Genomic DNA, 248,667 nt, shown 5'->3' with positions numbered 1-248,667 from the left:
TGGGGGAGGGGCGTGGCGTTCAGAGACCACGCCCACCCGCCTTCCCGCCAAGTGGGTTTCTGGGTGAAATATAACAACAACATTCTCCCCTTATAGCGCCAAAATGGGGTTTGGCAAACTATAGGTTCGGGTGTGCGCCCCACATAAACATTCTTTATACGAACGCGCAGAGTTTAAGAAACATGCTGAAAATAAAAATGACACTCATTTTGAAAGTCATGACTTGGAGGAGCTGGGGTAGACAAAGTTAAAAAATCACACAACACCAGGTTATAGTCCAACAGGTTTACTTGGCAGCATTGGCTTTCAGAGGGCTGCTCCTCATCAGGCGATTGTGGAGGTTACACCTCACCCCGAATACATAGCAGGTACTCATAAGACTCAGCCAATGTTGTCCATCTCATACGCTGCAAGCAAGGACGCCCTGAGGCATGGTACATTGGCGAGACCCAACAGAGGCTACGCCAACGGATGAATGGACACCACACAACAATCAATAGACAGGAGTGTTCGCTTCCAGTCAGAGAACACTTCAGCGTCTGGGACATTCAACCTCAGACCTTTGGGTGATCATCCTCCAAGGTGGATTTCTGGACAGACAACGCAAAGTGGGCGAGCGGAGGCTGATAGCCAAGTTTGGTACCCATGGGGATAGCCTCAACTGGGACCTTCAGTTCATGTCACACTATAGGTGACCCTACTGCACTACACACACACCTATAGACCCATACACTCACATACGGGCACACATACACTCACACACACCCTCTCACAGACACTCATAACCCCCACCCACATATAGGTTTGTGGGGTGAATTTATACTTGCAGAATTACATTTTATTTTGCTCAAAAATTGCATGAATGCATGTAAGATTCAGTAAATCCATGTTTTAGATTAGAATCAGTTTGAACATTGTGGCACAGACACCCTCACACAGGGCACCTCACATCTTCAATGCATTATCTGGGCCGAAATGACACCAATTGTTAAAGTTCACTTGAGAATATAACTTTAAAAAAGTTCTGCGATTTACATATGAAAGAACTAAAACCAGCATGTTCATTCTAAAAGATGAGAGACTTAAAAAACAATCCTGGTCTTTTTCAATATATAATTTCAATTACACCATATTGTAAACTTTTGCTATAAATTCTATGTCTTACAATCTTATACTCCAAAACTACCTGATGAAGAAGCAACGCTCCAAAAACTAGTGCTTCCAAATAAACCTGTTGGACTATAACCTGGTGTTGTGTGATTTTTTTTTAACTGTGGAGGTTAATATCATGCTCACATGCTATTGGGGCGGCACGGTGGCACAGTGGTTAGCACTGCTGCCTCACAGCGCCAGGGACCTGGGTTCAATTCCCGCCTCAGGCGACTGACTGTGTGGAGTTTGCACGTTCTCCCCGTGTCTGCGTGGGTTTTCTCCGGGTGCTCCGGTTTCCTCCCACAGTCACAAAGATGTGCTGGTCAGGTGAATTGGCCATGCTAAATTGCCCGTAGTGTTAGGTAAGGGGTAAATGTAGGGGTATGGGTGGGTTGCGCTTCGGCGGGTCGTTGTGGACTAGTTGGGCCGAAGGGCCTGTTTCCATACTGTAAGTAATCTAATCTAATCTAAGAATGTATAACCAAAGGACTTCAATGTCATGGAGATGTGATACATGAAACAATCTTAGATTAAAACTTTCAACTTTTATAATAGGATATGCTTCTTTAATTAAATTGCATTCTCAAGATAGCTCAAATTTTTAAACCATAAGTATGAGGTCTGTAATTTAAAAGAAGTTTTGGGATTCACATTTCAAAAAACAGAAACCAGCATATCCCATTATAAAACATGAAAGTTTTAATCTTATATTGTTTACTGTATCACATCTCCGTGACACTGGACTCCTTTGGCTATAAATTCTGTGAGCATGATCTTAACCTGCACAACCACCTGATGAAGGAGAGGTGCTCCGAAAGCTGGTGCTTCCAAATAAACTTGTTGGATTATAACCTGGTATTGAGGGATTTTTTTAATTTTGAAAGTCCCATAAGGGCAACTTCCACGAATGAGGGGATGGTTTACAGCAACTTTCGATAGTGGTACGGAAATGATCCTCAGGGACAGAATTTACTTGCATTTGGAAAAGCATAGACCGAGTGGAGAGAGTCAGCATGGCTTTGTGAGGGGAAGTCTTGTCTTATAAACTTGTTTTGAGTTTTTTGAGCAAGTGACAACGATGATAAGTGAGAACGAAGGTGTTCGATATTGTCTCCATTGACTTTATATGGTACACCAGTCTAGAAGATGGGATCAATGGTGAGTTGAATACAAACTGACTTGGTCATAAAAGACAAAGTGCAGCGATGAAAGGGTGTTTTTTTCTGGAATTCTGTTACAAATGGTATTCGTAAAGGATCAGTACTGGGACATCTGTTGTTTGTAATATATATAAAATTAATTTCAATGAAAATGTAAGTGGTCTGATTAATAACTTTACAGACAATACGACAATTGGAGTTCGGAGGGATAGTAAGCAAGGATTCTCAAAACATACATCGACATTTACATCAATTGGAAAATTGGGTGCAGAAATGGCAAATGAAGTTTAATCTGGATAACTGAGGTTTGGAAGGATCAGTCCTGTGTCTACTATTGTGTGTCAGTTTTATAAACAATTTGGGTGGGAGTACAGGAAGCTGGGTAAGTAAGTTTGCGAATGACATCAAAATTCGTGGACAGTGAAGAAGGATTTCTAACGTACAATTGGATCTTGATCAATTGGGCCGAGACATGGAAGGTGGAGTTTAGTACTCGTAAACGTGTGGTGTTTCATTTTGGTAAGACAAACAAGGGCAGGACAGGACTTGGTGCCTCGGAGTAGTTAATGGTAGGGATCTGGGAAGTGCTGTCAAACAGAGACCCAGGGTGTGCGGTACAGAGTTCCTTGAAACTGGCGTCACAGGTGAACATGGTTGTAAAGGTGACATTTGGCATGCTTGCCTTCATCGGTCACAGCACTGAGTACAGGGAGTTGGGACATCATATTACAGCTGTATGAGAAATTGGTAAAACCACACTTGGAATACTGTGTACAATTCTAGTTGCTCTGCTGTAGGAAGGATGTTAATAAACTGGAAAGGGCGCAAAAACTTTTGTAAGGATGTTACCAAGACTGGAAGGTTTGAGTTATAAGGCTGGACTGACCTTTCTTCATGGAGTGTAGGAGGCTGAGGGGTGACCTGATAGAGGTTTGTAAAATTGTAAGTGGCACAGATAGGGTGAATAGTCAATGTCTTTCCCCCAGGGTAGGGGAGTCCAAAACCAGAGGGCATATGCTTAACGTGACAGGTATAAAATATAAATTCCCTTTGAGTCACAATATATTCTAACTTTGAACCTACGGTCTTTCCTTCATCACTAATGGATCAAAATCCTGGAACTGCCTAGCTCGCAACTTTTGGACTTCCCTTAACCATATTCCCTTCAACTGCTACAGTCTTCAGATCACCACCATTTTCTCAAGGGCAACAAAGTGGAATACTCACATTAGAAATACTAATGTCCTGTGATATTTTCTAAAATTTCAAAGTGCTAACTGGAATCACATAGCACAGATTTGGTAAGAATACCATTTTTCTTCCTTGAAGTGTGTAAGAACCAGTTAAGATTTCAAAGTAATCAGAAAACATCACGGTCACAAATTACTAATTTGTTGAAGTTCCTATGTTGGGATTTGAACAGTGTTGCTCATCCAGTTCAAGATCCATTAGACTGCCGTATTTGCTTTCATGGAAGATGTGGATTGTTCTGGGATATGAATCTGTGCAATTCATTGCTACAGCAGGCTATGGAGGCTAGTTCTTTGAGTATATTAAAGAATGAGATGGGAGGTTCTGGAGTATCAAGGGGATCAAGGATTATGGAGAGAAAGAATGAGAATGGGGTTGAGAAACATATCAGCCATGATTGAATGGCAGAGTAGCCTCAATGTGCTGAATAGCTTAATTTCTGCTCCTACGTCTTAACAGCATTCTACACCATTCCAACTATGGTATAGAACGAACCACAGATACTGCACTGTTGTGGGATAATTGTATCCTGCCTTATCATTAATGGTTTCCATGCAACAGAAGAGGATAACCCATAAGGCAACATATTTATCAGCAGCCAGTTGTAGCCAAAACCTCCAAATATTTTGGAAAGTGAAATATACAGTCCTTTCAAACAATTGCCAGATCCACATGTCCACAACTGTAGAGACATTTCTGGTATTTACTTAGATTATCCAAATTATATTTGTTAATTTATAGTATATCTAAAATGTTTAATATGGTATTCTTGACCCATTTAACAGCAGATGAAAACCAGGATATTGTTAATTTGAAGCATTCATTGAAACTGAGAGGGGAATGTGCTGTCCATGTCCTGTCTCATTTTGAAATAACATAGCAGCTCAAGAAAATGGAGTCTAAAGGGTGTGAGAAGAGGGGGATTGGTTAGCTGGAAACTGAATTATTGTCAAAGTCAACAAAAAAAAGTTCTCTTAAAGCCAGAACATTTATGATCCAAACATTTCAAAGAATAGTATCAGTTTGAAGCCTCAGGATTGGAAGATCAACAATGTTAGAATGATGTGATTGTAACTTTCGCAGTTAATGTCTTTTTATTCTTCTCTGTCAATAGTGCAGAACATGTTCAGCCATTAGAATAGTGCCAGCTGGAAGAACTAGCCACCTTAATCTCACTTTCTCGCTCTTTCTCTGTTTCCATGTTACTGCGCTTCAAGAGCATATCCAAGTACGTTTTAAACATGATAATCACTACTAACCTCTCAGGTAGTGAGTTTCAGATGTCTACTATCTTCTGGGTGTACTCTCAACTCCCTTTTATGTCTTTTATCAATTAGTTTAAATTCAGGTTTCCTGTTTGTTGCCCTCACTGCTAAAGAATTGATACTTCATACGCACTTTATCCAGACCCCTCGATTAAATCTCCTCAGAAATCATCGTCAGTCTATCTGTATCTTTCTTCCCGACTAAAATTCTCAAAACCTGATGAAATCACTATAAATCTCCGACGTGCCTTTTCTGGTATGAACACATCTTCCTGTATTGCAGTGACCAGAACTGTACACAATTCTCTAGCTGGAACTTATATAAGCGCTTTATACAAATTCTAGGAATGTTTTCCAATACGGCTTACCTATCCGGAAAATCAATCTGATGGCAAGAGGATATCATATGTGATACAGCACGTGGTTCAAAAAGGCAGCTCACCACCTTGTTCTCAAGGGCATCAAGGGAATGAGCAATAAATGCTGGACTAGCCAGCGACACCCCGAGTGCCTATAAAGATGGGCTAAGCGATCCCATAATTGACAAATCAAATTTAAACTCTGTAGTCCCACCAAATCCATTTGTGAATGGTGGTGGGCAAATCATTGGAGGAAGAAGCTCCACAAATATTCCCATCCTTAATGATGGGAATCCTAGCACAGATAAAAGACCTATCATTTTCAGCCAAAAGTGCTGAGTAGTCGATCCATCTCAGTCTCCTCCTGAGGTATCCAGAATCACAGATATCAGTCTTCAGCCAATTCAATTCATGCCTCTTGCAATCAAGAAATGGCAGAAGGTACTGGATATGGAAAAAATTATGGGTTCCAACAACACCGCAGCAAGGTGTGCTCCAGAACTAGCTGCACCCCTAGCCAAACTTATGTAATAGTTACATTGGTATTGAAATAACTCCAGAGAGGTCAACATCCCATCACAAAGTCACCCTTTACTTACAAGTGCAAAGTGCATAGCTGTCTTCGTCAGAACCAGCTCTTAGTGTGAACTGAAACTTCAACATATCGATTTATTTTAATTTTTCCCCTCACATATGACCACTGCACAGTAGTAGTGCTTACATTTCCCCACATCACCCATGGCTGTGTGTGTATGGGTAGTGACTCAGTAAAATGACACCACTGTCCAAGAATTTTATTCTATAGTTTCCACTACCAGGAAAATACCCACATGGCTAGTGAAACATTAACAAGCAAAGTCTAAAATGGGTAATGCGTAAGTCAAGTAAATGAAAGGGAGAGTTTGAGATTATATCAAAATAAAATTGGAGGTGGAAACAAAGCACTCTATGCCCCGAGGTACCCACCACCCTCTTAAACGCTACAGTTTACATCTGTCGGTCGGGCATCCCAGATCAGGCCTGTTAATCTTGTCTAATTAGGGAACTCATATTCTATGAGGTCCATCTGGCTGACATTGTTACAATTGCTACATCCCTCCCCCCATGTCCCGAGATGTAGACCCATTGTTTTACTTGTAGCCTCTTCTGGGGCATTTCCACACTGGATCCCATTCCTCTGACTTAACCTTGGATACAGGTGCCTGCCAGACAGTATCCCACCTCTTGTGCGCAGAGTACCTTGGAAAAAAATCATCCTCTTCTTCAAACAGTAAAGGCATGAAGCTATGATATTCTCTGCATTCATATCAGACTCCGAGGTTTCTTCAGCAGTTAGGTGGAAGGGGAGAACCCATGGGTTCCAACAGACTTGAGCTGTTCTGAGTGCCCAGGTATGCTTTACTTCTGTCCTATGTGTAAGTTTGCAGCTTTTTATGAGAGGACCCCCTCACCTACTGAACATCGTATGTCATGGAACTTGACTGCGTGTCGACATGCCTCTTATCCATGCATGGCTATTTCCATGGTTTTGGCAACAAACTTCATCCCCTGAAGTAAACTGTCTCTCGTGCTTAGAAGAATCTTGTGTTTGGCACTGGCATTCCTGATATAATTTCAACCTCCATCCTGGTCCAGGAAGATCACATTTAACTTGATGCGAGTCTTTTCCCCATTAGCAACTCTGGTGAAGCTATCCCTGTAATTGCATAAGGGGGAAGTGGAATAGTTTGGTGTCAAATGAAGCTGTAGGCTGTTTCTTTAAGCCTGCCTTCGAAGTTCAACTGTTTTTTCCACCAGACCGTTGGACAATGGATGGTATGGAGCTGTCCTTATATGCTGAATGCTATTCGAGTTTCAGAAATACTCAAATTCCCTGCTGGTAAATGATGGCCCATTGTCTGTAACCAACACTTCTGGGAGCCCTTGTACTGCAAAGGATACTCGCAGCTTTTCTATTTTGGTCCCAACGTTTGAAGAATAAACTCTATGCACATCCAAATACTTTGAGTGGGCCTCCACATGTCTGAGAATATAGGGCCCACGAAAGAGCATTGTCGACACATAACTGAGTCTGAGGTTTACTCGACTATCACCATGAATGAGAAGGGGGCAGCTAGTATTAATTTTTTGATTTTGTTGGCGCTCTGGGAACTGCCCCACCAATGTCACTATGTCTTCTTCCAATCCTGGCCACCAGCCATAACTTCTTGCTAACATCTTCATTTTGGACATCCCTAAAATATCTTGCAGTTCAGCCAATATCTGGCAGCGACCTTTGCTCAGGAAATCACTCGGTTTCCATAATAATATGTCATCCTCTACAATGATCTGTTCTCGCCGAGTCCAGAAAGGTTTCCATTCTGGTTGTGAAGCCTTTTTGGTGCTCCCTATCACCACCAGCTGCTTTAGTTTTGCCAGGGCTGGATCTTTTTGTCATTCACAGTCTGATGCTGTCAGCAATGACCGGAAGGCTATCCAGAAAGTTTAAACCAGAATGGATTCTTCCAGTGACACTACCATCAGTGGTGCATCTGACAGTGGGAGGCGCCTCAAGGCATTCGCATTTGCCATTTGGCCTCCTGGATGGTGTTCCAACTTGTAACTGTACACATTTAGAATAACAGCTTTCCACTGAATTTGACCTGAAGCAATGGGTAGCACAATCTTGTCCTCCGAGTAGTCCTAGCAGAGGTTTGTGGTCTGTTACTATAACAAATTTATGTCCATAAATGTATTGGTGGAACTTTCTCACACCTAAAGACGACCGCCAAACCTTCCTTCTCTATCTAGGCACATCTGCACTCTGCATCAGCCAAAGACTGGAAAGCACGTATTCTTGGGCATCCCTCTCTATTTGGTCATTTGTGAGCCTTGCCAACCTGACACCATACAGGGAGGCATTGCACCAGTTCTTGCTTGGAATCAGCACCTTAGACAATGATAGTTGCTTCTTCACTTCCCCAAAGGCTACATTTTAGCTACAGTTTCCAAACCTGATCCTTTCTCAATAGCAGATACAGGGGTGCCAGGACGGAGGCCAGGTTGTGTGTTAACCTTCCTTAATAATTCACCAATTCAAGAAAAGTCCTAAGCTCCAGTACAGATGTGGGAGCCAGGGCTCCTTTGATCATCCGCAGTTTATCTTGTTGATTGCATAGCCCAAGTAGGTCACTTGGGATGCCGAGAGCACACATTTTTCCCTTCTAAGGCATGCACCCCAACCCCCTCAGAGAAACATCTAAGGACAATATCCAAGTTCTCTAAGTGCTCTTCATTGGTCTTCCCTGTTATTAGCATATCATCCAGATAAATTGCAACCTGGGGTAGACTGTGTAAAATGTTCTACATCATCTGCTGAAAAACAGGAGACTGACGGTACCCTAAATGGCAGTCCAGTATAGTCATTCAAACCCTTATGGGTATTAACTGGAGCATACTTCTGAGAAACCTCAGCTAACTACAATTGCAGGTATGCATGGCTTGTCAAGCTTCATGAAGGACAGCTTCCCCTGTTAGCTTTGTATGCAAGTCTTCTATGTGAGGGATTGAGTATCTATCAAATTGTGAGAAGCAGTTTACCATTTGTTTAAAAGGTTGAACAGACCTATCAGGTTTCACAATCAATGTGACTGGTATTGCCCATTCAGCAAACTGCGCTGCTTTGATGCTTCACTTACCAGCCTTCTGATTTCAGTCTCTAATTTTGTATGCAAGGCAAATGGCACTGGGCAGCCTTGCAGAATTCTGGAACGGTTTCCTGGTCAACATAGAAGGTGGCCTTGGATCCTTTGACAGTCATAAGAGTCAGAGATGTACAGCTTGGAAACAGACGATTTGGTCCAAACTGTTCAAGCTGACCAGATATCCCAACCCAATCTAGTCCCACCTGCCAGCACTCGCCCATATCCCTCCAAACCCTTCCTATTCACATATCCATCCAAATGCCTCTTAAATGTTGCAATTGTACCAGCCTCCAGCACATCCTCTGGCAGCTCACTCCACACACGTACCACCCTCTGCGTGAAAAAGTTGCCCCTTAGGTCTCTTTTACATCTTTCCCCTCTCACGCTAAACCTATGCCCTCTAGTTCTGAACTCCCCTACTCCAGTGAAAAGACTTTGTCCATTTACGCTATCCATGCCCCTCATAATTTTGTAAACCTCTACGGTCACCCCTCAGCCTCCGACGCTCCAGGGAAAACAGCCCCAGCCTGTTCAGCCTCTCCCTGTAGCTCAAATCCTCCAATCCTGGCAATATCCTGGTAAATCTTTTCTGAAACCTTTCAAGTTTTACAACATATTTCCGATAGGAAGGTGACCAGGAATGCACGCAATATTCCAAAAGTGGCCTAACCAATGTCCAGTACAGCCACAACATGACCTCCCAACTCCTGTACTAAATACTCTGACCAATAAAGGAAAGCATACCAAACGCCGTCTTCACTATCCTATCTACCTGCAACTCCACTTTCAAGGAGCTATGAACTTGCACTCCAAGGTCTCTTTGTTCAGCAACACTCCCTAGGACCTTACCAGTAAATGTATAAGTCCTGCTAAGATTTGCATTCCCAATCCCTAAATTTTCATGAAAAATGTCCAGATATTTAATTAGGACTTCACTCAGGTAGCCATTTTCTAATCAAAAAATGTTGAGCCAATCAAGATGATTTTTCTCAACCAATCTTGCCTCATCAGGCTTGGGCCCGAGCTTTTTACTACCGTCAGTGACAACTGAACCAGCTGCCTCTTATCTGAGACTGGAACTGAAGTTGTACCCTTAATCTGTAAAGGTTCCCTAATAGACCTTGGCTAGACTGATAAACTATGACAAACAAAGGTTGGGGTCCAGAACAAATTTTGTTAAAGACTGGTTCTGCACTCACTGATACAGTCGCACCGGTACCTACCTTCATTAAAACCAGGTGACCATTTAACCAGATGTTTATTTTGATTGGGTCTGACTTTGATGTTGCTAAGCAATTTAACTCTTCCAACCCAGATGTAGGTGGGTTTTCAAGGGTGTGCACTCTCCTGGATACCAGCCTACGAGTTCTCTTACTCAATTCATACCTAGTGGGATTTTTTTGCTGTTGAGTCTGCATACTGCAGCAACTGCAATGGCTTGCTAGTCCGGATCCTGAAGAAAACATTAACCGTTTGGCCGAGGCTTGGCTTTGTTTGGGGGTTTTGCTGTGGGCTGACCTAAAAGCCCTCTGTTCAGGATATATCCTGAATGAAACTATTCCCTTTACTCAAGTAGTGTCTCTCAAGCCCAATCAGCCTGGTGATGGGCATCCACTTCTATCGGCATACCCTATAATTTATAAGTTCCACTTCTGATGACAAGTCAGCTGTAATACTTGTTTGAAGTCTAGTTGGGTTTCAGCCACTAAATACTTTGCATGGTTACATCATTAATCTCACATACCAAACTGTCTCTCAGCATCTTTGGGTCACATGCCTCGTCAAAAATCCTGACACTGATTCCTCTGGTTCTCGAACTGCTGAGTCAAACTGACAGTGTTGGAGAATTAGAGGAGGTTCCTCTAATCCCCTAACTAAATCTGTCAACTCTTGAAGGGTTTTAGTACCTGGTAACTCAGGAAACATTTCACTTCTCATAACTGAAAAAGCTGCAGCCCCATAAGCTGTCAGTAGAATTACACACCCCTTTTCATCTGCCCCAATGCCATTTGCCCAAGAAAAATATTGTATTCTTTCCAGATACTGGGCCCAGACTTCGATGGCAGGATCGAATGAGTCAAGCTCTCAAATAATGACTGATGCCGGAAATACTCATCCCAACTCAAAGACTGTTGCAAGCGAATTTCTTCAGGACTGTATTTTTTCTTCCTTCATTGCTACTGAAATAACTCAGTAGAGATCAATATCCCATCAATAAGTCATCCTTTACTTACTTGTGCACAGTACTTAACCCTGGGCCAGCTCCCTTCAAGCCAGCTCTCAAGAGCGAGCAGAACCTCTAAAACATCTGTCAGCCAGGGCTCACATTGTGAGGTCCATCTGGCTGATCTCATTACAATGTAGAAGATTGTCCAGATCCATCCAGTCCACACAAAAGTCCAACCTGACCAATTATCGCCTGTCTACTTGATTATCTGCAAAGTGACAGGTGGATAGTTGACTGTGCTATGAAGCAGCACTTATCCAACAATTACCTGCTGAATGAAGCTCAATTTAGGTTCAGCCAGGGGCACACCCCTAATTTCATTTTTTCTATGTCTGCACCAAGGCAAGAGTAAGAATGATTGTCCTTAACATCATGGCAACATTTGACAGTATTGCATCAAGAAGCCCTAGCAAAACTAGTGTCAATGAAAATCAGGGGAAACCTCTCTGCTGGCTGGAGTCATTTCTGGTTTCCTGGAGTCAAAGAAAGATGGTAGTGGTCAATCATCTTAGCCCCAAAATGTAAGAGTTCCTCAGGAAAGTATCGTAGGACCAACCTAGAATCTGTGGAATCCTATACCATAGAGGGTTATCAATGGTGGGTTATGATGTATGTTCAAGGCTGAGATAGACAGATTTTTAATCAGTAATGGAATTAAGGGTTAGAAGGAAAAGGTTGGAAAGTGGAGTGAGGATCATCAGATCAGCCAGGATCTTTCTTGATCGGCTGAGTAGACTACTTCTGCCCCTATATCCTGTGGTGTTATGGTAACCATCTTCAGCTACATCATTAATGATCTTCCCTTCTTCATAACATCAGAAGTGATTTATTCATTAATGACTGCATAATATGCAACACCAGTCATCACTCCTCAAACACCGAAGAAGCCACTGTCCATATGCAGCCAAACCTAGACAATATCCAGACTGAGATGGATAAATGGAAGGTAATGATGCAAGTGTCAGGCAACGATCATATCTGAGAAGAGAGAATCTAACCACCCTCCCCCACACATGCCATTGTTATGATTGAGTCTCCAAGATCCTGAGGGTTATTATTGACCAAAGCTGAACTGAACTAGCCATATAAATACTATGATGATAGAAGCAGATCAGAGGATAGGAATTTCTTAGCAATTAACTCAGATGGTGTGTTTCCAATGCTTGCTCACTATCAACAAAGCACAAGTCAAATGATACTCTCAACTTGCCTAGATTACTGCTGTTCAAACAGTCACGAAGCTCAACACCATCTAGGGCAAAGCAGTTGGCTTGAATGGCCCTCCATTCACCAACTTGAACACAAATGCATAGAGACTCAGCAATGTGGACTATGAGATGCACTGCAGCAACTCACCATATATAATTTCAGTTACATCACACTGTAAACTTTTGTTATAAATTGTGTCTTATGATCTTATACTCCACACCTACCTGATGAAGCAGCGCTCTAAAAGCTAGTTTCCAAATAAACCTGTTGGACTATAACCTGGTGTTACATGATTTTTAACTTGGTACACCCCAGTCCAACAGCGGCATCTCCAAATCAAGACTCCTTAACAGCACCACCTATAAGATACCCTCCTTGCCAACAATGCCTGCATCCCATGAATGAATTTTTAAAAAATAAAAGTACTCCAAAGTCCCTCTGGATACTGAGATGTTCAGATAAACAATCTGTTAAGTATTTTCTTACACATATTTTCCACCTGAAATTCCTGACCATGTGATCAATTTTTGTAATATTTGCTGATTTCTCAATGTTGCCCCCTACAATACCAGCAACAGTAAGGGACATCTGCAAAAATCTGCAATACCCCTCTGGAAATCATCTTCCAATCTCAAAAATATATTAATTACACTTTCCTCTAAACCAATTTTTGTTCCAACCTGCCACATAACCTCTGATTCCATAAATTCAAGATACATGGCAAAAAATTTCCAAGTAGTCTTTGCCAATACCAGAAGTCTTTTCTATAGAAATTTATTTTAGAAAACTCTTTAAAAATCCAAAAGAACATGAAAGTTTTAGTTGCAAAGTTGGTTTAACATTGATCTCATATCAGGCCATTGCTAAAAATTGGACAGTCATAAACCAAAGGATTCAAGATTTTTTGGGGACAGTGAGGATGTTTCTGCCTGGTGCTATTTTCATTTTTTTTTAAATACCATTGTAATATCCTAGGTTAATTACAGCAGCCAAGCAATACTTCACAAAAACAGAAATTGCTGGAGAAACTCAGCAAGTCTAACAGCGTATGTAAGAAGAAAGTAGAGTTAGTGACTCTTCTTCATAAAGGGATATGGGTCAAATCTAATCTAATCTAATCTAAATGCTGATAAATGGGATAGGTGGCTTAGTGGTTAGCATGCTGCCTCAGGTTTGATTTCAGCCTTGGGCGACAGCCTGTATGGAGCTTGCACATTCACCCAGTGCCTGCCTGGGTTTTGTCCAGGTGCTCCGGTTTCCTCCCAGAGTCCAAAGATGTGCAGGTAAGGTGAATTGGCCATGCTAAATTGCCTGTAGTGTTCAGGCATGTGTAGGCTAGGTGCATTAGTCAGGGGTAAATATCAGACAACAGCATAGGAGAATGGATCTGGGCAGGTTACTCTTCGAAGGGTTGGTGGCGATTGTTGGGCCGAAGGGTTTGTTTCCACATCATAGAGATTCTATGTTCTATGTCAGATTGGGAGTCTAGTCAGCGCAGACAAGTTGGACCAAAGGTTCTATTAGATCCTGTATGAATCTATGACTCTATAACCATCGATATCTCTCAACCAAAATTTCAGAACTGCCCATTTCACTCGAAAAACATCACATCAGTGAAAACTCAAACTGGAGGGCAAATTTTGAACCACAGATTCACATGATAGCACTTTAATTGTTTCACCTAATTACACCAGGTTTAATTTATTCTCTATTGCTCATTTGTTATTACTGAAGATTTGAGAATATTTGGTGCTGATGCTCTCATCGAAGTTACCAGTAATGAGAGTCAGCGCTGATAGGCAAATGGATTAAATAGACATCACTCCTAAGCCCAATAGTTACAGCCAAGATTACTTATGTAGGCATTGCTGCAGTGACTTTCGAAATATTATTCCGTTTGTGCGATTTGCTAATGATTTCATCAGGATTTGAGCAAAGTGGAATTAATTAAGCCTCTATTTTATCTCCCCACAATCAGTCACCTAGCCTTCATCGCTGCCACAGTACCAGTGCATCCGGTGTTTAAATTTGGTGCAGAAATGGCAATGCACTGTCTGTAAATTATAGATTTTCAAATATGGTGCATTACAAACTGCAGCCTGCAAAGCTCATTCATAAACAAAGGTTTATTTCACAAAGGAGACTGCAACATTAGATACAAGCTACCAAAAAAGCCAAAGTACAGCGTAGGCAGTATGATTACAGATTATCCAATTTTCCTGTGCCACTAGGAGCCTAAATTCCTGCATTCTGTACAACAGCCAAACTTGAGAAATTGTATCTGGCCCTTTAACTCACAAACCTGTTATTGCTGAGATAAATAAAACTAACCTACAAAACACAAGTCAGAATCTCTCTAAGATTAAGATATTGTACTGAACAGAGGACCCCATAAAAAAAATTTTTTTTGGTGTTTGCATATCTTTAACACCCAACAGGATTGGGTATCTATGCAGGCAAGTCTCAGACGAGATATAGGGGTATGGCATTGTTCAACCAGCGCCAATTGCCCCCACAACGGGTAGAAAACCCTGGGTGTAGCCAGCATCGTATACTTTCACAACCACAGACAAAAAGTTCTTACAAGAATGAGAAAATACAAAGGTGGAAAAGTTTGAGCGTCCTTGTAGATGATCCCATGAGTAGAGATATAGCACCATTTGTGGGTTGTAGAGATACCAAATCCACTGCTTCTTGTGGAATATGTGATTCATTTGCACGTTGCCAAACACTAGCCCTGGCCATTCTGTTTCCTGTTGTTCTGGTCTTTTACAGTACAGTTGATGCAGATATAGTCCTCCTTTTCTGCTGTTTCTGAGGACACACCCACACAGATCTGGTGGAACCACTGGTTGCAGCTGCCATCACACTGGACCCAGTCAACCTATACATAAAAGGGAGACATCGTTTACTAACAATATCATCTTAATTCTACTTCATTATTCAAATGTGTTTTATAGAGCAAGAGTTGAATCTAAAAATAACAGATATTTTCACCAATAAGTAACTGCTATGGTATTTCATAATTCCCTCAAGTTACTTTTCAGGATTTCCATGTGAATTTATTGTTTCAGATACACTTGCAAATCAAAGGTACCAATTTTGATGTTTGTTATGCCTAGTTTGTCTGGAAATATGTAAAGATAGGAACAAGTGGCATAAATTGGTTGAAATCAGCTCATTTTGTGATCCCTAGATCAGATCCAAGAGAAATGGTCAAAATTTAGACGTAAACTCCACAAAAAGTTCATTACAAAATTAAAAAGTTTGGTATGGAAGATCATTTTACCAGTGGACAAACTGGAGCCCAGAATCCAAATAATGCTTGAAACCTGAAATAGAATCACTGGGCACAAGCCTCCAGACAGGATGCTAACCACAACGGTCTGATTTTAACAGGCATATGTGCCATATTTTGTGCCATTTTGTTTTTTCCTGTAGGTTCTTAACATTCCATTACATTGTACCTTTGTCAAAAGAATGTGTAACAGCTGAACCTAAACATCATTGTTACATTTCACATATGTCTGATTGATGACTGTACAATAAAAAACAAAATAAAATAGAAAATTCTGGAAATGCTGAGCAGGTTAGGCTGCATCTGAGGGAGAATTAGTCAACTTGACCTTTTCAGTACTCATGTACTAAGAATTTCTACCATCTTCTGTTTTCATTTCAAGAAGAGATACTAAATGTGTATTTTGCATTAGTGTTTCTGGGTAGGAGGGAAAGGAACAGAGTGGTCATTATGGGGGACTTTAACTTGCCCAACATTGACTGGAAATTATATAACTCTAGTATGTCGGATGGATCAAATTTTGTCTAACACGTGCAGGAGGCTTTTCTGACACAGTATGTCAAAGGGCCAACAAGAGGAGAGGCCACACTGGATCTGATGAACCAGGCCACGTGTTTAATTTAATGGAAGGTGAGCCCTTTGGAGAGAGTGGCCATAATTCAGTTACGTTTAGTTTAGCGATGGAAAGATTGGTACATGCCACAGGGCAAGAATTATCGATGGGGCAAGGGGAATTATAATGCGATTAGGCAAGACTTAGGATGCATAGAACGGGCTGGCAAATGCAGGTATAGCGACAATCGAAATGTGGAGCTGGTTTAGGAACAGATATTGCATGTCTTTGACAGGTATGTCCCTGTCAGGCAGGGAGGAAGTGGTAAGGTAGGGAACCATGGTTTACTACAGAAATTGCATCTCTTATTAAGTAGAAGGAGGCGGCATGTGTGACGAGGAGACAAGATGGTTCAAGTGAGGCAATGGAGTGTTACAGATTAGCTAGGAAGGATTTAAAGAACAGATAAGAGGAGCAAAGAGAAGACATGAGCAGTCTTTAGCAGTTAGAATAAAGGAGAACCCGAAAGCTTTGTGAGGAATAAAAGGATGACTAGGGTAGGAATAGGGCCAGTCAAGGACAGAAGTGCAAAGTTGTGTGTGGACCCTGTGGAGATCAGAGAGGTGCTAAACAAACATTTCTCATCGTTTTTCACTCAGGAAAAGGAGAATATTGTAAAGGAGAAGAATGAGGTATGAGATATTAGACTGGAAAGGATCGAGTTTAGTTACGAACAGGTGCTACCAATGCTAGGAGGAGTGAAAGAAGACAAGTCCCCCGAGCCGGATGGGATTTATCTGAGGATTCTCTGGGAAGGGAGGGAGGAGATAGCAGAGCCTTTGGCTTTGATATTTGAGTCGTCATTGTCTACAGGTTTAGTACCAGAGGACTGGAGGATTGCAAATGTTGTGCCCTTGTTCAAGAAGGGTAGTAGAGATGACTCGGATAATTATAGACCAGTGAGCCTTACTTCAGTTGCAGGAAAGAATTATAAGAGATAGGATTTATATTCATTTTGCAAGCAACAATTTGATTGGAGATAGTCAACATGGTTGCGTCAAGGGCAGGTCATGTCTCACAAACCTCTGAGTTTTTTGAGAAGGTGACCAAGCATGTAGATGAGGGTAGGGTAGCTGACATGGTGTACATGGACTTCAGTAAAGCCTTTGATAAGGTTCCACATGGTAGGCAGTTGGAGAAAATGCAGAGGCATGAGATCGAGGGTGATTTAGCAGTTCGGATTAGAAACCAGTGAGTCTTACTTCGGTTGTGAGTCAAGTGTTGGAAAAGGTTATTAGAGATAGGATTTACAATCATCTAGAGAGGAATAAGTTGATTAGGAATAGTCAACATGTTTTACGAAGGGTAGGTCATGCCTCACAAACCTTGTTGAGTTCTTTGAGAAGATGACCAAACAGGTGGACGAGGGTAAAGCAGTTGATGTGGTGCATATGGATTTCAGCAATGCGATCGATAAGGCTCCCCACGGTAGGCTATTGCACAAAATACGGAGGTATGAGATTAAAGATAATTTAGCCGCTTGGATCAGAAATTGGCTAGCTGAAAGACAGAGGGTGGTAGTTAATGGGAAATGTTCATCCTGGAATTCAGTTAAGAGTAGTGTACTGCAAGGATGTGGTTTGGTCCACCACTGTTTGTCATTTTTATAAATGACCTAGATGAGGGTATGAAAGGATGGGTTAGTAAATTTGGATGACACTTAGGTTAGTGGAGTTGTGGGTAGTGCCAAAGGATGTTGAAGGCTATAGAGGGACATAGGGAAGCTGCAGAGCTGGGCTGAGAGGTGGCAAATGAAGTTTAATGCAGAAAAGTGAGAGGTGATTCACTTTGGAAGGAGTAACAGGAATAAAGAGTACTGGGTAATGGTAAGATTCTTGGTAGTGCAGATGAGCAGAGAGATCGCTGTGTCCAGGTACATAGATCTCTGAAAGTTGCCACCTAGATTTGATTGATGTTACGGAGGAGTCTGGTCTGTTAGCTTTTATTGGTAGAGGGATTGAGTTTCGGAGCCATGAGCGCACTTTGCAGCTGTACAAAACTCTGGGTGCAGCCACACTTGGAGTATTGCATACAGTTCTGGTCACCGCATTATCGGAAGAATGAGGAAGCTTCCTGGGGAGATTTACTAGGATGTTGCCTGGTATGGAGGAAAGATTTTATGATGAGAGGCTGAGGGACTTGAGGCTGTTTTTATGAGAGAGAAGGTGGTTGAGAGGTGAGTTGAGACATACAAGATAATCAGAAGGTTAGATAGGGTGAATAATGAGAGCCTTTTCCCTCAGATGTTGATGGCTAGCATGAGAGGGCATAGCTTTAAATTGAGGGGTGATAGATATAGGACAGATGTCAGTGGTGGTTTCATTACTCAGTAGTAGGGGGGTGGAATGCCCTGCCTGCAACAGTACTAGATTCACCAAACTGAAGGGCATTTAAATGGTCATTGGATAAACTTGTGGATGAAAATGGAATAGTGTAGGTTAGATGGGCTTCAGATTGGTTCCACAGGTTGGCACAAAATAGAGGGCCTCTACTGCACTGTAATGTTCGACGTTGCCGGTCTACTCTTAGCGTTATGGAAAACTCCTCATGTCTGGGAAAGAAATAGGTATATTGTTGTGCAACCTATATTATGGCAGTCCACAGTGGAATGAACAACATAGGCGGAACTAGAAATATGAATTAGAGATATTGAGGAACTAGGATTGAAAGTAAAATAGAAAATCTCCAAGGTTTCCAATCTCCAATCACTGGATTGTAACTGAAGTGAGGTAGACAAGTAGGCAAGAAGATTAAACCCAGACGAATCAGAAACAGGTAAACTTAAAAGCAATGAGAGAAATATCACCGTCCTTATCAGAAGAGTGATTAGGGTACAAATTGGCAAAGTAACTCAGGAAGGGACAGACCTCAACAATGACCCTTGGCAAAACTGATCAACAGTGACAAAGAAAACTCTTCTCTAGTTGGAATCCTAAAAGGAAAAGTGGTTGTAGTGGTTGGAGACCAATCATCTCAGCCCCTGGACATTTCTGCATCAAGTCCTCGGAATAGTGTTCTAGGCCCAGAGAATCATACAGTTTAGAAGGGACCCTTCAGCCGAACTGAGTCTGTTCGTCAAAAATATAAAATTTATACCAGTCCCACTTAACAGCACCAGACCCACAGCCTTTTTTTAATAGAATTCCTAGTGTGTAAACAGGCCCTTCAGCCCACCCAGACCCATTCCTCTAGTACGCTAATTTACCCCTGACTAATCTAACCTACACATCCCTGATCACTATGGACAATTTAGCAGGGCCAATTCATCTGATCTACACATCTTTGGATTATGGGAGGAAACTGGAGCACCTGGAGGAAACCCACGCAGACACAGGGAGAATGTGCAAACTCCACACAGATAGCCAGAGGTAGGAATCGAACCTGGGTCCCTGGCACTGTGAGGCAACAGTACTAACCACTGAGCCACCATGCCACCCATTAGCCGTGAATGTTACAGTTCACACGCTTTTCCAGGTAGTTTTTAAAGGTTGAGAGTTTATCCACCTAAACTATCCCTTCAGGTGGTGCATTTCAGACTATTCTAAACTGGCCTTTCACTTTAAAATTATGCACCTTGCTATTAAATCTACAACTGAGGAGAACAGCTGTTTTCTATCCATCCTGTTCATATCCCCTCAAATTTATATACCTCTGCCAGAGTGCCCCTCAACCTTCCTGCTCCAAAAAAACCTGAGCTTCTCCAGTTTCCCCATATCGCTCAGAAGCTCCATCCACAGCAACATCCTGCTGAATCTCTTCTGCACCCCTCTGGCACAATCACATCCTTCTGAAACACTAGGAGATATGGGAACAGAATTAGCAAGTTTGGTCCATCAAGTCTACACCAATTGATCATAGCCGATATATTTCTCAACCCTACTCTCCTACCTTATCTCAGTAACCCTTAACCATCTCGCTCGGTCTTAAATGTCTCAACAACTTGGCTTCCACAGCCCTCTGTGACAATGAGAAATTACTCCACATCTCAATTCTAAAGGGTCGACCCTCCACTCTGACGCCATGGTCCTGGGTCTGACTCTCTCCTACTTGCAGAAACATCTTCCATAAATTTCAATTGGACCACTCCTCATCCTTCTAAACTCCACTGAGTACGGATCTAACCACTCCTCATATGACTAGACCTTCATTCCTGGGATCATTATTATACACCTCCTCTGGACTATCTTTCATGAGATACAGGGCTCAAAACTACACTCAATATTTCACTTGTGGTCTGACCAGAGCCTTATAGTCTCAGCAGTACACCTCTGTTCTTGTGTTATGGCTCCCTTGAAATGAACTTGCCTTCCTAATTACCAACTGAACCTGCATGGTCACCTTAAGAGAAGTCCCAGCTAGGACTTCCAAGTCCCTTTATGTTCCAGATTGAGGCCTTTCCCCATTTAGAAAATGGTCTTCCTACCAAGGTGCATAATCTCATTTTCTCACACTGTATTCCATCTGACATTTCTTTGCTCATTCTCCTACTCTACCCAAGTCCTTCCACAGACCCCCACTTCGTCAACACTCCCTATCTTTACATCATCTGTAAACTTAGCAACAATGTCCTCAGTTTTTTTCAGATTGTTAATGTATAACACTAATAGTGGTAGCCCTAATACTGACCCCTGTGGAACTCCACTAGTCATCAGCTGCTAGCCTGTCAAAAGACACCTTTATCCACACTGCCTTCTGCAAGTCAGCCAATTCTCTAAACAAGCCAAGACCTTATCCTAAAACCATTTATTTAAGAGCCTCCTGTACAGAACCTTATCAAAGGCATTCTGGAAATCCAAATAAAACAGGTCTACTGACTCTCCTTTGTATTAACTTGTTTGTTACATCCTCAAAGAATTCTAACAGATTTGTCAAGCATGATCTCCTCTTGACAAAGCCCTTGTTAACTCTGCCCTATTTTACCATGCATGATCAAGTACTCTGCAATTTCATCCCTAATAAAATGGACATCAAAATCTTACCAACTACCAACATCAGGCTAACTGGTATAAGTTTCCTGTCTTCTGCTTCCCGCCCTTCTTAAATAGGGGTGTAACATGAGGAATTTTCCACTCCTCTGGGACCTCCCCTGACTCCAGTGATGCCTGGAAGATAACCAAAACCTCTACAATTCCCTCAGCTATCTCCTTCAGAAGTCTAGTTAGTTGTTCAGGTCTTTCAGCTTTCCCAGATAGCACCCTCTCCTTAACGATGTACCCTTCACACTCTTGAAGTTCCGGCATTCTGCTGGTGTTTTCCATTTTGAAAACTGATGCCAAGTACCTGTACAGTTCATTTGCCATTTCTACGTTCCCCATTACGACCTCTCCAGCCTAATTTTCTAATTGCCCAATATCCACTCGACCTTTTAGAATCATAGAGATGTACAGCATGGAAACAGACTCTTTAGTCCGAATACACCATGCCAACCAGATATCCTAAACTAATCTAGCCTCATTTGCCAGCACCTGGTCCATATTTCTCTAAACCCTTCCTAGTCATATACCCATCCAGATGCCTTTTAAATGTTGTAGTTGTACCGGCCTCCACCACTTTCTCTGGCTGCCCATTCCATCCACGCACCATCCTTTGCGTGAAAGAACTGACCCCGAGGTCCCTTTTAAATCTTTCTCCTCTCACCCTAAATCTATGCCCTCTAGTTCTGGATGCTCTCTCCAGAGAAAGGACCTTGTCTATTTACCCTATCCATTGCCCCTCATGATTTTATAAACCTCTATAGTCACCCCTCAGCCTCTGATCCACAGCCTATTCAGCCTCTCCCAAACTCAAACCCTTCAACCCTGGCAACATCCTTGTAAATCTTTTCTGAACCTTTTCAAGTTTCACAACATTGTTCCCAAAAGGGGGAGACCAGAATTGCACACAATATTCCAAAAGTGGCCTAACCAATGCAGTGTACAGCCACAATAAGATCTCCCAATTCCGATAATCGATGCTCTGACCAATAAAGGAAAGCATATCAAATCCCTTTTCACTATCCCATCTACTTGCGATTCTACATTCAAGAAACTATGAACGTGCACTCCAAGGTCTCTTTGTTCAGCAACGCTCCCCAGGACCTTACTGTTAAGTGTATAAATCCTGCCCCGATTTGCTTTTTTAAAATGCAGCCCCTCACATTCATTTAAACCCCATATACCACTTCTCAGCCCATTGGCCCATCTGATAAAGATCCCATTTAGATGTCTATAAAACTCTTGCCATCTTTTATTTTACTAGCTACATACTCTCTAATTTTCTCCCCTCTAATTGCTTTTTTAGCTATCCTCCTGATTGTTAAAGACTTCCAAATCATTTTCATTACATTGTATGCTTTTTCTTTTGCTTTTATGTTGTCCTGTCAGGGTTACCTCTTCCTTCCCTTACTATGCTGCTTCTTCTGTTGTGGTTCTGTTCGCCGAGCTGGGAATTTTTGTTACAGACGTTTCATCCCATGTCCAGGTGACATCCTCAGTGCTTGGAAGCCTCCTGTGAAGCGCTTCTGTGATGTTTCCTCCGGCATTTATAGTGATTTGTATCTGCCGCTTCCGGTTGTCAGTTCCAGCTGTCTGCTACAGTGGCCAGTATATTGGGTCCAAGTCGATGTGCTTATTAATTGAATCTGTGGATGAGTGCCATGCCTCTAGGAATTCCCTGGCTGTTCTCTGTTTGGCTTGTCCTATAATAGTAGTGTTGTCCCAGTCGAATTCATGTTGCTTGTCATCTGCGTGTGTGGCTACTAAGGATAGCTGGTCATGTCATTGCGTGGCTAGTTGGTGTTCATGGATGCTGATCGTGAGCTGCGTTCCTGCTTGCCCTATGTAGTGTTTCGTGCAGTCCTTGCATGGGATTTTGTACAATACATTGTCCAGCATGAGCAAAACCATCGGGTCCTTCATCCTGGTGAGTTGTTGTCGGAGAGTGGCTGTTGGTGTGTGCGCTGTTACGAGTCCTCGTGGTCGCAGTAGTCTGGCTGTCAGTTCAGAAATGTTTTTGATGTATGGTAGTGTGGCTAGTCCTTTGGGTTGTGGCATGTCCTCATTCTGTTGTCTTTCCCTTAGGCATCTGTTGATGAAATTGCGGGGGTATCCGTTTTTGCCGAATACATTGTATAGGTGTTCTTCTTCCTCTTTTTGCAGTTCTGGTGCACTGCAGTGTGTTGTGGCCCTTTTGAACAGTGTCTTGATGCAACTTCTTGTGTGTGTTGGGGTAGTCGCTTTTGTAGTTTAGGACTTGGTCTGTGTACATGTTTTCCTGTATACCTTTGTGGTGAATTCTCCAATCAGTGTTCTCTGTACCATCACGTCTAGGAATGGGAGTTGGTTGTCCTTATCTTCCTCTCTACTGAATCGGATTCATGTGAGTGTGGTGTTGATGACCTGGTGTGTGTTCTCTATTTCTGTGTTTTTAATGATTACAAAGGTATCATCTACATATCTGACCCAGAGTTTGGGTTGAATTTGCGGTAAGACTGTTTGTTCTAACCTTTGCATTACTGCTTCTACTATGGAGTCCAGAGATGGGTGAGCCCATGGGTGTGCCGTTGATTTGTTCACTTATTTGGTTGTTGAATGTGATGTGTGTTGTGAGGCACAGATCCAGTAGTTTGAGTATGCAGTCTTTGTTGATAGGTTCCCCATCTTGTTCTCAGTTCTGCACAAAACACTACATAGGGCAAACAGGAAGACAGCTAACGATCCGCATCCATGAACACCAACTAGCCACGGAATGACATGACCGGCTATCCTTAGTAGCCACACACTCAGATGACAAGCAACATGAGTCCGACTGGGACAACACTACTATTATAGGGCAAGACAAACAGAGAACAGCCAGGGAATTCCCAGAGGCATGGCACTCATCCACAGATTCAAATCAATAAACACAACGACCTGGACCCAATATACTGGCCATTGCAGCGGACAGCTGGAACTGACAACCGGAAGAGGCAGATACAAAATCATTATAAATGCCAGAGGAAACATCACAGAAGCGCTTCACAGGAGGCTCCCAAACACTGAGGATGTCACCAAGACAGGGGACGAAACGTCTGCAACAAAAATTCCCAGCTCAGCGAACAGAACTACAACAACGAGCACCTGAGCTGCAAATCTTCTCCCAAAGTTTGAATGCTTCTTCTTCCATGGGAAAAAATTCTGCTCTGCCTCCTGATTTACCCCATAAACACCTGCCATTGCTGCTCCTACCTCATATCTTTGTAGTCACCTTCACTCAACTGTAATACCATGACATCGGGTTCCAGTTTCTCCCTTTCAAACCGCAGGCACAATGCCTGTGCCTTCGTAGGCTCAATCACAAGCAGCTCCGGGGAAAAAAAATTCAAGACATTCCACAAATTCCTTTTCTGGAGATTTTGTCAGTCCACCGATATTTTGAAGTCCCCAATGATTATTGCAATGGAGAAAGAGAAAATACTGGAAAATCTCAGCAGGTCTGGCAGCATTTGTAAGGAGAGAAAAGAGCTGACGTTGCGAGTCTAACTGACGCTTTGACAACATCAGTTCTTTTCTCTCCTTACGGATGCTGCCCGACTTGCTGAGATTTTCCAACATTTTCTCTTTTGGTTTCAGATTCCAGCATCCGCAGTAATTTGCTTTTATTATTATTGTAATGGTGCCTTTCATACATGCTTTTTTTTTAAACTCTTGATCTAGTTTCTTCCCCATATCCTGACTATTGCTGTGGACAGGAGGCCTACTTTTATTTTTATAAGCATGTGAATTTAGCAGGGCATGGCTAGGAAGTTTGCAGATGCCACCAAAATTGGTGGTATAGTTGACAATGAAGGTTATCTGAGGGATCTTGATCAATTGGGCCTTTAGACTGAGAAATGGCAGATGGAACTTTAATTTGAATTAATGCAAGGTATTGCATTTTGGTAGAACAAACAAGTGCAGGACTTATATAATTAATTGTAGGGTCCTGAGTATTGCTGTCAAATAAAAAGATCAAGGGATTCAAGTACACAGTTCTTTGAAATCTAATGTGTCCGTTGTGTTTTTACAAATATTTTTACAAAGATTTTTTTTGAGGACATAATTGACCATGGAAAAGTGAAAGCTAGTGAATGTGGCTAAAGTGATTTTTAAAAACACAACACATGAAAATAGGGCACAGAGGATTCACAGTAATATATTTCTATTTGTTAAGTTCTGGCTAACTGCAAGTGGTGACGTTCCTATGTGTCTGCTGCCCTTGACCTTTAGGTGGAGATGGTCATGGGCTTGGATGGTGCTAAGCAGCCTTGATTAATGCCTGCAGTGTATGCTGTTGATTGTATACACTCCCCTTACTGAAAGTTGACAGCAGAGGGATTGAATGTTTGGAGATATGAGGCCATTCAAGTGGTAAGCCTTACTGACAATAGTGTCAATTCTCTATATTGTTATTGGAACTGCATCCATTCAGCAAGTTGGGAGTATTCCATTACACTCCAGACCGATGCCTTGTAGATAGTGGATAGGCTTTGAGGAATCAGGTGGTGAGTCACTTGCTGCAGGATTCCCGGCCTCTGACCTACTCTTTTAGCCACAGTATGGTTAGTCTAGTTCAGATTCTGGTCAATGGTAACCCCAGAACAACTAAGCTCCTTTGTGTCAGGTGTGACAACAAACAAGATTTTAAGGTGGGAGACAGACAGTTTAGAGGTGGTGGGAGAAAAAATACTTTCACCCAGATGGTGATGGAAATCTGGAACTCACTGCTGTAGGATGGTAAAGGGAGAAACCCTCAAAACATTTTAGTAGTATTTAGATATCCACCTGCAATGCCAAGGCATACAAGACTCTGGAAAATGGGGTGAGCGTAATCAGGTGGTTGTTTTTGACTGCTATGCATGAGATGAGTCGAAAGGCTTTTTTTCTGTGTTGTACATTTCTGTATCTATGGCTAGCTATTGGCTGTCTACCATGAAATCTTTTGGCGTTATTTTCCCAATCTTTCTGAGCCAACTTGTCCCGCACACCTCCTTTGCTCAGATTTAAGACCCGAGCTTCAGAAGGAACTATGTTCACTATTTCCCAAAGGCTCATTTACAGCAAACTTATTAATTAGCCCTTTCTCATTACAAAACACTAAATCCAAAACAGTCTGATTGCTAGGTGGCTCCTCAACATGTTATTTCAGAAACCCATGCATACAGAAAATCATCCACCACAGCATCAAACCTGGTCAACCCAGTCTATATGTAAACTCAAGGGACATAATATTATTCTATTATCCACATTATGTGCATCTCTAATTTCCAGATTTATAGCATGCCCAAAATTAGTACTTCAGTTTTGTGTTCATTAATAACTTCAACCAATGTTTGCTTGCCTTTGCAGTTTTAAATTCCACCAACACTGATTCTACAGTTTAATCCTTTGATTAAAAATCTCTACATGATCCCTCATTAGGAGTACTACCCTGCCTCCTTTCTCATTTTGTCCATGCTTCCTGAATACAGAATTTGCACTTTGATACAGTATTCAAAATCATTGGCATACTGTAGCCATGTCTCAGTAATGACAATTAAATCATATCCATTTACCTCAATTTGTGTACTGGTGTCCCCAATTTACAAATTTTCAACTTGTGAACGCTCCTACTTTAAACTATAATCCCATGAAGGGACATGTTTTAAAGATTCAACACACAAACATTTCTTGTGCTTATGAATGGCCACTTTATGTCACCTTGCATTATGTGTTTTGACTTGCTGTAAAAATTCCCTCACCAGTCCCAAGGCTTCAGAAATCTGCTCTCTACCTCCGGTTTCCAGGCATGTCTTCAAACATTCAATTTTTCCTGTTTCTATGCTCAAAGGTACTTGGAATGGTAGGAGTATCGAGATTATTGTTTGGGAGGGCCTGCTTTTCCATCATCTTCCTAGCTTCCATAAATCTGCTTTCAGGATCTCATTTCCCTACCGCCCAGGAAATTGTAACAAAATGAACCACACCATGACCTCAGAGAAATACCCTGCAGTCATTGACTCTAGCACCAGGGAGGCAACATAAGACCCTGCAGTCATGCTCATCTGTTCCCCGAAAGAATCGCCTATCAGTAGTACTCTTCCTCTTTTCATTCCTTCCCTGCTGTTCAGCTGAGCTCCCCGTGATGCCAGCACCATGCGCTCCTGAGGAACCATGACTCTCATCAGTATCTACAGCCAAAACATCAACAGTCAAATAGTGTGTGTCATGAACCACCACCATCACAGACTTTATCAGTAAGTGTATGGAGGACTGCATATCAAGGAAGTCAATCCGTGTTATCCCCAACAGGAAACCCTGGATGAATCAGGACATATAGAACCTGCTAAAAACCAGACGTGAGGTCTTAAGATCAGCAGACCCACTCAAGTAAGGAATCCAAGTATGGCCTTCGCAGAGCCATTAAGACAACCAAGGACCAATACCGATTCAAACCAGAGACCGAGGCATACACCTGGTGACGATGGCAAGGACTGAATGACATCACAGGTTCTAAAAAGAGAAGTGTAAGATAGCAGACGGAGACACATCCCTCCCAGATTGTTTCAACACCTCTTATGCTCGATTTGAACACAATTTCGGGAGAGGTAACACCTATTCCAACAAGTCCTGACAAACTTATACCAACAGTCACTGCATTAGAGGTCAGATCAGTTTTCCTTCGTGTGAATCCAAGGAAAATGATGGGACCAGATGGAGTACCAAACCGTGCATGCAGAGCACGTGCAGTTCAACTGACAGGTCTTCTTGGATAGCTTCAACCTCCCCCTGCAGCAGGCCACTGTCCCTGCCCGTTTCAAGAGGGACAATATCATCCCTGTACCTAGGGTGGCTCTTGCAGCACATCTCAATGACTACTGCCCAGTGGTAGTAGTCAGGCATGTCTTCAAACATTCAATTTTTCCTGTTTCTATGCTCAAAGGCACTTGGAATGGTAGGAATATTGAGATTATTGGTTTGGAGGGCCTGCTTTTCCATCATCTTCCTAGCTTCATGATGGTCATGAAGTGCTTTGAAAAGCTGGTCAAGGCATTAATCTACTCCAGCCTCCCCACTACACTCTCTCACTCCAACTTACCTATTGGACCAACAGATGCCATATCATTTGCCCTTTATTCCCCCCCAGAACATCTTGACACCAAAAACAGCTGCGTAAGAATCCTAATCATTGACTATACTTCAACACCATTATTCCCTCGAGACTGATGACTAAACTTAGTGATCTCGGACAAAGCCCCACTCTCTGCAACTGGAGCCTCAGTTTCCTGACCTACAGGCCACAATCAGTGAAGATTGGGGACAATATTTCATCCCCACTAACACTCTACACTGGAGCTCTCCATGGGCTGCGTAGTCAGCCCCTTACTGCACACCAATGAGTGCGTCACCAAATATCAGACACATGCCATTTACAAGTTCGCTGATGACACCACCATAGTCAGTCGAACCTCAGATGGCGATGAAACAAACTACAAACTGGAGGATGAAGACCTGGAAAAATGGTGCACTGAGAACACCTTAGCTCTCAATGCTGGCAAAACCAAGAAAATTGACTTTTGGCGGGATTCTACTCATGCCCCCTACACATTAACAGCACAGATGTGGAACGAGTGGAGAGTGTCAAGCTCCTGGGAGCGGTCATCCTCTTCATGTGGACACACTGGTTACAAAGGTCCAACAACGTCTCTTCTTCCTCAAGCAGCTGAGAAAATTTGGCATGACGGCGAATAACCTTGCCAACTTTTATAGATGCGCATTTGAATGTATTACTAACTGGTATGGTAACTGTACCATTCAAGGTTACAGAGTCGCGAACTCAGCCCAGACAATCACAAAGGTCAACCTCCCACCTATAGAATCTATCTACCAGGCCCGCTGTCAAGTTAAGGCCGCCAGCATTCTGAAAGATCCATCCCACCCTGGCAATGTTTTTCTACAACCTCTACCATCGAGGAGAAGATACAGAAGCCTGAACGCATGTACCAGCCGGTATCGAAACAGTTTCTACCCTGTTATTGGAATACTTAACGGGCTCATGAACTCTTAACATTCGCCTGTACGTGTGTTTTTGTTTTTGCCACGGTTACATATTATTTACTTATCTATACTACTTATCTCTGTAGTCTGCTTGTATTGCTCGCACGACAAAGCATTTCACTGTGCCTTGGTACGTGTGACAATAAATTCAATTCAATTCCAATTCCATTCAAGACTTCACACATTTCATAGGATGTGCATTCTACAATTTGCTATGCCATATTTCAACACAGTTTTTACAGGTAGAATAGAATATAGCTTACCAGTTACTACCCAGAAGTTGCTTGTCGCAGTAGAAAGTAAGTTTAAGAAAAGCGCTTGCTTTCAACTTCAACGAACTCACCATTAAATAAACTCGCTCTGCTTGCAAGCTGCAAGACGTCTGTATTTATACTCTTTGGAACTCCAGATCCAAAAACTCAACTGACCTGGTTTACCCAATTATCTACCCTCCATGTAAGGTTGGAAGAACATCTTTTTCTGGTTCCATCTCAAAGGCAGGAATTAGAACTACATCGATAAATCTTCATTATTGCTGGTTAAGATACTTGAACTCTCTCCCAAGTAGTATCTGCACCACATGGACTGCAATGGTTCAAGATGGTTCTCAAGAGCAATTAGGGATATGCAACAAATGGTGAGTGTATAAATATGTTCATTGCCCATAAAGGGCAATCTAGAAGATTAACTTGCAAATAATTGTTCATGGAGTTGATGGTAATATATTAGCACGAATTGAAATTTGCTGAAGAGACAAGAAGATGAGAGTAGGGATAAATGGGCATTTCAAGTTGGCAGTTTGTAAAAGTGGAATGCCACAATCAGAGCTGGAGTTTCAGATATTAGTCGTCCATATTAATGGTTCAAAACAAAAAGTATTGTATCCAAACTTTCTGATGATACAAAGTTAAAATGTAAGCAAACAGACTACAAAGAGATACAGACAGGGTAAGTGGGTTGGTAAAGCGACAGATGGAGTATAATGTGGCAAGTGTAATTCATTTGAGAAACCTATAAATGTTGCTACTGAGTTCTTCACGTACTCAAACAAGGGACATAAGATTGGTACAGAAGACTGTGGCTTCCTGTCTTATATTGTAATGACATTGGAGACAAAAAATGAAGTTTTGCTATCGTTAAGGGCTTTTTAAAAAAATGTATTCATTTGTGGGAATGTGGACATCGCTGGCTGGTGAGCATTTATTGTCTGTCTCTAGTTGCCTTTGAGAAGGTGATGGTGAGCTATTTTCTTGAACCATTGCAGTCTACCTCCTGTGGGTTGACCCACAATGCATTAGGGAGGGAATTCCAGGATTTTGACCCAGCCTCAGTGAAGTAATAGTGATATATTCCAAGTCAGGAATGGTGAGTGGCTCAGAAGGGAACTTGGAGATGGTGGTATCCCCATATATCTGCTGCGTTTGTCCTTCTAGATGGAAATGACCGAGGGTTTGGAAAGTGCTGTCTGAGGATCTTTGGCGAATTTGTAGTACTTGGGACAACAAGTCTGATCTTCAAAATGTGCACTGGTAGCAATTCAAATGAACTTCATTGGACTGATTAAAGAACTAAGAGGAAAGTTTGAGCAGTTTGGACCTATACTGTTTGGAATTTAGAAAAACAAGTAATTATTTTTAAGCATACTAAATTTTGAAGGGGCTTGACAGGGTAAATGCTGAAAATATGTTTCACCTCTTCGGTAAATTTAAAAGTAGAACACAGAGTTCAAAAGCGGTCAGACATTCTTCTGAGAGTTGCTAGTCTTTTGAATCCACTATCTCAGAGAGCAGTGAAGGTTGGATCACTGAATATATTCAAAGTTGGATTTGAAAGAACTCTATCTACAAGGAAGTGCAAAGTTATCAAAATAAGCAATACAGAGCTCAGGTCATAGGAGTATTGATAGGAGCAGGACCCTTAGGAGCATCAATATACAGAGGGATCTTTAGGTCCAAGTCCATAGCTTCCTGAAAGTGGCAACTTAAGTTGTTAAGGTAGTAAAGAAGGCATAGAGGATGTTTGCCTTCATTGGCCAGGTCATTGGGTTTACAAGTTGGCAAGTCACATTGCTGCAGTACAAGATTTTGGTGATGCCGCATTTGGAGTATTACCTGCAGTTCTGATCACCATACTATAGGAACGATGTGGAGGTTTTGTAGAGGGTGCAAAACAGGTTTACCAGGATGCTGCCTGGATTGGAGTGTCTGAGCTATCAGAAGAGTTTGGGTGTAGGTTAAGATAAGAGGGGGAAAGTTTAAAGGAGATGTGCAAGCTAAGTTATTTTTGTTTTTCTTTACACAGATAGTGGCAGATGCCTAGAATGTGCTGCCAGGAGAAAAATGGTAGAAGCAGATGTGTTAGCAAAGGTTTAAAAGTCATTTAGACAGACATGAACAAAAATAGAGGGATACAAATCTGTGTGGAGGTAGATGGCATTAGTTTAGAAAGGCATCATGTTGGCACAGACAGAGCAGGCTGAGCTGCCTGTTCTGATGCTGTACTGTTCAATGCAATCTGATTAGCCAAGATGTTACTAATAAGCAGAATAGGCTCAACAGGCTGAATGGCCTACTCCTGCTCCCATTTCCCATGATAAATTCATATTATTTTCAGTATTTGATCTCCCTACTATTCTGCTCCCCTGACACTAGTTTTCGTCTCAAACATACTACCTCTCTGGCAACAGTTCAAAGGGTGAAATTATTATCACTTGCTCCAGTCACAATTTCACATCTCCACTGCAGTAGTAGAGCTGGATTTTGCAGTTTGTCTTCCACTCACTGGAGAATAAGAATGCAATTAAAAGCGCATTTTCAGTAAATGACTTTAATAGAGATATGTCATCACTCTGTGGGTTTCTGGTTCAGATTTACAAGTCAAGTCCAAGTGGGAGGAAATAAAACAAATAAATGAGAGGAACAAATGAGCCAAATAACAATTAATGTATTAAACTCTCCAACACAAATCATGAATGATATCAAAAACAAAATTGATGAAAAGCCACATAAAGCAGCTATTGATAACGGTGACCAAAAGCTTGGCCATAACAACATGTTTGAAGGTGTGTGTCAGAGAAGGAAAGATAGACAACAGAAAGACTTATGAATGAAATTTCAGAACTGAAGGTTTTGGTAATTTTAAGACATGACCACTATTGGTGTAGCAATTAAAATCAGTGATGTTCATGGAAGAGGAGTGCTCATCTTGGAGAGTCATGACACTGGAACAGCAGTGATAGTGCCGAATAAGGCCATGGAAGGATTTGGGGAAAAAAGAATTTAATATCAGTCACTGTTCAACTGAAGCCAACAGTGGATAACAAGCACAGAAGAAATGGGGCTTGGAAGATATCAGATAAAGTCAAGCATGCGTCTTTTAAATATTCAGCAGTTTCTGTGCACCTCATTATACTCATGTAGTGAAGAATAACCGCAGGAATATTGAAGACTGACCTCATCCCCCTCTGGCTGCTGGCAGCTTTCTGCCGGGCAGATTGCATCTTCATCCTCAGAGTCCTCTGGCTCAGAATATGGAGGCTCCATTATCACTGACAGTGCCTCGTGAGGCTGTAGAAATTCCAAATACTTTTCTGCTTCTATTCTCACCAAACTTAGGTTTTTTGTTCTTTCCTGGTTTAATTTGACATTTCTCTTTTTCGGATTGTTTAGTTTTTTCAATTTTTCTCTCTTTTCACCCAGTGAACCATCTTTTTCAAGCCGTCTCTTCTTTTTCTCACAGTTTCCTTCTTTCTTCACTGGCTTTAAACAGCAATCTTCACCCTAAAACAGAAAAGGACAGCTCAATCTACCCCGTTAGACAGGACATAGCTGCTAAATTTTCTGACAAGTTTTATGACACTATTGACTGCTCTTGAGTTCTTGTGATAACCAATCTCATAAGTATTATCTTTGATGTTTAAACAAAATTAAGTTCACAACACTTAGGTCACAAAGACTTTACAGTTATTTATGATTTCAGAACTGAATTAATCAACTAACAGGAATTAAGCCAACAGGTTCAACATAATTTGAAATGTCAGGAACAAAATATGGCATACCTCAGAGCAGAGCTCCTTCTATTAACTAGGTATGTTTAAAAACTACTCATTTATCGGAGGTCAATTTCTACATTAATGGAGTTATGAATTCTTTCAGTTCTGCTGGAATTGCCAGCTTTGGATCACCATAAAACAAGTGGACATTCATGTGCCAATTATGTGAGGATGATGATAAAGTACCAACGTAAAAATATGGTACAACAGAATCAATACTCCATCTCCAAGATAGCTCAGATATCAAATTACTTGGTCTAACTACACAGCTCCGGGACATTAATATTAATGAGACCTGGATATGCAGACTCAACTCTCAGAGATAGGGTTCCTCCTAATTGGCCTGACAGAATCAAGGCCAACAATACCTTAATGGACTGGGTGGACTCCAGTATTACTTCTGGCCAGGAGTTCCACAGGATGCCACGACTTCTCAACTCCCTGCACAGCCACAGTCTTGAGTGAGAAGAGGAGAAGACAGAAACTCCTAATTGGAAGATGCATCACTATCAAGAAAACAGGAACTCTACTAGAATGTATTTTTCTGTTAAGGTAAAATACTGCATGTGTTGGAAATTTGAAATTAAACAGAAAATGCTGAAGATGCTCAGCAGATTTGGCAGCATCTGTGGAGATTGGATTCAAGAACATAGAAACAGAGTCAATGACTCTTCTTCAGAATTCAGTTCCAAAGAAGAGCCATTGGACTTGAAACGTGAATTATATCTTTTTACGGAGTTTGGTTTGTAGACTAAATTATGTTGCTGATAAATGCTGACAGGCAAAACCAAAAATCACAGCTGCATCAGAAGATATCTAGGATGCTCCATGTCTTTTTATAATCTATTGGTTTCCTCAAAGTGTGAAGTCATTGAGTTAAGCTAATCTGAAAAGAATGTCAACTTCAGTATCTGATATCCATTCATACACAATTGTCAAACACACTTCAAAACACACACACAGGAATTTACAGGTTGAATACCTAAATATAGTACTGCTCTGATATTGAGTCTTTGCAGTTCCATACCTCAGTTGTAGAAGTACAGGTCTCTGCAAGACACTGCATGACCTCCACTGGTTTGCAGTTCAGCAGTTCAGATCGGGGCTGGTGATCTTCCACTACAGAGTACTGGGCTGCACAGAAGATCTGGTAAATGTGCTGCATCTCAGGCAGTGACACCTGCAGTAAGAGAGCCTCCATCATCAGCTCATCAAGTTGGGACCTCACATCATCTGATAGGCATAATCCTGCAAAAGCATATATTTAGAAGATTAAGTTTACTAACCAGAATTCAGTTTCCATTATAATTCTGATTATTACATCCCCTGCAAAGAATTTACTCATAAAAAGGACAATAACAAGTATTTGTGATTTATGCCTGATATTATTAATAAAGACAATAAAAAAAACCTAAATTGCTGATATCCAGTGAGGAATTAGTTTATAGATTGATAACATGCTTGATTTCTTCATGAAAGTGACAAATGGCAAGACTGGAAAAGAAGTTACTTAGTGGGTGATCATGCAACATATTTAAAACCAAGAACAATCCATATTAATTATCTGATTTATTAATTAATTTCACAATTAGTTACACAATAGAAATTAGATGAATGGATCTATAACTTCCCTGTATCTATTTCCTCAATGTTTCTAAAAAGAAGCTCAAATCTGAACCAAAAACATCAATGTTTCCTCACAGCCTCAATAGAACTCTGGCACAAATATGTCTCCCCTCCAGCATTTTGTGCCCTTCCTATTTGCCCAGTAGTCTGATCATACGTGCATCAATTTCACTGATTCAATTTTAGTGGTCTGGTCTTTCCTTGTGTGAATAGTTGAGTAGAGTAGCGTTTAGTTGTCATTTCTACCAGGTATGACTGATGCAGCAAAAACGAGACAGCATTCCTCTAGGACCAAAGGCACAACATGGACAGGCAAATTACACTATCATGCATGACATAAAGTGCAAAACATGCATGTTAGAGTGTAATAGAAGAATGATAAATAAAGACATTTTTCAAGCAGTAATTTGAAGTCATGTAATGAATTTCAGATGGGAAAGAGTCCGATCATACTGTGTTAAAGAGCCTGATGGCTTGGGTGAAGAAAATGTTGCATAGTCTGGTTGTTAGAGACCTTATGCGCCGGTATTTTCTGCTAGATGGCAAGAAGGAGAAGAGTTTGAGTGAGAGGTGCGTGGGGTCTTCCACAATGCTCTTAGCCTTGCAGGTGCAGCGTCTGGTGTGAATGTCTGTAAAGGAGCAAAGAGAGACCCTGAAGATCTTCTCAACTGTCCTCACTATCCATTGTAGGATCTTATGATCCGAAACGGTGCATTTCCTGAACAGGCAGTGATGCAGCAGCTCAGGGTACTCTCAATGAACCCTCGGTAGAATATGGTGAGGATGGGGGCTGGGAGGTGGGCTTTCCTCAGCCTGTGCAGAAAGTGGAGACACTGCTGGGCGTTCTTGGCTATGGAGCTGGTCTTGAGGGTCCAGGTGAGATTTTCTATCAGGCATACATCAAGAAATCTGATGGTCTTCACAATCTCCACAGGGGAGCTGATGTCTAGCGGAGAATGGTTGCTCCATGCCCTCCTGAAGTCAACAACCATCTCTTTTGTCTCGTCTACATTCAGAAACAGATTGTTGGCTCTGCACCATTCCATTAGTCGCTGCACCTCCTCTCTGTATGCTGACTCATCGTTCCTGCTGATGAGACCCACTATAGTCATATCATCAGCGAATGTGATGATGTGATCATTGCTGCACAGTCGTGTGTCAGCATGGCGAACAGCAGTGGACTGAGCACACAGCCCTGGGGAGCCCTCATGCTCAGTGTGATCGTGTTGGAGATGCTGTTCCCAATCCAGACTGACTGAGGTCTCCCAGTCAGGAAGTCCAGGATTCAGTTACAAAGGAAGTTATTTAGGCCCAATAGACACAGCTTTCCAAACAGGCACTAAGGAATGACAGTGTTAAATGCAGAACTGAAGTCTATGAACAGTAGTCTGATGTAGGGATCCTTCTCTAGGTGGGTGAGGGCCAGATGAAGGGTGGTGGAAATGACATCATCTATTGAGCGGTTAGGTCGATACACGAACTACAGGGTGTTCAGTGAGGGAGGCAGTAGGGTCTTAATAGACATTTTTACGAGAAATTGAGGAGGTTGGGCCTGTACTCATTGCAATATAGAAGACCAATAGGCAACGCGATCGAAACATACAAAATTCTTAAGGAAACTTGACAGTGTAGATACATGAAAGGTTGGTTCGACTTGTGGGACAAGAGAAGACCAGAGGACTCTCAGAAAAAGGGGTGCACATTTAAGACAGAGATGAAGAGGAATTGTTTCTCTCAGTCTGTGGAGTTCTTTCCCACTGAGGGCTGCTGAGGCTGGGTTATTATATACAGTCAAGGCGGAGAGAAACAGCTTTTTAAAATCAGTGAGTGAATAAAGTGTTATGGGGAAAATGCAGGAAAGTGGAATTAAGGATTATCAGACCAGCCACAATCTTATTGAAAGGCAGAACAGACTTGATGGGCTGAATGGCCTACTTTTGCTCTTAGGTCTAATGGAAATCCCTGGTCAGGCTTCTAGTTAAGAAGCTGAGACTGTTACTGTACAGATGTGTTCAAATCATTCAACTGCACACATAATCAATTTAGTTTTGCATCTCAGTTTTCATGCCCACAATCATCATGCATGCTCTGTCAAAGGCAAGTGGTATACTCCACTGTGTCTTTCCACTCTGTGCCAGGCTTTTCAACATCTAATAATTTCTTCAGTTTTCAAGTAATTTTGGACTAATATCTTCTTCCTTCCTTTGAAGTTACAATGCAAAAAATATTTTATCAGTTTGTTTCCTTGTAAAATGTGCCCTGCCCAGTCTCTGCCTATTCTCAACTTCCTTCAGCAAATTTCTTAATTTGTTCTTTCTCCTCAGCTATTCATCATTTTCTACTTTTTCTGTCTCGATGATCAATTCCATTCTCCTTCAAAACAACTGTTCAATACAATTAAAGCAAATCAATCACCTGTTTCCATAATCCAAGTCTGACATCTATATGAAACAACACTAAAACAAACTTATTACAAATTGTTTCCAGAGTTGTTTATTCAACTTTCCAGGTGAAAAGGGCAAGGAGGCAAGTGGAAGCAGTGGACTCTCAATTAGTCTGGGATATGAGACACCATAGGGGAGCAAGGGATGAGGAAGTTGAGGACTGGAGGAATGTTTAATAAAACCCTTTGCATCTGCTCTTGACATGTTTTGGGAAAGGTCATGCACATTTGATGGAAGAAAGACACACTTTAAGGTTGCTTGTGTAACAAGCAATATGGATAACAGGGAACAGGGATCCTGTAGATGTATATGTGGACTTTCAGAAAGCAGTTGATAAAGTGCTACACAAAAGGTTAACAAACAAGCTAAAATCACAAGGGTTGGGGGTAATGTATTATTGTGATAGAGCTAACCAACAGCAAGCAGACAGTCAGGATAAATGGATCTGTTTCTGGTTGGCAAGGCCTAACTAGTGTAGTGCCACATGTTCAGTCCCCCACCCCAACTATTTACAATCTAGATTAATGATTTGAATGCAATGATAGAAAGTACTATAGTTAAATAAAATAGATGGGAAAGTAAGTTGCAATGAAGAAACAAGAAATGAAAATGGAATTGTTAGGCGAATAGAAAGCTCTAAGGAATAGAAAGACAACATATTATTTAAATGGAGAAAAACTTAAGAATGCTTCAGTGCAGAAGGATATGCGTGTCCTTGTGCATGAATCACAAAAAAAAATGTAGGTATAGCAGGGAATAATGAAAGCATATGGAATTTTCACATTTATTGCTAAAGGAATAAAGTATAAAAGTAGGGACATGGTGCTGGAACTGTACAAGGCATTAGTGATACTGCATCTGAAGTACTGCATGCAATTTTGAGCACCTTTAGGGACATAGTCATACTGGAAGCAGTTCAGAGGAGGTTCACTACATTGATTCAAAATGCAGGGTTATCTTACAGAGAAGTGAAGCAGTTTAGGCTTGTACTCTGGAGTTTAGAAGAGTGAGAGGAGATCTATTTGAAATATACAAGATGTTAAAGGGGATTGACAAAGCAGATAGAGTGGATGTTTCCTTGTGTGGGGCAATTTAGAATGAAGGTCTAGTTTTGGGATGGGGAGTAGCAGATTTAAAAGAAATAAGGAGAAATCACTTCAATCAATCAAAGAGCTATAAACATGTGAAATTCACTACCCATGCGCAGTGGATGCTAGGAAATTGAGTAAATTTGAGGTAGACATATTTGTATTTAGCAACAGGTTGGAAGGGTTATTGAGAGTGGGTGGAAAGTGGAGGCGATAATCATAAAACGTGGTAGAGCAGGATCAAGAGGCTGAATTGCCTACTCCTTAACTTGGTTCTTAGGTTGTAGGCATGTTCTACACATCTGAAAGAGAAACTTGAAACAGTAATGCCATTTTTCTCTCCACAGTCCTGCTGAGTTTCTTTAGCATTCTGTGTTTGTTTCAGATTTCCAGCAAACACAATATTCTGCCTTTCATTTAATGTTCTGGTGACACTGGTTCAAACCACACCATAGCAGTTGGTGGTATTTGAATTCAAATTTAAAATAACCTAAAATGAAATGTAATGGTGACCATTAAATCATTGTGAAGATTAACAAAAGTGCATCTGGTTCACACTTGTCTTTTCAGACATACACATTACTCTAAACCCACACTAATGAACAGCCTGAAAATAAACTGGAAATGCACTTAGTTGCATTAAAGCACTAAGTCATCTAAAAATAAAAGAAAATAAGAAAAAAAAACAACAAAGAAAAGGACCACCTGGCACCAGAAAAAGACAATGACAGCCCTGTAGACCATGTAAAGTCCTCTTTACAAACATCTGAGGGCTAATGCCAAAATCTGGACATCTGCCTCACAGACTAGTCAACCAGGAGCCTGGTAAGTTATACTCATTGAATCATATCTTACAGATCATGTCCCAAATAACACCATCACCATCTGGGTACATCCTACCCCACATGCAGAGGTTGTGACACAGCAGCATACAGTCAACGAGTTGCCCTCAGAATCTTCAATTTTGACTCTGTACAGTAGGAATGTAGCTAAATTGTTGGAGGCGATTTTAATGATAGGATTGATACACATTTAGAGAAACAACAATTGATTAGGAATAGTCAGCACAGTTTTGTGGGAGCAAAATTGTGTCTTACAAACTTGATTGAATTTTTTGAGGAAGTTACCAAAAAGATTGATGAAGGCAGAGCAGTCGACATTGTTTACTTGGACTTTAGTAAAGTCTTTGACAAGGTTTCACAAAGCAGACTAATTTGTAAAGGTAAGTCACATAAGATTCAGGGTGATCTGAAACTTACCAACTGGATATTAATTGGCTTAACAACAGGAGACAGAGTGGTGGAGGAGGGTTGCTTTTGGATTGGAGGCCTAACATCAGCAGCGTTCCACAGGGATTAGTTTCAGGTCCTCTTCGGTTTGTCATTTACATAAATGATTTGGATGAGAATATAGAAGGCATAGTAAGCTAGTTTCCAGACAACACCAAAATTGGTGGGATAGAAAACCTTCTTCAATGTATCCTAAGATTACAAAAGTATCTTGATCAAATAGGTCAATGGGCTAAAAAATGGCAGAGTTCAATCTGGATATTGCATTTCGGAACAATGAACATAAATATACAATTTATGGTAGGACTTTGGGTAGTGTTGTGAAATAGAGGGATTGAGGGGTTCAGATACATAATTCTTTGAAGTTTGTGTCACACATAGACAAGATGGTTAAAAAGGCATTTAGCGCGCTTGCATTCATTGCTCAGTCCTCCGAGTTAGAAAGTCATGTTGAGGAGGTATAGGATATTAGTGAGACCTCTTCCAGAGAACTTTGTCCAGTTCTAGTCACCCAGTTATAAGGAGAATATTATTAACCTGGAGAGGGTTCAGAATTTACCAGGATGTTGCTGGGTATGGAAGATGAGAGTTATAAAGAAAGTCTGGATAAGCTAGGACTTCTTTCCATTGGAGCCTAAGGAAGTTGGTAAAAGAGGTTTACCCCTTAGAGGTTGATAAAATCATGAGGTATAGACAGGGTTAATGGTGGGTATCTCTTCTCTGGAATGAGGGATTTCAAGGGGGCACATTTTTTAGTTGAGAGGAAATAGATTTTAAAAAGACACGACTCACAACTTTGGTTTAAACATAGAAGACAGCTTGCGTTTGGAATCAACTTCCTGAGCAAGTGGTGGGTGTGGGTACAATTACAATGTTTAAAAGAGAATATAAAAGGTTTGGAGGGATATGCGCCAAGAGCAAATAGGTTGGACTAATTTAATTTGGAATTATGTTCGACATGGATATGGAAGGGTCTGTTTCCGTGCTGTATGACTATAAAGTTTCATAGCATCGGGTCAAACACTGTCAAAAACCATCTGCTGTTGGTATTAATACACTCCTTAGAAAAAGCAAAGGTGGTGGCAAGGCACATAATGTACTATGGGTAAGAGATTCAAAGTCCATCAATGAAACTGGCAGTACCACTAGGTCCAAACTGGTAGAGTCCAAAAAGGAATAGTGGTAGGAGATGATGGATCAGAGTTGGCATAAGCGCTATAAAGGAATATGAAATTGACTGGGGACAAATGGGGCATAAGGGACTGTGGATGGTGGGCACAAAGGCACAGGCTAACATGAAAAGGGGAGTGAGAGTGAGAAGGTGAGAAACTGTTTTTGATTTTTAAGTTTGAACACAATACTGGAGTCTTAGGACATATTTTCTGTCCAGGCAGTCTCTGGAATTAGGTGGCCTCTCTAACTCTTCCTGGACTATCCGGCCCAAGTCTTAATGTGTCCCCCTGACTAAATGCCATTTCCTAAGGTCAATATGACAACAAAAACACAGCCATAGAATCTGGTATTAAGTGAAGGCCTACGTGTATGGAATGAGCTGCCAGAGGAAGTGGTGGAGGCTAGTACAATTGCAACAGTTAAGAGGCATTTGGATGGGTATATTAATAGGAAGGGTTTGGAGGAATATGGGCCGGATGCTGGCAGGTGGGACTAGATTGGGTTGGGATATCTGTCGGCATGGATGGGTTGGACCAAAGGGTCTGTTTCCATGCTGTACATCTCTATGACTCTTATGAGGGCCAAATGATAACATCAGTTAAATCTGCAAATGACAAAGCACAGAAAAGAACTGCAAGACCTGAAGATTGATTAGCAACATGAAGCATGAAATTTGGAACGAAATGAATATCAGCAAGACCAAAGTCATTTCATCCCTTAATCTCTTCAAATGCATGTCCAATGTTGATGTTGTACATGGCTAGTTTTTTAAAAATGCATATTTTAGAAAGTTTTGGGTCTCACAAACATGGCATTTAATTTTTTTTTAAAAAAAGCATGGTACGTTCCAAGCTGCTATGTAGTTGTGAATGCAAAGTCTAATATTTTTATATTTGTTTTCAGTTTGCACTTCACTTTATATTCTGCCTTATTTCATACTATATTCTGTACCTAATGTTTGTCATAAACCTCAAGTTTTATTTTAACCTTTGTTTTCATTGTCATCCATACAGCTCTAGCTTTGAATGCTTACCCTTTCTCCTGATGAGATATGCTTGGTTTGCACTCAAAGCATCTTTGCTTTGATGATCTAAGATGACTATTTTCTCTGATCAATTTCTGATGCATAAAATGACTGACATTTTTGGATGTCTTTTTAGAGACTTCAAAGATTTACTTGTACATGGAGTGCAAAATGTGAAAGCCATTTTGATACGTGATGAGAAACAACACCGAAAATTTATATGTTCTTAAGATAAAGAATGGCATGTTAATATTCTCAATTATTAATTAGCAACTGTCTGCAGGAGCATAAGTGAAAGGCTTCAGGTTGATATGCTTCCAGATATTCCATCACCAACCAAATGGAGATACCACTTTATGCAGGTAGAGCGCACTTATTTATTCTTCAGGTTTGCAATACTGCATACAGCTACATTTTATTTCCCTGGATTTGGCAGTGATGCAACCATCCATGAAACTGAAGAAACAATAACAGAAATGCAGCTTAGTTGGCAGCGTATTGTTGCCTCCCACTAGAATGATAATAGTGTTTTTGTATACCATCTAGACATGCTCACCAGGCAAGACTAGCGGCATGAATCCCACGACTAGCAATTAAACTTTAGGTCTACTCTTTGGAGGCCTTGCAAAGACGGGCCTTTCTCATTATCATCATCACCACCAGCACCACTCTCCTGCCCACCCAACACAGGTATATCCAATTAGCACATCTTTATAAATTTCCCAGGCTGGGAGAAAGACAAGAAAATTGTATTCTTCAACTGAGTTTTTAAAAATGGAATAGACATGACTGCAAACCTAGAATGTAAACGCGAAATGTGGCATCATATCCTCTACCAGCAAGATGTGTTAACACGTGAGAATATAACCCAAGTACAAACCTTGAGCTGGAATGCACGTCTGCCATGGAGGTCTGATTCCTACAATCTTCTCCTTTTCAAATGGATTAGTATTACAAACTGCAGTAATAAGTTCACTCTCATTGCCAGAATTCACCTGAATCGATAAAAGATTTGTGTGATACATAAAAAAAATATCAACTTTCAACTAAGCAGATCAGGAAAGGCAGAAGATAAAGAAAAGTAATATTAAAAGCAGAAAGTGAGGGAAAGCACAGATCTGGGAGCTTCCAAAGAACAACATATTAGACTTGGAATGTTATTGCTGCTTTACTCTTTGTGGCTGCTATCAAACCTGTTGAGCAAGTTTGCAATTAGTTTTTATTTCAGATTCTCAGCATTGTCGCAATTTGCTTTTATTTAAGAGTAAAAAGTGGTCATTCACACCATATAATTTGACAGCAGTTAAATTAGGTTAGCTACAAGTTCTAAAGAAAGGTTAGGGACCTGAAAGGTTAACTTTATTTCTGCAATTACCCACCCCTTCTCCCACACCATGGTATGGGAGAAGGAGTGGGTAAAGGAAAGGGAAAAGAAACAAAGTTGGAGAAGTAGCCCACAATTTCAGAGACTAACGTATATACTAGCCCTGTGAAATTTTACAGAAAATTAACAACAATAACAATTGCATAATAAGTTAAGATGATGCACATGTAGACAGGATCCAGAAAACCTCACCTGTCCATTTTGTACCGGAACCTTGTCTTAACCAAGGATATTTTACCTGGAGGCCCATAAAAAGATTGCTAATTTAAGTGAAGCTCACAGTCTAATTTCCTCTTCAAATAGCATTCTGTGGCATCAAGTTGTTCATTTACAAATTCCTAAATGCCTTCCCTCTTGATATCAATTACTTTTCTCCACTAATATTTGAATTTTACTCACTCCCAACTCTAATTTGAATCTATACCGAATGACCTCCTGAATGAATCACATCATCTCATTTCTATCATAGAATAGTACAAAAGCAGTCCATTCAACCCAGTGAGACTTTAGAAGGGCAATACAGTGAAGCCCTCACCCCTCAACCTATGTCTTTGATAAGCAATGAAAACTTGGTTTCTTTCATTTTCAAAGCCAATTTCTGCATCCCTCCCTTAAATCCAGCTACCAAGTTTTTCCCTTGAATCATACAACAGCACTTTTTTAACCATTGTACGACTCACTGTTTGCTGAGCATTTCCTTTAGCAATTCAACCCTTCAAAAAAAAAGAGAGACTGTCCAGAAGTTCAAAATTGCTCTCTTTGGGTAACCATCTTTGTTATCTCAATACAGTCTCTTCCCTTACGTGTGCGCAGAATCACAGTTCAATGGTTATCAGATACCACGTTATTTTGTCCAAAAGACACCCTTCACATATGAGACAAATTTACAAATACTGACAGTAATTCATGGTCATTCATACATCTCCAGAAGTGTTCACTGAACATCGAACAGGGACAAAAACACAAACACAGACACTAATTGTGTCACCACTACTCCTGCTATGATTGAGCTGAACAAGTCCACACAGCCCAAGGAATCAACCTGGCATATCCTAGATATTTTCTAAACTGCTCAGCTGTGAGTTCAGGAGTGGGTGGGATTTGAACTCGTACTTTCTGCCTCAAAGGAAGCTCATTGCTAATGCTTCACAAGAGCCCCTCCCTGGCATATACTAGATTAATGTGGTGATGATCTACTGGAAAGTACGTCTTTGTGGTGCAGTGGTAGTGTCCCTACTTCTGACCTGAAAGACTTGGTTTCAAGTACTACCTATTCAGAAATGTGTCATAACTGGTTGATTCAAAATACCTATAATTCCTCTGTTGTACATAACTTCCCAGAATAAAAGAAAAGTTTATACTTTAATAGAGGATTCCCCAATCACCTTAAATTCCTCCAAATCTCACCCCTGAATAAAGTTTCATATTTTGATGCTTGTTCAATACTACTAGGCCATTTTCGAATTTTTCAGGTCTTCCTAATCTGCATGCATGTTTTGCATACAGGCACAAAATCCAGTCAATTAGCTTTGTAGTTCCATCTTTGTATTGGAGTATGTGTAGTATCCAGTCTTAAAAGTAGAACTGTAACAAGATTCTTTGAGCAAAAAGTGGAATCTTAAACTCTATTAACATAAAATTACAAAAGGAGCTGGTTATTGTAAGAAGAAGTAGAATAAGTAATGTGTCTTTAGTCTGGTCTTACCTGCAAGTTACCATCAGCCACTCTTTTCTCTAGTTCAGTGGCAGCCATTTGTTTTGTCATTCCCTGCCATGCCTGGATTGCTACTTGTGATGTTATTTGGGCCAAGCGCAGTTCATCTCTGCTAAGAAGCTGCTTTGTCCGATGTTGCCAGTTCATAGCTCGTTCAAAAACATAACTTAGTGCTTCACCTTCTGGCAGTCTGACAGGAATCTTTTGTACTGTCGTGAGTAACGGGAGGATTTGCTCAAATGATGGTTTTTCTGATCGCAGACAAAGTGGGCAGAGCCAGGGTAACTCCCCATGGTGAGCATTCACCATTAAGACACAGCTGCTATGGAACCAGTCTTTGCAAAGCTCACACTGCAACATGGAGCCAGTTGCAGCCTTTTGACAAACACAGACCATACAGTCCATATCAGAGAGAAATTTCATGGAATTTGCTGTTTGGATGGAGCGAAATGATTCCATTTCCTTCAGTCTGGCTTCATTGAACGATGCCACCTATACATCAGAAAAATATTCTGTATCATATTCTGCCAATAAAATGATTTCTCTTTGAATTATCACCACAGTCAGGTTTACATGATATACTTAAGGCTTCGCAGTAGTAGAAATGATGCCCTGACAAAAGCACCACAGTAAAACAATGTAATGGATTCCTTTGCCGTTTTCCTGGATATCAGCTCTAAATGAAATGAATCTGACAACACTGATATGGTGTTAAGTGCAACATTAAAGAACAGAAACTAAAGTAGTTACAGCACATTCAGGTCATTGCATCAGTACTAGAGCCACATTCAAAACTAATCTCATTATTTTGCTTTGCTTTCCCTTCAAAGGATGACTGGTGGTAAAGTATTCCAAGGTCCAACAATGTTATGCAAGATATATTTGCAAAGCTCATTATGGGCTCTGATTATTTTAAATCACTAATACAGGAAATAGCGAAAAACAATCACACTCTTCAAAAGTTTGAAATCCATTGATATTCTTTTGGACTCTTAAGTTACTCTACTTGAAGTCATTCCACTTCAACAATACAGATATAATGGTGTTGGCATGAACCCAAGATAGGGACCTCTGGTTTAGTGTTGAGAGGGTATTGTTGGAAAAGCACAGCAGGACAGGCAGCATTGGAGGAGCAGGAAAATCAATGTTTTGGGCTGGAGCCCTTCATCAGGAATATCTGAGGAAGGGTCAATCGACCTGAAATTTTAAGCCTATAGGTTCATTGGCTGGTGTTGTGAAGGGGCAATCTGAAAACAGGAACATCAAACCAAACATTACATCTGACACCAATAGTTATTTGTGAGTGAATATTAATTGGCTGAAGCCTATTCTGTTTAGAATGATGTAATGACAAAAAAAAACCCAAAACCTACAAAACAAGAAGAAATGATACAGAGCAGAGATCACAGGCAGCAGGGTCCCGAATGGTCAATGGACTCAAAACATCAACTCTATTTTGTCTCCGCAGATGCTGCCAAACTGCCAAGTTTCTCAAGCAATTTCTGTTTCTGTTTCAGACTTCCAGCACCCGCAGTTTTAAAAATTTCACATTGCATTTATTATGCAATGGGCACAGTGGTTAGCACTGCTGCCACACAGCACCAAGGACCCAGTCCGATTCCATCCTGGGATGACTGTCTGCATGGAGTTTGCATGTTGCCCCCACGTCTGTGTGCGTTTCTTCTGAGTGCTCTGGTTTTCTCCAACATTCCAAAAATGTGCGGGTTAGGTGGATTGGCCATGCTAATTTGTCCAGTTTCCAGGGATGTGCAGGCAAGGTGGACTAGCTATGGGGAATGCAGGGTTGCAGGGATAGGGTAGTGGGTTGAGTCTGGATGGGCTGCTCTTTGGAGGGTCAGTGTGGACTTGATGGGTCAGATGGCCTGCCCCACACTGTAGAGATTCTATGGCTCCATGATGTATTATTGATGATATGTTGGCTCTAATATTGTTCAAGAAAGGGAATAGGGAAATCCCTGGGAATTCCAGACTAGTCAGTCTTATGTCAGTGGTAAGCAAAGTACTGAAAAGGATTCTGAGAAATAGGATTTATGACTATTTGGAAAAAACATAGTTTGATTGAAGATATTCAGCGCGGCTTTGAGAGGGGCTGGTCATGCCTCTCAAGCCTTATTGAGCTCTTTTGAGGATGTGATGAGACAAGGTAACAAAATTCAAGCAGTGGATGTGGTGTATATGGATTACAGTAAGGCATTTAATAAGATACCCCACAATAGGCTCATTCAGAAAATTAGGAGGTATGGGATACAGGATAATTTGATTGTCTGGATTTGGAATTAGCTAGCAAAAAGACAACAGAGAGTGGTAGTGAATGGAAAGTATTCTGCCTGGAGGCTGATGACCAGCAGTGCCCTGCAGGGATCTGTTCTTGGGCCTCTGATCTTTGCTGTTTGTATAAATGACTTGAATGAAGTAGTGGAAGGTTGGGCTAGTAAGTCTGCTGATGACACAAAGGTCGGTGGGGTTGTAGATAGTGTCGAAGGCTGTTGCAGGTTTCAACAAGACATTGACAGGATGCAGAGCTGGGCTGAGAAGTGGCAGGTGGAGTTTAACCTGGATAAATGCAAAGGTGATTCATTTTGGAAGGTCGAACTTGAATGCAGAATACAGGGTTAAAGACAGGATTCTTGGCAGTGTGGGATCTTGGGGTCTATGTACATAGATCCCTCAAAGTTGCTATTCAAGTTGATAGGGTTGTTAAGGCAGCATATGGTGTTTTAGCTTTCATTTTCAGAGGGATTGAGTTTAAGAGCTGCAAAGAATTGCAGCAGCTCTATAAAACCTGAGTTCGACCACACTTTTAAATGTTGCAATTGTACTAGCCTCTACCACTTCCTCTGGCAACTCATTCCATACACATACAACCTTCTGTGTGAAAAAGTTGCCCCGTTGGTCTCTTGTATCTTTCCCCTCTCACCCTAAACCTATGTCCTCTAGTTCCGGACTCCCCCATCCCAGGGAAAAGACTTTGTCTATTTACACTATCCATGCCCCTCAATTTTGTAAACTGCTATAAGGTCACCCCACAGCCTCTGAGGGAAAAACAGCCCCAGCCTGTTCAGCCTCTCCCCGTAGCTCAAATCCTCCAACCCTGGTAACATCCTTGTAAATCTTTTCTGAACCCTTTCAAGTTTCACAACATCTTTCCGATAAGAAGGAGACCAGAACTGCACGCAATATTCCAACAGTGGCCTAACCAATGCCATGTACAGCTGCAGCATGACCTCCCAACACCTGTACTCAATACTCTGACCAATAAAGGAAAACATACCAAGCATCATCTTCACTATCCTATCTACCTGCGACTCCACTTTCAAGGAAAGTATGAACCTGCATTTCAAGGTCTCCTTGTTCAGCAATACTCCCCAGGACCTTACCATTAAGTGTATAAGTCCTGCTAAGATTTGCTTTCCCAAAATGCAGCACCTCACATTTATCGAAATTAAACTCCATCTGCTGCTTCTCAGCCCATTGGCCCATCTGGTCAAGATCCCGTTGTGATTAGATTACTTACAGTGTGGAAACAGGCCCTTTGGCCCACAGGTCCACACCAACCCACCAAAGTGCAACCCACACAGATCTATTCCCCTACATTTACCCCTTCACCTAACACTACGGGCAATCTAGCATGGTCAATTCACCTAACCTGCACATTTTTGGACTGTGGGAGGAAACCCACGCAGACACAAGGGGGAATGTGCAAACTCTCTGGCGCTGTGAGGCAGTAGTGCTAACCACTGTGCCACCCGTTGTAATCTGAGGTAACCTTCTTCGCTATCCACTACACCTCCAATTTTGGTGTCATCAGCAAACTTAAAAACTATACCTCTTATGCTCACATCCAAATCATTTATTTAAATGATGAAAAGTAGTGGACCCAACGCTGATACTTGTGGCACACCACTGGTCACAGCCCTCCAGTCTGAAAAACAACCCTCCACCACTGTCTTCTACCTTTGAGCCAGTTCTGTATCCAAATGGCTAGTTCCCCCTGCATTCCATGAGACCTAACCTTGCTAATCAGTATCCCATGGGAAACCTTGTCGAACACCTTACTGAAATCCACATAGATCACACCTACTGCTCTGCCCTCATCAACCCTCTTTGTTACTTCTTCAAAAAACTCAATCAAGTTTGTGAGACATGATTTTCCACGCACAAAGCCATGTTGACTATCCCTAATCAGTCCTTGCCTTTCCAAATACATGTATATCCTGTCCCACAGGATTCCCTCCAACAATGTGCCCACACTAACATCAGGCTCACAGGTCTTTAGTTCCCTGGCTCGTCCTTACCATCTTTCTTAAACAGTGGCACCACGTTAGCCAACTTCCAGTCTTCTGGCACCTCACCTGTGCCTATTTATGATACAGATATCTCAGCAAGGGACCCAGCAATCACTTCCCTAGCCTCGCAGAGAGTACTAAGGTACACCTGATCAGGTCCTGGGGATTTATCCACTCTTATGCATTTCAAGACATCCAGCACTTCCTCCTCTGTAATATGGACATTTTTCAAGATGTCACCATCTATTTCCCTACATTCTATATCTTCCACGTCCTTTTTTACACTAAATACTGATGCAAGATACTCGTTTAGTATCTCCCCCATTTCCTGTGGCTCCACACAAAGGCCGCCTTGCTGATCTTTTACCCTTTTGTCCTTAATATCCTTCTTTATTGTGCACTACACAACTGAGTGTCATCTAAAAATTACTAACCAAGCTTTCTATATTCTCAACTAAATCATTTATATAAAATGACAAACTGAAGTACACCCCGCACCAATCCCTGTGGAATACGTTGGTCATGGATACATGGAAACACCAGCACCTGCAGGTTTCTCTCCAAGTCACTCACCATCCTAACTTGTAAATATATTGCTGTTCCTTCAGTGTTGCCTGGTCAGAATGCTGGATTTCATTTCCTAATAGCAGTTTATCTCTACCTACAGCCTATAGGTTGATCAAGAGCAACAAAGGATGCTGGTGCAGCCAGCAATTCCCCATCTATTGAATGAAAAGAAAAGGAAGATATTTGTGCAGGAATGAAGAGACCAGACAATTAGTGAGCTAGTTGCAAAGATAAATCATCCTGCATATGTACACACAAGATTTAGAGATATGGAATAATCAAGCTGCATCAAAATAGTAGAAAATTGGAATCATATATGTTGTACTCTGTTAGTACAATATCAGTGTCATTAACTCATGAACCAGGTAACTTACACTTTGCAGTTTTGGAACTTTTCGTTTTCCATTTTGTAAAGTATCTTTCGATTTCTTAGTTTTGTTTTTCAATCCAGTTGCACAAATGTCTGACCTGGGACACAGCACCTAGAACAACAAAAATCCCAATTCACCAAGAATATTGGGAAACAGACAAACATTGACCATTGCTGCTATGAGCCAGAAACAGAAAGAACAAGAGAGACTGAGAGCAAGAGACGAAGAGACAGGGACCACGAGAGAGGGAGGGGGGACGGGACAGGGGGAGAGGGGGAGAGGGAACCAAAGTGAGAGCACAGCAACAGGTTCATCGGCACAAACTGGTCCATGCTGACCAAAAAAGTTTAGGTATGGACAGGACTGGCAGCTTAATGTTCAAGGATACAAATGCTACAGGAAAGATAGAAAGGGAGGCAAGAGAGGAGGGGGAGTGGCGTTTTTGACAAGGGATAGCATTACAGCCATACTTAGGGAGGAAATTCCAAGATATAAATCCTGGGAAGTTATTTGAGTGGAACTGAGAAATAAGAAAGGCACGATCAACTTATTGGGACCGTACTATAGAACTCTTAATAGTCAGAGGGAAATGGAGAAACAAATTTGTAAGGAGATTTCAGTTATCTGTAAGATTAATAGGGTGATTGTGGTAAGGGGTTTGAACTTTCCAATCATCGACTGCGACTGCCATCGTGTTAAGAGTTGATGTGGAGAGGAATTTGTGAAGTGTGTACAAGAAAACTTCCTGATTCAGTATGTAGATGTACCTACTAGAGAAGTTGCAAAACTTGACCTAAACTTGGGAAATAAGGCAGAACAGGTGACTGAGTTGTCAAGTGGGGGAGCACTAAATTGAAGGAAGGCGAATTTGGACAGTATTAGGCAAGAATCAAGGCTGATTGGGAGCAGATGCAGGCAGGTAAAGGGACGGCTGGAAAATAGGAAGCCTTCAGAAATGAGAAAAAAAGTGTCTAGAGAAAGTATACTCCTGTTAGGGTGAAAGGAAAGGCTGGTATGGAATGCTGGATGACTTAAGAAATTGAGAGCTTGGTTAAGAAAAAGAAGGAAACACATGTCAGGTACAGACGAGATAGATCCAATGAATCTTTAGGAAAGTATACAAGCAGTAGAAGTATACTTAAGAGAAATCAGGAGGGTAAAATGGGGACATGAGATAACTTTGTCAAATAGAGTTAAGGAGAATCCAAAGGGTTTTTATAAATACATTAAAAGGACAAAAGGACAACTAGGGAGAGAATAGAGCCCCTCAGAGACCAGCAAGGCGGCCTTCGTGTGGAGCACAGGAGATGGGGGAGATACTAAACCAGTATTGTGTATCAGTATTTACTGTGGAAAAGGATATGGAAGATATAGAATGTAGGGAAATAGATGGTGACATCTTGAAAAATGTCCATATCACAGAGGATGAAGTGCTGGATGTTTTGAAACACATAAAAGTGGATAAATCCCCAGGACCTGATCAGATGTACCCCAGAACTCTGTGGGAAACTAGGGAAGTGATTGCTGGGCCTCTTGCTGAGATATCGGTGTCATCGATAGGCATAGGTAAGGTGCCAGAAGACTGGAGGTTGGCTAACATGGTGCCACTGTTTAGGAAAGGTGGTAAGGACAAGCCAGGGAACTACAGACCAGTGAGCCTGACATCAGTGATGGGCAAGTTGTTGGAGGGAATCCTGAGGGAGAGGATGTACATATATTTGGAAGGGGTAGTCAACATTCGTTTATGCTTGGGAAATCATGTCTCACAAACTTGACTGAGATTTTTGAAGAAGTAACAAAGAGAATTGATGAGGGCAGGTGTGGTCTTCAGTAAGGCGTTCAACAAGATTTCCCATGGGAGACTGGTTAGCAAGGTTAGATCTCAGAATACAGGAAGAACTAGCCATTTGGATACAGAACTGGCTGAAAGGTAGAAGACAGGGGGTGGTGGTGGAGGGTTGTTTTTCAGACTGGAGGCTTGTGACCAGTGGAATGCCACAAGGATTGGTGCTGGGTCCACTACTTTTCTTCATTTATATAAATGACTTAGATGTGAGCATAAGAGGTATAGTTAGTAAGTTTGCTGATGACACCAAAGTTGGAGATGTAGTGGACAGCAAAGAAGGTTACCCTCAGATTAAAACGGGATCTTGATTAGATGAGCCAATGGGCTGAGAAGTGGCAGATGGAGTTTAATTTAGACAAATGTGAGGAGCTGCATTTTGGGAAAGCAAATCTTAGCAGGACTTATACACTTAATGGTAAGGCCCTAGGGAGTGTTGCTGAACAAAGATTTTGGAGTGCAGGTTCAAAGCGCCTTGAAAGTGGATTCGCAGGTAGATACGATAGTGAGGCGGCGTTTGGTATGCTTTCCTTTATTGGACAGAGTATTGAGTACAGGAGGTGGGAGGTCATGTTGCAGCTGTACAGGACATTGGTTAGGCCACTGTTGGAATATAGTGTTCAATTCTGGTCTCCTTCCAATCGGAAAGATGTTGTGAAACTTGAAAGGGTTCAGAATAGACTTACAAGGATGTTGCCAGCGTTGGAGGATTCAAGCTATAGGCAGAGGATGAATAGGCTGGGGCTGTTTTCCTTGGAGCGTCGAAGGCTGTGGGGTGACCTTAGAGGTTTACAAAATCATGAGGGGCATGGACAGGATAAATAGATTAAGCACTTTTCCTGAGGTGGGAGAGTCCAGAATTAGAGGGCATAGGTTTAGGGTGAGGGGAAAGATATAAAAGAGACCTAAGGGGCAGCACAGTGGTTAGCACTGCTGCCTCACAGCGCCAGAGACCTGGATTCAATTCCCACCTCAGGCAACTGACTGTGTGGAGTTTGCACATTCTCCCGGTGTCTGCCTGGGTTTCCTCCAGGTGCTTCGGTTTCCTCCCACATACCAAAAAATGTGGGGGTTAGGTGAATTGGCCATGCTAAATTGCCCGTAATGTTAGGTGCAGGGGTAAATGTAGGGGAATGGGTCGGTGTGGACTTGTTGGGCCAAAGGGTCTGTTTCCACACTAAGTAATCTAATCTAATCGAATCTAATCTTCATTCAGAGGGTGGTACGTGTGTGGAATGAGCTGCCAGAGAAAGTGGTGGAGACTAATACAATTGCAACATTTAAAGCATCTGGATGGATATGGGCCAGATGGTGGTAGGAGGGTCTAGATTGGGTTGGGATATCTGGTTGGCAGGGACGTGTTGGACCGAAGGGTCTGTTTCTGTGCTGGACATCTCTATGAGTGTCTGACTCAAATTGCTTCCTGGTCAATATGTAGATGGGATTGGCACCTTTGACAGTCCCTCGACCTTCCTGAAAAGTTTCCAGATATTTAATTTGAATTTTACTCAGACAGTTGTTTCCTAATCCAAAAATATTGAGCCATAAGTTCCAACTTTCTCGACCAATTTCAATCCGCCAAACTTGGGCCAGATCAGTTTACTACAATCAACAGTAACTGAACCAGCTACTTCTCATAAGAGATCGGAATCAAAGTTGTACCCTTACTCTGTAGTGGTACCACAGTGGTTAGCACTGCTGCCTCACAGCGCCAGAGACCTGGGTTCAATTCCTGTATCAGGCAACTGTCTGTGTGAAGTTTGCACATTCTCCCCATGTCTGCGAGGAAACCCAGGCAGACACTGGGAGAATGTGCAAACTCCACACAGTCAGTTGTCTGAGGTGAGAATTGAACCCAGGTCTCTGGCGCTGTGAGGCAGCAGTGCTAACCACTGTGCTGCCCCTTAGGTCTCTTTTCCTCCGGGTGCTCCAGTTTCCTCTCAGTCCAAAAATGTGCAGGTTAGGTGAATTGGCCATGCTAAATGTCCCGTGGTGTTATGTAAAGGGTCTGGGTGGGTTGCTCTTCGGAGGGTCGGTGTGAACTTGTTAGACAGAATGGCCTGTTTCCACACTAAGTAATCTTATTTTAAAAAAATCTAATCCAATATGTTGCAAGCCTGGCTGAGGTCTTACTCAAACTTGGGCCAGGTCAACAGCCCCAATCAGGGAACTCTTATTCTATGAAATCCAACTGGCTGACCTTGTTCCAATCACTACAGAGACACTTTGGGCTTCTTTGCATGAACTGGTGATGATAGGAGGGTAAATTGAGAAAGTAATCGAGAAAAAATATATAATGGTGGTTCATTGTAATTGTCAAGCCTTTTGTGCATTAAGACTGGTTTCGTCAAAGCTCTTATTCGTATCCAATTCAATTTATCACTCTTTTGGGAGACATCAGAGAAGATTTAGATTAGATTACTTACAGTGTGGAAACAGGCCCTTCAGCCCAACAAGTCCACATCGACCTGCCGAAGCGCAACCCACACAGACCCATTCCCCTATATCTACCCCTTCACCTAATACTAGGGGCAATTTAGCATGGCCAATTCACCTAACCTGCACATTTTTGGACTGTGGGAAGAAACCGGAACACCCGGAGGAAACCCACGCAGACATGGAAGAATGTGCAAACTCCACACAGTCAGTCGCTTGAGGTGGGAATTGAATCCGGGTCTCTGGCGCTGTGAGGCCGCAGTGCTAACCACTGTGCCTCCGTGCCGTCCACTAGAATGATATCTAGGACAGAGAAGCTGGGTTGTTTACAGTAGAGCTTAGAAAATTGAGAGAAGATCTGATCTTCAAAATCATGTGGGGTCTGAACAGAGTAGATAGAGAATTTGTTCGCATATGTGGAAGGATCAAGAATCAAAGGATGCGCATTCAGGATGAGTGAGAAAGAACAAAGGCAAAAAGAAGAAACAAGTGAGTAATTTTGATTTAGAATGAACTACCTGATAGAGTAGCAGATGGAGATTCTACTGTAGCATCTAAAACAGAATATTTACTTGAAATGAGACAATTTGCAGGAATACAGGCCAAAGGTAAGGTCGCGGGTGTTAGTCAGGAAACCAGCCAAGACAGGTGGGATTCAGGTCAAGTGAGGTGAGGAAGAATGAGATTTCAGGTCAGGAGCAAGGCTCCTCAATTGGAACAAGATCATGCACCATTTGAGAAGTATGGATCCAGATCTGAATGCATTTAAGTAACAATATGTAGTTTCAATGACAAGGTATACAAATGCAAGAAAATGGAATGAAGATAGTTTGGTACTTGTCTTTTTTTAAACTGGCATGGACTCAATGAGCAGAAATACCTTTTTCTATGCTGAGCTCCAGGACTCCATGCGAATGCAATTGTATACTGTCATTAGTATGCTTACCTCATAAAGGGAACAGGTGGAGGTCTTTCTTAGAAAGGTTTTAGCTGCAGAATCTCTCCAGGTCTCAACATCTGCAAGAAGTGACTCAAGTTGAGGAAGTGGATCCAAACGTACTGGGATTGTACGGCCATGGGTGATAAGTTCCACCAATGTTTCCACTGGAGGGTGCTCATCAGAATTCTAACAATATAAGAAAATAAAGTCCAGATAGAACACAAAATGCTCAGTAAGTTGACAACTTGTGAAGTTCAACCACACTTCAGACAGATTCAAAGCTGTGGTACAGTGCACATATTTTACATTTCAGTATTTAATAATTGCTCAAGTATCACTGAAAATACAGAATCAAAATATTGCATTGTAATAATGGGCCACAAGCAAGTCCTCATCACCATATCTCGTGAACAAGTTATAATTATGTAACTGCTCACGGCAAATCAGAGGTTTCACTGTTTTGAACCGTTACAGAAATATGGCTAATTATGAAGTGTGAGGGATAAACCTATTTTCATCAGATGATATTGCAGGATTTTTGCTGATGTTTGGCAAATTAATTCAGCAGCCATCATTTAATCAATAAAAACATAAATTAATGGCATTTAGTAAACATACATATGTCTTAGCTTAATTTTTAATAACTTGCCATTTTTAAAGAAGGAACCTTGCAAAGATGTTTTGTATGATTTACTGAGTTAGAGGTAGATAATATTTAGCTGACGTAGGATGGAATACAATTGCTTTTACTAGCTCAAAGAATGGGTACACAATGGTATAATTTAAGTAGGTGGTAAAAATAGATATACTGGATTAGGAAATCTGAATTTTAGTATTATTGGAAGTGGGGGTTGTATTTGAAAAAGGAAACTGGAGTTGGGAACAGTTAGAGATTGAGTGTGAAGTTTAACTCAACGGTAAGGAGAAAAAGAATGGATGCCAGCTCTGACTAATGACTCTTGGGATTTCTGAACACTAGCATTTTGTAACAGATACCTGTATGTATTCATGTCAAACATGCACACACATGTACATGGAAAATCTAAACACGAAGAAGTAAAAAGGACTGAGAAACAGAGGCACAATTTGAAACTGTTTTGCGAAAGAAGTAAATACGAGAAGAGAAAAACCTTTTCATGAGTGGCTCTGTTTTGCAATCAGTGTGGTGGAGGAGAACACGATGATTGTTTCAATGGAAACAATTGCAGGGTTTTTGGGAAGAGGTAAAAGTTAAGCACTAAGTCAAAATGCTCAAAGCCAAAGCAGACACAATAGACTGCATGGCCTCCTCCTGTGATTCTATGATTAACCTCTTCTAGTCAAATCATTTACATAGCCAGTGCAGTTTAGCTTCTGAACAGTAGTAGCCCCATTCAGCAAGGGGAATACCACAATGTCAAAATGAGATGGTTAGATCCTTTGTTGTTCCAAATGGTCATTTCTTGACACTCAAGCACCAAGTCACATTTGTGCCACAAATCAGCCCAAGTCAGAATATTGTCCAGGTTGCGTTGCATAATGCCAGAGATTACTGTAGTTTCTGTGGACCCATGAATGGAGTTGAAAAATGTGACTTCTGACCCGGTGATGTCATTGATGGAGCACACTCATCTGAGCAACTCTTACAACAATGCCCTGGGAATGAGATGATTGGGCTGGTAGTTAGAAATCATCTTCCTTTGTGGTAAGGTATGGCTCCAAATAATGGAGAGCTTGCCTCCAATTCCCATGGAAGCCAATTTTTGTTACAGCTCCTTGTGCCACACTTGGTTAAAATTGCCTCCATGTCCAGGTCAGTTACTTGGATCTCACCACGATAAATCAGCCTTTGCTGTCCATGCTTAAACCAAGGCTGCAATGAGGTCAAGAGCTGAGTATCACTGGTGGTACAAAAACTGGACATTGCTATCAAGTGGCCGCTTGCTAATCAGCTACACCTCGCACCACGTTGATAATGGAAAGTAAATTGATGGTGCAGCATCACCATGATGATGGCTGGAATAGATTAGTCTTGATTTTTGCGGAAAGAACATAACCTAGACTATATCCGACATTGCCAAGTAGATGTCACTTTTGCGGTTGTGCAGATACTGGTTGGCTCACTGCAAAACTAGACCCAGAGCATACGTCCTTAGTACTATTGCCAGAATGCTCCTAAAGGCCCCAATCTTTCACAGTATCCAATGCCCTCAGCCATTTCTCATCATCATGAAGCAAATCAAATTCATCGAAGGCTGACATCTGTGGTGCTTGGTGCTATGCTGCTTGAGCAGCAGACTACGATGGATTGTCCACTTGGCACTTCTACTCAAGTTGCTTGCGAATTCTCCAGCCTTTCATAGTTATGTGCTTGGCTCCAAGGTCATTAAGGCTGGGCGCATTTGTGGAACCTCTAAATCCACCACCATTCACAACTGAATACAGTAGGACTTCAAAAATTGGGATCATTTCCCTCCACAGATGCTGCCAGACCTGCTGAGTTTTTCCAGCAATTTCTGTATTTATGGGTTTTTTTTCCAGCATCAGCAGTTCTTTTGGTTTCTATTTAGTGTCTGATTCAATAGTTGTGGGGAATGCTTATCCCTATTGTCTCCTCAGGCAACCTATTGTGATCTCTTTTCATTCTCTTTATAAACTAACATTCTCACTTAAGCTATGTATTGTATACGAACTTGTTATATTGCTCTGTCTCTTTATCTAAATTAGTTGTAAATTAGCTGATGTCGAAGCACTTGTCCTAGCAGTACAATGTTAATTGCAGTGTTAACTAAGAGAAATTCTGTTAACACCTCTCTGCTCCCCATTATTTAATCCTCCATATATTCTAATACACTACCTCCAACTACGTAAGCCTCTATCTTATAAATTCAACCTTTATTTGACCTTTTGCCTCAGTTTCCAAAAGTCATTTGATAATGTCTTAAAATTATCAACTTCATTCTTTAAAACTTTGAATAAATTTATATCGCATAATTTCCCTGTTTTAAACAATTGTACTCCGATCATACATGATTTTCAAAGCCTCCACAGTAGATTCCAGCATTTCCCAGAGGACTGATGGCCTAGTCTCCTCTTTCTCTCTTCTGAGAGCACTGTTACATTTATCTGCAATTACACTAGAATAATTCAAGAACATAAAGAATGGAAAAAAAAGTATATTCATGATCTCTGCTATCTCTTTTAGAATCCATGATGTGGGTCAGCAAGTCTGGGAAATCGGTCAGTTTTTTAGTTTCTTGTATATACACTAATCTTTCTCCTTTCTTCTATCCCATGTTACATTCGAGTATGTAAATTGCGTCTTCCTCATTGAAGAAAAAATATTTGCTCAATGTCTCCACCACTTTCCCCATGGTAATCTCTCCAGTATTCATCTCTAATTTAGTTACTCTCATTTTTACATATTTTTAAAAACTCCTGCAACCCGAGGGGTCAGAGGGGGAAATCACAAAGAAGGGAGCAGCTGATTCTGTGGAAAGATCTGAAATCAAAAACGATGATTTAAAATTCAAGATATAATCAGACCAACTGCCAATGCAGTTAAGTATAAGAGAGGGACAGCTGAACAGAATGTGATAAAAGTTAAGATGTAGGCAGCAAATGACAGGGGACAAGAAAGAAAGTAAAAGGTATTCAAAATACAAAGAACATATGAATAGCTCAGACGTGAGGAGAATGAAATGAAGAATAAAGATAGGTGAAAATGGAAGCATGGAAATTGACAAAACAAAGCAAGCCAGCAGGTCAGGAAAAGAAAAAAGCAGACTGACAATAATTTAGACCACTTTGCCAACATAAGAATCCCACCTCTGAACACAAACATAAATTAATGTGACTACAACTTAACTGCTCAGTGTATTTAATGTCTTTCCTCTATCGTATTTTACGAGATACATTCATAAAACAAACATATGCCTGCCAGTCATAGAGCTGTATAGCATGGAAACAGATCCTTTGTTCCAATTTGTCCATGCTAATCAGATATCCTAAATTAATCTTGTCACACTTGCCAGCATTTGACCAATATCCCACTGAACCCTTTCTATTCGTATACTTGTCAGATACCTTTGAAATGTTCTAACTGTACCAGCCTCCACCATTTCCTCTGGCAGGTGATCCCATACACCACAACCGTCTGCAGAAAAAGTTGCTCCTTCATTCCTTTTTAAATATTTCCCCTCTCACCTTCAAACTATGGCTCTCCTTTTGAACTGTGTCACCCTGCAGAAAAGACTCTGGTTCTTCACCCTCTCTCTCCCCCTCATGATTTTATAAACTTCTATAAGGTCACCCCTCAGCCTCCAACACTTCAGAGAAAATAGCCCTTGTTTATTCAGCCTCTCCCTCTAGCTTAAACCCTCCGATTCTGGCAACAGGTTTGTAAATCTTTTTTGAACCCTTTCAAGCTTCACAACATCCTTCCTATAGAAGGGAGACAAGAATTGAACACAGTATTCCAAAAGTGGCCTAATCAATGCCCTGTACAGCCACAACATGACCTTCCAACTCCTATACTCAGCACTGACCAATAAAAGGAAGCATACCAAGCACCTTCTTCACTATCCTATCTACCTGCAACTCCACTTTCAAGGAACTATGAACAAGGTCTCTTTGTTCAACAACACTCCCAGGACCTTACCATTAAGTGTATAAGTCTTGCCTTGATTGGCCTATCAAAACGCAGCACCTCACATTTATCTAAACTAAACTCAAACTATCACTCCTCGGCCCATGGGCTGAACTGATCAAGATCCTGTTCTACGTTGAGGTAACCTTCTTTGCTGTCCACCACACCTCCAACTTTGGAGTCATTTGCAAACTTAAAACCATACCTCCTGTATTCACATCCAAATAATTTATATAAATGACAAAAAGCAGTGGACTCAGCACCAATCCTTTTGGCACACCGTCAGTCACAGGACTCCAGTCTGTATTCCATGTGCTCCAACCTTGCTAACCAGTCTACCATGAGGAACCTTGTCAAACGCCTTACTGAAGTCCATATTAACATTGTTAACTTTTTCACTTTTCCTTTTGTGTTGTAAAAGGAGAGAAAGCAAAGATTTGCTTTTGGAGCAACAACTAATTTGAAGTTAATGAATCATGCTTCATTTGACTAAGATCTATTGGATGCAGGAGTCAATTAAGTTCTCTGACTTATCGCTGCAACACGATCATGATGAAGAGGATATCAGGGCGAAGATATGCTCCTCCCACTTCAGGCCCTTATCTTACTCCTTGAAACACTGTCGCTGCCCTTCCAGTTTTTCAACATTCATCACTTCTCCTTTTTACCTTCTCCAGTTGGTACAGAGCACAGCATACAAGGACTATATCACACGTTACTAGAAGTGTATTACAAAGCCCACACCAGAATGATCCAAATATCAGACTCTCATCTTGAGAAGAGAGTCATCTGCAAGTGGAGCAGCCTCAACCTGGTGAAAGTATGAGCTGCACTATATGTACACTCTGCCTCAATCAAGGGGTTGCTTAATGACCAGTCATGAATGAAGAGGATGACAGGAGAAATTGTACGGCTAGCCAAGAGGAAGAGGGAAGCGTACATAAGGTCTAGGCAGATAAGATCAGAACAGGCCCTGGAGGAATATCAGAAGAGTAGGACAAGTCTTAAACAAGGAATCAAGTGGGCTAAAAGGGGTCATGAAATAGCTTTAGCAAGCAGAATTAAGGAAAATCCCAAAGCATTTTATTCTTATATAAGAAGTGGGTAACTAAAGAAACGATTGGTCCACTAAAAGATAATAAAGGAAGGCTGTGTGCCGAACCTGAAAGAATGGGAGAGATTCTGAATCACTTTGCATCAGTGCTCACGGAGGAGAGGAACATGATGAATTCTTGAGATTAGAGAGAGAAGTTTGATTAGTCTGGGTCACGTTGGCATAAGATGCGAAAATGTGTTGGGAATGCTAGCGGTTAAGGTAGACAAACCCCCAGGACCGGATAGGATCTATCCCAGGTTGCTAAGGGAGGCGAGGGGGCCCTGACAGATATCTTTGTAGCATCCTTAAATGAGCTTATCGGTGATGGGCAACTTGATTTTGTGCGGGGGAGATCGTGCCTTACCAACTTGATAGAGTTCTTCAAGGAAGTGAAGAAGTTATTAGATGAAGGAAGGGGTGTTGATGTCATATACATGGACTTTAGTAAGGTGTTTGATAAGGTTCCCCATTGTAGACTAATGGAGAAAGTGAAGTCACATGGTGTGCAGGGTGTTCTAGCTAGGTGGATAATGAACTGGTTGAGCAACAGGAGACAGAGAGTAGTAGTTGAAGGGAGTTTCTTGAAATGGAGAAAGGTGTTCCACAGGCGACAGTACTGGGGCCACTGTTATTTGTAATATACATAAATGATCTAGAAGAGGGCACTGTTAGTATGATCAGCAAGTTTGCAGATGACACAAAGATTGATGGAGTAGCAGAAAGCATAAGGGACTGTCAGAGAATACAAGTGGATATAGATAGACTGGAGAGTTGGGCGGAAAAGTGGCAGATGGATTTCAATCCGGACAAATGTGAGGTGATGCATTTAGGCAAGTCTAATTCTAGAGCAAATTATACAATGCATGGAAGAGCCTGGGGAAAAGCTGATGGGCAGAGAGGTCTGGGAGTCCAGGTCCATTGTACCCTGAAGGTTGCTGCACAGGTAGATAGAGTGGTCAAGAAGGCATATAATATGCTTGCCTTCATTGGACGGGGTATCGAGTATAAGAGCTGGCATGTCACGTTAAAATTGTACAAGACACTGGTTCGGCCGCATTTAGAATACTGTGTACAGTTCTGGGCGCCACATTACCAAAAGGATGTGGACGCTTTGGAGAAGGTGCAGAGGAGGTTTTCGAGGATGTTGCCTGGTATGGAAGGTGCTAGCTATAAAGAGAGGTTGAGTAGGTAGGTCTATTTTCACTAGAAAAAAGGAGATTGGGGGGGGGGGGGGGGGGGGGGACTTGATTGAGGTTTACAAAATCATGAAGGGTACAGACAGGGTGGATAGACAAGCTTTTTCCCCGGGGTGAAGGATTCAATAACAAGAGGTCACGCTTCCAAGGTGAGAGGTGGAAAGTTTAAGGGGGATACATTAAAAAAGTACTTCACACAGAAGTTGGTGGGCGTTTGGAACGCGTTGCCAGCAGAGGTGGTAGAGGCAGGCACGGTAGATTCATTTAAGATGCGTCTGGACAGATGCATGATTAGGTGGGAAACAGAGGGATCCAAATGCTTAGGAATTAACCGACAGGTTTAGACAGTACATTTGGATCAGCTCAGGCTTGGAGGGCTGAAGGGCCTGTTCCTGGGCTGTAAATTTTCTTTGTTGTTTAGGACAGCTACCATCACCCAGCAGCCATTCACGTAGGAATGAACCTCGCCGGCCCTTGAAAATAACCTTAATTCTCAGGCTGTTGCTTATCGACAACTTCCAGACAACTTGGCACAGACCTCTAAGATATGGTAGTGATGACGACAGATGACATGGAATCTTTCCCGATTAATGAATTCGGCTTTACAGTGTTAAAACGAAAGGATAGAAGAATCTTATGCATACATGTTGCTTTTTTTGCTGATATCATTGATGTAATTTAAGGACGTGAGTTCTAAACTACAAACGAAATGGTGAATAACCATGCAAACAGGAAAAAAAAGACAGAAAATGCTCAACAGGTCTGGCAGTATCTGTGGAGACAGAAACAAAGTTCACAACTGAAATATCTCATTAAAGGTTACAGAACTAAAACATTAACTCTTCTACCCTCCACAAATATTGCCAGACAGCAAAGAATTTCTAGCATGTTCGGCTTTTACTTCGGATTTCCAACACCTATTCTGCTTTAACAACTGTCTTGAGTTTGGTATGGACTGCATTAACTTGCATATCAGAATAAGCAGACAGATGGGAAATAAATTTTCAAAACGTAACTTTGTGAAGGCACTAAAATGCAGATTTAGTTTTTAATATAGGATTCAAATGATACTAGAGGGCTGAACATGTTGCAGTGTGGAGGAACAGCAGGATCTTGGTGTGCAGGTACATGGATCCCTTAAAATTGCCACCCATGTGGACAGGGTTGTTAAGAAAGCATATGGTGTTTTGGCTTTCATTAACAGGGGGATTGAGTTTAAGAGCCGTGAGATCTTGTTGCAGCTCTATAAAACTTTGGTGAGATCGCACTTGGAATGCTGTGTCCAGTTCTGGTCACCCTATTAAAGGAAAGACGAGGATTCAGAGCAGGGTTCAGAGGAGGTTTACCAGGATGCTGCCTGGAATGGAGGGCTTATCTTATGAAGAGAGGTTGACTGAGCTCGGACTTTTTTCATTGGAAAGAAGAAGAAAGAGAGGGGACCTAATTGAGGTTACAAGATAATGAGAGGCATAGATAGAATTGATAACCAGAAACTTTTTCCCAGGGCAGAAATTGTTAACACTAGGGGTCATAGTTTTAAGCTGTTTGCCAGAAAGTATAGAGGGGATGTGGGATGTCAGAGGCGGGTTCTTTACAAAGAGAGTTGAGAGAGCATGGAATGCGTTGTCAGCAACAGTTGTGGAAGCGAGGGCATTCGAGATATTTAAGAGACTGCTGGACATGCATATGGTCACAGAAATTTGAGAGTTTGTACTTTAGGTATCCCTTCCAAGAGGATCAACGGTCAGCACAACATCATGGACTGAAGGGCCTGTTCTGTGCTGTACTATTCTATGTTGACATTAGATCTGAATGTAGATTATGAATGCAATGGATAATAAGAATTTAATAACATAATGCTGGAGTCAGATGAAGACAATACTGCTGTGTTGGGCAGCATAATGGTTAGCAGGTTCAATTCCACGCCTAGGCAATTGTCAATGCAGAGTTTGCACATTCTCCCAGTGTCTGCGTGGGTTTCATCCAGGTCCTCTGGTTTTTTCCCAGTCCAAGGATGTGCAGGTTGGGTTGATTGGCCATGCTAAATTGCCTATAGTGTCCAGAAATGTGCTGACTAGGTGGATGAGCCAGGGAAATGCAGGGTTCTAGGCATAGGGTAATGGAGGTGGGGAGTACTCTTTGGAGGGTCCGTGTGGACTCAATGTGGCGAATGGCCTACTTCCACACTGGGATTCTATGATTTTTTGAAATGGAAAGAGAACATTTCTACACATGAACAGTTACGTATGTTACATTATTATAATACAAAAACCTCTTTTCTCATGTTCAACTGATGCAGCACTTGTTACCTATCATTTCTTCATTTAAACTCAATTACTAGTTTTAGATCAGGCGCAAAAATTATCCAAAACAAAGGTCTACATGTACAAGTATGATATAGCAAACCCTATTTTAATTCTAAGGTAACCTGAAAAACGTCCACTTCTTGAAGCCAGATTTGAGCCTTCTCCATAGCTTCCTTCAGAGCAAAGACATGTGGCAAATATGCAGGTATAGCTTCCCCTTCTTCCAAGGCAGCCGATAGGGTTGTCAAAGAGTGTGGAGGTCTGCAGAAATAAAAGACATTTGTTAAAAGGATCGAATTAATTCAGACTGTTCTCAGTGTTTAGGAACCCTGATTATCCGGCATTCGGCTAATCAAATGCAGGATAATCGGGGTTCTGAACAAGATCACAAAAGGTCCCGATGCGTAGCTATGTTATCTGGCATAGATTGTTCGGCATTCGATTAACCGAACAAAATACTTTCCCACACTGTGCCCACCACCAAGCGAGTGGTGAGGCAGTGGAAAGAGAAAATGCTACCCTAAAAAATAAATTGACAAAATGTTGTGAGGAACTAGGGGTGCCATGGAAAAAGCACATTCAATTGTGCTGACGTATATGAGATCTAGAAGGAAAGGAAGAGCTAATCTTAGCCAGTTTGAGATTTTGTTGGGTAGGCCGCCCAATACAGGAATTGACCCAAGACCCAAGGTAAGACAGATAACAGGTCACTGAGGATGAGATGTTGTGTTCCTGTATGAAACACTCTACACTTTTGTCTGAAATACAGAATCAAGTGAAAGCAGCACTAGCCCAACCAGCAGAAAGGAAGCTGCACGATCTAGAACCTGCAGACTGTATAGTGGTGAAAGACTTCAGGAGGAAAAACTGGAAAGCGAAGAGTTGGCTGCGGCCATTTAAAATGCTCCCTACAACACAGACAGCTGTTAAGATCACTGATTTTAGCTATCTGGCTCTGTAGATTTTTAAAAGTCTGGCTCTATTTTTTGTTGTCCTGGTTGCCATAAAATGACAAAAAGGGGGAAAATGTAATGGAAAATTAACAAAATTAACATTTACTCTGAAACACATTTATTCTGATCTGAAAGACAATGTTTTACTAAATTTAAAACTTTCTGACACTTTGCTGAAGTCTGCAGTTGAGTGATAGCTTGCCTCTGCGGAACTTTGTAAACATTCAACAAGAGAAAAATATAGGAACAGTATGTCCACAACAAGGGACTGAAAAGAACAACTCAAATCTTCACACAGTCTCCATTCAAGCTGACGAAGTTTTTAAAAATTGTCTTGCTTTGCTGCGTGTGGACATTCATCTCTCTCAATGCAGTATAGTTAGTTTGCCTTCACGAGACTATGTTTTTCCAGAAGTCACTCAAAAGGAGGCACCTAAGCCATCCTCTCTCATTCAAACTTTTAACATCTTCAGTTGGTCCAAATTATTAGTGGTGCATTCATGGCTGAATGCTTTTACTTGCAAATTGATAAGTGGTTTTCTCTGTATTTTTTCTAACAAGCAAAACTTTAAAACAGGAAATGGGTTTCTGAGGTGCAAAATTTAAATACACCCAACTCTGCCAGTGCCTATTGATCTCAGCCAAAACCCAAAAAAGGATAATTGTAATTACCAACAAAATATTCCAGCTGAATTGATTGGCAAAAGTGTAGAAATATCATCTTTCAATTTTGTCTTTTAAGAACCAAACTCATTCAAATTTCTTCTGAAAACACATTACGCTATGCTTAAACGTGCTAGGTTTTTTTTGTCAACAAGGCAAGCATCAGAATTGGAAATTTTCCAAATTCACAATCTCATTCCCATCCTGGAAAAGTCCATCTGTTATATTTTTGGGTCAGGAAGACTGGAAATACAGTAAAATTGAGACCAGCACTTCCAGGGGCAGCTTGTTGCAACCAGTCACGGTAAGGCGGCCATCTCCATTCTACAGGGATATTGGCTCAGTTGCAATCCTTATCCATCACATGCCCCCTCCATTATCTATCATATCCCTTCTACCACCCAATGCATACTTCATAACAATAGCATTTACACTATACTGAGCCAATCAACCACTTCTTAGTCATTGAAATGCTCCTGACACTGGCAACACAACTTAACACCCTTCAAAAATCACCTCTGAAAATAACTACCCATCTCAACTCCAAAATGTTAAACACAGAGTCATTCATATTATCAATGACAAAAGACTACATCGCTATAGAGTCAGAGCGTAAAAAAAGGCTCTTAAGCCTACCAAGTTTACGCCGATCAATGAACACCAAACTATAATAATCCCATTTACCTGCACTTAATCCATAAACTACTCTACACTGGCATTTTAAGTAGTTACCGAGATGTTTCTTAAATGTTGCAATATTACTGACTGCCACCACCCTCTTAGGCAGCATGTTGCATATCTCTATCACCCTCTGGGCGAAAACAGTTTTCCTCAGATCCCCTTTGAACCACTTACTCCTCACTTAAACTTATGCCCTCTTAAGACATGTATGCCATGGGGAAAAGATGCTTATGATCTACATGGTCTCTGCCTCTCAGTTTTGTCTACCTCATTCAATACCCTCTTAGCCACCTCAGCTCACGGAAAAACATAAACATCCAATCTCACATCATAACTGAGACTTTCCTTCCAGGCAACATTCTGCCAAATCTCCTCTGCACCCTCTCCATTGCAATCACGTCCTTCCGAATGGCGTGGCAACCATTAGGCATACAATATTCCCTCTGTGGTCTGACAAATGCTCTATGAATTTGCAACAAGTCTTCCCTGCTCATATATTAAACGCCCCGGCCAATGATTGCAAGCATCCCATATACTTTCTTCACCACCTGTGCTGACACCTTCAGGAATTTATGGATGTATGTAGCAAGGTCCCTTTCTTCCACAGTACTCCCTAGAGATGTACCACTCATTGTGCGAATCTTTCCTTTATTAGACATCAAAATGCATCACCTCACACTTATCCAGATTAAATTGATCAGCTGGTGAATGGCAGATGCAATGTCAGTTTCCAGTAAGAGGGCAGTGAAGTAGGGCTTCTGAGCCAAGCGCTCATTTGTTCGGTTATTTTTCTTTTCGTTTCTATTCTTTTCTTCCCTTTTATGGGCTGTCGCAGTACCTGGTGGCATCAACATTGGACTGCCACGTGAGGATTCATTGTGGAGAGAGGAGTGTAGACAGGATGGCAACGAAGAGTAGTGAATTCATTCCAGCGGTGTGGTGAAGAGACTCATGCCTGGCCGCTAGGCACACAGTGGAGCACTTAATGAGGACTGTAAAGTTGAACACTTTTCTTTTATTTCTTTATTCTTTGCCAAACAGTGGCAACACTACACATCACTTTTCTCTGTATTGTGTAACAAAAAACGTGACAACAGATGAATAAAGCAAAATATCAAAATTTAGCCAGAGACCAACCTCCTATCAGCATCACCACCCATTTCCATGTCATCTGCAGACTTACTCTGTCTAACGTCAACATTCACATCCAACTCATTTATGTACATAACTAACTACATGGGTCCCAACAGCAATTCCTTTAGTCTACCACTGTTCACAGGCTTCCAATCACAAAAACAGTCTTCCACCCTTTGTCTCCTATTGGATCCAGCTTGCCAAGTTGTCTTGGATCCTATGAGCTCTTACATTTTGGACAAGTTTTAATGTGGGACCTTATCAAAGGCCTTACTGAAGTCCATGTAAATCACACTAACTGTACTGAACTACCCTTATCAATATATTGTCACCTCTTCAAAAAACTCAAGTTAGTCAGTCAGGATCTCTCTCCAACAAATCTGCGGACTCTGATCAATTACTGCCTTTCCAAACAATCATTAATCCTCTCCTTCAAAGTTTTTTGCCAATAATTTCTCAACCACTGATGACAGACTAACTGGCCTGTAATTACCTGGCCCATCCCCCTGAGCTTCTTCAATAAAGGAGCGACATTAGCTATCCTCCAGTCATCCAGAACTTCACATCTGGTTAGCAAAGTATTAAATATCTCCATCAGGATGCCAGCAATCTTCTCCCTTGCCTCCCATAGTAGCTTGAGATGTACCTGATCAGGCCCTGGGGATTTACTTACCCATTTGCCCACTAATACCTTCTCCTTATTCATCTTAACATGTTCTAAGACCACACCATTCCAAATGAAACCCTTGGCTACAATATCTTGTTCCTTTGTGAACACAAATGAGAAATATTCATTTAAGACCTCATCACGTCCATTGCTCCTTTGGTCTTTTAATATCGTCCACTCTTTCCCTGCTAATCCTTTTGTTCTTAGTATACTCAAAATACTTTGGGATTTTCCTTAATCCTTTCTGCGCCTCAGTCGTCCTAATTTCTTTAAGCAACCCCTGCAATCCTGAAGGACCTCTCCTGCTTCTAATGTTCTGTAGAAATGTTTCCTTCTTTTTCTTTCTTGCTATCCCTGGACATCCAGAATTTCCTGAATTTGCTGCTTTTGCCCTTCACCTTTAGAGCATACTGACCCTGAATTCTCACTATACTTTTTAAAAGATTCCCACATACCAAATTTAAACTTCCTGAAAATTGCTGCTCCCAGTATATGCAGCCAAATCCCATCTAATAATATTGAAATTGACCTTCCCCTCCAATTCAAAGTGCCATTCAACTGATGCGATATATTGAACTAACCTAGATTGCTGCTAAGTCTTTAATCACATAGAATGGGTTGTAGGTTTTGATTCATTCACATGTAACTCCCAGAACTTCTTTCATGTCACATTCCAGAGTTATCTTTAAGGTCTTATATTAAAAAAGTGACATCTCAGCTTAGACAATGCATTAAAAAGGTGTGAGGTTAGAGCCAACCTTGAGTCAGACTGGCTCTATTTCCAAGATAGGAATTTCCAAGATACAAATTCACCCCATTGACTCTGAAAACTTGTACTTCCAAATAAACCTGCTGGACAATAACCTGGTGTTGAGTGATTTTTAAGCCTGGTCCATCCTATTCCAACATCAGAAACTCCAGATCATCTCTAAGACAACATATCTACTGGTATAAAAAGCTCTCCTGCATGCACTCTAAAAATTCAAACCTGTCTAATCCTTTCACACCAAGGTAATTCCAGATAGTGGTAACCAAATTGAAATCCTCTACTACTCTACAGATGTAAACATGCAAGTATGGAAAAGGTGCTTCAAAGGAAGATCAAGGAAAGCTTTTAGAAATATGTGGAGAGGTAAAGACAAAATGCCACTCAGTAGGTATGGAAATTATAACAGAGGACAAAGAAATTGCAGAAGAACTGAAATACTTCGGTATATCTGTCAACAAGGTAGCAGAGTAGGACAGTACAGCCAGAGCTCATCCACTTTTTTTTCTCTTCCTCCCAGTGATGGTTTTTTTCCTTCTTCTCCATTTTAGCCCCCTTCAGCTCCCAGCCTCCATTGGCAACCTCCAGCAAGGAGCAATGATCCTCAGCCATTGACAACTCCTCCCAGCATTGGCAAGGCAACCCCCAGCTTGATGCAGTGGCCTCTTCTCATTGGGTCGCCTGCCATGGTGTGATGACCTCCCAATCTGGCACAGGAGCCGTCACCTATCAGGGCTTCCTGTGCTGCCTGGCAATCTTCTAGCCTCCTCCTGTGGGGGCCTCCCAGCATGGCGTGGCCACCTCCCTGTCTAACGTGGCATCCTCAGTGTGGCATGTCACCAGCATGATATGGAGCAAGGGCCCAGTGCAGAATGGAAGCTAAGTGCCAGTGCGGTCTGCTGTACTATACTCTTTTCTTAATGCTTGATATTTTGCTGCATTTTCTAAAATCTGTAACAAAAGAAGCTATACCAAAGTACTGTCATATCTAAGCGCTGTAATTGGCAACATATAAACCTTTCACTATATTGTATTCATTGAGTATGTGTGACAATCAAAGCTATTCAATTCGCTTTTACAAACAAGGTCACAAACAAACTCCTAGAAATTTTAGGGAACAAAAGTCTCATGACAGGGAGAAATCAAAGGAAATCAGTATTAGCAGTGCTAGGGAAGTTAAAGTGTGACAAATCCCAGGTAGCTAATCTACATCTTCGACTAAAGGGAGTGTAATTGGAAATACTGGATGCATCAGTAATTATCTTCTAAAAATTCTATAGACTCTGGAGCAGAGTGGATTTGGTAAGTGTAACCCATCTACTTAACAAGGGAGGGAGAAAAAAAATAACAGAATTACAGACCAGTTAGCCTAACATCATTCGTGGGGGAAGATGCTAGAGTCGATTATAAAAGATGCAGTTTCAGAACACTTGGAATGCATTAACAGAATTGGAGGAAACCAACATGGACTTATGAAAGACAAATCATACTTATCAAATTTACTGGAGATTTTTTGAGGATGTAACTAATAGGTAAGGGAGAACCAATGTATATGATGTATTTTGAATTTCCGAGGGCTTTTGATAAAGTAGCGCTTTAGTTGTTAGTGGACAAAATTAAAGCACATGGAAATTGGTGGAATATGTTGGCATGGATTGAGAACTGATTGACAGTCCATTAAACTGTGGAACAAATGGGTCTTTTTCTGGTGCAGGCAATGATTACTGGGAATCGTAAGCATCAGTGCTTATGTCTCAGATTTTCATGATATATTTTAATGAGTTGGATGAGGGAACCAAGCATGACATTTCCAAGTTTAACATTGGATACAAAAATGGGCAGGATTAACAATTGTGAGCAGGTTGCAAGTAGGCTCAAAGTATTTTGACAAGTTGAGTGTGTGGGTGAACACATGGCAGATACATTGCATTGCGGTTAAATATAAACTTATACATTTTAGTGAGGGAAGAAAAGGTACAGCAAGCAATTAGAAGGCAAATACATCGCTGGCCTTCATCATATGAAGATTTGAGTTCAGATTCTTACCTGCTATTACACTGGGCCTTGGTGAGTTTCGGATTCCCTACAGAAAGGAGAAACTTGCAATAGAGGGAGTGCAGCAGAGGTTCATTAAGCTATATCAGGGACGAAAGGGCGGTCCTCTGAGAAGAAATTGATTCAAAGGGCCAACTGCTCCTCCTTATTTGTACATTAAAGATGATGTGCCTGCGCTCCCTGCAAAATCCTTAAACAGGCAAGTTTGAGAAGCAACAAACCCAAACCAGCAGACAAAATGCACCCAGAAACCCTCGCCACTCTCCCCTACATCAAAGGCATCTCAGAAATGACTGCCAGACTACTCAGACCCATTGGCATCATGGTAGCCCACAAACCCACCAACACACTAAAACAGCAGCTAATGAACTTGAAAGACTCTATATAGACAAGTAAAACTAAATGTAATTCACAATATGCCATGCAAAAACTGTACCATCACTATATTGGACAAACAGGCAGAAAACTAGCCACCAGGATACATGAACATCAATTAGCCATATAAAGACATGACCCTCTCTCACTAATGTCCTTGCATACAGGTAAGGAAGGACATCACTTCGACTGGGCCAACACATCCATTCTAGGAAAAGCCAAATAGACATGCACGAGAATTCCTAGAAGTATGCTATTCCAACTAGAACTCTATCAAGAAACACATTGACTTGGATCGCATTTACCACCCCCTGAGAAAAAGAACAGGAAATGACATCACCAAACCAAAGAAACCCAAACATTTAAATAGAAAGCAGAAAACATCAGTAGTGCTTCATCTGAAGGCTCACTGATGATGTTACCTAGTATGGTGACAAAATACCTGAAAATGAACTTTCCAGCTCAGCGGGCAAACCTACATCAGATCTTTAAGCAGGGTTTTAATAAGATAACAAACAAGAGCAGCAGCTGAGTGTAATAAACTAATAAAGCAGTTAAAGAATCACACAGTACAAAAATGATCCTTCAGCCCATCAAGTCTGTACCAAAAACAAAATTAACTATTTAAACTAATCCCACAGAACCTGGCTCATAGCTTCAAATAGGACGACATTTCAAGTGTGCATCCAGGTACTACTTAAAGGTTTGAGACTTCCTGCCTCTACTAACCTCCAGACAATATATTCCAGATCTCACCAGCCCAGAGGTGACATTTGCTTCCTCAATCTAAACCTCTTGCCCTTTTTAAAATGGCCAACCTTTCAACTAAGTGGAACAGCTGTTTATATCCAACTGTTCAAGCCCTGAAACGTATACATCTGAATCAGATCTCCCCCTCAGACTTCTCTGCTCAAAAGAAAGTAACCCAAGCTTATCCAACTCTCTTCATAGCTAAAATATTCTATTCCGAGCACCATCCCTGTGAACCTCCTCTGTACCTCCTCCAGTACAATCACAGTCACATTCTTCCTATAGTGAGCAACCAGGAGTGCACACAGTATTCCAGCTGTGGTCTAACTAAAGTTTTGTGCAGTTCCAAAATAACCTCATAATTGTGGAGCAGCCCGGTGGCTCAATGATTAACATTGCGGCCTCACAGCGCCAGGGACCCTGGTTCTATTCCAGCCTTAAGCAGCTATCTGCATGGAGTTGGCATATTCTTTCAATGTCTGTGTGGGGTTTGTCTAGGTTCTCCCACAATCCAAACATGTGCAGGTTAGGTGAACTGGCTGTGCTAAAATGCGCACAGCGTTCAGGGATGAGAGTGTTAGGTGTATTATAGGGGAGGGAGAAATGGGTCTGGGTGCATTACTCTTCGGAAGCTCAGTGTGGACTTGTTGGGCGGAAGAGCTTGTTTCAACACTGTAGGGGCTCTAAAAAAAAATTCATGCCTTACCTGATAAAGGCAAGTGTTCCATATGCCAAAACCATCCTATTATCCCATCCTGCCTCCTTCAGGAATTTGTGAACAAGCACCTCAAGATCCCTCTGAGTTTCCTAGTGTCCTGCCATTCAGTGAGTACTAGTTTTGCTAAATCTTCCATTGTTCATCAACTCTCCTTTATCAGAATTAAACTCCGACTGCAATTGATGTATCCACCTGATGGATCCATCCATACCTCCCTGCAATCCAAGAACATCTTCCTCACTATTAAATTCTCAGTCAATTTTTGTGTCATCCACAAACCTATTATCTATGTGTCAATGCAAAAAAGTCTTCTGAATACATTAAGAAAATCTGCCTATCTCTACACCTTTAACATGATGACTATCCAATTAATATCGAGGGGTGGGGGAAGAGATGAAACCCCATTTCTAATTAACATATTATTTTTGCTTACTTCAGAGGCTGGTACACATATCACCATCTCTATTGCCTGCTCACTATATGGGGATTAATAATATACTTCCAGCAATGTGGCTACCCCTTCTTTTATTCCTTAGCTCTTGCCACAAAGCCTCATTTGAAGACCTTCCAAAACATCAGCAACTGACTAATTAATAATGCAACACCTCCTCCTTTAAACCCTCTCCACTCACCTGACTATCTTATACCCCAGAATGTTAAGTTGCCATTCCTGCTCCTGCCTAGTATCACAACTCCACTTGTCAATCCACATCCTTAACTCATCTGTCTTACTTATAATACTCCTAGCATTAAAGTAGAAGCCATCCAGCATCCCTTTCGTCCTTGAACTCAAGATAGCTGAACTCCCTCTGTATGGGTTCCTTTAAGATAGTATGCAGTGTCCCTATTGAACCTAGGTTGTGCATCCTCCCCTGCCAAACTAGTTTAAATGTCTCCTAACAGCACTGGCAAACCCACCCAGAAGAATGTTGGTTCATTCTGGTTCAAATACAGACAATCCCATTTGCATAGGTTGCATCTTCCCCAGAAGAAATTCTAAAACCCTCCACCGTGCATCAACTCAAGCCAGTCATTTCTGTATTTGCCAATGCATAACCTTTGTTAATTCCCTGGTTTAAATCCACTGCCTAGCACCCTGAATTCTTGATGAAAGACCTAATCTCTCACATTCTGCCTACACCATTGGTACCACAACTTCTGACTTATCACCTCTCTCCTTCAGGATGTCCAACAGTGACATTGTTGACCTGGCAACAGGACAGCAACACACAAATCTGCATCGGAGAAAAGCTGGTCTGTTGAAACCAATTCTCCTGTAACTGGGTCAGATGGGATTTTTTTGTAAGAGCACATGTAAACAGCAAATAAATGCAAAACACTGAATGCTGGGGATCCAAAATAAAAACAAGTGTTCTGGAGAAACTCAACAGGTCTGGAGCAAAGATGCTGGCGACCAGAGGCTGGCACAAAGCAGCAGCAGTGGCCCAGTGCAGCGCGTGACCACGTGGAGGCCCCCTACACTGGTCTACTGCAGACAGTCTTTGGAGGGAGACTATGATACTTGTCTTTTTAACTTTGCTTCTTGTTTTTCTGATTTATGGTTATACTGTATAAGCTGTAACGTAACTTTTATTTCCTTCATTTCTCTATTCTGCAACTTAGGATTATACCTAGGTACCTTTGTATCTAAGATGGCACTGTACGTGGTGACTTATAAACTTACTTGAGTATGTTAATAAGCTAATAAAGCTAATTCAGTCTGGCAGCGTCTATGAAGAGAAAAGCAGAATTAATGTTTCAAGACCTCTTCTGCAGAGTTGATATATTATAAATACATTCCTTTTGTAGGAAAGTCTAGGACCAGCAGGCATAATCTTAGAGTAAGAGGTCATCATTTTAAGAAAGAATTGAGGGGAATTTGTTCTCTCAGAGAGTAAGGAACCTGTGGAATTCATTAGACGACGAATGTAGACTGTAGACAATGGGTTGTGATGTATATCCAAGGCCAAGACAGAGAGGTTTGTGTCAGCAAGGGAATCAAGGAGCATAGGGAAAAGTCAAAATGGTGTTGAGGGTTATCAGATCAGCCATTATCTCATTAATTGGTGTAGTAGAATCAATATGCCAAATGACCTATTTCTGCTCCTACATCTTTAAGATCTTAAAATAGCTACTGGTGACAGAGTAAATAAATATATCATTGAATAAATTAAGTCACAAATTGAAAGAAATTAAGGGTGGCAGGAGAGGTGGTGTGCTAAGGCTGGAAATTTCCTGGATACAATTGTGACCCAAGGCAAACATCAGCAGCAAATGTTTGAAGTTGAGCAGTTTCGATCCAAGGCATCTTGCGGGGCAAGTCATCTGACTGTGTACCAGGGTACAGTATAAGGATCTACCTTCTGATCTGGACAGTGTTCAAGGACAGGAGTGTATAACTGCAAATGAGAAAGGTAAGGGCACATTGTGGGTAGAACCCTCAACATTCACAATCATCTAACAAGTCGGAGGTTCTTTTAGGTGGTTTGGATGAGAATGGGGACTGTAGGTGTAGAAGTAATTGACTATGGCACGATGGTACAGGAAACTATTCAAGTGAAGGTAGACAAAATGAACGAGTGGCAAGCTGGAATAGTATAGTCAGAAGGACCACCACTGTTCTCTGCAGTGAAGTGCATAATTCCAGGCAACTGTGTTGCCTGTTTGGTATAAGTGTTCAGGACATCTATTCCAGGCTAGAGAGGAAGGGGAAGGATTCAGTCATCACGGTCCATGTAGATACTAACAACACAGGCAGGACGAAGTGCAAAGTGCATAATTCCTGTTGATGGGGCTCTGACAGCAGTAGAGGAAAACGGCTTCTGTATTGTTGAGACAATCTTTACTTAAACCAGGCTAGGGCCAGTGTTGTTGTAAGCTGCATAACTAAGGGAATGGAGAGGACTTCACACTGAATGGTAGTGGCAATGGATCAAATTTGGGAAGATAAATAGTAAATCAAAGAGGAATCAAGGCCAAGAGAACACAATCAATAATCAGGAAGTGATACTATGACAGGAAGAGATAGAGAGCTTTCAAAGCTAAGAATAAGTCAACAAATAAGGCTAGAGGTTACAAGAAGAATAAAAGGGCGAAAACTAGACATTTGAAAAAATACAGACAAATACAGAGCAATAATAATCTGGTAGTCACCGTGGAAATGTGTCTGCACATTTACATAGAGTGATACAGGACACTTAGGAAGCACGTGAAACCAGGAAATGGTGAAGTGGAGGACACATTAGATAATGACATTATTAGCACAATCTTTGTTCAGAAAACCAAAATGCGGAAATAGTTGTGGCAGAAATGAGAAACAAAGGTAGAAACAGGTCACTTATGGAAGTTATGTATAGGCGCCATAACAGTAACCAACTGCTAGGGTGGGAAATAAAAGGAATAAAGTAATGAGGGCTTGTCAGAAAGCCATAGCAACTTTCAAAAACAAATGGGAAAAGATAGCACTCATGCAGAGTCCATATGTTTTCAGCATAGTTTCTTAGAACTGCTCGAAATTGGGGCCAACCAAAGAGCAAGTACAGTAGAGTTTAGAAGGGCAAAAGATAGCCTGTTTGATCAGTTGAAATAGACAACACCTTGAGGCTTGACAAAGCAGATATGTTGGCTCGATGGCTGGTTTGCAATGCAGAGTGAACCAACATTTTAGGGGGTTCAATTCTCACATTGAGGTAACCTTAAAAGGACTCTGGTTTAACCAGAGGGTCACAACGCAAATGAGTCGGCAGTTTTATGGTCCAGTTGAATTATGAAAACTACCTTTTACCCAAATAGCCCTGGCAATTAAATTCCAAAATGCAATTGTTTTAAATAATTGTATTTAAGTAATAGGGTGGCATGGTGGCTCAGTGGTTAGCACTACAGCCTCTCAATGCCAGGCACCCAGGTTTGATTCAAACCTCTGATGGCTGTGTGGAGTTTGCACATTCTCCCAGTGACTGTGTGGCTTTCCTCTGGATGCTCCAATTTCCGCCCACAGTCCAAAGATGCGCAGGTTAAATGAATTGAACACACTAAATTGCCCATAGTGTTCAGGGAGGTATAGGTTAGGTGCATTAGTCAGGGGTACATGTAGAATAATAGGGTAGGAGAATGGTTCTACACTTTTTTTTAAGCATGCATACAAGTAAACAATTGTATATGGGTGCTGTAACTGACCATATCATTCTAAAATTCCACTGTTAGAAATGGCTAAAAAGCCCAAGGAAGCTGGTAAATCTTGTGAACAATAGCAGCCATTTTAAACAACCAAAGTCAAAAGTAATTTTTAGCAGTATATAATTCATGTCTCCATTGGTCTTTTTAAAATCTTTAATCAGTATAAAATACAAAAGTGGAATTGAGAGTAATAAAATCAGCCATGATTGACAGGCTAAATGGTCTACATTTGCTCATGTGTTTTAATCTTATTCCATTACACTGACTCATGCCTTTAAGATGCTGGATAGACTTTAACAATTCAGGAAATGAATTACTTGCTGCAGGATTCCTAACCTCTGACTTGGCATATAATCACTGGCTACAAGAGTTTGATGAAGGGCTTACATCAAAATGTCGATTCTCCTGCTCCTCGGATGCTGCCTGCCTGCTGTGCTTTTCCAGCACCACTCTCTTGACACCGGCTACAAGAGTTTGTCCAGCTCAGTTTCTGGTCAATGGTAATGGGGGATTCAATAATGGTAATACAACTGAACATCATGGGGCAATGACTTAGTTTCTCTCTTGTTGGAGATGGTCAGTGCCTGGCACTTGTGTGGCATGAATGTTATTTGCCACTTGGCCTATGTCTGGATTAGGACATGGACTACTTCAGTATTTGAGGAAGTACAAATGGTGCCAAACATTGTGCAACCATCAGCAAACATTAGTTCTGAATTATAATGGAAACAATGTCATTGATGAAGCTGTTTAGAAATGGAGCAGATACACGGAGGATCTGCTCCAAACATGACCTGGAGCTGAAATAGTTGCTGTCAGACAGCCACAACCATTTGCTTATGTGCAATGTATATCCTGAACCAGAGAATGTTTTGGTTTCCATGACTCAAGTTTTGCATGGATTCTTTGATGCCACACTTATCAAGGCAGCATTTGACTGTCTCTCATCTTTGGAGTTAGCACTTTTTCCACATTTGAATCAAGACTGTAATGAGGTCAGAAGCTGAGGTGCCTTGGCATTCTGCAAAGTGAGCGGGTTACTAGTAAGCAAGCATTCCTTGACAGCACTGTTGTTCTGATCGAGAACGGGACAATAGGATTTGTACCGCTTTTTGTTAACAGGAGCTACCTGGGTAATTTTCCATATCAGCGGGTGATTACTAATATTGTAGTTACATTGGAACAGATTGACTAGGAGCACAATGAGTATGAGCGCGTAGATCTTCAATCTTAATACTAGTATTTCGTCATGGCTTATTGCGTTTGTAGTATCCAGTGTCTTCAACTATTTCTTGATATCATGTGCAGTGAATGAAAATAGCTGAAGGCTGGCAGCCATGATCATAGAAACAGAATCCCTAAAGTGCAGAGAGGGGCTATGCGGCCCATCGAGTCTGCACTGACCCCCTGAAAAGCATCCCACCTACATACCTCACATTCCTACATTCACCTTAGTTACTTCATCTAGCCTGTACATCTCTGGACACTAAGGAAATATAGCATGGCCAATCTACCTAACCTACATATCTTTGGAACGTGGAAGGAAAATGGAGCATCCCACAGAAACTCATGCAGCCAATGGGTGATTGGAACACCCAACAATGGAATCAAACCAGAGTGTCTGGCACTGTGATGCACCAGTATTAATGCTATCCCAGAAGCTGGTGATCCCCAGAGGAAATAGATAATTAATTTAACTTGGTATTGCCATATTTTTTTTAAAAACGATATCTTGGGCTTCTCCATCATTTAGGAATACCTCTTCCTCCAAGTGAGTTGTTCAAATGACCAGTGCGTTCATGGCCAGATGTAGCAGGACTGCAGACCTTATAGCCGATCTGCTGGTTAAGAATTACTTAGTCCTGTATATCATTTGCTACTTCTGCAGTTTGGCACTGAAGTTGCAAGTGGTCCTGTGTTATAGCTTCACCAGGATGATAACTTTACAAAATATGAATGATTGCTGCTCCAGACATATTTGTCTAGACTCTTCAGTGGACCAGAGTTATCTCCTAGCTTGAAGGCAATGGTAGAGTGGAAAATCAGTGATGCCAGGAGGTTGCAAATTCCCATAATACAATTTGTGAATACAATAGTTAATAGAATGCTCATAATTGCCATGGATGTCCATTGTTGAGTTGTTAGATCTGATTGAAATCTATCACATTTAGCAATTTCATCTGCAGCACAAAAGGTTGGTGACGATGAAGTCCAGTACATTTTGCACTCGTTGGCTTCCTCACGATCTACCGAAGACCCAGTCCAGCAGCTATGTCCTTCAGGACTTGACTAGCTGCTACTCTTGGTGATGGACATTGAAGTCCCCATCTAGAATACATTCTGCACCCTTGCCACCATCAGTGCTTCGTCCAAATGATGTTGACATGAAGGAGCACTGATTCACCAGCTGAGGGAGTACAATGAGTTAATCAGTTTTCTTTGCCAATCTTTGATCTAGTGCCATGACACATCAAATCAAACCAAATATGGCACCTACATTTAAAAAGCTTCCTCTGCATTTAGGTTTTGTTACAGCTTATTGGAGAAGAAGGAAGGAGGTCAAGCCTCACTATTCTCAGTTGTTACAAATGCTAAAGACATTTAAAAGTACATTCCATTATTAGACCCAAATTGACAGCAAACATGGATTAGGTTTCTATTCTTGACAGAAATTGCTGTTTATTATAAGTAAATAATTTACAGCTACAGGTAATCAATTATCAACCATCAGTATATAACTCCACTAAATAAAACTCTAACCTATTATAAATTTTCTCTTATACAGAAACATTGGGAAAAATACATGGATGTTATGGGTGAAAGAAAAAAACAACAGGAAAGCATTTCAGTAGTCTCTGCTCAAATGGATCTGCTGAGATGGTCTTTTTGCAAATCAGAAAGCTGTATCTCAGTTTTGCTTCTACTGGTTTGTAGAGGATAGAGGGTAGTTGGTTTACATTTAAAATATTAACATTTTTAATAATGAAAAGTTATTTTACAGCAACTGAATGAAAAATTAATTGGTCTTCAGGCGTGAAGTAGTTATTACTGCAGAAAACAGAGCTCCTGAGCTAGGGGAGGTCTGAAGACTTCCTCCCATCTTGTTCAAGACCCAAGAATCAATCACAGTTGTTGGCAGCCAAAAGGCCTTAGTCATTGATAACTGGTCACTAATCCAAAGACCAATTAGCTGCTTGTTCCTGGCTGAATATCTATTTGCACACATCCTTCTGCTCCAGATCATCTGTAAACTACACTTCAACTACTGCTTGAACCAGGAGCTGCGTAGAGACTGCTTACAATGAGTTCAGGTTACTTGCATTTAAAAACTGCTGTCATCCTTCAGCAATCCTTGCTTTTTAAAAAGTTCTTTTTCCATTCCACAATCAAAAAATACAGAAAAAAAAAGAGATTTGGACTTTACACTTTCTATAAATGGCACACTAGCTGTAATGTATACTCTGTACAGGATACATTGCAACAACTAAGCTTGCTTTCACAGTAACACCTACCCCAGTGACCTTTACCACTAAGAATAACATTAATATCGTGGAATTCCCATCCTGACAATGAGCATATGCCATTGTTACTGATTCAGTGCCAAGTCAAAATCCTGGGATTCCTGGTAACACTTTGATTAAAAGAACCCTGCAAGACCAGTAAGAAGACCTATAAAGAAAATCAGAGACATAACAGGAAACTAAGTGTTTGGTTGGAGAGTATTTTCCTCTTTTCTGTCAAAACTTGGGACATTCTTTTCAAGGTAGGAGTTAGAAAATTAAGATTTTACATTGTGTTTATATAGTAGCAAGCGAATTAATGGAGGTTAAACTCAGCAGGTCTAATTATATTACATTAATAATTCAAATAGGGCACGAGCTAGATGTTAAGAGAAAATCCTTGTGTCATAGATGGTATCTGTGACTTGTTGCTTGCAATTCCTGCATCATTTGGAAACTTCTGGATATGTTACGCATCTCAGTGACTACATTTAACATTTCACCAAGTGCTTCTGCTCAAGCCTGTGATTTCCAGGACTTAGAGGCAAAATAGCCTCACTGCAGAGCTTAGGTAGAATGACTGTTTCTTGGCTTGTATGCTCGCAGAGTGGTCTGCTCACTACCTAGAAGAGCTCAGGATAATAGATGGGTGGCCATCAAAAATAATTCAAAGAGGCAATAAGTATGACAGTCTTCAGGACATATGCAATGCTTCAACAGAGTCAGAGTCAACTAGTGGAGGCTGCTGGAAGTGTTGTACCATGAAAAGTTGTAGTCAAGCACACAGGCAATGGCCAAGTTGATAGCTTAGGTGGTTACATCAAAGTGAAGAAATATAGTTGCAGTAGTAGATTCCAGATTCAGGTGGACAAATAGGTATGAAAATGTGTTGCTGGAAAAGCGCAGCAGGTCAGGCAGCATCCAAGGAACAGGAAATTCGACGTTTCGGGCATAAGCCCTTCCTGATGAAGGGCTTATGCCCGAAACATCGAATTTCCTGTTCCTTGGATGCTGCCTGACCTGCTGCGCTTTTCCAGCAACACATTTTCAGCTCTGATACTCCAGCATCTGCAGACCTCACTTTCTCCTCGGACAAATTGGTATATCTGTAATCAGATTGCAGCATGTTGCCTCAACTCTACAAGGAATAAAGGCAAACCGAGCACAGGAAACTCTGTAGTGGAAACATGAGCCAAACATTCCATTGGTACCAAATGTGTACAGCAAAGAAAAAAGGCAAGCATCAGGTCCCTATAATCAGGTCTTCAGGGGTGGGAGGAAAAGAGTGTCTTACCTTTTGAATAGGTTCTTACTGCCTCAGACCTGGCCTCAATACTCAAGGAGCCCAAAGCCCTTCTTCCGGATTCATGCTGAAAAGGCACACTTAATTCTTGTATCTCTGAAGGATGGGTCTCAATGAGTGATTTGAGAAAGTTTCAACTAAATTGACACAGCTATAATTCACCAGCAACAGCAGTAAAGGTGAAATATGCTGCACAACGATAGAATATTAGGCAGTATGAGAGAAGCGAAGACATCCACATTAGGTAGCAGAAGATTAAGAAGAAATAGTAATTTATAAAGTGGTTTAGAACTACAGAAAAAATACAGTTTACGTTACAGTAACTGCTTGTTTGTGAATGCACGGGATGTAGCAAGTAGGTGAGTTATTGGCACAGATTTTGATGTGGAAATATGATAAAAGTAGAAGAGAAAACAAATCTACAGTCCCCAAGCATAATCAAAGACAAAGACAGTGATTAAGAAGAAGAAAAAATTCTTACGGCAATCATCAGGTAGATAGAAAATTAGGCTGAATACACAATGTTCAGAGGGGAAGTTTAAAAAAAAGTTACAAAAAGTATGAAATGGGATAATATAAACACTATTTGTAAAGAGTGTAGTAGAAGGAGAAGGATGGCCAAAATAGGGATTTAGCATGTAGGGCAAGGGACATAGTTGACATAAGTATACATTCAATCTCTCTTTACGAAGGAACAAAATGCTGTGCATATCTTGGTGATAAAGACTGATTTTCTAAAAAAAAAACTAAATAGTGATATATGGCCTTTGCTGCCAAGGAATGATTACACACCCCGAATTGTTCAGAGGGCAGTTAAAAGTCAACCACATTCTTGTGGATTTGGAAGGCAAACCAGGTAAGGATGATAGATGTCCTTCCTTAAAAGGAGACAAGTGAAACAGATAGATTTTTAAACATCAACAACAGTGGTTACGTGGTCATTTATTGGATTCAAATTTCACCAACGGCAATGGTGAGATTCAAACCTCTGACCCTCAAGGATATGAGCCTAAGTTCTGGATGAAGCACTTAAGCAGGGAGGGCAAGTTGTTAGACCAGATAATAGAGCTGCAATTAATAGAATTTATTAATTGAGGCAAACACAGCAAGTCATGTGAAGCTTGTTTAAAATACTGATTCGCTTTCAACTCATGTCCTGCTTCCAATTTTGAGAGCCAAACTTCAGGAAAGATGTGCACAGATTATAGACATTGCAGAAAAGAATGATCCCAAGAATAAAGAACTTCAATTACCTTGAAAGATTGAACAACCTGAGATTGACTGTTCTCCTTGAAAGAAAGGTTGAGAGGACATTTGACAGAAGTATTCAAAATCATAAGGGGTTTGGATACAGTAAACAGGATATTGCTCCCATTAAAGCATTTAGAACAAAGGCACAGATTTAAGATCCTTAGCAAAAGCAGCAATGTAGACACAAGCTGCAGCTTTTATACGTGGTAAATGTAGATAAGAACATAAGAAATAGGAGCAAGAGTAGGCCTTTCAGCACCTGGTCACCATGCAGCCATGTTTCTGTATTGCAATTTAAATCACACCCATATCATATAACCATATTTATGCCTTTAAAATATCTAGCTTGTTACAAGCGCTTTTACATTCAGGTAAAGTGCTCCTCAACTTTGCCTTTTTGACAACATTCTGCTTTCAAATTACCCTCAATGATCAGTTTTGCTCTCTGGTCTTATATCACTTTGTTCCAATTTGGATTACCCCTCCGGTTCCTATGAAATTGATAGACAACCTAACAGTACTACCAAATCTCCCAAGAGGGTATTAGTTCCAATCCCATTAACTCCATTCTGCCCTGAACAGTCCCAATTCCTCAAATCTGTTGGCCTCACTCCTCCACCACTTCTCCAGCCAAGTATTCATTCATTCAATCAATCTTCCTGTTCTTATGCTCACTAACACATAACACGGAGTAGTACTGAGATTACTGATCTGCTTTTTAGAACAAAGAGGAAAAGAAAATTACATCACAGAAACAGGTCCTTCAGCCCTCCAAGCCCCCGCTGACAAAAACCTTCTTTCTAAACCTGTTGCCTATTTTTTAAGGATCTGTAACTCTCTGCTCCCTGCTCATTCATGTATCTGTCTAGGTACATCTTAAATGACGCTATCATACCCCCGCCTCTACCACCTCCATTGGCAATACATTCCAGACACCCACCACCCTCTGCATAAAGAACTTAACAATCACATCTCCCTGAAACTTTTCCCCTCTCACCTTGAACTCATGATCTCTAGTAACTAGAGTCCCCCATTCCAGGTGGGGGGGCTTCTCGCTATCCACCATGTCTATACCTCATGATCTTGAAGACCTCAGTCAGGTCCACCCTCAACCTCCATCTTTCTAATGAAAATAATCCTAACCTACTCAATCTCCCTTCATAGCTAGCACCTTCCATACTGCGCAACATCCTGGTGAACCTCCTCAGTACCCTCTTCAAAGCATCCACGTCCTTTTGGTAATGTGGTGACTAGAACCATATGTAGTATTCCAAATGTGGCCAAACCGAAGTCCCATACAACTGTAACTCGATCTACCAACTCTTGTACTCAATTCCTTGTCCAATGAAGGATAGCATGCCGTATGCCTTCTTGACCACTCTATTGACCTACATTGCCACCTTCAGGGTACAATGGACCTGAACACCCACATCTCTCTGTACATCAATTTTCCCCAGGGCTTTTCCATTTACTATTTCCACTTGCAAATTCGCTTTTGAATTGGATCTTTCAAAATGCATCACCTTGCATTTGTCCGGATTGAACTCCATCTGCCAGTTCTTTGCCCAACTCTCCAATCCATCTATATGCTGCTGCATTCTTTGACAGTCCCCTTCACTATCTGCTCTTCCACCAAACTTAACATCATTTGCAAACTTGCTAATCAGACCACTTAAATCTTCCTCCAGATCTTTTATGTATATTGCAAGCAGTGGTCCCTACATGGATCCCTGCGGAACATCACTGGTCACAATTCTCCATTTTCAGAAACTCCTTCCCATCACTACTGTCTCCTATTGCTCAGCCAATTCTCTATCCACCTAGCTAGTACACGCTGGACCCCAAGAGACTTCACTTTCTCTTTCAGCATACCATTATGGAACCTTATCAAAAGGTCTTACTGAAGTCCATCTACATCTACAGCCCTTCCCTCAAAGAATTCTATTAAGTTGGTAAGACATGACTTTCCCTGCATAAAACCATGTTGCCTATCGCTGATAAGCCCATTTTCTTCCAAACTGGATTAGATCCTATCCCTCCATATCTTGCCCAACAGCTTTCTGATCACTGACATCAGGCTCACCGGTCTACTATTATCTTGATATCCTTGCGACCCTTCTTAAACAAGGGGACAATGTTAGCATTTCTCCAGTCCTCAGAGATCTCACCCGTGTTCAAGGATGCTACAAAGATACCTGTTAAGGATTCAGCTATTTCCTCTCTTACTCTTCCCTCTGGACCTGGGGACTTGCCCATCTTAATGCCTTTTAGAATACCCAACACTTCTTCCCTCCTTATGCCAACTTAACCTAGAGTAATCAAACATCTATCCATAGCCTCAACATCTATGTCCCTCTCCTCAGTGAATACCAATGCAAAGTACTCAAGAATCTCACCCATTTTCTGACTCCTCCTTTGTCATTGAGTGGACCAACCCTTTCTCTAATTACCCTCTTGCTCCTTATATATGAATAAAAGGCTCCAGAATGTTTCTTAATCCTGTTTGCTCAAGACATTTCATTACCCTTTTTAGCCCTCTTAATTCCACATTTCAGATTTTCCTAAAGCTTTGTCTGTTTTCAGTTGCCTAGACCTAATGTATACTTCTTTTTCCTCTTGGCTAGTCTCACAATTTCACTTAGGCAAAAGTGACCACATTTGGAATACTGCATATGTTTCTAGTCGCCACATTACCAAAAGGATGTGGATGCTTTGGAGAGGGTATAGAAGAGGTTCACCAGGATATTGCACAGTATGGAACGTGCTAGCTATGAAGGGAGAGAGTAGATTGGGATTATTTTCATTAGAAAGATGGAGATCGAGGGTGGACCTGACTGAGGTCTTCAAAAGCATGAGGTATAGACAGGGTGGATAGCAAGTGGGTACTATGGATGCTGGAGATTAGAGTCAAGGTTAGTCATCAGGAATGGAGGATTATTGAAAGGCTTTGTGGCCCGAAACGTCAATTTTCCTGCACCTTGGATGCTGCCTGACCTGCTGTGCTTTTCCAGAACTACTCTAATCTTGACTCACAATTCACCTGTCATCCATGGTTCCCTAATCTTACCATTTCTATCCATCATTTTCACAGCCATGTCCTGCACTCTAATCAAGTTCTCATTGAAGGTAAATGCATGTGTTGGAGGTTTTAAACAGCTGCTCCTGACTCCATGAAATTTGCCTTTAGCACTACATCCCTCTTCTTTTCCTGTCAATGGTATAAATGTGGACCACAATTTCTGGTTAATCTGCTCGTTGAAAAAGGATGCCTTGCAGTTGCTTAATGACATCCTGAACCCTAGCACTGGGGAGGCAATACATCATCCATGATGGAGGTGCAGATACAGTCACAGATGACCGAGCAGTGTGCACAAATTGACATTCTGTCAGCAAAAAAATAGTTGATTGTTCTGGCCAATGGTGGGTTGTTGGACAACAACCATGTCTTTGATCCCTAGGTAGCTGAACAGTTTAATAGATGCCAGAGGCCAGATCCCCTGAAAGGAAAGAACTGTCTCTTCTGTATAGAAAAGAAATTCCCACAGCTGGAGAGAATGTCAATTTATTTTCCTCAAATTGTGGCACAACTGTATGATTTTCTTTTACATGGCGACAGAACTTGGTACACATAAATAATCAAGAATTCAAACTTCATAAATGAGAACCAGCTGTTCTGTGTCTCTGTAAACAACTACAAATACATGACGGGAGGATCAAGGAACAGCAAGTCCTGACAAACAGTTCAGTGAACCCTGCCCATGGGGTTCACTAAGCTATCTCCCTAGACTTTCCCTCTGTTATTGACACCATTTGAGAGTCTGTATGTTTACAGGAATTTTATATGGGGCAAGAGCTTTAATTCGGAGAGTTACAGATCATGGAATCACTTCAGTTTGAAGCCAGGCTATTCAGCTCAGAGTCCACACCAACCCTCCAACAGCATCTTACCCAGACATAAACTCCCAACCATATCCCTTTAATATTTCATTTCCCACTGCTAAACCATCTAAACTATAAGTCCCTGGACTCTATGGGCAATTTAGCACAGTCAATCTGCTTAATCTGTACATCTTTGGATTGCGGGAGGAAACCAAAGCATCCAGAGAAAACCCACAGACATGGGGAGAACATGCAAACTCCACACAGTCACACAAGGGTGGAATCAAACCTGCATCCCTGTTGATGTGTGGAGACAGTGCTGAGCACAGCCACCGTTCGATCCCCATGCTAGAAATCAATGGCTCATAAATAGGTTTTAGTGAAAGCAAACAATTATGTACAGAAATCGGTGTCTAAAAGATAGGTAAATTGTGGAATTTTGCATACTTTGTACTGTATACAGTATTTATCTTTTGTGATGACTTCAGAAATAGCAGGGCTCAAATACCAATAAATTGTGGCACAACAGTATGATATACTTTTACACTGTCAGACAATTACACAGAACTTGGTACATAAATAATTCTGCTTTTTTGAACCTGAGTAGACCAGTTAACAGTCATGTAGGAGCAAATTACTGCAGATGTTGAACATTCTGAAAATAAAAATTGCTGGAAATTAGGAGGGTCTGACAGCATCTGTCAAGAGAGAGCAAGCTAATATTTTGAGTCTAGACAACTCTTCATCACAGCTGAAGAACAGTCATTTAGACTTGAAATATTAGCTTGATCACTCTCCATGGATGCTGCCTGACTAGCTATGATTTCCAGAATTCTTTGTTTTCAGTTAACAACCATGCCTCGTTACATTGAGCCAGGCTTGCTGACTCTGATTTCTCAGGACAATGTCTTGACAAATGAACCAGCAAATAGCAGTTGTAAATACACTGAAACTGGGTTAATCGACTTCAGTAACTAATCTCATTTTGCAGCCAACAATCACAAAAAGATTGGTGTTAAATCAGATTACTGGTTTATTTATAGGCTTTCAAATATGTTGAAGCATATCTGTCACTGGACAGTTAGCAACTGAATAATTCTTTGTTCTGAAGACTTAGACAAATGCATTCTAGAAATTAGTTTAAAATACAAGAGATGTTTGTAAAATACAATTTTGCAAGCAACGTAGTTCACAAATACTCAATCAGCGAACTTTGTTACACTAACTTCACTACAAATCGTCAATCTTTTTCTTCTTCACAAGATGGAGGCATTTGCTTAATCTAGGGGACTTTGCACACATAAAAGGTGCATGCACTAATTATGATGCAGTAATACCCACTGACCTGGTCTTCAGCAGATTGTGAGCTTTCTCCTCCAGCTGTTCAGAGACCGTCAGGAGTTCCTGCAGCTGAGCCATGGCCTTCTCTACAGCTTGATGTGGCATCAAACCTACACCAGAATCAATCAGTTGCCTCATTTCATCCAAACTGAATGAATCAGATGTAGCATAAGCCAGCTGCACTTCATCTAGCCACTTTGCTTGTTCTAAATGTTCTCGCAGATGCTGAAGCTGTGGTAATTCTATGTCAAATCCAAAACTGAGATCCATCAGTTGCTGTAGTTCAGAAGTATTGGGTCTTTCATCAGAGACGGCCTTCTCAGAGCGCTGCTGAAAATCTTCTACAGAATTTAAAAGGTCCTGTGCAGAGAGATGCATAACATTTGTGCTACTTCATTTAATAAAATCATAACATAAAAAGGTTTTCTTAAAAAACAGAACTTCCAATATAGTTGCATAGTCAGTGATTTAATATTTAAAAGTTACGTAAACCATCATAGGGACAAAATATGAACTTTTGTTTTTTTTCCAATTAATAATTCAAGAACTCCAGAAATTACACACACCTTCAGTAAGGGTGCCTGGTCAATGATGCAAGGTAGAGCATAGAGTTGTTTGACAAATGCTTGAAGCTCTGCAACAGTCAGTCGGTTTTGGGACTTCCCACCACCAGAACGATATCTGAAACATCATAACCATCGTAACATCCAACCTCCCACTACTACACAAATAATACATTTTGAATAGTTTAGCTTAAGGAACAATAATGACAGTAATTTTATCTGAGGGAAGTATGATCTTTTTAAGACTACATGATTTCTTCAGAGCAATAAATTATAAGGTAATGATCTTGTCAAAAGTAATGTTTTTCTACTAAAGGTACAGCATTAAAAAATCAGACCTGACAATAAGTATCATGTTGCAATATGTTTGCTCCTGATAACTGCATACATTTGAAAGCTTTCATACCACTCCTTCAGAACATTTCCTGACCACCCCCCGCCCACCTCCATTCCACCCCTGCCAAAGATGTGAACTAACTGCTATTGGAAGCCTGGGGCATAAAGCAAGGTTCTCGGGGGGAGGGGAGGGGAGGGGAAGGGAAGGGAAGGGAAGGGAAGGGGACTTGATAGAGGTGTACAAGGTGATGAGAGGCATAAATAGAATAGATAACCAGAGACTTTTCCCCAGAGCAGAGATGGCTGTCATGAGGGCTACTATAGTCAGAGTGACATTTGAAGTCATCTAAAATCATCATCTTCGACTAGAGGCTTTGCAGAAGACATTGGGAGCAGAAAGAATAAGGTATGTAAGAATACTAGTGAGAGTGGGTTATGTCTTTTTGTGGCTAGTTAATGTTCATGTTTTATAGCGTGTTGGTGAGTTTGTGGGCTACCATGATGCCAAGGGGTCTCAGACTCAGTAGTACTCAGACCCGTTGGCATCATGGTAGCCCACAAACCCATCAACACACTAAAACAGCAGCTTGTGAACTTGAAAGATGCTATACAGACAACAAGCAAAACTAATGTCATTTACAAAAATACCTTGCAAGAACTGGAACAAACACACTTTGAACAAAGAGGCAGAAAACTAGCCACCAGGATACATGAATATCAAATTAGCCACCAAAAGACATAACCCACTCTCACTCTTATCCTTACATACAGATGAGGAAGGACACCATTTCGACTGGGCCACCACATCCATCCTAGAACAAGCCAAACAGAGATGCGCACTAGAATTCCTAGAAGCATGGCATTCCAACCGGAACTCGATCAAGAAATATATTGACTTGGATCCCATTTACGACCCCCGGAGAAAAAGAACAGGAAATGACGTTACCACAAGAAATGATGTCACCAACCCAAGTAAAACCAAACATATAAACAGAAAGTGGGCTACACCATCAGTGTTTCATCCAGAGGCTCACTGAAGATGTTACCTAGTGTAGTGACAAAACTTCTGAAAACGAACCTTCTAGCTCAGTGAGCAAACCTACACCTAGAACCTTAACTTGAGCTACAAATCTTCTCAAAACTCGCTAATGTGTATGGGGGTTAAGAGTCAGCTCTGATACTGTTAAAATTTGACTTGATTAAGGTGCTGTTATTTATCATGGCTACTTATATTTCAGATGCAAAACGTTTTGCTATTTTAAGACTTTAGCATCTGGTAGTTAGCAGAGGTTAAATGCTAGGAAATATTACAACATGCTCACAGATAAATATCCATCAACAATTAATTGCTCTCTTAAGGTACAGTGCTCCTGTATCTCAAATTTAAGCTGAATCAATTTTCAATGGGATAATACGTTTCTTAAAGAAATCAATTGCGTGTTCTCATACCAATTCCTTACTTAGAAATGCAGTGCAAAAACTGGCAGTCAATTGGTCATGCAATTCAGATGTCTATGAACAAAATGAAAAGCAAAGCAGAGGTGCTTTCGATAATTAACATACCACATTTCTATAAAAAGCATAACGCATTTGGCCCAGAGTACATATGTCCTTGGAAGGACAAGAGTACGGACACAGTGGGCAATACGTAAGCAATAAAATGAGTTGGAAAGTGAAAACAATTTCCACTCAGAACTGCTCATCCCTTAATAGGCAAGTAAAATATGCAATGTTACGTACCTGGTTTGTCTTTTATTATTTAGTAGTTGCTGGGCAACAGAGGCACACTTTTCTGCCTCTAAAATAGCTTCCTTCAGCTGTTTCAACAAGTCATTTTCTGGGAAATTTTTCTTCTCTGCTTCCTCTACCATTGATTTCAAATCAGAGAGGCCTGATATGACAGAATTGATAGAGTCATGATGATGATATTACTTAAAAAACAAAGTGTGGCTTGGAATTAGGAATTACAGTTTTCCCTGCTTTGAGAAAAATCTGATTGTTGGTCATTAATATTAAAGTGATGTAAAAACAATTCACAGGCACGCTACTCAAAAATGCTCAAATGTAAAGATGAGTTCAGAAATTTAAAAAGGATCTGAAGTAAGATTTATTTTCCAACTTGAAGTATTACAAACTTGCACACAACAAGCAATAAAACTCTTATCCTTTTGCAACAGTCTTAGCATAACTTTAGGTCAGCAGGCTATAAAACTCTTTGTATTTTACACATAATCTTAATTATATCAATGCTGTAAGTTTTGCATTTTCAAGATGTTATGTATTTTCCTTTATTAGGGTGACAATTGTTTTTAAGAAACATGCGAATTTAAATGCCATTGTTTTCCCAAAATATTGTGCACACACCTATACTTATCTCCTAACCTTCATCACCTTACAACTTTATCATTGTCATGAGGGCTAGATTTAAACCATTACTTCTATTTGTGCCACTAGTTCTTCATCTTATTGAGAATGCGTTGTGCTTTTAGACGAACAGCCATTAATTCCCTATTTCCTGCCCTGCCCTTCTTCATGAATGCACACTCCACCTCTTCCTGACACGTACTGTTGGTCTTTACCCACATCACTACACCACGTCATTGCCTTGACTTTTTCTTTTGAACTGCTAAATCTCCTGACACCCGAAAGCCTGTCCCCTGCCCAATATTTTAAAGCCCATCATATAATTTGCCACAACAATAGTCTCAACCAGTTTTAGTTGGAGTCCAACTTAACAGAATCCAACCAAAACTAATAGCTCTTTCTAGAATCCTGATGCTAGTACTCCACGAATCAGAATCCTTTCTTCCCACACCACTCTTCACACATCAATTTTAAAACTCTTAACATGCTGACATTTTGCCAATTAGTGCCATGATTCAGCCAAAACTTTACGATGTTGCAAAATCTTGGCAGAACTTTGATCCCCCCTCCACCAAATACCTCTCCTGCAAGATATTCCTCAATGCTGGCACAGAGCAGAGTTTTCAAGTATGGCTGCAGAGAATGGAATCCCTTCCCCTGACTTAACTATCTACCACTACCACAGTCCTTTTCACTGCCCCAATGAATGAAAAATTGCACCATTGCCAATTCTATAATGTAACCCTGAAAACCTACTCATTGCACAGAGAGGCATCAAAACATTTCTGTTGGACAATCACAACTTGCCAATTCCTTATAAATGTGTGGCTTAGTCATTCCGCTCGGACCCTAACCAATTCAATTCCTGGCTAATCATGGAGGGATGGCTCCCTCCTGGAACAAAGTCGATTCAACTGTGCCCTTTCCTGATGTCCAGCATGTCTGCAATTCAGACACTAGTTCAGCAAACTACAGACATTTACTGCACATAGGATTGTCCAGGATGGTTCTGGATTCCTCAGATTCCAACAAGCAACAGCCATGCAAACAACATCTCTGCCATGTCTGTCTACTGTAAACTAATTAGTCAAGTAGTTAGCAATTTAGAGCTAAGCTAATAAAAAGTTCATACTCTCCTGGCTTGGAGACAAAGAAATGAGACTCCACAGCTATGGAAGTTGAAGACTGAATAAAAAAAAGGATATTTCTTTTGCCACTGCAGCAAATTCCTAACTTTCCAACTGGTCTACATCATAATCAGATGTAGTCTTTTCCCTTTGCATTCCCTATACAGTGCAGCTTACAAACTCACGTTTGGTTTTATATATAACTAATGACTCACTTCTAAGATCCAGAGCTATCCCAGCTTTTTGTAATAACAAGAAATAGCTGTTCAAGGCAACCAATTCCAGGTGACAGACAGATAGCTGTCAGTGTTAGGCAGTTTTCTTTTAAGCAGGCTGAATTAGCTTGTAGTTGAAAATTTTTTATGTCAGAGTCCTCGAAGGGGAGCCTTGAAAAATACACAAATCACACTTTGGGAGCATCTCAAATAGTGGTTTTGTCTTCCTTGAACAGCAAAAGGCAACAAAAATGTTATGAAGTCTGGGCAGTCGCAACAAGTTTCAAACATTTGATGTTTTCCCTAAAATTAGAGAGCCATGCAGGTCTGCAATTAGGGAAGGGAAATGGTGAGTTCAAGTACAGTCAAGATTTATTCCCACAGAGCTACCACAAAATAGGCTAAGCAAATGCACAGCTCCACAAATGACAACAAAAGTCAAAGATAAAACAGGAAAAAAAAAGAGTATGCTTTTAAAAGAAGCATCACCCGTAGTTCTGTGCACTGCACCTAGGGTTTAGAACTAACATTTAGACAGGGTTCAGAAAATATTTAGGAGAATGACCCCCAGAGATGAACGATTTCAATTATGGAGAAATGCTGGATAAGTTAAAATCCTATCGGAAGGATGTTGCGAAATGTGAAAGGGTTCAGCAAAGGTTTACAAGGATGTTGCCAGTGTTGGAGGGTTTGAGCTATAGGGACAGGCTGAATAGGCTGGGGCTGTTTTTCCTGGAACATCAAAGTATGAGGGGTAACTTTATAGAGGTTTATAAAATCATGAGGGGCATGGATAGGGTATAGACAAGGTCCCTGGTTTGGGGGAAGAGTCCAGAACTAGAGGACATAGTTTTTAGGTGATGGGGTAATATTTAAAAGGGAACTAAGGGGCAACTTGTTCACACAGAGGGTGGTGCGTGTTTGGAATAAGCTGCCTGAGGAAGTGGTGGAGACTGATACAATTACAACACTTGAAACGGCTCTGGATGGGTTTGAAGGGATATGGGTCAAGTGCTGGCAAATGGGACCAGATTAATTTAGGATATCTGGTTGGACCAAAGGGTCTATTTCTGTGCTGTACATCACCATGATTGCTTTCTGTAAAGCAGAGAAGGTTGAGGAGAGTATTCAAAATCATGAAGGGTCTGGAGAGGGCAGTTTCCATTGGTGAAAGAGGAAAGAACAAGGAGGCAAAGGATTTAAGGTGATTGTCAAAAGTAGTAATGGTAGTAGAGAGGAAAATCTTTTCATACTACAAGTATTTAGGAATGCACGACCCAAGTGTGTAGAGAAGGCAGGCCAGAGAACCAGATCAGCTGATAAAAAATAAGATTACATTGTAAAGGCAGGGGTACAAGACTATGGGAAACACTCCTGAAGATCAGCAGAGACATGATGGGCTGCATGATCTCATTCTGTGCTGTAATAATTTTATAATTCTAACTAGTTTTCATCCCGTTCATCCTTGCATGGCAACAGTACTTTTCTTCCCATCCTTTCCCAATTCCTGCAACATAACTGAGAAGCAGCCTATCCAACCAGTATTTACTCTTCATGCAACCTTAGGCACCATTCCTTTGACCATTATCGCATCTGCTTAGTACAGGAACCATCTAAAGAATTTCCATACTTACTCTTCTTTTCATTATCTTTTGCTTCCAGGGCATCAGTCACTTTGGAAGACCATTCATCGTATGTTGCTACATGCAATTTTAATGCACTTAGAATTGGATAGAGATCATCCAAAGCATAGCGATACCTGGATCAAAAGAGATAGGTTGAACTATTCAAACATACTAAGAACAAGAAGGGAGTAAAAATACTTAAAGTATACACAGAACTCATGTTCAGAAGTTATCCCAGCTGATTGCATAGCCTTATAAAGAGGAGGTTGACCCCCCCTGATTACTAAAACTGAAACACCCAAAGGAGGTGTACCTCTCCCTATAATCTGTGAAAAGTGGTGTAACCTGCTCTCCAGCAACTTCTAGTGGGGTCAAATAAGATAATTTTAAAGTGATTGTCAGGAACTTAACAAGTAACAATGTATTTATCTAACTTGGACAGTGAAGAAATTAAAGAAAGTATAACAAAAAGTCCTACTCATATATAGAAAAAAAATGTAGTTTCTAAATTACAGTGAGGTAACTGGTCTGTGCCTTATTCCATCTGATTGTCTGTGAGGAAGATGTTTTCCATCGTTGGTACCACGTGTGCTTAGCTTATGCTTTCATAGGAAGTGGGGGAAGAGCGAACGAGAGAGGGGAAAGGGAAAGGTTTTTCAACTGTACCTCTTGCCTTCCCCAAAACCTCTGATCCCTTTGCTTAGCAGAACATTTTTTTCGTCTTAAGGACACTCAAGCACTTTACCACAAAAGGTTGAGAGGCTAGGATTAGGGAAGAAGGGAAGGAAGGAAGGAAGAAGGGAAGGAAGAAGGGAAGGAAAGGAAGGAAGGAAGGAAGGAAGGAAGGAAGGAAGGGAAGGAAGAAGGGAAGGAAAGGAAGGAAGGAAAGAAAAGGAATGTTTTTCAACTGTACTTCTTGCCTTCCCCAAAACCTCTGATCCCTTTGCTTAGCAGAACATTTTTTTCGTCTTAAGGACACTCAAGCACTTTACCACAAAAGGTTGAGAGGCTAGGATTAGGGAAGGAAGGAGAAGGGAAGGAAGGAAGGAGAAGGGAAGGAAGGAAGGAGAAGGGAAGGAAGGAAGGAGAAGGGAAGGAAGGAAGGAGAAGGGAAGGAAGGAAGGAGAAGGGAAGGAAGGAAGGAAGGAGAAGGGAAGGAAGGAAGGAGAAGGGAAGGAAGGAAGGAAGGAAGGAGAAGGGAAGGAAGGAAGGAGAAGGGAAGGAAGGAAGGAGAAGGGAAGGAAGGAAGGAGAAGGGAAGGAAGGAAGGAGAAGGGAAGGAAGGAAGGAAGGAAGGAAGAAGGGAAGGAAGGAAGAAGGAAGGAAGGAAGGAAGGAAGAAGAAGGAAGGAAGGAAGGAAGGAAGGAAGGAAGGAAGGAAGGAAGGAAGAAGGGAAGGAAGGAAGGAAGAAGGGAAGGAAGGAAGGAGGAAGGGAAGGAAGGAAGGAGAAGGGAAGGAAGAAGAAGGGAAGGAAGAAGAAGGGAAGGAAGAAGAAGGGAAGGAAGAAGAAGGGAAGGAAGAAGGGAAAGAAAGAAAAAGGAATGTTTTTCACCTGTACTTCTTGCCTTCCCCAAAACCTCTGATCCCTTTGCTTAGCAGAACATTTTTTTCGTCTTAAGGACACTCAAGCACTTTACCACAAAAGGTTGAGAGGCTAGGATTAGGGAAGGAGGGAGGGACGGAAGGAGGGAGGGAGGGAAGGAGGGAGGGAAGGAGGGAGGGAGGGAAGGAGGGAGGGAGGGAAGGAGGGAAGGAAGAAGGGAAAGAAAGAAAGAAAAAGGAATGTTTTTCACCTGTACTTCTTGCCTTCCCCAAAACCTCTGATCCCTTTGCTTAGCAGAACATTTTTTTCGTCTTAAGTACACTCAAGCACTTTACCACAAAAGGTTGAGAGGCTAGGATTAGATTAGATTACTTGCAGTGTGGAAACAGGCCCTTTGGCCCAACAAGTCCACACCGACCCGCCGAAGCGCAACCCACCCATACCCCTACATTTACCCCTTACCTAACACTACGGACGATTTAGCATGGCCAATTTACCTGACCCGCACATCTTTGGACTGTGGGAGGAAACCGGAGCACCCGGAGGAAACCCACGCAGACACGGGGAGAACGTGCAAACTCCACACAGTCAGTCGCCTGAGGCAGGAATTGAACCCGGGTCTCTGGCGCTGTGAAGCCGCAGTGCTAACCACTGTGCCACCGTGCCGCCTATTAGGAGTTTCACAGATTCACCACCTTCTGGCTCCAGAAATTTCTTATCTCAGCTCTAGAGGGTTGTCCCTCTGTTCCAAGACTGTGCCCTCGGGTTCTAGTGGAAATATCACTTCCACATCCACAGTATCCAGACCTCTCAGCACTTTGTAAGTGAAGCTTAAATCAGATCACATTCCCCTCTCTATCAAATACAGACCCAGAGTACTCAACTGTTCTTTATGAGAAGCCCTTCCTCCTAGGGAACATTCCTCTGGAACCTCTCCAATACTAGCACATCATTCCTCAAATCAGAGGAAACTGATCGCAATGTTCCAAATGCATCAAACATCAAACCTTAATACAGATTCTGTATACATTCCTGCTCTTGCATTCTAGCCTTCAAAATGGATGCTAAAATTGTATTTGCATTCCTAACTGCCAGGTGAACCCAAGTTAGTCATAACACAATCTTGAAATAGGATTCCTTAGTCCATGTGATTCAAAAGCCTTAAACCTATTGCAAAAAATCAGATTTCCAAAGATTTCCCCATTTAGAAAATAGTTTAAGTCACTATTCTTCCCACCAAAGTGCATAAACTCACTTTCCCATTTGTATTTGATAAGCCACTATTTTGCCCACTCTCCTAGCCTGTCCAAGTCCTTCTGCAGTCCCCTGACCTCCTCAACACTACCTGCCCCTCCACCCATCTTTGTATCACCTGCAAACCTCGCAACAATGCCCTTGGTTCCTTCATCTCGATGAAGAATGTATAAGTGGACAATTGTGGCCTCAACACCTGCAATTGGGTTAGGGATCCCTGCAGAGCCCCACTCGTACCAATTACCATTCTCAAAAAGACCACTTTTATCCTCATTCTCTGCCTTCTGCACAGTCGGCCAATCCTCTATTCATGCTAGTATCCGTTTATAACATCACGGGCTCTTGTTATTCAGCAGTCTCCTGTGCCGTACTTTGACTGCCTTCATGAAATCCAAATAGATCACGCCCACTGATTTGTCAGATGTGACCTCCCCCGACGAAGTTGTGCATACTCAGCCCTACTTTACCATTCACTTCCAAGTACAGTAGCGCCTCGACATACGAATGACCCAGTTCACGAACAAATCGGTTTATGAACAGGAGTGTAAGTAAAATTTTGCTTCAACGTACGTACGAAATTCAAGGTACAAACGAAGGTACGAACCCAAAAAGCCCATGGTTTCATTGTCATTGTTCTGCTTTGCTACGCGTGCTTTGAATATCCGAATAATGGGAAAATTGATTCAGTTCGTGAACTTTTCGGTTCACAAACCGGGTCCCAGAACGGATTAAGTTCTTAAGTCGAAGCACTACTGTACTCCCCAATCTCATCCTCTAAAGACTCCAAAATCTTACCAATGACAGAGGTCAGGCTAACTGGCGCAGAATTTCTCATCTTCTGCTTCTCTCGCTTCTTAAATAGAGGCGTTGCATTAGGCACCTTCCAGTCATCTAAGACCATCCCTGACTCCAGCCATTCCTGAAAGATCACCAACATCTGCATAATCTCCTCAACCTTTTCCTTAAGGCACCTGGGGTATAGTCTCTCTGGTCCAGTTTTTTTTTTACATCTAACTTCAGTCGAGGCACTACTGTAGTCCCCAATCTCATCCTCGAAAGACTCTAAAATCTTACTCAAGACTGCTGGTCTATTGTATTACAAACATTCTATGGTCCATTCTATCGGCAACAATTCTTAGATGACAATTTTTGTCTATGTTAAAATGCACATAATCTCAAAGTATCACAGAAAGCATAACTAAAGACTGCAAAAATACCTTTCCACATACTCTTGAAATTTTAGACTTAAACTAATAAAACATTGGCTTTTAATCACAAATCATTTGCATAAGACAGACCAAAGGAAAAAAATAACAGGAATCAAAGTATTACAAGTATCTAACCCCTCGTGACTTGCAAATTAAAAGGTATTTGGGTCGGGGAACACTTGATACTGTGGGGGTAGCGAGCACGCGAGATTGAAAGAGACACACATTCACGAAGAGAAAGGGATATTGCTGCTGGCTTAGCAATCAATGTAACATTCTGGGCACCAGATTCGAATCTCACCATGACAGGTGGTGGAACTCATCCAAATTTTAAAATTGTGCAATTAAAGTTTAATGATTATGTATCCATTGCTGATCATCATAAAAATCCATCTGGTTCATTTCACTAACTTCTTTCAAGGAAAATTTCCATTCATACCCCTCTAATCTAACATACGTCTCCTAATACACAGCAACATGGTTGACTATCCTCTGAAATTTTCTAGCAAGCTGCTCAGCTCCATTAACCCACTAAACAAACAGTCTCAAAAGGAATGAAACCAGAAATTACAGCAGACTCAACTCTGTGGACCAGGCAAAACTTTCCTTACCAACATCTGAGAGAGCTGCCTCACACAGCAGTCAAGGAACAGCCCAATATTGTAAAAGGTAGTTTTAGGAGTGCGATTATGCCCCAGATGACACTATCAGCATCCTTGAGTGTGTCCTCTCCCACCAGAAGGGCACACATGACAGTACAACGGGAGGAAGCGGTCCCTGGAGTCCTCAGTGTTGACTCCAGACCCATGAAATCTCATGAGAAAACATCAACGATGGGAGATTCAATACCAATCACTAAGAGTGCCTCAGCCGCACCATTATTGTCCAGGCTAAAAGGACACAGCTGCTGGATTGGGACTGCAACAGGGGGTGATGGTAGTAATAAAGTGGAAAAACCTTCTTAACCCTATCCTCTCCAAACTGCCTGCTACAAGTGCACCTGCCCATGACAGTGTCAGCAGGAGTGACTACTGAACAGCCCTTGAGACGATACAGAGTACTGTCTTCACATTGACTATATTCTCCATCGCTAAATGAAATAGATTCAAACAGATCCAAAAATCACGATTGGATATCAGAGATGCTGTGGACCATCAGCAGTAGATGTTCACTCATTACAACTTGCAACTTCATAGCATGACATATCCCACATACTACCATTTCTCATCAAACAAAAGGATCCAGCTTTATGCAAAGAAGAGGGCACTCCAGGCCCAACACCATTAATATCTGACCAAAGTGTCATACTGGCAAAGTTACACCACAGAATTATTTGCATGACAAAGTGTAAGTAGCAAGCAAATTCACAACCAATGGATCAGATCCAAGCTCTGCAATCCTGCCACATGTAGTCATGAATGGTGGTAGACAATTAAATAACTCAGAGGAGCAGGAGCCTTCACAAATTGCTCCCTCCTCAACGAAGGGGGAGCCTAGTATATCAGTGCTGCAGCATTTGCAAGAATCTTTAGCTAGAAGTGCTGAGTAGATGATCCATCTTGGCCTTTTCAAGATTGAAAGCATCAAAGATGCCGGTCTTTAGCCAATTCAATTCACTCCATGTAGTAACAACAAACAGCTAAAGGCACTAGACACTCAAAAGGCTACAGGTCCTGAAGTCATTCCAACAAGAACACTTAAGACTTGAGCTTCAGAACAAGCCACATCCCAAGGCAAACTGTTCCAGCAAAGTTAGAACATTGGCATCTATACAGTAGTGAGACCAAAAGGAAAAAAAAGGAACATGAGTAGTCATTCGGCCCTTTGAGACTGCTCTACCATTTCATGGAATCATGGCTGATCCAACACATGTCCACTTTCTTGCAAATCTCCCTTGATATCTATACTGATCAACAATCTCTCTCAAATGGGAAATATATACAAGGACTCTGTCCAACAGTTATCATTAACAAGAAATTTGAAGACTGCCAGCCCTCTGAAGAAATTCCACCTTATGTTGGTCTTAAATTAATATCACTCAATTCTGAGACAATGCCTCTAGTTCTAGACTCTCCCATGAGGGGGAGCACTTACCTCATCGGATTCTGGAAAGGGCTTGACATGTTTCAAATGAGACCACCTCTCATTCTTCTAAATTCCAGTTAGTAAAGTCCAAACCTATTTAACTTTGGCTCATAAGAAAATCCTTCTAAACCAATGTTCATCCTCATGTACCTTCTCTGAACTGCCTCCAATGAAATGGTATCTTCCCTTAAACAATACAAAAAATTTCTCAGGTATGTCCTGCTTTATGATCCTAGCTGATGGTAACATTGGACAAGTCAAATTCGAAGTAAACCATAACTTACTGGACCATAGGTTTTAATTTTTGCAATTTGATTATTGTAGTGGCCAATTAAATTAACATATTCAATGCATTTTAAAACTATACAAGATTACAAAGTAATAAAAGGCTATTAGAAAGATTTTACTATAAACAGCAAAAACGATTTCCCTAGTTTAAACAGTTTACTGACAATTCCAGTGAAGTATCACTCCTATTTTCAATCACATTCAGTTGATGAGGTCACAACAACAATTCCTTTCTATCACTTTCTGCATATTCAACAAAATGTGACTCTGTTTGTCCAAAAGAGTATAGACACCAGCTCTTACTAACTTTTCCCACTGAACTCAAACAATATTTTTCTAATTACTTTGAGACTACTATCCAGCACAAAGTGATGGCCTAGTGGCATTATCACTGGACTGTTAATCCAGAGACCCAGGTAACATTCTGGGTTCAAATTCTGCCTTGGCAGATGATGGAATTGAAACTCAATAAATATCTGGAATTAAGAATCTAATGATGACCATGGAAAAACCTATCCAGCTCACAATTGTCCTTTAAAGAAAAAAACTGCCATCCTTACCTGGTATGGCCAACATGTGACTCCAGACCCACAGCAATGTGGTTGACTCTTAACTGCCCTCTGAGGGATGGGCAATAATTGCTCTCACCCAGTGAATGAATAAAATATGTTGAATCTTATCATCTAAACTGAAGCTACTTCTGACTTTCACTGGGCTGTAACAGCTCTTTAACTTAATAGAGCACTTCAACTTTCTCACCAGGAAGCTTGACCTATCACTTAGCTCAAGTCATTTGTTTTTTGAAAACAATTTCTAAACCAGTTTCTGATCCTTAAAAACAAATCAAATTCACAAAACTAAAAGGCAGTTATATTTTATGGTTGAGGGTGTTTTTCCACCTGGAAGTCTGCATTCAGTGATGTACCACAGAGGTCAGTGTTGTGACCTATGCTGCTTGTGACTGATGTCAATGATTTAAACTTGAACACAGGAGTTCGCAAGTTTGCAGAGGAGACAAAAATTAGTGAAATGGTAAACAGTAAGGAGGCAGTCTTGCATTACAGGAAGATGTAGATTTGCAGGTGGTAATGGGCTGATCAATGGAATATGGAATGCATCTTGATAAATGTGAAGGGATGCAGTTGTGCAGGACAAATAAGGCATAGGTACACATATCTTAGGAAGAACAGAGCATCTTAGGGTCCTGAGTGTGCATGTACACAGCTCATTAAGGTATCAGGGCAGGTGGATAAAGTGGAAGGTACATGGTGCACTTGGCTTTATTAGTCAAGGCTCAGAGTTTAAGAGCAGGGAGACGAAGCTGGAACCGTATGAAATATTCATTAGACCACAGAGTACTCTCTGTAGTTCTGGAATCTACATTATATGAGGGATGTGGCAGCACTGGAGTGGATGCAGGAGGACATTTACCAGATATTGCCTGAGCTAGACAGTTTTAGTTTTGAAGAGATTGGGATTGCTTTCCTTGGAGCGGAAGAATTGACTACGGATTGAAAAGTATAAAATTATGAGGGTGATAAAGTTAGGGTACACAGGAAGAAAGGGGGGTTTAGATCAGAGTGGTGCTGGAAAAGCACAGGTCAGGCAGCATCCAAGGAGCAGGAAGAACACTTTCCTCTTGTTGGCAGAATTAATGACCAGGACACACAATTAAAGAAAGAGGCAGATAAACATTGGCAACAACCAGACATGGGTTGTTAAGCAGCAAGTAATATTCACACCCACAAGGGTCCGACAGTGACACTTCCAAAAGTAGGTGGGAGGCAACAACAGTGCATACAGATATACTGACATAACTGATCAGAGTGTGGGCTATTTCCACAGTCATTAAGCTCAACTGTAATGTCATCAACACACACAGGAAAAACTTAAAGCTCAGTTGTTTGTTTAGTCAGAAACACAGCTGCCACTATTTGCTACATGTGCACTAAGTGAAATCAATGAGGGGTCTCATTCCACTTTCCCAAGCACCTTTCCTTTATTTATTACTTACAGAACAATTGCTTCATAAATCGAGACTAAATTATTTTTATCAATAACTGGGTGGCACAGTGGCTCAGTAGGATTCCACCCTTGGGTGGCTGTCTGTGTAGAGTTTGCACATTCTCCCCATGTTGCATGCCTTCCCTCCAGACGCTCCAGTTTCCTTCCACAGTTCAAAGATGTGCAGGTTAGATGGATTGACCATGCTAAATTGTCTATAGTTTCCACCAAAAAGGTGATAACTAGGTGGATTATGGGAATTTTACGGTTAAAGGGACAGTGATATATACACTAGTGATATATCATCCTGCTAAAACGAGTTAGGAAACACAGCAGAAGTGACTTAATTGGCTTAGGCACATCAGTAGAAAGACAATAAAAAAGTTATTGAAGTCAGCTAAATTATAGGATGGAAATGCTCAGCTTTAATAATTCTTTCGAGGATGACTTGAAGGTCCTAATTATGAGTTTTCACACCTGGGAGACCGCTGATGACCATGTCAAATGGATACAGCAGTTTGCAACTGGTGTTATCACCGAAAGCAGAAATTCAAAATGACCCTTGATGACCACATCATATAAAGGCATTTGTGGCAGAACTTGCCTCTGCATATTGGCTTCTCCAGCCATCAGCAAAAGTATACCATGTGAAACTACCACAGGATTTAATTTGCTAGAAGTCTATCTGTTGTGGATGGAAGAGCGCTGATGCTTAGCAATTTAAAATGATAGAATGTAAAATTGGTTGAGCTGATCGAGTTTTTGAAGATGTGACAAAGTAGATTGATGAAAGCAGAGTGGATGCGGTCTGTGTAAAGGTACTTGACAAGGTTCCGCATTGTAGACTGGTTAGCAAGTTAGATCCGGGGGGTCCAACATAGAATCCTGGGGCAGGGTGGAGCGAGCCAATTGGATACAAAATTGGCTTGAAGGTACGAGATGCAGGGTTGTTTTTCAGACTGGATGGCTGTGACAAGAGTTGTGCTGCAAGGAATAGTGCTGAGTCCACTGTTTTTTTTGTCAATTATGCAAATGATTTGAATGTGAATATACAAGGCATGATTAGCAAGCTTGCAGATGACACCAAATATGGTGTAGTGTCCTGTGAAGATGGTTACCTCACTTTATAATGGGACCTTGATCACATGGGTAGTGGAATGGAGTTTAATTTAAATAAATTTGAAGTACTGCATTTTAATAAAGCAAACCAGGACAAGACTTGCATATGAATGGTAGGGTCCTGGGGAGGTTGCCGAACAGAGAGACTTAGGGATGTAAGTAGAAGTCGTAGGTAGACAGGGTGGTGATGGCAGCGTTTAGAGCACACCTTCAACGGTCAGTGTTATGCTACAACCTAACTCACTAGCCACGCTAATCTTCCATATTGACAGACTTCTCCAACCACTGGGATTCATAACAGCCCATAAACCGACAGCCACGCTCAGACAACAACTCACCAAGACAAAAAGACTCTATACCCATCATGTGTAAGACTAAAATTATTTACAGGATTCCATGCAAAGACTGCATAAAACACTATATAGGGCAGACAACTAGCAATCCGCATCCGCCAACATCAACTAGCCACAAAACACCACGGCTAGCTGTCCCTAATATCCATACACAAAGACAACAAGAACCACAAACTCAACTGGGACAACACAACAATCATAGGACATGCTAGAACAATTGTTTTACCAAAGCTGCAAATTTAAAATGGAGAGAACACAAGGAGTCTCCAGTTTTCTAATTTTCAGTCTGTAGACCAAAATAAAAAGGATGTGGTCTCTTATATCATCATTGTTCAATACATTTATCTGGCATACAATTTTCAATAAACTTTACAAAGTCTAGAAGGATAATATAAAGACATGGGACAGCACGACTGACTAAAATAATTGAAGGTTCTTTATTCGACTAATTGTAATTTCTACAAGCTTTATCTATATAGAAGAATGATTGAAAAACCTTTGGGACATCCTAAACCCCCACAAATCCTAGAACGTGGAGGCCAAAAATATTTAGAATAGAACCAAAGATGAAGGAAAAACCAAAAGCATAACATCCCTTGGGTCATGAAATCAGGTGACAAACCCTCAGAATGACTTTTCACCTGCAATTACAAATAGTATCTTTTTGACTTCAATGAGAGTATTTGTCTGGCTTATCTCAATGAGAGATCAATAACACAAATTAACTTAATTGTTCAAGGTTATAAATCCCAATGTAAATTCCCCAGACTTTATTAACTGCTAAGGCAGTCTCTGTACTAGTTAAATGAAACAACAAGATTCACAATATCCTTGCATTATTTACCTGAGATGACATCTGTGGGGCGGACATAAACAAAGCTCTTTAGCATGGTACAGACAAACCAGTTGGTTGGATTTACAAACGCATGAGATTGCAGACAAGAAACAAGTAGTCTTGCATTTTGCACACTGTCGCTCATCATCAGGCAATAATTCGAAGTTCTCTCGCACCGATTCAATTACTCCCTAGAATGAAGAAATTAGATTTTCAATTAAAAAACTTATATTCATTTGTAATATGGTCTTCAGATATTTCTGAAAGAAAATAGAAAAATTGTCTGTATCAACAGTTCAGATTTTACCAAAATACCAGAATAAATCTATCCTGAAATACAAGAATTTTATGAAGATTTAGATGGATGAGGAAGCAGTGAAACAGGTCACCACAATGTCACAATCAGTTCTAACTATATACTAATTCATTACATTCTGGCTTCCTACCAAGAACAGCACATCAGAAATAGTGTTTGCAGAAATGTAATTACCAGTCAATTTGTCACAAGAAGGTTCTAAGCATATTAAAAGCATATCTGTAAAGTACAGCCACCAACTCACCCCCAATCCTGACACATGCTTGAGATTAAAGCTAATTATTGTCAAACTCAAGTGTCACCCATGACCATGCATTTACACCTTCAACTAGTTTCACATATTGCACCTCTGTAACATCAGGATCTGCCATTCAGCTGCTGAAATGCACATTTGTGCCTTTGATTCCCCAAAGTGACAATCTCAATACACTCGATTACTAAACTTATGTTAACATTAAGTGTGAAAAGTAGAAAGTAGGTCTGCTTTGATGAGTGCAAAGCAAACAAGATGTGGCTACAGGAAGGTGGAGTGTTTCAAGAAAAATGGAGTACAGAGGTTATAACCTAAGTTATGGAACTCAACGTTGAGTTCTAGAGGCCATAAAGTGCCGAAACAGAGAAAGAGGTATTGTTCCTTCAGTTGAGTTGAGCTTCACTGGAAAATTGAAGCGAAGTTTATTGAAATAGTAAGCAGCTGGAATGTTGGGGTCATTTCTATGTACATTAAAGATGTTCCACGAAGCAAAGAGTCTGCATTTGGTCTCACCGATAAAGGAGACTGCATCGACAGCAGCAAATACAGTGGACTACATTGAAAGCAGTACAGCTGAAATACTGCTTAATCTGAAGAATATGTTTGGGACCATGAACAGGGAGGAAGGTGAAGGTACACCTCTTGCATCTGAATGGGAAGGTGCCACAAAGGAGTGAGGAAATGTAAGGAGTGATAGAGAATGAACCAAAACCTCAAGGAGGGAACGTTCCCTGCCCATGAATTTGAGGGCAAGATGTGTGTTGGGTGGTGGCATCCTGCTGGAGGTGGCAAAAGAGGATTGTTTGAATGCAGAGACTTCTTTCAATTTAGTCTACTGGACTTAATGTTCACAATGCAGTCTCTTTTACATTAGCAAGATAAAAACCAGACTGAATGATTGCAAAACCCAAATTTCCTGAATAGACACTTTACAGCCTGCAGGTCTCAATATTGAGTTCCAAAGTTCCTTCTTCTGTACAATCCCCTACCCCCCAAACTCTTTTGGTTTGTACCTTGGTTTTGCTGTCAGCAGACTGGACCCATTTTCTTACTTTCACATGTCCCTTAATACCTCTTTTACTGAGCTATTTCTCCTTTACCACTATATCATTGGGCTTTTGGCGCCCCTAGCTTTGAGCCTGCAAGCCTGGGTTTAAGTCCTGCCTGCACCAGACACTTGTCATAATACTTACACACAGTGATAGGGTCCCTGCCTGTGGCCAGAATTGAGATTCAAGTCTCACCTGCCCTGCAGGCACAAAGTCCAAACAGGTTGATTCAAAATACTTAAATCAAACATACGTATCAGCTGAGTAACCCATACCATCAAAACCATTCTCTGTCTTTACATTAGAAATCACAGAAAGGAAGCTGTCGTCATACAGAGTGACAGCTGATTTTAAAATGCCCTAATGGATGTTTTAGCTTTTGCTGAAAGAGTATTCAAATGTCTACGCCCCAATTCCTTTGCTGAATTTTGTTTGGTTGATTAAATGTACGAGAAATCTTGTGGAACAGAGGCAATATGCCTATCTCTGGGCAAGAAGGTCCATGCTCAAGTTCTACCTGCCCCAAACATTATATGAGGGAAGGCAGTGGTGTAGTAGTTATGTCCACTGGGCAGTAATTCGAAGCACCAGGCTGAAGTTCTGGGGCCAGGAGTTCAAATATTGTAGATGGTGAAATCTGGAATCAGTATAAATCTGGAACAAAAACAGTAGCCAAATGGTGACCATGTAACTGGTGTTAAGTGTCATCACGATTCACTGGGATTGAGCACTGGAAATCAGGTGCCACTACTCCTGAGTTGTCACAAAAGTTAAAAATGTTTCACTCAATAAACAAAGATTTTCCAATTAACTCAACATCTAGACCTAAGCACAAAACCCAATTTCTGGACTTAACACTATTTATTAAGTTTACAGACTCTAGTTACAGGTGAACAGTCATGAATCATTAGCATATAATTCTACTAATTTAAAACTAATTTCCTTATAAACTCCCCTTTAATAACAGACGGGGAGGGGAAAATAAAAATCACATTACAACAAGGGATTATAAGCAAAGCAATTTAGTGGTTTTCGTTCACAGCAGTTGTTAAAACAATTCTTGCGCTGGTCAGAACACTGCTGCTCAGTCTTCTTTCTCCGGACTGGCTTTCAAGCAGCACAGACTGGCTGGTTCATTTTATAAATGGTCTTTGATTTATGAATTAAAAGTCACAGCTTACAGCAACTGAAGAAGAAATGGACTGCTTTGCTTCAGGCTCAAAACAGATGACTGCCATGAACAGAGTGAATGTGCTTGAGTTGCCACAGTTTCTCTCCACCTTGGTCACAACTACAAGCTGCTCAGTTACCCATGAGCCAATCACATTGTTGTTGGCAGGCAGAAGGCCTTTGTCATAAATAGCTGATCACTAGTCAGCGTCTTTATGCCAACCAAAGCTTCATTTGTACACAATCCCACTGATCCAGCTCAGTCTGTAAACACAACTTCAGTATCTGTTTGAACTCTCAGTTGTGTAAATGATGCTCAATATGAATATCAAGGTACTCTATTTCAAAACATGTTCCAGCCATCCTTTGCTGTTTAAAACAAAAATAAACTTATTTTCATTTCAATTCACAATTAAAAACACAAAAATAAAGAACACTCTTTACATGCCTTGGCCCTCAAAGAAAATGAAATGCCTTCACAAAATGATAATAAATTAGACAACTTGCATCGATTTACCCATTCTTCCCCCAGTCGGAGCATTTCTTAAAATCTTAGTCACACAGCAAGGAAACGGGCCTTTTGGCCAAACTCATCCATGCTGACCAGGTTTCCTAAACTGAACCATTCCTATTTCTCTGCATTTAACTCATATCTCTCTAAACCTTCCTGTGTACTCGTCCAAATGCCTTTTAAATGTTTAATTGCACCTGCCTCGACCACTTCCTCTGGTAGCTTCTTCCATATCCACACCACCCTCTGAAAAAGTTGCTCTCGGGTCCCTTTTAAATCATTCCCCTCTCGCCTTAAACCTATGCCCTCTAGTTTTGTAATCCCCTACTCTGGGAAAAGGGCCTGGTCAATTCGCCTTACCTATGCCCATAATGATTTTATAAAGCTATATAAAGGTCACCCTTCAGTCTCCTATGCTCCAAGGGAAAGAAATCCCAGCCTATCCAGCCTCTCCTTTAAGTCAACCGTCCACTCCTGTTAACATCCTTGTAAATCTCTTTCATACCTTTTCAAGTCTTTTCCATAGCCATAAGAATCCCCATTAGCAACTTACCCACCACTGACACTAGGTTCACCAGTCTGCAGTTTTATGGTTTTTCCTTGCAGCCGGTCATAAATAATGGCACATGTTTAGCCACTTTCCAGTCTTCTAGCACCTTATTCATGGCTGTTGATAACATACACATCTCTATGATCCCCACAATTTCTTCCCTAGCTTCCCATAATGTCCTGGGATACAACTGATCAGGTCCTGCAGATTTATCTGCTGTTATGCATTTTAAGACCTTGTGGACTCTTTTCAAGACATCACTATTTATTTTCTCCAAGTTTCCTAGCTTCCATGTCTTTCTTAAAATGGTAAATACTGACAAGATATATTTGTTTGGGATCTCACCCATTTCCTGTGGTTCAACACAGACAGCCTCGATGATCTTTAAGGGGCTTTCTATTAAAGGAGCCTTAAAAGGTTCTCTCTTTCCTCCCTTGTTACTCTTTTGTCTTTAATATGCTTGTAGAACATCTCTGGATTCTCCTTTGCCCTATCTGCCAAAGTTCTCATGACCCCCTTTTACCCTGATTTTTCCTCTTAACTGTACTCCTCATGGGATTCACATGATCGCAGCTATCTCTACCTCATAAATGCATCTTTTGTTGTCTGGACCAGTCTCAATAGGTCTAGTCAGCCAATGTTCTGTACTCCTGCCAACCTTGCCCTTCACACTACCAGAAACATGCAGGTCCTGAACCCTCATTAACTCAATTTTGAAAGCCTCTCACTTGCCAGACACCTGTTTACCTGGGAACAGCCTCCCCCCGTCAAATTTTGAAGTTCTTGTCTATACCACCAAAACTGACCTTGCCCCAATTTAGAACTTTGACTTGTGGCCAATCCTTTTCCATAACGACTTTAAAACTAATAGAATTATGATCAGTGGTGCCAAAGAGCTCCCCATTTATATCTCAGTCATTTAGCCTGCCTTATCAAGAGGACAGAGGTCAGAAGTCACAACATCAGGTTATTTGAAATCCACATGGACTTCATCTGACAAAGGGGCAGAACTGTGAAAACTTGTGATTTCAAATAAACCAGTTGGACGATAACTTGATGTTGTGTGAATTCTGACTTTGTCCTCTCCAGTCCAACACCAGCCCCTGCACATCATGGATATTTCAAGAGTTTTGCCCCTTCTCTATTAGGGCCTTCTATATGTCAATTGAGAATATTTAACAAATTCCTCCCCATCCAAGCTCTTAACACTGTGGCAACCCAGTCTATGTTTGGGATTGTAAAATCCCTTCCTATTTCAACCCTATTATTCCTACAGCTATCTGCAATCTCCCTACACATTTGCTCAATTTCCCACTGACTACTGAGAGGGCCCTATGTTACAAAGTGATCACCCCCTTTTTGTTTCTTAGTTCCACCATATAGTTTCAGTGGACAATCCCTCAGGGGTACCCTATCGACCATGATTTTCCTAATTCTCCTCCTCTCCTGCCTCCCCTTCTCTTCTTCCTATAGCATCTATACCTAACACTGAACTGCCAATCCTGTCCTTTCCTCAGCCATGCTTCTGTAATTGCTATAATATCCCAGCTCCATGTCCCCACCGATACCTGAGTTCATCTGCATTACCAGTCACGCCTCTTGCATTAAAATAGATGCCGCTTCCCTCATTCCCTACCTTGTATATTTAACTTACCCGTTAACCTCTGTACCAGCCTCAACGTTTGCTTATCTCGTTACTGCTTAGAGTCCCATCCCCTTGCTAGACTTGTTTAAACCCTCGAGTAGCTCTAACAAATTTCTCCACTAGGATATTGGTTCTTCCTCCAGTTCAGGTGCAACCTACCCTCTCCTACAAGCCACTTCTGCCCCAGAAGAGATCCCAATGATCCAAAAATCTGAATCCCTCACTCCTGCAGGAGTTTCTCAGCTATGCACTTCTCTGTCCTATCCTCATATACAGTAACATTTCAAAAATTCAAGAGTGTGAGGGAGCAGAATTGAGTATGGCAGCCATCACCAAGGAGAAGGTGCTAGAAAAATTGAATGGCCTGAAGGCGGAAGGTAATGATTAGGGAGTGGCACTGAAAAAGCACAGCAGGTCAGGCAGCATCCGAGAAGCAGGAAAATTGACATTTCGGGCAAAAGCCCTTCATCAGGAATCAAGGGCTTTTGCCCGAAACATCGATTTTCCAGCTCCTTGGATGCTGCCTGATCTGCTGTGCTTTTCCAGTGCCACTCTAATCTCCAGCATTTGCAGTACCCACTTCTACAAAGGTGGGAGGTAATGCCTGGACCAGATGAACTACCCCCCAGAGTTGTAAGGGAGATAGCTGAAGAGATAGTGGAGACATGACTGGTGATCTTTCAGCAATCCCTATAATCGGATCCCAGAGCACTGGAAAATCGCTAATGTTACACTCCTGTTTAAAAAGGGAATAAGGCAAAAGATGGAACATTACGGACCGATTAGCCTAACCCTGGTCATGGGTAAGATCCTGGAATGCAATGTGAAGGATGAGATTTTCTGAATACTTGGAAGTGTATGGTAAAATAGGGCTAAGTCAGCACGGTTTCATCAACGGGAGGCGATGCCTGACAAATCTTCTAGAATACTTTGAGGAAATGACGAGTAGGTTAGACCAAGGAGAGCCAATGGATATGATGATTCCTGATGAAGGGCTTTTGCCTGAAATGTCAATTTTCCTGCTCCTCGGATGCTGCCTGACCTGCTGTGCTTTTTCAGTGCCACTCCTTAATCATTACCTTCCGCCTTCAGGCCATTCAATTTTTCGAGCACCTTCCCCTTGGTGATGGCTGCCATACTCAATTCTGCTCCCTGGACTTCAAGAAGGCCTTTGACAAGGTGCAGCACAGAAGATTACGGAGTAAGATAAGGACCCATGGTGTCAGAGGCAAGGTGCTAGCATTGACAGAAGCCTGGCTGTCTGGCAGAAAGCAGAGATGGGAGGATGAAACAGTCCTTCTCAGGTTGGCAGTTGATGATGTGTGGTGATCCACAAGGCTAAGTATTAGGACCATAATCTTTTACTTTATGCATTAACCATCTGCATGAAGGAACTGAGGGCATGCTGGCTAAATTTGCAGATGATACAAAAGATAGTTGGGGGGGGGGGGGACAGGTACCATTCAGGAGGCAGAAAGACTGCAGAAGGATTTGAGCAGGTTAGGAGAGTGGACAAGGAAGTGGCAGATAGAGTACAACATGAGAAAGTGAGATGTCATGCACTTTGGTAGGAAGAATACAGACATAAGACTATTTTCATAGCATCATAGAACCCTACAGTGTGGAAACAGACCCGGCCTAACAAGACCACACCGACCCTCCCAAAAGTAACCCATCCAGATGCATTCCCCTACCTTATTACTTTACATTTACCCTTGATTAATGCAGCTAACCTACACATCCCTGAACACTATGGCCAAGTTTAGCATGGACAATTCATCTAACCTGCACATATTTGGACTGAGAGGGGAAACTAGAGCACCAGAGGAAACCAATGGAGCCACAGGGAGAATGTGCAAACACTACACAGTCAGTCACCCAAAGCTGGAAGCGAACCTGTGTCCCTGGCATGGTGAGGCAACAATGCTAACCACATCCTAGTGGGGAGAAAGTTCAGAGGTCTGAAGTGCAAAGAGTCTTGGGAGTTCTAATCCAGGATTCGCTCAAGGTAAGCCTTCAGGCTGAGTCAGTAGTTAGGAAGGTAAATACGACGATGGCATTTATTTTGAGGACTAGAATATAAAAGCAGGAATGTACCTCTGGGGCTCTATAAGGCTCTGGTGAGACCCCATTGCGAGTACTGTGCTCAGTTCTGGGCCCATATCTTAGGAAGGATGTACTGGCCTTGTAGCGGGAATAGAAAAAAAAACTTTAACATGAGGACTCTGGGTCTATACTCGATGGAATTTAGAAGGATGGGGGGGTGGTGGCGGAATCTAATTGGAACATGCAGAATACTGAATGCCTGGACAGAGTGGATGTTGGGATGATGTTCCCATTTGCAGGCAAGACCAGGACCCAAGAACACAGCCTTAGAATGAAGGGTACCTTTTAGAACGGAGAGAATGAGATACTTCTTCAGCTAGAGAGTGGTGAATCTAGGGAATTCAATGCCACTGAAGGCTGTGGAGGCCAGCTCTTTGTGTACATTTAAGACTACGATAGATGTTCTTGAGTATCAAGGGAATCAAGGGTTACAGAGAGAAAGCAGGAGAACGGGGTTGAGAAACTTATTGAATGACCTAATTTCTGCTCCTATGTCTTATGTTCTTATATTTGGAAAAAAGAGAGAGCTGTGAACCTGGAGAATTCTCTGCCACAGGAAGGCTAGTTCATTAGATATATTCAAGAGGGAGCTGGACATGGCCCTTCGGGCTAAAGGGATGAAGAGGTATGGAGAGAAAGCAGGAATGGGATACCGAGATTACATGATCTGCAACGATCGTACTTAGTAGTCACACAGGTTCAGAGAAATGGCCTACCCCGCACCTATTTTCTATGTTTCCATTCCTGCTCTCACCAGCTCATGACACGAGAGGTAAAGCAGAGATTACTACTCTTTAAGTCTTGCTTTTTTAACCTTCAGCCTAACTCCCTATATTTAATCTGCAGGACCATATTCTTTTTGCTACATATCATTGGTACCAATGTGTACAATGACATCTGGCTGCTCATGATCCCCTTTGAAAATTTGCTTGTTTCAATATTGTACACTTGGGACAATTAAATTATCTTTGCTAGCAATGTGAATAATCTTTATGTTGACTAGTTACAACAAAAGCCTCCATCTAAAATGCTTTGCATTTTGAATTTTAAACCTTCAAATGGAAGCTAGCAAACTGACCAATGAAAATTAGCATTTCTTCAACACCACATTGAACACAGACTTCAAAGTATTGAAGAGCCAACAACAGTCTTCAAAATGTTTCTATTTCTGTGATAAAAAGTGTTTCCTCCGATACTGGAATGATTTTTTTTTCCGAGAAGTACTCCACTGGCCTCTCTATTCTTGACTCATCATCCTGCAACAGGACAGCATTCACCCTGAAGTCAATTAAATCAATGCCATTTTGAAAACTCTTAGCAAGTTTTGAGAAGATTTGTAGCTCGGGTCGAAGTTCTGGATGTAGGTTTGCTCGCTGAGCCAAAAGGTTAATTTCCAGACTAGATAACATCTTCAGTGGGCCTCCGGGGAAAGCACTGCTAATAACTCCTGCTATTTATATGTTTGGATTTCTTAAGGTTGGTGATGTCATCTCCTGTGTCATCACAGGAAATGACATCACCACAGGAGAGGACATCACCAACCCAAAGAAACCCAAACATATAAATAGAAAGCAGGAGTTAATCTGCAGTACTCCACCCGGAGGCCCACTGAAGGGGTTATCCAGTAGGGCAACAAAATGTCTGAAAATGAACCTTCCAGCTCAAAAAGCAAACCTACATCCATTTCGAAAAGTCTCAAAAATTCAGGGTAGCCATCACTGGTTAATTTAAGATGGCCTTAAGCTTCTCAAAAGACCTTTTTGCATTCTGCTGATCATAATATTTGTTAAAAGAAACAAGCAAACATGTTGAGATTACAACTACGGTATGGAAATTACACAAACGTCCAAAAAGATTCACAACAAAAAAAACCACTAATTTCGCATTTAGTTTTTACATTCACAGCCTTCAATTTCACTCTCCTTGTCCAACAATATATCCTATGAAGTTATTTTTGTTTTCTCAAGTTCACCTTTAGCTAAAAATCATCACTAAGCTAGCCAACTGCAACTGCTTAAACCAGGTCTCATATGCTGTTCCCACCTGCTACTATATACAACATCTAATAGCTACAACTTGATTATAACTCTCAAGAATGCAGCTGGATCATTTAACACCCACATGGCGTCACTTGACATTAGTATAACCCATTTGATCCACTAAAAACAGCTATTTCTTCTGCCTTTGATGCGAAAGACAGTTGCCAATACTCCTTCAATACATCAAAATCAACCCTGCTAATGCAAATTCCAAACTGATTTTAGAACTTGTGGGCGGCACAGTGGCACTGCTGCCTCACAGCGCCTGAGACCCGGGTTCAATTCCCGACTCAGGCGACTGAGTGGAGTTTGCACGTTCTCCCCATGTCTGCGTGGGTTTCCTCCGTGTGCTCCGGTTTCCTCCCACAGTCCAAAAATCTGCGGCTTAGGTGAATTGGCCATGCTAAATTGCCCATAGTGTTAGGTAGGGGTAAAATGTAGCGGTATGGGTGGGTTGCGCTTCGGCGGGTCGGTGTGGACTTGTTGGGCCGAAGGGCCTGTTTCCACGCTGTAAGTCTAATCTCATCTAAAAAAACAAGCACTACTGGTGAACTTCAGCCCTCTTGACTAGATTTAATCAAGTGGTTTTCCAATACATACTGAATTGCCATTTCTACTTGAGCTTGATTTTTTGGGCTCAACCAATAAAGCTGTTGCTTGATCAGTGCTGTATGTCACATCATATTTAGCAAATATAATACAAATATCTATTCAGATTATCTTATACTAGGTGTTCTGACAAGATCCTCCCCACTGCACTTCCTCGAAATGAGAACAATATCTAATAATCCCAACATTTCTGTAAGTAGCTGTAATTGTGACATAACTGATCCTTCTTCCTTTGATTAGGAATATGCATCAGCCAAGTCACTTCACTAACCCTCCTAACTATACGAATCACTGAATTTCACTTTCAGAAGTTCACCTCGCAAAGGCAACAGTAACAATAACTCAACTCCAGCTTGAAATGTTTTAATTGCATAATGGTGGATAAATCCCCAGGACCTGATCAGGTGTACCCCCAGCACTCCTTGTGAAGCTAGGAAAGTAATTGCTGGGACCCTTGCTGAGATATTTGTATCATCAATACCCACAGGTGAGATGCTAGAAGACTGGAGGTTGGCTAATGTAAGGTGGTAAGGAAAAACCAAGGAACTACAGACTGGTGAGCCTGTCATTGATGGTGGGCAAATTGTTGGATAGGAATCCTGAGGGAAAGAATTTACATGTATTTGGAAAAGCAAGGACCGATTAGGGATAGTCAAATAGCCTTGTGCATGGAAAATTGTTTCACTAAAATTTGAGATTTTTGGAGAAATAATGAAAGAGGACTGGCAAGGGCAGAATGGTGGATATGATCTACGTGGACTTTGACATGGTAGACTGGTTAGCAAGATTCAATCACACGGAATACAGGGAGAACTAGCCATTTGGATATAGAACTGGCTCAAAAAGGTAGAAACAGAGGGTGGTAGTGGAAGACTGCTTTTCAGACTGGAGGCCTGTGACCAGCGGTGTGCTACAAGGTGCTGGGCCCACTATATTTCATTGATGAACATAGGAGGAATAGTTAGTAAGTTTGCAGATGACACCAAAACTGGAGGTGTAGTGGACAGCAAAGAAGGTTAGCTCAGAGTACAAAAGAATCTTGAGCAGATGAGCCAATGGGCCGAGGAGTGGCAGATATTTAGATAAGCGTGAGGTGCTGCATTTTCAAAAGGCAAATGAGGGCAGGACTTATCCATGCAAATGATAAGGTCCTGGGAATGGTGCTAAACAGAGAGACCTTGGAGTGCATTGTCATAGCTCCTTGAAAGTACAGTAGCAGGTAGACAGGATAATGAAGACAGTATTTGGTATGCTTGCCTTTATTTGTCAGTGCATTGAGTACAGGAGTTGAGAAGTCTTGTTGCAACTGTACAGGACATTGGTTAGGCCAGTGCTGGAATACTGCGTTCAATTCTGGTCTCCCTGCTTTAGGAAGGATATTGTGAAACTTGCAAGGATTTAGAAAAGATTTACAAGGATGTTGCCAGGGTTGGAGGGTTTGAGCTATGGAAAGAGGTTGAATAGGCTGGGCAGTTTTCCCTGGAGTATCAGAGGCTGAGGGGGCACTTTATCGAGGCTTAGAAAATAATGAGGGGCATGGATAGGGTAAATAGACAAGGTCTTTTCCCTGGGGCAGGACAGTCAAAAGTAGAAGGCATAGGTTGAGGCGAGATGGGAAAGATTTAAAGAGAGACCTAAAGGGCAACTTTTTCCACGCAGAGGATGGTGCATGCATGGAATTAGCTTCCAGTGGAAATGGAGGAAGCTGGTAAAATTACAATATTTAAAAAGTTGGTATATGAATAGGAAGGGTTTTGAGGGATATGGGCCAAAAGCTGGCAAATGAGACGAAGAAAAAGATATCTGGTTGGCATAGATGAGTTGGATCAACAGGTCTGTTTCCATATTGTACAGCTCTATAATTCTACATAGAATGTTTATCTGCCCATTCATTCATTTTCATCTGTGAAATTTTCACATGTTCATCTGCAACTCTACATGCACCAGAAAATCTTTCTAGAAAGATAGAAGTGTAATTCAACATTCAGGATTTATTTTTTTCTGGTTCAAAAACTCCCCAAATAGATTTTAATGGACCTCTTCTAAAGCAAGACAAATGGGCTAAAACCCAGTAGATTAATTATGAGAATCTCTGGTAACAAATAATAAAAGAAATCTAATCTTAGTCCCAATCCTGATGGTATTCATGTCAGTATGTTTTAATCATAGTTTTGAGTGCACAATGGTAGCAGTATTTTTGCATGATATATAGTTGACGTCAATACCTAAACTGTGAATGATTTAACAAAAAACGTTAGACTAAATTAGAACGCTGATTAGATTTTCTTTTAATCTGTAGCCCAAAACAATTTTTTTAATAAAAACTTCCAAAATATCCATCACCACTAATCATAGCTGTCTTTAAAGCGGTCTATAGCTTCTGGCAATTGAGTTGGCATGTACATAATTGTAAGCATATAATGGTATTCTTCTCTTTGGACACAATCTAGTAATTCCAGACTGAATGATTCTGCAAAACTGGTGCTGATTTCATTGAGGTGTTCCTATCATCTGACAGTTTCGCTGTTACCTTTATGAAGTCTTGACCATGCAAAATGCCGCATTTTCCATATTTCTTTATAAACTGCCATAAGAAATTCATATGCTGTTCTCAATATTACCTTACAATTTCTAGACAATATCTAAGGATGTATGCAGGTGTTCATCTGAATTCAATTTTCAATATAATAACACTAACTCCTTCTGCGTTAGCTTCAATGAGATCTGTCTGTACTTAATTAACACTAGATCTGCTTCCTGAGATTCCATTCACAAGAACATACCAAATACTTCTTTTGAACAATCTCATTCTTCAGTAGTGTTTCAGCTATCCTAACATTTGCTTGTGGCATTACTGCGACTTTTGGTGATTAACCATAATTCAATTCTCTGGTCCCAAAATAAATGGAAAAATATCCCGAACCTATTCCAGCAAACACTCCTCCTCTTCAGCCTTAACTAGCCATCCCATGAACAGAGGTAACGTTTTCACTCTCGTTAAATCATTCCACAGGAGTAAATCAACTCCATTCAGAGGATATTTTCTTAACTACCCTAACTACTATTCCAGACAAGGTCACACTGCAACTGGACTTTGCACTCGCTCTTCTGAACTCCAAATCCCATCAATTTCCCTCTCAACTCCCAGTTGATTCACCTTATTGCAATTGAAACATCTCAGCCGTTTTTCACTTCCTCCCTTATTATCATTTGACGTGAGATGATCAGTGAGTTTCTAAATTTCTCTAAGAGAATAATTTCTCAGAGTGCCATACATAGTTTTAGTTGCTAACGCTAGTATCCACCTAACAAAACCTTGTTTATATCTTTCAAACGTAGTGTATATTTATGCAGGTTACTTCTTTAAGTTCTAGAGCCTTTGCCTCAGACAACACTCACATGCAGCCAATACAGTTATGCTTGGAGAATTAAAATCCAGAGAAACCTCTGAAATATAAATTTCCTGTGCTTCATCTGTCAGCATACTCCACGAGTAATGTCAAGTCCCCTTCATCCCCCAATTTGATTGTCCATCCATTTTCTGAAATGACATGAAGAATACCTCAACATCCTTTTCCTCAAATTTTTATAGGTCTTTAAACATTCTTTACTGGATCTCAAATTATCACAAAGATTCTCCCCATGAGAGCCTGTAGCAATTTCTGAAGCCTCCCATTTCAACTGTATTATTGTAACCTTACATTCACATTTCCTCATTTCATCTTTTCATCTTCTCTATGCATTTCTAATTCTAGTTTCCTCATTTCCATTCTTTTCAATTCCATTTCCCTTTCTGGACATTTCCTTCCCTATGGAATCCCATCTCCAGTTTTTTTCCTCCATTCTCTTAAGTTCAAACTGCTTTAACTCTGACTGAATATCACCTAATTCTAATGCTACATCTCTCAACTACCAAGACCCTCTTGTATTTCCTCTTAAAACTAAAACTAGCCATGCTAGTACCTCAAGTATCTCTGTCTTTCTTGCCCTGCCTGGCAATGTTACTTCCAGTTTACCCATCAAGTCAAATCAACCTGATCTCTGAAAGTTGCCTTAAGACTGCCATTGCCATTTGTCACTTCTAGTGCCATGCCTTAAATGCAATTCAAGACCTGGCACCTTACTTCACTATGTTACTAATACTACAAATCCTCATTACCTCTGTTTCAAATTGAACTATTCCAGATAACCCTCCCAAAATCCATTGAGGTGGCATGCTAGAAATCAAGCCCACTATTTCCAGAGTTATCACAAAAGACTTTTAGAAGTACACAAATTCCCTAGTTACCAGTCTTCCAGAGACCCATATTGACAGAAAGCATAGTTTTTGTATTTGAAGCTTTATTACATAGTAAATAGACTCTAGCTACAGGTGAACAGTTATCAATTGTCAGTATAGAACTAATCCCTTATAAACTTCTATTACACAGATAGGGATAAAAGGCGGAGGATTATGAACAGTGATCAGCGGTAGGAGAAGTTTAATGATCATTTCTCACAAAGCCTGTTGAATTGATTATGATTCTTGTTGAGAGTGTGGTGCTAGAAAAGCACAGCACGTAAGGCAGCATCTGAGGAGCAGAAAAATCAACGTTTTGGGCAAAGGTCCTCCATCAGGAATGAGGCTGGGAGCATGGGGGGGGTGAAGAGATAAATGGGAGGGGAAGTGAAGCTGGGGTGTAGGGGAAGGTAGCTGAGAGTGGAAGAGGTGGATGGAGGTGGGGGGTAAGGATAATAATAATAATAAAGGAGGGGAGGGTGGGTGGATAGGTGGGAAGGAAGGTGGACTGGTAGGACAGGTCTGGAGGATGGTGCTGAGCTGGGAGGGTGGAACTGGGATAAGAGGTGGGGTGGGGGGGGGCGGTGCATGAAGAAACTGCTGAAATCCACATTGATTCACAGGTTATTTAGGAACTTACCTCAACACCAATGGTCTTTTCGCATCAGAGTGTGGCAGGAGCTGGGCGGAAGTGAAGGCAAAGCCAGTCGAGAAGGTAAGTGATTGTTATTTGAGTGGGTGTGTTCTAGACCCCAGGTCCTACAAAGTAGGGCCTCCCTCCCTCCTCCTCTAACCTAAATTAAAAGTCCACAGACTTGCCCCAAAAAGAGGGTCCAAGGAAGTTCCTGTGGATTGAAGAGTGAGGCTTTAGCTCAGGAGTCTTTGACAAGGAGGTTGAGTGAAGTGATTACACCACAGTTGAAGAGGGCCAAGCTGGTTCAGTGTGCTATGTGTTTGATGTGGGAGGTCAACACTCTGGTGCGTCTGGCTCATATAAGTGTGGAAAGTGTGTGCACGTTCAGCTACTGGTAGAGCATATTGCAGCACTGATGAAAGAACTCGAGGACTTAGGCTCATCCAAGGGAACAAGATCTTTCTGGACAAGACCTTCAGCGAGGTTATTACACCATCGTATCAGAAGAGAGCAGATGATGAGGAAGGCAGAGAGGAGACAGGTGCAAGAGACCCCGGAAGAAGTACCTGTCAGGAACAAGATGAATCTTTTGGAAACAGTAGAGACAGATGACACTGCCAGTCTGTGAGGCGGCCAGGTCTGTCAATCAAAAGTTGGCGTGGAGACAGAGCAGAAGAGTCGGATATCGCACAAAGCCATGGTAATAGGGGACTCCATAGTGAGAGGAACTGACCAGGGTTTTTGTGGCAGCAGATGGGACTTAAGGATGGTGTGTTGCCTTCCTGGTGCCAGGGTTAAAAGACATCACAGAGTGCAAGAAATCCTCAAGGACGAAGGTGAAGAGCCAGAGGTGGTGGTACATGTCGACACAAATGATGTCGGGAAGAAAAGGAGGAGCATACTACAGCAGGACTTCGGAGAACTAGGAAGAAGGCTGAAAAGCAGGACATCCAAGGTGGTTATCTCCGGTTTCCTTCCAGTTCCTCGGGCTGGTGAAGCCAGAAACAGGGAAATTATGAACTTGAACGTGTGGTTGGGGAACTGGTGCAGGAAGCAAGGATTTAAATTCCTGGATCACTGAGGTATGTTTTGTGGTAAGCATAAATTCTACAAGAGAGACAGTTTGCACCTTGATAGGTTAGGGGCCAGCATCCTGGCAGGCAGGTTTGCGTTTAAACTAAGTATTGGGGGTGTGTGTTTGGGTGGGAACAAACTGGATGTTTAATAAGGATATTGGAGGGAAAGTTAGAACAAGGGAAGTCAAGAAAGACAACTGTATCAATGAGGCAGAAAACTCAAAGGGATCATGCTGTAAGGTTGAGTGATATAGGAGTTGATGGGAAGGTTTAAGGTAGTAACAAATTAAAAATACTATACATGAATGCACGAAGTATTAGAAATAAGATGGATGAGCTTGAGGCTCTTTTAGAGATTGGCAAATACTATATTGTGGGGATAACTGAGACGTGGCTTCAAGTGGACAAAGTGGACAGGGCCTGGGAAATGAATAGTCAAGGCTACACCTCTTATTGTAAGGACAGACTGACGGGCAGAGGGGGTGGGGTGGCCATGTTGGTAAGGGATGATATTCAGTCCCTTGCGCGGGGGGGAACCTAGAATCAAGGGATGTAGAGTCAGTGTGGATAGAGCTGAGAAATACTAAGGGTAAAAAGACCCTCTTGGGAGTTATCTACAGGCCCCCAAACAGTAGTCTGGATGTCAGATATAAGTTGAATCAGGAGCTGAAATTGGCCTGTCACAAAGATGTTACTAGAGTTGTTATGGGGGATTTCAACATGCAGGTAGACTGGGAGAATCAGGATGGTATTGGACCTCAAGAAAGAGACTTTGTGGAGTGCCTCAAAGATGGATTCTTAGAACAGCTGGTGCTGGAGCCAACCAGGGCGAAGGCAATTCTGGATCTCGTATTGTGCAACGAGCCAGAATTGGTCAGGGACCTCGAAGTGAAGGAGTCATTGGGAAGTAGTGACCATAATACAATAAGCTTCAATCTGCAATTTGACAGGGAGAGGGTACAATTTTTCAGTTGAATAAAGGGAACTATGGTGCTATGAGGGAGGAGCTGGCCAAAGTTCAACGGTGCAATACCTTAGCAGGGATGACAGTGGAGGAACAATGGCGGATACTTCTGTGTATAATGCAGAATTTGTAGGATCAGTTCATTCCAAAAAGGAAGGAAGATCCTAGGAGGAGGCATGGGTGGCCGTGGCTGACGATGGAAATTAAGAAACAGATAAAGTTAAAAGAGAAAAAGTATAACATAGCAAAGATAAATGGGAAAACAGAGGACTGGGAAGCTTTTAAAGAACAGAGGATTACTAAGAAGGAAATACACAGAGAAAAAATGAGGTACGAAGGTAAACTGGCAAATAATATAAAGGAGGATAGTAAAAGTTTTTTTTAAGGTATGTGAAAGGCAAAAAAATGGTTAAGTGTAAAATTGAGCCCTTGAGGACAGAAACAGGGGAATATATTACAGGGAACAAAGAAACGGCAGAAGAATTAAATGGGTACTTCAGATCTGTGTTCACAGGGAGATTGCTTGTGTCTTCCCCAGAGGTAACAGTGGCTGAAGGACAACTTAAGGGAATTTATATTTCCCAGGAATTGGTGTTGGAGACACTGTTAGGTCTGAAGATTGATAAGTCCCCAGGGCTCGATGGTCTACATCCCAGGGTACTGAAGGAGATGGCTCGAGAAATCGTGGATGCGTTGGTGATTATTTTCCAGAGTTCGATAGATTCGAGATCAGTTCCTGTGGATTGGAGGGTGGCTAATGTTATACCACTTTTTAAGAAAGGTGGGAGAGAGAAAGCAGGAAATTATAGACCAGTTAGTCTGACCTCAGTGGTGGGAAACATGCTGGAGTCTATTATGTGGGATGAAATTACGACACATCTGGATATAAGTAACAGGATAGGTCAGAGTCAGCATGGATTTATGAAGGGGAAATCATGCTTGACTAATCTTCTGGAATTTTTTGAGGATGTAACTCTGAAGATGGACGGGGGAGATCCAGTAGATGTTGTGTACCTGGACTTTCAGAAAGCTTTTGCTAAAGTCCCACATAGGAGGTCAGTGAGAAAAATTAGGGCGCATGGTATTGGGGGCAAAGTACTAACTTGGATTGAAAGTTGGTTGGCTGATAGGAAACAAAAGAGTAGTAGTAATAAACGGCTCAATTTCGGAATGGCAGGCAGTGACCAGTGGGGTACAGCAGAGATCAGTACTGGGATCGTAGCTTTTTACAATATATGTTAATGATATAGAAGATGGTATTAGTAATAACATTAGCAAATTTGCTGATAATACTAAGCTGGGTGGCAGGGTGAAATGTGATGAGGATGCTAGGATATTACAGGGTGACCTGGCCAAGTTAGGTGAGTGGTCAGATGCAGCTTAATGTGGATAAATGTATGGTTATTCACTTTGGTGGCAAGAACAGGAAGGCAGATTACCTAAATTGATTCTATTTAGGTAGTAAAGGGGCAGCACAGGGAGATCTGGGTGTTCTTGTACACCAGTCAATGGAGGTACAGCAGGTAGTGAAGGCAGCTAATAGCATGCTGGTCTTCAGAACAAGAGGGATTGAGTATAGAAGCAAAGAGGTTCTTCCGCAGCTGTACAGGGCCCCAGTGAGACCACACCTGGAGTATTGTGTGCAGTTCTGGTCTCCAAATTTGAGGAAAGACATTCTGGCTATTGAGGGAGTGCAGCGTAGGTTCACCAGGTCAATTCCTGGAATAGTGGGATTACCTTACACTGAAAGACTCGAGCAACTGGGCTTGTATACTCTTGCGTTTAGAAGACCGAGAGGGGATCTGATCGAGACATACAAGATTATGAAAGGACTGGACACTCTGGATGCAGGAAACATGTTTCCGCTGATGGGCGGGTGCCGAACCAGAGGACACAGCTTAAAAATACAACGTAGACCATTTAGGACAGAGATGAGGAGAAACTTTTTCACCCAGAGTGTGGTGGCTGTGTGGAATGCTCTGCCCCAGAGGGCAGTGGAGGCCCAGTCTCTGGATTCATTTAAGAAAAAGAGTTGGATAGAGCTGTCAAGGATAATGGAATCAAGGATTATGAAGATAAGACAGGAACAGGATACTGATTAAGGATGATCAGCCATGATCATATTGAATGGTGGTGCAGGTTCGAAGGGGAGAATGGCCTACTCCTGCACCTATCGTCCATTCATGGGGTTGGAGAGTCCCAAGGCGGAAGTTGAGGCATTCTTCCTCCAGGCGTTGGGTGGTAAGGGAGTGACGATGGAGGCAGCCCAGGACCTGCATGTCCTCGGTGGAGTGGGAGTTGAAGTGTTCGGCCCATGTGGAGGTGGGGTTGGTTGATGTGGGTGTCCCCGAGATGTTCTCTGAAGTCCTCTGCGAGTAGGTGTCCTGTCTCCCTAGGGTAGAGGAGACCGCATCGAGAGGACGGATACAGTAAATGACGACACGTGTGGAAGTGCAGGTGAAACTCTGATGGATGTGGAAGGCTCCTTTGGGGCCTTCGACAGAGGTGAGGGGGGCAGGTGTGGGAACAGGTTTTGCAATTCCTGCAGTGGTGGGCAAGTTGTCAGGAGGAGAGGGCAAGTTGTTGGAGAGCGTGGACCTGATGAGGTAGATGTGGAGGGAATGGTCTTTATGGAAAGCAGATAGGTGTAGGGAGGGAAATCCATCTCTGGTGGTGGGGTCCATTTGTAGGTGGTAGAAATGGTGGAGGCTGATGTGATGTATAGGGAGGTTGGTGAAATGGAAGGTATGGACCTGGGGGGAGAGGCGCTGTCCTTGTTGTGATTGGAGGGCAGAGGTGCAGGAAGTAGAGGAGATCACTGGAGGGCATAATCAACCACATGGGAGGGAAAATTGCAGTCTTAGGAGGAGACATCTGGTGTGTTCTGTGGTGGAACTGGTCCTCCTGGGAGCAGGTGCAGCGGAGGCAGAGAAATTGAGAATAAGGGATAGCATTTTCACAGGAGGAAGGGTGGGAGAAGGTGTAATCTAGGTAGCTGTGAGAGTCTGTAGGTTTCTAGAAAACGTCAGTGTTGAGTTAGTCACCATTGATGGAGATGGAGGGGTCCAGGAAGGGAAGGGAGGTGTCTGAGATGGTCCAGGTTAATTTAAGGTCGTGTTTGTAAAGTTGATGACAGACTCAACACTGACATCTTCTACAAACCTACCAACTCTCACAGCCGCCTGGATTACACCTCCACCCACCCTGCCTCCTGCAAAAATGCTATCCCCTTATTCCCAATTTCACTGCATCTGCTCCCAGGAGGAGCTGTTCCACCACAGAAACACACCAGAAGGCCTCCTTTATTAAGGTGCAATTTGCCCTCCCACGTGGTCGATGATGCCCTCCAGCACATCTCATCTACTTCCTGCACCTCCGCCCTCGAACCCCACTCCTCCAATCACAACAAGGACAGAACTTCCTGATCGTCACCTTCCACCCCACCAACCACCATGCATCATCCTCCACCATTTCTGCCACCTACAAATGGACCCACCAGTGATATACTTCCTCTCCCCATCCCTATCTGCTTTCCATAAAGATCATTCCCTCCACGACTACCTAGTCAGGTCCACGCCCCCCAACCCACTCTCCCCTCCTGACACCTTCCCTTGCCAGCGCAGGAATTACAAAACCTGCGCCCACACCTCCAACATCTCCCCTCACCTCCATCCAAGCCCCAAAGGAGCCTTCCATATCCAAGGTTTCACCTGCACTTCCACACGTCATTTACTGTATCCATTGCTACCGATGCAGGCTCCTCTATATTGGGGAGACATGACACCTACTCACAGAGCGTGTCAAAGAACATCTCTGGCACATGCGCACCAACCAACCGCACAGCCCTGTGCTAAACACTTCGACTCCCCTCCCACTCCACCGAGGACATGCAGATCCTGGGCCTCCGCCATCGCCAATCCCTTACGACCTGCGCCTGGAGGAAGAACGTCTCATCTTCCGCCAACTCCGTGGAATCAATGTGGATTTCACCAGTTTCCTCATGTGTTTCCCTCCCCCCACCTTATCCCAGTTCCAACCTTCCAGCTCAGCACCATCCTCAGGACCTGTCCATCTTCCTTCCCACCTATCCACTCCACCCTCCCCTCTGATCTATCACCATTACTCCATCCATCTACTGCACTCTCCCTTCTCCCTCCAATTTATCTTTCTACCCCCGAAGCTCCTAGCCTCATTCCTGATGAAGGGCTTTTGCCCAAAACATCAATTTTCCTGCTCCTCAGATGAGGGCTGATCTGCTGTGCTTTTCCCGCACCACATTCTCAACTCTAAAAGTCACAAGTAACAAGAACTGAAGGGAAAACAAACAGTTTCTTTGGGATTAAGATGACTTACTGCAGTTAACAGAGAGCATGTTTCCAGTATCTAAATAGCTTCCCTGTATCATGTTCACAGGCCAAGTTGTTCCTTTCTCAATAACTAATCACATAGTCGTTGACAGGCAGTAAACTGCTGTCTTTAATGGCCCAGGACATCAGTGTGGACTTCACCAGTTTCCTCATTCCTCCCCACCACCCTCTCACCCTATCCCAGTTCCAACCTCCCAGCTCAGCACCGTGCTCATGACCTGTCCCAACTGTCAATCTTCCTTCCCACCTGTCCGCTCCACCCTCCTCCCTGACCTATCACCTTTAACCCCACTCACCTACTGCACTCTTAGCAACCTTCTCCCCAGCCCCAGCCCCACCCCCTCCCATTTATCTCTCCACCACAGAGGGTCCCAGCCTCATTCCTCATGAAGGGCTCCGGCCCCAAACATCAATTCTCCTGCTCCTTGAATGCTGCATGGCCTGCTGCGCTTTTCCAGCAACACACACTCTACTCTGATCTCCAGCATCTGCAGATCTCACTTTCTACCTGCTGTCTTTGATAACCTGTCGTTAAACAACAGGCCAAATCAACTTCCTGTTGCGAACCAAAACTCCATCCAGATGTAATCCTTCAATCAATTACTGCTTGAAAGAGCAGCTGCAATAATGATTACAACCAGTATCAGCTTGTCTTTAAAAAAAAACTTACGGCATCCATCTTTGAGTTTTTTTTTAAAAAAAGACTTCTTCACTCATTTTAGCCCAGAATTAAACATACTGAAAATTAAAAATGGGTCTTTAAATCATAAAAATCTATTCAGTTCACTCAGCCCAAATCCCAACAATCTTCAACTGCTTCATCAATGACTTCTTCTGAATCAAGTAAATACCGTAATTTCTCAGCCCTGATCAATTCCATTAAAAAAGTCTCAAGATTAACTTGGTTTCAGTCTCCAGATACTGACAGATGTGCTCAGTTTCCCCAGCACTTTGGGTAAAAACAAAGTATCAAAACTCATTTCCCCACACCAGCCTTTGGATCAAGCATTCACTTTTCTAACTCTCCGCCACTTTGTAGATGGAACAAGTAATAGTCCAGAGATTAATAATATTTGAGGTCCTGCTTTTAAAGTTTAGCTCTCAGCAGCTCATATGTTCAAAACAGAAGCTCTTTCATAGTCCTATCTATGCCTTTGGCATTTAGATGGAAAATGACAACTGGATACTCCAGCCCAGCATAAATGCCCAGAATTCTATCATTTGACTTTAACAGATTGGGGTCAAGTCCTAAAAAGTAAACTGCAATGGTTTTGTATTTAATGTACTCGGGCAAGTAGTGAACCACGTTGGAGTTAGTGACAGCGCAACTGTAACTGACTGGTATTTGAGTAGAGATAGAGGTTTTGCACAAGATGGACTTAAAGGGTGCTCTGCCATGTAGTACAGGTACCATATCGCAGAGCACCAATGAGCATTTGAACTTGCAGGTGACAAACCATATAGGGACTCAGCCTAGAGACTAATATAACAACAGGAGTAAACAGTGTTGACATAAAGGTGAACGATACTTCTGACGGAAAATGAGTGGAGATTTTGTTACACAAACATTTAATTTCTGCAGCACTCACCATTTTACGAACAGCTTCCCGCAATTTCTTCTCTTCCTCTATCATAATGACCATATCCTTATAGACAGCAGATGCTAAAACAACATCCAAATCCTTAGACTTGGATGCCATCTTACAAATCATTTCATCATGAGAGAAAACACAGTAACGATTCAGGAGACGGTAATGTTCCACACACTGTCGACCCATTGGTAGCTGCAAGATGAAGACACTTAGCAAGCAGGACATTTTTTAAAAAGCAATTTGAGAACACATTTTTAAAGTTCCGTTGGCAAGTGTAGAAAGGAGGACAACGTTTTGGGCCACACATTGATGTTCACAATAAATGCTAACATGTGCAAACTCCAAAAGTATTTCTGCTCATTTTATAAATTAACCTCTTGCTGATATGGTAACAAACATATTCAATTTAGTTATGGATCTGATCTTTAATTTTGAAATTACCTTTCGCTCCATAGGAAGACTCAGAGACGCTTGCATTTCATAAGATTTCATAAAATCCCCCATGTGGAAGCAGCTCATTCCACACCAATCCTCCAAAAGAGCACTGCACCCAGACCCAACCTCCTACCCTATTCCTGTAACCCTGCATGTCCCATGGCTAACCCATCTGACCAGCACATCCCTTGACACTAAGGGCAATTTAGCATGGTCAATCCACCTAACCTACAGGAACAAACCCCTGCAGACACAGGGAGAACATGTAAAACTCCACAGACTATCACCCGAGGCTAGAATTGAACCCAGGTTCCTCTTGCTAAGAGACAGCAGTTCTGACCACTGAGCTGCCATGCTGCCCCAAATTTTCATCCATAAGTGCAAAATTTGCACTTACCCAGTCCATTGTGCAGAAATTCACAGCTTCGGCAAAGTTGAAGCCCTGGTTAAAACCACTGTGATAGGCTCTGGGGAATGTGATAACAAACTCCCCTGCACACTGATTAGTTCTATAAACCTACGGTGAGAGAGAAAAAAAATCAATTAATTTCAACAGACAACAATCAACTCTGAAGGACACTGCCAACCAGATTCATGCTTATAATGTTTTCAGGGTTAATGCTCTTTACAGATGTAATTTCCGAAACAAACATTTTATAAGTTAATGCAGAATAGATAGGAAAGAGTTAAAGAAACAATGTTTTCCACTAAATCCTGCATGGCTGAAAATATTTCTACTGTAATATCAATTCAGCTTCATATATTCAGTTTGTACAAAATTTCAAATGTTATTTCAACAGCCACAAATATATTCTGGCAATTAATCAAGTATTCATCACAACATGTGGCTACTTTATGGTTGGTACACTTTTTGTGATGTTAAGTTCAGTCAACAATGTTATAAATCCCATGTATACACATTTCTGAAAAACAAATTTACCACAAACTCAGAATGCCTTATAATGCCCAAATCCACAAGCTATGAAATAAATAAACCAAACTTAAATATGCAAGTTATTTTTATTTGTAGAACGGATTGAGAATTTTAAAATTCTGTTAAATAAATGTATCTGAAAAAAATTAACAACCACCATGAAACTACTACTTGTTATCAAAACCTGGGTTTACGAATGTTCTTTCAGGAAAACTGTCATTCATACCCTGGCTGGCCTGCATACAAATTCAGATCAAAAACAATTCATTTGTTTCCTTAAGTACCCACAAAACGTCAGCATGTCACTCAACTGCATTCAAAAATGTGGCGCACCATAACCTTCAAGAGCAATGTGAATGGACAAAAAAAAGCAGTATAGATACATAGCAGCCACACTTTGAAGATTCAAAAACAATTACTAGGATAGCTATAAAAAGCTACTTTGCAAAATAACTGCTGAGGAAGACAAAATGCAAAGCAAAAGCATATTGGAAACAGGAGGAAATTCAAAAATATCTTGATTAAGAGCTGAATATCAATAGAAGTCAGCAGCAGTGAAAAAGATTAGTAGACAGGCTTATGCACACAAAGGAGGCAAATGTTTACAAAAGTTTAAAAAAAAGCAAAAAGAGGAAGAATGCTGAGTGAGGGATATTGAAATACAGTGCAACTCAAGTCTAGTTACTGCATCAAACCACATTATGAATAAATACCAATACTGTATTTTACTGGCATAATTAAGGCTTTTAATCAAGTTAAAAAATTGTCATACTTGCCAGTACTGCCTTATATATGGAAGGTACTGTAACTACTGAAATTGTAGCTGGGCCAATAGATATTATTGGTCTAGTATAAAGTAGACCAGTTTAAAACAAAACTGGATTTATTCTTTTATTTAACAAGACTAGTCACTCATGAATGCATATGCAAATCAATATTGCACATGCGAGGTTTTATTTCTGCTTGGGTTAGCAAAAGAGTAGAGTCAAAGCAGACATTTAGTACAAGTTGGAAATTTTCCATTATTTTATCTCAATACACAAAAACCACTGGACAATCCGTGATAGAACGAACAAACAAGAGATTCTCCAAATGTTAGTAGTACGTAATTGGTTACATTGTCTGTGGCACTTGTTGCCTCAAAGAGTAATTTACAAGGTTGACACATTATAGGAACCAAAAATGGTAGAAACTGGAGGCCAAAGGTGATTGTACATTGAGATGGAACTTGCAAAGCAACCAGATCTGCTTGGGATCTGTCCCAGGCTAGTTACTGGTTACAATGTGCCAAATTAAATTTGAAAGGTAGACAAGAAAGTAGCTCCACTTTTTTATATTAGGCTAACTTGCAAAGGACAAATATAAGGGACACAAGCAGAAACTCAGCTGGGTATACTGGTGACATCACCATCACCGCCACTTCAATGGCTATAGGATGGGCAAAATGTTGGTCGAGCCAGCAACTCCCACATCCTAAGAAAATCTAGCCACACACTTACCCAAGTTGCTTTAATACAGACATGGCATTTATACCATGTCTTGTCAACAAGCACCAAAAGGATAAACCCAATTCAGCTAATTGCCACCTCATCACCCCAGTTCAGTCAAAATCAGTGCCATTTATAAGTAATTAAAATAATACCTACTCCACAAGAAACTGCTTATCAATGGGCCTGGCTGAACTAAACTGGCACTCGAACTCAGACTCAGAACTAGGAAATAAAAATAAAAATTCTAGAGATAAAGTAATAGTGGCAATTCTTTGGCATCAAGGCAATATATGGACGAGTGAAGCATGAAGAAACTCTAGCATAATTGAAGACAATGGGGAAAAACACTCCCAAGTTGGGAGTCAATCGAGCGTGAAGAATGATTGTTGTGCTTGTTGGAGGCTAGTCAACTCAGCTACAGCACACTTGCTGCAGGAATTCCTCAAGAGCAGCATCCTCAATCCCAACAATTTTCATCCATTTCCTCAAATATCTTCTGCTCATAAAGGTCAGGAATGATGTTTTTTGCTGATAATTGTAAAGTGTTGAATACCATTCTCAACTTCTCACATTATGAACCAGTCTATGTCCATCTGCAATAAGACCTCAATTAGATTCAACTGATACATAGAAAAATTATGCAATAATTATGCAGCACTAAGCAATAAGAAGCTCCAACTATTCCCTCTTTACCTTTAATGGTATTACCATAGTGGAATCTGCCACCATCGACCAGAACCTTAACTGAACCAACCAGATAAACACTGTTGTCAGAAGAGTAAGTGGGAGGCTGGGAATATTGCAGCTCACCATCTGTCCAGCATTTACAAGGCAACAAGCCAGGAACATAATGGAATAATTGCCAGGATGCAAGGAGTCAAGAAAAGCTGTTGACTTCGGTGTTAGTGTCAGAATCGATAGTGGGAAATGATATGGTAATGAATGGATTGATAAAAATAATCAAGCGTCACTGGTCGAAAGAACAACTAGCAGTGCTAAAGATACTGAGATTGCCAGTGAAGAACAAACGTATGTGCTATTTTAATGAGGCTACTTCAAAAACAGATTTCTGTTGAGTTATATACAGGGGTTATAAGAAAGACTGATATAGATGTAGTTGATGACTATATTTTCAAGAAATTTCAGCAAAATAAAGTTGGAGGTATGGCTTTCATTTACCAGGATAGAGGAGCTCATGAGTTTTTTGAGGGGGGCCAAAGTGCTGGTCATTTCACTAAGATCAGAATCATCACACTTATTTTACTAGATTAGTAATCCAGGTGCCTGGACTAATTCTCTAGAGATCAGCATTCAGCTCACCACAGCAGCTAAGGGTATTTAAATTAATTTCATGAATAACTCTGGAATTTAAAAAAATCTTATGAGTAATGATGATCTTTAAGCTATCGAATTATGGTTTAAAAACCCATCTGATTCCTTAAATGTCCTTCTAAGGAGGAAATCTGGACCATTGTACAGTTAAATCTACAATGTGAGCCAACTATTTAACAGGCAGAAGATTCAAGTAAGCAAGCACTTTGGATATACCCACAAAATAAAATCCTGATTGCAGGGAGTTGACAATGTAGATCACCACATGCACAAGGACAATTAGGAGATGGGTAATAAAATGTTAACTCCGCACTCCATGTACAAATTAAAAAATGGACAGATGGAAGGGTGGAGTATCTGAGGAGAAGGAATTATTTTCATCACGAGTCACTTAAGTGGATATATGGGCATAGCAAAAAAAAAATCAAATATTCTGGATAATTTGAGACCAAAGAAGGCAGATGGGAAGATAGAATGACATTATTTTGGAGTGAAGCAAAAGCAAATGAATGCCTTTATTAAACTGTAACAATTACAAGGTCTATGAGCTCTTTACTGTTGAAAATAAAGACACAGAAGACTGCAGTGAAGAGCAGTAGACTGACTGCTAACGGAAAAAAGTCAAAGGTTAATCACTGCCATGGAGCTGTCAATGGTCTGGTAGAGCAAAACAAGACTGAGTTTGATACCAAAAGATAAAAGCAAAGTAGGCACCCAGTGCTGGGACTTGTCTACTCCAACCTCTTCTTTTACCTCTTGTCCTGAGATTGGATGGCATCAGCAGTGCAGAGGGATCTCAGTGCTAACCTCGTGACGGCAGTGAGAATGAGCCTAGTGCAGACTGAAGCAGCAATGAGTGAGCCTTACTTTTCCAGGGTGAGCACAAGACCTTTTATCAGAATTGGTAGCTAGAACACTGGTGGAGGCAACATCAAAAGTAGGCCCACTGGCGAAAGATGGCACCTCAAGAGCAGCAACTTCATCGGTTGGGTCTAGCACTGGCAATGAAGCAGCGGTGGTAAAAGGGCATTACTACGACATTGACAAGGTAGGCCAAGTGGTGACAGATGTGACTTTGTTGTTGGTGGGTCTGGCACAGACAGCAGTAAGGCAGTGGTGGAACAGCACCGGCTCAGTGGCAAAAGATGATGCCTGAAGAGTGATGATTTCACTGTTGGTCGGGTCTGGTGTAGATGGCAGCAAGGCAGTGGAGGAGGGATGGCAGCGCAGCCATGGTTCAACGATGAGGTGGCTCAGGTTTGATGGAGTCTAAGCTACATCTTTCTATTTATTTTTATTATTCTTAAAATGTTTCAAACAACGGTTCCCAGTCACACTTGTTTTGATTAATATATTGTTTCCAAATTACAGCCTTTTATGCTATGTTTCAACATTAAAGATCTCAAATTGCGCCAGACTATGACGACAGTAGAAAAGCTTTTCCCTGTATCTTACGTGTATTTTTACCATGAGAAAAACAGGAACAACAAAATCATTCATTTTCACAAAGACAAACTAATTGCATGTAGGATATACTCAAGGGAGTAAAGTTCATGAGGGAAAAGAAATAATTCCCAGAATGGGAGAGAGTAAAGGCTTCACCAGGAATCTGAATATTAAAGATGGAACTGAAGGGGTGACTAAAGATAGTCAACAGCTGTATTTTATTGTGGCAACTGGACCTGGGAGACTGTATTCCAAGAGCAGTTGCAAGAAGTGGGATCGGCATAAAGTCTAGTTTAGTGTAAAATATAGACAGCTGTGGAGACCAATATCATTAACTGATTTTCAGACAGCAAGTGTGAGGCAGAGTTGTTGTGTGCAAGAATAATAGTTGATATGAATATAACGATTAAAAGATAGAAGGGCATGAAATCAGTGAAAATCAAATTCACCAAGATCAAGGAGTTTCTTCACAAGACTGAGAAAATTCCAAATTATGAGTGAGGAAGTTTAAAATTACAAATTTGGATCAAAGGCAACATACTTTTTAAAAGGGTTTAAAGCAGTAGAATGAAGGACAAAAAGATAACTAATTGGTGAGGATAGGACATTTTGTAAAAAAAAAAGCACCATATTGTGTGATCGGTAGTTGATGTGATGATGTGGTTTTGACAGGGAAGGTGAAATAAAAATCAGGCAGGGAGTGATGATGTCATCATCTGTAATACAAATTTCTGTCAAATTCATAATATCATCCACAATAAAGGCAGATGATGGCACTGACAAACAGACATACGTTGTGAAAGAACAGGAGAAAGTGATTCTCGATTCACTGTCATTGTCCAAAGAGACAGGTATAGGTGAAACAATTGGAATCTGAAAGACTTTAGCAAAAACAAACTCCATTGAATCTGGTGGGCATAAAGATTAGCAAGAAGGGAAAATAAGAACGGTAATTCTAACTGTTCTATGTAGCAAAAGATGCCTACTACAACCAAGGCAATTTAAATTTTTAAAGTTTGGAGTGCAGACAGTGTAGTAGTGATAGATTGGAATAGGTGTTGAGAGTTAATGTCAGCAACAGGAAGAGCACACTGGACAAAGTTGAGATAACACAAGGACTTTCGAAGAAAGAAAAACAGAAGGAAAGTTTAGGTAAGAAATAACACAATTAGAGGAAATCAGATTATACACATGCTGCTGACTGAAAGAGCTGTGTCTTGTTTATAGACGAGGAAATACTGAAATAACATGGAGATTTAAAACTCCTGTGATGGTGTGAAATAGAATTCTATACATAATGGAGTTAAATTTGTAAGCATCAAATAAACCAATGGCATGGACAGGGATGGAGAGGGGCTGAATACAGTTTCAGTTTGAGAGGCATTAAATCAGACAATTATAACTTTTTGTAAAGAGGCATGAAGAACATACAGAATGATTGCCTTCCACTGGGAAGTTTTTTACATCAACAAAATTCAAGTAAATTGGATAACAGTCCCTAGTGATTAGTTGTTGCATAATGTGAGGACCCTAAGAAACTGGAATTGATCAGTTGTAATTCTTCGTGCTCTACATTTGCATGCTTCCAAGTTAAACAGAACTAGTAAATTCTAAAGAAGTCTCTGATAATGTTGAAATATAGCATACAAGACTTTAATTTGGAAGCAATATATTACAGTTGAAACAAGTGACTGGGAACCAACATGCACAGAGACATGTCCTTCCCTTGAGTCCTGCATTCCAATATCATTAGGGATCCGTCAAATCCATGAGCTTCTATCAACATGTGCAGTTCAGGAAGTCCAATAGTTTATAACAGGTGGTCTGAATAGACAAGGAACAAATTATATACTGTACTTTAAAAGCAAAGGGCACAACTGGCAATCATTTCCCTATCTGTGGCTGAGGTTCAAGTAATATCTAATTTGTTCAATAAATCTCAAGATTACTGATCTAGCCGTCTTTCAACAAGAGCTTGGGAATGTCTTCAGTTTTAAAATTCAAGATTGAATACAGCAAATACAGTGCTACATAAATGGATTCAGAAATACAATTGATCAAATTTCATATCGAGTCTCCACTGTTCAAGGCTTTTGACATGGAGATAACCAAATGCTTAAGGAAAGCTTTGTTGACAAATCTAAGTTTAAAAGCAAGGGATGGGGAAGATAGGTTCTAGCTACTTGGATAATGCATACTTTATGCAGCAAATTAAAAAGACTTTTTTAAAATATTAGCTGTTCATCTCACATCACATGGATATTAAAGTTTCAGTATAGAGTATCTAGTAGTTCTACAGATTATTCTATAATATGAGCTCCAACCTGGAGGTGGCCCAGGATATTTCAACATGTGAGGAAACGAGGCAATGCAATAGGTTAAATCAAGTATCAGTTGACAACTATTTCACTAAAGCTTTACCAGAGTTCTAAAAGGTTGCAGATGAATTTATTCATAAGTATGGCAGAAAAATGAAAAAACAATTGCAGCCTGATCTAAGCCATAGCATTAAATAATGTTTCTACTAGTAATCAGATTATTGCAAAATAAAGTAAATACTTATTAACAAAAATAAGTGATCAAAACATTGGAAATTCATTTTGTACTACTGCCTGCTTTAAAAGATCGTTTACTGTGCAATTTTTGCATCACCTATAGATAGGTTTAAAAAAAGCGACATTTTTATTATTTCTTTGTTCAGGTGCCAGACTGCATACTGTGGAGCTCCAAACTGGGCTGCTTTGTAAAGGAGCACAAGATCTTGAGATGAAATGGGAAATGGTGTCAACCATTTAGATTAGATTAGATTCCCTACAATGTGGAACAGGCCCTTCGGCCCAACAAGTCCACACCGACCCTCCAAAGAGCAACCCACCCAGACCCATTCCCCTACACCTAACACTGCGGGCAATTTTGCATGGCCAATTCACCTAACCTGCACATCTTTGGATTGTGGGAGGAAACCAGAGTACCCGGACGAAACCCATGCAGACACTGGGAGCATGTGCAAACTCCACAAAGACTGTTGCCAGAAGCAGGAACTGAACCCGGGTCACTGGCGCCACAAGGCTGTTGAGGAATCTTAATCTTGAAAGTGGGAAATTGGTTTAGCTCAGTTGACTGCATTGTTGGTTTACAGAGCAGTGTGATGCCAACAGTGTGGGTTCAATTCCCATCACCGGTTTGAGGTTACCATGAAGGACTCTCCTTCTCAACCTCTTCCCTTGCCTGAGGTCTGGTGACCCTCAGGTTAAATCACCACCAGTCGCTCCTCTTTAATAAATGAGCAGCACCCATAGTCTGGCAAGACTATAGTGACTACACACACAAATCTTGAAGGATACAAATTTCAAAATATCCTTGCATAGAGAATAGGTAAGATTATACACCAAAAATGACAATTCACTCGTTCTATTTCAATTTTGCTTTGCTTCAAATTATTGTGCACCAGTGAGCTTGATTGTCAACAACTGACAAATCTGTACTATTCAATCCAAAATTTCAAGGGTGGCAACATCAAAGCTGAATTGAGGGAAATAAATCAAATTAGGAGTGCAAAGAAATTACATACAAAGAACAAACTAGTGCAAAAGTAGGGCCCAAAAGAACAAAAGATGTGTGCTTTTTTTTTAAAAAAAGCTTTTAAACTTTACATTTAGTAACCCCTTTAAGCTGCAGTATCGCAAACCACTTTACAACCAATAAAGTTTTTTGAAGTACAGTCACTAGCTTTGGAAATTGAAACTCATTTAGAAATGGGTCTGCAGAGCACCTGAACACTCAGGAGAATGCAGCTCAGATAATTTCAGGTATTTTCCCTACTATTCAAACATAGTCAAACACAGTGGTACAATAAAGTGTTCTTGCTTTTCACTTGATAATATACTGGTACAAGCTGTGAAAAAACATTTTCATTTTTAGTAAAAGGGATGAGTATTTACTACTGAATATTGCCACTTTTTGGGGATGGGATTGAAAGAGAAGGAAGTGCAAAATAATCTGAAATACTGGAACAGCAGCATCTTTGTAAATCCCAAATAGAACACTATAATAATATATCAAAGGGAGTGGTAATTCAGTCAGGTAATTTACTCTGGCCACAGAATAAATTATGCAAGGCAAGCATTGCAGTGAAAATTATCCACCATATTTTGTTCAATGGATATAAAAATATAGTGTAATATTCTATAGCTCTCAAAAAAAAGGGTGTCAAGCTACTTTTCTCAACTTTACTGGAATTTTCCAACACCATGACTTTTTTTTAAAATCGTCTAAAGTTATACTAGCCAAACAAATAAGTCTACATTGTAAATCTATTTTTTAAAGTTTTACATTAAATGGCCAATGCTCGCTGCATTATCGGTAATCCCTCAATAATATATAAAATCTAAGTTTACAATCATGGCCTCAGGGCTCCAAGGAGATCTGCAATACGTACTGGCACTCCGTGAGCCATCAGAGTGTTAGGGTTCATGATGGTGACCAGCTGATGCAGAAGGTCAGGCTGGGATTCAAACAGCTCAGGCGCCAGTCTCTTCATAACACTCTCCAGCTGTTCTGCCACGTATGCTGGTGCTCCATACCATGTCTTAGGCTCTCCCCTAATTAGTTTTAAAAGAAAGTTAGAATCCATGAACTTGAGATTATCAAAAACTACTGTTTATGGAAAATTGATCAAAGCTATGAAAGCAAACTCTACCAGGAGTGTGTTTTATTAAATTACTGACAGGTGGCAGTGGGTTTAAAAAAATAATTTTGTAAGATCAACATATAATTTACATCCTACATTCATAGCACTAGCTAGATGTATGAGCATACTCAGTCTGGCCCATTGCCAAAAATATTAAAACTAAAATCTGCAATATACAGTTGTCAATATCTGTAGAGATAAATGATGAGGCAGTGGTACAGGCAGAGCCCTTCAGAACTGCAAGCTGAAAAACAAAATATTTTTTTAAAAATCAGAATAAACAAGACACAAGAGAATTGAAATACTTATCAAGAAAGACTAACACTTACAGGTTACTCAGTCTGACACATTAAACATTCATGTGTGATTAGAAAAACTCTCATTCCCAGAGTGATTTGTTTCTGATTTCAGTAATGAGTTATTTATGTTTCCAACTCTTATGGCTTCTGCTGTTAGTGTGCATTGCACACAAGTATTCATAATTCAGGATTATACTAGCTCCAGATCTGCAAACTAACCTAAACATATCACAAGCAACAAATGAACAGGCCACTGAATATCAATGAAACACAGACACATGCTCCAGCAAAGGAAGCAAGTCAACAGTGAGTTCAGCTATGTTGAGTGTCAAGAGTAAACAAGTCCAGATGGCCTTTACTTTTAATGCTAAAAGTGCTGAAGACTGATAAGTTCATGGATTGACACACAGAAGTATAACATTGTTGCCATCACAGAAACATGGTTAAGAGAAGGGCTGGACCAGCAACTCCACATTCTGGGTCTAGGATCTTTAGGCAAGACAGGGGAGATTGTAAAAAGGGTGATAGTGTAGCACTATTGTTAAGGGGTCAATTACTGCAAGTAGGACACCTAATATCCTAGAAAGGTCTGAGAATGAGGCTTTGTAGGTAGAACTTAGGAATATTAAGGGGGCAGCCACTTTGGTAGGAGTATATTATAAGAAATAGAAGAGCAACTATGTCGACAGTTCACAGTTGTTGAATTATCCTAGATATCAACTATCCCAAAGTAAATTGGGATAGTCATAGTTTATAGTGTTCAAGGTTTAGTGGGAGTGGATTTCATGAAATGCATCCAGGGGAGTTTTTTGTATCAATATGTAGAAACCCCAATAAGGGATAGCGTAGGGCTGGATCTGGGCTCTGGGGAAAGACACTGGTCCAGTATATGAAGTTGCAGCAGAGGAGCATTTTAGCAACCAAAATATTGTTCCAGCTTGTTCTGGACAAGGAAAAAAAAAGGCATGCGAAAGATAGATTTGAATTTGGAACTGTGGGGGGGGGGGGGGGAAAGAGATTTTATTAAAATAGAAGCAGGATATGGCCACAGTTCACTGGGAATACCTCCTTCTGCAAAGCAATTGGAGGGGGGGGGGTTCAAAGAGGACTGGGGAGAGTATAGGTTCAACATGTACCCTTTGCAGGGAATGTAGGAGGAATAAGTTCAGAGAACCGTGAATGTCTAGGAGAATTCAGGACTGGATAAGGAAGAGGAGCAGGACTGTTAGCAAGTCCAAAGGGAACAATTCAGATACAGCGTTGGTCAGATGGGCGGACAAGTGGCAGACGGTAGTTAACCCTGACAAATGTGAGGTGATGCATTTTAGTAGAAGGAACCAGATGAGGGGAGTATTTAACAAATGGCAATATACTGGGTAGCTTAGAAGAACAGAAAGAACTTGGTAACTATTCACAGATCCCTGAAGTCGGCACAGCACTTGCTTTCGTAAGTCGTGGAATAGAGTTTAAGAGCAAGGAGGTAATGTTGGAGTTATACAAATTGTACAAAGGTCACAGCTGTGGGTAGTTCTGGTTACCTCATCTACAGTAAGATGTGACAGCGCTTGAGGGGGAAACAGACCAAGTCCACCAGAATGTTGCCTGGAATGAGGAAACTGAACTAAGGCTTGTTGGATTGTTTACTTTAGAGGAGAGATGACGGTGGTGGTTATGAGGTGTATAGGAGCATTAGGATGTGCATGGACAGGGTAAAGAGAGAGCAGCTGTTCTCCTTGGTTGAGGGGTTGATCAGGAGGGGGCATACAATTATAGGGTAAGGGACAGGAGATTCAGAGAATTTGGGAAAAATCCTTTTCACTCAGCAGGTGGTGGGAATCTGGAATGCACTGACTGGGTAGTAGTAGAGGCCAGAAACCTTATGAACTTTAAAAACAAATTTGAATGAACACCTGATATAACATTCAGGGATATGGGACAAATGTATGAAATTGGGAATAGCACAATTTTAGTGGCAGTTATGCCAGTACAAACTCAATTATTGTATGAATCAGTGAATCATGGTTCCTCACTACAGAAAGGAAGCAAGTGGAGCGTGCACAAAGCTGACAAGACAGAGACAATGTCTACGAGAGACCAGCTTGAAAAAGAGAGCAAGCACAGGAAAAGCACGCATGTGGAAAAAAAAAGAGAGAAACAATGCAAAAGACAGCAGGGGCATGCAGGAGGGCACTAGAGTGTGAAAGTGCAAGCGTAAAAGAGAAAGCAAGAGTAAGCAGAAACTGCAAGAGAATGAGGGTGCGAGAGAAACAATGAAACGGAGAGAAAAAAACTAGAGTGGGAGAAAAGGAGAAAGCTAGAGGGAGAGCAAGGGAAAAAGAGACAGTGAAAGAAAGGAGTGAAGGCAGAAAGAAGGAATAAGGAAAAAGAAGGAAAAGAGGAAGAGACACAGAGGTGGGAGGGAGAAGAAAGGATCGAGTGAGAGAATGAATAGTTTGAAGGTGGAGGATCACAATGACTAGATTAAATAATGGTTGCCCACAACACCTGCCATTATACTGGTGTTGAAAATAAATATATAGAACTGAGAAAATTATTTTTGAGGTTTCTCATACAGCTTCCATTGGGAACTAGAACTGATGTCACCAACAGACCACAATACTTAATCTATTCTTGCTTTCAATGCCAAAACTCTGGTACCCAATGCAAACTGGTGCAAGTGGATGCTGCAAAGTTATATCGGAAACCAGCAAATTCTACACTGTAAGCAACCATCAGAAATTGCACTATCATTTACGATCAATTTGACGGACTTTTAAAAAAGGTAGCCAATGACAGATTGACCACAACAGAGTATAGTAAATGAACAATAATTCAACTTATCAAAACAATCCCCTCAAACTTCTGTCAGTGTAAGCCTAATGGCTGCACTATTCAAACTGAACTCCCTATCCCTCAATCCTCTAAACACCAATATATCTATTGGTCAGTCTTCATTATGCTCAACAGTAAGCACACACACCGCCATAAGGTAGACGATTCCAAAGACTTAAAAGTCCTTTGAGTTGAGAAATTTCTCATTGCAATTCTCCCTCTTGCTCCTTCCTCCTCTCAAAAAATTCTGTTTGCCTAGTCAGGCAAAATGATGCCCCAGCAACACCCAGTCAGCTTCCCAATAAAACTTAATGTTTTACCTCTCATTTCATTAAGATATAAGCATATGATACTTTCTTTCCAAGCATAACAATTTCATCCCAGAAATCCAGCCAATAAGCCGAGGCTGCTATCCTTCCACTAGTTAAAAAGACCAAAATGTTAAACAGTACTCCAGACTGATCAAACAAAAATTCTAAATATAGTATTTAGTTTCCCGAAGACTTATGAAACATATAAATCAGGAGTATGAGTAGACCCATCAGCCCTTTGAGCCTAATCCAATATTAAGATCTTGGCTGCACAATCTTGTCTACTCTTTATAACCTTCACCCCCATGCTTACCAAGAATCTTTGCCTTAAAAATACTCAAGGATTCTTCTTCCACCATCTAGAGTGTTCCAAACTCACGACCCTCAAACTTCTGCTTATCAGCCTTAAACAGACTATTTTGATACCTGGCTCCAGATTATTTTTAAATTTATTCATGGAACATTAACACCACTGCAAATCTTGCAGAATCTTAGCTGGCAGGGAGGTGGATTTCTAAAACAGGTAACAATTCGTTTGGTGTATGCACACCAGGTTTCTACACTTCTTTACCTGCCCAGTCAGGATGGTGAGCAGTTTGGAGGGCAACATGCAGGTGGTGGTGTTCTCATTTTCATTCCACAGGACACTGGTGTGTGTTTGGAATATTTTGTCCAAAAAGCTTCTTGAACATTGTTAGAGCTGTACACATCCAGGCCAGTGGGGAGTATTCCATCACATTCCTGACTTTTGCCTTGTAGATGGTAGACCAGCTTGGGGATTCAGGAGGATAGTTAATAGCTGCAGGATTTGTAGCTAGATTCTCTCAACACTGAGGCGCATAAAGAAGGTAAACAGCAAGGAACCTTTCCCCTTGATGGAGGGATCAATGACCAGGGGCACAGATTTCAGGCAAGGGGCAGAATGTTTAGAGATGTGAGGAAAACGTTTTCATTCAGAGGGTGGTAGGAATCTGCAATTCACTGCCTGCAAACATGGCAAAGGCAGAAACCCTCCATAACATTTTAGTATTATTTAGATGCGCACCGAAGACACAAGACATATAAGGCTATGGGACAAGTGCTGGAAAATGGGATTACAATCATTAGGTGCTTGTTTTTGACTGGTGTAGGCACAATGGACCAGAGCGGCCTTCTTCTATGCTGTAGATTTCTATGACTCTTGTTGAAGGTGGTCACTGGCACTTTTGTGGCACAAATATTAGTTGCTACTAATCAGCCCATACCTGCATGCTGTCCAGACCTTCATCACAGATGATTTGTTACGAGATGTGCAACTGTGCAATTTTCAGCACGATCAGCAGCAAATATTTCCACTTCTTATTTAAGTTAGAAGGAAGGCAATTGATGAAGCGGGTGCATTTGGTTGGACCCAGAAATATTTTCTAATCAACGTATCTAGAAATGTTACTGGATACTCTCTAGAGCATATGGTTCTTGAATCTGGGCCACCTGGACCAAAGCTAGGGACACCAACACTGCACAAGTGCCCCCTGTTTAGGCTGGGATAGCACCTGGAGAGTCAGTTGCAGGGATTTTCTAGGGTTGAAATGATTTACCTCCAGCATCCACAACCATCTTTCAGCTATGTATGACTTTCCATCAGATTTTCCCCTCAAATTTCCACCGACTTCAGAATTGCGGAGATTCTTTGGTGCTATACCAAAATCACCAGTTGCCCCGAGGTCAAGGACAGTCACATTTCCCCCATTTCTGGAGTTCGGCTCTTTCGTCCAAGTTTGGACCAAGATCATCAAGAGCAAATTAACCATACCGTGCTGGAACCCAATCGGAGTGCCTGGTTCTTCATTTGCAATATTCCTTTGACCGCACTGTTGATAACCATGGCCATTTCTTTGCTAATAAGTGGGCAGTAACTGGATTTGTCCTGCTTATTGTGCAAAAAACAAAACTAGGAAAATCTGCACATTCAAATAAATGTCAGCATGGTACCTATACCAAACGTCCCTATTCCTTCACAGTCAGAATGAATTCCATCTGTCAACACGTTCTGCTCACCAATGCTCTGCTTCAATCAATTGGTCCTGATTTCACTGTGTGGCAACGGTCCAAGTTATTATTAATTGGAAGCTTTGCAATTTTAGCCCATTTTCCAAAATTCAAGTCATTTTATAGAGCAATATGGTAGTGGTCATGACACTGACTTTAGTGGAGAACTCCACTGTCTACCATCCCCTAGTCCAAAACAAATCTACCATAATCCCTGATGGTTCCCGTTCTATAGCCACACTGGAGTCCAATTAATACATGTGCATTTCTCAGGGGCGGAGGGTGAGGTGGTGTAGGTCAGGGGGGACACAGAGAGGACCAGAGGTCTAGAGACCCTTGTCCCATGTAATCCCTTGCTCTCTGGACCCTCCTCCCACCATTCTCCCCAGATTCCAATGCAATCGACCCTGATCACTTCCTACCTCCCATCTTTCTGGATCCCAATTACTCAAATATCCCCCTCTCTCTCCCTCCCAGGTCCCAATCTTTTTACGCACAGTCCCAAAATCTCACCTCCACCTTTCTACCTCCCCAAACAGAGCTTTAAATCTATAATCTCTCATGCTTTTTGAGTGCGAACAGTTTCACCCCATATATTCTTTCAGCCCACTCATGATTTTGAAAATCATAGAACACCGTTCCTCGCTTCCTTCTCTTCAAGGACAATCCCTACCTTCAACTGAACTCTTCCCTGGAATTTTTCTTGCAAATTATTTCTGCACTCTTTCCAATGCATTCATACCTTTACTATAATGTTGTAGTGGTTCTGTTCGCCGAGCTGGAAGTTTTCATTGCAAACGTTTCGTCCCCTGGCTAGGAGACTTCATCAGTGCTCTGGAGCCTCCTGTGAAGCGCTTCTTTGATGTTTCTTCCGGCATTTATAGTGGTCTGTCCTTGCCGCTTCCGGGTGTCAGTTTCGGCTGTCCGCTGTAGTGATTGGTATATTGGGTCCAGGTCGATGTGTCTGTTGATGAATGCCATGCCTCTAGGAATTCCCTGGCTGTTCTCTGTCTGGCTTGCCCTATAGTAGTGTTTTCCCAGCTGAATTCATGTTGCTTGTTGTCGGAGTGTGTGGCTACTAGGGATAGCTGGTTGTGTCGTTTCGTGGCTAGTTGGTGAACACCAACTAGCCACGAAACGACACGACCAGCTATCCCTAGTAGCCACACACTCCGACAACAAGCAACATGAATTCGACTGGGAAAACACTACTATCATAGGACAAGCCAGACAGAACAGCCAGGGAATTCCTAGAGGCATGGCATTCATCCACAAACTCCATCAACAGACACATCGACCTGGACCCAATATACCAATCACTACAGCGGACAGCCGAAACTGACACCCGGAAGCGGCAAGGACAGACCACTATAAATGCCGGAAGAAACATCAAAGAAGCGCTTCACAGGAGGCTCCAGAGCACTGATGAAGTCTCCTAGCCAGGGGACGAAACGTTTGCAATGAAAACTTCCAGCTCGGCGAACAGAACCACTACAACAAGCACCCGAGCTACAAATCTTCGCACAAACTTTACTATAATGTGGCTCCTGCAACTGTAGACAATAATCCAGCCGAGGTCGAGCAATGTGTCTTGTACAAGTTCAACATCACCTCCTTGCTCTTGTAATCCGTGACCCCATTGAAATCTAAGAACACTATATACTTTAGCTGCTCTCTCCTACTGTCCTGCTACTTTCAATGATCTGTGCACATGTATACCCTCTGCATCTTTAAAATTGTGCACTGTATACTACCTTTCAATATTCTTCCAGATTTCACCAGCTTACATTTATCCACAGAGAACTTAATCTGCCACCTATCTGCCCAGTCCAACAACTTGTCAATGTTCTTTGAGTACCACATTGTTTTTTTATTATTATGAACTGTGAGGGTGACAGTGTTGGCTCTTTAGTTATCATAAACCTCTCCAAATCTGTTGATTCTTCCATGATTGCAGATTTCAAAACCTTGCATATAACTGGTGGCCAAGAGTTGCTAATTTTCACATTTAAAAAAAAGTGTAAAACTTCTAGAATGTTACTTAAATTCAAATACATCCACTCACCTTTCCTGTTAGCTACAACCCCAAGTAAGAATTATGAAATTGAATGCTTTAAGAGAATAAGTCAAGAAAATGAAGCACAAACTGTATTCAAACAGCTGTGCATTGGAAGAACATCAGATGACAAAATGATATCCAAAGAATACTGGATGAGAAAATGACATTAGAGGACATCTGACAAAATGCTCTTACTAAATTACCCCCAGGGGTTTAATTCTGTTTCTCACTCCATGCTTTTATGCATTCTAGTTACATGTGGTATTTTAGTTAGTGCTGTTTTAGCCGTGCTTAACACTGGATTTAAAATTTCACACGGCCTGGTTTCGGCATTTGATCACTATGCCCAAACTCTGATATGCCACTTGGTTATGCAGTTGTAAAACTGAGCTAAATCCAAGAGATCGTTAGCTGACTCTCTCTAGTATTTTGCCTCTCAGTGTTGTTGACAAGTACTTCAGGTTTTGGTTTGGTGTCTGGACCCAAAAATAAAGTGCAAATTGGAAACAAGGTCAAGGACAAACCTTCTGCAGAGCTCTATTCAACACATTCCTTCGGTTGAATAACTTCTCCAGACTAGGGAAAGCAAAATGCAAATGATGAAAATGTGAAAAAAGACAAGGCTTCAGGTTGATAAGATTTTGCCAGAATTGACATGCAATTCTGATGAAAGGCAACAACCTGAAATGCAAACTGCTACTTGCACTAAAGTTGATAGACCTGCGGCACATTTCTAACATTTTCCATTGTTACTTTACAGCTCAAGAATATTAAGCGTCTTTTTTTTTTAATTAACAATTTCTTATTCAACATATACTTTTTTTTGCAGCTTTTAATCGTTTATATGGAACTTTGTCAAAAGCTGCCTCAAAGCCTAAGTATATATAAAGGAGTTGGAAGTGCTGCTTGTCAATAACATCAATTTGAATCTATCGAGTAACTAATGTGAACAACACACTGCTGCATCAGAGCATCGCTCTTGACTACTTGGGTCTAGCTTCACAGGATGTTTGATAAAACATCTAATACTGAATCAGCAATTTTTTTTCCATTAAATCTTGGGATATTCAAAGTCTTTGTCTTAGAGAAGCAGGACAAAACCTGTTTCTAGCCACTATTTCAACCAGAATTGGAATAGTTTACCTCACTTGGCAATTTAATTTTAAAATGCACAACCAGTCCTTGAAATCACTAAGTCTGCCTATTTCTATATATTATTAATCATCATTTCTACAGCACAGAGGCAAACCAATCCGTCGGACTTCACAACTGGTACAACCATTCCACAATTTGGACTGGTTTGATGATTCCTTTGATTTCCAACATTCTGATTTCTACCTCTACTTTTGCCACTCAGGCAAATAGCACTGGATGAGCCTTTCAGAATTGTCAAATCTCTTCTTGGTCAAGATGTAAGGTGGTCTCTTTGATAGCCCCTTGGCCTTCCTGAAAAATTTCTGAATACTTGATTAAGACTTTACTATCAGTGGACCTGGTTACTACAATGCTCTCATCTTTCAACTTCTAAACTGAGTTCATCAAAAGTTATTATGCACATCCTCAAGTGCAAAGGCTATTCTATGCATTCACTTAAACTGGTTCCCGGTCTAACAGATTTTAAAAGCCTCAATTAAGTTTTCAATTTAGTTATAGCCTCACCCAACTCATTACTGTAACCTTCCTTCAAGCCCTCAAAACCTTGCACTTCTATAATTCTGTTCATGTATCACCCCAATTTCTTTCACTTTCAGCTGTATAGGCCATTAACATAGGATTTCCCTCCTCAAATTTCTCTAATATTTTAAAAGCTACTAAAACTTAGAACATTACGGCACAGTACAGGGCCTTCGGCACTTAATGTTGCATCGATCTGTGTAACCAATCTGAAGCCCATCTATCCTACACTATTCCACTTTCATCCATATATATTTATGGAATGACCATTTAAATGCCCTTAAAGTTGGCACTACTACTGCTGCTGCAGGCAGGGCATTCCACGCCCGTACTACTCTCAGGAGCACAAAAATTACCTCTGATATTCATCCTAAATCTCTCATCCATCAATTTAAAGCTATGCCCCCTCGTGCTAGCCATCACCATTGGAAGAAAAAGGCTCTCATTGTCCATCCTATCTAATCCTCTGATTATCTGATATGTCTTAAGTCACCTCTCAACTATCTTCATGAACAAATACAGCCTCAAGTCCCTCAGCCTTTCCTCACAAAAACATCCCTCCTTACCAAGCAACATCCTAGTAAATATCCTCTGAACCCTTTCCAAAGCTTCCACATCCTTCCTATAATGCTATGACCGTAATTGCATGCAATACTCAAAGTGCGGCCACACCAGAGTTTTGCACAACTGAAGCGTGACCTTATGGCTCTGAAACTCAACCTATAAAAACTAATACACCGTATGCCTTCTTAACAACCCTGTCAACTTGGGTGGTAACTTTCAGAGATCTATGTACATGGACACAGATCTCTCTGCTCATCTACACTACCAAGAATCTTACCATTAACCCAGTATTCTTTATTCCTGTTGTTCCTTCCAAAGTGAATCACCTCACACTGTCACATTAAAACTCCACTTGCTACCTCTCAGCCCAGCTCTGCAGCTTGTCTATGTTCCTCTGTAACCCACAACATCCTTCAGCGCTATCCACAACTCCACTGACCTTAGTGTCATCTGCAAATTCAGTCACCCATCCTCCTACACCTTCATCCAGGTCATTTATAAAAATGACAAACAGCAGTGGCTCCAAAATACACTGCGGCACCCCACTAGTAACAGATGCCAGGATGTACATTTCCCATCAACCACCGCCTTCTGTCTTCTTTCAGCTAGAAAATTTATGATCCAAACTGCTAAATCACCTTCAATTCTATGCCTGCGTATTTTGTGCAATAGCCTACCTTCGGTAACATTAAAATCCATGTACACATCAACCGTTTTACCCTCATCCACGTGTTTGGTCACCATCTCAAACTCAACAAAGTTTGTGAGGCATGACCTACCCTTAACAAAACCATGTTGACTATCCTTAATCAACTTATTCCTCTCTGGATCATTATAAAGCCTATCTATCTCTTATAACACTTCCCAACACTTTACCCACTACCAAAGTAAGGCTCACTGATCTATAATTATCAGGGTTGTCTCTACTCCCCTTCTTGAGCAAGGAAACAACATTTGCTATCTTCTAGTCTTCTGGCACCACTCCTGAAGACGATAACAACAAAGATCAAAGCCAAAGGCTCTGCAATCTCCTCCCTGGCTTCCCAGAGAATCCCATCCAGCCCAGGAGACTTATTTATCTTCACACTTACCAGAATTGCTAACACCTCCTTGTGAATGTCAATCCAATCTATTCTCGCAGCCTGTATCTCAGTATCCCCTCAACAACATTGATGAAAAATATTCATTTAGCGCTTCCCCCATTTCCTCAGACTCCACGCACAACTTCCCACTACTATCCTTGAGTGGCTTGAAATCTTTCTCCATTCATTCTTTTATTCCTGATATGCCTATAAAGCTTGAGGGTTTTCCTTGATTCTATCTGCTAAATGCTTCTCATCCCCACCTGGCTCCTCTTAGCTCTCTTTAGGTCTTTCTTGGTTAGCTTGTAACTCTCAAGCCCCCTTACTGAGCCTTCACGTCTCATCCAAACATAAGCCACCTTCTTCCTCTTGACAAGAGATTCAACTTCTTTGGTGAAGCACAGCTCCCTCGCTCAACCACTTCTTCCCTGCCTGACAGGTAAATATTTAACAAGGACATGCAGTAGCTGTTCCTTGAATAAGCTCCACATTTCAATTGTGCCCATCCCTAAAATTTTCTTCCCCATCTTATGCACCCTACATCTTGTCTAATCGCATCATAATTGCCTTTCCCCCAGCAATAACTCTTGCCCTGCACAACATACCTATCCCTTTTCATTGTTAAAGTAACAATAACCAAAAATTGTGGTCACTATCACCAAAGTGCTCACCTACCTCCAAACCTAACACCTACTATTTTGATAAAAATATGAATATCTGACCTGATGTCTCTTTTGTGGTTTTTATCAATTGTTCAATTTTCCTACACAACAGTGAATCACTGGGAGGGAGAGAAGGGGGTTATATTAAATATTAAAAGTATTGTAAAAATAAATGAATAAAGTAATGAATTATGTACTTTAGCTTTAACATTATCAGGAAGTATCTAACCAGATTCTGGCTGCTACTTGTGACTATGGAAGTTACTATTGTCCTTGATGCCCAAGAATAATAAAATTATTCCAGATGTAAAAGATATTCTCTCAGTTTAATCATGCGGTTACAACATAGAACAGCCATTTATCACATTTTGTCAAGCCCATATCAACTAACTGTACTGCTTACCGACCTTGTGACCCTGTAGATTTTCCTGCACCCGGACAATTTTTATTTACTTTCAAGTACATATCTAAATATTTTTGAAGGTCACAACTGAATCCCACCGCATCACACTACATTCCAAATCTTAACCACTTTATGTAAACAAACATTTGCTTCATGTTGACTTTGGCCCTTTTGCCACTCTGGTTCTCAACCCAACAGATAGCTTTTCTCTTGTCTACTGTTGGGACCCGTTATGATTTTGAATACATACATTCAAGATCCTCTTAGCCATCCCCTAAGGGAAGTAGCCAAGCTTCTTCAATTTAACCTCAATGTGCATCCCTAATTCCTAGAACCATTCAAACTTTTCTGTACATTCTCCAAGTACAGAATGGGTCACAATACTCCAACTGTGACCGAATCACTATTTTATGCAGATTCGTTGTAACTTTCTTATTCTTGGGCATCAAGGACAATAGTAACTTCCATAGTCACATGCTGCATTTGCTTGCTTCCAATCATGAAATATTTCAGTAGTGTTCAGTAAATTAATAAATTCCTTCCTTAGCCACCTTAGGAAAATGTTTTCAGAGATATCTAAGTTTAAATTGTTTGAATTTATTTCAGTAAAAATATACATTTCTACATATTATTAATTAAATATGGATTTGTTGGTGACATTTTCAGCAAGATCATTATAAAATCATAATTTTGGCCAGAATATATAAAAAAAGAGGTGTTAATTCAGGTATAATCGTGATACATTCCCATGAAAGGGAAAGGTCAGGTAGACAAACCCAGGAACCAGAGTTATGAATGAGATAGAGACAAAGTAGGAAAAGTGATTACTTGGGGATTTCTGATGGACAATACAATTGAGAATCAGGCTCAGTGTAAAAGTTTCAGAAGGGAAGTGAAAACCAAAACAAGAGAGAGAAAGAAGAAGAAGAAGAGACTGATAGTTCACATTAAAGGGAAATCTTAAAAACTTGCTACATTAATAGTAAAAGACTGATAAAGGAAGAGTGAAGTCAATTACAGTATATGCCCAAAAAGCAGGGACATGGCCCAAGTACTAAATGAGTAAGAAATTAATAAAGGAACAAGATGGTACCAAGTCATTGTTGAACAGGAGGTCGGAGAAACATTGGATGGGTTAAAAGAGGTAGCATATAGGCTATTAGTACCTAAAGTTTAAGAAGTTAGCAGTAGATACATCCAAGGACATTGAGGGGAAGTAATGGTTGACATTATGGGGATATTGGCCATGATTTCCAAATCCTCATTAGGTATAGGAGTGCTATAACTGGAAATAACTGGAGAATGCTACAAGATATGTTTAAAAAAATGTGCAAGGATAGACAGCCTAACCTCTGTAGTGGATCAGCTTTCAGAAATGATAATTGGAGACAAAAAAGATATAATTTGAACAAACTAAGGAATTAAGGGAAGCCAGCCTGACTTCATAAAGTGCCAATCACGTTTAACTAACATTTGTTTCTGATGAGTTGGCAGCAAGAATTGACAGGATAAGGCATTTAATGCAGTACACATATACTTCCAAAAAGGCATTCAACAAAAAAAAACACAATTTTCCAATTTAGCTTGTCAGCAAAATTATTGCTCATAGAATAAGGGGACAGTGAAAGCATAAACATTTATCAAATTGAGTGATAGCAAACAATAAGTGTCCTTTTCACTAAAGGAGATATACAGGAGTACAGAAAGCAGTGTTAAGAACACTTCTCCTCACAGCACTGGATATACAAGGTATAATTTCAAAATTTGCACAATACACAAAACTTGGAACTATTGTGAACGGCAAAACGGATGGTGCTTCCAAAATGGGAAGATAGAATGGTGGAATGAATTGACAAGCAGCAGATGAAACTTAATGCTAAGCAGCACAAGTGATAGTTTTAGATAAAAAAAGATAATAAAGATACATCTTCAATCAGAGTAGTAGTAGGAGGACTTGGAACACGCACACGAATTTTTGAAGATATCAGGGCAGGTCGACAAAAAAAAGTTAATAAAACCCATGACCCCTTTTACTACAGCCTAGGACCCCAAATTCAAAAAAAGGGTGATACGATAAATCTACGTAAATGGTTCAGCCTCAATTGGAGCATTCTATCTAATTCTGAATATTTCATTCTAAGAAGCATTAGAAAGAGTAAAGAAATGAAACAGTGGTTCCATGGAGAAGGAACTTCAGTTATACAGATAAATTGGAGAATCTAAGTTTATGCAGAGATTTGACAGGTGATCAAAAATCATGAAGAGCTTAGACAGAATCGATTGTGAGAACCTTTGTTAGCAGAAGGACCGAGAACCCAAGGACATTGATTTAAGCCAAGTGACAGAAGAAATAACGACAAGTGATGCTCTTTAACTTAGTACAAATCTAGAATGCACTAAGACATTGAGAGAAGGTAGGCAAATGGTGTTGAGAAATATATCAGCTATGATGAAGTGGCTTAAAGCTGCTTCTATATTTTATGGTAGACAAGCAGAACGTTGGGAGAACACAGCAAGCCAGGCAGCATGAGGTGGAGAAGTCAACTTCTCCACCTCCCAGCCTCCTGCTTGTCAACCTCGGTTTCCAACATCTGCAGTTTTTTTGTCTCTACATGTTATGGTCTTACAACACATGGGCTGAATGGCTTTTGTACTGTAACCATTCCATGATGACCTCTACCCTTACAGCAAAGATTTTCCTCATTCCAAAGTTTCTTGAAAAATATATTCTTGGGAAGTTGCATTTTGACAGGCATTAAATTTACCTGCAATCACTGAATATACACGATAAGATGCATTGTTACTCTGCATTCCACCTGACAGTTTTTTTTAAGAACATTGTGAAAAACATCTGGTTTGCAATTCAAGCATAAGCAATACCGGAATGCATAGTACTTAAGGGGCATTGGTCCAAGTTCTGATGAATGCCTATGGTACCTATGCACTTTTCTCTTTGAAATCAAGTTGAACCCTGATGCCCAAGTCTTGACTACTTATGTTAGTGGCTGTCTCTCACCAATGCAGATAGTTTATGGAGTAGCTCCAGTGATCTTCAATGTGCCAGCAGAAGGAGGAGAAGCACATCCCAACATAGAGCCACGGTAATTTCATTCCACAGATATCTGCGCTAACGTGTGTCAGAACTGATGGTTCTAAAACAGGCATATTGTTTAAATTCCATCCTGAATCAAAGTACTCCTGGAAGTAAAAGACACAAAAATGCACTTCAGAACAGCAATGGTAAAACTTAACTCAAAAGAAACCACATTAGAACTGTTCAGACTTCGCAAGTGCAACAAAATCTGCTCTACATGTACAAAGGAACTTGATTATCCAAAGGTGATCAAGGTCCTGATAGAAACAAAGAGGTGTTTTCAACACTGATCACATCTTTTGTTTACAATGATTAAACGTGAATTCAGCTCACTGAAATGCTGCCAAGAACAGTCCTGGACATCGATGGGAGCCCAGATACGGTCTCCAAATGACTGACCACCTGCCCTCTGCCTCCCCATACTTTCCCTAGAACTCTACATAGGGTGTACCCTGAAGCCCCCTTCCCCAGATCATCTCTCTAACATTGCCCTGTACAGAGCAAAGGTGGAATTTGTCAAAAGGTTGCAGGAAAAAAAGTGTGTGTGTGGGGCCACGCGTGTGCTATTTTACAAACACAAAAAAAAGCACAGCCACACCATTCTGCATCTAACAGTGTAGAAACTAAAATCGTTGCTGTCTGCTTCATCCACACACATTACAAATCTAGCCAGTACTCCCCCCACCCCCGGTTACTTCCATGATTTATTATTGTTAAATGTACTTTGATACCCATTTGAACTAAAATATGCCACATAAAACTGCAGGCCAAGCTGTCCAAAGTCTTTAATTCTAAGTTTCTCAACTAATTTAATATATTTATATAACTTAAAATCAAGAGCAGAATCAGTTTCTAGATTAGCCATTTACAAAGGAGTCTCTATTATCCAGCATTCAATTGTTCAAATAGCGGATTATTCACCAAGATCACAATGTCCCAATACTTGGCTAAAATTATGTTCTCCGGCATTCGATTAACCAAACAAAATACTCCCCATCCATGTCCTTCAGATAAGCGAGGCTCCTCCATATATGGCAACACTTTATATGCAATTTTCTCCCACCCTCTAAAGGAAGATCCTCTAGTATATCAAAGCAAGTCTTTACTAATATAAAACTTTTTTAAAGTGCAAGCAAGCTGGTTATGCTAACTGATATACACTGTTCAGTGGGAAAACATTGGCCTGGTGTCCTGTTCAACCACCATCCACAGTCAGTGCCAGCTGGGATCAAAGAATAGATCACCACTCTTAACCTTGCCCAATTTGAGCACTATGATTGCTTTGAGCAATTGTAGCATTTTTACTACTGTAGATTAGCTAATTCAACAGAGGTATAATCCAAATTGGCGATGTCCACAGCTCACCTGGTTACATATAGATTGAACAAAATAATTTATCAAATACTCGGTACAAAAGAAATAAAAAAATGCAAAAAATGCTGGAAACAGTTGAATTTCCAGGTAAAGTTTGGGCAGAATCCCTGTATAAAATTTAACAAACAAGAATTTTTAAATAATTTCATATGATTCTGGAAGTGGTCAGACACTGGGAGAATCTCTGCAAAAATTACCACATAATCATCAATAGCAATCAATCAATTATTAACACCAATTTAAGAACCAGAAAGGACTTGCCCAGCATCAAATCTTCAACATCTTACACAATTAATCTAGAACTTTACCTGTTCATCAGGTCGCAGTTTAATTTTGCCATTCTTGATGGGGAAGCCACTACCAAATTCTTTTGAAGCAATGTCAGCTCCATATTCCACAGTAACATCTTCTTCAATGGTACTAACCAAACGCCAAAACTCTTTTTCCACCAGTTCAGTTGGAACCATCTGTTTTTTTAAGTGAAAAAAAACACATTTGCATCAAGTGTACACAGAGTACAAAAATGCCAATATAAAGAAGTTTGCTTAATTTAACAAATCACTTCTGTTTTACTTTTTTTTAAAATGCTGAAACTGAAAGATGGAACTTGTTCTGTTCAAGCGCAATGCTCCAACTTTAGGTTGAATAAGAATTAGATGCAGAGGAAAGCCTTCACACTTCAGTTGCAACCTTAAAGTTCAATACATAAATGAGAGATTCCATTTCCCAACATTCTCCAATCTTTCAGCCAAAGAAATCAAACATACTAAACAGCAGACCCGACAGCCAGTGCAGCTTATGACAGCAGCTTGCATTTATAAAGCACCTTTCATGTCCTTCAACTAAGACAAATCTTGTGACGATTGACTAATTATCTTTGAAAAGCAGTCACTGTTCTATTAGAATGAAACACAACAAAGAGGACAGACACCTAAGAGACAGAGGATAAGATGATTGCTCCTTTTGCAATCTGCCAAATAGATAAATATTGGTCAGAATAAGTTAACAACATGGGACCAAAGAAATCAGAAACAGTAAATCTTAAATTAATATCAAACTCAAAAAACTGCTGCTTCATTTTCAACAATATAACAGTGTTAACTTGAATAGTGGAACATAAAATGCCCATTTTAAAAAAATATATTGTTCTAGCCAAAAGAAAATAAAATTACACTTGGAGAAGGTTTGATGAAGACATATTTTGACAAGCCATCATTGGTTAAGTTGCAGCAGGTTACGGCTCTTCAGTTGGTCCGGAACTCTGTGCTTACCACCTTTTGAAATGGGCACTGTTTGAAAATGGTGACAAGCCACGCAGGTAGCTAGTGTATCTTGCTAGGAGAAAGAATGCCCCCAAGTCCATTGCCTCTATCAGGAATAGGAATGGGATGGAGACTTGAAACTCTAAAAAGATTAAGGCAGCATTTCGGAAATTCTATTTTGAGCTATACCATTCTGAGTGTTGGGAGGACGGATGGATGCACTAAGATAGAGTCTTTCTTTAAGAACTTGGATCTTCCAAGTGTCACTCCTGAGCATCTTTTCTTAAAGCATTTTCAACAGTGTAGGAGGTAAAGGAGGCACAAAATGGGAAGGTTCCTGACCCTGATGGTCTCCCCAGTGAATTTTAAAAGGAATTTATAAGTATATTGTGGGAACCAATGCTGGACACATATAATGACTCGTTCAGCCATAATCATCACCCACTATTCTGGAGGCTAATATCTCTCATTCTTAAGACGACAACTCCAGAACAATGTGCCTCTGATACGCCCATCTCACTTCTGAACTCTGATTAAAATTTTGTCCAAGACTCTCGCATTAAGATTGGAAACTGTGCTGCCTTCTATTGCTAGGGACGATCAGACTTGTTTTAAAAGGCCATAGATCCTCGAATAATGTCAGGAGATTGCTGAATAGGATTCAAGTTTGTCAGCAGCATTTTGGTTCAGGGATTAGTGGTCACCTTCGATGCAGGAGAAAGCATTTGATTAGGTTGAGTGGCCATATGTTTACGTCCTTAAGCGATTTGGTTTGGTAGAGGTTTTCATTAGGTGGGCGAGGGTCCTCAATGCTGATCCCCTGGCAGCGGTTCTCACCAGTGATGGGAGGTAGAGCAATTTTAATATTTGTAGGGGCAGTCGGCAAGATTGTCCCCTTTCGCCATTACAATTCACATTGGTGATTGAGCTGCTAACAGAGGCAATCCCGTAGGGATCCTAATAAAGTCACCCCAAAAGTAGGATCTAAGTCGCATAAGATCTCATTATATGCAGTTGTTGTTTAGGTTTTCCTGTCGAATCCAAAGGTTTCAGTATCCCATCTTCTACAATGCATCAACTCATTTGGCTCCTTTTTGGGCCACAAGATTAATCTCAAAATCTGAGGCTATGCCTAGTTGGGGGAGGGGAGGTGGGTGGTCTCATGAGGTGAAGGGTGAACTACGGTTCCCCTACAAATGGGGACAAGAGGTTTTTCTTATTTAGGCATCTGTATTACTCCTGTCTTTGAACGGTTGCTTTGAGGCCAATTTTGCTCACTTGCTTGACAGGATTAAACAAGATTTTCAGTGATGGGAAATGTTGCCAATATCCTGGCTAGGCCAGCTATCTTAACAAAATAAATGTTCTCCCCCATTTGCTCTATCCTATACCAATGATTTTCCCAAGACAAAACGTTGCTGAGACCTAGAGTGGTTTAGCTCTTTTATTTGGCGCCACAGACAATCTCTTATCAAACTGTCTAAACTACACAGCGGTCTCATGGGTTTGGGGGGTGGGGAGGATTTCCCACATATTAGAAGGTACCAATTAAGTTCTCTTCTATCGCTTGTTAGTGGTTGGGCCTGTAAAGATGACCCAGCATCAACGTGGCTTGATAGTGAGGCCTCCCAGACAAAATATCCCCTCATCAGCCTTTTACTCTTAAATAAAATGAAGATGGTCATGGAATATTGCCATAATCCAATTGTTATTAATACTGTTAAGGCATGGAGGATAATGCGGCAGGGGGAGGGTAATATGACCAAAATGTCATTTCTTACCCCTATTGGGAGTATGCTGGGTTTCTAACCTGCACCCCAGAATTACGGTCTGGGTAGCTAGGTGGAAGTTTATTTAAATGAAGGGCTGAAATTTCTATAGAGGCAGGGGTGGGTGGGGGAGAGACAGAGAGAGAGAGACAGAGAGAGAGAGACAGAGAGAGAGAGAGACAGAGAGAGAGAGAGACAGAGAGAGAGAGAGAGAGAGAGAAAACGAGAGAACATCTGCACGAATGCAAGCAAGATCTTGATTTGTAATAGGACCCATCTCATACAGCTAAAACATTTTGCATATGGTCCATCTTGCCCGACCATGTCTCAAAGTTTAAAAGGTGACAGCATCTCCCTTTTGTCGTAAGTGTAAGATAAATGTCGGCACTCTCACTCATTGTTTATGCTCCATACATATTGGAGTTCTGTGGCAGGGGTTATAGAAAGGATCTTGAGAGCCAAGGTTAAGATGGATCCATCTCTCTCCTCCTAGACCTACCCAATATACCCTCTTTGGATGTTCATGGGAAAAAACTTTTTAATATCCTCACTTTCTGCGTTAGGCAAATTATTATAATGCGTTGGGTTTCTGAACCTCCCCCAGCCACTGGGTCGGTACAGGTATCGAACATATCACTCTTGACATGTTCAGGAATATGGTGCACCGGAAAACAAAGTTTTTCTAGGATTATGACAGCCCTTTCTGGATTACTTGGATGCAGATTCATCTGCCATTTTAACTAGGGCTTTCGCCTAACCATGGCATTCTGGATTTAGTACACTTGATGTCCTTGAAGGAAGAATTCCAACTATTTTACACTAATATCTAGTGTTCTGAGGTCGAGAGGTAAGTTTTGTGTTGAGCCATTTTGCTCGTTCATTAACTACCTTTATTGATTTGTCTGTTTTGCACATGGGTATAGTTGCGTTTTGGGTGTATTGTTGTTGCTGTAGGTTTTTCCTTCTTTTCTCTATTCTATATGCATACAACAACGAAAAAAAAAGTTTGCTAGTGTTGTAGTTTCTTTCTTTATGGTTTTATAAAGTATAATAAAAATACCTACTAAAAGATTTGACTACCAACTTGACTAATGTGAGAACATCCTTTATAAATCTGAAGCATACTCACATGAACTGGCATATTGAAGTAGTCTGATTTAAAGGCATCTGCCATTTCTCCAAATGCACGGAGTGTGTAGTCCCTAGGAGCTTGTTCAAAACCAAAAGCTTCTTGAGGCTTGCTACACTCCTAGAACAAAAACAAAGTTTCCAGCATGCTGTGAACTCAAGGTGGCACTCCCCTCCCATTAACTGTGATGACAGATAAGCTCTTGCAATTGAGTCATAGAGATGCACCACACGTAAACAGACCCTTTGCTCCAACTGAATCACACCGACCAGATATCCTAACCTAATCTAGTCCCATTTGCCAGCACTTGACCCATATTCCTCTAAACCTTTCCTAATCATATACCCATCCAGATGCCTTTGAAATGTAATTGTACCAGTCTCCACCACTCCCTCTGGCTGCTCATTCCATACTTGCACCACCCTCTGCATGAAAAAGTAGTCCCTTAGGTCCCTTTTAAACCACTCCTCCCTCACCCTGGTGTCTAATTTTTTTTAATTTACAGCATTCAATCCATGTAAACACAGGATAATGTTTCAAGGAGATTCCCTTGATCAGAAATGGCAGTCAGGTCAAATCAGAATCTGCTCGTTACAGGAATAAGCAAAACAAGGAGGGGAGAAACAAACAAGCTTAAGATCAATAGTTCAGATCACCAAACTACTTTCTCAAAGTAATTGGTTTAACCACTTGCAAATTGATTTCAATAATGCGCGCATGGCGCATGGTTGGGTTTTGATTTTGGGTGGGGATGGTGGATGGTTGATATTCCTTCTCTACCTACAATCTTTTGCTTTGTGTTTTGGTCAGTCTTCCAAAGCAGCTGCCATGAGTTAAACACACTTAAGATGTAAACTGCTTTTCAGATTTTCCTGGTTTTCCATATCAAATTTTAAGCCATAGAATCATGGCTCATCTATGAGTGAGTGCAGCTTGATCAATAGTATCCAATACCAATGTCATTTAAGCAGTCTCTATTAAATTTAAACATTTAGATCGAATAGGAGAGCTAATCACCCACACTGGTACATAGGTATAACACGGAGATGTGGAACTCTGGAAGTTAGCTAAAAGCGCACTAGCAAAGAGAGCCAGGTCAGGAGATGTTGAAGGTACTACTGGACTTTTCTGCAGTGGTGGGAGGAGGGACAAAAGAACAATAGTGATCAGGCAATATTTCAAAGATGAAATGTAATGGTGGGAATTGACAGAATCAAGCATTTAGCACCTTCTGACAATGGCAAAATGTGGGGTAACCATTACACAATCTACAAAACCACTAAATTTCGGTGAATCTTTCCTTGAGTGAATCTAGAGAAACAGTTTAAAAACAAGGGGTTTCCCATTTAAGGCAGAAAAGTGAAAGTTTCTTCTCACAAACAAATGTTAGCATTTACAATTAGGACAGCATAGTGGAGGCTTGGCCATTGAATATGTTCAAATTAGACAAAAGTCTAGAGTTATTGGAAGCAAGTAGAGGGGTCCTGGTAAGGCCAAAATCAGAATAGCCATTATAATTGAATGGTGGAGAATGGCTTGATCTCACCTTTTTGAGGCAAGAAATTTCTGCTCACGTGTGTTTTGAATGGAAGATCCCTTACTTTTAAACTATTACCCAGTTCCATATTTTCTCACAAACAGAAACATCCTCTCAACGTCAAACCTATTAAACCCCCACCATGGGAAGTATGGCACTGCGATAAATATCACTTGATTAGTAATCCAGAATCCAAGGCTGATGACAAGAGGACATGGATTCAAATCCAACCATTGTAATGGCTTACATTTTAATTCAGTAAGAACAAGAATTTAGCAGACTGTCCATCATATAAACGCAGTGTTGTAAAGTGCCATCTGGTTCTCAAGTCCTGCAGGGAACGAAATCTGACACCCTTAACTGGTCTGGCCTGTGTGTGAATCCAGTACTGCAGCCATCTAGTTGACCTAGTGACCTTCTAGGCAACGAGAGAGAGGAGTCCGAGTAGTAAGAATAAATGAGTAACACCCACATCTCTTGACGAAATAAAAATCATCTCTCCTGCTTCGGTGCTTCAATTTAAGTTGTTTCACTATTGTAAAAAAATTGTATTGTAACATTGAAAATTGAAACACTGAATGCAAAAAAGGGAGACAGCCTTTATACTGCTGTATAATTCTGACACAAAAGGAGGATTCCAGTTACCAACCTGAGCCAGACACTTTGGACACCTCCAATCACCTTTAGGAACATCTTGTAGGGGTGGAATTAAACAGAAGGTGTGGTAACTGTCATCACAGCCGTCACACAGCAGAAGTCGATCCTCTTCATTACCTTGTCCACAGATCAGACAAACATACAGATCCACCTACAAAAGGAACAAACATAATGCAGTCTGCCACACAGCCTCCTAAATCAACAGTTTACTTTCCATTCCGCTGACATATTATTCTGGCTTTCCTAGAATGATGTGAAATGCTTCGAACCTAAGTGTAGCAACAAATTCGTCCTCAGAGTAAGGGATTTTTCAGAATTTCACATATTTGTTCCCAACCATTTTAAAATTATGGCCCTTATTTTGGACAACTCACGTATTAAAACATTTTTATACCTATGCTTAAAACTGCTTATAATTTATTCAGTCCTGGTCTTCACTCTCTTCTCTAACTTAGTCATCCCCGATAGCTTTGCACTCTTACAACTAAAGTTTTACAGAGTCTATGCAAAGTTCAATTTTAAAGAAAAAGGGCACGCAGGCTCTAAATGCAAAGCACCAGTGACAGCAGATCCCATTTTTGCCAGCAGAAGATGGTGACAATGCATAGATTCTGAAGGAAAACAACAAAAATCTGAGCCATTTGAAATTTGTGACTAGATCAAACAGGCCTCAGCTTCACAGTTTCATGGGCTTTAATTTATTCCTAAAAATTATGCACCAGAACTAGCCAAGATGCCTTTACATCATGGGCATGTACCAAACAACAAATGTTTGCCAAATGTTTTGCTGTGTATGCAAAAGCTTGAAAAATTCAGCCACTACATCAGTCTACTCTCAATTGTTGATGATACTATCATCAAGTAGTACTTATTCAACAATAACCTACTCAGTAAAGCTCCGTTTTGGTTCCACCAGGATTTCAGTCCAAATGCCATTACAGCCTTGGCACAAACAAGGTTTAAAGAGCTGAATTCCAAAAGAGTGACTGCCTTTAGCATCAACACAGCATTTGATTGAGCACCAAGGAACTTCAGTAAAACTGAAATCAATGTGAATCAAGAGAAAACTCTGCTAGCTGAGATATAAAAACAAGAAACTGTGGCTGCTGGAAATGCAGAACAAAACAAATTAGAGGAACTCAGCAGCTCTGACAGCATTTGTGGCTTGAAGCAGAATGAATGTCAAGTCTTGAGAGTCTCTTTCAAAATAGTTCTAAAGATGGATAATTAGATGTAAAATATTAATTGCAATATCTTTCTTATTGGAGACTAATCATTTCAATCCCACAATATTGCCTTAGCAATTCCTGAGGATTGCGCCCAAGGCCAACCATCCTCAGTTGCTTCAATGACTTTTGTTCAAATCATAAAAAAGGTCAGACAGCAAGAATGTTTGCTGATGATTGCAGTGTTCTGTATCACTTGCAACTCCTCAGATAATGACATGACCCACATTTAGGCTTGGGCTGACAAATGCCAAACAGACATCACAAAATGCCAAGCAATGACATTGGTTTCTCTAGTTGGCAATCAATTCCCTTGAATATTCAATATCAATGCTATCACTAAACCACTGAATCCATAATCAAAACTTGCAGGTTTATCATGATTGTAAGCTGAACCAGAGAGCCTCGTTAATACTGTGACTACAAGAGCAAGTCAGAGACCTTGAATTCAGCAGCAAGTAACATCCCTCCCAACTCCCCAAAGCCTGACCATCATTTTCAAGGTACATGTCAACACTGTCATGGAATACTTTCCAGTAATGCTAGAGAAGATAATTATCCAACACTAAGCATCCTACTTGATCAGCACCCATTCAACAGATTAAACATTCAAGTTTCTACGCCACCCACATACAGCAAACAGTGTGTACCATCTACAACACTCATTGAATCATTCCCCAAGATTCTTTCCAAAACAGTGATCTGTTGTTACCTAGGAAAGTAAGGACAATAGACACATGGGAATTAAGTCACTGTTCGTTCAAAGTCACTGGGCCAACACCTTGAAACTTCATCCCTGTCATGGGATGTGGGCATCACTAGCTGAGCCAGCATTTATTGCCCATCCCTAGATGCTGGTCATCAGTTGCCCTCTTGAACCACAGTCCTTGTGCTTCAGGGAGACCCATAAATGTCATTAGCAAGAATGTTCCAGGATTTTGACCCAACCACAAAAATATCAAAGTCAGGATGGTGGGTGGCTTGGCAAGGAACTTCCAGATGGTGATGATCTCACATAACTGCTGCCATTCCTGCTCCTTCTAGATGGCTGTGCTCATGGGATTGAAAGACACTGTCAAAGAATCTAACATTGAATGTCTGCAGTGCATCTTGCAAATGGTACACATTGCTGTTAAGAAGCAGGGTTGGAGACAGCAGCACCCATTAAGTGTTATCCTGGATCATGTCAAGCTTCTTCAGTGTTGTTGGAACCGCAATCTGTCACACACCTGACTTGAGCCTTGTGGACAGGCTTTGGGAAGACAGGATGTGTATTACATGATATAGTATTCCTAGTCTCTCACTTCATCTTGCAGCTACTGTATTTATATGGCAAGTCCAGTTCAACTCCCAGCCAATGGTATACTATAGATGTTAATAATGGGTGGGTAGCAATGGTAACACCATTGAATGTCAAGGGGCAATGGTTAGATAGTCTCAGACAGGCCATTTGTTGTCATGCACAGCTAGAAATGTTATTTGTCACTTGTCAGCCCAAGCCTTCCTGCATCTAGACCTGGACGACTTCAGCACCTTAACAGTTGCAAATGGTGCGGAACTTTGTGCTATGAGAGAATATACCCACTTCTCAAAACTCGGCAATACCCAGTTCTGACCTTATGTCGATGGGAAGGTCACTGATGAAGCAGCTGAAGATAGTTGGGCCAAAGGCACTATCCTGAGGAACTCCTGCAGAGACCTCCATTAAACACAGACATTTTCCTATCTGCCAGGTATGACTTCTACTGGTCGAGACATTTGCCTTTTGATTTGATTGGATTTTAAGGGCTCCGTGATACCAGATCTCAGTCAAATGCAGCCTTAAACAGCCAGTTTCACCTCAGCTCTTGTATTCGACTATTTTGTTTAGTTTGAAACAATGAGATCAGGAGTCCTGTGGTCCTGGAAGTACCTAAACTGGGAGTCAGCAAGATTATTGCTCAGCAGGTGTTGCTCAATAACACTGCTGACAAGGTCTTCCATCTCTTTACCGATGATAGAGAGCATGATAGGGTACGAATTGGCCACATTGGATTTATGCTGCTTTTTGTTTATAGGATGTTGCTAGGCAATATGGTCATATAAGCTGACCATATAGGCAGATGCCAGTTTTGTAGCTGTAATGGAACAGCTCGAAAGAGGTGCTGCAAATTCTGGAGCACAAGTCTTCAGTGTTATTACCATAAATGTTGTCAGGGCCGTTTCAATATCCAGCAATTTCTTGCTATCACACGGAGTTAATTGAATCGGTTGAAGGCAAGCATCTATGACATTACAACCTTTGCTGGAGGCCAGGACTCTCCACACTTCTGGATGAAGATTGTAAGAAGACTAAAGCACTTGCAACAATGATCAGCTGGGCTCCCCCATCATTGGGAATATAGATATTTGTGAGCCTCTCCCTCCAGTAAATTATTTAATTGTCCACAAATATTTATGATTGGATGTGGCAAGACTGCAGACCTTCAATCTGATTAGTTTGCTGCATCTACCACTTGCTGTTTATGCTGTTTGGCATGCAAGTATAGTAGCTTCACCTGTCAACACCTTGTGCTGCTTCTGGTAAGACCTCCCACACTCCTTCATTGAACTAGGGTTGATCTCTTGGTTTGATGATAATGACAAAAGTGGGGTCTATGGCCACTCTAAGGTTGTAGATTGTGTTCATATCAGATTGTTGAAGGCTCACCACACCTCATGTCTTGAATTGCTTGAACTGTTTCAAGTGATTGTGCCAAACACAATGTAAGGTTTGGAGAAGATTTATAGCTCAGGTGGAGGTACTGGATGTAGGTTTGCTCACTGAGCTGGAAAGTTCGGTTTCAGACATTTCGTCACCATGCTAGCTAACATCAGTGAGCCTCTGTATGAAACACTTGGTATGGCCCGCTTTTTAGTTACATGTTTAGGTTTTGTTGAGTTAGTGGCGCCATTTCCTATTATTTTTCTCAAATCCCATGGGTGTTCCGTTGGTTTGTCTGCAAGTTTTGTTGTTGAAGGTGATATGGGTGGTAAGGTATCAAAAGGAACCAAGACAGAAGAGGATGAAATAATGTTCTCCTGTGACATAACAGCCCTGTTCATATCCACTGACATCAACCTGGCCAAGGAAACACTGACTACACTATTAGAAGAACCAAAGACACATACACCAAACACCACCAACTTCATTAGCAAGGACAATACATCAAGCTACCTGTGCCTTACCCACCCACTCCACCTTCAACAACAAAACCTACAGACAAACTAAAAGAACACCCATGGGATCGCAGATATCAGGGTTTTAGCAGAAGCAGTAATGCAGGGACTCGAACAAACAGCTCTGCCAACCATTCAACCCAAACTTCGGGTCCACTACACAGATGACACCTTTGTCATCACTAAACAAAACAAATTAGAGGAAACCTTCAAGACCACCAATAAACCTCTTACTAGCATAAAATCCACTAAAAAGAGAAGGAAAACAACAAACTGCCTTTGCTAGATGTCGCAATAGAGCGAACAGCCAACGGGGAACTTCAAACCAACGTCTACAGGAAAACATACGGACCAAATACTGAACTATAGAAGCAACCATCCCAACATCCACTAACAAAGCTGCATTAGAACATTATTTCAACAAGCCACCACACGTGGTAGTGCAGTGGAAGTATGAAGAGCAAAGGAAGATCACCTATACAAAGTGTTTCCAAAAAGAACGGGTACCAAGTGAACACAGTCCACAGATTTCTCAGCAATAACACAAAACAAGCAGACAAAACACATCCAGAAACCGGAAATGACTGCCAGGCTACTCAGATCCGTTGGCATCAGGGTAGCCCACAAACCCACCAACACTAAAACAGTAGCTAAATGAACTTGAAAGACCCTATACAGATAACAAGCAAAGCTAATGTCATTTATAAAATACCTTGCAAGATCTGTAACAAACACTACAGGATACCAGGATACATGAACATCAACTAGCCACAAAAAGACATGACCCACTCTTCCTACTATCCATACATACAGATGAGGAAGGACACCACTTCGACTAGTAACACATCCATCCTCGAACAAGCCAAAGAGAGACATCTGCAAGAATTCCTAGACGCATGGCATTCCAACCAGAACTCTATCAACAAACATATTGACTTGGATCCCATTACCACCACCTGAGAAAAAGAACAGGAAATGACATCACCAACCCAAGGAAACCTAAAATAAATAAAAAGTGGGCCATACCATCAGTGCTTCATTCGGAGACTCACTGATGTTACCTAGGATGGTGATGAAACTTTGAAACCGAACCTTCTAGCTCAGTGAGCAAACCTACATCCAGAACAATGTAAGGTATTATCAATGCTAAGGCAGGATTTTGCGGTAATCACTCTTACCAATATTATCATGGACAGGTGCTTCTGCTGCAGGCAGATTAGGGAAGATGAGATCAAGTGCTTTTAACTTCTTATTGGTTTCCATACCACCAATTACAGACCCAGCATGGAAACAAGATTCTTCAGTCCAACTCACCCGTACCAACCAGATATCCCAAAAACTGATCAAGTCCCATTTACTAGCACTTGGCCTATCTCTCTAAACCTTTCCTATTTGAGTACCCATCCCAGTGTCTTATAAATGTTGCAATTGTACCAACCTCTACCACCTTTCCTGGCAGCTCGCTCAATACACGTACCACCCTCTGAGAACACATGCTCCAGTGATTCCCAAATTAAGTGAATAACTCAATATTCATTCTTGCCTCAAGACTTTGAATTTCAGCCCATTTCAGATGCAGCCCATCTTTGCAGCACAGCTCCTTCATATCGGTATTAGATAAAATTAACCCCGCTTTTTAAGATGTCTTTCAGCATAAGCAACTATTCACTGACCCCATATCTACATTGCACCCCCAACCCCACCTACTCTCTCCTCCTCTCGAATTGACACCACATAATCACACTTTCCTCTTCAGACACGATCCAATTAACCTCAGCCGAGCCTGCACAACCAAGACCCAACTCCATCGCTTGTCTGCTCCCTTTCAGCACTCTAATTCACACGTGTGTGATTACCTGTCAATGGCCATCAGACCTTTAAATTTCAGATTATAACAGCTGACTGCTGTGAAAGGGGGTCTTGATTTGCCTTCCCTACAGTTCTGTGCTACAAATTTCCAGTATAGGTCTAGTTCACTTATGAAAACTGGGTGACATGGGCAAGTTGGGCTGAAGAGCCTCTCTGGCTCTAATGGAATTATGATTCCACATTTCTGCGGGAGCCCCAAGCACAATTTCCTTACAGAAATTAGTTTTTCTACTTGAGGGAGGGTGGGCTCAAGTATTCTGTCAGAATGGTACTTAGTTTTTGGAAAAATGTCTCATTCTTCATTCTAAAGACTAAGTCTAGTTGAGCAGCCCTGACAATGTCAACAAATACAAAAAGGTCCACCAGTCCTTTGTATTAACCAAGCAAGCATTAAGTATTTTATTAGGCAAATTATTAAGTAAAAAATGCAGTAAATCTGTCCCAAGATTATTAAAACCTATTGCACAAAAATAGTTTTATTCTACTTACAATATTTGAGGTTGTCATATTCCTATTGTTTCTGATTGGTCTGGCTCGCTCTGAATCTGTGGCGCGATTTTCATTTCCTTCTTTTTTCATTCCATGCATATTGTACTTTTCTGGATTTTAATAAAAAGATATCTCATTCAGGACTAATGGAAATGTGAACACATTCTTTGCTGTATTGCTATATTAACAGAAATAGAACACTTGTTATTGTTAATGTCCAATGAACCTCCAGATCAAAGTGCACATTAGAGTACCAAATTCTACTGTGAAACATCTCATTCTCATATCAAATGAGAAACCCAAGTACACCATTCATTTCCTGTCACATAGCCAAAAAGTATTTTTAAAAATTAAGCATTGTGTGTGATGTTTCAGATTTATAGTCAAATTTACTATTTGGTCCTAAACAAATTTTGTGTCAGCATTCAAAGAGAGGGAATTGGTGGAGAATGGTCTCAGGGAAGTGGGTGTCGGATTCTTAAGCCAAGTTGCTATTAAAATGAAAGAGGTGTTGCGTACCTTAAAAATATGAAGATGAGGGGGATCCAAGATGTTGGCAATTTGTTAGGTCTGCTGTGCTGGGGCTCTGCATCAAAACCCAAGTAAGATGGGTTTTCACTCCATTGCCCCTCCCCTACCCCCCTTCACGAGACATAAGTCTGTTAACACAACATTAAGAGTGCTTAGAACCTTTTAAATTCAGAAGATGAAGTCTAATAAAGGAAAGGGAGCCAAAGGGTCCCAGCCAGCAGGGCACTCCCCAACAAAGCAGGAGGCATCCACTACCACAGCCCTGACTCCCACGGCAGCACCGTTGAACCTGTTGAACCAACAGAATCTAATCTCAGAGTCTGTTAAGCTCCAAGAGAGAATTGACTCTGTGCTAAAAAAGCGTGAAAGGAGATCCAAGCACTGGATTGACGTGCTGAGGCGGTCGAACAAAGGACCTCGGCGTCAGAAACTACAGCGGAGAATTCAGAGGGACGGATCTAAACACCACGTTCAGACCCTATTGGATCAGGTTGACAATCTCAAAGATAGAGGTCAGAGGGAAAAAAAAACTTATGAATTACCCGGCTCCCAGAATGTGAGCGTTTGCTCACTCCCGCAGCGCCTGGGGCTGGAGGTCGAGTCAGGCCAGGTGTGTGGGGAGTAGGCTACCAGATTGCAATGCGCAGGGCCGGGTTGGGTAAAAAAAAACAAACCAAAAAACAATTATGGACAATGGTGAGGGGCGGTTATTTCTTTTATAAGAATGAATGGGGTTGATGTATGGTCGGGACAGAATGGGCATCCACTGTTAACTCCCATGTGTGTAATTAATTGGTTTTCTGTGTCTTGGTATTGCTTGGGTCCGGGGCATGGCCTTAGCTGGAAGGAACCAGGATGGTTGTAAGGTTTGGGACGAATGTCCCCTGTGGGTGAGGGGAAACATCTTGAGCGGTTTGTTGTTATGTTTGTTTGGTTAAGTTAGGTGTAGTGGTTAGTTTTTTTAGTTATAGTAATATTTATAGAGATAGTTTTTGGATCTTAAGTTCTGTGTTTTTTCCACGCAGCGTGCCATGAATAAGCTTCCTATTCTCGGGGGACTGTGGGCCATCACAGCCAGTGGTTCATTTAGATGGTGCACTTGGAATGTAAAAGGGAGCCACTCTCCAATTAAAAGAAAGAAGGTGCCCTCAACCTTAGAAAAGAGAAGGGTGACATTGCTCTGCTGCAGGAAACACACAAGTGACAGAGAACGTTTGGAGTTGCTGTAAAGAGGATTTGGCAGGGTATTCTTCCTCTTTCAACTCCAAAAGTAGAGGCAAGGCCAGATTAATATGAAGGAACCTTCCATTCCAAATAGTAGAACAAATCCAGGTTGAATACAGGCGGTTCATCATTCGCAAGGCCTTAATACAGAGGGAAAAGTATGGCATCCTGAACGTCTATTGTCCCAGGCACACCAACATAAATTCTTAATTGACGCAATTTTTAAATTAATGGCTTTTGGGGTGCACTGTACGATCATAGGAGGAGACTAACAGTCGCACGGACCCAGAAGTAGACAGGATGCCATGGGGTCTCTCAGATATCTCCCTGCAATCTAAATAGCTATTGGATTTGGGCAGGCAATTAGGGCTGGAGGATGTATGGAGATGTCTCCACCCTAATGGTAGGGATTTTACTTTTTACTCCAACCTGCACAAATGCCAAACAAGAATTGATATGTTCTTTACTCCATTGATCTGTTTGGATTTGGTTTTCCTCTTGGAGGATTAGGAACGGAGCTATCTCAGATCATGGGCAGTGCACTTGGATGTCAAGATTAAGGGTAATGGAACAGACATGCGACACTGGTGCATGGACCAGTTCCTTTTGAAAGATAGTAAATTTATAAAGTATCTCAAAAGAGAGCTCGGGGTGTTCTGGAACATCAATTCAGATGTTCCATACGGCTAGTAATCCATCAGTGCTTTGGGAGACAATCAAGGGGTACTTAAGGAGTTTGATTATTCATATTCAGCAACCAGGGAAAAGCAGAGAGGGGAGCTCAAGGCCTGGCTAAAAGCAGCCGAGTCAGCATATGATGACAGACCATAATATGCTTACTTTGCTAAGTGGTTGGGAGTGCTATATAGTGACCCCGAGGCAGCTGTTCTTACAAACGGTGTTAGGTCAGATAAGTTTAGCATTGGGAAAGGCAGCTAGCAAGGGTGCCTTCTCTCAACACTATTATTTACCTTAGTAATTGAACCTTTGGCAGAGGTCATTTGGAAGGACCCTGAAATAGTGGCTCCAAAAAGGTAGAAACGGGGGAGCACAAAATTACTCTTTGCTGATGTTCACCTATTTTTGGCTAATCCGGACAAGTCTCTACCCTAATTAGTACAAAAAAATTAAACTATTCAGCATCTTCTCGGGATATAGAACAAACTTTACAAAGTCAGAAGCTTTGCCTGTGGGGGCTTGGTGGGAGTGCCTGATCTGGAGGACGGAACACAGTTTCCCTTACGATAGTTACAAAAAGGTTTTCTTTACCCGAGTATTTTTATTACTCCCGTTTTCCATCAGCTGTACATAGCTAACTTTGTGCAATTGTTTGATAGGATACGATAGAATTTTTGCAAAGTTTGTAAAGGCTTGTAGCTCAGGTCGAGATTTAGGGTGTAGGTTTGCTCGCTGAGCTGTAGGTTTGATATCCAGATGTTTCATTACCTGGCTAGGTAACATCATCAGTGGTGACCTCCAAGTGAAGCAAAGCTGTTGTCTCCTGCTTTCTATTTATATCTTTCTCCTGGATGGGGTTCGTGGTGTCATTTCCTGTTCGTTTTCTGAAGAGTTGATAGATAGCATCTAGATCTGTGTGTTTGTTTATGACGTTGTGGTTGGAGTGCCAGACCTCTAGGAATTCTCTGGCATGCCTTTGCTTAGCCTGTCCCAGGATAGATGTGTTGTCCCAGTCGAAATGGTTGCGTTTTTCATCCGTGCGTAGGGCTACGAGGAAGAGAGGATCGTGTCTTTTTGTGGCTAGCTGGTGTTCATGGATCCTGGTGGCTAACTTTATTCCTGTTTGTCCTATGTAACATTTGTGGCAGTCCTTGCATGGAATTTTGTAGATGATGTTGGTTTTATGCATGGGATGTACTGGGTCTTTTAAGTTTGTTAGCTTTTGTTTGAGTGTTGGCGGGTTTGTGAGCTACGAGGATTGCGAGGTGTCTTAGTAGGCTGGCTGTCATTTCCGAAACTTCTTTGATGTATGGTAAGGTGATTAGGGTTTCTGGCTGTTTGGTCTGCTTGTTGTGGTTTGTTCTGGAGGAACCTGCGTACTGTATTTTTTGAGTATCCGTTCTTCTTGAATACATTGTATAGGTGGTTCTCCTCTGTTTTGCGTAGTTCGTCTTGCTGCAGTGTGTGGTGGCTCGTTGGAATATTGTTCTGGTACAGCTTCGTTTGTGTATTGGGATGGTTGTTGGTGTAGTTAAGTATTTGGTCAGTGTTTGTCGATTTTCTGTATACGCAGGTTTGTAGTTCTCCATTGTCCTTTCTTTTGACTGTGACGTCCAGGAATGTGAGTTTGGTATCAGTTCCTTCCTCTTTGGTGAACTTTATGCCTGTGAGGGTGTTGTTGATGTTAAAAATGTCTCTTCTACCTTGTTTCGTTTTGTGATGACAAAGATGTCATCTACGTAGCGGACCCAGAGTTTTGGTTTGATGGTTGGTCGGGCTGTTTGTTCTAGTCTTTGCATTACTACTTATGCTATGAATCCTGATAGCAGAGATCCCATGGGTGTGCCGTTGGTTTGTTTGTAGACTATGTTCTTGAAAGTGAAGTGGGTGGTGAGGCACAGGTCCACTAGCTTAATGATGTTTTTGTTGGTAATGTGATTGATGGTGGTTGGTGTGTGAGAGATGGTCTCTTCTAAAAGCGTGATAAGGTGTTTCCTTTGCCAGGTCGATGTTGAGGGAAGTGAACACTGCTGTTGCGTCAAATGAGATCATTGCTTCGTCTTCCTCTATTTTAGTGTTTTTGATGATTTTTAGGAATTCCTGGGTGGAGTGGATGGAGTGCTGTGACTCTTCTACTAGGTATTTCAGTCTTGTGTGTAGTTCTTTGGCCAGTCTGTAAGTTGGTGTTCCGGGTAGTGAGACTATAGGTCTGAGGGGGGGTCCTGATTTTTGGTAGTCCGTAGAATCATGGGGTGTTGGTCCTGGCGGGTTTTATTTTCTGGAATTCTGTCTTGTTTAATTGTCCAGAATTGTGTAATTTTCTTAGGAGATATGTAATTTTGTTTTCAAGTTGTGGGTCAGGTCTAGCACCACCTGTTGGTAGGTGTTGGAGTCTGCGAGTAGTGCATTGGCTTTCCTCGATGTAGTCCCTTCTGTTCAGGATGACACTGAGCCGACTTTTGTCTGCAGGTAATATAACGTTTTTGTTTCTGAGGTTTTCTAGGGCTTTCGTTTCTTGTGTTCAGTTGGTTTCCTTCCTTCTTTCGGCTCAACAGGCGCAACTGGCTGTCTGATCGTTTGTTGTGTTCCTTCTGTGAGATTGTTGTCCTTCAATGTGGTTTCTAACGCTGCTAGGAAATCCTTGTCAGCGTATTGGTAATTGAAATTTAATCCTTTGACTAGTGCCGCTTTTTCTGTGTCCGATAAGGTCCGGTCTGATAAGTTCTTAATCCACGCCCCTGTGATATCAGTTTTGTCTTTTTTTGAGTTTGTCCAGTTTTCTTCTTCAGGTCCCAATTTTTCTTTATCTATGTTTGTCGTTGTTTGGTGTTTACGGCTTGTTCTATCGCGTCTGTCCATTCTTGATTTGTTGCTTTACCTGTATTTGTCGTTGTAGGAATCAGAGTAGCTCACAAACCCACCAACAATCAAACAAAAACTAACAAACTTAAAAGACCCAGTACATCCCATGGACAAAATCAACGTCATCTACAAAATTCCATGCAAGGACTGCCACAAACACTACATAGGACAAACAGGAAGAAAGTTAGCCACCTGGATACACGACCACCAGCTAGCCACAAAAAGACACGATCCTCTCTCCCTCGTAGCCCTACACACGGATGAAAAAAGCAACCATTTCGACTGGGACAACACATCTATCCTGGGACAGGCTAAGCAAAGGCATGCCAGAGAATTCCTAGAGGCCTGCACTCCAACCACAACGCCACAAACAAACACATAGATCTAGATGCCATCTATCAACTCCTCAGAAAACAAACAGGAAATGACATCACCACAAACCCAAGGAACCCCATCCAGGAAAAAGATATAAATAGAAAGCAGGAGACAACAGCTTCGCTTCACTTGGAGGTCACCACTGATGATGTTACCTAGCCAAGTAATGGTTACTATATCCTATGAGAATGCTCCCACTGTTGCTGCCCAGACACGTGTTGCAGAGGCTAAATGGATGGCTTGGATCCTTCATATGGTGTCATAGACGCCCTCTCATTTAATTTACTAAGTTGCTTCTCCCACAGGGTATTATGTTTGGTGGTGGTGGTGGTGGTGGTGTTGGGGGGGGGTGAATCTCCCGGATTTAAAGTGATATCAAATAGGTATCCTAATTCTCATTAGGTGGGTCAAGGATCAGAGGTCGATATAGCTTGACATAGAGGCTTCTCAGGTAAGGTGGTGTCCCTTCGTTAGTTTTTTTTTTGTTTATGGATAGGATGAAATGTGCGACTGAGAATTGTAAAAGCCAGATTACCATAAACACGGTCAAAGCATGGAGAATAATGTGGCAGGGTGGGGGAAATTCACACAAGACCTCACCATTCATCCCTTTAGTTGGAACCCAGGATTTAAGCAGGGTCAACGGACTCTGGCTTAAAGGCATGCGAAGCCAAGGGAGTCCCCTGTATGGAAGATTTATTTGAGATAGAGGTCCTGATGTCCTTTGATCAATTAAGTCACAAATATAGACTATCTACTCAGGACATCTTGCATTATTTCCAGATTAGGGACTACATACAGAGAAAGACCATGCTCTTGGATCAGCCCTATACATCTCATATGGAGAGAAGAGCGCTCTGGTGTGTGGACAATGGTATTAGTACTCTATACCATTTACAGAGAGGGGCACCCTGGAGGATATGGAAAGACTATGGAGTCAGGACTGGGAGAAGAAATTTCGTTTGAGACATGGGAGGACAGAGAAATTTTCTTCCCACATGCAATGAAGCGCAAGCTATGCAGTTGAAGATTCTTCACAGGGGCCACATGGTTCCAGAACGATTGGCAAATTTAAAGAAAGGAGTGTTTCCAGGACGTCCTAAATGCAAAATTAGCACAGGCACCCTTACACATGATTTATGGTCATGTTACAGGATCCATAAACATTGGGGTGCCATAGTTAGTAATTTGGAGGAGATTCTGGGAATGGAAGTTAAGGCAGATCTGATATCCTTTCTTTTGTGACTGCCAAATTTGCCCTAGTTGGATGAGCATGGGAAGAGACTATTTAACATTCTCATATACTGTGTAAGGAAGAACACTCTAATGAATTCGATCTCAGAAAAACCCCTGGGTCACATGGGGTGGTGTAGATTGGTGCGAGAGCACATCCCCCAAGATCGTCTCAAACGTAGTACGCCAGAAAACAGAACCATTCTATAAGACGTGGCAGGCCTTTTTAAATTACGTTGATACGGACTTGTTGGTAATACTGACCAGGGCCTTTATTATAGCCGCAGAGGCTGGCCTTGGCAGTCCAGGGCCCCTGGGAGAAGCAAGCTTGATAAACGCTCCTTGCATCTCCCCTGTCTAGTCCGGTTAGAATTTTATGAATTTTTATGAGATTCCCCGCTCATTTGTCTGAACTCTAGCAAAAACAATCCTAACCTCGTCAATCTTTACATCTGATGCTCCCATAGGTGGGAGCCTCAGTGGGGCTGCAGCGAGTGGTGGAATTGAATTTAAATTTAAAGTTAAATTACACTTTTTAAGTTTAAGTCAATTTAAGTTAAGCTAACTTAAGATGATTTTATCTAATCTGACTCATTCTAGGTTGGATTGGGTTGGTTTAGTGCAATCTGGGTCAACCTAATCTAATTTGCTAACAACAGTTACTTACTGAATCTCAATGAGGAGGGATTCTTTTGTAATTTTTTTCTTCTTTTCTGTTTATTTGAGACAGTTTTGGTGTGTTCTATAGAGTAGTAGACAGTTTTCTGTTAACGTTTTGTAATACAAGATTTTTTTTTGTATTTTTATAATTTTGTAAAAGAATAAAACGTCTAATTCAAAAAATGATCTATTCCAGAATATTGAGGCACGAATTGCTGGACCATTAAATGACATCTTTGTATCCTCTTTGGCCACAGATGATGTCCCAGAGGATCAGAGAATAGTCAACGCTTCCACATGGTTAAGAACAATAACAGGATAATCTAGCAATCAGCCTGTGATCTTCACAGCAGTGGCAGGGAAAAGTATGGAAAAAGATTGTCAGTGACAAGATCTACATGCATTTAGAAACAAATGGACTTATTAGCAATAGACAGCATGGCTGTGTTTGGCGAAGTCGTGCCTCACTAACTTGATTTAAGTTTTTAGGTGGTAACAAAGATGATTGCGAAGGGAAAAACAATTGATGTTGGCCACATGGACTTCTATAAACCCTTTGATAAGGTCCCGCATGGTACAAAAGGTGAAGTCAAATGGTATCAGGAGTGAGCCAGCAAAATGGGTACAGAACTGGCTTAATTATAGGAAATAGAGGGGATCAGTGGAACCAAATACTTTTCGGAATGGAAGGCTGCAATGGCTAGTGGTGTTCCACGGTGCTGCAATCTCTGCTGTTTGTGGTCTACATAAATTATTTGAGGAAAACATTTGCGGACATTCAAACACAGAAGATAGAAGGAGGCTATTTGCTCATCACAATCATAGCTGATCATCCAACTCAACAAACCTGCTTTCTCCCCATAACCTTTGATCCCATTTGCCCCCAGTGCCAGAGCTAGCTACCTCTTGAACATATTCAATGTTTTGGCATCAGCTACTCCATGTGGTAATGAATTCCACAGGCTGACCACTCTTAGGGTGAAGAAATGTCTCCTCATGTCTGTCCTCAATGGTCTATCCGGAATCCTCAGATTGTGACCCCTGGTTCTGGACACACCCACCATCGGGAACATCGTCCCTGCATCTCCCCTGTCTAGTTCTGTTAGAATTTTATGAGTCTCTATGAGACCCTCCCCTCATTTGTTTGAACTCCAGCAAAAACAATCCTAACCTCGTCAATCTCTCCTCAAAGGTCAATCCCACCATCCACAGAATCAGCTTGGTAAACTTTTGATGCACTCCCTCGAGAGAAAGAATATCCTTCTTCAGAAAAGATGACAAGAACTGCACACAATATTCCAGACATGGCCTCATCAAGGCTCTATATAACTGCAACACCACATCTCTGCTTCTGTACTCAAAACCTCTCAAAATGAAGGCCAACATACCATTTGCTTTCTTCACCGCCTGCTGTGCCTGCATGCTTACCTTCAGCAACTAGTGCACAAGGACCTCTCCCAATTTACAGCCAGCCATTTAGTAGTAATCTGCCTTTTTTTTGCTTCCAACGTGAATAACCTCTCATTTATCCACATTATACCAAATCTGCCATTGATTTGCCCACTTACCCACCCTGTCCAAATCATGCTGAAGGATCTCTGCATCCTTGTCACAGTTCATCCTATATCATCTGCAAACCTTGAGATGTCACATTTTGTTGCCTCATTCAAATCATTAATGCATATTGTGAATAGCTGGTGTCCCACACCTGCCAATTTGAAAAGGACCCATTAAAGGAAATGTATAGGGTAAATAGACAAGGTCTTTTCCATGGCATGGGGGGTTCAAAACTAGAAGGCATAGGTTTAGGGTGAGAGGGGAAAGATTTAAAAAGGAACCTAAGGGGGTCACACAGAGTGGTGCATGTATGGAATGAGCTGCCAGAGGAAGTGGTGGAGGCTGGTACAATTATAACATTGAAAAGGCATCTGGATGGTTATATGAATGGGAAAGGTTTAGAGGGTTATAGGCCAAGTGCTGACAAGTGGGACTAGATCAGTTTAGGATATTTGGTCAGCATAAATGCATTTCCGTGCAGCAATACAAAGGTTGGTGGAGTTGCGGATAGTGAGGAGTGTCACAGGATGCAGCAGAATGTAGATCAATAGGCAATAGGTGCAGGAGTAGGCCATTCTGCCCTTCGAGCCTGCATCACTATTCAATATGATCATGGCTGATCATCCTTAAATCAGTATCCTGTTCCTGTCTTATCTCCATAACCCTTGATCCCACTCTTTCTTAAATGAATCCAGAGACTGAGCCTCCACTGCCCTCTGGGGCAGAGCATTCCACACAGCCACCACTCTTTGGGTTTCTGCTCTTCGCTGTCCTAAATGGTCTACCGCGTATGTTTAAGCTGTGTCCTCTGGTTTAGTACTCACCCATCAGCAGAAACATGTTTCCTGCCTCCAGAGTGTCCAGTCCTTTCATAAATCTTATGTCTCAATCAGATTCCCTCTCAGTCTTCTAAACTCGAGGGTATACAAGCCCAGTCCTGCCATTCCAGAAATTGACCTCGTGAACCTACGCTGCACTCTCTCAATAGCCAGAATGTTTTTCCTCAAATTTGGAGACCAGAACTGCACACAATATTCCAGGTGTGGTCTCACCAGGGCCCTGTACAGCTGTAGAAGAACTGCTTTACTTCTATACTCAATCCCTCTTGTTATGAAGACCAGCATGCCTTCTTCACCACCTGCTGTACCTGCATGCTTATCTTCATTGACTGGTGTACAAGAACACGCAGATCTCTTTGTACTGCCCCTTTACCCAAATTGATTCCATTGAGGAAGTAATCTGCCTTCCTGTTCTTGCCAAAGTGGATAACCATACATTTATCCACATTAAACTGCATTTGCCATGCATCTGACCACTAACTTGCCCAGGTCACCCTGTAATCTCCTAACATCCTCCTCACATTTCACCCTGCCACCCAGCTTAGTATCATCAGCAAATTTGCTAATGTTATTACTAATACCATCTTCTATAATCATTAACATATATTGTAAAAAGCTGCGGTCCCAGCACTGATCCCTGCAGTACCCCGCTGGACACTGCCTGCCATTCCGAAATTGAGCCGTTTATCACTACTGTTTCCTATCAGCCAACCAACTTTCAATCCAAGTTAGTACTTGCCCCCAGTACCATTTGCCCTAATTTTGCTCACTAACCTCCTATGTGGGACTTTATCAAAAGCTTTCTGAAAGTCCAGCTACACTACATCTACTGGATCTCCCTCGTCCATCTTCAGAGTTACATCCTCAAAAAGCCATTTGGAGGCATGGACAGAAAAATGGCTGGTGGCGTTTAATTTAGACAAATGCGAGGTTTTGTATTTTGGAAGGTCAAATACAACTGGAAATTATTTAGAATCGGCAGAACTCTTAGAAGTATTGATATGCAGGCAGATCTGGGTGTGCAAGTCCAAAGATCATAAAAAGGTAGCAGCACAGGTAGATAACATAGTAAAAATAAAAAGGTCTACATCATGCTTGGCTTCATTGGATTGGGCATCAAGTTTCATGATAAACAAGTCACGTTACAGAACTTTAGTTAAGCCACACTCAGAATATTAGGTAAAAACAATGACTGCAGATGTTGGAAACCAGATTCTGGAGTAGAGTGGTGCTGGAAAAGTACAGGAGTTCAGGCAGCATCCGAGGAGCACTTAGAATATTGCATATAGTTCTGGTCACAACACGATCAGAATGATGGCAATGCTTTGGAGAGGGCCCAGTAAAGATTTAGCAGGATGTTGCCAAGTATGCAAGATTTTATCTGTAAAGAAACATCTAATAGACTGGGTTTGTTTTCACTGGAACACAGGAGGTTGAAGGGCTATCTGACAAAAATTTTAAAAGACTGTGAATGCCATGAATGGGGTTAGTGTAGGGCTTTTTTCCCCAGGGTGAAGGAGTCAATTACTAGAAGACACAGGCTCAAGGCGCTCACAAGTGGTGGGGGAGGGAAAGCTTTGAGTGAGTTTAAGAGGTGCGAGAGGCAAGTTTATCACGTATAGGGTGGTGAGTACCTGGAACACACTGCGAGAGATGGAGGTGGAAGCAAACAATAGCAGCATTCAAGAAACACCTGGACGAATACATGAATAGCAAGGGAACAGAGGGATATGGATCCTATAAGTGAAGACAGTTTTAGTATGGAAGGACAAAATCTATTAGCACAGGCTTGGAGGGCTGAGGGTCTGTTCCTCTGTTGTATTCTTCTTTGTTCTAACTGGATGGAGGTTTTCTTCAACAGGTTTCATTCCATTAGTTGCATTGGATTTGACCTCTATTCCTAGGAATTAAAAAAACCTATTTTACTGCCCTACCTAACTCCTTCTCAATTCGAACTGGGCTATACCTACACTAAAGCTGGGCTAAAAATGGTACATCAAGTTCAGTTTCTGACTTCCATATTCACTCCATCAATAAGGCCTCCATAATAACATTTGTCTCCTCGCACCTCAGCTCATCCTCTGAAATCTTCATCCATGTCTTTACCACTTGCAAATACTATTATTCTAATGTTCTCTCAGACAGCCTTCCACCTATCCATAATACTGCTGCGCACATCCTAGGTCAAACTGAATTCATTCACCCATCCTTCATGTTTGATTTTCCAACAACTTCAGTTTCTGCAACAAGTCAATTTTAAAATTCTCATCTTGTTGTTTTAAAACAGTTCATGGCTTCAGTCTGCTTTTCTATAATATACTCCAGACCAACTAGTCACATAAGCAACCCCACAATGAATAAATGATTAGCTTACAAGAAGTTGAAAAAAAATCAGTTCACAACCACAGCAATATATAGGAACAATAAAGATTTAGCTAACATGAAACAGTCTCTGCAACCTCAGTAATTCTATCAAGAGAATACAAAAAGATCTGATTAGATAGAAAACATGAAGGCTCAACCTGACCATAAGAAAATGATACTCTGACCAATTTGGGTACAACGAAAGATGTACAACTTACAATCCAGAATCAACTTACACCACATCTTTTGCTAAATTTATATAGAGCTTGAAATGTGTTTAACAAAATAGAAATATATTAGAAGCAGCATTAGATTATTTCAGGGGGTCAGTTAACTCAGTAGCTTGTGTGCAAGTCGAATTAAATGCCAAAAGCAATTTAATTCCCATTCCAGCTGAGACAGACTCCGGTTCTGTCTCAGTTCAGTAAAATCGGTAAGTTAAAAAGAGAATCATAGCACTCTCTGCTTTGGCTTAGTAAATAATCACCAAAGATCTGACTTTGATCAAAGAAATGAAGAACAATAATAGATTATTTATCCATACCACTTTCACATTTCATCGATCCACTCCTGGTTTTTGGTCGTAAATCATGGGCATGAACCTCCATAATTTCACTTGCCTCGGACTTTACGCACCCCATCTATAAGTTAAAATAATTTAGATCATAATTAGGAACGTGGGACTGGGCTATCAAAGCAATTACAGAAAGGTGGCTTAGCGATGGACAGGACTGGCAGTTTAATGTTCCAGGATACAAATGTTTTAGGAAGGATAGAAAGGGGAGGGTGAGAGAAAAGGGAGTGTGGCTTTTTTGATAAACGATAGCATTACAGCTGTACTGAGGGAAGATATTCCCAGAAATCCATCCAGGGAAGTTATTTGTGTGGAAGAGAAATAAGAAAGGAATGATCACCTTATTGGGATTGTATTAAAGACCCCTTAAGAGTCAGCGGGAAATTGGGAAACAATTTTTAAAAAAGGAGATTGCAGTTATCTGTAAGAACAATAGGATGGTTATGATGAGGGATTTTAATTTTCCAAACATAGACTGGGACTGCCAGTGTTAATGGCTTAGACAGAGAGGAATTTGTTAAGTGTGTACAAGAATATTTTCTGATTCAGTACATGGATGTACCTACTAGAGAAGGTGCAAAGTTTGACCTGCTCTTGGGAAATAAGGCAGGGCAAGTGACTGAGGTGTCAGTGGGGGAGCACTTTAGGGCCAGCGACCATAATTCTATTAGTTTGGAAAAGGATACACCAGATCTACAACTTGAAGTTCTAAATTGGAGGAAAGCTAATCTTGACAGTAGTACGCAAGAACTTTCAAAAGCTGATTGGGGGCAGTTGTGTGCAGGTCAAGGGACAGCTGAAAAATGGGGAGCCTTCAATAATGAGATCAGGAGTCCAGAGAGAGTATATTTCTGTTAGGATGAAAGGAAAGACTGATGGTGTAGGGAAAGCTGGATGACGAGAGAAATTGATGTTCTGGTTAAGAGAAAGAAAGAATGCATGTGTTAGCTATAGACAGGAAAGATCAAGTGAATCGTTAGAAGAGTACAAAGGCAGTAGGAGCACACCTAAGAGGAAAATCAGGAGGGCAAAAAGGGGACATGAGAAAGCTTTGGCAGATAGGATTAAGGAGAATCCAAAAAGAGTTTTTACAAATACAAAGACAAAAGGGTAACTAGGGAGAAAACAGGGCCCCTCAAAGATCAGCAAGGCGGCCTTTGTATTGAGCCACAGGAATTGGGGAAAGCGTCTAAACAAGTATCAGTGTTTATTGTGGAGGAGGACACAGAAGATACAGAATGTGGGGAAATAAATGGTGACATCTTGAAAAATGCCCATATTACAGCAGAGAAAGTACTGGATGATGTGAAACACGAAGAAGTGGATAAATCCCCAGGACCTTATCAGGTGTACCCCCAGAACTGTGGGAAGCTGGAAAGTGATTGCTGGGACCCTTGAGATATTTGTATCATTGATGTCAGTGACGATAGGTGAGGTGCCGGAAGACTTGAGGTTGGATAACGTTGTGCCATTATTTTAAAAAGAAGGCAAGGAAAAGCCAGGGAATTACAGACCGGTGAGCCTGACGTCGGTGGTGGGCAAGTTGTTGGAGGGAATCCTGAGGGACAGGATTTACATGTATTTGGAAAGGCAAGGACTGATTAGGGATAGTCAGCATGGTTTTGTGCTCACAAATTTGGGAGTTATTTGAAGTGAAAAACAGGATTGATCAGTGCAGTACGATAGTCGTGATTTATATGGACTACAGTAAGGTGTCTGACAAGGATCCTCATGGGAGGCTAATTAGCAATGTTAGATCTCATGGAATACAGGGAGAATTAGTCATTTGGATACAGAACTGGTTTGAAAGTAGAAGACAGAGGATGGTGGTGCAGGGCTGCTTTTTAGACTGGAGACCTATGACCAATGGTGTGCCACAAAGGTCAGTGTTGGAGCCACTGCTTTTTGTCAATGATATAAATGACTTGGATGTGAGCATAAAAGAGGTATACTTAGTAAGTTTGCAGATGACATCAAAATTGGATGTGTAGTGGGTAGCAAAGAAGTTTACCTCAGATTACAATGGGATCTTGAGCAGATGGGCCAGTGGGCTGAGGAGTGGCAGATGGGAGTTTAATTTAGATAAATGAGAGGTGCTGCATTTTGGAAAAGCAAATCAGAGCAGAACTTATAGCTGCCAGGGAAGTGCTAAGGTCCTGGGGAGAGTTGCTTAACAAAGAGACCTTGGAGTGCAGGTTGATAGTTCCTGGAAAGTAGAGGCTGAGGTAGATAGGATAGTGAAGGTGGTGTTTGGTATGCTTTCCTTTATTGATCAGAGCATTGAGTAGAGGAGTTGGGAGGTCATTTTGCAGCTGTTCAGGTCATTGGTTATGCCACTTTTGGAATACTGCTTGCAATTCTGGTCTCCTTTTAATCTGAAGTATGTTGTGAAACTTGAAAGGGTCCAGAAAAGATTCACAAGGATGTTAATAGGGTTAGAGAATTTGAGCTATTGGGGGGTAGGCCGAATAGGATGAGGCTATTTTTGTCTGGACGACACTCGAGGAGTGACCTTATAGAGGTTTATAAAATCATGAGGAGTAGGGATAGGACAAATAGACAAGGTCTTTTCCCTGGGCTGAGGAAGTTCAGAACTAGAGGGCATAGGTTTAGGGAGAGAGGGGAAACATATAAAATGGACCTAAGGGACAAGTTTTTCACACACAAGGTGGTGACTGTATGAAATGAGCTGCCAGGTAAGTGGTAAAAGCTGGTACAATTAGAACATTTAAAAGGCATCTGGATGGGTATGTGGATAGGAAGGGTTTTAGAGGGATATGAGCCAAGTGCTGGCAGGTGGGACTAGATTGGGTTAGGATATCTTTTTGGCGTGGACAAGTTTGACAGAAGGTTCTGTTTTCATGCTGTACATCTCAACATGTTCAATCTCAACGAACAATGAAGAAATTTCTGCTTGGCATTTAACAGTTTTCAAACTACTGCGATTAAAAGTGGTTTAGCATACTTTTATACGTAAATCTGAACACAATCATCAAATTAGATTGACGGATCTAGAAATTAGTCAGTCAATTGGTGTTGAAACTTAAAAGAGAGAGTGTATCAATTTCAGGAAAGTTGGGAGAGGTTGGGTATTGGAGAATTCCCCAGTCTTCCATATGAAGAAGGCAGCAAGGATTAAGCCACAGTCAAGAGTTAAGAACCATGTTGGCTGGGATGCAGGTTTGCAATGCAGTTGATGGCATAGGTTCAATCCACACACCAACTGCAGTTACCATGAAGGACTCCCCTTGTTATGAACCAACCAGACCCCCTCAAAAGTATTTTAAAAAGGTAGCCTTGCCCTTAATATTTTTTAATTTAATGGCAAAAGTACCATGTTCAGATACACTGTAACTGGTCAAGCTATTTGACGTTAAGCAAAAACACAAATTTATTTAAACACTCATTAAAATAAAAACAAAACAACAAACTTAGAAGAATAATTCTGTTAGAAAACTTAACCAAATAGTCAATACACAGTTAACTATTACTAATTAATTGTTCCAATATATCCCACAACCACACCCCTTGGCAAAAAGGTAAATTTAGACACAGATTCTCCCATGCAGTTGTCCAATCCAGGAGGGAAAAAACATTGAGAAAATTCAGAGACAGTTGCCACAAGGAGACATTTACTGAATCTTCCAACTCGGTCAGGTGCCCATCCGCTACTGAAAAACCAAAACCCAGAAATCCTGATCACACCCAGAAAGCTGGCCACACCCATTCAGGTTGTTAAAAATCCAGGCCTCCCAAGCTGTCACTCTAGTGGTTTTGTAGAGTGCTCGCAACCTTTGTCTTACAACCTCCAAAACAAAAAAAAACAGGACTAAAGTAACCTCGAAGTCATAGCATCATCACATTCTCCACCTCTTCACTTGCCTGAAGCATGGTGGTCCTCAAGTCAAACCACCAGTCATCTCTATCCAATGAGACAGCAGCCCTCCAGTATAGGAGGATTGTGGCAATTTTACCTTTAGGCACCAGTTCATCTTTACAAGAATCACAGATCATTCCTGAATTAGGAAGATGCCAAGGATAAATAGCTATATTTAAATCAGGAGACACTCAGATACTACTTTTAATACAAAGATAGTCATGGAGAATTAAGCAGTACTTTTATAACTTAAACAGTCAACGACTGACTGGATGGTGACAGTGTCAACTAAATTATTACTAAGTGGCTTAAAAAAATAAAAATTCAAAATTTTGTACACTGAGACAGAAATCACCACCCCTTTTTAAAAAGAAAAATGGAAAAACATTTGAAGCCAACATAATGGTATTGAAAAAGATGGATAACACCATTTCACAATGACAAGAAAGTAATTTTTGACATGCATCTGGACCAGACCAAGGGACCAAATCAACAACATTACAGGACTCAAATGGGATTCAAAATGGGACAACAAGCAAATGGAAGAGAGCAAAAAAAAACACAGGAATTGCTGGAAAACTCAGCAGGTCTGACAGCATCGGAGAGGAATCAGAGTTAACGTTTTGGGCCCAGTGAGCCTTCTTCAGAACCAGTTCTGAGTCATACCTCATTTCTTGAACAGAACAGCAGGTATGGGCCAGAGGTAGAGATACATGAGCAAGGAGGGTCATAGTCATACCACATGGAAACAGGCCCTGTGGCTCAACTTGTCCAGGTTTCCTAAACTGAAATAGTCCCATTTGCCTGTATTTGGCCCATACCCCTCGAAAGCTTTCCTTTCCATGTACCTGCCCAAATGTCTTTCAAAATGTTGTAACTGTACTCGCCTCTACCACTTCTTCTGGCAGCTTGTTCCATGAACCACCATATCAAAATGTTGCCCCTCAGGTCCACTTTAAATCTTTCCTGTCTCACCTAAAACCTATGCCCTCTAGTTTTGGTCTACTCTACCATGGGGAGAACACTTTGGCTATTCACTATATCTATGCCCCTCATGATATTATAAACTTACATGAGGTCACCCCTCAGCCTTCTACATAGATGAAAATCTCAGCCTAACCAGTCTCTCCTTATAACTCAATCCTCCCAGATTCAGTGACACTTCTAAAATCACTTTTGCACCCTTTCCAGTTTAATAACATCCTTCCTACAGCAGGGCAATCAGACTTGTATGCAGTATTCCAAATGTGACCTTACCAATGTCTTATATGGTTGTAACACAATATCCCAACTGATGTAACCAAATCTCTGATTAAGACAAGCATGCCAAACAACTTCTTCACCACCCTGTCTACCTGTGACGACACTTGCAATGGGCCTGCACCCCTCCATCTCTGTAGAACCCCACTCCCCTGGGCCCTCCCATTAATGTACAAATCCCACCATACTTTGTCTTATCAAAATGCAATGCACATTTATCTGAATTAAAGTCCATCTGCCATTCCTCAGCATACTGGCCCTGTTGATTAAGATCCAGTTGTATGCTTAGATAACCTCCTTGACTGCCCACCATATTACCAATTTTGGTCTCTTCAGCAAACTTATTAACCAGGCCTCCTGTATTCTCATCCAAGTCATGTTTAATCAATTGGAGATTGGCATCCGGAATTTACACACATCCCTTTTCCTTGTTTAGCAAACTGAGTAACAACATAGCGTTGGATTTCATTATTAGAGGTATTTTAAATAAGGGTGAAAAAGGTTCCATGATAAAATTAAGGAAGAAATAAACAAACAATATTAAAGTCTGTGGCACTACTATAAAGGAGACAGAAAACTCAAAATCCAAGTGACCATCATGAAATGGCCTGGACCTGAACACATTGCTGGCAGTCCAAAACTTAATTCAGTCTCAGCATTAGCTATTTTTTGACCAAATGTTTTTGCGGAATTCTGCTCTTGGATTCCTGGAGAGCAATAAAGATGATATCTGTGCAGACTGAGGAATCAGGACAGTAACATTCCTGATGAAGAGCTTATGACGAAATGCCAATTCTCCTGCTTCTGGGATGCTGCCTGACCGGCTGTGCTTTTCCAACATCTCTCTTGGACAGATTAAAGAGGAGCCCACTGAAGTCTTTGCAAATCATCCAGTGCAGCTTCTGAGCACACTAACCAGGCAGGTCTCATTTTCTATTCGCCGAAGCTATAACAAAGCTGAATCCAAAAGACGCAATGTCAAACAGGGACATTGCATGTTATCATAAGTGTACCCGAGGGTTTTGTTGTGTGGTAAAGGTGCAGATCAACCAACATTATTTTTCTGTCAGATTTAGGTTAAGATCACTTTCAAGTGAATTGAAGATTTGTCCGAGGACTTGACAAATGTGGGTTTACTATATGAGCAAGGTTTGAATTCCACAATTACACAACTTGCTCCCTTATCCAAATGCAATTGTAATTGAAATTGTTATGGTTTTAATAATAGGGAGTTGCAAGACTATCCTGCAAAGTGATATCAACAAGTCATGGAAGTGGTCAAAAATTTGGTCATTAACACTGCTACCTCTCAATGCCAGGAACTCAGATTCAATTCCAGTCTTGGGTGATGGCCTGTATTGATTTTACATGTTCTGTCTGTGTGGGTTTCCTTTGGGTGTTCCAGTTTCCTCCCATAGTCCAAAGACATGCAAGTTAAGTGGACTGACCATGCTAATAAATTGCTCCATAGTATCTAGGAATTTGCTGGCTGGGTGGATATGCAATAGGGCTGTAGATAGAGTCTGGGTGGGATGTTCTTCGAAGGCTTGGTGTAGACTTCATGGGCCCAATATCCTCCTTCTGCACTGATTATATGAATGGGTGAAAGGGAGGTTGAAACTTTGGAGGGAGTGCTGTGGTGTGCGCATCCAGTTGAGAGGTGTGGAGCATCAAGTAAGGGATAGGTTAGCATTAATAGGATCAGTCATTATAGTCATCAAGGAGTTACAGTAGGCTTTAATTCCTCTATCTTTCTCTGGGCAACTATTCAGGTCAGCAAGTTGGAACTCACCGATGTCTCAAAAATATTAACTCAAGCATTATAGAACATGGATGCAAGTTTGCTTGCTGAGCTGGAAGGTTTGTTTTCAGACTTTGTCACCATACTAGCTAACATCAGTGAGCCTCCAATGAAGCCATCTTTATTGCAGAATATCTTCAGAGGGCTCCAGGTGCCCATCAGATGCTTGCACTTGGAGATGGTTGGTTCCTGAAGGACATAGCTGCGAGACTGAGTGTGAAGCAGGTGGAAGGAACAAAAACATACTTGACATTATTTTCACCAATCTGCCAGCTGCAGATCTATCTGCCCCTGACAGAATCAGTAACAGTGACCAGAGCACAGTCCTTGCAGAGACAAAGTCCCACCTTCACATTGTGAATTAGATCCACCGTGCTAAACTGGACAGACTCAAACAGACCTAGTAACTAAACACTAGACAACCTTGATTCACTATGGGCCACCAAGAGAAGAATCTTACTCCAACCTCATGCATACCCCCATTTAACCATTACCATCAAGCCAGGGGATCAATTCTGGTTCAATGGAATGTGCAGAAAACATGCAAGAACAGAACCACACAACTGAAAAATGAGAAGTCAATCCAGTGAAGCCTCCAAACAGCAAATGTTCAACAGAGCTAAGCAATACCACAACCAGTGTATCATATGCAAGGTCTGTAGTCCTGCCACATGCAGTCGTGAATGGTAGTGGACAATTTAACAACTCACTGGAGGCAACATTATTATAAAAAGCCCCACCCTCAAAATGATAGAAAAACTCCAGCACATCAGTGCAAATATAAGGTTGAAGCTTTTGCAACATACTTCAACCAGGTGTGTCAACTGGATGATCCATGTGTCGCCTCCAGTGGTCCCCTGCATTAGTGTCAGTCTTCAGCCTATTTGATTCCTTCCACATGATATCAAGAAACGGTTGGAGACCGAATACTGCAAATGCTGTGGCCCCCGATGACATTCTTGCAATAGTACTGTTGACGTGTGCTCCAAGGAACGGACAATAAATGCTGACCTCGCCATCAATGCCGACATAACAGGAGAGTTTTTTTTTATATAAAGAAAAGCATAGCTACCTCAAAAATATTCAAAGAACTCTGCATCTGCGTTCCATGGGCAGAGTTCCAAAGCAAACTATTTCTCTTTGATTTAAAATATTTGAACTTAACTTGTAAGTGTGATATTTAAAACAGTGACTCCTTGTTCTAAATTCTCCCACAAGAATCATCACCCCCACATATACCCTGTCATTGCACAATAATGTGCCATTTTTCTTTTAGTTTGGTACTAACTTTAATATTTCTAGTTAACCACAAATGATTCTATCCCTTGTTGGAACGTATTTATTTTGTATATTTCAAAATGAAATATCACCTTAAATGTCTGCCACTGCATCTCTTGACCTTTCAACTTAATCTGAAAGTTCATTTTAATTGGCTGTTTTCCTGGCCTCATAATTCCCCTCAATTACAATTTTAAAAGTAGACCTAGACCCACTCCCCTCTCCCTCAGACTGAATGCAAAGTTCAAATCACATTATGAGGGGTATCCTCACTGAGACCATTAATTAACCCCATCTCATCACCAAGCATCTACTCTTTGGTCAGCTGTGGCTCCAGACTTGCTATCCTAAGATACAAACTCCAAAATATTTGATGGACTCCTCACCATGGTACTTCTGATATTTTTAGTTGATACAAATATTAAATTTAGGAGGTGAGGACTCAAGAAGGGCTTATGCCCAAAACATCAACTCTTCTGCTCCTTTGATGCTTCTGTGCTTTTTCCAGTGTCACACTTTTTGACATGGGCAAGTTTAATCTATTAGCATCACCATGGCTTTCTGGCAAGCTCTCATTATTTCTTAATTTATACCCCACCTAGGGGCCTCGACTGTTAGGAAGCTGTACACCACTCCCACAAGTGACTTCTACCCAAACCATTTCACACCTTGGTATCCCTAAACTTGGATCATCTTCTCCATTGTGTTACTAGCATCTTTAACCACAAAGCCGCACCCCCCCCCACCTTTTCCTACTATCTGTGGTTCCTTAAATATCCTTATCGTTAGGTATATCAGGGTCAGGACTTCATTGTGGGATGTGGGCATCATTGGCTTGCCAGCATTTGAAGGCACTGGCACATTTTCTTGGACCACTGGAGTCCATCTGCTGTGGGTTGACTAGGTAGGGAATTCCAGGATTTTGACTCCGCAATAGTGAAGAACAGTGATGAATTTAAAGTCAGGATGGTGAGGGGCTTGGACAGGAACTTGCAAGTAGTGGTTTTTCCATGTACCTACTGCCCTTGTCCTTCTAGATGGAAGTAATTATTGGTTTGGAAGGTACTTCGAGGATCCTGGGGGAATTTCTGCAGTTCACCTTCTAGATGATGCACATTGCTACTACGGAGTGTCAGTAGAGGGAGTGGGTGTGGTGCCTATCAACCAGGCTATTTTATCCTGCATGGTGTCAAGCTTCTCGAGTGTTACTGGAGCTGCACTCATCCAGGCAAATGGAGAGTATTCCATCATACTTGTGCCTTGTCGATGACGGACAGACTTTGGGGAGTCAGAAGATAAGTTACTCGCCACAGTAATCCTAGCCTTTGATCTGCTCCTGTAATCACTATTTATTTGGCAAGTCCAATTCAGTTTCTGGTCAATGATAACACCCAGGATTTTAATAGTGTGGGGTTAAGTGTTGGTAACACAATTGAATGTTAAAAAAGGTCCAGTGCTTAGATTGCCTCTTATTGGTGATACTCATAGCTTAGCATTTGTGTGGTACTAATGTTACTTGCCACTTGTCAGCCCAAGCTTGGACATTGTTCAGACATGGCTGCATTTGAACATGGACTGTTTCAATACCTGAGCAATCGTGAAATATGCTGAGCCTTGTGCAGTGAACATCCCCAATTCTGACTTCATGATGGAGGGAAGGCCATTGATGAAGCAGCTAAAGATGATTCGGCCTAGAACAGCACCCTGAAGAATTCTTGCAGAGACATCCTAGTACTGAGATGACTAATCTCCCACAACCACGACCACCTTACTATGTGCTGGACATGACTCCAACCAGAGTTTGCCCTGACACCCATCAAGTCCAGTTTTGCTAAGATTCCTTGATGCCACACTGTCAAATGCAGCTTTGATGTCAGGCTCAGAACTCTCATCTCTGAATTCAGCTCTTTTGTCCAGATTTGACCCCAGGCTGTAACGAGGTCAGGAGCAGAGTTGCCCTAATAAACCCCAAACTCTGCTTCACAAAGCAGTTTATTCTTCAGCAAGTATTGCTTGTTCATATTGTTGATGACACCTCCCATCAAGTTACTGTTAAAGCGAGTGGAGACTCATGGAGTGTTAGTTGGCTGGACTGGATTTGTCCTGCTTTTATGTACCTGACAAACTTTCCACAGAATCAGGTGGATGCCTGTGTTATCATTGTGCTTGAACAGTTTGGCTAGGGGAGCAGCAACTTTCGATTGAGAATAACCTCCATTATGTTGTCTGGCTCTATTACTGTAATAACAGCACAAGCACTAAGTGATGGACAGAGCTAAGCAAATCTACAACCAACGGATTAAATTTAAAAGCTTTGCGGTCATGCAATATCCAGACAATGGACAATTAAACAGCTGGCTGGAGGTGGTAGCTCCACAAACATCCCTATGCTAAATGATGAAAAAGCCCAGCACATCACTTGAAGCACTCACAGCAAACTTCAGCCAGAAGTGCGGAGTGGATGATCCATCTTGGCCTCCTGTACTCATCCCCAGCATTACAGATGCCAGTCTTCAGCCATTTCGACTCACTTAACATGACAAGAAATGGTTGGAGACACTCAATGCTGTGAAGGCAACATTCTGGCAGAGTACTGAAGACCTGAAGGGCACTTTTTTAAAAAAAAGTCTCTCACTCTGCCCCTTTTTGACCCATGCTGTGCATCTTTACCTAAATAATTTCCTTGCAATGCTGATGTATCATTTTGCTACATATTCCCTCTCTCAAACTTTCCTCCTTTTCCACCACATCATATCCCAAAAAGGCTTCTTTACAGGCCTAGTTATTCAATTAAGCAGGAGATTGGTCCCACCACACTTCAAGCAAAGCCAGAGAAGCGAGACAGCTTTCTAAGCAACTGCTGGGCCAGTGCTCCACAAAATGAAACCTATTTCTATCACATCAACTCTGAGCCAACATTTTACTCTTTGACTTGATTTACCCTGTGTCAGCTTGCTTGTGGTTCAGGTAGCAACCCAGACATTATTACACTGGAGGATCTGGCTCCTAACTGACAACTTAAAACAGCAAGTTCCTAGTCCTATCAGCGTCACTGGTACCAAGGTGGGCAACAATAACACCTCAATCCCTTTCCTCCTACTCCAACTTTCTCTCAAGCTCTGTGGAGATATCCTCTACCCTAGCACTGAACAGTCAGTGTTTGTGCCGAGATGGCAAATATTAAGAAAATAATAATTCACTGAACAAGCAACAAAGGGTTAAGTCAGAAGAAAGTTACTGGAGGATTGGTACAACAAATTTGTTTATTAGATTGAGTTTTAGTCCCATACATATTGACAACATTGGAAAAAGGTTCAGAAAAATTATAGGAATGACATTGGAGATCTCATTTCTATGAAACATGAATTGTTTCTCAATGCCAGATTTGCCAAGCATGGAGACTGGTTTTTATTTCAGATTTCAGCATTCACTGTAGTTTGCTTCTATGCCAGCATAATAACTAGCTCCAGAGACTCAATTTCTCCTCAGATACTTAAAACATCTTTGTTGACTTTATTTTGAGCATCAGGCTTGAATGCAATCAGAAAGGGGTACACCAAAATCAATTACTTGTTGATTTCAATCTCTTGAAATATCAAGAGCCACAGTCATACTTATAAACTACTCAAGTAGTTCATTTATGACAGTAGACAGCTTTTGCATTGCACTGCATTACATTCTGGCTTCATGCAAGCAAGCCTTCAAGAAGGAACTAAATCAATTTTTGGTTGGAAGAGCTTTCCATCAGTATGAAAAGATTATATATGCATGATAACTGTGACCTGTTCTGGTTTTGATAGCCTGAGGAAGTCAAAAGCATTTTTCAAGAAAAACTTCCCATTGTCTTCCGCCCCTCATTCCCATAAGATACCACGGGCTGCTGTAAGTGGAAAGTATCTAATGATGCCTCCTCAGCAATTATTTATACAGCGGGTTCGAAGGGAATTTTCCACTAGTCCTTTCCACAAACCCACCAACAAACTAAAACAGCAGCTAAATGAACCTGAAAGACCCTATACAATGAGCAAAACTAATGTCATTTACAAAACACCATGCAAGAACTGTAACAAACACTACATTGGACAAATAGACAGAAAACTAGCCACCAGGATACATGAACACCAACTAGCCACAAAAAGACATGACCCTCTCTCACTGGTATCCTCACATATGGATGAAAAAGGACCCCACTTCGACTGGGACAACACATCCATCCTAGGACAAGCCAAACAAAGACACGCACAAAAATTCCTAGAAGCATGGCATTCTCACTGGAACTCTATCAACAAACACATCGAGTTAGACCCCATCTACTATCCCCTGAGAAAAGGGGCAGGAATGACTTCAGAGGAAATGACATCACCAACCCAAAGAAGCCCAAACATATAAATAGAAAGCAGCAATGTTGAAAATTCCTTCGCATGAGGCCTACTGAAGAGGTTACCTAGTAGGGTAACAAAACGTCTGGAAGTGAACCTTGCAGCTCAGCGAGTAGACCTACATCTAAAACCTCAACCGGAGCTGCAAATCTTCTCAAAACTCGCTAAAACATAAATGATCTATGGCAAGGTTTGGAAGAGACAGTTGGCAATCATACCTCACAAGAGAACTTTAGTGAAACAACATTGAAGAAATTCAATTGGCATACTTGAAATCCTATTTTAAATCCCATGAACCCGTTATCCAGCATTGCGTTTACAGCAATTGAAGTACCAATTACAACTTAAATTTCACACTGTTAATTGATAACTGGCAGAATTGCACCCACCTCAGATCTCATGCGTTTCGCTCGTCGGGCCGGCATGCTCATTTCTGAAGAGTGCACAGACTGTCGCTGAACAATATCATGTGGCTTGTACTCTTGGTCTTTCTCATCATTGATCAGGCTTGGCTTCTGGACACACTGAAAACAATGACTGTAATCTTAATACAATTTGTAAAACTAATGCCTATTACCCAGCAAATAATTTAACTCAACTTTACATTTAAAAAAAATTGAAGTATTCCTCATTGCCCTGTTTTTAAAAACTGCTTGATCAACGGCGTGGTATGCTAGTCAACTTCAGTGCCAGAATGTGTAACTGCAATCACATGTCAGATCATCTGAAAACAGCTCATCCTTGACTTACGCTCAAAAACCACTTGGCAATCCAACAGTTCATTCTAATTATTATTACTTGTATAGTCTTTTATTCCATTATTTTAATAATTAATGATACCTGAACAGATTTTATTTGCCTAATTCTCTGATTGTTATGTTACATAATTAACAATGTTAGTAGAATGGTTAAGGTTTTAATGAAAAACCTAAACAAAACGTGTATAAGTGAAAATGGTTACACACTAATAAGCTATTACAAAAAACAAGCATACACGTCATGACATGTTTGGCTCTTTGGCTTAGGTGAAATTGCAGTTCATTTAAATAATGCAAATGTTACAAATAAAGCTCTTTCAAACAGTTAACACAAGTTATATATGAAAGTTTGATTATGTCAGTTAATATTTTATCTGATCTCAGCTAGGAGGACTGTACTCCTCATATACTATAACAAGTATAATGAATTAACACAGCCTGGGAAGAGTGCAGTCTAGTCAGCATCAGGATGAAACACCCAGGAAGAGTTTCCTGAACTCAGTTATTGTTGGGGGAAAATGAAAAAATCTAAAATTTGATTGACTGATAAGAAACTATTGATAGGGATGCTATAAATGGTAAAAATTAGGAAAACAACGAAGTGAAGTAAAAGAACCAAAATAATAAAATCTTTTAATTAACCAAAGAACTGTAGGGGAAGGAGAGTATGGTTAACTTAATTAAAAATCACAACACCAGGTTATAGTCCAACAGGTCTATTTGGAAAGCGAAAGTGAGGACTGAGTCAAGATTAGAGTGGTGCTGGAAAAGCACAGCAGGTCAGGCAGCCTCAGAGGAGCAGGAAAATCGACATTACAGGCAAAAGCCCTTCATCAGGAATGTTGCTCGACTCGCTGTGCTTTTCCAGAACCACTCTAATCTCGGTTTATTTGGAAGCACTAGCTTTCAGAACACTGCTCCTTAAGATTAACATAAGGGAAGTTCAGTTCTAGATTGGTGTGGCAGAAGAGTTCAGTGCTGTATGTTGCACCATCTGTAGCATGCTGGAAGTCATTCCAAGTAGTCTGGACAATCATATCTGCTGTAAGTGCCCTTGGTTTAATTAGCTTGATGCTTGGTTCTGCAGCAGTGAACCTGTAAGGCTGAGTGTTATATGGATAGTAAACCTTAGACATGGTCACCCCTCAGCTGAAGGCCTGAAGGAATGAATGACCATCAATTAGAAGATGGGGGGGGCAGAAAGTAGTGAGGAAAGATTCAGAGTGCACCTCATTCTAGAGCAATTTTCACTGTTGGAAAACTAAGTGCAACCGTTCTCTGGGAAACACTGCCCAGATGCACAAGGTTGGAGCAGAAAGAGGGGGAGAATAATGGTGGCAGAAAATTCAAAAGTGAAGGGTGCAGACAGGTATATCTGTGGCAGAGGCAACTCCAAGACAGTATGCTGTCTCCCTGAGGCCCAGATCAAGGATGTCATGCAATGGCTGCAGGGCGCTCTGGAGGGAGAGTTGAACAACCCAGAGATTGCTGGTCCCAATGTCAAAAACAATATAGGAGAAAAGTGGGTACGGTCCAGCAACATTTTAGGGAGCTAGTAACTACTGGGAAAAAAAAGTCAATGTTGTAGTATTTGGATTACTCCTGGTACAACACACACTAATATAGGAATAGTAAGATAGAGACATGAACTTGTGGTTTAAGAGTTAGAGTCAGAGAGAGGGCACATGGGGAGGTTTGCAGGGGTTTGAGGAATGATGCACAGAAAAATCACCAAAATCAGTCTGGAAGGCAATGCAAATATAATCAAGTTAAGGCATAAGGGAGCATAGTAAGGCTAGATACCATTCAATATAATGCAAGGAGTCTTACAAGTAAGGCAAATTAGTTGATGGTATGGATTAATACATTGGGATACAACATTATTATAATACAAGAGACATGGTTGAGAGAACAAAAAAAGGACTGGCAGTTAATATTCCAGAGTAAAGAATCTTTAGGCAAAATAGTGAAAGGTGTAAAAGAGAAGGTGGTGGCACAAGACTTATCAAGGAGATAATTACTGTAGTAGGGAGGAATGGGTGGTTAGTATTAAAAGGAAAATCAGTATATTAGGGTTAAGAGAATAAGTAGAGAAACAGCAAGGCCCATAGGGACCAAAGTATTAATCTGTGTTTTGAGCTGGAAGCCGTAGTTGACATTTTAAATGAGAACTTAAAAGTCTCACAGCACAAAATCAGATCATTTTGCCCATTTCACCTATCCTGATTAGGTTTCCTAAGCTGAACTAGTCTCATTTGTCTGCATTTGGCACACATCTCTCTAAAGCCTTCCCATCCAGGTACCTGCCTTTTAAACATTATAATTACATCCACCTCTCCCTCCGGCAGTTCATTCCATGTATGCACCACTGAGAAAAAAAGTTGCACTTAAGTTTTTCCCCTCTCACTGTAAACTTATGCCCTGTAGTTCTGGACCCCCACAACCTGGGGAAAGGACCTTGGCTATTCACCTTCCTTGTACTCCTCAACTTTATAAAATCAAGAGGTCAGTCTTCAGCCTCCTAGGCTTCAGGGAAGTTCCAGTCTATCCAGCTTCTCCATATAACTCAAACCTTCCAGTCTCAGTAACATCCTTGTAAATCATTTTTGGATCCTTTCCAGCTTAATAATATCCTTCCTATAGCAGGGCAACCACAATTGCACACAGCACTTCAAATGTGTCCATACCAATGTATTATCCACCCATATCTTGACATCCCAACTCCAGGATTCAATGCTTTAACTGAAGGAGGAAAGCATACCAAATGCCTTCTTTACTACCCAGTAACACCACTTTCAAGGACCTTGGCACCTGCACCTCTAGGTATCTGTTTGGCAACAATCACCAGAACTCTACCATTAACTGTGAAAGTCCTGCTCTGGCTTGTCTTACCAAAGAACAATGCCTCACATTTATCTGAATTAGACATCATTTTCTATTCCACAGTGCATTGGCCCAATTGATCAAGATCCTGCTGTACTCTTTGACAATTTTCTTCACTACACACTATATCAACAAACTTGGTGTCATCAACAAACTTATTAACCATGCCTCCTACACGCTCATGGAAATTGTTTATAGTGGTAAACATGTACACAGCACTAATCCTTGCAGGACATCACTGGTCTGAATAATAACCATCTACAGTCACCTTCTGTGTCTTTCTGTCAAGCCAAGTTGGTATCCAAGACTTTGCATCGGTGTTCACAATAGAGAAGGACAATGTAGGTTTAGAAATCAGGGAGGGGGTTTGTGATAAAGTAGAATCAATTCACATTGAGAGAGAGGAAGTAGTAGCAGTTTTTTCAGACTGGAAAGTGGATAAATCCCAGGTCCAGATGAGATGGAAGACGAAGGAGAAGATTGTAGGGACTTCGACAGTTATCCTCAAACCCTCTCTGGCCACAGGAGGAGTAATATAATATAGTGTTAGTCAAGAAGAATGGAAGAGATAAACCAGGGAACCAGAGGTGAGGGGAGAGACATTAATTGGAGATTAAAGGATTAATCAAGGATCGTCAAACATGACGTGTGTGCGTGCGCGTGGCTGAATCCTTTGCGGTTTGTTAGGTACATTTGAGTTGGACATCAATGTTGCAGGTTTCACCAGTAAGTTTGCAAATCACAAAAATTCATCATTCCATAAAAAACGAAAATGAAATCCTTGAAATGATATAGATTGGTTGGTCAGATGGGCTGAGCTTTGGCAAATGCATGTATGAGGTCATGCATTTTGAGACCACTAACATTAAATGCTAGGACCAAAGGAAGTAGAGAGAGACAGAGGGATCTTGGTGTGCAGGTCCATAGACCCTTGAAGTATGCAAGACAGGTAGATAAAAAGGTGGTTGAAGGGTTACTTGCCTTTACTTAAGGCATTGAATGCATGTGTGCATCACACTATAGCAACAATGTAGGGTTCTGGATTAGTGATGCTGGAAGAGCACAGCAGTTCAGGCAGCATCCGAGGAGCAGTAAAATCGATGTTTCGGGCAAAAGCCCTTCATCAGGAATAAAATGGCATGGTGGTTCAGTGATTAGCACTGCTGCCTCACAGGTCAAGAGACCTGGGTTCGATTCCTGCCTCAAGCAACTGTAAGTATGGAGTTTCCACATTTGCCCCACGTCTGTATGGATTTTTGCCAGGTGCTCTGGTTTCCTCCCACAATCCAAAGATGTGCAGATCAGGTGAACTGGCCATGCTAAATTGCCCATGTTGTTACGTGCATTAGTCAAGGGTAAATATAGGATAGGGAAATGGGTCTGGGTGAGTTACTCTTGGGAGGGTTGGTGTGGACTTGTTGAGCCGAAGGGCCTATTGCCATACTATAGGGAATCTAATCTAAATGTGACTACACTAGACAGGTGCCGGAGAGATTTCCCCAGATGCTGCCTGGGCTAAAGTGATTCAGCTACAGAGAGATCAGATAGGCTAAGATTGCTTTCCTTAGAGCAGAGATGGACAAAGAGCGATCTGACTGTGGTGTACAAATTACTGAGGGACTTAGACACGATAGATAGGGAGAAACCTTTTCCCCCAATAGAGGGGTTAATAACCAAGTGGGCATAGGTTTTCAAGGTAAGGAGCAAGAGATTTAAAGAGGACTTCAGGAAAGGAATTTCCCCACAGACCTGTGGGCTCCAGAAATCACTGGCTAAAAGAAAGCCACAAGACATTTAACAACTATTTAGATGAACATCTGAAATGACCCGTAGCCTTCTATAGTATGCAAAGTTGCAGAAAATGGAATTGGAACAGTTGGAAGTGAGATGACCGGCACAGACACAATGGACCAAAAGCCTCTTTCCATGCTGTAAAAATGGACTCTTTAAAAGAGATGAGCACTTCTATTATTAAAAGGGTTCCACAAATTATTAAAAGGGTCTTCAATGAGCATGCAATAGAGGTACTAATGATTGGGGCCAGACAGGTCAAACAAAGGAGGTCCAAATACTATGCAGTTGCTTTCATTAACTTGCAAAGCGATGCACATTAGAAAGCATGCATCAAATCAGAGGTCAGCTTAGTTGATTTCAGGAAGGAAATGTTCAAACTACAGTCGATTCTGTTATAACACTACAACACAAATAATGTGACTGAAAATTTTAGATGTTACTTGCAGAACCAGAACTTTCTTTACCTGTATAACGCAATTCCAGCCCTACATGGTTGAGTGGCACAACTAAATGCATGATTTTCTTAGAACTCGAGATCGCACAAGAATGGGACTACTGCTTTATATCAGAACCCACTGTATGTTTCACAAGCCCAGGGAGACCAACAATTTTCTAAAGAACCTCTGTTGACTCAACAAAGTAAGCACTGCAAAGCCAGAATCCAAATGTTTAATATCACAAGCACAAAAAGTTAAAATTTCACCAATTGATGAAGGATTTGGAAGAGTACTGAAAATAAGAGTTTTTGTTGGTGTGTTGGTTTTATTATACAAGCATGCATATTAATGCTAATTCCAGAAAAACAACAAAATAGGTGGCATATTAAACTACAGGCTCCAGGTGGAATATGTGCACATTCATTGCAAGGAACCTAGGAGATAGACTATAGCTAAAAACAAGAAAGTAGAAAATGTATAACAACTCATATCAAACCATGCACAGGAATGTTATCACCAAATATCTAAAGAGACAAAAAGGGAGGAAATATTTGGACAGCCAACAACCTAATCAATTTGAGAAAATGCTGGAAAATCTCAGGTCTGGCAGCTTCTGTAAGGAAAGAAAAGAGCTGACGTTGAGTCTAACTGACCCTTTGTCAAAGCTAAAAAAAAGGGAGAAATAGGGAGGTATTTATACTAGGCTGAGTGAAGGTGAGTCTTGGTTCCAGAAGCAAAGGTAGCAATAAAGAGGTGATAATGACAGTGCAGAGAGAGATGGAAATGGAAAATGGGGTAGGGGGTGGGGGGGTAGCAAAGGGGGAAGAGAGGAAAAAGGTGATGAGAGAGTGGGGAGCGAAGGGAAAGAGAGACAATCAAGAAATAAAAAAAAGAGGTAATTTCTTGATTATTACTCTCTCTCTCTCTCCCCCTCCAATCAACTTTTTCCTCTCCTCTTCCTCCTTTGCTACCACCCCCCCTTCCCCCCCGTTTTCCATTTTGCCTCTGCTTCACCCATCCCCCACATATTTTGTCACATAGCACCAGATTCAGCCTTGGTCATTCACAGCTCCTAATTTCCCTATAATCTCTCTCTGCACTGTCATCATCACCTCTTTATTGCTACCTATGCTTCTGCAGCTAGGACTCACCTTCTCTCAGCCTAGTATAAATACCTCCCTATTTCTCAATTTTTGACAAAGGGTCAGTTAGACTCGAAACGTCAGCTCTTTTCTTTCCTTACAGAAGCTGCCAGACCTGCTAAGATTTTCCAGCATTTTCTCTTTTGGTTTCAGATTCCAGCATCCGCAGTAATTTGCTTTTAACCTAATCAATTTGGCGGTTTCTAAGGAGTACCTTAAAAGGAAGTAGAATGAGAAAAGGAAAGGTTTAAGACAGGAGTTGCAGAGTGTGGGGTCCCATCATTGTAGAACTAGCAGCCAAAACGGCAGCAATAATGAGAAATTCAGAAATGGGCAACAGGCCAGCTTTGGAGGTACAGATGTACGAAGATTGCATGGGGGGTGGGGGGGGGGGGGGGGGAGAGAAAGAGGGTGTGCGCAAGTGACCTCGGCGGCGGCAGGAGTGAGGGAGTGCGCGAGACTGGGGTGGGGAGAGGAAACGAAGGGGCACGCGAGACGGGGGACATGGGGTGGACAAAAAAGAAACAAAACAAAAAAAAATCAAATCGACTGAGCGTGGAAGGACGAGGGAGTGCACGGAGACACCACATAGGGGAGTTGTGTGGGAACGAGGGAGTGTAAGGGGTTAACCCAAGCAAGGGTACGGACAGTTGGCAGGGCAAGGCACAGCACAGGCGTGGCAGACCTGCAGAATTTCTCCAGCAATTTCTGTTGCCATGTTTCAGAACTCCAGCACTCACATTTCTTTATCTTATTTGAAATGTTTTGTTGATTTGACTAGATAGGAAAATTGGGAGACTGAATAGTTTGATTAGTTACTTACAGTATCAGAACATTTTCCAGAGACCTAGGAAACCTGTAGTCTCATATTTAAAGCAAGCTTGCCACAGATCATGTCTTTAGGGATTTAGTTATCATCCACACAATTCCTTTGACCCAGCAAACAAACTAGGGATATTGTGCCGACCACTGATCCTCATGTAAGCACCCTCAAATTTCTGTGACCATATGCATGCCCAGTAGTCTCTTAAATGTCCCCAATGACCTTGCTTCCACAATTGCTGCTGGCAACGCATTCCATGTTCTCACAACTCTCTGTTGTAACGAACCCACCTCTGACATCCCCTCTATACTTTCCTCCAAACAGTTTTAAGCTGTGATCCCTTGTGTTAGTCATTTCTGCCCTGGGAAATAGAGTGGATAGCCAGAGACTATCAATGCCTCTTCATTATCTTGTATACCTCAATTAGGTCCCCTCTCCTCCTCTTTTTCTCCAATGAAAAAAGTCCGAGCTCAGTCAACCTCTCTTCACAAGATAAGCCCTCCAGTCCAGGCAGCATCCTGGTAAACCTCCTCTGAACCCTCTCCAAAGCATCCACATCTTCCCTATAATAGGACGACCAGAATTGGAAGCAGTACACCTAGTGCAGTCTAACCAAAGTTTTATAGAGCTGCAACAAGATCTCACGACTCTTAAATTCAATCCCCCTGTTAACGAAAGCCAAAACACCATATGCTTTCTTAACAACCCTGTCCACTTGGGTGGCCATTTTAAGGGATCTATGTACCTGCACACCAAGATCCCTCTGTTCCTCCACACTGCCAAGAATCCTATCCTTAATCCTGTACTCAGCTTTCAAATTCGACCTTCCAAAATGCATCACCTCGCATTTATCCAGGTTGAACTCCATCTGCCACCTCTCAGCCCATCTCTGCATCCTGTCAATGTCACCCTGCAGCCTACAACAGCCCTCTGTACTGTCAACAACACCTCCAACCTTTGTGTCATCTGCAAACCTGCCGACACATCCTTCAATCCCCTCATCCAAGTCATTAATAAAAATTACAAACTAAATTACAAAATTAGAGGCCCAAGGACAGAGCCCTGTGGAACACCACTCACCACAGACTTCCAGGCAGAATATTTTCCTTCTACTACCACTTGCTGTCTTCTGTTGGTCAGCCAATTCCCCTGTATCCCATTCCTCCTGACCTTCTGAATGAGCCTACCCTGGGGAACCTTATCAAATGCCTTGGTGAAGTCCATATACACCACATCCACAGCTCAACCCTCATCAACTTTTCTAGTCACATCCTCAAAGAACTCAATAAGGCATGACCTGCCCCTCACAAAGCCATGGTGACTGCATTTAATCAAGCCATGCTCTTTGAGATGGTCATAAACTCTATCCCTCAGAATCCTTTCTAACACCTTGAAGATGACAGACGTAAGACTTACTGGTCTGTAATTGCCAGGGATTTCCCTACTTCCTTTCTTGAAGAGAGGAATTACATTTGCCTCTCTCCAGTCCTCAGGTACGACTCCAGTGAAGAGCGAGGATGCAAAGATCTTCGCAAGTGGCAAAACAATTACATTTCTAGTTTCCCAAAGCAGGCGAGGACAAATCTGATCCGGGCCTGGCGACTTGTCAATCTTAATGTTTGACAAAATTTTCAGCACATCAGCTTCCTCCATCTCTATCCATTCCAGCATGCACACCTGCTCTTCAAAGGTTTCATTCACTACAATAAGTTTGTTTCTTTCGTAAAGACAGAAGCAAAAAATTCATTAAGGGCTTCCCCCACCTCGTCAGGCTCCACACACAAATTCCCTACGCTATTCCTGATCGGCCCTACTCTTTCTTTGACCATTCTCTTATTCCTCACATAAGTGTAAAATGCCTTTGTGTTGTCCCTAATCCGTTGTGCCAAGCCTTTCTCGTGCCCCCTCCTGGCTCTCCCCAGACCATTTTTGAGCTCCTTCCTCGCCTGCCTGTAATCCTCGAGAGGAGAGCTTGACCCTAGCTTCCTCCACCTCATGTAATCTACCTTTTCCCTTTTGACGAGAAGCTCCACCACTCTCGTCATCCAAGGTTCCTTTTATCTTACCACTGCTTGCTTGTCTCAGAGGGACATATTTATTCATCACTTGCAACAACTGTTCCTTAAACACAGTCTCCACGTGTTCCATTGTAAAGGCACTATAGACAATTGCTCCTAATCCATGCTTCCTAACTCATGTCTAATCGCATCATAGTTTCCTCTTCCCCAATTAAAGATCCTCCCATTTTGCCTAATCCTCTCCTTCTCCATAGCTATGTAGAATGTAAGGCAGTTGAGGTCACTATCACTAAAATGCTCTCCCACCACAAGATCCGATACCTGCCCCGGCTCGTTTCTGAGCATTAATTCTAGATTGGCCTCTCCCCTCATCGGCCTGTCAACGTACTGAGTTAGGAAACTCTCCTAAACACACATACAAAAATAGCTCCATTCAAATCTTCTGCTCGAAGGAGGTTCCAATCAATATTGGGAAAGTTAAGTCACCCATTACAACAGCCCTACTACGTCCACACTTTTCCAAAATCTGCCGACCTATGCTTTCTTCAATCTCCCTGCTGCTATTGGGGGAGCCTATAGTAAACCCCTAACGAGGTGACTGCTCCCTTGCTGTTCCTAATTTCCACCCATACTGACTCCGTAGACAGATCTTCCTCGACAATGGAAGCTTCTGTAGCTGTGATACCCTCTGATTAGTAGTGCTACACCCCCTACTCTTTTCCCCCCTCCATTCTTTTTAAATGGTCTACACCCTGGAACATCCAGCAACCATTCCTGCCCCTGGGAAATCCATGTCTCTGTTATGGGCACAACATCATAGCACCAGGTACTAATCCATGCTCTAAGTACATCACTTTTATTCCTGATACTCCTTGCATTAAAGCAAGCACTTCAACTGATCCCTTGGTTCCTTCCAAAGAAAATCCTTCCCACTAGCTGGTCTACCTCTTGCTATTGCCTCATCTGTATCAACTCTCACCTCTGGTGTACAGCTCAGGTTCCCACCCCCCTACCATACTACTTTAAACCCTCTCGAACTACTCGAGCAAACCTTCCACCCAGGACATTGGTCCCCTTCCAGTACAGGTCCCACCTTCCCTAGAAGGTATCCCAATTATCTACATATCTGAAGCCCTCCCTCCTACACCAGCTGCGTAGCCACGTGTTAAGCTGCGCCCGCTCCCTGTTCCTCGCCATCTTGTGGCACTGGTAGTAAATTAGAGAACACTACTCTATTCGTTCTGCTTTGCAGCTTCCATCCTAACTCCCTGAAATCACTTTAATATCCTCGATCCTTTTCCTGGCTATATCATTAGTACCAATATGTAACACGATTTCTGGCTGTTCGTCCTCCCCTTTTAGAACCTTATACACCCGATCAGAGACGTCCCGGACCCTGAACCAGGGAGGCAACATACCTTCCCGATCCTGACCACAGAGTCTCCTGTCGATTCCCCTAACTATCGAATCCCCTACAAGTACTTTTCTATTCCGTCCCCTTCCCTTCTTTGCCAGAGTGTCAGGCTCAGTGCCAGAGAACTGACTGCTATGGCTTTCCACTAGTAGTTCATTCCACCCCCCCCCCACCCCCCAGCAGTATCCATTGCTCTTAAGACTCAATGGGCTGAATGGCCTCTTTCTTTTTTGTAATGCAAGGATTCTAAGATTCTATGATATTCCCATTCTGAATATTTTGAATACCTCCCATGGTATCATTTATCTATCCCCTAGCCTAGTATCCTAGCCATCTTCAGCTAGTTTAAAAATCACAACACCAGATTGTAGTCCAACAGGTTTAACTGGAAGCACACTAGCTTTCGGAGCGTCGCTCCAAAAGCTAGTGTGCTTCCAGTTAAACCTGTTGGACTACAACCTGGTGTTGTGAGATTTTTAACTTTGTACACCCCAGTCCAACACCGGCATCTCCAAAATCATTCAGCTAGTTTGGTTTGCTTACCCACATGGTGGCCCCTATTTAGATATAAAATACTAGCCTGAGACCCAATCTTCTCATTTTCAACTGGATGTAAACTTCAACCATTGAAATGCTATTGATCACAGGGTTTGTATTCTGAAGTCATTCATTGATCCGGTCATATAATTCAATATGAAGCATAATATATTCTGTTTTCTATCAGTTCCAGAATGTGCTGCTCTAAGAAACCATCTCCAAAGCATTCTATGAACTCCTCGCTCAAGCTACTGCTGCCAATCTGATTTATCCAATTCATGTGCAGACCACCTGACCTGCCACTAATTTTGGCACAGTTGCATGCTTAAGTTTGATGCTGTATAAATTTGTAGGATTTTAAAAATAAAATTCTAAAGTCACATGGGATTTGTGAGGGCCACCTAGGAGTGGAAGTAAGGAGTGGAAGTAAGGCCATTTGGCCCATCGAGTCCACTCCACCATTCAATCATGGCTGATGGACATTTCAACTCCACTTACCCGCATTCTCCCCGTATCCCTTAATTCCTTGTGACCTCAAGAATTTATCAATCCCTGCCTTGAAGACATTTAGCGTCTCTGCCCCTACTGCACTCCGTAGCAATGAATTCCACAGGCCCACCACTCTCTGGCTGAAGAAATATCTCCGCATTTTTGTTCTGAATTTACCCCCTCTAATTCTAAGGCTGTGTCCATGGGTCTTAGTCTCCTCGCCTAACGGAAACAATTTCCTAGCGTCCACCCTTTCCAAGCCAAGTATTATCTTGTAAGTTTCTATTAGATTCCCCCCTTAATCTTCTAAGCTCCAATGAATACAATCCCAGGATCCTCAGCTGTTCCTCGTATGTTAGACCTACCATTTCAGGGATCATCCGTGTGAATCTCCACTGGACATGCTCCAGTACCAGTATGTCCTTCCCGAGGTGTGGGGACTAAAACTGGACACAGTACTCCAAATGGGGCTTAACCAGTGCTTTATAAAGTCTCAGTAGCACAACGATGCTTTTATATTCTAACCCTCTGGAGATAAATGACAACATTGCATTCGCTTTCTTAATCATGGACTCGATCTGCGTGTTTACCGTTAGAGAATCCTCGACTAGCCCTCCCAGATCCCTTTGTACTTTGGCTTTATGAATTTTCTCACCGTTTAGAAAGTAGTCCATGCTTGTATTCTTTTTTCTAAAGTGCAAGACCTCGCATTTGCTCACATTGAATTCCATCAGCCATTTCCTGGACCACTCTACCCAAACTGTCTAGATCCTTCTGCAGCCTCCCCACTTCCTCAGTACTACCTGCCTGTCCACCTAACTTTGTATCATCGGCAAACTTTGCTAGAATGCCTCCAGTTCCTTCATCTAGATCATTAATATATAATGTGAACATCTGTGGCCCCAACACTGAACCCTGCGGGACACCGCTTGTCACCGGCTGCCATTCCGAAAAAAAACCTTTTATCCCAACTCTCTGCCTTCTTCTGACAGCCAATCCTCAATCCATACCAGAAGCTCACCTCAAATGCAATGGGCCCTCACCTTGCTCAGCAGCCTCCCTCAGGCACCTTATCAAAGGCCTTTGGAAGTCTAGATAGACCATATCCACTGGGTTTCCCTGGTCTAACGTACTGGTCATTTCTTCAAAGAATTCCAATAGGTTTGTCAGGCACGACCTCCCGTTACTAAATCCATGTTGACATGTTCTAATCCGACCCTGCTTTTCCAAGAATTTAGAAACCTCATCCTTAATGATGGATTCTAGAATTTTACCAACAACCAAGGTTAGGCTAATTGGTCTATAATTTTCCATCTTTTGTCTTGATCCTTTCTTGAACAAGGGGGTTACAACAGTGATCTTCCAATCATCCGGGACTTTCCCTGACTCCAGTGACTTTTGAAAGATCTCAACCAATGCTTTCGCTATTTCCTCAGCCACCTCCCTCAGAACTCTAGGATGTAGCCATCAGGGCCAGGAGATTTATCAATTTTAAGACCTTTTAGCTTTTCTAGCACTTTCTCTTTTGTAACGGCAACCATACTCAACTCAGCCCCCTGACTCCCTTTAACTGTTGGGATATTACTCACGTCTTCCACTGTGAAGATTGATGCCAAGTACTTGTTAAGTTCTCCTGCTATTTCCTCATCTCCCATCACTAGGTTTCCAGCATCAGTATGAAGTGGCCCAATGTCTACTTTTGCCTGTCGTTTGTTTCTTATGTATTGAAAGAAACTTTTACTATCATTTCTAATATTACTGGCTAGCCTACCTTCATATTTGATCCTCTCCTTCCTTATTTCCCTTTGTTATCCTCTGTTTGTTTTTGTAGCCTTCCCAAATCTTCTCATTTCCCAGTGCTCTTGGCCACTTTATAGGATCTCTCTTTTTCTTTGATACATGTACCTTCAAAATTCAGGATCCAAATTACTGAATATTTCTCCAGATTTTACTACTTTGTCTTATTACTGTAAGTCATTGATTAACACTATAACCCTTTACCTTTATCTAGCTTCCTATATTCTTCTTGAATGCCCATGTACCTTCAAAGTCAGGATCCAAATCAACATCACCCTGCAGCCATACTTCTCATGATTATACACAATCTTATTTACTTTGTTACAAGTGCAATGTACATTCAGATACAGAGCCTCTTGTTTTGTCTGTGTAGTCTTAGCAGAGCCTTCATTATTAGTGCATTTTAGGTTATTTCTACTGATCCCTTCCTGTGACCATCAATTTGGCATATTACTATTTTCCTCATCTTGTTTCCATTTTTAACATACCACATCTTTCCACATCTGATTCTTTGTCCCACGATTTAACATAAAACCCTTATCAATTCTGCAAGTACGCAGTTCACAAAAACACTGAGCCAACTCCAGCTTGTCCCAACAACATAGTCCCACTTTCCCCAGTACAGATGCTGGTGACCCACAAACTGCATCTTACTTCTCCCACAGTCTTTGACTAGGTATTCATCTCTGACTTGACAAGTCCTACACAAATTTATATGTGGCTCAGATTATAAGTCACAGTTTATAACTTAATATTCCAACTTTTGAAACATCACACTTAGCTGCTCACTCATTACGTACACAGTCTCTCTCTAGTTCTAACCAATGGAACTAGAAGTCCACAATTCCACACCGAACCTCTGAGGAGTATCCCAACCCCTACATTTACCCCGACTATTGCACCTAACGTATGGGCAATTTAACATGGCCAATTCACCTGATCTGCATATCTTTGGATTGAGAGAGGAAACTACAGCAAACTCACACAGACACGGAAAGAATGTGCAAATTCCACAGACAGCGGCCCAAAATGGGTCCCTGGTGCTATGAGGCAGCAGTACTAACCAACTGAGCCACCATGTCGCCCCAGGACAAACATGGACAAGGAAACCGGATGGGTTTTCCACAAAGTTTGTAATTTCATAATGCCATATTTATACTGTATCTGCCACATGCTTGCTCACACAGTTGTTTCGATCACCCTGAAGACTCCTACAATTCTCATAATTCACAATCTCAGTTTTGCATCATCAGTAAATTTAGAAATTAGATTAGATTACTTACAGTGTGGAAACAGGCCCTTCGGCCCAACAAGTCCACACCGACTCGCCGAAGCGCAACCCACCCATACCCCTACATTTACCCCTTACCTAACACTACGGGCAATTTAGCATGGCCAATTCACCTGACCCACACATCTTTGGACTGTGGGAGGAAACCGGAGCACCCGGAGGAAACCCACGCAGACACGGGGAGAACGTGCAAACTCCACACAGTCAGTCAGTCGCCTGAGTCGGGAATTGAACCCGGGTCTCAGGCGCTGTGAGGCAACAGTGCTAACCACTGTGCCACCGTGCCGCCCAATGTTGCATTTGTTTCCTTCATCCAAGTAATTTATATAGCTGTGACCAAAATACTGACCCTTATAGCACATCACAAGTCACTGGTTACCATCCAGAAAAAAAAAGTATTTATTTCCGCAGATTCAATTCTGTCAACCAATTCTCAAGCCACAGCTGTGTGCTTCATCTTTGCCCTCTAAACTCAGGATACCTTTACAAAAAGATGAAGTTCAAATAAAACACATCCACTGCTTTTCACTCATCTTATTCTACCAGCTACCATCCTCAAAATAATCTAGTAGATTAGTCAAATACAATTCCCTTCAAACACACAGGCTGTCTATTAATTCTGGCAATACTTTCTACAATGGCCTAGTGACATTATTGCAAAACTTTTAATCAAAAGATTCAAGGGAAAGACAATGAACATTGGCGAGCCCATGAGCGAATATGGGAAAAACCCCAAGAAACATTCTGATGGTCTTTCATATCTCCATAAGATTATGAGAAATAGAAACTGGAATAGGCCTTTCAGTCCCTCGAGTGAGCTCTACCATTCAACAGGATTATGGCTGATTTACCTTCCTGCATTTATCTTCACCCTTGATTCCCCTACTGATCAATAACCCACTTACCTATTTCAGCCTTAAATAGACACAAAACTCCTAACCCCACAGATCTTTGCAGCAGGGATTTTCAAAGAGCCACAACCCTCAGGAGAAATTCCTATCATCCTCATCTTAAATTGGTGCCCCTTAATTTGGAGACTGAGACTGTGCCCTCTGATCTTGGATTGTCCAAAGAAGGAAATCATCCTCTCAATATTTATCCTGTCAAGGTCCTTAATAATCCTGCATGTTTCAATAGGATCACCTCTCATCTCTCTAAATTCCAGTGCATAAAGTCCTAACCTATTTAGCTTTTGCTCAAAAGACAATCCCCCATACCAGGGATTATCCTCGTGAACCCTCTCTGAACCGCACCCTATGAAGTGATATCTTTCCTTAAATAAGGAGACTACTCTTTGTAGTACTCCAGATATAGTTGGATCAACACCTCGTACAGTTGCAGCAAGATTTCCATTTCTCTCATACTCCAACCCCATTGAAATGAAGGCCAACATTCCATTTGACTTCCCGATTATCTCTGCACCCGTGTGCTAGCAGTGTTTTGTACACAAGTTCCCCAAAGTCCCTTTGTGTTGCAGCTTTCTGCAGTTTTCCTTCATGTAAACAATAGCTCCTCTTTTCCTCTCCTTTCAATGAACAACTTCACACTTTCCCACACTACATTCCATTTGCCAACTTTTACCTATTTGCATAAAGTATTTGTATCCTATCCTCAACTTGCCTTTCCATCCATTTTAGCAATTTCTGAAGATCAGGCTCATATCTCACCCTGTCAGATCCTGTAATTTGTATTCCAGATTTTTTTTAACTGAATTCAAAAGTCTAATAACCTTGAAACTACCGATTAAAACAAAACACATCAGCTTCAGTAATGTCCTTTAGAAAAAGGAGTGTGACATTCTCACCTGGTCAGTTGGTGATCACAAATGCCCTCTAAAATGGCTATCACGCCTATTATAAAGAAATCATTGGTAAGTTTAAAAAAAGTTAGTCAGACTTCCTCGCATCAACCAAAGCACCAGAAACAATAAGAGGTGAAAAAGCCCTGTCAACCCTACAATCCTCCTGACTAACATCTGGGGATAGTGCCAAAATTGAGAGATGTGTCTCATAGTCAAGTTACAGCTTGACAGACATACTCAAAAACCATATCTTACAATGTTTTAGGTACCACCACCAACCTTGGATGTGTCTTGTCCTGCAGATTACCCTGGGAGTCCTCATCACTCAAGAAATCTCATGGCATCAGGGCAAACATTGGCAAGGAAACCTGATGATTACCATGTATTTTATATTTGATATTTTAGATATTTGAAGTGCAGGACTGAACTTAGAAAGGAATTAGAAGAGCAAAAAGGGGGCAGAAGGACTTCGAACAGGATTTGAAAGAATCCCAAGATATTTTATAAATACATTAAACAAAAAAGAGTTTAACTAGGGTAAGAGTAGTGCCAATTAGGGACCAAGGGGGCAACCTGTGTGCAAAGCTTCAGGACATTGTAAAGAGCGTTAGATGAATATTACTTCTTTTCCGGAGTGAAGACCGAACAGAAGGTGAAATTCAAGAAAAGGGAGAATGAGGAACTTGCACAGTTTGACATAGGATAAGAGATATTGGAGGTTCTTTCAGATTTGAAAACTGGCAAATCCCTGGCTCGGATGAAATGCACTTCAGGCTGATGTAGGAAGCAAGGTAGCAAATTTTTGACAAATTTTTAAAGTTTCGACAAATTTTTAAAGTTTCTCTCTGAAGAAGTGCCAGAGGACGGCTAGTATGGTTCCATTTTTTTTAAGATCGATAGGAGATGAACCAGGAAATTACAGAATGACGGGTTTCACATCAGTGGCAAGGAAACTACTGGAAAAAATTCTGAAGGGCCAAATTAATACAGACTTGTAAGGGTAGAGGTTAATTAGGGATAGTCAAACTGGTTTTGTCAGAGGAATGTTATGCCTAACAATTTTTTTTAGAATTTTTTGGAAGTGTGATCAAGTGTTTGGATGAGGGATAGTCCAGATGAAGTCATTTATATGGACTTTGGCAACGATTTTGATAAGGTTTCACATGGGAGACTTTTGAAAAGGTTCAAGAACATGGAATTAAGGGAAACTTGGCAAGATGGATCAGAAACTGACTTAGTAATTGGACCACAAAGGGTAATGATAGAAAGCTGTTCGAACAACTAGAGGCCGGTGTTCAGCAATGTACCACAAGCATCAGTATTGGAGCCCTTATGGGCCGTTATATTCATAAATTACATGGATGAAAATGTGAGGAAAACACTCATCAGATTTGCAGATGACACGAAGATTGGTTGAGTGGTTAATAGTTGAGGATGACAGTTGTATGTTTCTGAAAGCATATTTGCATTCCAAGAGAGTTTCTTGAAACAGTATGTGGATCGTCCAACCAGAGGAGGGGCCATACTGGTCTTTGTATTGGTTAATGAACCTGGTCAGGTGACTGACTTTCCAGTGGAAGAACATCTTGGAAACAGTGATCCAAACCTCTTGAGTTTAAAGATTGCTATGAACAAAGATGCATCAGGACCTTATGGCATGGTACTAAATTAGGGGAGAGTAAACTGTCAGGGGCTAAGGAGTGTTAATTAAGAGGAGTTATTGTGTCAGACAAGTCTTCATTTGTTTAAAGACCTGCTTATCAGAGTTCAAAACCTGCATGTTCCAGTGAGGAGGAAGGAGAAGAATGGCAAGGTAAAAGACCCTTGGGTAATGAGATTGATTGTGAACTTAGTCAAAAGGGAAAATAGCAGCTTATGTAATCTATTGAAAGCTAAAATCAGACAGGGCCCATGAGGAATGTAAAGAAAGCAGGGCAGAACTCAAGCAGAGATCTGACTGAAGATTTGTAGCTCGGGTATCCGTTGTAACCACCCCAACACACACTAACGAAGCTGCATCAGGACACTATTCAAAAGGGCCACAATACACTGCAGTACACCAGAACTGCGAAAAGAGGAAGAGGAACATCTATACAAGGTATTCGCCAAAAACGGATACCCACGCAACTTTATCACCAGATGCCTAAGAGATAGACCGAGGAACGAGGACGTGCCACAACCAAAAGGACTAGCCACTCTACCATACGTCAGGAGCGTCTCAGAACTGACAGCCAGACTACTGCGACCCTTAGGACTCATAACAGCACACAAGCCAACATCCACGCTCAGACAACAACTCACTAGAACAAAGGACCCAATACCCAGCATGAGCCAAACTAACGTAGTTTACAAAATACCATGCAAGGACTGCACAAAACACTATATAGGACAAACAGGAAGACCGCTAACAATCCGCATCCATGAACATCAGCTAGCCACAAAACGACACGACCAGCTATCCCTAGTAGCCATACACTCAGACAACCAGCAACATGAATTTGACTGGGAAAACACCACTATCATAGGACAAGCCAGACAGAGAACAGCCAGAGAATTCCTAGAAGCATGGCATTCATCCCCAAACTCCATCAACAGACACATTGACCTGGACCCCACATACAAATCACTGCAGCTGAAACTGACACCCGGAAGCGGCAAGAACAAACCAATATAAATATCGGAAGAAACATCAAAGCAGCGCTTCACACGAGGCTCCAACAGCACTGATGATGTTCCCTAGCCAGGGAACGAAACATTTGCAGCAAAAACTTCCAGCTCGGCGAACAGAACCACAACAATCAAGCAGAGAATTAGGAAGAGAGTAAGAAGCCATAAAATGACTTTGGCAAGTAGGGTTAAATAGAATCCAACAGCATTCTACACGTTAAAAACAAAAGGATAACTAAAAGGTAGGACAACTCAAGGAGAAGGAGGGGAACTTGTGTTTGGGGGCAGAGGATGCCCCTGACATCCCAGCTGGGTACTTTGCATTGATATTAATTCAGAAGGAGGGTATGGAGGATAGTGAGATGTGTGTGGAGCACACGAATATGCTCGAGCATTTTGAGATCAAGGAAGAAGTGATGTGGGGCTCTTGAAGAGCACTGAGGTGGTTAAGTCCCCAGAGCCTGACGGTATCTACCCCAGGTTATTGAGAGATGCAAGAGAGGAGATTGCTAGGGCTTGACTAAAATCTTTCTAATTCTTGCTAGCCACTGGAGAGGTCTCTGAGGATTGACAAACAGTAAACGTTGTTCCTCTGTTCAAGGAGGGAAATAGAGATAACCCAGGAAACCATAGACCAATGAGTCGCATATTAGTGGTTGGGAAGCTATTGGAGAGAATTCTTAGGGATAGGATTTACACACATTTAGAAAAGCATGGCCTAGTTAAGGACAGCCAGCATGGCTTTGGACAGGGCAGGCATGTCTTACTAACTTATTGAATTTCTTGAGGTGATGACAAACATGAGTGTTAAGGATAGAGATGTTGTTTGCATAGATTTTAGTAAGGCTTTTGACAAGGTCCCTCATAGTAGGTTCATCCAGAAGACTAAGAGGCACAGGATCCACTGTGACGGCCATGTAGATTCAGAATAGGCTTGCCCATAGTAGACAGAGTGTAGTGGTGAAAGGGTGTTTTATACGTGGTCATCCATGACTAATGATGTTCCGCAGGGATCCATTCTGGGACCTCTGCTGTTTGTAATATATATAAATGACTTGGATGAAAACATAGATGGATGAGTTAGTAAGTGTGCAGACGACATGAAGATTGGTGGAGTTATGGATAGTTTTAGACAATTGTCAGAGGATACAGACCAGTTACAGATATGGGCAGAGAAATGGCAGATGGAATTTAATCTAAATGTGGGGTTCTGCACTTTGAGACATCAAATATTAACGAACAGTATAGAGTTAACAGCAGAACCCTGTACAGCATTGATGTATAGAGGGCTGTTGGGGTTTCAAGTGCACAGCCCTCTGATAGTGGTCATGCAAGTAGATAGGGTGGTAAAGAAGGCGCATGACATGCTTGCCTTTTATTGGTCAGGGAATTGAGTCAAGATGTCATGTTGCAACGTTAAAAGACTTTGGTTAGGCCGCAGATCAAGGTACTGCTTTCAATTCTGATCGCCACACTATAGGAAGGATGTCAAGGCTTTGGAGGATACAGAAGGGGTTGCCAGGATGCTGCCCAGATGAGAGAGATGATCCATAAAGAGACTAGAAAAGCACAGGTTGTCTTCTCTAGAAGAACAGAGGCTGTGGAAACTTGACAGAAGTCTATAAAATTATGATCTGCATAGATAGGGTTGGGAATTCATTTAGCTCAATTGACTGGATTGTTGGTTTACAGAACAGTGTGATGTCAGCAGCATAGGTTCAATTCCCACAACCGGTTTAATTTTACCATGAACTCTCCTTCTCAACCTCTTCCCTCACCTGAGGTCTGGTGGCCCTCAGGTTAAATCACCAGTCGCTTCTCTCTAATGAGAGAACAACAAAATAGGCTTGACAATCGGAATTCTTCCCTCACTCCCCCCACCCAAAAGAGTTCAAATGTCTAATACACACAGACATGCATTTAAGATGGCGGGGGGGGGGGGGGGGGGGGGGGCAAGGGCAGACAGAAGGGATTAGTTTACCATATATAATCAAGTAATAGTCGAGTTTTTTGACCACTTAAGCTTAAATTTATGGGGTCGTATATTACATGGATACTATTTGGGGGGGGGGGGGGGGGGGTAGTGCTGAAATTCACACCCGTCAAAATTCATACCGTTTCATGAGCAAAGCCTAATTGATCTATAAACAAATAAAGAAATAATAATGAATTATGGTGATTCTGAAAACCCAGAGGAGAACAAAACAGCCAGTGGACCAGAAGACCACAAGCAGAGCAGAACAACCGGCAGACTGGAAACTGGAGTGGGATGTGAAAGCTGGCACACTGACTCAAACGTTGATCTGTTATCTGTGAAGGACTAGGGTCAACTTTTACATGAGATATATGGAAAATTCCAGATTATTTGACCAAAAATAGGGGGTCAACTTTTACACGAGATCATCTACTTGAGTATATTTGGTAATTTGGCATCATGTTCAGCACAACGTTGCGGCTAAAGTGCCCATTTCCTGTGCTGTACAGTTCTGTGATCTACATTCTATGAAGATATAGGTGTTCTGGTCAAATAGGCAGACCAATGGCAGATGGTATTTAACCCCAATAAGTGCAAGGTGATGCACTTTGGAAGAAACAACAAGACAAGAGAATATTTAATGGATGGCAGGACACTGGGTAGCTTAGAGATACAGAGGAATCTTGGGATAATCATGGCATAAAGTATAAGAGCAAGGAGGTAACGTTGGAATTGTACAGAGCATTGTTCAGGCCACAGCTGGAGTACTGTGTGCAGTTCTGGTTGCCTCACTACAGAAAAGACATGCAAGCACTGGTGGGGAGGAGTATAGAGGTGGTTTACCATGAGGTTACCGTGAGTGGAGAAGTTGACTATAAAGGAGAGACTACATAGGGATGGATTACTTTCTTTACAGCAGAGTAGACTGAGGGGAAGGACATGGTTGAGGTGTATAACATTAGGGAGGGGTATGGACAGGATGAATAGATAGCAGCTGTTCTCCTTGGTTGAGGAGTCAATTACAAGTGGGTATAGTTTTAGGGTAAGGGATAGGAGATTCAAAAGAGATTTGGGTAAAAACTTGTTCACTCAGCAGGTGGTGTGAATCTAGAATGGTAGTTTAAAAAATATTTGGATGAGCATTTCAAATATCATAACATTCAAGGATATGGGACAAGTCCAGGAAAAATTGGGATTTGTGCAATTTTAGTGGTTATGTTGATGCAGATGCAATGGTCCAAAATGATATTTTCTTCGCTGTAGGAAGCTATGAATCTAATATCCTCCCTCAGCTGATGAATCAGTGTTTCTCCATGTTGAAACATGGAGAAAGCACAGACAATGGCAAGGGCACAGCATATACTCCGGGTAGGGGATTTCAGTGTCAATCACCAAGGTGGCTCAGCAGCAGCCTACTAATCCAAGCCAATGCAGTTCTAAAGGTCGTTGCAATTGGAATGTGACTGCAGCAGGTGGAGAGGGAAAAAATCTATTTGACCTCATCCTCAAATCTGCCTGTGCAGAGACATCTGTCCATAACAGTATTAGTAAGACTGACTACAACAGTCCTTGCAGAGATCAAATTTCATCTTCACATTCAGAACACTTTACTTCATACTGTAAGAGGCACTACCCTTGTGCTAAATGGAACAGACTTCGAAAAACAAATCTCAAAATTTAAAACTGGACATCTACAAAAGACTTTGGGCCATCAGCAACACCGGAATTATACTCCAACACAATGTACAATCTCATGGCGCAACTTATCTACCACTCTACCATTATTACCATCAAGCCAGGGAATCAACCCTGGTTCAATGAAGACTGCAGCAGGGGGCAAGCTACTCCCTGCACAAGGCATACCTAAAACTGAAATATCAATCTGGTGAAATTACAAAACAGGGCTTTATACATGTTAAATATCAAGAGAGGAAGGTCTGGCTTTTCCTGCTTGCACTTCAGAATGGCCTGCTGCCTAGCAAACATCCTTGACCCTGGCACCATATCAACCAGGAGTCTGTTTTGCACCCATAAAAATGGGTCTTTTTCACTTACTTTTGAATCTACTACCATCTCTATAGCACTACCAATCTTCTACCTCCCCTCTTGTGCAGCAGATCCACCCGTGATGCCACGGACCTAGCTCGTGTTGCTAGACCAACAAGTCACCTCATTCAACAGTATCCAAAACAGCAATGTGCTGGACAGTGGTAGGGGGAGAAAATGGCCACAACTGGTCTCCTGCACTACTTACCATCCTACATTCTGCCCGGTGGTCACTCACCTACTTGCTGCTTGTTCCATTTATACCTGCTGTATAACCATCTCACAAAATACTCTGTACATAAGATTATTGTGGACAGTGAGCCTACTTGTACCTCCAGCTCTCAATGTTTACCATTAAAACTACAAGAAAGCAGCATAGGTAGCATTTGGGCTCCTGTGCCCAGAACTCATCAACTATAGAGAATCACAGTATTACAGCATAGAAACAGGCCCTTCGGCCTAAACTGGTCAATGCTGACCATGATGCCCACTCAGCTAGTTTCAACTGCATGCATTTGGTCCACATCCTTCAAAACCCTTCCCATCCAAGTACCTATCCATATGTTTTTTTAAATATTGCTACGGTACCTACCTCAACCACTTTCTCTGGCAACCCATTTCACACTCGTACCACTCTCTGAAGGTGCCCATCATGTCCTTCTAAAATCTTTCCCCTCACCTTAAATCTATGTCCCCTAGTTCCCAATTCCTCATCCCTGGGGAAAAATGGCTATATGTATTCATCCCATCTATGTTCCTCAATTTTATAGACCTCAATAAGGTCACCCATCATTCTCCTCCATTCCAAGGAGGAAAATCCTATACTGGCGAACCTCTCCTTATAACTCAGGCCTACTAGTCCTGGCAACATCTTTTGGAAGCGTTCTTTGCACTATTTCCAGTTTAGCTAGGTCTTTCTTATAACAGGGTGACCAAAACTGTACATAATACTCCAAGTGTGGCCTCACCAATGGCTATACAACTGTAACAACATCCCAATTCCTACACTTAATGCCTCGATGATGAAGACCAGCATGTTAAATGCCTTCCTCACCACCCTGTCTACCTGCGACGCTGCTTTCAATAAACTACGTACCTCTGTTCCACATTTCTCAGGACCTTACCATTTACGGTATGAGTCCTACCTTGGCTTGACTTTCCAAAATGCAACACCTCCCAATTATCTGTACTGAATTGCATTTGCCAATCCTCCGCCTAGTTCCCCTTCTCATCAAATTCCCTCTAATTTTTGATAGCCTTCCTCGCCATCAACGACACCTAATTTTGTATCGTTCGCAAATTTAATCATTCCTTATATATTCACAGCCAGATAGTTTATTTAAATTACAAAAGTTTCAGCACCAACCCCTGCGGCACACCACTAGTCTCCAGTCCGAGAAACCATCTTCAACCATCACCCTTTGCTTCCTACCATCGAGCCAATTTTGAATCCAATCAGCTAGTTCTCCCTGGATAGCCTACCATGCAGGACCTTATCATAGGCCTTACCCAAGTGCATATCGACAGCATCCACTGCCCTACCCCCATCTATCCTCTTAGTAGTGACTTTACCGCTCCTCTTCTTTTATTGCTTTTTTGTTGGAATGCGGTATGAAGGCTTGTGTGTCATAGTGAAGTTTAGTGATGGCTCAAGTCCATGACCTGACAAATGGTGGCGAGGTGCCTGGAGAGCCTCAAGTGGACTCTGGAAGAAACATAGGTGTGATGGCTGGTGGAGGGGTATGCAAAGGAACCCGATAGTCAGTTGTTACACTTGTAGGGGCCATTGGCAACTTCGGCATTCAGGTGGTTTCAGCCCAGCATTGAGTGGCCTGGGTTTCCTTTGGGCGACTTGTGCAATGTTTTCCTTCCCCAGACTGGCAACAAGATTGATCCTTGGGGCAGATTCTGGAGAATCTTGTGGCTTGGGATTCCAGCTGGCATGGATGACCTGTTTCCGTGGCAGCTTTCGCCCAGTATTCCAGCAGCCCAGCATGGTGGACTCTTTTTGAGCCCAGGAGCCATAAATTGAACTAAGATGTACTTTGTCGTTTCTTTTAAAATCTATGCCTAGTTATTCATATAGGCACTATGGTATGGTGACTTAAAACACTTAATTTGTGGAAAAAAATAACTATAAATACTACTCTATTCAACACAATATTATACCCTCTCAGCAATATTTCACTGAATTCAACACATGCCACCCGCACTGCTTTAAACTAGATTCACCACTTTACTCATACGTTGTTTTGTACTAGCTCCTCCCAGTACTTCAATGGGAGACTGACTCACTGCACATTAGTCCCGTCTGGTTACAATACTTTTTTTTAATTACTATCACCCTTCCACTTCCATCCAAATCCTGTGCAGGTTCACCACAGACTTGGTTTCTCAGGGAAATGCATCAAGTACCATCGGCCGCAGCAATATCCAAAAATGGAAGCTCCATTAGAGAAGGAAATTGACGCAATACAACATTAGCTGATGCTATTTTTTTTAAAAAAAAGAACATTGTGTGGTAGTCACCTTTTTGCATGTTCAGTTTATCTTTACTGTTGATCTTAGCTTTGCAAATGCACCTCAGTGAGCACATTTCCAGATCCAAAACATGGATGGAGTAGCTTCAGCTACCGACACTTCCTGCAGTCACTCTGGACATGAAGTAACACAAAAGGTGCATTCTACCTGGCTAAACTGCCATGACCGACTCAATTACTTCTTTAATGTTTACCTCCTTTTGCCTGAAAACTACCGAATATATACTAGGAATCTTAATATATGTTTTATACCTTCAACACTACTTGATCTAAAGACCAGGTTTCACTTTGAAGACTATATAATAGAAACCTTATAGCACGTTGGTCTTCTGCTCTCCTGCACCTCAAATAGCGAGTTTGCAATGCCAATTTGGATTGCTTTTCAAACAGCTGCTGCCAAGAGGTGCCGCCCACAGGTCCAGTCTCTGCTAACCAAGCAACTCCACAAGCTGCTGTGGTGAGATGCAAACCCATGCCCAGAGTATAATCTGGATTAATAGGCCAGTGATATCACCACCTTCTCCCCAAACAGAAGCACTGGGACATTTCACAGAGGTAGAAGCAGCCTAATTCAAACTGGTCACCTGAATGCTGGTCATTCAGTGTAAGACTTAGAAAAGTGGCAATTCCAAACGCATTTTTTCCAATGATAGGTATTAAATTAACTGGCCTAGTTTTCTGCGTTCTGACTCTCTCCCTTCTGAACAAGGGCGCCAGTAGCTATGTTCACCTGCTGTTACCGTGGGGCAGATTCCAGCAAGTTCTAGAACATCTCTAATACATCTGCAGCCACTTCCTGGTCATCAGGTCTTGGCAACATGCCTACCCTTCAATCCTATTATTTTGTTCAATACTTTGTTCCTAGTCAAGGATGTACAGCACGGAAACAGACCCTTTGGTCCAACTCATCCACTGACCAGGTATCCCAACCCAATTTAGTTCCACCTGCCAGCACCCGGCCCATACTCCTCCAAACCCTTCTTAGTAATATTCCCATCCAGATGCCTTTTAAATGTTGCAATTATACTCGCCTCCATCATTTCCTCTGGCAGCTCATTTCATACACGTACCACTTTCTGCATGAAAAAGTTGCCCCTTTAGGTCTCTTTTATATCTTTCCCATCTCACCTTAAACCTATGCCCTCTAGTTCTGGACTCCACCCACCCCAGGGAAAAGACTTTGTCTGTTTATCATATCCATGCCTCATTATTTTATAAACCTCTACAAGGTCACCCCTCAGCCTACAACGTTCCAGGGAAAACAGCCCTCGCCTATTCAACCTCTCCCTATAGCTCAAATCCTCCAACCCTGGCAACATTCTTGTAAATCCTTTGTGAACCCTTTGAAGTTCCACAACATCCTTCCGATAGGAAGTGATAGACACTGCTGCAGGATTATTCCTTCCATCAACACCTTGTTTATCTGTTATCACCTTTGGGATGTTTATATAGTGTCCTCCATCATGAAGATCAACACAAAAATATTGCTTTAAATCATCCCCCATTACACCGTTCTCCATTATTAATGCCTCAGCTGCCTTGTCCAAGGTCCCACATTTACTTTAGCTAAATTTTCTCTTATATACTGGAGAACTTTTTGTTTGTCTTTTTATATTTCTTGCTAACTTGCTTTTGTAATCAACTCTCTCCATTTTTTTTAAGTTATCCACTTCTAGCACCTTAAAAATGTTCCCAGTCATCTGGTCTACAACTACTTTGTTTTGCCATTTTGTAATTCCATAGACCTTGATTGGAATGTCCTTGACTGTCTTTGTTAGCTACAGGTGGTTCATCCTTATCAAATCCTTCTTTTTGACCAGAATATTTTTTCACTAAGCATTATGAAATATCTGCATAAATTTCTGCCATTCCTCAGCTACTTGCCCTTTAATCTATATTTTCAGCCTGCTTTAGACATCTTTCCTCCCACCACAGTTGCCCTTAAGGGAGGATACTGCTTTGGCATCAGTTACTTTCCCCCAAGCTGAATTTTAAATTATATCATTTTGTGATCACTACCCTCCAAAAGATCTATTAAATCTTTCCTCATCACACATTAACAGATCTACATAGGTGTTCCAGGTAGGCTTTCCAATACAGTTCTATGAAACAATCCCTGATGCATTCAGAAATTCATCCTTCACATTGCATATTGAGTTGACAAACAGGCAAAAGGTAATCAACAAATCACATTACAACTGCAGCACCTTTCTCACATAACTCCATTATTTACTGATTCATCTTTTGTCATATGGTCAGACAATTCTTCAGTAGCCTATAAAACGGGGACTCCAATCCATGACTTATTGCTATTCCTTATTTCTACCCTAATTTAATTTAGCATCACACTCTATTGCACCTACGTCACTACTCCTCACTGCACTGATACCTTCCATTATTAACCCTACCCCACCTTGTACGTTTTGCCTGCTCTTCTGAAAAGTATCATTTATTAAGTCCACACTCCTAGACACACTGGAGCTACGTATCTGTAACACGTACCAAGTCATGCTCATTTATTCTACGTGTGCCTTCAACTCCACTATCTTGTTAGTAATGCTGCATACATTCTGATAAAGAGCCATAAGTTCATGATAGCTCCCCTTTGCAGAATTCTTCTTCCTCATTGGGAAGAGTCAACCAAGGTTAACCTGGACAATCAAGGATAGTAGCAAATTGCTTTTTTTTCCAATGTGGCAATGACTAGTAGTAAGCTAGAGACCTGGTAAACTTTGTTTTCTCAAAGATCAAAGAAAATAAACTTTGAGAGTAAACTACGTATTAGAGTACAGCAAGTGGTCCCTGCATAGGCCCACCCCGACCCACGCTGCCTGCTTCTGTTCTTATGGGTTCTTTTAAAAACCTGTTTACCATTACCACTTACTCTGGTTTTAACTTGAGTTGAACTCTTCTGCATATACTTTATATCCCTTCCTGTCATCGTGATCATCATTCACTCTTCACAATCCTGCAGCCTTGAACTAATATTTCATTTTTATTCTATAAATTGACCTTCACTTGTACACCCCACACTGCCCCATGACTAAATCAGTATACAGCCCCATCTACAACACTAGTCACATAGAACATAAAACAGTACAGCACAGAACAGGCCCTGCAGCCCACGATGTTGTGTCAATCACTGATCCTCATGTATGCACCCTCAAATTTCTGTGACCATATGCATGTCCAGGAGTCTCTTAAATGTCCCCAAGGACCCTGCCTCCACAACTGCTGCTGGCAACGCATTCCAGGCTCTCAACTCTGTGTAAAGAACCCGCCTCTGACATCCCCTCTATACTTTCCTCCAGCCAGCTTAAAACTATGACCCCTCGTGTTAGTCATTTCTGCCCTGGGAAATAGTCTCTGGCTATCCACTCTATCAACGCCTCTCATTATCTTGTATACATCAATTAGGTCCTCTCTCCTCCTCCTTTTCTCCAATGAAAAACGTCCGAGCTCAGTCAACCTCTCTTCACAAGATAAGCCCTCCAGTCCAGGCAGCATCCTGGTAAACCTCCTCTGAACCCTCTCCAAAGCACCCACATCTTCCCTATAATAGGGCGACCTGAACTGGAAGCAGTATTCCAACTGCGGTCTAACCAAAGTTTTATAGAGCTGCAACAAGATCTCATGACTCGGAAACTCAATCCCCCTGTTAATGAAAGCCAAAACACCATATGCTTTCTTAACAACCCTGTCCACTTGGGTGGCCATTTTAAGGGATCTATGTACCTACACACCAAGATCCCTCTGTTCCTCCACACTGCCAAGAATCCTATCCTTAATCCTGTACTCAGCTTTCAAATTCGACCTTCCAAAATGCATCACCTCGCATTTATCCAGTTTGAACTCCATCTGCCACCTCTCAGTCCATCTCTGTATCCTGTCAATGTCCCGCTGCAGCCTACAACAGCCCTCTGTACTGTCAACAACACCTCCAACCTTTGTGTCATCTGCAAACTTGCTGACCTATCCTTCAATCCCCTCATCCAAGTCATTAATAAAAATTACAAACAATAGATGCCCAAGGACAGAGCCCTGTGGAATACCACTCACCACAGACTTCCAGGCAGAATATTTTCCTTCTACTACCACTCGCTGTCTTCTGTTGGCCAGCCAATTCTGTATCCAGACAGCCAAGTTCCCCTGTATCCCATTCCCCCTGACCGAGCCTACCATGGGAACCTTATCAACTGCCTTGCTAAAGTCCATATACACCACATCCACAGGTCAACCCTCATCAACTTTTCTAGTCACATCCTCAAAGAACTTGATAAGGTTTGTGAGGAATGACATGCCCCTCACAAAACCGTGCTGACTGCATTTAATCAAGCCATGCTCTTCCAGATGGTCATAAATCCTATCCCTCAGAATCCTTTCTAACACCTTGCAGACGACAGACGTAAGACTTACTGGTCTGTAATTGCCAGGGATTTCCCTATTTCCTTTCTTGAAGAGAGGAATTACATTTGCCTCTCTCCAAGTCCTCAGGTACGACTCCAGTGAAGAGCAAGGATGCAAAGATCTTCGCAAGTGACGAAGCAATTACATTTCTCGTTTCCCAAAGCAGGTCTGGTCCGGGCCTGGCAACTTGTCAATCTTAATGTTTGACAAAATTTGCAGCACATCAGCTTCCTCTATCTCTCTCCATTTCAGCATGCACACCTGCTCTTCGAAGGTTTCATTCACTACGTGATTCACCAGGACATTGGTCCCAATTGGTTCAAATGAAGTCTGGCTCGAGTGAATGACCGCCTCTTTCCACTGTACTGATACCTGTGCCTCCTGAGTTATAAACCCATTTCTCCCAGCCGAATCTCTGAGCCATACTTTCCTCCCTAATGTTATTTACCTTAAGCACATGGCTCAGGGAGGAATCCAGGGGTACACCACCTATATGGTTCTGCTTTATCATTTTGCCCCGAATTTTTTGTAAGCATTCCAGATAATCTCCTTTTAAGGCCTAGATAGGAAATACAAAACATTTTACAGACTATCCTTACAACTTAAGCCTCATGAATCCCAGTTTTTACCTGATGATTCTGCACTGTGTCTCCTCTATGCAAGAGAATAGCCACCAAGGCACAGGGCTTATAACTGAACACAGTACACCATCATGAGAAAAGAACAAGGTTCAGTAAAAGTGTAGTATTTCTTCACCTCGAAATACAAAAGGGCAGCAGTCCCTGAAACAGAATATACGTTAGACAGCTTGAACCTCTTAAGTACACCACACTCACCAAAAAGTAAAACAAAGAACTCCAGATGCTGAAGATCTGAAATAGAAACAGAAATTGCTGGAGAAACTCAGCAGGTCTGGCAGTGTCTGTGGGGAGAAAGGAGAGTTAACACTGAGTCCGGTAACTCTTCATCAGAATGGATGACGAGTGTGATGTCTGACACTCACCAAAAGACTGGCTCCAGACTGAAAAAGATTATATGGATACAGGATACGCTCATAGTGAGATCGAAGAAGTGAGCCCAGTGCTTTTCCAGGTGGATATGCCATCTTGTGCGCTATTTTAGACCATCGCCGTTCCTTACAAACGATTTCAAATCCACCTTCTTCTGCAACAAGCTGAAAAGAAACCAGAGGTCCACAAAGCATAAAACAGCCAAAATAAAAATCACTGCACAGTTAATGTTATAATGACCAAAGTATATCTGGGCATGAGAGGTACAAAAACTTTAAATAGGTCACTCAAAACTCGAAAGTTTTCTGTCTCTCCATCTCCACCTGCTCATCTCTCACTATAGTATCTGCATCACTTAAACATATTGAATAAAAAAGTAAGTCTTGTTTCTACATTCTTTTAACTTTCAAATTTCTCTTTCCATGCATTTTCTATTAATATTTTAGATGCAAGGGATGAAAGAAAAGCCAGAACGCTTCAGTAGAAACAAAAGCTGAAAATACCAGAGCTCAGAGGGAAAAAAAAATTCATGTTTTTGGTCTAAGACTTTTGAGTAAGCAGCTTTGTGCTGAATGTACTCGCTCAAAGTTTGTTCCTTAAAATTCATCTCATTAAATTTTATTTACAAATTGTCTACCTAATCCTGCAACACAATCCTCAGTTTTTAAGCAATTTTGTTAAACCTCTTTTCCTTTTGTGTTAATACACATTTTGAAATTGTACTCCATTTGCTCAAGTACAAAACATCTACTGAAATCAAATGTCTAAACGTATAGTAGTTGGAGCAACAAAACTACAAACAATGGTAGGAGTTGCTTACCACAGATGACTGATGGGCTAAAATCTATGGCACTGTATAAATCTGAAAGTTAGAAATTAAAGTAACAACAATAATGCAGTAATCATATGTTACTTCAATCTACTTATGTATGCTTAGATCTAATGAGAACTAACATGGAGGACAAATTCCTAGAATGCACATAAGATGGTTTTCTGAGGGGAGTATGTTGAGGAACCAACAGAACCAGCTATTTTAGAACTAGTATTATGCAATAAAAATGAAAAATTAATAATCTTGCAAAGAACAAACCTTTGGAGAATAGTAACCATAACATCCTACTTAGGCACCAACATTTGTAACCAGTGGTTCAGAATCTACATTAATGATTTGAATATGTGCACCAAATGTACTATTTCCCAGTTTGCAAGTGACAATATTTGTTATAAAAAATGGTGCATTGCGAGTATGCTTGATGCAATGGTGCAAAGAGAATTTGGACAGGCTGAGGAAGAAAGAACATGACAGACGAGTATAACATGGATTAGAGCAAGACAGACCTGATGGGGTTTGTTGAGCAGCAAAATGAAATCATTATGATAGGAGATGGAGACAAGTGCACATTCTTAAGACATGTACTTCACCTCAATGCCAGAGATATAATAAATCTTACCTTATTGAGTAAAAACAAGTCCAAGATCTTCCTTTCTACATGTGGAATTTTTAATGTTGAGCCCTGCAATTCCCAGAATTTTGCTATCTGGTCGAGAAAATTGAGCTTTACTCTGGTCTGAGCCTGCAAACAGATCAGCGAGTTATTCTATTCTATAGAGATTGCACTTTAGTTTGTGCCTATTGGACAATGCATTAACTTTCACTTATACAATACACGTCTCAAATGAAAAACTCACATCCACTTAGTTACGTATGTAAAAAGATGTCTGTCATATTGTATATAAGATACATGAAACAAAGAGAAAACACAGAAAATGAAACTTTACATTTCATCCATTTGCAGGATAGCATAAAATGCTTCAAAGCCAGTTGAACAATTCCATTGCAATATAGAACACAGATTACTTACACACAGGACAATCAAAGTTACACCAAGAGTGTCAGTGACTAGGAAACATGTTAACCAAAATATTGAGCTAGGGACCAGGACTCAGGTAAGGGAGGGGCAGGGACCAGGAAACTTTTTAAAAACATTTTTCAAAATCTCAACACAAAATCTCAAAGAACCAATCACACAAGGCAATCAGTACTAATGGGTCTAAAACCCTAATTCACAAACAGACCAAAATGACAACATACCTCTAGTTCGTTCAGTCTCTGAATTCGTGGAGTGAAGTGCAGTTTGTCAACATCACAAGCAAAGGGCGGCTGCCAATTCTACAACAAAAGAGGAGGTTCTGATCTTCGATCTCAACTTCACCCTCTCCCTCCCACCTCTGCCTATTTACCTTTTCCAGCACCCCCTCCCCTGTACTTTCATCCACTGCTCCCTTTAACCCACCCACTTTTCCCCAACCCTCCCTCCCTCTTTCACCCCTCCACCGCTCACTTCAAAACCCCACCAACCACCTCTCCCTCTGCTACCCACCCATACCTCTTTTAATCCCCAACCCCTAATTCCCTCCCCCCACCTTCAAACCCACTGTTCTCCCACCCCTCTCATTCCCTCCCCTGCTATTCCAACCCTGCCTCTTTCACAACCCCCAATACCACTCTTCCTCACACACCACTCCCTCGTCCTTTCCCTGTGCCATCTCCCCCCCATCCCACCCCTTTCTGTCCCCATTACTCATCTCACACCTACCTACACCATCTTCCACCTTCCCTCCCCCTCCCTGCTCTCACACAAAGGAAGTCCCGGCTGGTTCCGCCATATTGAAAACTTTGCTGCCACCTCGGAAGTTTGTGCAGGCTCCGATGGCCAGGTCTCCGCCAACTTCCCTCCCGGCGCCCATCCCGGCGAGAAAGGCCGTTCCCCCCCGCCACCCCACCCCCCCGAGGAGCCTCACCTGTGGTGGACGGACTTTACAGATACCGGTTTTCTCGGCGATGGGCCGGATCTTGCTGATAAATCTAAAGGGGTCGGCGAACTCTTCCGGAGTGGGTTCGAAGACTGGGCACTCGGGCGGGGGGATGAACTCCACCGCCGGGTTCATGGCGCTGCCCAACGGGGGACTCAGTGCGATGGCGTCCCGGCCTCGGGCGACGGTTACTGGCGGTTCCGTGTCGCGGCGCCCCGGCCTCGCGCGATCCGCAAAGTCGCAGCGCTCCGGCCTCGAGCGGATGTCGGTGTCACGGCACCCCCGGCCTCACGCGGTCTGTGGTGTCGCGGCGCTCCGGCCTCGAGCCGATCCTCAGCCTCTTCTTTTTTTCCGTTGCTCCTTCTCGCTCTGAAACGGCGCAGCACCACCTCCCACTCCACCAGCTCCTTCCGCGTAGCAACCAGTCCGCGCGAATACACCGCCGGTGCGCCACAACGCACAACGTACAACCGCCCCGAAACGAGCTCTATCCGCTCGGCATCGACGCCGCAACACACTTAAGGTCTGAAATTGAACCGAGGAAACGTGGTGACCGTGTGTTTATATCAAGCGCATTAATACAGCACTTGAATAGGTGAGGCTCAGGCTAGCTCCGGCACTCTTTGTTTAAAAGCCATTCTCCTCGGCGGTGATTGGCTGCTGATGGCCAGCGGGCCCTGAACTGGAGTCTGAAGGAAACTAGAAACAGGGTCTAAACCTGGGGTCCGAGGTTCTGTGGCGCAGGCTACCTGGTTCCACACCCCCAGATCTCTCCCAGTCCTCCCTCACCCAACCCCCTTCCCCCATACTTCTCGACATCCCACACCTCCCCTCCCCCATTTCCATGCCCCCAACTCTTCCTTCCCCAACCTCTAACAATCTTATACCCCTTTACCCCACACACCACCTTTCTGCCCCATAACAGCTCTTCCTTCCCCATACCTCTCCACATCCTACATTCCAACCCCCTCCCCATACATGCCCTTCCCTGACTTTGCATTCCCCATCCCTAACCTCAGGATGTTCCAAAGGACTGTCCACACATTGAAATAATCTCGAGTTCTTGGGCAAGAACTCTTAAAAACTAAAGGAAAAGTAATATTAAGATGGACAGCAAGAGCTTCTTTAAAAGGATAATAAAGAATATATACAAGGGAACTGAGAATTAAAAGTGAATATATGAGGCTGTGGAAATAATGATTGGGAATCATGTAAGCCTTCACAGTAGAGGATACTAATAGAGTCCCAAACTTACTAAACATTCAATTTGAAAATGACAGTTAACTGTATTCATTTCATATCACTAGAGGAAACTAGTGTTACAGAAACTAATGGGACTAAAGGTTCATAGCTCTTTCTACCTTCTCCAATTTTTGTTTTAGGATACATCCGATCAGGCCCAAGGCACCTGAGCTACTAGGGGAAGTAGCAACTGAGATAGTAGGTGCAGGGGTAGTAATCTTACAGGAATCCTTAGATTGTGGAAAAGTCTTAGAGGATTCAAAAACTGCCAGTTAACCTTTCTGTAAAAATACAAAAGATAGGTCTGTTGTTGGAGAAATGTTAGAGTATTATAAGGGTGTAATAGCACAACATTCAGAATGATCATGCAGAGTCAGCATGGCTTCATGAAGGGGAAAACATTCCGAACAAATTTACTAGCATTCTTTGAGGAGGTAACAAACAGGATAGATAAAGGGAAAACAGTTGTTGTAATTTATTTGGAATTTCAGAAGGCATTTGATGAGGTGCCATGCATTAGATTACTTAATAACACAATACTTCTTGCTTTTAGAAGTAGTGTATTAGCATGGATAGAGGGTAGGCTAACAACCGATAAGAGAGAGGCAGGATAAGGGTACATTTTCAGGTTGGCAACCTGTATCAAATAGTGTGCGCCAGGGACCAATGTTGATATCTATTCATGATTTGATTGAGGAAAATGAATGTACTATCACCAACTTTGTGGATGACTCAGAACTAGGTGAGAAGGCAAGTAGTAAAGATGGCACAATGAGGCTGCAGAGAAATACAGACAACTTAAGTGAGTGGGCAAAAACTTGGTAAATGGAATATAATGTGAGGTTATGCACTTTCGCTGAAAGAATGGAGAAGTTAATATTATTTAAATAAAGACCACAGAAAGCTAGGTTCTTACTGGTATGGAGCAGTTTGGGCATGTACTCATTAGAGTTTAGAAGAATGAGTGGCGATCTTATTGAAACATATAAAATTCTTAGGGAACTTGATATGGTAGATGTGGAAAAGTTCTTTCACCTTGTGGAAGAGAGTAGGACAGTATAATCTCAAAATAAGGGTCACACATTTAAGATAGAGATGAGGAGAAATTTATTTCTTGGAAGGTAGTGAATCTGCAGAATTTGTTTTTAACCACAGGGAGCTGTTGAGGTTGAGTCATGAAAAGTCTGTTTATCTCAGCCTTGAATATTGTTAATCAGTAAGAGAATCAAGGGTTATGGAGCAAAGGCAGGAAAATGGGGATGAAGATTATCAGGGCAGCCATGATCTCATTGAATGATGAGCAAACTCAATAGAATGAATGTCAGTCAAAAAGTATGGTGCTGAAAAAACACAGCTGGCCAGGCAGTGTCCAAGGAGCAGGGAAGTCGACTTCACGAATGTGTGGAGTTGTGGGGGGATGGGGTGAAGACAAGAGGGCTGAGAGATAAATGGGGGTGGGGCTCGGGGGAAAGCAGCTGGCAATGCGACAGGTAGATGAAGGTGGGGAGTGATGGTGATAGGTCAGAGCAGAGGATGGAGCGGATAGGTGGGAAGGAAGATGGACAGAGAGGACTTTGCCTATTTTACCATGCACTTCCAAGGATTTAGAAATTTCATCCTTCACAATGGACTTCAAAATCTAACCAACAATCTTACCTTTTACTCCTTTACAATGCTTCCCTCTTCATATTGTCTGAATTCTCTCATTTGAGAGTTAAGCTTTTTAATTTCTTTTCTCTTTCATTTTATTTCTTCTGTCTTTCTAATCTTCCTTTGTTTTACTTTCTCCTCACTTTCCAATTTTTCTCCTTTTCTGTTTCATGTAATTAGTTTGTCATTTCTAACTTAGTCTTAGCTAATTCTAAATGTTTACACATCAATATAATGTTTCCCCCCTTATAGTTCTAAATGTTGACTAATTTTAAGCACCATCCTTACAAGATTCTGTTTTTATTTCTACTTTCAATTTATCTGCTGATTCTCTCAGTCTAGCCTTCGTGAAAGATGTCAAGTAATCTACTGTTATAGTTCCACACCCAATAAAGTCTTAACAATAGGCAAAGCCACTTTGAAAGTCCAATCTGTGTAACATACTCGACAACAACATTCCTGGTTTTCTATTCACTACCTTCACATACTTGTTTCTTTATCACACAGAGTAAGAAGTTTGTCAGGTAATTGTTGGAAAGCGGCATCATGCTTATCATATCAAAACTGAGGGTTAACATAAAATAACATAATTAATAGTTAATTAAAGATCCACTAAAGACTTAAGCAACATACTGACCAATACCAGAGAATATCATCTCAGCATGGAAACGGACCTTCTGGTCCAACTCGTCCATGCCGACCAAATATCCTAACTAATCTAGTTCCAGTTGCCAGCGCTTGACCCATATCCCTCGAAACCCTTTCTATTCATATACCCCTCCAGATGCCTTTTAATGTCGTCATTGGACCACTCCCTCTAGCAGCTCATTCCATACATGCACCTCCCTCTGTGTGGAAAAAGTTGCCCCTTAGATCCCTTTTAAATCTATGCCCTCTCACCCTAAACTAATGCCTCTAATTCTGAACTCCTCTGACCCAGAGAAAAGACTTTGTCTATTTATCCTAACCATGTCCTTCATCTATAAGGTCACCCCTCAGCCTATGACGCTCCAGGGAAAAAAGCCCCAGCCAATTCAGCCTCTCCCTAGAGCTCAAACCCTCCAACCCTGGCAACATCCTTGTAAATCTTTTCTGAACCCTTTCAAGTTTCACAATATCCTTTCTATTGGAGGGAGACTAGAATGACAGACAATATTTCAAAAGTAGCCTAACCATTGTGCCTGGCCTGCTGTGTTCTTCCAGCCTCCTGCCTGTCTACTAACCAATGTCCTAGACAGCCACAACATGACATTTCAGCGCCTATATATAATGCTCTGACCAATAAAGGAAAGCATACCAAATGCTTTCTTCACTATCTTACCTACCTGCAACTCCACTTTCTTCTGCTCCTATTACATCCAAACCCATAGAAGCTTACAACATCATCTGCATGAACAGGTTATCATATGAATTTAAAGCAAATGGACAATAAATTGCCTCAAGTGAATGAAGCAAAGAGTTAGTGTATTTTATATAGTGCATTTTCACCTCCTCAGGAAATCCCCAATGTGCTTTGTGGCTATTTGATAACTGTAGTCACTGTTTTAATGTAGACAACATAACATTAAGTAGCACAAAGCAAGTTCTCAGAGACAATGTCAAGTTGGAATAGTTGTTGTTGTGCTGTTGGTTCAGGGAAGAATGTTAACTAGGACATCAGAAGAATTCTCCCATTGTTTTTCAAATATTACCTTTGGACATTTCACGTCATCTGAATAACGCCCTTGCTTACAGTCCTTTTTTGTACTTGGGGCTTGTGAGCATCACTGACAAGACTAGTATTTATTACCAATTCCCAATTGCCTTGGAAAAAGATTTGATGAGCTGAAGTTTTGAACTGCTCCAGTCCATGTTATGTAGGTTCTCCCACAGTGCTTTTAGGAAGCTCCAGGACAGTGAAAAACTGATGATATATTTTCAAGATGAGATGGTGAGTGGCTTGGAGACAAGCTTGCAGGTGGTGTTGTTCCATCCATCTGTTACCTATTCTTCTCAGCATTAGAGGTTGTAGGTTTGGAAGATGTTGCCAAAGAAGCTTGAGGAATTGCTGCAGTGCATCTTGTTACTGTGCATTGGAGATAGAGGGAGTGAATGTTGAAGATTGCGGATGGAATGTCAATCAAGTGACTGTGCTAGATACTATTGAATTTTTTAAGTGTTAAAGCTGCACTCATCCAGGCAATGAGGGTTATTTCATCATACTGCTGATTTGTGCTTTGTAGTTGGTGGACAGATTTTGGGGAGTCAGGAGGTGAGTACTCCCCACAGAATTCCACAGTATTTATCTGTCTGGTCCATTTCTGTTTCGAGGTAATGGTAACTCCCAGCATGTTAATAGTGTGTGATTCAATGGTAGTAATGTCAATGGTTGGAATGTCATTGAATGTCAAGGGATAATAGTTATATTCTCTCATTGGATACAGTCATTGTTTGGCACTACCCCAGGCAAATTCAAAGCATTGCATCGCTTTCCTTACTTGTAATGGACAGGCTTTTAGAAATCAGGAGGTGATTATCCACCTGAGAGTTTCAAATCTGTGATCTCCTTTTGTAGTTGCAGTATTGTTATAACTGGTACAAACAAAGTTTTTTTAACTCATTCATGGGATGTAGGCATCACTGGCCAGGCAAGTATTTATTGGCCATTCCTAATTGCCCAGAGGGCAGTTAAGAGCCAGGGACTGGAGCCAGACTGGGTGAGGACAATGGTTTCCTTCCCTAATGGACATTTGTAAATAAGATGAGTTTTTCTAACAATCAATGACAGTTTCATAGCCACTGTTAGACTCTACATTAAATACATGAGTGAACAATAGTAAGCCTTTACCATGTGATGAGACAATTTCCTGCAAATCTTCTGTTGCTTCACACTAGGGCTGTGTCTCAGAGAAGGAGAGAGCTGGAGAGCCATTAAAGTCTGTAACATTGGGGGCAGATCTACAATCAATCAAAGTCATCACTCAGACAGAAGCACATTCAATATCCTTTGATGGAGAGAAGCAAGTTCTAAAATGATTGCCTTAGCCAAACTGTTATCAAGCAAAAACGTGATTTCTTAGGTTCACTATCACTGGACATCACTTCGTCTCTCAGGTATCACAAGAGAAACATTGATCACAACAATGTAAAATGTTTGAGATTATTCACACAATCACACATTAGTTCCAAATCAATGTTGTTTGGAAGAGAACCAGCTTGCCTAACATTGAAAAAAAATTGTGCTTGCATCTTTAGGAGCTAACCATGTAGAAGCTAAATAAATATAATATGACTGGAATATGGAAGGAAACAATGTAGCTCATCAAATTCACACTGGTTCACTGTAAGAGCAATTCAGCTTTCTCATTCTCCTGCCCTTTTTCTTCAGCCCTACAATCTTGTCCCTTCTCTAATTATTCTTTGAAAGGTGGATTGAATTTATAATCAAATACAATATTTTTTCTTCTCCTGTGCTATTTTTGGTTCTTTTACCAATGTCCCTAAACCTGCGTTCAATGGCTTGGACATTTTTACCAATGATAGCAGTTTCTTTCCATGAACCCCTACTGAATTTAAACAACTCTGTTAAATCTCTTTTCAAGGGATATGGTTTCACCCTCTTCAATCTATCCACGTAGCTGAATCCCTCATCTATAAAACTGTTCTGTAAAACCTTCGTATTTGTACTAGTGTATAGTGTCCAGAATTGAAACATTGGACACCATACTCCTTTTGTGCTTGCAACAGTTTTATGAAGATTTGTAATAACATTTGTATGCTTTTGAACTCCATGCTTCTATTTATAAACCCCAGAATCCTGTAATTTGTTTAACTGCTTTCTCAACCTGTCTTACCACCTTCAACATGTTATGCAAATATGCAATCAGGCTTCTCTATTTTTGTAGGAGAAAGTGAGAACTGCAGATGCTGGAGAATTCCTGAAAAAGGGCTCATGTCTGAAACGTCAATTCTCCTGCTCCTTGGATGCTGCCTGACCTGCTGCACTTTTCCAGCAACACATTTTTAGCTCTTTCTGTTTTTGTGCCCTCTTTCGAATCATATCAGTAATGTCTCCTCTTTCTTTCTGATAAAATGAATCACTTTACTTATCTTTGCATGACATTTCATCTCCTATGTGGGCGCATAAGCCACCAGCCTGTTTATATCCTTTTGATATCTGTTAACATTCTCTTGTGTTGAAATTCTGACCCTTCAAATTCGTTCATGTAAATCATGAAACTAGTTCTAGTACTGACTCCAAGGGAACCTGACAGCATACATTCCTGCACTTCAGAAAATAATATCTGGTCACACTATGAACATACAAATTAGGAACAAGAGTAGGTCATTTGGTACCCGAAGCCTGCGCTGCCATTCAGTTAGATCATGGCCAATCTGTATTCCAAAATTTCGCATTCCCACTTATCCCCAATAACCTTTGGTTCCCTTACTTAACAAGAATCGATTTACCTCTGTATTAAAATTATTCAATGATCCACATCTCCACTGCTTTCTGAGGCAAACTCTCTAAAAGGTCGAAATATCCTAAAAGGGCATCTCCAGTTTTAGAGAGTCTGGACTCATCTAAAGGAGGAAATATCCTTTCTATGTCCAATTTGCCACGACCATCCAAGATATAATGGGCGGCATGGTGGCTCAGTGGTGAGCGCTGCAGCCTCACAGCATCAGGGACCTGGGTTCGATTCTCATCTCAGGCGACTGTTTGTGGGGAGTTTGCACATTCTCCCCGTGTCTGCATGGGTTTCCTCCAGGTGTACCGGTTTCCTCCCACATTCCAAAGATGTGCAGCTTAGGTGAATTGGCCATGCTAATTTGCCCATAGTGTTAGATGCATTGTCAGGGATAAATATAGGGTAGGGGAATGGTTCTTGGTGGGTTACTCTTCAGATGGTTGGTGTGGACTTGTTGGGCTGAGGGCCTGTTTCTATACTGTAGGGAATCTAATAATGCACCATATCAAATCACCCTTTATTCTTCTAAACTCTCATGTCTTCAAGCTCAGCTTGTTAAATCTGTCCTTATAAGAGAATCCACTCATTCTAGGTATCAATCCAGTAAACCTCCTCTGTCTCCAATGCATTGGCATCTTTCCTTAAGACCAAAACAGTGCACAGTATTCCAGATGTGGTACCACTAACACCATGTATAACTGAAGCATAGTATCCTTATTTTTATATTCAATTCCTTTCATGATAAAGTGTAGTACCCCATTAGCCACCTTAATCACTTGCTATAGCTGCTTACTAACTTTTTGTGACATGCACTAAAACGCCTTCAAACTCTGCAGTTCACTGTTTAAATGATGCACTGCTTTTTTTGTTTTTCCTGCCAAAGTAAACAAATTCACACATTACCAAATGTAGATTTTTGCCCACTTACCTGACCTATCTACATTAGTCTGCATCCTTCTTTTGTTATCTTCACACAATGTTTTCCTGATGGTTTGTGTCATCTTCAAGTTTATCCACAATGCTACCACACTCCTCATCTAAGTCATTGACATGAATTCTGAAAAGTTGAGAACCCAGCAGATACCCTTGGGGATATCACTCTGGCAATATGTTGCCAATCTGAAAAAAAGATGCATTTACGCATTCTGTTTTCTGCCAGAGATGATATTTCTTCTAATGGGAGAACTGAGAATTAGTTTAAAAATCAGGGGTAGCCCACTTAAAACAGAGATCAGGCTATTGTTTTTCTCTCTTGAGTCTTTCGTCCACTCTTTCTGGAAAGATCATGAAAGCAGAATCCTTGAATATTTTTAAGGCAAAGATAGATGGATTTTTGTTAAACAAAGGTGAAATATTCTCAGTGGTAGGCAGGAATATGGATTTGAGGTTACAATCCAATCAGCCATGATCATATTGAATGGTGAAGCAGGCGCAAGTGGCTGAAAGGCCCACTCCTGGTTTGTACCTTCATATGAACTTTCAATATTCAGCCCAGTGCTACTTATATCTGACATCTGTCAGACACCCTGTTTTCTGCTTCGTCATTTTCCCTACAATCATTCAAGAAACTCTGGATTTATTTGCCCTATTTACCCCTCATTGTAATAAACCTTGACTCAACACAACCACCTCCTCTTAAAAGATAACCTATTGTTGAATCTTTGATTCAAGTTTTTTCAGAACAATATTTGTTCTCAATCCACTTAAACTGGCCTCCTCCAGTTAATTGTTTTTATTCTAGTTTGCATTGCACCCTTCTCTATGGTTAATATATGATTTCAATATCCCTTAAATATTCCCTCACATTTCATTGACCAATCTCATTCCCCAGAATCAATTTCTCATTGCGTGAGAAATGGACCAATCTAGATTCATAGATTCACACAGTGTCGAAAAGGTCCTTCAGCCCATCAAACTTAACTGGCATAACAAACACTAAAAGTGTGCTAATCGCAATTTCCTGCACTTGTCTCATATCCTTGAAAGTTATGATATTTGAAATACTTATCCAAATATTTTTTAAAGATTGTATGTTTTCTGGCCTCCGCTTCCATTCCAAGCTGTGCATTCTAGATGCTCACCATCTGCTGAGTGAAAAAGTTTTGTCCCAAATCCCTTCTGAATCTGCAGCCCCTTAACCTAAAACTATGCACCCTCATGATTGACTCCTCAACCAAGGGGAACAGCTGCTCTCTATTCACCCTGTCCATACCCCTTATATTTTTAGATGCCATAAACATGTAATTCCTCAGTCTTCTCTTCTAAAGAAAACAATCCAATCCTATCTAGTCTTGCCTTACAGCTCAATTTCTTCACCCTTAGCAACATCGTGCAGAATCTCTTCTGCACTCGCACCAGTGCTATCACATCCTTCCTGTAGTGAGGCGGCCAGAACTGCAAGCAGTACTCTGGTTGTGGGCTGGCCAACATTCTGTACAACTTCAAATTACCTCCCTGCTCTTATACTCTATGCCACAACTGATAAAAGCAAATGTCCCAAAAGCCTCCTTAACTATCCTATTCACATGCTCACCGACTTCAAGGATCTGTGAATAATCATCCCAAGTTCCCACCGTTCCTCCAAGCTATCCAGTGTCCTGCCATTCATTAAATCCTCCGTCATCTTGTTTCTTCTTCCAAAGTGCATCAACCTGCATTTATCAGGTTTAAATACCATTTGCCACTGGTCTGTCCATCTGACCAACACCGCAATATCTTCCTGTAATATACAGCCATCTTCTTTGCTATTAACTACTCTACCAAACTTGGTGTCATCTGCAAATTTATTTAATATTCCCCCCAAATTTTCATAGAGTCATAGAGATGTACAGCATGAAAACAGATCCTTCGTCCACTCGTCCATGCTGACCAGATACCTTAAATGAATCTAGTCCCATTTGTCAGCATTTGGCCCATATCCATCCAAACCCTTCCTATTCATATGCCCATCCAGATGCCTTTTAAATGTTGTAATCGTTTCTCCACCTCTTCCTCTGTGGAACATATGTGCAAATCCCATCATAGTAGCTCTTGGAATTTAACTTAAGTCAATAACATCTGAATTTGAAAGCTAGTTGAACTAACAGTGACCATAAAGCTGGCATACATTATTGTAAAATCCATCTGGTGTTAGCAATTCTGGAAAGTATGAAAATAGGTAAGTCCCTGGGCCAGATGGGATTTATCTTAGGATTCTCTGAGTAGCCAGGGAGGAAATTGCTGAGCCTTTGACTTTGATCTTTATGTCATCGTTGTCTACAGGAATGGTGCCAAAAGACTGGAGAATAGCAAATGTCCTCTTGTTCAAGAAGGGGAGTAGAGACAACCCTGGTAATTAAAGACTAGTGAGCCTTACTTTGGTTGTGGGTAAAGTGTTGGGAAGGATTATAAGAGATAGGATTTATAATCATCTAGCAAGGAATAAGTTGATTAGGGATAGTCAACATGGTTTTGTGAAGGGTAGGTTGTGCCTCACAAACTTTATTGAGTTCTTTGAAGAGGTGATCAAACAGGTGGTTGAGGATAAAGTGGTTGATGTGGTGTGGTGTAAGGCATTTGATGAGGTTCCCCTTGGCAGGATATTGTATAAAATATGGAGGCATGGGATTGAGGGTGATTTTGCGGTTTGGTTCAGAAATTGGCTAGCTGAAAGAAGACAGAGGGTGGTGGTTGATGGAAATGTTCATCCTGGAGTTCAGTTACTAGTAGTTACTGCAAGGATCTAGTTTGGGCCCACTGCTGTTTGTCATTTTTGTAATTGACCTAGATGAGGGTGTAGAAGGATGGGTTAGTAAATTTGCAGATGACACTAAGGTAGGTAGAGTTGTGGATAAGGTCGAAGGATGTTGTGGGTTGCAGGGGGACATAGATAAGCTGCAGGGCTGGACTAAGAGGTGGCAAATGGAGTTTAATGTAGAAAAGTGTGAGGTGATTCACTTCGGAAGGATCAACAGGAATAAAGAGTACTGGGTTAATGGTAAAGATTTTGGTGGTGTAGATGAACAGAGAGATCTCGGTATCCAGGTACATAGATCCCTCAAAGTTGCCACCCAGGTTGATAGGGTTGTTAAGAAGGCATATGGTGTGTCAGCTTTTATTAGTTGAGGGTTGGAGTTTTGGAGCCGCAGGGTCATTTTGCAGCTGTACAAAACTCTGGTGCAGCCATGCTTAGAGTATTGTGTACAGTTCTGGTCACCACATTATAGGAAGAATGTTTAAGCTTTAGAAAGGGTTCAGAAGAGATTTACGAGGATGTTGCCTGGTATGAAGGGAAGGTCTGACCAGGAAAAGCTGAGGGACTTCAGGCTGTTTTCATTAGAGAGAAGAAGGTTGAAAGGTGACTTAATTGAGACATATAAGATGATCAGAGGGTTAGATAGGGTGAATAGTGAGAGCCTTGTTCCTTGGATGGGGATGGCTAGCACAAGGGGACATAGCCTTAATTTGAGGGGTGTTAGATGTAAGACAGATTCGGGGTAGTTTCTTTACTCAGAGTAGTAGGGGCATGAAATGGCCTGCCTGCAACAGTAGTAGACTCGCTAACTTTAAGGGCATTTAAATGGTCATTGCATAGACATAAGGATGAAAATGGAATAATGTAGTTTAGACAGGCTGCAGATTGGTTTCACAGGTCGGCGCAACATTGAGGGCCGAAGGGCCAGTACTGAAATGTCCTATGTTCTAATGCCCTTTAGGGAGGAAACATCTGCTGTCCTTACCTCCTCTGGCCTATGAGTGACTCCTGACACACACAAATGTAATGGCTCTAACTAGAAGGCTTCTCGGTTCAAAGGCATTCAGGGATGGGCAAAAATGCTGGCCTTGACAGTGACACTCCATCCCATGAAAGCAAAAATTTTAAAACATTCTTAACAACATATTTGAGAATTTCTTCCCTTTATGTTATTACTATCCCAGTCTATTTCAGGATTATTGAAGTCTCCTATTATCAATACTCTGTTGGTTTTGCAGCTCTGTTATCATCACAACATCATGTTCCCTTGTGGTTAGATGCACCAGCATGTCATCAAAACTTGTTTATCACACTTACACAGATGCACTGTAAACATACCTGAAGTTATATTCTGAAAACACCAAATTTAATGCAGCGACAAACAAAAGGGTAATGCAGTTAAACAAAAATGCTGTTGCTCACAAGAGAACTCTGGGCTCTTAACCACATTGCTAACCCATCATTGTGAAGGGATGTTGTGATGCTACATTGTGCCTGGATTTTGATGGCAATGAAATGTCACAGGCCTGCCTGCTATGTCACATAATTGCCTTGGCAAATAGAGTCACAGAGATGTACAGCATGGAAACAGACCCTTCGATCCAACCCGTCCATGCCGACCAGATATCCCAGCCCAATCTAGTCCCACCTGCCAGTACCCGGCCCATATCCCTCCAAACCCTTCTTATTCATGTACCCATCCAAATGCCTCTTAAATGTTGCAATTGTACCAGCCTCCACCACATCCTCTGGCAGCTCATTCCACACACATACCACCCTCTGCATGAAAAGGTTGCCCTTTAAGTCTCTTTTATATCTTTCCCCTCTCACCCTAAACCTATGTCCTCTCGTTCTGGACTCCCCTACCCCAGGGAAAAGATTTTGTCTATTTATCCTATCCATGCCCCTCATAATTTTTTAAACCTCTATAAGGTCACCCCTCAGGCTCCGACGCTCCAGGGAAAACAGCCCCAGCCTGTTTAGCCTCTCCCTGTAGCTCAGATCCTCTAACCCTGGCAACATCCTTGTAAATCTTTTCTGAACCCTTTCAAATTTCAAAACATCTTTCCGATAGGAAGGAGACCAGAAATGCAAGCAATGTTCCAACAGTGGCCTAACCAATGTCCAGTACAGCCGCAAGATGACCTCCCAACTCCTGTACTCAATACTCTGACTGATAAAGGAAAGCATACCAAACGCTTTCTTCACTATCCTATCTACCTGCAACTCCACTTTCAAGGAGCTATGAACCTGCACTCCAAGGTCTCTTCGTTCAGCAACATTCCCTAGGACCTTAACATTAAGTGTATAAGTCCTGCTAAGACTTGCTTTCCCAAAATGCAGCACCTTGCATTTATCTGAATTAAACTCCATCTGCCACTTCTCAGCCCATTGGCCCATCTAGTCCAGATCCTGTTGTAATCTGAAGTAACCCTCTTCGCTGTCCACTACACCTCCAATTTTGGTATCATCTGCAAACTTAGTAACTGTACCTCTTATGCTCGTATCCAAATCATTTATGTAAATGACAAAAAGTAGAGGGCCCAGCACTGATCCTTGTGGCAGACCACTGGTCACAGGCCTCCAGTCTGAAAAACAACCCTCCACCACCACCCTCTGTCTTCTACCTTTGAGCCAGTTCTGTATCCAAATGGCTGGTTCTCCCTGTATTCCATGAGATCTAACCTTGCTAATCAGTCTCCCACGGGGAACCTTGTCAAACGCCTTACTGAAGTCCATATAGATCACATCTACTGCTTTGCCCTCATCAATCTTCTTTGTTACTTCTTCAAAAAACTCAATCAAGTTTGTGAGACATGATTTCCCACACACAGTCATGTTGACTATCCCGAATAAGTCCTTGCTTTTCCAAATACATGTGCATCCTGTCCCTCAGGATTCCCTCCAACAACTTGCCACCACTGAGGTCAGGCTCACCGGTCTATAGTTCCCTGGCTTGTCTTTACTGCCCTTCCTAAACAGTGGCACCATGTTTGCCAACCTCCAGTCTTCCGGCACCTCACCTGTGACTATCGATGATACAAATATCTCAGCAAGAGGCCCAGCAATCACTTCTCTAGCTTTCCACAGAGTTCTGGGGTACACCTGATCAGGTCCTGGGGATTTATCCACTTTTAACCATTTCAAGTCATCCAGCACTTCCTCCTCTGTAATCTGGATATTTTGCAAGATGTCACCATCTATTTCCCTACAGTCTATATCTTCTATATCCTTTTCCACAATAAATACTGATGCAAAATATACATTTAGTATCTCCCCCATTTTCTGTGGCTCCACACGAAGGCCATATGTATTAGGAGACAGTGAGGTCTGCAGATGCTGGAGAAGGGCTCCGACCCAAAACGTCGATTTTCCTGCTCCTCGGATGCTGCCTAACCTGCTGTGCTTTCCCAGCAACACACTCTCAATTTGGCATATGTATTATCTGCTCCTTCATCAGCATCACCTTCTCTTTCCTCCTGATTTGTAGAAACATCTGATCCATCCATCTCCTCTCTCAAAAATTTCTCTCTGTGTTCCCAAGCAAGATTGTACATGTTTGGCAAGAACTGAAGCACCCTGCCTGAGTGTTACAAACAGCAGAAACTCGTATTTACCAAGTCCACTATCTGCTAATTTGTTGCTCTTGTTGAGTCTTGGCCAGTATTCACAAAATCAGAGAAGAAGTGTTATGTTACAGAAGGAGACCATTTAGCCCAGCATGCCTACACTAGCTCTCTGACTGAGTATTTTGATTTAATGCCATTTTTTTCCCTTTTACCCATATCTGTATATATTATTTCTTTTTATAAAAAAAATCCATGCCCTCTTAAATGCCTCAGTTGAACCTGCTTATGCCATACTTCTACACAGTTTTCAGACCCTTGAAAAAGATTTTCTGACCTCTCATGTGCTTCCTTTGCAAATCACTTTTAACGTCTACCGTCCCATTCTTGACCCTTTTCCAAATAGGAACAATTCCTCCCGATCTATCCAGCCACTACATTATTTTAAAATCTTTATAAATCTTTTCGTCTTAGTGAGTTTTGAGATGATTTGTAGCTCATGTTGAGATTTTGGATATAGGTTTGCTCGCTGAGCTGGAAGGTTCTTTCCAGACTAGTCAACATCTTCAGTGGGCCTCAGGCAAAGCAGTGTACATGATTCCTGCTTTCTATTTATATGTTTGGGTTTCTTTGGTTTGGTGATGTCATTTCCTGTCTTTTTCTCAGGGGGTGGTAGATGGGGTCATATTGTCATACAGTGCAGAAAAGCTCTTCAGCCCATCAAGTCTGCACCAACATAACTACCCCTAAAGGTGTGCTAATCCCAATTTCCTGCACTTGTCCCATATCCTTGTATGTTCTGATATTTGAAGTGCTCATCCAAATACTTGTTAGAAATTGTAAGGTTTCCAGCCTTCTCTACCTTCCCAAGCTGTGCATTCCAGATTCCCATCACCCACAGTGAAAATGTTTTTTCCTAAATTCCCTCTGCATTGCCTGCTCCCTATCCTAAAATTATGCCCATGCAACAATAGGCATAGCTGCTCTCTATTCACCCTATTCATACCCTCAGCTTTATACATGCCCTCCCTCAGTCTTTGATCTAGAGAAAACAATCCAAACCTATACTTTTTTCAAAAACTTTTCATTGAAAAAAGGTTTCTTTTTTATAAAATTACAAAATTACAACAATAAATAAGCAACACTACTCTATATAAAATTTTTTTGATGAATTAAATAAAAAACAACGCAAACAAAACTATACTCATGTGCAAGATGAAAAGTCCAGTATGAATAATAAATAAATAAATAACACCACTCAGCGCAACAAAACAAGAGTTCTCAACCTTCGAGAGCATTGAATATAATACCCGCCGTCATTCGAAATTCTTCCTCTCAGGATACCAAGTTTGCTAAGTCAAATCGTCATGGCTACACAAAAGCCCTAATTAAAATGGCAGACAAATCTGCGCCTAGGTAATCCAAATAGGGCTGCCATGTCTTAAAAAATATTTCAGTTTTTTGGTGCACCGTATTTGTGAGAATGTCCAGGGGGACATGTTCCATGATTAGCTTACGCCAACTTGACAGGGCCTGGTGGTTTTCAGACACCCAACACATCAAAATATTTTTCCTTGCACATGCAGAAAGTAAGAATATTAAAAAGCTTTCTCCCCTGAACGTCTATGGAAAATAAATTGGGCAGGCCCAGGAGAAGAGAGTTCAGGTCCAACTTAACTTTGGCTCGCAAGACCCTCCCTCTTACTCCAGCACATATGAAGCCTGTGGTAGGATCACAGACAATGAGTGAGAGTACCAGTAGTGTGCTTATTTTACGGTTGGGGCACTCTGAGGATACTCCCATCTTAAATTTCAAGAGACAGTCTGGGGCCAGATGGTCACTATGAAGAATCTTCAGCTGGATGGCGTGCTTCCTATTACAGATCAAAATCTTTTACGCACTTTCACATATAGATTAGATTACTTACAGTGTGGAAACAGGCCCTTCGGCCCAACAAGTCCACACCGACCCACCCATACCCCTACATTTACCCCTTACCTAACACTACAGGCAATTTAGCATGGCCAATTCACCTGACCCGCACATCTTTGGACTGTGGGAGGAGACTGGAGCAAACCTACATGGTCAGTCGCCTGAGTCAGGAATTGAACTCAGGTCTCAGGCGCTGTGAGGCAGCAGTGCTAACCACTGTGCCACTGTGCCACCCATATTTTCCCATGTCTCAGAGGAGATCTCAACTCTCTCTTCCAGATCTCACATAGTCATTCAATATCATCTGAGGGACCACCTCTCAGGGGTGATAAAAAGTACTAACTGTGAGTGCTCTTGGCATGAAGTATCCTCTTCTCTATATCACATTTGGAAGAGTCGGTCAAGAGCGTAGTCCCATTTTGAATAAAGTCCTTCATCTGAAAAAAAAACAAAAAAAGGTGTCTGCTAGATAAACCATACTAGCAGTTTATTTGATCAAAGGACATCAATGTTTTGCCCTCAAGTAAGTCACACAAACATGAAACTCCCCTAGCTGCCCAGAGTTTGAACCTGGGGTCCAATATCCCTGGACGGAACCCTGGCATACCAACTATAGGGGTAAGAAAAGAAGTTTGAGATATATTACTCTCACTCTGCCACATTGCCATCCACGCTTTGACAGTATTAATGATTATTGGATTACAATAGTCCTCTGCAACTATTATTTTATCTAAGAACAACAGGCTAGTAAAGGGACACTTTTGCTGGGAGGCCTCAATATCCAACCACATTGACGCTGGTCCTCACAAGCCCAGTCGCTCACAAAAGATAAAAAGGAGCTCAATTGATACCTTTTAATATCTGGGAGGTGCACCTCCCCCCAGTCCTTGGGGCAATTGCAATTTGGTGACCTTAATAAGTGGCCATCTGTGGTGCCAGATAAAAGAGGTAAACCAGCCATTAAGTCTCCTAAATGTTTGCTTGAGAAAAATCAAAGGAAGCATTCGCATAGAGTATAGCAAACGAGGAAGGACATTCATTTTAATAAGGGTTGCTCGGCCTAACCAGGATATTGGGAGATCCTCCCATCTTTGAAGATCTTGCTTGATCTTGTCAAGCAAGTGGATAAAATTAGCCTTAAATAACTGATCAAAGATGGGACTAACAAAAATACCTAAATAAAGAAAAAAACCCCTGTGACCACTTAAAAGGAAACCATGACTCACCCTCACCATCAGATATTCCCCCAAGACCGCCATAGGCATAGTCCCTGATTTGGAAACATAAATCTTATAACACAAAAAGGAGCTAAATAAATGAATATTGTATTAAATGAGGTACAGAAACTACTGGGTTCAACAGAGAAGAACATCATCCACATATAGTGTGATCTGATGTGTTTTTGATCTACTTCTAGGGCAGTTATATTAGGTTCCCTACGGTAGCCTCTGCCAGTGGTTCAATCACCAACGTAAAAAATAAAGGTGAGAGGTGACAACCTTGCTGACTGCCCCTACAGATACTAAAATTACTGAATCTTCCACCATTGGTGAGAAATGCAGACAGAGGGTCACTATAAAGAACCCTTACCCATCTAAAAAAGCCTTCACCTGGACAAAACCATTCCAGGGTGCAAAAAAGACACTCCACACAGTCAAATGTCTTCTCTGCATGTAAAGAGATCACTAATCCCTGAACCAATCACTGCTGACAAGCTTAGACCATATCTGATCCTCTTTGACAATGGAAGGCAACACCATTTCCAGCCTTAATGAGAGAGTCTTGGACAAAATTTTAAAATCAGAATTTAAAAGTGAGATGCGCATATAAGAAGCGCAGTCCTCTGGGGTTTTCCCTTTCTTAAGGATGAGAGAGATATTAGCCTCTCTCATGGATGGCGGGAGACAATTATGACTCTATGAGTAATTGTACATGTCCGGCATCAACACTGACAATATATTTATAAATTCTTTGTAGTATTCACTGGAGACCATCAGGGCCAGATGTATTTCCATATTTTAAAGAAGATATATATTTTTATTGAAAAATAGATTTTTTGATATTACGATAAATACAAAACAATATGATTCACAACAGTACAAAGAAAGAACAAGAAAATATAAATAAGTACAAATGTATAAATCTATATATTAAAAAGAACAACTAAATACATACATAAATAATAAATAATATCTACCAACTAACTAATAAATAATAATATAAATCTGGTTCAGCGAGACAAAGCACTAGCCATCAAGAGCATTAATTTACACATATTCATACGTTTGCATTTCCCCATTTCTGGATATCAGACTCAGAAAACCCAATTGTTATGGCCTGTCTGGTCCTCTTTAATAATAGAAGGCAAAACAGTTTCCAGCTTTAATGCAAGAGTCTTGGAAAGATTTTAAAATCATTGATTTAAAAGTGAAATGGGCCTACAGGAAGCACAGTGCTCCTGAGCTTTCCCTTTTTTAAGAATAAGAGAGATATTGGTCTCTCTTAGAGATGGTGGGAGGTGATCGTGACTGTATGAGTCATTAAAAATGTTGAGCATCAGGCCTGACAATATGCTTATAAATTCCGTCTAAAATTCACTGGGAAGTCCATCAGGTCCAGGCGCCTTTCCACTCTGAAGCAGCCTCTTGCACATCTTACTCTGATAAAGGGGCATTGAGAAAAGCCTCTTGTTCAGGGGTTACACCCAGAAGCTCCAGATTCTTGAAAAAAGACTCCATCTGAGCCTGTCCATCCTCACAACTTTCAGACTGGTACAATTCAGAGTTAAATCTCCAAAATGTTGCATTGGTCATTTTATAATAACAGGTTAGGTTTCCAGCACCTTCCCTAATTGACGTAATCAATTGGGGGGTGGGGGCACTCTTTTTCCTGGCAAGATACGCTAAATGCTTGCCTGGTTTGTCACCACGCTCAAACGGCCTTTGCAAAAGCAAGCTCAATCTTTGCTGTCTATGTGAGCATGGAATACAACATAGACCGAAGCACTGGTTTCCTCTATAGCTTGGCCAACGAGGGCCTGTCAGAATAAGCCTTCTCAGCTGCCTTCAACTGTGCTTCAAGCAGATGTTGCT

The 248,667-nt window shown here is 41.4% G+C and overlaps 1 protein-coding gene across 2 annotated transcripts; it reads right to left on the bottom strand.

Moving 5' to 3' along the window:
• Positions 1-14,417: 14,417 nt before the first annotated feature.
• Positions 14,418-229,444, bottom strand: LOC132828478 (lysine-specific demethylase 5B-like). Of its 2 annotated transcripts, XM_060845644.1 has the most exons (28): positions 228,989-229,444; positions 228,279-228,356; positions 227,638-227,760; positions 226,180-226,350; positions 194,747-194,881; positions 181,733-181,829; positions 168,866-168,975; positions 162,076-162,234; positions 159,890-160,009; positions 156,038-156,196; positions 154,278-154,459; positions 139,096-139,258; positions 129,853-129,972; positions 129,018-129,212; positions 105,870-106,051; positions 95,182-95,306; positions 91,582-91,732; positions 89,509-89,623; positions 88,947-89,302; positions 64,853-64,991; positions 55,512-55,691; positions 50,290-50,397; positions 45,033-45,533; positions 42,824-42,938; positions 34,327-34,547; positions 32,701-33,027; positions 17,543-17,650; positions 14,418-15,190 (listed from the first exon to the last, which is right to left on the bottom strand). In XM_060845644.1, the coding sequence occupies exons 1-28, from the start codon at positions 229,133-229,135 to the stop codon at positions 15,038-15,040; spliced, it is 4,740 nt and encodes a 1,579-aa protein (XP_060701627.1). In that variant the 5' UTR covers positions 229,136-229,444; the 3' UTR covers positions 14,418-15,037. The 2 variants fall into 2 exon arrangements, with proteins under 2 accessions (XP_060701627.1, XP_060701628.1); XM_060845645.1 differs by lacking the exon at positions 17,543-17,650 and having other exon boundaries at positions 228,989-229,441.
• Positions 229,445-248,667: the final 19,223 nt, after the last annotated feature.

This window comes from Hemiscyllium ocellatum, chromosome 26, assembly GCF_020745735.1.
Source record: "Hemiscyllium ocellatum isolate sHemOce1 chromosome 26, sHemOce1.pat.X.cur, whole genome shotgun sequence".
Classification (NCBI taxonomy): domain Eukaryota; kingdom Metazoa; phylum Chordata; class Chondrichthyes; order Orectolobiformes; family Hemiscylliidae; genus Hemiscyllium; species Hemiscyllium ocellatum.
The sequence above is the reverse complement of the archived record's forward strand: the minus strand, read 5'-3'. Positions and strand labels throughout refer to the sequence as shown.

What these genes read in the sequence shown, in the direction of transcription:
- LOC132828478 (XM_060845644.1), bottom strand. Translation starts at nt 229,135, where the DNA reads ATGAACCCGGCGGTGGAGTTCATCCCCCCGCCCGAGTGCCCAGTCTTC. An exon ending in ATCGATGAAATGTGAAAGTG is followed by an intron (nt 168,976 to 181,732) that starts GTATGGATAAAT and finishes ATTAAAATCCAG; the next exon opens with AAAAGTACAATATGCATGGA. An exon ending in GTCCAAAGTGTCTGGCTCAG is followed by an intron (nt 160,010 to 162,075) that starts GTTGGTAACTGG and finishes TTTTTGTTCTAG; the next exon opens with GAGTGTAGCAAGCCTCAAGA.